Below are 217,995 nucleotides of genomic sequence, written 5' to 3' on the forward strand. Positions count from 1 at the left end.
GGATATTCAGATATTTTTTTTACTGGAAAACAAGACAAAAATAGCCTACTACTAAAGAGAATTGTGGAAATGTGCTCAAGCTTAATTAAAATTATTTCACAACGCAAAAGTTCCTTATGGTACAAAAATGGTTTAATTTTCTCTATCCAAATATACAAAAAATTATAATAATTAAAAAAATTAAAATAAATAATAATAATTAAAAATATCGTTAGATCGACCCTCATGTTTATTTTTGAAACTCAGACTCGCTGAAACCGTTAGAAGGTCGTTAGAAGATCTTCAGACTTCTCTGATAAAACGGTTAACTGCACAGATGTCCGTATCTATTAATGCAAAATAACGCAGAACAAACACGTTATTCAAGCCAGCAGCTTTAAAGCGCAGCAGAAATGTCAGATCCAAAGATTCGCATTGAGACGACCAATTCTGAAACGAATCAAAAAATATCTCGCCCTAATCCCTTTAAACTGGGACCTGCCCACAAATTTCAACCACATCTGATTCGGGAGAAATGTGAAGAAATGGTCAAAGATGGATTTGCTGAAAGAGGATACGACCACGACGCTTGCCGGTCAATCTCAGAGAATGTGCGAGGGAATATACTGGCCATGTTGAAGACGATGTTCGACCGATATCGGTTCGTCGTCAACATCGCGGTCGGCGGTAAAACGGGCCAATCAGTGAAGATCGTGAGCCGGGCTCTATGGGACGCTGATGTCGACAACTACATCACAATCAACTACGAAAACCGACATCTGTACGCGGTGGCAACGGTGTTTGCGATCTACTTCGAATGATGCATTGAAATGTGTAAATTGTATTTACACAGACAAAAGCAACTTTGGCATTTATTTTTATTATTATTTTGCAACCTTTCAACAAAAGAGTAAATAAGTATAAAACGTTATTAAAATGTATACAAGGTATATGATACAAAGATAGCAGAACAAGTCAGGTCATTAAATAAATTATACAAAATGACTAAAAGATTGTGGTCCCACAGTTTCCTGTTTTAAAAGGCCAGCGCACATTACATTACATACCCTGATAGCACATGTACATCACCCAGACGTCTATTAGATGTGTGTTTTGATCTGGAAGACGTCTATTTTATGTTGTTTGCTCATCATTTTGACTCAGATGTCAATAAGACATTCAGCAGATGTCTATGAGACGTTTATGATTTATAACGTTTGTGAAGCTGATCTTTTTAAGATGTTTAGCAGATGCTTTCCAGATGAAAAGATCTAAAACAGACATCTCAGAAACGTACTGGGTGTATATCCTGTGCATTACTTAAAGGGATAGTTTACCCAAAAATGAAAATTGTCTCATCATTTACTCACCCTCATGACATCCCAGATGTGCATTTTTTTCGATTATGATTTTTAGAAGAGTATCTCAACTCTGTAGGTCCATACAATGCAAGTGGATGGCGACCAGACCTTTCAAGCTCCATAGATCACATAATGGCAGCATAAAAGTAATCCATACAATTACTTTTATCCAGTGGTTTAATCCATGTCTTCAGAAGTGATATAATAGTTGTTGCTAAGAAACAGATCAATATTTGACTCCTTTTTGTTACTATAAATCTCTACTTTTCCTTTCACATTCAAAAAGTGAAAGCAGAGATTTATAGTAAAAAAGGAATTCAATATTGATCTGTTTCTCACCCTAAATGATTGCATCACTTCAGAAGGTATGGATTTGACCACTGGCATCGTTTAGACTACATTTATGCTGACTTTATGTGATTTTTGGAGCTTAAAAGTTCTGATCACCATCCACTTGCATTGTATGGACCTACAGAGGAGATAGAGGAAAGTTGTAAACATCTGGGATGGCACGAGAGTGAGTAAATGATAAGAAAATTGTCTTTTTTTGGGTGAACTATTACTTTAAGGCAACCTGCAATGTAGCTTTAAAGTCAAAGTCACACAACCCATCCATTTATTAGACGGAGAAATTCTAGCAGTCTCTTAATGATATGGCACATTTTAAAGGCATATTCCAGGTTCAATACAAGTGAAGCTCAATTAACAGCATTTGTGGCATAATGTTGATTACCACAACAAAATAACCTAATTTCGACTTGTCCCTCATTTTATTTAAAAAAGCAAAATTCGAGGTTACAGTGATGCACTAACAATAGAAGTGACATATTGAAATAAATGTTTGTGGTAATCAACGTTATGCCTGCTAATTGGGCTTAACTTGTATTGAACCTGAAATAATCCTTTTAAGAGAGTGGGTGAGCAAACCAAGACTCGTAGGCAGACTTGTAGGCTAGTAGTGTGTGTTTTTGGGTGCATTGGGAAATGCGTGCAATTAACTGTTGGTATCGTAAGGATCAACCCCCTAAAGGCGATAACTTTTTTCTCAATGATTGATGTCCTCATCTTCCTCCACTTCATCTTCATCGGCAGCATACTTATTGGAGGTGTCACCATAGACGGGGCGGATTCCAGCGGCATTCTGTAGTGCCTCAAGACTGCTTTGACTTACATATAAGCTCATATTTATGTTGGGGCGTGCCGATCTCAAGTCCTCGAGTTTACTCCATGCCTAATACACAGACAAAACAGATTAAAATGTTAATTTATTATACTGGAAATGGATGTTAAACCTTAAAGTCAACATGGAATGGTGTTCACAACCCAGTTTATTTCATAATGTGACATATTTTCAAGCGAAACGATATTTAATGAGCCTGAAAAGTTGAATGAATGAATGAAGTGCTTTCAACCGTCAGGTTGAATGTTTCTAAACACGGTGAGCAACACTGCTAGATAACTGTCCTTAGGACAGAGAGCCATGCCGAACGGACGGGACAATTCACAATAGGTCCAGTTCAGATTGCTCTAGAGAGCTATGTACCAGCACACATACCTGCTGGAAGTTTCCCTGTTGGCAGTAGTGTTCCACTAGGAACCCATACACATCTCCAACACGCACCGCAGTGTCCAGATCCTTCTCATCCAGCAGAGACTCACACATACGCAATGCTTCCACTGTATCCTCTTCATGCAATCTAAGCACACACAAGGACAAATACACAATAGTATACACAGGTGTTTAATTAGGAATTTGATTAAAGATCGAACAATGGAGAGAGACTTGAAAATGTTTCATAAGTACCTTTGTGCCTGAATGAATTTCTTGACAAGGCTAAGTCTGTGTGTTAGTATGAGAAGTCTGCTGTCTGCCTCGTCTCCACTCTTAGCTTTAGTCAAACACTTACACGCCTCCGTCAAAGCACCATATGCCTTCTCATAATTCTGATAATCATCGATTTCCACCTGTCAAAGTATTTACCTCATTTACTTTTACAAGTCAGGATCATCCTCATGGCATCCTGATTGAATCATCAGCAGCAAGTTCCCTTTTCTGTTTTGCTCTTTTTCAAATATGAATCAAATCAACCAAGTAATATTATTTTGCACACCATTACAATGGCAATTTTCCCCCTTTGTTCTCAATCATAAACCTTGCAAAAGTGTGTTAGATTTCTCTGAAAACAAGGCCCAAAAACAACAATTCTCTTATCATTTACTCACCTTTATGCCATCTCTAACTCCTATGACTTTCTGTCTTCTGTGGAACACAAATTAAGATATTTTGATAGAGATATGAAGTTTTTTAGTCATACAATTCGAGTCAATGGAGTCCAGATTTTCAAGCTCCAAAACGGACGTAATGGGCGCATAAAGTTACCCTCATGCAACCACACGTACACATGGGTGGACGTTGTATTTTGGCTTCACTACATGCAATGCACAATTTAAATGAATTTAAACTGACTGATCTAAGTTCAGGAGACTTGGTGCTGTCAGTAAAGTCATGTGAGTCTTGTGACAAAACAACATGGCGCTGATCACAGCGGAGTTTTTCTTTGGGAGAAACACCAACAAAACTACATCTGGTTAGAAACCGATTTATGTTTTTTCATTGAAACCTGTTTGAGTCAAAAGATTAGAGTCTCTAGTTTCATCTGATATGCCATTTAAAATAGTTTTGTTATTTATCGCTAATCGCCACACTGCTAAACACAATGTACACTAATGTGTACTTTAGCGCATTTATCCCATAGAAATCCTATATTTACTGTGCACTTCCACACTGAGAATCAATGGATGCATCCAAAAGTTGAAATATTTTGCTTTCAGAGGCTTTACATGGAGTTAGGATGAAAATAAAGTGTTCGAACTGAGACCAGTGCAGTCAGACAGCACACTGGAGTTTAAGTCGTTCACTAAATAGGAAGCAAGGGAGCGTCCTATATTGCATTGACTCCTAAAGTCTGATCAAAAGTTCAGTTTCAGGCTGCAGATGATGTTTGGATCACTCAACATGTTTGACACACATGGGACAATGATCATCAGTACATAGAGTCACCATTTATAATGGATCATTTTATATATACATTATATATACATGGTTGGATGTGATTGGACACAGCAGTCACACTCGGGTCTCAGGTGGTTAATCCATACGACTCGAGTACAGCACTCTGTGCATGTGAAAAGCATGAGGAAGTGTAATCGAGCTTCAAATCATGATCCCGCAAAGAAGACTGCAGATGTCAAGATTTACAGTGAAAAAGGACTTACATTTTGGTCTGTTCTCACCCAAAACCAATCATATTACTTCAGAAGACTTGGATAAAACCACTTTAATGCTGCTTTTATGTGCTTTTTGGAGCTTTGAAAGTTTGGACCCCATTGACTTGCATTGTATGGACAAAAACACCTCATATCTCCATCAAAATATCTTTGTTTGCATGATATTGAAGACAGAATGTGCCATAAAATGGCATAAGGGTGATAATAAGATGAAAGAATTTGCATTTTTGGGTGAACTATTACTTTAACATAACTTATTTAATTTTGCTTCTCAAATAAATATATCTTATTTTAAGAATTTTTCCATATTTTCACTGAAAAAAAAAAAGACATCCATGCATGCTGATTAAGAAATAATGTTTTGCAAATATCCTAGAAACACAGTCTCTGTACCTCGGCACAAGCCTCATAGAAGCCAGCGAGCAGGTCAAGTGCTCGTCCTTTAGTGTAGAAGCCAATAATATTCTTTATGATCTCCGGGTCATTCCTCCAGTCCAGTGACTGCAAGTAATTCGCTGCCATTACATAAATTTCCTTCTGTCTGGAAACACCTGCAAAAAATACGATTTTCTCTGTATCGCCAGACTTTAACAGCGCTCGCATCGCCTGTCAATGAAAAAGACGAGAACAAAAAAAGAATAGCATCGTTTCTCTAAAGGAGGCTGGTGAAAACTCATTTCAGAGTGATATAAGATACTGTATATAAAACTACAGGAATTATTGATTTGAAAACCATCACAGCTATGTATGAAATTATTATTTCCACAAAGCTGTGAAATAGGATTATGTATTTGTATATATTTGTATTGATCATGGAATAATTTTGTGCTAATGCCAAACCTTTATCTTGTTGCCGGCCTGTGTGTATTTCTTAGTTGCTAGGTGGTAGTTGCCCTGCCGCATACAACAGTCTGCGATTTTCTCCAGCAGTTCCTTTCGCCCGGTCTCAGACAGATGGGTTGAGTCTCGCGGAACCGTCAGACTTTCAGCCAGATCTTCGTTGATGGTCAAACTCTGGTCCAAACACAACTGGAGCGCCTCATTGTACTACACACACAAACACAAATTCATTTATGGGTGTAACACATTTTTCTTAACTTTTGTGTCATTTTGTCTGAAAGTTATTAAAATTCAAACCACAGTGTCATTTCCAGAACATCTCAAATTCTGTATTATGTTTAATAGAATTCTGTGCTGAAAATGACGCTGATAGAAATTAAATTTTTAAAGGGGTAGTTCACCTAAAAATGAAAATTCTCTCATCATTTACTCACCCTCATGCCATCACAGATGTGTATGACTTTCTTTCTTCTGTTGAAAACAAATGAAGATTTCAGTTCTGTTGGTCCATGCAATGCAAGTGAATGGTGACCAGACATTTTAAGCTCCGAAATAACATAAAGGTAGCATAAAAGTAACCTATAAGTCTCCAGTGGTTTAATCCATGTCTTCAGAAGTGATATAATAGTTGTTGGTGAGAAACAGATCAATATTTGACTCCTTTTTTACTATAAATCTCCACTTTTACTTTCACATTCAGAAAGTGAAAACAGAGACTTATAGTAAAAAAGGAATTCAATATTGATCTGTTTCTCACCCAAAGTGATTGCATCGTTTCAGAAGGTATGGATTTAACCACTGGAGTCATTTAGACAACATTTATGCTGACTTTATGTGATTTTTGGAGAATAAAAGGTCTGATCAACATCCACTTACATTGTATGGACCTACAGAGGAGATAGAGGAAAGAAAGTTGTAATCATCTGGGATGGCATGAGGGTGAGTAAATGATGAGAGAATTTTAATTTTTGGGTGAACTATTCCTTTAAGGCAATCCGCAATGTAGCTTTGTACCTTTTTAAATCATGTATCTTTTTTTTATACTATAAATCTCCACTTTCACTTTCACATTCAAAAAATGAAAGTACATAATTGTAGTAAAAGAGGATTTAAATATTAATGTGTTTCTCACTCAAAGTGATTGCATTGCTGCAGAAGATATGGATTTAAAGACTGGAGTCATTTAGATAACATTTATGCTGACTATGTTATTTTTTGAGCTTGAAAGGTCTGGTCACCATTCACTTGCATTGTATGGATCTACAGAGCTGAGATATTCTTCTAAAAATCTTTGTTTGTGTTCAGCAGAAGAAAGAAAGTCACACACATCTGGGATGGCATGAGGGTGAGTAAATTATGAGAGAATTTTTATTTTTGGGTAAACTATCCCTTTTACATTTTTAAATGATAAATAGCCGACTCCTTTCTCTTGCTAAAGCTAATTGCATACATAATAATTTATGTATCCTAAATACACACAATTAAATTAGAATGTTCTACTTTTTCTATAATTTGGCAAAATTTCAGCTTGATTGTAAATTATGGTTAATAAAATATTCTGTTAGAAATAAATAGGCCTTAAGGCCCGTGCGCCGAGTCCATTCCTGTAAAAATGAATGATTAACAAATACACTAACTTTAAAAAAATAAAAAAATTTATAAGGGGCAAAATTGTTTGTTGTGGAGGAAATGACGCTAAAACTGTGGGATGGTCGTAAATGTTGAAAAATTTATAGAAATAAATTTCACACAATGAATATTGAAATTGTTGATGTTTAATTCACTCTGTGTTTAGATGATCATAGTTTTAAACATGTTATAATTTGTATTTTTATAATGGATTTTTTCAGTACTTTAATATTGAAAGTTTGTGTCTGGGACAAGGCTAAAACAGTCAAATCTACACATAAAAGGCATTTGAAAAGTATCAAAAATAAATTATGTAGACCTGGAAAAAAGTTCCCAATTCAGTTTTAATGTGACCTTCATACAACACAAAGAAAAAAACATGAAATCTGTTTGTTGACATAAAAGAAAACTCTGTCTGAACCTTTTCTTTATCATGCAACCATTTAAACAAGTGTGTGTTTATAGATATTTAATGAAATGATTGGGTGGGTGGGTATGTGTTCACCTTTTTGGCTGCCACCAGTAATTCCACAGCTTTCTGGTACTGTGAGTGTTTTATGAAGAAATCAGAGCAGCGTGCTAGTAAGGCAGGGTCACTGGTCTCATTCAGGTCCTCTGCAATCAGCTGCAGGGCTCCAAACTGCTCTGTGGCAAAAGCTAATTCCAAAGCCTTCGAGACATGACCTGCCTTGAGACCGAAAGAGAGACACAGCCAGAGAAAAAGGTGGAATGGACAAGCTATCAGCACCCACTAGTGGTATACTTGGTCACAGCATGTACTTGTATGCCAGAAGCAATGCATCTTATTGACAAATCAAGCATGTATGTGCATGATACCTTATGATAAAGCATAACAGCCCTGTCCATGTGCGTTGCTTTTTCTTCATAATACATGGCCGTGTCCATCATGTCCTCTGGGTTGCTAAGCAATGCCAGATTCATGAGTTGCTCATCCAAGTTATTCTCTTTACACAGTCGAATGGCGTTGTTATAGGCTTGAGCTCGTGTATAGAAGTGCACAGATTGGCTGATTTCATCCTGTCCTTCGTACTGGCGCGCAACATGATAGGATGCTGCTCTGTTCCCGGTCTCATTGGCTATCTCACTCGCCTGTCAATTATACAGATTTTCAATTTGTTGCGTCAAGATTTCAATGGTATTTTAAATGGAACACATCGATTAAATGCATTTAATTTAATTGAACAGAATTACTCGTCCTCATACCTTTTGAATGTTCCCCAGATAACAGTGAACGCGCACTTGAGACAAATAGTCCTGAGCGAAATCGTAGTAATGCAATGCAGCCTCCATGTCTGATTGGCTCTCCAGATAATGTCCCCACCACTTGTACAGGTCCCTGTCCAATCACAACGTGAGAATATCAAAGCCAATCAGAATGCAGAGACTGTAATTATGAGACAATCGCTGCATACTAACTCACTTGTCTTTCATTTTATTGATGTAGATCTCCAATGAAACGTTATCATCCATGAGCATTCTTGGAACTTCAAACCGATGTGTGTCTGACTTCTCAAAACTACAGAGGAGGGAGAGATCAAATAGAGTTAAAGGAATGTTCCAGGTTATTTAGCTCAATAGACAGCATTTGTGACTTAAATGTTGAAGAATTATTGTAAGTGCATTTATAAAATGATAAACATCAAATTTCTGCCTTTAAACCCTTCAAAAATTGGCCCCATTGACTTCCATTGTAAGTGCCTCACTGTAACCTCCATTTTTGCTTTTTTAAAGAAAAGGAGGGACGAGTCGGAATTGTTCTGTTGTTGTAATCAACATTATGCCACAAATGCTGTCGATTGAGCTTAACTTGTATTGAACCCAGAATATTCCTCTAAGTGACTTCTTGGTGGATACTGTGGCTGTGATTGTGCGAATGCAACAGTGTATTTGTGCGCACTCACTACACCAGCGCAAGGTTCTTGTCTCCCATTGCCTCCAGGTGTTTGGCGTAGCTGTAGTAAGTTGTTCGGAGGTGAATGCGGTCGTGAGATTCTGCCGTCTCTACCGCCTGCTGCCACTGACCGGCCGCCTGATAGAACTTATTCAATAAATCAAACCTTCCACAGGACTTATACAAGCGCTCGGCATCCTTCTGCAGAGACAGAGAAAGAGATGATGCGATAAGTTCAAATGTTTAAACTGAAATGTTTAGTCTTTGTTATTGTTATTAACTACTGGAGACAGAACGGCTCCATGTGCACTAGGTTTATTTAGATAGCTTTGTGTTTGTGCTTGTGTACTTTAAATACAATATGAACGTCCTTTGCAACGCACGTAACTTCAATAATGGCACGTATCTCAGGAGTAGATTTTTATTTAATCTCATTTTAATTTAATTGAATTTGTCATCTTTTCTGACTTGTTTATTATCATGCAGTAACACACTGATATAGTCATTGATGTATGGCAACATCAGAGACATACAGAGACCCTCCCCTCCAAATCTGATCACAAGTGGCCACAGGAGATGCATTTAAACGACCAGGTCTAAACAGCGATGTGTCTCACCTGACCAAGTGTAATCAGATCACCCGAGACGCATCTTTAACCGGGTGGAAACGGGGTCAGATGTGTCTGTGAAGAGCATGCTTGAGATTAAATGAGAGGAAAAATCCTGACACACAATGGCGTGAATAAACAAAATTCATCCGTATGTTTTTTAAACCGCGGCACACAGTGAAACTGTTAAATCTCTGTTCTGCACACAAACATTCTCCTTCACATGATAAATACATCATCACTACGACACACTCACTTTATGGTATCGGCTCTGCTTTTGTTCACACAGACATGTCCCGGGATTGGCAATGTTACAAGGGTCTGATCCCAAGATCAAATTGCCTGGCATTCCGGTACCAGGTTGCATTCACACTGAATGCTCCCCGGCATTGATCCCGGGATCAGAGCCCAGTGTAAACAAGGTTTAAGGAGTATGAACATTTACACCTAAAACATTAAAAATGTCATTTCCATGAGTGTCATTTACTCCACAGAATACAGAATTTTAAGATGTGCTGCAAATGACACTGTGGTGGGAATTTTCAGTGTCAGAATAAAAGAAAAAAATAGCATAAATCTCCTGTGATGCATGTACAGACACTTTTGGACATTATTAGAATTATCAATTTTTTAATAAGTAAGCGTGTGATCACTAAATTCACATTTAATGGATTTTGCAGATACTAATATCTATGGTGGTGGAAAAGGCTGATAACCGATTAATCAACCGATAGTTTATAATTCGATTTAAAGAATGATCAAAGAGTACATAGTCTTTCCTCACTATGACGGGCACAGACATTGAGGCTGCAAGAGTCCGAAATGAATCAAATCCCAAAAGCAGTTTATTGTACAACCAGAATACCCAGAATAACCAGAAAATTTGATTTGGTGCGTAGCATGGGACATACACCGGGGACTTTTATATTTAAAAATGAGTATTTAATAAATTAAGCTTTTTAGAGCCTATAATTTCACCAGATGAGGTTTATTTATGAGGAATAAAAAATCAGGAATAAAAAACTATGAACATAGATTGTTGCTGAAATCTGATATCGGGAAGTTTAAGAGGCCATTTATTTGATAAATGAAGACAAAGTAATGTCTCTCTCTTTGGCGTAGGCCCTGTCCGGCGGTCCGAGGGAGTTGTGCCCGGAACCATCATATCCTGCCGGAGATAGGAGGCAGGGGCGAGGAGCCTACCCCCGTGCGGGACGGGGCTCAGCTGGTGGTAGTGGGGTGGTGGAGGTTGCCGTGTTAGCACACTGAAACAGCAATGTGATGATTGTGAGCAGACTTCTAAAGCAATGGCTTACATGCGATTGGCTAGGAATTACCCCGCTAATGAAGTGATGATGTACAGCTGCTAGTCTTCCCGCTAGAACTACGCTGCACTACGGAAACCGATTAATTCGTAAAACCGATATATCGGTCTACCTCTAGTTTTAACAACACTTTAATTTCTAGAAGTCCACAGTGCTAAAAGTCCACTTCTTTTTGGCTTAAAAGTAATTTGATTACAGTAACTAGTTACTTTGTAAACAGATACACCCAACACTGTACACACTAAAGTCTGAATGTACGAATGAGTCTCAAATCCTTTGATCTAAAGCCTTTGATGCTTGAGATTAATTTTGAACACAAATATAAATTAGATCTATGAATGAATTTGTTTACAGCATCAGAGTGTGCAGAGTTGTGGCTACTTTCAAGAATCTGATCTGAGATTTGATTGGATTGTGAGGAAGTGAAGCATTTTAGAGTTTGATATTATTGGTTAATATTCTATTTCTCTGCCATCACAGAGGATGAGTTTGTGTGTATCTTACCAGCATGCCCAGTTGTGTAGCCAGCACCGCCACCTGTGCCTCCACCTCTGGCTCTTTTTCCGCATCCCTGAGAGCGCGAGCAGCCCGTGCGTTACCCATGTTCCCCAGACACACGCGCGCCACGTCCAGACGACGACTCTTCACACACATCCGTGCCATGTTCTCCCACACTGCCTCACTGAAGAGCACACACACACACAACATGCTGTCAGTTCACTTTTAAAGCCAAATTTCAACAAAAAGACACTTGTGAAGTACTTGAGCTTTCAAAACTGTCTTGAACAAATTTTCACAGTGTAGGAGTCTTTTTGTAGGAATTTTCACAGTCGTGAGTTGAATATATGGAGAAACATGGAAAATGATTTTAATGTGATGAAAACGCTTACAAACCTTATCAGTGTAAAGTTATATCCAATACCAGGATACAGAGTTTTGTTTTATGACAACAAAGTTGTAATATTGGATATAACTTTACACAGATAAGACCGTAAAATCATGTTGTGGCTGCAGTCCGTTCCACTTCACAAGAGAACCGTTTCAGCTATGTGTGGAATGAGCCCATCAACACCCAACACACTCTGTAGGTCTCTCTATCCCACATTCTCTCTCACCCACTCGTTTGGCCCTTCATGCCCTCCCTCCTCTTTTCATCCACTCCCATCTGTTCTTTATTTATCCAAAATGCTCACATTCCCTCTCTCTCCATCTCTTGCTCGGTTCACTGCTTTAGTAGATACAGATGGGGGCAGTTTATTAGAGTTAGGCAACAGGAAATTCCCTGAATCTTTGGGGGCCCAGAAGAACAGCAGATGAAGAAAAACAGCAGCAAAGTATAGAGAGAAGTGAACGTCATCAAGCAAACCCACCCAGTATGGATTATGAATACCATTTAATGTATACAAACATAAAAATAAACTAGATACTAGAATTTCCTGGAGAAAACGTGAGTGGTGCTTGCATGTGCAAAAGTCCCCACCATGATGTTGTGAGTGTTTGCCATGGTGTTGCTTTATGGTTGTTCTGGTTGGTTGCTCACTGGCCAAAGTCAAAAAAGCCCACCCCCCAGTGTCATTCCTTCAATGAAAATGTGAGATCATTTATCATGATCCGGTTTCCAAAAGATGTAAAGAACACATTCTTGCAAATGTTGTGTTAACACAGACTTTTGATTCATTCATTCATTTTGATAAAACCCCACCAATTACAACAAAACTCAAAGGGCCTCATTCACATTCATTCTACGTTTGTAAATTCGCTTCGCTTCGTACTCCCCAAATTTGTTTGTTAAATGTGTATATGTTGGTGAATTCCAAACATACATAAATAGGGGTTGTGTTCATGTTCATTCACAATTATCATAATCCACGCCCATGAAAACGCCATATAAGGAAGTTACCAAACTTGCTAATAAATGCTTTTAACATCTATGCGGAACAGTAATGAAATATTTACATTTACATTTATGCATTTGGCAGATGCTTTTATCCAAAGCGACTTACAGAGCCCTTATTCCAGGGACAATCCCCCCCGGAGCAACCCGGAGTTAAGTACCTTGCTCAAGGACACAATGGTGGTGGCTGTGGGGATCAAACCAGCGACCTTCTGCTTAACAGTTTAGTGCTTTAGCCCACTACGCCACCACCACTCCATAGTGTTATAAATGAAGTAGAAGAAATAGTGTTTATAAATGAAGTGCATTCACATTGTAACATTTTGATATTGTTAGCATCTCAAAGAAAGTGAGGGCTTACTGTCATCGCATGTTATTGCTGTCAAATGATGCTCTTTTGTGAATCAAACGATTCAAGAAGTCAATAAAAATGGTTTGACATGGGGGCCTGTGTAGCTCAGGGAGTAAAGACGCCGACTACCACCAAGTTCGAATCCAGGGTGTGCTGAGTGACTCCAGACAGGTCTCCTAAGCAACCAAATTGGTCCGGTTGCAAGGGAGGGTAGAGTCACATGGGGTAACCTCCTTGTGGTCGCTATTAGTGGTTCTCGCTCTCAATGGGGCGTGTGGTGAGTTGTGTGTGGATCGCAGAGAGTAGCATGAGCCTGCACATGCTGTGAGTCTCCGCGGTGTCATGCACAACGAGTCACATGATAAGATGCACGGATTGACGGTCTCAGAAGCGGAGGCAACTGAGACTTGTCCTCCACCACCCGGATTGAGGTGAGTAACCACGCTACCACAAGAACCTTCTAAGTAGTGGGAATTGGGCATTCCAAATTGGGAGAAAAGGGGGTAAAAAAAAAATGGTTTTGACATGAGTGTAAAAACATTTTAAGCCGGCAGGAGGATGTCCATCACCAATAACTTTCTCTGGTTCAGTTCGTAACGCATCACCAGCATCATTTGAAACATCTCAAGTAAATCATGATGGAACTGGAAGAATCTTCAGAGAAATTAATAGAATGAAACGAGTTACTTGCGGTTCAGTACGTTTTTGATTCACTAAAAGAACAAGCAGATAAGCAGATAAATGTAATTCGTATGGTAGGAAGTACTTTATGTTTTTTGGTGTAGATTCAAAAGAGTAGACCCATAAGAGGCATTTGTTTGAGAATCAGACTACACTGGTCATACTGATCATTTAAGCACAGTGTAGCAAACACATCTGCAGAAGAAATGCATGTTCAACAACCGTTAATGGAACCAAAAGACATGAAAATCATTTGCATTTTTTTTGGTAAACGGTTCTATATAAGAAGACATTTTTAGTAGTTTATCAGTTAATACGAGGTCATAAAAACTGCAGGCATAATAATTATAAAGGACAAATGCTATTTCAAATAGTTTTAGATGTACCGTACGTTCACACGGCAGGGCATGTCAACTTCCCAAAATATTTATATCTCAACAGCCCAGTAGCACACCTCTCCTCAACAAGCTACACAGTTTAAGGTATCATTCATGTATCGTTCTATCCAGCACTTTGAGTCAAACAGAGAAAGAGAGAGAGGACGGGTGTTGTATTCTGTTCTGTCCGCTTTCCTTCCAGGAAACACATCCTGTAGCTGCAGTAATGTGTTTGTCACAGAGAGAGAAACAGAAAGAGATAGAGAGAGAGAGAGAGAGAGAGCGAGAGAGAGAGAGAGAGAGAGAGAGAGAGAGAGAGAGAGAGAATTGTTTCTCAAGTACTCCCCACTGTCTCCTCACAGTTCATCTGGGCTTTTCAGGGATAAAACACACACATTTCTGCACTCGAACATGAGAAACTAGTTAAGACAAGTAATTTGAGATAACGGCAATTCAAAACAAGTCTTCGATAGAGAGGGAGAGTGTGGGGGAAAAAAGACACATCACGCAGATCTTTCAGCATTCCGCAGCATTCCCAGCAGGGAGACGAGGAGAAAAAAGGGTCCAGAAGACATCTGGACAAGAAAGGGGGAGGATCGGACGGGCGGCAAGAGTTCGGGAAGAAAGGAGGACCAGAATAGGACAACATTTGTGATAAAGTTAGAAGAGGAACTATTTCAAGAACATTTTGTGCATGTATGTGATGGCCTTGGAGGTCAACCTTCCAGCCTTACGAGCATCTGCAGCCCCTGACTCTGAGGAAGAGGGCTAAAGACTCCAATCGGTCCCAAAAACATCCTCAAAACACAAGAATGAGTGGCGATGTCCTCTAGCTAAACTTTCACTGTGCGACTGTGTGCGTTTACCCACGGGAGTGGACTTTTGTTGGAGTTTTCATCCGCTCCGGCGGGCAAGGGGGAACTGTGAGTGGACCAGCCAGGGAGCAGAGGGTACGGGGGGGCGTATGGCCGTGCGCAGGCTGGTGGCGGTGGCGGCGGCAGTGGCCCTGCTTTCTCTGGTGCTCAATAACGTGGCCACGTTTAGTTCCAACTGGGTGCTACAAGTGCTGGAGGACGGGCGGCGGCGAAGTGTCGGGCTTTGGAGAGTGTGTCCGCACGAGGATACACACACTCACACACCCGCACCCTGTCATAGGCTCAGCTGGGGATCGGATCTCGCAGGGTCACAGGAATCACGCAGCACTGTCAAACGTGAGTCCTCATGAAGTGCATGCAACTGTGAACACTTTGAACACAAACATGCTTTTATTTCTTTGTGGATTCACTAAAAGGAATAGAAGTTAATACAACCTCTGCAGCAAACAAAGTAATGGTTGACAGATTTCAGCAGAAAATAAGTGTAGAAATGACAGAAATGTCATTCAAATAATTGCTGTTCATGATTCAAACCTGTATGATTTTCTTGAATACATTTTTTGGAACACAAAAGGAGATGTTATGCAAAATGTTAGTCTCAGTCACCATTCACTTTCATTGCATTGAAAATAAGATGCAGTAAAAGTGAATAGTGACTGAGGCTAACATTCTGCATAACATCTCCTTTTGTGTTCCATGGAAGAAATTGAGGGGGAGTTCATGATGGCAGACATTATTTTTGGGTGAACTATCCCTTTAATAATGCTAGTAAAACATTTGGAGGGATGTTCAAACTTTTGCATGAGCTACATTAACTACTTTTATCAATCTATTAAATTGAACATGTAATTAGTAATTATGCATCAAAGAACTATATATACAGAAATCAATACAAGTTAAGCTCAATCGACAGCATTTGTGGCATAATGTTGATTCCCACAAAAAATCATTTTGATTCGTCCCTCCTTTTCTTTAAAAGAAGGCAAAACTCTGGGTTACAGTGAGACACTTACAATGGAAGTGAATGGGGCCAATCAGTAAACGTTAAAATGCACCACTGTTTCAAATGTACAGCCCCAAGACATAAACAATATGTGTGTTAATATTATTTTAGTGTGATAAAATCACTTACTAACCATTTCTGTGTAAAAAAGTTATAGTTGATCTTACTTAGCAACTTTGTTGCAATGACGACGAAATGCCGTAAACTCGTAAACCACAGTAAAAACGACAATTTAAACTTTACAGCTCAAATAATACACTATATTTATCAGAAGCACTAATATAGCTGCTTTAAAAATGTATTAGCTTAAAATATTTGCCTTTAAACCCTCCAAAAATTGGCCCCATTCACTTCCATTGTAAGTGTCTCACTGGAACCTTGAAAAGGAGGGATGAGTGGAAATACATTTTGTGGTAATAAACATTATGAAACAAATGCTGTCGATGGAACTTAACTTGTATTGAAACTTTATAGCTCTCTTAAAAAGGGATAGTTCCCTTTAAATATGATCATTTTGTCGGGGGGCCTGGGTAGCTCAGCGAGGGAAGACGCTTACTACCACATCTGGAGTTGCAAATTCGAATCCAGGGCGTGCTGAGTGACTCTAGCCAGGTCTCTTAAGCAACCAAATTGGCCCGGTTGCTAGGGAGGGTTGAGTCACATGCGGTAACCTCCTCGTGGTCGCTATAATGTGGTTCTCGCTCTCGGTGGGGCATGTGGTGAGTTGTGCGTGGATGCTGCGGAGAATGGCGTGAAGCCTCCACACACACTTGGTCTCCGTGGTAACGTGCTCAACAAGCCACGTGATAAGATGCGCGGATTGACTCAGACGTGGAGGCAACTGAGATTCGTCCTCCGCCACCTGGATTGAGGTGAGTCACTACACCACCATGAGGACTTAGAACGCATTGGGAATTGGGTGTTCCAAATTGGAGAGAAAAATAAATAAAAAAATAATAATTTTGTCATAATTTACTCAACCTCAGGTTGTTCCAAACTCATACGAATTTCTTTCATGGGAAAAAAACAAAGAAGAATGGTAGCCTTAGTCAACATTCACTTTCATTGCATGAATAAATTATTACAGAATTTTCATTTTCAGTGAACTATCACAACATTTTTGATAATAGATTTAGAATGATGATCCTGATCTCTGGAATTCTTTAGTTATAAGTTAATGTGCCATGTTTAAGTTGGCATCATTTAAGACATCTGGCGAGCATTTAGCCATGGCAACTATCTTTAAAGACAAACAAGCTAACATTTGTTGGCTTGTAACATGCAGCCTGGCATGTCTGTCTTTCTATCCTGATTTAGAAATAGGAAACGGATGGACACGCTGAAGGATTTTGAGTTTCAGGATGTGACACCCACATGGCAAAGCAGTGTCTCTGAATACACATCTGTGCCTGGATCTTCCATACAATGATTCAGATCCTTAACTCTTACCAACACACACACACACACCCACACAAATACAAACACACACACACACACACACTGACCCTGTGACCTACACATAATTCTGCAGACAAGAACAATATTGCTAACCAATATCTAATTTTTAGATTGAACAATCACTAATATTTCTGTTTTCTGATTTCAGTTCAGTTTGATATGATGCGTGCATGTAACCTGATGGCTACGGTGGCTTTGACGGTGGGTCAACTGATCTTCCTGTTTGGGTTACTGGAGATAAGTCACATTAGCCAGGACTCTCAGTGGTGGGAAGAGGCCATCGCTGCCCTGTTCCAGTTGGCCAGTGAGTGCATACTATGAAGTGACGTACATCAAACACATAACAGCTCAGTCTGTGTCAAAGTTCAGAATAAATCCAATACAAAACACTTTGAGGAGATCCACATTGCAAATAAATCTTATTCTTAATCGATTACATCATATTGTGCTATGCTTGTTCACAATCTAGCTTCCAATACAAATATCTAAACATCCTTAGAATGAGATACAGTAAATTAAGAGTGAATTTAATGAATTGTATGCTTAAAACAAGTTAAAAAAGTCTGCTAATGGAACAAATAAAAACTTAATGTAAAGTCTTAATGTTGCTAGCATAATTTACTTCTCAGGTAAATGGATGAATCTCATAAACCTGTAAAAACATGCCCATATTTTTCTCCTTAAATAACAAAAAACAAACAAGCAAAAAGTGTGATATACACTATATTTTATTGTAAGAAAATGAGGCCTATTTTTAGGACAATTAATCTTTTTTGCATTACTATAATTACTGTACAAAATTACTGTATTGCAGAAATGACAGTCGTCTTTTAGAATAAAAATAATAACAAATATATTCTTAAAAGAATATTCCGGGTTCAAGTTAAGCTCAATCATTAGCATGTGTGGCATTAATGTTGATTACAAAAATAAGAATAATTTTGACTCGTTTATTTATTTATTTATTTTTAAATCACGGTTACACTAATGCACTTACAATGGAAGTGAATGGAGCAGCCCTTAATCATTAAAATACACCGTTTCAAAAGTAAAGCCACAAGACACAAACTTAATTTGTATAAAGTTATATCCAATATTACAATTTCACAATCACACTAAAATCATGCTAACACGTATAAAGTTTACGTCTTGTGGCTATACGTTTGAAACAGTGAGTATTTTCATGTTTATGGACTGGCGCCATTGACTTCCAATGTAAGTGCCTTAGAGTAATCGCAAAAAGTCTAAATTGTTGTAATCAATATTATGCTACAAATGCTGTCAATTGAGCTTAACTTGTAATGAACCTTGAATATTCCTCTAAAACACTTGCTTAACCAAACACATAGGACACATACTTTTGTTTGTTGTTCTGCATTTTGGGAAAGGAAAGATGGAGCTTTGAGGATCCATAACAGAATAAACATCAACAAAGCACAGCAGCCTGAACTGAACAATTCAACAGGAAACAACAGAGCACTGGCCAGAGTCCCACTGAGAAATTAAATCCAATCCCATCTGGGATGTACGCTGGCATGTCTCTTCAAAAACGTGTTGTTGAACGACCATAAAAGCGTGCTAGTGGATATATCATCTTGTTGTATTGTGCATGCACTTTGGTTATTGCATGTGAATTTGCAGTTTGTGCGTACTTTATGACATAGATGTGTTAACTTGTCCTGCACCGTTTGTGCAACAGACAAGAATGATACAGCAAATAATGAGGCTTGTTAAGGAGAGGTCAGACTTACAATTTTCACCTGGTGGATAATAAGATGGGTTAAAAATACTAAAGAATACCATTGAAGGAGGACCCAAATAGGGTTGTCAACAGGGCTAAGAAACTAAATTCTAGAGAAAGTTCACAAAAATGTGAATTTAAGGCATTATTTCAGTTAGGTGAAAAAGTTAGAAGACATCAGTAGCTGGGTTTCCATCAACGTATTTTAATGTGCATTTGGGGGTATCGCATAAAAACTACTGGATGAAAACACCAAGATGCGATAAAAAAACTAAAATTTGCATAGAACAACGTAAAGGTGGATAATTTTTTTTTATATATATATATATGAAGAAATGCACATAAACTACGATGGAAACACATTTACAGAATAAACTCCTATTGAATTTATTACAAATATAAAATGCGCTTTAAAAAAGTAATAACTCGTTCATAACTGGACTACTCAGAGGACCAATCATTGCATCTCAAATAACGGTGTCTGGAAAATCAAAATCCTGCATAGAGTTTGCAAAGCAAATAAGTCAAATACAAACTTAAACTGTGCCAAAGAGCAGGTTTATTGACACGTTTTAAAAATATCTTATTAAGATTAAGATTCAACTTTAGAGCCAATGAAATGCAGTTGTTTTCGCATATCCCAACTAGCTGGGGTCAGAGCGCAGGGTCAGCCATGAAACAGCGCCCCTGGAGCAGATAGGGTCAAGGGCCTTGCTCAAGGGCCCAACAGTGGTATCTTGGCGATGCTGGGGCTTGAACCCCCAACCATTAAGTCAGTAACCCAGAGCCTTAACCGCTGAGCCACCACTTTCCCATATAGATCCGCACAGCAAGGAAAAGATGAACACACAAAGTATTTACAGTGTTTGTCTGTGTGTCTACAGTCACAGTGGCTACAATTTCTCGAGAAGTGACGATTTTGTTCTTTTGAACACATGGGATGGAAAAGTAGCTTTACTCGATTTTATGGTTTTTCCGCATAAATTAAATTCACAACTTGGATGAAAACGTAGCTAGTGATCACAAGATTTTTTTAATCAACACTGTCTCATAAGTTCACAGGAGGGCGCAAAGAAAGAAAATATAAATACTTGTTGTGAATGGCAAAGAACATTCCTGGCTGTTAACAAAAGTACATCCATTTTAAAGGAATATTCTGGTTTCAATACAAGTTAAACTCAATCAACAGCATTCGTGGCATAATATTGATTACCACAAAAATTAATTCAGACTTGTCCCTCCAGTTCTTTAAAAAAAGAAAAATCTGGGTAACAGTGAGACACTTACAATGGAAGTGAATGGGGCCAATCCGTAACCGTTAAAATACTCACTGTATCAAAGAGAGTCCTGTGACACCATGCGAGGAGCAGACGTGTGATCGGCGAGCTCTGCGCACTTTGTTAGTTTTAATACTATTTGTGTCATAAACCGGTGAGATTCGATACACCCCGATTCTTAACTGTTTGAAGAAGACAATATATCAAAGAATTCAAAATCCTCGGGCTCTGGAGATATTAAAAGACACTTAGGTGCTCAAGCTGATTCCCCTCAGAGGCAGGCCGAAAGCCCCGGACTCAATTTGGACAGTGAACTGAAAGAAATCTGCCGTGAATTGATGAATGTGTCGGCAATGCTGACGAAGGTCGTTACAGAATTTGGAGGATCTTGCTGTAATACGTCGATCGATCACTTCCATGGAGACGAAATTCTCTGCGTTGTTACAAGAGTTGCGGATGTCGAGAGATGTATTGATTATCTGGAGTCATTGGAAAGGGAATTAGTTGCTAACCCGCAAGCGATCAAGGGAGATTTGGAGCCCGTTTTGGAAAAATTGGAAGACCTTGAGAATTGTAGCCGGCGAAAACAATGTCTGAATTGTTGGAATTTCTGAGCATGAAGAAGGCAGAGATATGGTGAAATTCCTAGATGGTCTCTTCCTGAGTCTGCACGAGATAACAGGCCATCGTGAATGTTTCTTGTTTCTTTGTTTTTTGTGCTGGTTCCGCTAGCGGCTGGAGCTTGTTTTGTTTGAGGCACACACCTTCAAGACAATTAAGTGGATGAATCTACATGTTTTTTGTGTGCTTATGGGCTGGAGTTTGTTTTATAGATTATCTTCTGTTCTGTAATTCTGTTTTACAAATTTTTGTATAGAAGCACCGGACTTGAGCAATCCGATGGCAAAGTTGTCACAGGGGCTCTCATAGGTGTACACAGACTGTTTGAATTTAGTATATTTCTCCCTGCTAATTCAGAGTCTGGGGGACGGAGGTTCAACTTCCCTCAAGCGATTATGGGAGAAAGATTAAATTTGGTATTAGAGGAGGGAGTGTGGGCTAGGATTCTAAAAAAATTCTAGAGATGCAAGGGTTCGCCTTATGCAATTTAAGATTTAACATAGATTCTATTGGACCCACTCTAGATTGTATAGGCTTGGTTTTAAAGACACACCCACCTGCTGGTGATGCCAATCAGAAGATGGAGGCACAACCCATGTTTTTTGGGGGTGTAATAAGATTCAAGAATTTTGGTTGAAGGTTCAGAGTTGCATGTGTGACGTTTTGGGCACTCAAATCTTACTTTGCCCCAGACTCTGCATTTTTGGTGATGGTACGGTCATACATTTTGGGTATAAGCATATACAAAATTGGGTTCTGACCAGTATCATGAATGCAGACAAATAATTTTAAGGGGATGGAAATTGGACGGAGTGCCATAATTTCCAGAGTGGTGTGCGGAGATGGGGAGGGTGGCAGTTTTCGAGGAGGTGGCAAGTAGAAGATTGGGGTTTGTTAAGAAATGGGGTAATTATTTAGCATTGTTGGGAGGACTCTCGGAGAGGGGATAGGGAGAGAGAAGTTTAGCTTAATTATGTATGTTCATTATATTTTCCTTTTTTTTGGTGTGTGTTATTATAGGTGACCACAGGGGTGTTCATTGTGGGTCAGGGTTGGATTGGTGATTGGGGAGGGATATTAGTGGGGGTTAAAATTTAAATGTTGATTCGATGTGTATGTGTTGTGTTTTTTCTCTGTTGTGTATTTTGTGAATCAGATACTGACCTCTGGATAGTTCAATTCTAGAAAAAGCTCTAATTCATTTTTATCAAAGATGTCCATCGGCTATTGTGACGTTTTGCTATGATGGTGATCTACTGGTGTGTTAATATATCAGTACAGCTAATAATGCGAGTACACTGTTTGTGAATGTGTGTGTTTTCATCATGACAATAGTTATATTTAGCTAAACGGGGTCTAGAGAACCAGCGGCAGGCGCGCAGCTCCACAGAGCGACAGTCAGGCGCCAGGATATCCCTCCTCAGGACGAGGAAGTGTCTGTAACTACCTGTTATGCAAACCCAGAGCAGCAGAGGAAAGACAGGGAGGGGGCATGTGACAGTGAGACGTGGGGCGGCCAAGTGTCAGAGTTATTAGACATAGACTTTAACAGGAATTTATATTTTAAGAACCGAAACACCAATAGAAGACAGAGATGCCAAGGAAGAGCATGTTTCATCAAGACAGGTCTATAAGCCCCCAGAATCTATGTGAGTGTGTTATGGGTGGAGGAGACAAGTGTCCTGATTAACTGTCCCCGCAATACTGGGTCTGTTTACACAATCTCAAGGGAAAGACTATGTGGGACAAAATGAAAACAATTATGTTCTTATACCGCAATATAAACTATAAATATGCACAAACTGCTTCCCTGAAGTAAATGGGAAAGTCCAATCAGACTCAGCCAAACTATCAACTCTTTATAAACATCCAGATGTATATCAAACTCTGTCCTTAATGCAACAGTCTGCACACTAGAGTTCAAGTCTATTGACTAAGCAATTACTGCTGATCACATGTCCAGGCCCACAGGAATTTGTTTCCACAACGTTCACACAATGAACTTATTACAGGCACAATGACCCCCTGGAGTAAACTGGAGTTAAGTGCCTAGGTCAAGGTCACCATGGTGATGTTTTTTTGCCCGCTTCTTGTGGGGCTCGAACCAAAAACCTTCTATTTATATAAACTTTTTGATGCCAAGGACGTCAAAATATAGGATAATCCCCTTACATGGGACCCTCTTCCTAAAATATAAAGGCTGCTACACTGGCGGCCAAAAGTTTGGGATAATGTACAGATTTTGCTGTTTCAGGTGGAAATAGTTTTTTTAATTCATCAAAGTGGCATTCAGCTGATCACAAAGTATAGTCAGGACATTACTGATGTAAAAAACAGCACTATCACTATTTAATGAAAGTCATTTTTGATCAAATCTAGACAGCAGCATCACTCCAACACCTTATCCTCGAGTAATCATGCTAAAATGTTAATTTGGTACTAGAAAATCACTTTGGGTCTTTAAATTAAGCTTAACATTGTCTTTGTGTTTGTTTTTGAGGTCAATATTAGGTCAAAAATGGCAAAAAAGAAACAGCTTTCTCTAGAAACTTGTGAGTCAGTCATTGTTTTGAGGAATGAAGGCTATACAATGCTTAAAGTGCCAAAAAACTGAAGATTTCATACAAAGGTGTCACTACAGTCTTCAAAGACAAAGCACAACTGACTCTAACAAGGACAGAAAGAGATGTGGAAGACCAGATGTACAACTAAACAAGAGGATAAGTACATCAGAGTCTCTAGTTTGAGAAATAGACACCTCACATGTCCTCCGCTGACAGCTTCATTGAATTCTACCCGCTCAACACCAGTTTCATGTACAACAGTAAAGAGAAGACTCAGGAGGTCTTATGGGAAGAATTGCAAAGAAAAAGACACTTTTGAAACAGAAAAACAAAAAGAAAAGGTTCGAGTGGGCAAAGAAACACAGACATTGGACAACAGATAATTGGAAAAGAGTGTTATGGATCTTAACCCCATTGAGCTTTTGTGGGATCAGTTAGACTGTAAGGTGTGTGAGAAGTGTCCGACAAGACAGACACATCTATGGCAAATGCTACAGGAAGTGTGGGGTGAAAGGTCACCCGAGCATCTGGACAAACTGACAGCTAGAAAAGTGCTGCACGTGGAGGATTTTTTGATGAGAAATCTTTGAAGTTGTTTAATTAACATTATTAATGTCCTGACTGATACATTGTGATCAGTTGAATGCCACTTTGGTGAATAAAAGTACTAATTTCTGTCCAGAGCAAAATCTGTACATTATTCCAAACTTTTGCCCGCCAGTGCTTGTTTTCATGTATAAAGACCATTATACATGATGTAAGAAAAACTGTAAGCATGATATCAATGTACTTAAGGTAAAATAAATTATTAAAATATTATCTAAAAAAAACATTTACATTGTATTAAGTTGAAAAAACTGATCATACAGTGAATTCGGTGACAGAATAGGGTTGATTTCAGGGTACATTAACATTCGAAAGCTGCATGTCGATTTCCTGTGCGATCATATTGAAAAGCGTATCTTTTTTCTACCAAGTAATGTAAGATGTAAAGACCTGAAGAGAACAAAATTTCAGTTCAAAACTGAGGCTTTTCACATTAAATATTGTTCCAAAGCAGCTTTACAGAAAATATTGCTTTACAAACCAAAGGGCGAAAGAAACGAGGAAAAACTTCCTAAAAAGATACAACACAAGTACAAACTATTCTAAAAAGTGTGCACTGTTAAGAAAGAAAAGATGAACACAAATTTCACAAATGAACACAAATTGTGATTTTTTAAAATCACAAAACTATATGCCCATTTTTGTTTTTATTTCTCACTATTAAAAACAAGAGCTGTTAATAGAATAAAAAAATACAAATAAAACAATAATGTCAAATATGTTAACTTTATTTTCTCTGTATGAACCCCCTGTGACTTTACTTGGTAGAAGAATGTTAATTATTATTACTATATTTTATTTAATTATTTATTAAATATTAGAGCCTTTTATCATATTGCTATTGCTGTTGATTTATAAAAGCTCCATACATGAATTTTCCTGACAACTATTATATTGTGTCAATTATGAAACATAATTTCGTCATTTTGTTAGAGAATTAATATTACAGGAAAAATAGAGAGCATGTGTTTCAATTGTTATAATTCCTTGATTCTATCATCTGAGGATTAATCGGTGATGGCTGACAGGAAATCAATGTCATCTCAAGTCACTTCAAATCAGTAAAACAAGTAAAACATGCTGTTTTGTTATAGACTAAGATACAATAAAAATGAGAGATTAAACAGTTCCTGAGAAACACGGAGAGAGAGACACAGGGAGAGATATGTCAGAATTGACACAGAAACAAACAGCTGTTCCTAAAATAAAATTAATCTAGACTGTTATTGTACACCATGTTCCAGTTCAAATGTAAGTGTTTGTGAATAAGAATCGTCAGATTAAACTGAATGAAAAGGAGGGAAGGGAGGAAGAATGGAAGGATAGAAGAGTGGAGGAAGGAAAAGAGATGACACCGGGCCAAAAACAGCTGCATTCAGAATAAAAAACAGAAAGAACAGACGACTCTCTGGCTAAATTAAACACTCGCACACACACAAACGTAATGTGATCTGAAATCTGTGACTTTTTCCATTTCGCTGCTCTCCTGCCCTGAATTCATCTCACATCCTCTACATTCTGTATTTCTGGGAATCTACTGTTTTGTTTTCAAGCTGCAGTTATTAATAACATGTGTGCTCGCAGTTCTTACAGGAAGTCGAAGATGTACAACTCGCATCAATCAAAACCAGCCAAAACCAACATAAAACCAATCCAAACCAGTCCAAAGGGCTGAGAATTAAACACTTGACTTCGTAATAGCTGTGATGAATTAACAAAACAAAAATGATCTGTGTGACTGAGGAAGTGATGATGTTATTAGCATAAAGTCTGGTGCGGTTTGAAGCTTACTCTGGCCATGAATCGCCCACTTAAACAGACCGAAGCCATCTGACCAACATGTAAAGCGACTGATCACAGTTTGCTTGATTTATGTAATGTTTAGAAGCAGGTAAATCCATAATCTGACATAGCCCTGAGACCAAAATGGGATATACATATAGGTATACACATAGCTAGGGTACGCTTTGTTTATCCACGTGTCACTACAGTAACTACAAGAAATACAGTAACAAATACTACTAATATTTATCTTAAAAAAACATTAGAGCCTTTTATAACATTTATTATAAAATATTTTTGCACTTTTTTTCCATTCTAATCATTAATTAAAACAATACTGACCTCAATCTAGCGGTTGTAATGCACATGTGTTCTGGTTAATTTGGTTAGGATGTTTTTAGCATCTGCTTCTCCTTCAATGTGATCAAGTTCAAAAGATCCAAACAGCAAGATGATTTACTGTTCAATGACACTAAAGGTGGGAATTTGATTTTCAGGGGTCAGAAAATGAGAAATTCAGACCTGGGCCTGATTTATAACGATTATACACTTTTAATCTGCTCCAAAATATACCAATCGGTTGAGGAAACTGTTAAAAGCACTAATCCTTGCGATAATATCAATATTTCCAATATTTCCATTGAAAGACTTCAAATAATGCGTGAAAGTAAAGAATTTAAGACATAAATATATTACTTTGGAATCATTTTAAACTAAACTAATAATATATTATATTACATTATAGAATATTTCAAGCTGACTGGGTTCCAAAAAGAAAAGAAAAATGTGACTATAAGAAGACTAAAAAGATATATGAAAATTGCTTCATAATTAATATATTATTTTTAAGTTTTAAAGCCTTACAGAAGATTTTTTTCTTACATTTAAAAAAAAAATATGAATAAAAGTTAACACTCAAGTTGTTCTAAACTCATATGACTTTCTTTTTCGATAAACAAAGGGGATTTTTTTTTTTAAATGTTCTTCTCGCTGATGTCATACAATGGAAGTGGATGGTGACCATCTCTTCAATCTTCAAATGATGCAAAAGTATCATTCAGAAATCTAAAAAAGAATTCCATGCAACACATGCCTAGTTCTGAACGCATACGTTCAATAAAGTTTGCTGTGAAACAAATCTAAATCAAATTTATTACTTAGTCAAAATGTTCACTGACCACTGATGTCCTGTGCGCGTTTATGAGAGTGCACGAGAGCAGCAGTTCACGTAGCCACATCTCGCGAGATGGGGCGCTCAAGCAAGAATTTGCATTGCTTTGCTAAAATCGAACAACCACAGAGATATTAACAACAGAACAAAACACAGCTGCATACAAACGAGAGGACAGAACTTTAAAAAAACATGTCTAAAGTGTTTGAAGTCAAAATGCATGACTTGTCTAAACCGAAGTACTCAAACTGAGTGAGTACAAAACAAACAATTAAAGCGTTAAACACAATTCATTTATGACAATTAATCGTCAGACAAATTTCATAATCGTGACAGACCTACTGTATACCCCATATCTCTCATTGCAGTGACAAGAATTTAAAGATGTATTCTTTACATTGTAATGTGTCCAAAAATTGGATTTATTCGCACACAAAGCAAACTACTGGTCAACCGTTGAGTTTCTGAAACTAAGTCCTGTCTGTCTTTCTGCAGGTTTTGTTCTGGTGATCGGACTTGTGACGTTCTACAGGATCGGTCCCAACACTCACTTGTCCTTCTCATGCTACATCAACATCACTGCATGCCTGTTTGCAACGCTAGCAGCTGCCATGCTAATCTGGAATATTCTGCATCGTCGCGACGACTGTTTGTCGCCATCTGTCATTGTCATCAGTCGATCATTGACCACGCCCTTCCGACCACGCCTTGATAATGACTATGTGGAGTCACCGTGCTGACACGCAAAGACATCTTATCCATTTGAGACAAAACGACGTGATGGATATTTACACCAGAGGGATACAAACGCATGGGAACAGGATTTCTATATTTTTATACGAAACGGATCTCCTTGTACTTCATGCTAAAGAGTGATCATGTGACTGCGAAAGTGACGGAAATGATCTTCGTACTAAATGGAATATTTACGAGACTTGGAAGTAGAACTGCGGATGTCACGGTAAAGATTCATGAGACATAAATCTAACAGCAGAAAGAGATCAAGCTGGATCTTGACACATTTATGGTCATAAATGCACTTATGAAAAAGTAGAAGCACATTTATATGCACATGTATCTAATATAGTTTTACGAAACATAAAGCAGCAATTTTAGATTTTAAAAATGTTAATGAATAACTACAATGAATAATGGTCTCAAGGTCAATTAAATAAAGTAATTTACAGACCAACATGGAATCTGCACACTTTAATTTTTCGGTAACACTTTACAATAAGGTTGTATTCATTAACGCTGTAAAGCCTGACATATGAAAGAATTGTCAGAAAATACAGTTTTTTTGTACCATTGGACAAGCTATAAAAAGACATCATAAAACACATTTTCTTTTTGTTTTATGTATCATATTTGATACATTAAGCTTTAAAGGTCATTTTCCTCCTGAGGCCCAGCCATTCATTTTTGTGTAGGACATTTGTTAAGTTTATCTTAGCCCATACATAATACAGTGGTTTGTATCTCCTTTGTCTATAAATATGGACTGAAATGTATCACAGTCCAATTCAGCACATCAAATACAATAAGAATAATAAAAAAAAAAAAATTCAATAAACAATTTTTATCATATGTATTTCATGCACCAACCACAAAATTGAAATTTAAAAAATAAAAATAAAAAAAAAATTTCACTGGGTCTCAGGAACTTGGTAGGATGACAACATAATAGCTTGTCATGTAAAAGAATGAGATCTTTAAAATGCCAGAGCAGGCTGCATATATAAAAATAAACAGAAATGTTAGTTCACATTTTGAAAATTCTGACATAATTTTTGTAATATATTTTTAAAGCTATGTGATTTTTATTTTGTTTTGTTTTTGTGGTGGGCGTGATTGTAATGTAACGGTGATTGAGAGATATACCTCAAAACCCCTTTGAATCATATTTGATACATGGATTTCAATGGGCTTTTTCAATAAAATGATATTTAAAATTTGAACCGAGCACAAGTTGCTTATATTCAGCAAATAATTACACTTATTTTAATATATCAGTATCAATATAATCATTACTATCACTTTTACTTTATTAAAATCAGCAAAAATTTCACTTTTCAAAAAAACGAGTGCATTCAATACAGAAGCGGAAATCTTTGGAAGAATGTTTACAAATATTTTTCCATCAAGAAATGCCTGGAAACAGCCACAACAGGATGTACTGCAAAATTTTGATTATGTTAATGATGCACAGGCTTTAGAAAATAGCGTATCAAATTTGAAACAGGCAGCGTTATAGGGTTAACATCAGTTTATGCATTGGCTATCATGAACTAACAATGATTATCATTTTTTACAGCAGCTTGGTACATGTAAATTTAAAAATATACTATTGTTTATTGTTATTTCATGTTGCATAACAAATGCAACTTTTTCTGTACAATATGTTTTAGTATATGTAGAAATTAATATTTACCAAGATTAATAAATGCTGTAAATCTATTATTCATTCTTAGTTCATGTTAACTTTTGTTTTAACTACTGTTAACAAATACAACCTCATTGTGAAGTGTTACCATTTTGTTTTTTGATGATTGTGAGGAATATGTGGAATTCTGCCAAATGGATTTAAATGGGTAAATCTCATGAAAACAAAATAAAATGAAAAAATAAGTATTTACACTGTTAGATTTTTTTCCATTGTGACATTAGTTTTTTATGTTTACCACACTTTTTATGAAATTAATTGATAAATAAATATTATTCATGCCACAATTTTTCACTTCCTAAAACTTTTAAGCATACAGTACTGTATGTTCTTAACAGTTTTCATGAGATTCACCTACATATTTAATAAATAGATAATTAATAAAATGTGTAATTGATTAATATGTGAAGAGACGAGATGAGTAGAATGACAGGTGTTCCAGTTTTGTGTAAACGTGGAGATTCCATGCAGGCCTGGTCATTTGGTACCAAAAATTATTTGAATGGCTTCTGGCTGCTCATTACGGAAGACCTGTACCGCAATGTAAAAAAAAAAAAAAAAAATATGCTATTATTTCGAGATTAAAGTCGAAATGTTTCGAGAATAAAGTCGAAGCTTTTCGAGATTAAAGTCGAAATGTTTCGAGAATAAAGTCGTAACATATATTCTTAGTGAAGTCAAACTGCTTCTGACATGGATCTAAACATAATAGTAGCTTTTTAATTTTATCTGGGCTTTCAACAAAAGGAAATTCTACAGGTGCTAATCTACCAACATGGCATTACCATTTGTCTTAGGACGTTACAAAACATACTGCGCCGGAATAGACTTTACAGGCGAAAACACTTTTCAGACTGGATGGAGGTAGCCAGCTTTATATCTGAGGAAATCACGGGATCCGGCCAAATGATTGGATACAGAATGATGCACTTAAAATGTATCCAGAATGGATTTACGGTGAAGAGGGAAACAGTGCGGTTACTATTGAGTGTTCTCGACCCAGATGGCGTCAAGTCAAGCTATATTAAGATCCCTTATGGGCAATTTGGGTGCAGCACAGATAAACAGACACAAACTGACACATACAATACATCATAATAGCAATAGCAATACACATTAAGGATTTCAAATACAATAAATACATAAAATATAGAATAAAAAAATATAAAAACCCTTAATAAATACCTTTAAGACTTATTTAGTAGTCTAATTGCACTCGGAACAAAGGAGAATTTATATCGATTATTTTTAATCTTTGGTAATCGATAACGACGACCTGAGGGCAGCATGGAGAACTCTGGGTATAAGAAGTGTTCACTGTCTAAAATCACAGAGTGTGCTCGACTCAAAACATTTCTGTTGAACAGACCTGTCAAGCATCTTTGCTCTTTGCCTATGATCTTCCCACTGTTTCTGACTAATTTATTTAGTGCATTTTTGTATTTCACACTAAGATTTCCAAACCAGCAGCTAATGGAAAAGGACAACACTGGCTCTATATAAGACTTATAGAACAGTTCCATCAGTGTCTTGTCTATATTAAATGATCTCAATTTTCTAAGACAATAAAGGCACTGCTGTCCCTTTTTACACAGGGCCTCTGTGTTCAAGTCAAACCGCAATCTTGCGTATAGACGAGCACGAAGACTCCGCCGGAGGAGGTACCACAATCCTGGTCCAAACTTTATGTGGCACGTTGACTCGTATGACAAGCTTAAACCGTACGGCCTCTGCATTAATGGATGTGTTGATGGATTCTCACGTAATGTGATGTGGTTGAAAGTGTATTTCACCAATAATGACCCGAAAGTCATTGCAACATATTTCATTGAGACAGTAAAGAATAGAGATGGTTGTCCTAGAAGAATCCGTGCCGATCGTGGGACTGAAAACGTTGCTATGGAGCAGATGCAAATCGTTCTTCGAAGAAATGCTACTGATGAATTTGCTTTTAACCGGAGTTTCTTATACGGTTCAAGCAATCATAATCAAAGAATCGAAAACGTTTGGAGCATACTTCGGAAAGAGAATATTCAGAATATATGTTACGACTTTATTCTCGAAACATTTCGACTTTAATCTCGAAAAGCTTCGACTTTATTCTCGAAACATTTCGACTTTAATCTCGAAAAGCTTCGACTTTAATCTCGAAACATTTCGACTTTAATCTTGAAATAATAGCATTTTTTTTTTTTTTTTTTTACATTGCGGTACAGGTCTTCTGTAGCTCATTCATCTCCATTCACATATGACAATTCATCTGATGTTATTATATTTCAACATTAGGCTATAACTTGCAAGCTGCCATTGTGGCTAATAATGTCATCAAAGGAGATGATCTGAAATTGCTCACAACTTTATCAAAGACAAACATATGAAATGTTGGAACGATGTTAGATATTCAGTATACAATAGACACAACATGTGCTAACCCGTGCCTGTGGTACCTTTATATATAATATATTAGTTTATAATACAGAGCTATCCTGAGTATGTTATTAAAATCACATTTCACTGTGGGCAGGGCTGATGTAAGTGTAATATTAAATAAAAACGTAAACCTATTTAACTCATATAGTATATGAGCGCATCAGTGTATTAGTGACTGTGTGAGTGTGTGTGTGCATGTGAGAACGGTGAGCACAGCAGAGTCAAGGACAGTCTGAATGAGAGGAAATGATCGGCCACACACACACACACACACACACACACAACTCTAAAATGACCCCCAGAATCCAGCAACTGACACGTGAAAATGATAACATGAGGGTAAATTTATGTTACTGCATGTGTATATACATTGCGTGCACATTATTTTTTACTGTTTTGTTACATTCTCGACAATTATTACCTTTTTAAAAATGAAATTTGATTGTTATTATTTACTCACCCTGTCACTGTCTTTCTAAACCTGCATGATTTCCTTTTTTCCATAGAACACAAATAGAGTAATATAGCAGAATGTTCACACTGCTCTTTTACATTAAAAAAATCATCCTGTAACTTGGCGCTGTCGACATCAAAAAAGTAGAAAAAGGGCCATAAAAAAGTCAATTTGAGGCATGCGCTATATTTCAAGCCTTCTAAATACATACAATAGCTTTTAGTGAGGAACAGATTGAAATTTAAGGCATAAAGCTCTGAAAATCTTACCCACCACCATAGACCACAAATCACATTTGAACTTCGTTTATTTTTGAGGCTTAAGAGAACCAATTGCATTTTGTGTCATTGACGTCACACCTGGCACAATGCGTCTTGATATGCTATATTTTAATTAGAGCTAGTTGATCGATTACAATTTTTAATCAAATTAATTGCATGGTATACCGATTAATCTAATTAATCGCAATTAATCACATACATAAATACTTGTTATATGAGGGGGTTTCTCAACAATAATTCAATATATAATGATTCAATTATAAATAGTTGTATTTAAATAATTATAAATTATAATATATACAGTATATTATAAAAAATAATACAGATAATTAAAATGCATTACATGATTTTGGCACACAAGTGAAGCATTAAATAAGACAATACAAAAAGTGGCTTTAAAATGCAATATATTGTTTATTTCCATATTATTGAACATAAGCCAATCATTGGCTTGTCTAATGATGTGTCAATGTACACCTGCATCAGACGGAAGCTTTTAGAGCGTTTTAGTTGCGTAGCATCATAAACATACTGTTTTTAGGTCGCTGTGTCAAGTTAAACAAAGTTTGAAAATTAGAAAAACATGTCTTGAGATCCCTGCGTTGGGATTTGCGCACCATCAAGCTGTTTGTATGCAAGAACGCATTCTCATTGTCGGTTGTCTGGTTTCTGAGGTTTGAGCTCTGTCTGTATTGTAGTAAGCTTCGCTTACTGCCCCTTGGAGAAAACAGGTGGTACTTCAAGCTTGCTCAGACTGAAGAAATATTCCTTATTATGTTCTGGCAACAGGATTAATTGCATACGTTTTTTTAATGCATTATTTTTTATATAATTAATTGCACTGAATTAATGCATTAAATCAACAGCCCTAAATTTTGTGTTTTTTTTTTTTAGGGTTTTGAGAGCAATATTTTCGGTGAATAACAATTTCGGTCTGTTTTGAAAGCAAAGCCATTACATGACTGTAGAAGACTCTGGACACATTATGCTTTCATTGTATAAAAAAGAACAGTGTGTCAACATTCATAAAACATTTCCTTTTGTGTTCCACAGAAAAAAGTCATACAGGCTTGGAATGACATACAGGAGTGTAAACGATGAGAGAATTTTCCTTTTTGGTAGAACTAGCCCTTGTATGGTGAAAGGAAACAAATTTGATAGACACAAAAGATAAAAACCTCTTGTGGGATCCAGCGCAGTTCAAATGAGTTTGTGTGTTAAAGATAAGCATCAATAGATCACTCAACTCAAGCTCTTTTTCTCATCTCTGTTTAATCTGTTGCTAAAATGAACTGGAACAATACAACAGGAATGTACAGCACGCACACCCATGTTAAGTCACTGGGAATCTCTGTCTCTTACTGTAAAACTCACACACACACACACACACACACACACACACAGACATATGTCTTTTGGGAAGCAGCAGCACACACCTACATCTAAACATCAGTATCCTTACAAGCATGCAAAGTACAATTACAATTCCCATTATAAACATGAAACACACAAACACCCTTCCTAAAAGCCACTTCTGTATATTTCTTTCAAACAGGGCGACAGTAGTGTGTGTGTGTTTATTTCATTATATCCTCTTTGAAATATGAATGTGAAATGTAGTTTGTGTGTCTGAAACCAATGATAACACAAACACAATATACTATATACTGATGAGCCAAAACATTATGACCATCTGTCTAATATGCTGTTGGTCCTCCACGTGCCGCCAAAGCAGCACCGATCAGCCGAGGCATGGACTCTACAAGACCCCTGAAGGTGTCCTGTGGTATCTGGCACCAAGACATTAGCAGCAAATCCTTCAAGTCTTGTAAGTTGCGAGGTGGAGCCGCTGTGGATCAGACTTGTAGGTCCAGCACATCCCATAGATGCTCAATCGAATTGAGATGTAATGATAACATTATTTGCTTCACATGTGAGTGGTCATAATGTTTTGGCTCATCAGTGTATACTGTTGTAATACAAAGTTATGCTGTGTATGTTATGTGAGTATGAATGAGTATGTTACTCTATATAAGTGTTTATTTCCTCAATTTCATTTTGAAAATCATTGTAATGAAATTGTGTATATATATATATATATATATATATATATATACATACATACATATACACACAGGTGAAACTCGAAAAATTAGAATATCGTGCAAAAGTTCATTAATTTCAGTAATTCAACTTAAAAGGTGAAACTAATATATTATATAGACTCATTACAAGCAAAGTAAGATATTTCAAGCCTTTATTTGATATAATTTTGATGATTATGGCTTACAGCTTATGAAAACCCCAAATTCAGAATCTCAGAAAATTTGAATATTGTGAAAAGGTTCAGTATTGTAGGCTCAAAGTGTCACACTCTAATCAGCTAAACACCTGCAAAGGGTTCCTGAGCCTTTAAATGGTCTCTCAGTCTGGTTCAGTTGAATTCACAATCATGGGGAAGACTGCTGACCTGACAGTTGTGCAGAAAACCATCATTGACACCCTCCACAAGGAGGGAAAGCCTCAAAAGGTAATTACAAAAGAAGTTGGATGTTCTCAAAGTGCTGTATCAAAGCACATTAATACAAAGTGAAGTGGAAGGGAAAAGTGTGGAAGAAAAAGGTGCACAAGCAGCAGGGATGACCGGCCATTCAAATGTGTGGGGGAGCTTCACAAGGAGTGGACTGAGGCTGGAGTTACTGCATCAAGAGCCACCACACACAGACGGGTCCTGGACATGGGCTTCAAATGTCAAACGTCTTACCTGGGCTAAAGAAAAAAAAAGAACTGGTCTGTTGCTCAGTGGTCCAAAGTCCTCTTTTCTGATGAGAGCAAATTTTGCATGTCATTTGGAAACCAAGGTCCCAGAGTCTGGAGGAAGAATGGAGAGGCACACAATCCAAGATGCTTGAAGTCCAGTGTGAAGTTTCCACAGTCTGTGTTGGTTTGGGGAGCCATGTCATCGGCTGGTGTTGGTCCACTGTGCTTTATTAAGTCCAGAGTCAACGCAGCCGTCTACCGGGACATTTTAGAGCACTTCATGCTTTCTTCAGCAGACAAGCTTTATGGAGATGCTGACTTCATTTTCCAGCAGGACTTGGCACCTGCCCACACTGCCAAAAGTACCAAAACCTGGTTCAATGACCATGGTATTACTGTGCTTGATTGGCCAGCAAACTCGCCTGACCTGAACCCCATAGAGAATCTATGGGGCATTGCCAAGAGAAAGATGAGAGACATGAGACCAAACAATGCAGAAGAGCTGAAGGCCGCTATTGAAGCATCTTGGTCTTCCATAACACCTCAGCAGTGCCACAGGCTGATAGCATCCATGACACGCCGCATTGAGGCAGTAATTAATGCAAAAGGGGCCCAAACCAAGTACTGAGTACATATGCATGATTATACTTTTCAGGGGGCCGACATTTCTGTATTAAAAATCCTTTTTTTTTTTTATTGATTTCATGTAATATTCTAATTTTCTGAGATTCTGAATTTGGGGTTTTCATAAGCTGTAAGCCATAATCATCAAAATTATATCAAATAAAGGCTTGAAATATCTTACTTTGCTTGTAATGAGTCTATATAATATATTAGTTTCACCTTTTAAGTTGAATTACTGAAATTAATGAACTTTTGCACGATATTCTAATTTTTCGAGTTTCACCTGTATATCAGTATTATATCAGCCATCAGCCACCCCTTTTCATTACATATTGGTAAAGGCATCAACCATGTAAAAACCCAATCTGTTTATCCACTTATTTTTGGATATCATATTTTGGGCATATAAAAAGTTTGGTTCAAATGTAAGAATACACATACAGTATGACTCTAACTGATCATTTAGCAGACACTTTTTACCCTTATTTATCATTTAACACTTTTAAGTGACTTACACTTATTAGAGATTCAGTCCCTCTTGAGTAACCTGAGGTTAAGTTTGAACCTACATCTCTTTGCTTACCAGCTTGACTGAGTCAGTATAAGGGCCTTGAACCTTCCTCCAACATCACTGTGTATGTGTTTGTACCTTTTGATGAGTTTGATGGCTTTAAAGGCTTCGTCCATGTCTCCGATGGTGAGATAAAAGCTGAAGTTGAGCATGGCGTCTCGGGTCTGTTTCTCGCAGCTCTCCAACCCAACAAAATCTCGGAGGGCTCGCCGGACCACCATCTGAGGGGGGGAGGGCACCTGGGGCGCCGCAGCATGTGTAGAGACCTCGCCCTGTTCTCCACCCTCACCCAGCTGACAGGACCAGAGAGAAACATTTATTTATATACAGTTAATGTCCTGAAAACAGATGTTTGCAACTTTTAAGATAAAAAAAATATAAAAATATTTAAATTTAATTTAATTTTAAATTTTTTACATTTACTTTTCAATTAACATATATGGTCAGTTCACAAATAACATGGATTTGAATTTTTACCTTCGTAGAAAATATTGTTTTAGGATTTTAGATATCATGAACATGCCCTTGGGATTACTTTAGTATACATTGGTTAGTCAACACCACTCGCTGCTGCATCCACAGATGCAAGTTCAGACTTTACTATGTAAAGGAGAAGCCGTACATCATCACTGTCCAGAAGCGCTGCCGAATTCTCTGGGCTCGTTCTCATCTTAGATGGAAAGTAGAACAGTGGAACTGTGTTTTTTGGTCTGATGAGTCCACATTGAAATAGTTTTTGAAAAACACAGCCGTCATGTTCTCCAAGCCAAAGAGGAAAAGGACCATCCAAGCTGTTATCAGCGTCAGGTCCAAAAGTCAGTGTCTGTATGGGTCAGGGGTGTGTCAGTGCCCATGGCATGGGTAACTCGCACATCTGTGAGGGCACCATTAATGCACACAGATATGTACAAATTTTGGAGCAGCCTGTACTGCCACCCAGCACCGTCTTTTCCAGGGACGTCCCAGAATTTTCAACAAATCACATACTGGCTGAATAAGCAGAGAGTGCGGGTGCTAGATTGGCACGCCTGCAGTTCTGACCATCTCCAAATGAGAATGTGTGATGCATTATATAGTGCACAATACGGCAACGAAGACCCCGTACAATTGTGCAAGCTAAAGACCTTCATAATGGATGACTGGAGGAAAATTACACTTTTTAAACTTAACAAACTTGTGTCTTCAGTGCCCAAATGCTTAATAAATGTTATTAGAAGAACTGGTGATGTTTCACAGAGGTAAACGCTCGACTGTCCCAACTTTTTGCAGCGTGTTGCAATCATCTGATATGAAATTACTATACATAAAAAAACATTGAAATTCATAAGGTAAACATCATATAATGTTTAGTTGTAGCGCTTTCAATTTAGCAAAGGGTGAATATAATTTACAAATCAGTACTGTTTGCTTTTATTAGCATTTTTCATACTGTCGTAATTCGGGTTGTATGTATATATACACACACACACACACACACTCACACACACAAACACACACATATACACTGTGACCAAAATTTGGACTATGTAGAGATTTTGCTCTTATGGACAGAAATTGGTACTTTTACTCACCAAAGTGGCATTCAACTGATCACACTGTATAGTCAGGACATTAATAATGTGAAAAATGACTTTTACAATTTGGAAAAAAATCTGAACTTCTTAAAGAGTTCTCATCAAAAAATCCTCCACGTGCAGCAATGACAGCTTTGCAGATCCTTGTTATTCTAGCTGTCAGTTTGTCCAGATACTCAGGTGACCTTTCACCCCACACTTCCTGTAGCATTTGCCATAGATGTGGCTGTCTTGTCGGGCACTTCTCACGCACCTTACAGTCTAACTGATCCCACAAAAGCTCAATAGGGTTAAGATCCGTAACACTCTATTCCAATTATCTGTTGTTCAATGTCTGTGTTTCTTTGCCCACTCGAACCTTTTCTTTTTGTTGTTCTGTTTCAAAAGTGTCTTTTTCTTTGCAGTTCTTCCCATAAGTCCTCCTGAGTCTTCTCTTTACTGTTGTACATGAAACTGGTGTTGAGCGGGTAGAATTCAATGAAGCTGTCAGCGGAGGACATGTGAGGCGTCTATTTCTCAAACTAGAGACTCTGATGTACTTATCCTCTTGTTTAGTTGTACATCTGGTCTTCCACATCTCTTTCTGTCCTTGTTAGAGACAGTTGTGCTTTGTCTTTGAAGACTGTAGTTACACCTTTTGTATGAAATCTGCATTTTTTTTGGCAATTTCAACCATTGTATAGAATTCATTCCGCAAATCAATGATTGACTGACGAGTTTCTAGAAAGACGTTTATTTTTTTGCCATTTCTGACCTAATATTGACCTTAAGACATGCCAGTCTATTGCATACTGTGACAACTCAAAAACAATCACAAAGACAATGTTCAGCTTCATTTAAAGAACCAAACAGCTTTCAACTGTATTTGATATAATGCAAGTGATTTTCTAGTACCAAATTAGCATTTTAGCATGATTACTCAAGGATAAGGTGTTAGAGTGATGCTGCTGTCTAGATTTGATCAAAAATGACTTTCATTAAATAGTGATGGTGCTGTTTTTTTATATCAGTAATGTCCTGACTATACTTTTGATCAGTTGAATGCCACTTTGGTGAAATAAAGCACCAATTCCTTCCAAAACAGAAAAATCTAAACATTATTCCAAACTTTTGGCTGCCAAAATATATATATATATACACCGTACATATATCCTCCCTTTCAGTTTCACCCTTTAGATTTATACCTTTCAGGGAAAGTTCACCTAAAATTTTTAATTCTGTCATCATTTACTCATACTTAATGTTGTTCCACACCCATCCGACCTTAAAAGGAGATGTTAGGCAGAATGTAAGCCTCAGTCAACAGTCATGGTTTTTTTTTCATACAATGGAAGTGAATGGTGACTAAGGCCATATCAACACTAATCTGCTTTTTTTTTTTTTTTTTTACGTCATCATTTTCCTCATCAAGTAGGCGGTAATGGAGAGCATTTTTGATGGAGGAAAACAAATTTGTAGTGTTAATGAGAGGAGTAAACATCCAAAATGGAGTTTACAAACAAAGTTTGGGAGGAGCATGTTCATTTAATCCAACCAATCACAAAGCCGGAGTAAGCACATATAATCTGCTGCTTACCTCACCTCTAAAGTGCATACAGTTCATAAAAATGCATGTATCATGATCATAAAAGAAAATATCATTTTTATCAAAATGCAAACACTACTTTTAACACATTGAAACAACACATGTGACGTCACATTTAAATGAGAGAGAACAAGCAAGGTTGCAGTGATGGGAAGTGGATGATTTTTCTGCCAAATGACCATTGGAGGAATACTCACATCTGGGAGAAAGAGTCCTCCCCTCCGAAATAAGAGCTTAGCAGCAGCAGGAAAATCAAAATTAAAATAAATAGATGAATAGAGGAAATAATGAAAAAGTAAATCAACAGGCATAATGTAAACATGTGAAATGAGTAGAGGGAGGACCATACTGATTCACAGTGAAAGCAGAAAGAGGGGGATGAGGTGAACTCGTGTTTGTACCTTGCAAATATAATAGTAATACGGTGTATCTAGAGCGAGCAGAGAGAAAAGTGTAGCTGGTTTTGGCTGCGAATCCTGCAGGAGGACACCGTGTTCCTGAGTCACGAAGAACGTCACCACCAACACGTCCTCCTGTCAGAGAAAACAACAACTCTTTGAAAATACGTGCACATTTCGAACATACTGCAAGAAACTGATTTCGGGACTTACCTTCTCTGTTTGTGATTGACTGCTGCTTTGAATGTCAGAGTTCACTGAAAATGCTTCACACACAAAGAGACGAGGTTCGTTTTCATCCCAGAATTGAGAAACAGGGCAGCGGGCGGCCAGCTCCCCTTCACATCGACTGTAATACATAACAAATAGAAACGAATCGAACAAAACCACCAATTTACATAATCTCTGCTCCTATAAAGTGATATCACATATAGGTAGCAAATCAAAACATGTATGATATTGCTCACGGCTGTAATGCCTCATGGTACCTCTGACTGTCCTCTGATTGAGTGAGACTGCTCGCTGGTCTACCCCTGAAGAAGTCAAAATAAGAAAGTGTGTCCAGCTCGATATCATAGAAAAACACTTTGTTGTCTGGCCGTCCGTTCACCTGCAATACACGACAAGCATGACAAGACATGGACAAAACATGCATACACTTAAAAGTCCACTTGTTAGTAATGTTAGTCAAGATGTATTGCTCCAACAGTTGTAATTTAGCTTTGCACAAGATTTATACACCCTCTCTTTGATGGTTAGAATTAAACAGGCTGTTTTTGCTGCTGTACCTTTAAGACTTCTACATAATTGGGTGTTTCTTTAACTTCATGCACTTTCATTTCAAGGGGTTAATTTTTATTCAAAACAATCAGATTTCAACTTTTATCTTTTTGTTATATGGAGGTCACATTAAAACAGACTTGGAAACTTTTTATCAGACCTTCATCATTTAATTTTAGCCCAGACACAGACTTGTAATATTAAACTATGAAAATCCATTATAAAAATACAAATTATTTCCTGTAATGGAAATGGAAATAATTTATTGTTAGAACAAAAGCTTTTGTACCTCTTTAAAACATAATTCCTGAGCAAAACAGTAATCTGATGACAAAATAAGATAAGTGGCAAAATATCTGTAACAGCATCACTATCAGCCAATAGTCTTTTGTTAAAATCTGTTTCTGTATCGGCCAACATTTTTCATATTGGTGCATCGCTACTCCTGTACACAGTTATTTTTATTTTAAGTCAGTGACTGTTTTTTTTTTATAAGACTTTACTTTGTCCACAGTGCTAAAAGTGCCCACAGTTGAAGAAAAACCCTCTGCTATTATTGGCTAACATATGCGTAACAGCATAGTTCACATTGTCACTTGGATTGAGCAAGTTGCTGAATACCGAGTGTGTTGATGTGTCAATGTGGGTGGTCATATGTTAATGTATCCATAGTTGTGACATCATAACTGTGAATATTTCCGAACAAGCCAATTTTGCTTGAGTTCAGTTTCAATATAATGATCTGGGTGGACTGGAGATGGAGTGTTTGAGTATGTCTATCTTCATAATGTCTCATGCGTACCTGTGTAATGAGGACGCTCAACTGGCTGCCACTAGCATTGCATTTAACGGATCTCAGAGCACCCAGGTCAGGAATGAGCTCAGCTAGATTCTTAGTGATGCCAAGGGGTTTGGCCTCCCTGTACACAAAAACAGACATACATTAAAAACACATATGAGAGGGAATATCAGCAGTAGACCTTATTTGTTTTGAAATGTGTGTGTGTGTGTGTTCACCTGCGTGTTAGGTCAAACACACGGACGTGTGATGTATCTGTTCCCACAGCCAGGTAAGATCCACACACACACAATAGTGTAGGGTTCCCTTCCACTTCAGAAAACACCAACAACTGCTTCACTGTGCCCTATGTATGCAAACACACACACACACACACATACATTCAAACATGCTGTTACTAACTAATTTTACATGTGACATTGAGCTGAAATAGACAAATGTGCATCCGTATACTTGTATTTTAAAGAATGTGCACATTTTTTGTGCATATAATTATGTGTGTACCTTTGGTGTGCGGATCTGAACACGGTTTGGTTCTACAGTATAAATATTTTCTTCATGCACTGCAAGGGCAGGAGACTCACACTGGAAAGAACCTGATGATAAATAAAACAGAATTCAAATAGCATATAAGCCATATTGTAAAATATTTATAATATTTAATTAATTTATTGTCTGAAAGCTCATAATGTGTTTATGGTACCTGTGCTGTGTAGAGTTTGTCCTGATGGCTCATATACAGTAACACATTTTCCATTCCACACTGCAACCATATCCTACACACACATTATAAAAACACAACAGAGCCACAAACCTTTTAGAATGTATGTATGTATTTATTTATTTATTTATTTTTTACTATAGGTATAAGGGATATTACACCTTTTTCCTGTCAAATTTTGTTAGCCAAGTTAAATTCCACTAACATGATTATATGATGTTATAGTCTGACTTTTAAGAATCACTGTTGCTGTCCTATTTAAAAAAGTGCCTCAAACTAAATTATATCTTATTTGTGGAATGAGTATTACACAATTGAATGCTAAAAATCAGTAATTTTATTATAGGATGTTCAAATAAATGCATACCGGGTTGTGTCACTTTAAATGGGTCTTACCTTTGTGACCTGTACAGCTCTGATGTGTGTGTCTGTTTGAAAAGTGATGTGTGTGTTGGTGTTGAAGTTGGCCAGGCTGAGTTGTGTTGGTGTGAGCTGCACTGCTGCCATCTGCTGGTTGTAATGAGAACACATTACATGCTCTGATAGAATCACCACACAGCTGCTACTGCAGACGGCCAGCAGATGAGAGCTTGAACCCCACTGTGAGAAGGAGACAAGAGAAGAGACTTCATATAATTGAATTTATTCAATAATAATAATAATAATAATAACAACTTAAAGGGGACCTATTATGCAAAATTCACTTTTACATGATGTTTGTACATAAATGTCAGAAAAAATATCAGCAGTGTGGGAGGGGTACACAACCACCCTACAATGTTAAAATTCCACCCACTCCTCTTTCTTATATTTCTATTCATCAAAAACAGTGTCTCAAAGTAATTGGTTTTCATTTCCGCTCTAACGTGACGTCACAGTAGAGCAGGCCTCGCCCACGACTGGTGACGGACTCCACCCTATTATCATAGATCCTCCGCTGAGTGATCTACATACAGTCTGCCATTTTTTCCATGCTGGAGCAAAGACACTTTTAATTTTCATTTAAAGAGACACACGCAAAAACAGAGTGTTTTTGATTGCACCCAAAAAGAGACATTTACAACATGGTATAATAAATGATCCACTGGGTATTATGAGCTAAAACTTCACAGACACATTCTGGGTACACCTGAGACATATATTACATCTTGTAAATAATAGGTCTCCTTTAAAGCAGTAGTTCACCCAAAAAATTATAATTCTCTCATCATTTACTTACCATCATGCCATCCCAGATGTGTATGACTTCCTTTCTTCTGCTGAACAAAAAAAGATGTTTAGAAGAATATCTCAGTTCTGTAGGTCCATACAATACAAATCAATGGGGTCCAAAACTTTGAAGCTCACAAAGCACAAAAGGCAGCATAAAAGTAATCCATATGACTCCATATGATGGTTAAATCCATGTCTTCAGATAAGATATGATAGGTGATAGAAACAGATCAATATTTAAGTTCTTAAAGTTCTTTTCAATAAATCTTTACTCTCATACAGCCCTCTTTTGTTTTTGGCGATTCACAATCTTCGTGCATATCACCAACCTACTGGGCAGGGAGGATAATTTATATAAAAGAAAAGGACTTAAATATTGATGTTTCCCACCCGCACCTATCATATCACTTCTGAAGACATGGATTTACAACTGGAGTTGTATGGATTACTTTTATGCTGCCTTTATGTGCTTTTTTTTAGCTTCAAAGTTCTGGCTACCATTCACTTGAAGTGTATGGACCAAAGGATATTCTTCTAAAAATCTTCTTTGTGTTCAGCAGAAGACAGAAAGTCATACACATTTGGGAAGGCATGAGGGTGAGTAAATAATTAGGAAATTGTTATTTTTGGAGTGAACTACCACTTTAATAAATTGGACTTTGTTCCCTATAATAAAAGCAGATAGATCTGGTTCTCATATCTAGTTGCTACAAACCATTAAAATGGGCTAACAAACTATATTGCTTGAATAATTATGATTTGATTACCTTTATTACTGTATTAAAAATAATTGTTTATTGTACACTGGTGTCTATTATAATATTGATTTTGCCACCTTTTGAAAACAACAATAGGCCACGGGTGATTTCACCATGTTGAAAGTTGATTTATAACATTTTTGACCGTGGTACAGATGGACATTTTGTAGTCGAGTACTCTAACACATAAAAAAACAAGTAATGAAGTTTTCGTGATTTTTTATGAAAAAATGCACAATGCATAAACACAACAACATCATGCATTAACAACACCATCCATCCATCCACAATGCCAACAAATGCACGGCAAGATTTGGTGAGAGAATCAGTTGCATTATTGCCCACGGCAGGCAAAGGCACAAAGGAAAATAAAATTGCAATATATGAGTAGTATTTTTACTAGTCGAATATTTCAAGCTGAACGAGTACTTGATTAATCGTGCACATCCTTAGACTATAATTCAATCACTATAACACAAAGACTTTCATATGAAATGCTGTTGTTATTTCTGCTCTTTCAGAGCTAATTTAATGGAAGTGTGCTGAACCTGTAGCTGTGAGATGTTCCCCTCCACCTCAGCTGGTGTTTGGAGTTTCCACTGTGTTTTTGTGTCTTCTTTCTGATCATTCACTGTCACCATGTGCCAGAGAGCAACACGACCCCTGCTGGTGCCTGCTGCAAGAACTTCTGTGAATCAAAACATAAATTGATACGGATTCAGATGGGTTCTTAATAAAATCACACAGGCAATGTTGTTTATCCTGTTGGAAAATAAAAAGTCTAAAGCTGAATGCCATGCATGTCGCCAAGAAGCAATTAATGAGTAAAACACAATTATAATAATTATATTACTAAGAATTAAATACGTTTTTTATGAAAAGATTGATAATAGAAATTTACATTTACATTTACATTTTACATTTATGCATTTGGCAGACGCTTTTATCCAAAGCGACTTACAGTGCACTTGGAGCAACCTGGAGTTAAGTGCCTTGCTCAAGGTCCCAACAGTGGCATCTTTGTGGTGCTGGGGCTTGAACCCGACCTTCTGGTCAGTAACCCTGAGCCTCAACCACTGAGCCACCACTGCCACAACTTTTAGTGTATAAGTTCTTATCTGTGTTCAGATTTACCAAGGGGAAAATCTTACGTCTAAAAGTGCAGAAGGAGACACAGTTGAGGAGTTCTCCTTTCTCAAAGCCCAGAGACTCATCTAAAGAGAGAGCGTAGTGATCATCATGCTCCACATCCCACAACCTACACACACACAACACCACCACCACCATTAGAACATCTCAGAACATCTGTGAAGAGCCTAAAAAACCTTTCAAATCACTTTCAGTTTAAACAGACAGATTGAAAGTTGAAGACCTGATGTGTTGTTCTCCAGACGCTGTGATGAGCAAACCGTTTTCTGTCCACACAATATCAGCGTGCTGCACACCTCTACCACTGAGCTTCACCTGCACAAACACACACACAACCAGTCTTTATCTCAGCGGTCTAATGTCCTTCTGACAGTTGTGCTAGTATTTGGATAGTGGATTGGCTTAACTTCCTGTTACCTTACTGATCTCCTGGGCAAACCTGTCAGGTCCAAGATTGAACTGAGAGAGCAGGAGAGAGTCGGTTACCACAGCGAGAACGGCCCTCCGTTTAGAGTACCACATCTTCTGTACAGCGCTCTCTACAGAGAGTAACGCAACACTGTGGGCCTGCTCATCAACGCTGTACACACTCCCTAAAACACACAAAACGTTGGAACAAACCCAAAGTGACTGCTTAACATTGTGTTTCTCAACATGTCTCTCACCGTCAGCGGTACTGATGAAGAATGCCAGCCCTTCCTGTGATCCTAGTGCAAAACCAGTTCCTCTATTGCTCTTTTTCCAGTTAAACATGTCCAGAGCATTTTCATCCCCGCTCACAGCTGCACGGGCCAGCATTGCCACATCCCTACATTTGAATACACATGTACACACAGCAGTTTTACACTTAAGAAGTTGCCAGATAAGATTCTTACCAATCTTACCAAGCAACCAATTAGGCATTTACAGTGTTTGTGATATGTGACGTGCTCCATCAAAATAGTTGTAAGTTGCAATGGTCCGGTTTTTATGCTCTTTATTGTGGTGTGTCAAATTGCTTCAACTGCCGTCAATTCCTCTAAACAGGTGTGCAGGTGCATGCCTAAGTGTAAATAGATGGATATGTTTTAAGTATGCTTTATGAGCCCGGATTTATGTAATATAGACATTAATATGTACATGTACGAACCAAACATGCAAAAGCAGTGTCCCTCGTTGTATATTTTTACTTAAAGAGTTATTTATAGCATAAAGCTGGAAAGGGTTACAAAGTTATTTTGAAGAGCTTAGATATTCATCTGTCCACAGTTACACAAACTGTCTATAAACGGAGATGATTTAGTACTGTAGCTACTCTCCCTAGAAGTGGCCGTCCAGCCAAGATGACTCAGAAGGCACACCGCAGAATGCACAATGAGGTAAAAAAGAACCCTTGAATGACAGCTAAAGACTTCACTGGAACTGGTTAACATCTCTGTTCATGAGTCTACTATACAGAAAACATTAAACAGGCATGTGTCAATGGCAGAACACCATGATGGAAGCCGCGGCTTTCCAACAAAAGCATTGCTGCTTAATAATGCAAAAGCATTATTTTTATTATAATGAATATGACTGAAGTAATCATTGGTGATCAGTGTTGGCATGATGATGAAACTGCTGGTGAGACTCACTCTGCAGGTGGTGCAGGTCTGACGATACAACAGGTCAGTGGTTTACTGTAATCGTGTTTTATCAGAGGAGAGCCCTGCAGTTTACCTCTGGCATCCAACCTCCATACTGCCATCACACCTGCCTGCAAACACACACACACACACACACACACACACACACACACACACACACACACACACACACACACACACACACACACACACACACACACACACACACACACACACATCAGCTCAGCTGCTCTTATAGCATGTTAGAGTAGTAACAATAACTATATTTACTATATGACACTGTAAAACATAAATGGGAGAGTAGGGAATAGTGTACAGAATATATGTGTGTTTCTTTCACTTTGGGCACTTTCATGTACCAGGGGTTGATTTCATTCTTTTTCTTTTAAGAAAGTCACATTAAAACTGACTTAGAAACTTTTTACCAGGTCTTCATAATTTATGTTTGGTACTTTTTAAATGCCTTTTATGTGTTGATTTTACTGTTTTAGCCTTGTCCCAGACCCAGACTTTCAATATTAAACTATGAAAATACACGATAAAAATACTATTTATTACATGTTTAAAACAAAGAGTGAAAAAAAGCATAAACCATTTCAATATTTACTGTCAAAATGATTTCTATTAATTATTCAAAAATTACGACTATCCCACAGTTGAGTCATCATTTCCATCACATCAAACAATTTTGCCCCTAATTAAGTGTATTTCTAAAAATAGTGTACTTGTTAACAAAGAGGATAAAAGTGTCAGTTAAGAGCCAAAACAAAGAAAAATCAAAAGAAATATCACTTGTGAGCATAATATTTTAATTGGGTGTAATTTCCAATCAAGCTGTAATTTTTCCAAACTATGCGATGTGTGAAAATATTGTTTATTTAGGATCCATAAAATGTTAGCTATGAAATTAGCCTTAGCAAGTCATATTAGTTGACCATTTTATTCCAAAACACAAAAAATGTCATTTCTATCAGCATCATTTTCAGCACAGAAGGGAACACGATTACGGGAACATTAAACACGATACAGAATTTGAGATGTTCTGGAAATGGCACTGTGCTGGGAATTTCATGACATAAGGCTCCGGTTGTCACGATTCACTGTTGTCTGCCCTGTGTTTTGCCTCTGTCATCTGTTCCCCATGGACTACACTTCCCATAATTCCCTGCCCTCATCACTTCATCGTCATCATCTTCAGCAGCACGTTTTTGTTCCTCCACCCAGTTCATCATCATCTTCATCCTTGTCCTCTTCTCCTTCCTCGTCTACTTAATCCTCATCCTCTTCGTCAATTTCTGGCTCTCCGTTCTCCTTTCCATAAATTGAATCTTTTCCATTTTCCTTCTCCTCGAGTAGCTTCTTCTCCTTCAGGTCCTTTGTGGAGATTTCTGTAGTGGAATCAACCTTCGTATCTGCCATAATTTATATTGTATAGCAATAAAATTCGGAACGGAGGCAAAACACAGGGCAGACAACAGTGAATCGTGACACCGGTGATGCATGTACATACACTATTGGACATTGTTTGCTGACGAATTTATCGAGACATTACTTTCTAAACGTCCACCATACTAAAAGTGCCCCAAGTTGAAGAAACACCCACACAAGAATGCAGAGGGGATGAATGTGTGTGACCTGATCTCCCGTCACCAGTCTGCTGCCGTTACTGCTCCACTCCAGCACTGTGATGCAGGCGGTGTGTGTATTTGCTGGCAGAGGTGTGTGTTCACCTGAGGGGTGTGACATGAGCAGGGTCTCGCCCGTCTCCCACCCCACTGCCAGAAGGGGTTTAGTGGGGTGCCACTGTAACAATGAGGGGCTGAAACCCCGTTCCACATGACACAACTCCACATGCTCCCCCTAAACACACACACACACACACAGAGAGGGATATTACATTCAAACCCAGCAGCAACATTGACACTGAAAAGTACTTTTATCAAGTGAGACCTAATATACAGTATATGTAAACATTTTAAATGAAAAACTGTGTTATGTGTAAATCAGATGGTTATTGTCATTGTCATACTGCTATGTTGCTTGGAACTGCACCCAAGACTTTCACCCACTGTTGCACTTGTGTATATGGTTGAGTGACAATAAAGGGATTTGATTTGATTAATGAATAATAGTAATCTCTATTGGTGGTAACTATTGAATATTTAGTCTGGAAGAGCAAGCAAAACATATTAACCCTAAAAAGGTTTTTGTATGATGGGGGATACAAACATTTGAGAGGCTGGGGAGAGGAGCAACGAGTGAGTCGATGCAAATACTGAGGTCATGTGACTCTGTATATATGAAGCCTAAACTCTGGCATCAACTCGCAATCTTTATCTAAAAGTGACACGGCAGCATTTTTTGAGAAGGTGGCTGACCTAGAGACAAACATTCCTATCTTTTCAATGTTGTTTTCATGATTTAAAAAAGCTGTAAATGTGAAAATAAAAGCAATATTTTTTTATTTTTTGGGCCCTAATTTGTTGGAAAATAGCAATAAAATAGTTCCCTTTGCTTTCCTTTTATTTAAATGCACAAAGGTTTTTTTTTTACTTTATCCATCCTTCATACTTCATACATTTAAATGTTCAGTGTGAACCATAAACTCAACTAATAAAGATGAAAACTGCTTAGGGCCAGAATAAGTACATATTACGTTAAACCTGTATTCACACACACACACACACACACACACACACACAACACACACAAAAACACACAAACACACATAAAAAGAAAAAATTATTATATATATATATATATTTTTTTTTTTATACATTTCAATTTCATCCATCGCACTGAATTGAGAAATCTTTAACAAAAAAACAAAAAAAATCTTTTTTAGTTTCATTTAATTTTGTTATAAATTGCACAATTCATTTTGATGGAATTTTGTTATGAAATTGATACACGTATCTTAAACAAAGGCTAATATATATATATTTTTGAGAGTATTGATGTTATTGTTTGATTGAAGTATATGCTATACACTCACCGAGCACTTTATTAGGAACATCTACTTATTCGTGCGATTATCTAATCACACAATCATGCAGTTACTCTTCAGGAGCTCCAGTTAATGTTCACATCAACAATCAGAATGGAGAAAAATAAGATCTCAGTGATTTCGACTGTGGCATGATTGTTGGTGCAAGATGGGCTGGTTTGAGTGTTTCTGTAACTGCTGATCTCCTGGGATTTTCACACAATAGTTTCAAGAATTTACTCTGAATAGTGCCAAAAACATCCAGTCAGCGCCAGTTCTGCATATGGAAAGACCTTGTTGATGAGAGAGGTCAACAGAAAATGACCAGACTGGTTCGAACTGACAGTGAGCAGAATATCATCTCAGAATGCACAATATGTTGAACCTTGAGGCGGATGGGTTGCAACAGCATCTGGCATACTTTCCTTATAAAGTGCTCAGTGAGTGTATATGCAGTAATTTACATATCAAACAAGGAGTAAACAATCATCATGAATAATATGTTTTATTTCTTGTATGATGGCCAGCAATGATTAGGTCTACAGGAATTTTACAGGACAAAGGTGGCAACCCTAACTACATTACCCCAGTGGTCACTCTGCTAGGACACTTGAGAGGAACTGACTTAATACAGGAAAAATAACCTTGACACCAGTTGCTTTACCGCCCTCTTGCGTTCAAAATCTACATAAACCTTTTGCATTCGCGAGTCAATTTTGACCTGGTAAATTTCAAGCTTAAAATCATTTATAATTTGATGGTTTTCATCTAAAACTATATTGTAAGTCATTAATAGGTTTATATTTGTCAGTTAACATGCCAAAAATATTTTTTTTTTATAAATAATAAAATAGAGAAATTCTCTGACATTTCAAAGTACACATTAACTACAGCAAAACCAGTGTGAGAAATGTAAAGACATTATTTATCAACATTTATATTAAATTTGATCTACATATAACATACTATACAATTTATATTAACATCTAATGTGACAATTACTAGTAATTTAAATTAATTTCCTATTGGTGGTCAAAAGTTCTGAAATCAATATATTATTTTCAACTAAACTTCATCAAAACAACTGTACAACTCAAGTCTAAAACATTAATATTTCTTTAGGAAGTATTTAAGCAAAATCTATACTATTTCCTTGCATGATGCGTGAGTATGCTGTAGGCTGGTTTGACACCCGTTTATGCAATAGTACCTGTGATTTAGTTTATTTGTTATGCTTATAACTTATTATTGTGTGTGTGTGTGTGTGTGTGTGTGTGTGTGTGTGTGTGTGTGTGTGTGTGTGTGTGTGAACAAGATGCAGTAAATGTGAGAGACAAAAAAGTGTGGTTGAGAGTTTGGGAAAGATTCTCAATGTAAGTGAAGTGTTTCTAAGTTAAAATCATGTGTCAAGCCACAATTGATCCCGAGTCAAGATTTACCCACAAAAGATATAAAATGTTTTTTGTTTTTTTTTAAATGGCTCTTAAACAATTTTATTTAAAAATCTGAAAAAAATAATTATTATGTGTATTTTGATAGTCTTGACAAATTCGCAAAGTCGTTTGGTTCCCGTCCTAAAAACAATGTGGTATTTAAAAATTATTATCTACCTCTCCCAGGTCAAAAATGACCCAAACGCAATAGTGGCTCACCTGTTGCAGGTACAGATCCACGCAGCCCCCGGTGGAGGCGTTCACAGACCCCACGGCCAGCACACACAAACTGGAATGCCATGAGATGAGGACTGTCACTCCACTGCTGTCAGGGGCCTTGATACGATGATCAAAATACACAGCCATCACCGACAAATCTAGAAAATTAATTATAAGACTTATCATTAATATCATATCTGAAGGCAGAGAAGACAAAAACTACAACAGTGTGACTTCAACATACATCATCTGATCGCTTCAGCTGTAATATTAAACACATACTGACCATATTGATTTATAACCTAATATGACTGCTATGCGGTGTTGGGTAAGTCACTCTAAACAAAAGTTATTAATTACTAACTACTAATTACTCTGTCTAAAAAATAATTGCATTATTTATTACTAATTGCTTTCTAAAACCCTTATCAACCTCAATCAGATGAAAAATACAAGGATAGACATGAAACTGTTCTTTTAATTCTTTCAAATAAATCATATAAAATCAAATAAATGATTCAAGAATTGCCCAAAGAATTTAAGGGGGCGGCGTTAAATTAGAAAACATATATTTTAACATTAGATGTTACATTTCGATTTTAAATTCACTATTGTTTTATATAGAATTGTTCAATACTCTATACAGTATTTAACACCATTTTATCAGAATTAACTGTAATTCAATTACTGAAAAATTAAGAGTAATCCCTTACTTTACTTAGTAATGTATTACACCCAACACGGCTGCTATGAGATCAAATAAACTATGGTGTAAACAGTGATTGTGTCAGATGGGTATTACCATGATACTGTTTGTTTTACATATCCATATACCATGGTTAAAAGCTAGTGTACAAGATACTTCAAAGAATAGCATGGTAGTATCCAACAACATGGTATAAGCATGTTAACATGTCCACAAATCATGGTAATACCATAGTACTTTTTGTAAGTGAGGATACTCAAAGTTAACGGTTGAAGATCAATAAAATGCAAGTGTATGTTAAAGCTAGGAAAACTCCATTGAGGATAATATTTAGAACCATCTCAATACCAAATGCTAAATGTAATGGAAAATGTTTTTACATCTGTTTTTAGTGTGTTGCTAGCAATGTTAGCTAATCCACACTGAGGCCTGTCGCTTTAAAAACGTTAAAAAAATAATGACCGTTTGAATAAGACACCTGAAACCTCTTCTTCTCAGTACTCCGTATTTTTCCAGAAGCATATGTATGGTTTTGAAAATAAATAAATGAAATTAGCCCTTCGATGTTTATGAAACGCTTTAGCCTTCAAGCGTCACGTTCGGTTGCCCAGACAACGCAGGAGAATACGAAGAGGCGGGGCTAAAAGGCGGACACTCCGCTTCAGCTAATGAGGTGACGCGAAGGGAATGGCCAATGAGGCTGCTCTTTATCTATGGTTTCAGTACATGTGGGTTTGATAGTGATGTGTTGCAAAATATTAATTTAACACTGACATGAGCTGTGTTCTTAAAGGTGCAATCAATATGTCTTCTTGGACTTTTCATGTGCTGATGCCACTGTAGAAATTCACTATTCACAGTTAGCATGATTAATTAAATCCATGAGTGAAAGTGTCCAATAACAATGCAGGTTACTGAGATTAAGCAAGCAGTATATGGCTGGTCATGTGACCGTAACATGGCAGCCCCCATGAGGGGACCCTCTCCATGTAGAATCAAACAGCTTTTATAAGGTTGCTGCTATGAGTGGAGTCTTCATCTCATGTGGGTGATCATAATTTTAAACATACATTTTTAAAATTACTATTCATTTTGTTAGGAGCAAAAGCTTTTTGAGGAAAAAAATTACACGGACACTATTACAAGTTTCATGAGCATGTCTTCAACTAATATAATGCTTAACAAACATATATTTATATCAAGCAAACTTTCATGACACTTGTTTGTATAAAAATTTATTTTAATGAATTACTTGTTTGGCGTTATATAATGAAATCATGTTTGTTTGTTTTCATACATGAACATTAGTGTTACCCAAGATAACTTATTCTGATTGTTGGCCAGGGGATTTCCCATCAATTGTTTCCAAAAAAATAAATAAAGCAAGAGTCCAAGAAATGTAGGCTGTCAGATAAAGTAGAAATATCAGTAACACTTTACAATAAGGTTCCAATAGTTAACAATGAACAATACTTTTACAGCATTTATTAATATTTTTTAATGTTAATTTCAAATTAAAGTATTTTTTTAAATCAAAAGTTGTAGATGTTATCATTAAAGCAATATGTAATAACAAATAACAATTGTATTTTTATTAACAAACATTAGCAAAGATTAACAAATGTTGTAACAATATATTGTTCATGGTTTGTTCATGATTCCTAAGGCATTAAATTATGTTTATGAATTGTAATCTTATTGTAAAGTGTTCCCAAAATATCTTATCACTCAAAACAGGGGTGATTAAAAACTCAGAAAACAAGAACAGACATTTTGAGTCTTTAATGTCCCTGTTGGGATGTTTTAATGTTTAAATTGTATCCAAGGAACAATTCCTGAAACATTCAATATGGTATAAAAAAATCAGTCATCAGATAGCTAAAGTATGTGACATCTCAAAGAGTGATAGTGCATAAGAGTGTGTGTGTGTGTGTGTGTGTGTGTGTGTGTGTGTGTGTGTGTGTGTGTGTGTGTGTGTGTGTGTGTGTGTGTGTCAGGATTCCACAGCTGGCATCTGCAGTTGAGCTTTGAGGTTTTTGTCCAGCAGCATTAAACTCTGTACGGCTAAACTTCTGGAGCCTGCATCACAGTCATTTTCTGCTACATCTGCACACAATACAACACATCTTTGATAAATAACACACATAGACCCACATACAATTACTGTATATATACAGTAGCAAGAAAAAATTGTGAACACTTTGGAATTACCTGCATTTATGTATAAATCTGTCCTAAAATCTGGTTTGATCTACATCAAAGTTACAATAATAAACAAACACAATCTGCTTCAACTAATAACACACAAATTATTGTATTTTTCTTGTATACATTTAACACATCATTCAAACATTATGTGAACCCCCCAGGCTTATGACATCAACAACATTGCAGACCTGGCATCCAATTAATGAAATGAGATTGGAGGTGTGGGTTAGAGATACTTTGACTTATAAAAAACACTCAAACATTTTAAGTTTGCCATTCACAAGAAGCATCTGCTGACGTGGACCGTGCCTCGCAAAAAAGACCTACAATCAAGAATTGTTGCTTTGCATGAAGCTGGAAAGGGTTAATAAGTTATCTTGTAGAGCTTAGACATTCATCTGTCCACAGTTAGACAAACTGTCTATAAATGGAGATGATTTAGTACTATAGGTACTCTCCCTAGAAGTGGCCGTCCAGCCAAGATGACTCAAAGGGCACACCGCATAATTCACAATGAGGTAAAAAAGTACCCTAGAGTGACAGATAAAGACTTGAAGGAATCATTAGAACTGGTTAATGTCTCTGTTCATGAGTCTACTATATGGAAAGCATTAAACAGGCATGTGTCCATATCAGGACACCACGAAGGAAACTGCTGCTTTCCAACAAAAAACTTGAAGTTTGCCAAAGACCACATTGACACTCCACAACGCTACTGGGTAAATGTGAACTGATGAATCTACAGTTTAATTGTTTTGGAAGAACACACAGCACTTCTTATGCCATAAAAAGGGCACCACATACCAATATGAAAACATCATCCCAACAGTGAAGTACGATGGAGGGAGCATCATGATTTTGGGCTGCTTTGCTTCTTCGGGGCCTGGACCGCTTTCCATCATTGAGTATATCAAGATATCCCACAGGATAATGTCAGGGTGGCTGTGCGCCAGCTGAAGCTCAGTAGAAGTTGGTTGATGCAGCAAATAAATCCACCTTTGCAATTACCCAGTCAGAGCCCAGAGCCTAACCCAATAGAGACGCTGTGGAATGACCTCAAGAGAGCCGTTCACACCAGACATCCTAAAAACATGGCTGAGCTGAAGCAGTTCGGTAAGTATGAATGCTCCAAAAATCCTTCTGAACGTTGTGTAGATCTGATCCGCAGCTACCGGAGACACATGGTTGAGCTTATTGCTGCCGAAGGAGGATCGACCAGTTATCCAAGGTTAATTGTCTGTGTGTTGTTAGCTTAAGCACATTGTGTTTGTCTATGCTTGTGACTTTGATGAAGATGAGATCACATTTTATGACCAATTAATGCAGAAAAACAGCTAATTTCAAAGGGTTCACATACTTTTTCTTGCCACTGTACATACAAACAAAAAACACTCTTTACCAGCCAGCCAAGCTCTGGTCTCCATCAGATCTTCACCGAGCTCTGTCAGTAAGTTTTCACTGGGCATGCTCAGAAACACGGCGCAAACTGCAAACATAACACCCCTCCTCACCATCCTACAGCCAGAAAGAGCAGAAAACAGAGTTAACCCGAGAAAGAGATAGTGAAACGATGACGTAAAGCCTAGTATAACAAACATACTGGTCAGCGTGGAAGCGCACAGCCCACACAAAGTCCAGGAGAGCTCTACCCATCTGAGACACAACCTATGGAACAGACACTGATGCTTAGATGAAGTGCATGAAAATGCAAACATCACTCCTATGTTTGGAATAGCATACTATGCCATTAAACATGCAACAATAGTATGTCATGGGACAAGAATGTAGCATACAACTCTTTGTAATTACTGTTTGTCAGTAATACACTAGTGTGTTGTGTGCTGACCTGCATGTCAGATCTTTATTGTGTAATGCACATTGTGTGTGTGTGTGTGTGTGTGTGTGTGTGTGTGTACCGGTGCATTGACGGCCAGGTGCATGAGTAGTCCTAGTGTATGCAACAGCCTTCCCAACACAAGGTGATCGCTCCCTAGAAGGTCAAAGGTCATCTGCGGCCTGCAAGTCAGAACATGAAATATAACAGAGTCATTGCAAAACTATAATATGAATGACAAAAAGGTTTATATCTAAACCGACCTGTCATAGTTTCTGAGCAGAGGGAAAAAGAAGAATCCAGCGACAGGGGCGTAACGGTTCGGAATGGCTTTAACAGGATGAGTTGCACCCTGTCGGAAAAAAACAAAACACATGTCATCAAACTGAGAGCATGTAACATGGATCTTTTCAGTGAGCGTCTTGCCTTGCTGATGTATCTAGTTTTGCTCTGGATTCGTTTCTCCACGATCTGCCGCCAGTGTGTGACATCATCACACTGCTCCAGGGCTGATATTGCAGTGATTGGTTGAGCTCCAGTGTGCGTACTTGTGATTGGCTGTGATAGTTCTTGGGCAGAGAGAGCGAGGACCTGGAACAGAGGTTGCGTTAACTTAAAGGTTCGGTTATTACTCAATAAAAAAAATAGATAAACATAGATTATTAACCCCTTAGATGCTGAAACGCTAGTGGCCTTTCATTACTCCAAGTGTCCAAAAAACTCTCCAAGCGAGTATTCAGATGTTTTACTGAACATTGAAATTAAATAACCGAAAACTATGAATGCAAACATATAAAAAAAAAAAAATACAGTATAAATAGTTATTGTGTTAAATAATGTATATACTATAGAACAATTCTATATAAAACAATAGTGAATTTAAAATCGAACTTTAACGTCTAATGTTAAAATATTTGTTTTCAAATTTAACGCCGCCCCCTTAAATTCTTTGGCTAGTTCATGAATAATTCATTTGATTTTATATGATTTATTTAAAATAATTAAAATAACAGTTTCATGTCTATCCTTGTATATAGTAATTAGTAGTTAGTAATTAATTACTTTTTTGGAGTAACTTACCAAAGACTGATCATACACTGTTTGAGGAACATTTCAGGATCTAGACATCATATTACATTGACTGAGGGCTTGTTTGACTCAGAATCATCTGCTGTTAATTGCGATATGCTATTTTGTATATCATGTTTATTTTTCATGAAGTAATAAACAAAAATGTGACCACAATTGTGTTCATTATGCATGTTGGATTTCACATGCTAATAGTGTAGTTTGGTCACAGAGTACAAAAAAAAGTTCTCATTGTATTCTACTAATCGAGACCTTTCCAAACATACATAACACATGGCTATGTTTAAAATGGAATTTAAGAATCAGATTAGCTATATTCATTGTAAAGTGTCTATGCTTTAAACCAACACCTGATTTGTGCAGATCAAGCAAATATTTGATGTATAATACCATAATATATTTGTTCCAGTGATTAGTGCTCTCACTCGGCCAGGTACTGGGCCACTCCGGGTCTGAGAGTTAATGATATAGATTATGATACATTGCGACAAAAAACTTAGACAAAAATGTTTTTTTCTTATTTTTCTCATTTGACATTGTACATCTCTGGTTGTAAATAAATTGGCTTTGAAAAACTGCTTTTATTTTGTTCCCAATCGTGTCAATTGTATCTGAGAAATATTTTATGTTGATACGACAAAGCAATCAAAAGTTATAGCGTTACAAAAATATTTATCATAGTGTCCAAAAATGTCTCCATGTGTCCAAAAGAATTTTCAAACACATCAAACATAATAATTGTACATAAAAAAAACAAATTACACATGCAAACACAACAATGACTAAAAGCTATGCATAGCATGGAAACATGATTTTAGTCATGAGCTTTCAAAGAATAAGTGCCTGTTGACTGCATCAGTGAGTTTTGTTATTTATCTGGCGCCATCTACTGGTGGCCATATGTAACATCGTGCTTCGTGTGGATTATATAATGATCTTTGCATCTGATTACCTGTGTGTGGGCTTGTTTGAAAGATAATCGCCAGCTCTAAGTAATGATATGTGATATTTTATGTTCCGTTTATTTTTCATGAAGTTATAAGTGAAAACGCAGCATATAAGCAACATAATTGTCAAACACATATACTAGGCTATTAACAAAAAGGCTGGTTGTTTTCTACTCTTTGAGAGCTTTCCAACAACATATGACACATGACTATTGGATGAGTTTGATGTTTTTATTGATTGCAATAATATGTGCATCAACTGATCAAAACAGAACATTTCTGATTTGCCTGAAAAATTCAAAGCAATTGTTCAGTTTTGGTCACAATGTATTGTAAAATACACATTTTACTTATCAGAGCTTAAAGGGTTAAACAATAGTTTCTTTGACACCCTTAGTAAATTTGATATCCTTCATCACACATGTACTGTATATTCTGGGGATATTTGTTTTACATGAGAGTCAGACTATCACTTTCTGTCTAAGTGGGCAGTTATGGCTATAATAACCTGCAATGTGGACCAGACTTCATGTCGACAGTCAAATGTATTTCACTATTAAGTTTGACCCTTTTCTTACCTCTAGAATATCCAGTCTTTGTCTCAGGCTGTAGTTCAGGGAAAAGAACTCTGTAGTCCAATATTCCACCACCTATAAGACAGAACAGACCATGACATCATGCATTCTGGGATGCATGTCTGTAAATGGATGTTCGATGTCTTACTGGTTTTATGTCTGTAACCGTCAGGGCCACCATGGCATTCTGTCTCTCTGCGTGGAAGCCCGGCGTGTTGTATCTGTCCTCCAGGTGTAACAGCACCTTACTGAACTGAACACTCACCTATAACAGGTAAACACACATTCTAATGAGCAAAAACATACACAGGAGTTTAGACATTACATGCGTTTGCATTGTGATGACCTCTGACCTCTTGTGTGGCCTTCACATTCCTCCTTACAAGACCTTCCGCCACCTGTAAACTGAGCTCCACCCTTTCAGCATCATCACATGACATTAACGCTGCAAATAAAAGATAAAGCCAATACCTGTTGTCAGATAAAGCAATAGTAAATCATTTAAAACAATTGTTATAGGAATATTCAGAGTTCAAGACAAGTTTGCTCAATCTATTGCATTTGTGGCATAATGTTGATAACCACAAAAATATTTTTTACTTGTCCGTTCATTTCTTTAACAAAAGCAAAAATGGAGGTTAAAGTGAGGCACTTACAATGGAAGTCAATGGGGCCAATTTTTTGAGGGTTTAAAAGGTAGAAATGTGAAGCTTATAATTTTATAAAAGAACTAATATTAGTTTGTGGCAGCGGGGGTGTGGTCAAGTGCCCGTCCGGACAGAGAGAAGCGGTAAGCTGGCACTGCTCCATCCACTGGACCGGTTCTGGAGCCCCCTTTTTAGTGAGATCAGTCAGCGGGTTGGTGACGTCCGAATAATTAGGTACAAACCTCCTGTAATAGCCAGCCAGCCCCAGTCTCACCCCATTTTTGGTCTTGGGTCCCAGGCAGGTGGCAACCGCTGCAGTCTTGTCAATTTGGGGACGCACTTGCCCATGACCCAAGTGGAACCCCAGATACCGTACCTCCACCCGCCCAATCGCGCACTTCTTGGGGTTTGCTGTGAGCCCTGGCCGCCATTGACTGATCTCACTGAAAAGGGGGCTCCAGACCCGATCCAGTGGATGGAGCAGTGCCAAAAGGCGTTCACGCAGGTGTAAGTGCCCTTACCGCTTCTCTCTCTCCGGACGGGCACTTGACCACACCCCCGCTGCCACATAGTTGTTCTGTTTATTATTTGTGCCTCACTGTAACCCAGATTGACTTTTTTTTTAAAGAAAAGGAACACATTTTTGTGGTAATAAATATTATGCCACACATGCTGTCGATTGAACTTAACTTGCATTGCACCTGTTATTTTCTTTAAAAAATACAGTCAATTATTTTGTTTGTTTGTCTGAACTTCTGTTTAAATACAATGAAAGTGGATGGAGATTTGTACTGTCAAGCTCCATATAAGGCAACATAAAATTTGTTTATGTCTCGCCCGCTATATTCCAAGACTTCTGAAGCCATAAAATAGATTTGCGACCCATTTAAAAAAACATGACTGCAAAGGCTGTTTGAGAATAACTAAAGTAGAAAATATTATCACTGAATATCGACTTGAATTTAGCCTGTGGTGTTTTCTGTCCTTTTTGATCTGTCAAACATCTTTTGTGATTCACAGAAAACAAATTAAGCAATAGGTTTAAACGACATGATTTTATATTGAACATGTCTTTGATTCCAGATCACCTTCCATACAGTCTCTGACGTAACGTGGTGCAGCAGATTTCTTTTTCTCCTGGTCAGCTGACATATCATATGGAGTCAGATCATCATCGCTGAGACCGGAAGACAGAATGACAAATGTCATTTCAACATCAATGTTGTTAGCAAGGACTTCCAAAAGCATGTAGTTCCCTTGTGTGTTTGTACCTGTCAAGCTCAGAATCACTCATGCGGCCAGACTCTGATGTCACTGGCTGTAACGGCTCTGACCATCCAGCCGAACTCTGAGCCTCTGACTCTGGTTGAAGTCTAGAACAAAACATGTCATCCGGGTGCCACATATAGACAAGAAAACACAAAAAGTAAGGTGCGCTTGTTTTACCTGTCGGACGCATCAGACTGGTGTTCCTCACTGTCTTCTGTAGGAGATTCAATCAATGATTTCAGCTCTCTGATTTCCTCATCTGGCTCATACTAATACATAAAAACATTTATGACATTTATAGAGAATGATCAGCACATTGTAAATAAAACACAAGAAAAAAAATCTTAAAATTCACAATTTTAGGAGTAGAAATGCAATGGGCACTACTGATATATCCATATATCAGCCATGCCGATTAATCGGTCAATATTTGCAATTGTCGGCATTGGCCAATAATGTGTTCCCTTGGCCGACTAACAGAAGTGTTAACATCCCCTTGCGTCAGTTTCAAGATCTACCAATAGATTAGTCAATGGACAGTCAACACAATTGTGGCAGGGCGGAGGGCGGGGCCAGGTCGTGATCATACACACCCAGTCCCTTATCAGGCTAATCAAGCCTCCAAGAGGGTTAAAGGCCGACTGCGGAGGATTGTGTGGGAGAGAGAGATCGTTTACGGACGTGTCCGTCATGTGTGTGTTTGTGTCTTTTGTTTCAGTTTATTATTAAAATATTATTTGTATCGTAAAGCCGTTTCTCGCCTCCTCCTTTCCATTGAATAAGTTACAACAATCTTTTCAAGTTTATGCAAATTTGAGTAAATATTGCATTTTTGTTACACTTTAGAAATTCTTTGCACATCTGAGTTGCTGTTGTTAAATTGTATCATGTATATCGGCATTTATAGAAGGCATCGCCCATCCTGCTTTCAAGATATCGGCATAAGCCATTGAAAAACTCATATTGGTGGCCCACTAATGGGCTCATTTCAAACGTTCTAAATATGGAACACACTTGCTTTTTGGTTTGATAATACTTAGCAATGCACCGATGCATAAACGTTAAGAATATAATAGACATAACTGAAACAGTGTTTAAAAGTGAAAATTGTTGGGGTCACCTGGAATTTTAAATGTGAGCCAGGTGTGTCCAATTTGATACTAAGACACTCCCCTACAACCATGCCCATCCGACGGATTCGCTCAATATTGCTGTCTAGTCGACATTGGACACCTCCCAGCATACAATGTAGCATCTCTGTCAAACAGAACGTTTCATTATACACTAGAAGCAAAATGCATAATGGTGCTGTTAACAATGGAGAAGTGAGCAAACTGTGGTAGTTAAAAGCAGAGTTTTAGTGTAAGTGGAAAAATGAAAACAAACAAATAGCCTCGAAAAACATTTTAAGACAATTTTTGGACATAAATTAGCTTTCCAAAAAGGAAAACACTGTTCAGGATAAGCTTTCTTATCATTTTAAAGGAAAAATAACGGTCCTAACACTGAACCTTGCGGGACACCCCAACAAAATAAACTTCATTTGAGCATGTAATGTTGATTTGGTTGTCAGCAAACACTCATATTTGAACGTGTTACCTTCTCGTAGCTCCTTTATCTCGGATTCGTCGAGTAAAGCCACACACAGCAGTAAAGCTTTGCTGACGTACAGCTGCTGTTCGACAGATGTATGTTTCACAGCGCTGCTGTTACACCATACCTGACATACACTCCGAAAGACCTACACACACATTTGAATTGCAATTTATCTTGCACTGCCTTGTATTGAGACTTTTAGAATATAAAAATGACCCATTTGCACAATAATAAGGCAATAACCAACATGTCATACTTGTTTGAGCAGCAGCCGGCGTTCTCGATCCAGAGCCAAATAACCAAGAACAGATTTTAACAGCTTTGTCTGAGATCAAAGAATTGAGGGAGACAGGAAGAGACAGGTGAGGAAGTGAGAAAGAATCAGTCCTGTGCCAATGTGATGCAAATAAAAGATGTTATGCTGATTTTCCTTATTCTTAATATGCAAATTACACTATGAAGTTCAGTGTATTTTCATGTTTTACCATCCTTTCTATAGTTCATTTGCAAAATTAAAAAAGTACTATGATATATATATTGCTACTAATATGCTCAACAGAAAGAGAATGGGGCAAGTTGTCACAAAGGCACCTGTACATCTCAGCAACTATAAGATAAGTCAAAAGTCTAATTGTGCAAATGTGTGTTTTCTCTAGCATAACAAACGTTATAACGTTTTGTATGTTGGTTTAAATCACCTAGTTCAATACCCCTTTTAAATTAGTATCATTTTTGTGAATTCTACCCTCCAAAGCACATTTTGACCATCATATTTTGGTTATAGCTCTTCAGTAAACCAGCAAACATAATCAAAGCACACTGGCATACATTCAGGCAAAGGTTAACTATATATGAAGTGTTCTTAGGAGAAAGGCATTTTTCATTAAAGTCAGTTTTGATATTTTTGCATGTTACGCTTTTCCATGTTTTGTTGTTTCATTAATCGTTTTGTGCCTTACAGTTGTTTTATAGGATGTTTAATGCAGGCATAGTTTTGTTTTGGTGGTGGTAGTGTGATGGAGGAATGTGTCTTCCTGCTATTGGGGCAACAATGGTGAAAATATGCTTTTTTTTGCTAGCCAAGACTTTAAGGTATATTGCTATGCAGAAATCAAAAATAAACATACCCAAGGAAATATTCACTGGAGTAAAAAGTGTGACAAATAGCACCGGTCCACCTTATATATTTTTGTAGGACAATGCGTGCTACTCACTGGGTGCTGGTACTGTTGCAATACCAATTTATGAGTGAGAACAAACTGAGCTTTCTTATTGGTCACCACCAGGTTTCCCATCAGCCTGGACACAGCAGCTGCCCTGAAATTCAACAACAGACAGTTAGAGTCCATTTACGATACAACAACATCACTACTAATTTGTTACTGTTAATAACCTTTCTCTCTCTTACCCGCTGAGGTTGTGAATGAGACCTGTAATGACACTCTCGGTACATCGTTCCGGAACATTCTCCAGTAATCTCTGGGTCACACGCTGCCACAGAGGATCCATGCGGGTTAGAGAAGAAAGACGGGGTGCCAGGGTCTCAAAAATCAGAGCTGCATAGACACACGGAGATAAACATGTGCTAATTAAACAGACTTTTGCAGTACAATGCACTTGTACTTTTTGAACATGAATTGATAAAAACAACTTACAGCTGTAGCCTTGGATACACACTTTTCCCAAAACCTGTGCCACAAACCCAAGAGAGCAGTCTTGTGCAGCTGTAGCAGAAAGACACAGAAGAGACAAACGTATCAATGATATCTCTGCAATGTGCATTAAAAACCCTGTTAAATCAATTGAAATGAGCAATAAATAATATAATATACAGTATACTTTAATATTTGGAGCCTGTCCCTTTTTTAATAGCTACCTATTTAATAATAAGTTTATGTCACAGCTGTAAACCATGATTTGCTTCTGGTTACAGAGCACAATAGTGCCCATCCAATTAATTCCCCTACAGAAAACAATTAATGGGATTTCTATTTCCGGAACCACTTGCACTATATGTTCTACGAGTCAGTTAGGGTTGCCACCCATCCAGGATATTTCAAGACCGTCCCTGTTTTGGGCCATCTGTCCTGGAAAAATTCCATTCCATTCCGGGATGCAAAATGTCCCGGAATTTCAATATTTTCCCGACGCGTCACACATATGAACCCTTGTTTATAAGCACACCACGCTAGGAGGAGAATTACATTATTTATTTATTTATTTATTAAGATTTACGCATTTCAATTTCATAGCAAATTTCGATCAAATTTAATTTTGTGATCTTGACCTAAATTAAATTAGCAAAACTTAAAAAAATTAAGCTTTTAGGTCATCTGTATGTTGATATACTCCTAAAAACAGATTTTATATTAAAATGCTGTAGTGTAATGATTTACAAGCAGTGTGTGTGTATGTGTGTTTGAGTGTGTGAGTGTATGTGCGTGCGTGTGTGTGTGTTGTGTGTGAATATTTGTGTTTGTGTGTGAGTGTGTATATGTGTGTGCATATGTGTGTTGATATTTGTGTGCGTGTGTGAGTGAGTGTAAGTATGTGAGTGTGTGTTTGTGTTTGCATGTATATGTGTGTGTTTGTGTTTGCATGTATATGTGTGTGTTTGTGTTTGCATGTATATGTGTGTGTTTGTGTTTGCATGTATATGTGTGTGTTTGAGTGTGTGAGTGTATGTGTGTGTGAGTGAGTGTGTGTGATTGTGTGTACGTGTGTGAGTGAGTGTGTGTGATTGTGTGTACGTGTGTGAGTGAGTGAGTGAGTGTGTGTGTGAGTGAGTGAGTGAGTGAGTGTGTGTGTGTGTGTGTGAGTGAGTGTGATTGTGTGTGTGTGTGTGTGTGTGTGAGTGAGTGTGATTGTGTGTGAGTGAGTGAGTGATTGTGTGTGTGTGTGTGAGTGAGTGAGTGATTGTGTGTGAGTGAGTGAGTGAGTGAGTGAGATTGTGAGGGTTAGGTTTAGGGGTAGGGGATAGAATCTATAGTTCGAACAGTATAAAAATAATTATGTCTATAGAGAGAGAGAGGCCTCATGAGCATAGCCACACCAACATGTATGTGTGTGTGTGATACCTCTGAGAGCATGGCACGTCTTCTCCAGTGTGCCCAGTATGCTGCTAGCGAGCAATGGGTAATACTGGTGTGGTAGGAAGGCGTCAAGAGTTTGTATGTGCAGACGGTTGGAGGTGATTGAGGGTAAAGCTGCAAGATGTCCAATGACAGTCTCTCTTAGCTGGGGAGTGTCAGAGCAAGCTCCGCCCACTTCACAACTGGACCACAACAACACCTGAACACGACCCATAGAGAGGAACTTCTCCAGTACAGAAACACATCGCTCCAACCCTGCACTCTCACTGTATATGTGTGTGAGAAAGAAAACCTATTATTATCATCATATGTATCATCTGCAAAGACAGACAGACAGACAGACAGACAGACAGACACTCACCCTGTGGTGTTGATGGTATCCAACAGAATCAGCAGTGTCTGGTCAGGTGGACTCCTGAGGAAGAACACGGACCAGAGCTTCCTCATATCCTCCTCATCATCGCATGAACTCTGGAACCACTGAGAGCTGCGCGCGCTCACCAGCACCTGAAGCGCGTTCGTGTTGTGCAGGCGCGTGAGCTCGCCGTCCTCCAGGTAGCGCATGAGCGTGCGCAACGCGCGCACAATCTCCCCAGAGTCTCGTGAGCTGGCTAAAGTCCTCAAACACGGGACCACCTGCATCCGGACCGGAACCTCAGCACAGGCCGATCCCATGACGTCACAGAACCGATCCTCGGCAGAAGATTCCGTTGAATGCAGCATCGCTTTTGCGGAAATATAATGTATGCCTTTGTGTACTTATTAGCTATAGTTCACATGTCAGAATCAAAGCTAGGAACATTCTGTAATAACAACATTCGTCGTTTATCGTGTGAATAGCCTAATGATATTCAACTACATCATTGCATATACAAGTGATATAGTGCAAGTACTCGCAGTTTTCCGTTTGGTGAATAGTAAAATAATTCACTGAAAAGAAACCAGCATCAGTCGTGTTGACAGTGACCCACGTGATTGCGCTCAAATAAGTGTCCGTGTGGAAGCAGATATTCAGAACTAAGGTTCCTATCAGTGACCATCAATCAATTACATTAAGTTTCACTAGAGAGCGATACTTCCTATGTTTAAAAGTGGACATTTTAAAGGGGTAGTTCACCCAAAAATACTAATTCTCTCATCATTTACTTCCCTCATGCCATCCCAGTTGTGTATGAATTTCTTTCTTCTTTTGAACACAAAAACAATTTTTTAGAAAAATATTTCAGCTCTGTAGGTCCATACAATGCAAGTGAATGGTGGGAAAAATTGTGAAGGTCCAAAAAGCACATAAAGGTAGCATGAAAGTAATCCATCAGACTATCCAGTGGTTTAATCCATGTCTTGAGAAGTGATATGATATGTGTGGTTTAAAAACAGATCAATATTTAAGTCCTTTTTTACTGTACATTACTTACACAGCCCTCCTATGCACAAACTATCCGAACCCATTTTTGCATCCGCCAACGTGGTTTTTACTATATTTTCCTAAGTAAACTAGATGGAAATCTTTAACCGTTGGGCCACATCTCGCTAGTGTCTCGTGCAGGAGCACAGTGTTTTGTTTTTACTTTTATAAGGCTTAATCATCGTCCATCATTTTGAATGAATGGGAAGTTTAAAGAACTAAAATAATGGATGAATTACAAGCGTGAATTTGGAGAAACTGAATATTTTCTTGACCAAATTAATGGATAAAACATTTCAATTTGAAAAGTTAAAAGTTTAAATCACTGCATCTAAAACAAACTAGATTTTTTTTTATTTTATGTTTTTTGTCACATTAATCGTAACACTTTATAATAACTACACATGATATAAAGTATTCGCAAAGCATTAGTTTACTGTTAATTCATTATTTATAACTTGTTGTTCCTTGTTTACACATTAATAGAGTATTTACAAATAGTATGTTATTCATTTACTGTAGCGATTTCTTATTAATCATTTCAAATATAATCAGATTGCTAATCAGTTTCACCCTTAATCTAATTGTAAGAGTAATAGATCATTAGTAAATGTTTAATTAGGCATTTATAATTCTCACTTAAGATTATGAAAGTGGACAAACTACCATAATCCATGACAAACTAAAACTATAGAGTTTTATTAACATATGCATTATGCAAATAATGTTTATGAAATTAATTATATATATAAAACTATATTTATTTTCTTTATTAATGACTGTATGAATGTATGCCTACTTAATGTTCTCAAACACTTCTGGTTTGCATCAACTGAAAACATTAGTTTGGTATGGGTAACAAGTTTATTTCTAAGGATAAAAGCAACAATATCAAACTACATAAATATGAACTGATTAAACAGTAATGAATAGTTCGCTACAGTGAATATAAACAAATAACATACTATTTCTACAGTAGAACCTATTAATGTATAACAGTGTTGTAACAATTTATAAATAATCAGTTAACCATAATATATATATATATATATATATATATATATATATATATATATATATATATATATATATATATATATATATATATATATAATTTTTAGCTAGCTGGAAATATGTAATTTCTAGGGATGCACCGATGCATCGGCTGAACATCGGTAATGGGCGATATTTACCTCGTTAACTGCCATCGGCCATCGGGAAATAAAAATGACATTCGCCGATGATTATATGTGTCATGAACGCTGTGCTCAGGAGAAACTTTTTTTCCCTCTTTTTATTTGGGCGGGGGGAGATACCGAGACGGGCGCCCTCTCCTCAGTAACTTAGATTAAACAAAGAAGATGGCGGTCGTGTGGCAATATTTTAGTTTCAGAGAAAGATCAGTTTGAAATAGGCTACGTGTTCCATTGAAATTTCAAGAGGGGGCTGTTAGAAAGTCATTTAACACAACAAATCTCATTGGACATTTGAGAAGCAGGCACGAGGCGGTGTACGGCGATTACCTGCAAGCTGACCAAAAACGGAAAAATGAAGCCGCCAAGAAAGCGCAAACTCCCGGTAAGACTCAGACTTCAATTGACACGGCGTTTGAGAAAGCCAAACAGCTGCCTCCAGACAGCGCCAAAGCGAAACAAATAACAAACAACGTGATGGAGTTCATCGCTTTAGATGACCAGCCTTTCTCTGTAGTGGAGGACGTGGGTTTTCGGAGTCTGATGAAGTTTATGGAGCCACGCTACACGCTGCCGAGCAGGTGTATGGGACGCGCGATGGAGAGCGCGCACATCACACAGAGCGCAAGAGGCAATGATCCGACAGAGCAGGGTGTGTTTGAGGAGATTCTGGAAGAAAATGGACCAGAGAGGACAAGTACCTCTGTATCCCAACAACTGGGTATTTTCCTGGCAGAGACCACTATTCCCAGAGGTGAGAGCGCACTCTGCTATTGGAGAAATAACCACCTGCGTTTTCCAGAACTCGCACAAATGGCACGCAAATACCTTAGTGCGCCATGCACCAGCACCGAGAGTGAGCGGTTATTCAGCTCTGTGTCTCATGATGTCTTGGATGAAAAGCGAAATAGGCTTTGCTGTGACAAGGCAGAGATGCTTATCTTTGTAAAGAAAAACATGCATCTTATTAAGAAGTAGGCCAGAGATACAGCAGGTGACTTATGTCATTAATGATCAAGTGGAGGTACTGTTTTTGTTTTATAAGATGCCCCATGTTCCAGCCTGTGAGTTCTGAAACACTAATGTTTTATTCTGTATGAGAAATACACAAGGTGAAAGATAGCCCTATTTATGTTTGTATTTATTTTAATAACATAATTTATTTATTTCACTTGTTTTTGCATTTACACTTGATGTATTTTTTTTTATTTATCAGAAAAATATTTTTTATTGGGCCATGAAAATAATCTCATTGAGTAAGTTTTTGTTTATCAGGCTAAAACCACTCAAATAATTTTGTTGGGCAATGTACTGAAACAATCTTTTCATTGATTAGTTAGCAGTCAAAGGTTTTTGAATGTTATTTTTCAGAAAATCACTTGTTATAACTAATGTCAACCAGAAAGTGACATTAAAGGTTGTTTTTGTTTCATAAATTGGTCTGATTGAATTTGTGCTCATTCTAGGATAGTGTGATCAAGAGCCGAAAGACTTTTTCCGGAATGTTTCCGTGGCACAAAAGAAGGAATAAATAACAAAAAGAAAAACATCGGCATCGGCCAAGTTGTTATGTTAAACATCGGTATCGGCCCAGAATTTCCCAATCGGTGCATCCCTAGTAATTTCTAAAAAAATAAAAAGACTGTAGGCTATTTTGTATTTATATAGTGAACAAATATGAACCTATATCATAGAACTGTCTTGTTGACAAAATACATAGTCTAATTAGTAGAATTATTAAGTAGTAGCATTTCCTCAGAATTAAGTCCACTATTCAATGCAATGACATTTATAGTGTCCCTTGAGTGTCTGAAATTAGTTAGGGCTGCTGCATTTACTTTATTAATAGAATTTGATGTGTTTGTCTGATAATGTTTTCCCCTAAAGCAACTACCACACTGCATTTTTGGGCATGGTATACGTATTTCAATATGGGTATATTTCAGTTATAATGTATAAAGTTATAAAGGTATAAAGTTATTTTGCCTACATATGAAATACATTTTCTCCCAGCTAATGCTTTAAATTATACAGGGGAACTTCTAATTATTATGTTTACTAATTACATTTGATTAGTTTTTCATCATTTTGGTCACATTTTAGAAAACAACACTTTTTAAAAATAAACAAATCAAGAAATATATTATTTTGCATATATTATATTATTTACATGTTTATTGTTTAATAGCATAATTTGTATTATTTACAGGTATTTACATTGATTTGTTGAACACGTGTTAAAAAACGGTACTGTCTCTTTAAGAAAACGTGGCATTTCTGTTAGCAGCGTATTTAAATTTGCGCATGTTAATGAGAGATACTCCAACGGCTTTATCCCAACCGTCCCATGCCTGACTAGAACTAAATGTTTGGCTTTTTTTGTAGTTTTTGATCAATAAGTGACTAAACAACAGATAAGTGTAATGAAAGACATTATTCATCAATAATGAAAATCGTTTGGTGGATCGTGAATCGTGCGTCTTTGGACACAACAGAACAACTTTTACTCTCTCTCTCTCTCTCTCTCTCTCTCTCTCTCTCTCTCTCTCTCTCTCTCTCTATATATATATGGCGAAATTTGGTTGCAAATGCGAGTGGTTTTCTCTCACTGTAGTGAAGGGTTGCGCATAGCATAAGATATCGATCTTGGGATTTAAGAATTGATATGACGTCATTCAAATGAAGATCGTGATGCATCGGGATATCGATATTTTTACCCACCCCTAGTTTGTCTTACATGTCCTATGATACATACCGGCATTTTTTGTTTATATTTGAGTTGGGAAACTATTCTGTTCTATTCTTTGTTCAGACAACTTAAAGGGATAGTTCACGAAACATCTACTTTGTGCATGACATGAGTCATTTTTCCAACAATTGTTTACAGACAGATTGTATTTTAAGGCCTACCTTCAAACTCAAATTGCTTGACATTGTGGGAAAATCAAAAGAAAGATCTCAGAAAACAATTGTGGACCTCTCACAAATCTGGTTCATCCTTAGGGAGCAATTTCCAAATGCCTGAAGGTACCATGTTTATCTGTACAAACAATAGTATGCAAATATAAACACCATGGGACCACGCAGCCATCATACCGCTCAGAAAAGAGATGCGTACTGTCTCCTAGAGATTAATGTAGTTTGGTGCAAAGAAAAGTGCAAATCAATCCCAGAATAAAGGTAAAGGACTTTGTAAAGATGCTGGAGGAAACAGGTAGACAAGTATCTATATCCACAGTATAATGAGCATGGTGGTGGCAGCATCATGTTGTGGGGGTGCTTTGCTGGAGGAGGGGCTGGTGCTCTTCACAAAATAGATGGCATCATGAGGAATGAAAATTATGTGGATATATTGAAGCAACTTCTCAAGACATCAACCGGGACGTTAAAGCTTGGTTGCAAATGGGTCTTCAACATGGACAATGACCACAAGCATACCTCCAGAGTTGTGGCAAAATGGCTTAAGGACAACAAAGTCATGGTAATGGAGCGGCCATCACAAAGCCCTGACCTCATGTGTGGACAGAACTGAAAAAGCGTGAGCAAGGAGGCCTACAAACCGGACTCAGTTACACCAGTTCTGCCTGGAGGAATGGGACAAAAATCAAGAAACTTATTGTGAGAGAAGCTTGTGGAAGGCTCCCCAAAACATTTGACCCAAGTTAAACAATTTAAAGGCAATGCTACTAAATACTATTTAGCTAAGGAACTTCTGACTTCAACTGTGTAACCCTATATGACTTTCTTTCTTTGTCTTAAGAACAAAGGGAGAAATTGTGAAAAAATGCTGTGCTCAGTGATGTCATACAATGACAGTTTATGCTGACCACCTCTTCAAGCTTCAAAAGAACACAAAATTATAATTCATAAATTATTCCATGAGACTCATGATTGTTATGGAAGTATACGATAAGATTTGGTGAGAAACAATCAGAAATATAATGTATTATTTAGTGAAAATAGTCACTGACCGTTGATATCCTGTGTGCGTTCACAATAGGGCACGAGTGCAACAGTTCACGCAGCGACAATGGAGCGTTCAAGCGAAAACTTGCTCATCTAAAAACAGTGATAGTGACAACAGAACACAACACATCTGCACACAAAACAGAGAACAGAACTTACTAAACATTTCTGAAGAGTTTGTAGTTGAAGAATTTATGCATTTCTATGCCCAGCCTTATTTTTTATTTTTTTTGGACCGGTTCACAGTGGATGGGGTTACCTGCACAAAGCCGAAAATAGAAATCAAGTGATCAATAGAATGTTAATTGCAAATGTTTAAAAAAATAAATAAATATATAAATAAAAGGCTGGGCCTAGAAATGCATCAATTCTTAGACTACAAACTCTTCAATCATATTTAGTAAGTTCTGTTCTCTGTTTTGTGTGCTTTTAAGCTTGAGGTGGTCACCATAAACTGCCATTATATGACATCACTGAGCACAAAATTCTTTCACAATTTCTCCCATTGTGTTAAGAAATATAAATACATTCATATAGGGTTGTAACAACACAGGGGTGAGTAAACAATGACAGAATTTTCATTTTTGAGTGAACTATCCCTTTAAGCATTTGACAGACCACAATGTCCACAAAGCAGGTGTTTTCACTTAAATTATTGGTGACTAATTTTATTTTCACTTCTCTTTAAGCTTCATACAATTATTTGAAAATCTATAAGACCCCGAACAGTAAAAGATACATCTTGGGGGGGCATCTTCAAAATAAAGCAAATCATTCAACAGAAGACAATACTGATATTTGTCATTTATACAGTTACCTTAGCAATTAAGAGTAAACATCATTTTGTACATTTTTATACTTCATTATGGAGTCCTTCAGTTCTATTTTATTTTTTTAATTAACACTTATTTACAGTTATTATTAGTCTTTTGAAGTCTAAGTGGCAAGCAGATCTCCTAAGCTGTGAAATGATTTCTTTGGACACTGGAAATGTGTGTTGACATGAGAGATTGTGTCCTTACACAGATCAGATCAATAGCACTAAATGCAGTTCTTCCCTTATTGTCTCTGTAAGTATATTAAGAAATGAGACAGCTGAAGACACATACAAGCCCAAAGTTCATATAGGCAGAAATGTTCCCATACTTCAGTGTGTTCATCTGAATAGTTACAGTAGCTCTAAAACAGCCATATAGACAATAACAGCAGTGGACCGCTTGGACGAGAAGGTTAGATCCTTCTTTGGTCAATGACGCTGAAGACCGAGGAGTTGTCCTTAAATGTATTCCACCATCCTCTTTGAAAAAACAACCCTCATATGAACTAATCCGATGCAACAAAATTGAGATATTTTTGTCAGAATAAAGGGAACAGGAAAACAAAATGTGCAGCGTGCACAAGCTGTACAAAGAAAGAGATCGCGGTGTTTGCACAATCCAAAAAGTCTCATCCGAGGACAGCATTCAATCTTTTATAATTGAAAATAAAATAAAAATTCTCTCCACTGGAATCTCAATCCTGAAAACTGGCCGTTCCTCCCAGAAAAATCTATTAAATCAAACAGGCTTCTCCCTGATGAGAGAAATGTCTGTCCATAATGAAGCACTGGAACAAATGGTGAAAGATTTCTCTTGTGGAAGACAAAATTGAACAATCTCATTTCTTATGGTCCATAAAAATGGTGAAAAACAATGACAGGATGATACAAATGTTGTAGATTAATATTGAGTACAGGAACGATAGAAGTGTTGAAAAGTCTCATTTCTCTTGTCTGAGTTACTTTCAGTGCTTGATGCTGCAGAAGAATAAAAGTGTCCCCTTTTCCACAGCAATAACCTTCTTTTTCATCTTCCTTTAAAACAGCTTCACTTTTTGATTCACCTTATTTTAACTTTATGCAGTTCTTGCTGTTTTTTTTAAATAGTAAAGTACAGTTTCTCTAAAAATATCAAGAGTGCAATTCATAGTTTGCTCCAGTGAACATTTCTAAGTTAATACATCTCTTTGTCAAAGTATTCCTGAAATAATCCCGGATCAAAGAGGCAGATGGATATTCAGCTGTGCAACTCTGCAAGAAATTGCACAGGACCGACAAGATTACCCACAATGCACCACTTCAACACCCTCACATACATGAGGATTTGTCGAAGCTGGTCTCTTTGTTCCTTTGCATCATAATAAATAAAAAATGTAAAAGAAAAACAAGAACTATATAACTAACATTTAAGATGCTGATTTCAGCAAAACAAACCTGTGGTCATCAAACTCTTTTAAGAGCTATATCATAACAACAGTCAAATGCAACAAATACACACCTTTATCCCTCAGGCCAGCAAATGTCCCTCAAATGGGCTAAAGGTGTGACTGTTTTACCCAGAATTACACTGATATTTAACTTAATACTACTGCATATGCATGTTTTTTGCATGAATTAAAAGATTATGCACACTGACATTCAGAGTAAACACACATTATTTTGCACACATGAACAGGGGAAATAGGTCCCTCAACCCCAACATAGGGAAGTCACAGGAACCAAAACACTGCAAGAAATAATCTATTTTTGTCACGTCTTGCAGTAAAAATATTTAAGCGTCCTTTAAAAAAAGATATATCTTCTTGTGTGAGATAATAAGGCATATTAATCTTAAATTATGTTTATTTTGCTGACCTATTTGGAAGATAAACCTCACTAAAATTTGTTAGATTTATGCCTAAAACAAGATGAAACAATTTGCCAATGGGGTTAGAAAAATAAACCTAATTCAAGAAATACATTTTATGTAGGCTTAATAGCTTTTGCAATTTTGCTTTTCAGGTTAATCTATTTTGTTTTGAGGACATTTAGATATTGTTACTAAACAACGAAAGATGAAAATACTGATCAAGAAAATTATTTTTTGCAGTAAAGAAAGGACCAATCACACACTCATACATCAAGACAGTGCTCTGACATATTACAGAATTTTCTATATGTGTAAAAGCAATGTTTGATCAACATAGTGAATGAATTCTTCCCATCCTTCCCAGGTCTATCGAATATGCCTTTCTCCTCCCCACTGAAGTTGTTACAGTTTATAAATGACCCTAGAATGGTAGGGTCATGTTAGAGGTCATCAATCACAGCGATTATTTGACCTCCAGGATGGAGGGGTTGCATTCCATGATTGCGACGATGATGCGGTCGATATAATCCTGCAGACGGAAGTTGATCTCCTCCTGTTTATGGACCGCCTCCATCAACTGTACGCACACAAAATATAAACAAAACAAAAATGTAAAAAATCTCCTCACGTTCAAAGAAGAAACAAATGTAAAATTGTGCTGGTGTATAATACAGACCTCGGTGCGGGAGACGTTGTTGATCTCGGAGGCGAGGGATTCGGAGAGAGACTCGGTAAAGAGACTCTTTGCTCCCTGGATACTCAGATTAATAATCTGACCATTCAACTCATCGTTCTGTTCCTTCAGACTGCGATTGTCCTGAACACAAAGAGAGTGAACGAGAGTTACTTTACCTGTTTCGATGTGTTAAGTTTGCATTTTGTATGTTTTAACTGCTTGAGTCTGTTTTCACCAGTCTGTTTAACCATTTGAGTTTACCCATTTGAGTCTGTTTTTAACTGTTTGAATCTGTTTAACCATTTGAGTTTACCCGTTTGAGTCTGTTTTTAACTGTTTGAGTCTGTTTAACCGTTTGAGTTTACCTGTTTGAGTCTGTTTTTAACTGTTTGAGTCTGTTTAACCGTTTGAGTTTACCCGTTTGAGTCTGTTTTTAACTGTTTGAGTCTGTTTTCACCAGTCTGTTTAACAGTTTAATCTGTTTTTAACTGTTTGAGTCTGTTTTCACCAGTCTGTTTAACCATTTGAGTTTACCCATTTGAGTCTGTTTTTAACTGTTTGAGTCTGTTTAACAGGTTAATCTGTTTTTAACTGTTTGAGTCTGTTTTCACCAGTCTGTTTAACCATTTGAGTTTACCCATTTGAGTCTGTTTTTAACTGTTTGAGTCTGTTTAACAGTTTCAGTTTACCCATTTGAGTCTGTTTTTAACTGTTTGAGTCTGTTTAATAGTTTGAGTTTACCCGTTTGAGTCTGTTTTTAACTGTTTGAGTCTGTTTAACAGTTTGTGTTTACCTGTTTGAGTCTGTTTTTAACAGTTTGAGTCTGTTTTCACCAGTCTGTTTAACAGTTTGAGTTTACCCGTTTGAGTCTGTTTTTAACTGTTTGAGTCTGTTTAACAGTTTAAGTTTACCCGTTTGAGTCTGTTTTTAACTGTTTGAGTCTGTTTTCACCAGTGTGTTTAACAGTTTGAGTTACCCGTTTGAGTCCATTTTTAACTGTTTCAGTCTGTTTTCACCAGTCTGTTTAACAGTTTGAGTTTACCTGTTTAAGTCTGTTTTTAACTGTTTGAGCCTGTTTTCACCAGTCCGTTTAACAGTTTGAGTTTACCTGTTTGAGTCTGTTTTTAACGGTTTGAGTCTGTTTTCACCAGTCTGTTTAACAGTTTGAGTTTACCTGTTTGAGTCTGCTTTTAACTGTTTGAGTCTGTTTAACAGTTTGAGTCTGTTTTTAATTGTTTGAGTCTGTTTTCACCAGTCTGTTTAACAGTTTGAGTTTACTTGTTTGAGTCTGTTTTCACCAGTCTGTTTAACCGTTTGAGTTTATCTCTTTGAGTCGGTTTTTACCTGTTTGAGTCTGTTTTCACCAGTCTGTTTAACAGTTTGAGTTTACCCGTTTGAGTCTGTTTTTACCTGTTTCAGTCTGTTTTCACCAGTCTGTTTAACAGTTTGAGTTTACCCGTTTGAGTCTGGTTTTAACTGTTTGAGTCTTTTTTCACCAGTCTGTTTAACAGTTTGAGTTTATCTGTTTGAGTCTGTTTTTAACTGTTTGAGCTTGTTTTCACCAGTCAGTTTAACAGTTTGAGTCTGTTTTTAACTGTTTGAGTCTGTTTAACATTTTCAGTTTACCCGTTTGAGTCTGTTTTTAACTGTTTGAGTCTGTTTACCCATTTGAGTATGTTTTTAACTGTTTGAGTCTGTTTTCACCAGATTGAGTCTGAGTTCAACTGTTTGAGTCTGTGTTCATCAGATTGAGTTTACCTGTTTAAGTCTGAGTTTAACTGTTTGAGTCTGTGTTCATCAGATTGAGTCTGTGTTCACCAGACTGAGTTTAACTGTTTAAGTCTGAGTTTAACTGTTTGAGTCTGTGATCATCAGATTGAGTCTGAGTTTAATGGTTTAAGTCTGATTTTAACTGTATAAGTCTGTGTTCACCAGATTGTGATTACCTTTTTAAGTCTATTTTTAGAGTCGGTTTTTACCTGTTTAAGTTTGAGTTCAAAACCATTCATGGCTGTTTACCTGTTTGAGTCGGCGTATCTCCTGATCGAGTTCATTCTCTCTCATGTGTGTGTTGTATTCCTGGAGACCTGAGCTTGCCGATCTGCCTCTTCTTGCTTCTGTCTCCAGCTTAAACAGCTGCAGGTGTTCCAGCTGCTTTCTCAAGTCCTCGATCAACTGCACTCACACAAAGAAGCCATTATCACAGTGACGAACACACACCCAAACCTCATCCTTATGATAAACAGAAGATCTCTCACCCCCTGAGTACACTCCTTCTCTTTCTGGTTGGTATGACGTTCATGGCTCAGTTTATCTGACATTTTAGTGCGGGACTCGATTTCTTCGTTTAATCGATCAGTGACATCCTCCACCTCATCCTGGAGTTTCCTCTTTTCCTGTAGTGAGATAGAGAGGAATACATGCCCAATCTTACTCACAATTTGGTCATTTGTGGGACATGAAATACTGTTGACATATCCTGCAGAGTGACATACTATACTCCATCAACAACTATTTTTGACAGCACTTTGCAAATTATTTTATAATTATTATGCATGCAGCTTTTATGTGTTAATTGTACTTTAAATATTTCACATGTCACACCACAGAACCATTACAAATTAACTGGTGATGGCAAAAAGTTGATTGAAAATTAATTTACAGAATCTAAGATATAAACTTTCCGTTATACATTTATAAAAATTTTAACCAAATATGTTGATGTTGATAAATCATCAATGTCCATGGGCACAATGCGTCAACTACCTTTTATGTGATCTACTAGTGTGAAAATATATGTGTGTTTGTGTGTGTGTGTGTGTATGTATGTACCTCCTCCAGTCTCTCTATGTTGGCTCTCAGGCAGGGAACACATGACCTCAGCTCACTATTCTCCTCGTCCAACTGTTGTAACCTGAAAACATGCAGGCAAACAGACAACACAGTTGGCACAGGGGCACAGAGTGAAAATATTGAAATTTTAATTTGTTCAAGAGATAGATACTGGGTGAGAGAAATGAAAGGTCTCATTTAAAACACAGGCAGATAATATTAAACATTAAGCCAAGTAACTTAAAGGGGTAGTTCACAGAAAAATTAAAATTCTGACATCATTTACTCTCCTTCATTTTGTTCTAAACCCAAATTACTTTCTTCTGTGGAACATGAAAGGAGGTGTTAGGCAGAATGTAAGGGACTGACAGCCTCAGTCATCATTGATTTCAATGTATGGAAAGAAGCAACAATTAAAAATTGAACGGAAACTAACCCACTTCCTTTTGTGTTCCACAGAAGAAAGAAACTCATATGGGTGTGGAACAACATGGTGGTGAGTAAATTATGGCAGCCTTTTAAATCATCTAGCTGCATGAGTGCTGATATTCACAAGATGGCAATAGATAAAAACAACACAGCTTACACATGCACACACAGAAGTGAACCCCCCCTGACCTGGCTTGAAGGTTTTCGATCTCCACATCTCTGTCTCGCTCTAGTTTGGTCAGAGCATCTCTGTGTTTACGAGTGTGTACAAGTAAGTTCTCCTCTGCGTGCAGCTCCTGTTCTTTCAGTTGTTCCTCCAGAGCGTTTGCACGATGGACAAGCGTAAGATTCTCCTGTCGCAAACGTGCATGCTGCTCTTCGCTCTCCGACGAATCCTTCTCTAGCTCACACACACGTTTCTCCAACAGTAACACCTGTAGCACACACAGACACACCACAGAGTCATGGCTGTGGGCCTGAACATACACGTTATACCTCAAACAGTTCCTTGCTGAACTCTTTATAGTCAATCCTTTTTGACGTAATGTTGTATGGACATAATCAAGGGTATATTCTGGGCTCTTATGCAAAACCAATCGAGAACCACTGTTCTATGGTGTCATGGACTTGACAGACAAATGCAAACTTAGGCCACAGGACCGCAAGTGAAGTTTGCTATTTGTGTCAAAAATACAATTATAAAGACCACATTCCAAAATTAGTGCAACAACTAAACCCCAAACTTCCCCCCGGACCAAACAAACAGAAAAAAGAAAAATAAGCGCATTAACCCTGCACACGACAGCGTCTATCCCTCTAAAAAAGTTCAAGTTCAGTGAGCTGGTCCACTTGGCGGCAGTGAGTGCAAATTAATCAGTCCATTGACTTTATGAAGGACATCGCTTGCTGAGGACATGTAAATATTTTGCGACCATCCTTAGCATCTATTCTCTATTTGGCCTGGAACATCAGTGCAAAAGCGACCTTCCATTGATGTAAGAGTTTCTTGCATTCATGGAATTGATCTTGTTTCTCTCGTCGAATTTGCAAAGTCTGGGAAAAATAAAATGTTGTAGTTCTTCCAAGAAAGCCTTCCTTTACTCCTCACGTCACACGAGATCTTTATCGGATGATCTCAGAAATGTTGCCAGAATTGATCGGTCTCCCTCAGCGGATCGCCGAGCAGGAACTCTGTGAGCTTCGATTTCCAGCTTATGGCCTGTTATATCGAGCAGACTCGGAAAGAGCCCGTCCAAGAATTCCACCATATTCTGACCCTCTGCTCCCTCAGGACAACAATTCGGACGTTATTCCGCCAGCTACGATTCTCCATATCTTACAACTTTTCCCAGATGTGCTCCAGTTCCGTATTGGATGCTAGCAGACTAGCAGCTAATTCCCTCTATGATGACTCCAGATAATCGATCTGTCTCTCAACATCCGCCACTCTTATAAACATCTCAGCAAATTTCATCTCCACGGAAGTGATCGATCAACATATTACAGCAAGCTCCTCCGAGTCAGCAACGACCTTCATCAGCATTGCCGACACGTTTACCAATTTTCGCGAATTTCCTTCACCTCACCGGACAAATCGACTCCCGGGTTTGTGTCCTGCTGCTTGGGGGCTTCAGCATGAGCAGATAAGTGTCTTTTAATGACTCCAGAGCCCGAGGATTTTGAATTCTTTGACAAATTATCTTCCAAGGAGAGTTAAGAATCAGGGTGTATCGAAACCAGTTTATGACACAAAAAGTATTAAAACTAGCAGAGCTCGCTGTTCACACATCCGAACCTAGCATGATGCCACGCGGCTCCCGAAGTTTGCTATTTGAAACACAGACGTCACTATTATAGGCCTAACATTTACACAAGTATGAGATTCTGAACCTTGTCAGTGATGTCCCGATCCGCAAGATCCAAAATTTCATTTGTCAGATCTCCCATTACATCTAGAGTGCTGGACTGCTGCAAATGTCTGAAAAAAAAAAAAAAAACGATTGATGAAATGTTCATTTTTGGATGATGAAAACACTTTCCTTAAAACTGAAGTTTGACACATTGAGAGAGAAGATTCTCACCTTGCTGCTTTCTTACTGGACAGTCTCTTACTGGAACTAAAAAAGAGAACAAACAGGAAATGAGTCAGAAAGAGAGGAGAGAGAGGGAAAACTCTCTTTCCATCCACGACCTGTAAACCACAGGTCAAAAAACATCCAGTGAAGTGTTTGAGTTTGACTTTCCTGCTGAATCAATGCTCTTCTTTCAATGGTAATCACCTCACAGCGAACAGAAATAACAGTTATTTTTATGGTTCGCCACATGCTAAGGTGTAATGTGGGTGTGTGAAAGGAGATTTTGTGCAACTTTGTTCCTATAACATCTAAATTCATAGAAACTGCCTCGTCTGTTCTATTCATGTTTGTTGCCCAGTTTAGAAAACTTCAGCCACACAATTCTTCTACTGTTTAGGAGAATCTATGATGCCTCAGAAAACTGTTTTTTACAGTTAAAGACTTTTAATAAAGGTAATTACTACGGCTGTCAATCTAATAATTACATTTATTGCGATTAACTCTATAGAAAAACAGCACGTTTAAAAAATGTACGCACTTTTTCATGTCCCCAGACCTTAATGTGAAATATTGCTACAATCGGAGCAAATCAAGCTTGAAGTACCACCTGTTTTCAGCAGGGGGCAGTAAGCGAACTCCAGCTGTATTGGCAACACGCAGTGTTACAGCAAAGAAACCATACTTATGCTTGCTTGACACTAGTGACAGCACAAGATAAGAACAGGTTTTGTGTTTCTGTGACAGATGAAGGGTGTAGATCTATAAAAAAGTAGGCAATATACACATTATTTTGAATTTGTTGAGCAGAAAATTGTGTTTTAGAAAGTAACTTGTAATTAAAGTAATTAATAATGTGATGAAGTAATCAGTAACGTAATCTGTTTACAATTTTGGATAAGTAATATGTAATTTGTGGTTGACACTGGGCATCAATGCTGTATTACAATATTTATGTATTGTGTAGTATTAATAATATGCTAAACTGAGTTACACTGTAATAAAGTCAGCATAAAATCAAAATTGAACCTATTCATTTTCTTAATGCATGTTAATGGTCTTATTGTGAAGAATTCATCATGCATATTTTTTTAAATAAAACATCTTTAATCAAAATGTCATAACTTGCTCTTCCACTATTTGACTGACTCTTCTCCGACGTATGTGAGCAATCTCTACTCGCTTGTTTCTCATTCATTTGCATTGGTCTTGCACGTATATGGGCTGGTTAGGTATGACTGTTGTTAGTCAGATCATCGTTCGGTTGTTAAGTCAGTGGAAAAGGGGGCCAGTATTGAGATCGGTTCTGCGTTAACCTGGCATATAGCTCTGACATGAGCAGCAGCATGGTGGAAAACAGTATGTGTGTGTGTGTGTGTGTGTGTGTGTGTGTGTGTGTGTGTGTGTGTGTGTGTGTGTGAGTGTGTGTGGCTGTAAACAACAGCCTATTGGCTATTTTTTAAAAAAGGGACCAGCTGTTCGACATGGCCCGACCCCGCTTTCTGTTTCAGTAGGAAATATGTCAACACACCAAACAAAACTGCGCTTATCAAGGCACTTCACTGCAATTTTAAAAACACTACTCTGCATGCATTAAACACACAACACAACAAAAACACACACCAAAGCAGCTAAGGCGGATAATCACCTTTATACAAACAGTTTGACCTTTCAAAGAGGCCTTGCATTACAATTAACAGAACACCAATACAAGCCATGTCGCCATTTCAGGCTAGAGAAATAAGTATGTTAATCGAACACACATGCAGACAATGAGGATAGGAGTGTGTGTGTGTGTGTGTGTGTGTGTGTGTGTGTGTGTGTGTGTGTGTATATATATGAGTACAGTCCTCAAACTCAACACACACAAGGAAGCGTGCACATACTCCGAGCGTGTTACCTATTCATCTCTAGTAAGTGCAGTCGAGTGGACAGATCCTCCAGACGACTGATTTGCTTATGACAGTGAGTGCAGAAAAAGTCCATCGCCTCAGACTGAAGGAAACTCTGAAAACTAGCAGGAAAAGAGCTGGGGCTGAGAGAGGAGAGGAGAAAAGAGGGGAGTATGAGAGGAGAGGGATCATACAAACGAGGGAGGAAAATAGGGGACATTCAGGTGAGTCAGTGAAGGACAGGAAGAGATCAATACAGAGGAGAATAATACAGTGCAGGAGTACAGAAGAAAGTGTAGAGCTGGAGGAGGAGCAGGAGCAGTGTGTTGTGTTTTCATGCTCGCTTGTGTGTGTGTGTGTGTGTGTGTGTGTGTGTGTGTGTGTGTGTGTGTGTGTGTACTGGAACTTTTACACCTGTATGGCAAGCCCTTTCGACATTTAATCATGTGCAGAATCTGAATTATAGTTGATATCTAGAGAGCAGGACGGCCGATATAAACTAAGATAAACATAATACAATTAAACAACAGCAGATGTACACAAAATTTCCAATGTGAAACAAATACTTATTTTATGCAATATTTACTCAAATTTGCATAAACTCAAAAAGAAAAAACATTAAAACAGAAAGTGTTGACGATCCATTGGCAAATCGATTGGTAGATTCTGATGCGATAATCGCAAAATGGCCAAATATCGACCGATTAATCGGTCAATCACTAGTTCGAATGCAATTTTTTTACATCAGCAATAAAATTACTACTAGTGAGGATTAGAGCTAATAAGGTTTGCACTAGTAAAAAAGCTAATTATTGATATCAAATATTATATAATAATTTGAAAACATTTATTTCAACTAGTAAATACATTCTTGATATCGGTAAATTCATTTTTACTAGTATAATTACACAATTATCTGTCATTCACTCTTGTTTAAAATGCAATTACAGATATTTACAGTATAGTTACATTTTATTACTAGTTGAAAAAACTATTTCCAATACCAGCAATAAACTATTTCCTAGTAAAAACAATTTTTTTTATCAGACTCAAAATTTTCAAGATAATATTTTTCGTTTTCTAAATTCCATAAAAGAAGGGAAGTAATGGGAGTAATTTTGAATAAAATAAAATTATACATATTTTAAGTTTCATTGATTAAATTTTTTTTAAACATGTAAAACTATTTAATTTAATGTAATTTTGTTTAAAATTTAAATGTGTAAATCCTATAAATAAGCTTTTAATTTTTTTGGTTTAATTAATTAATTACTAAAAATACACATTAAAAAAGCAGCTTTTTCATATTGGCAATTTGGTACTCACAGGTGGCAATGTTAATTTCAAATATCTATAATGTTATTGGAAACTAGTAAGACAGATTGGTCCGTGTACTTTTGCGTTCATTCGTTATTCTATTTTTGGAAGTGAAATGAAAAACAAAAAACAAGTGGTATTTGATTTTCCTAAAATCTGTAGTCACTAATTGAATGAACATTTGATTTTTTTTTTATATAATTTAGGATTTAAAAAAATAAATATTAACCCCTTTCTTGTGTCTATGTGCCGAGGTAAGCAATTGTCACAGGAAAAACCAAGTTGTCTTTTATGTTGACAGGCTTCTTAACTTAGTTCATCTTCTGTAGACTGGACCGACCTTCGGCAGAAAATTGATGACTGGCTACCTGGCGACTAAAGGAGTTTTTGCTGCGGAGAATCGTGTTGGACGAATTCTACGTGGAATTGAAAGACCCTACTATGAAGCGAGATGCAGGGTAGCCTAATTTAGGCTATACCCAACTCTCTAATTTGAATATTTTCTGAAATAATTTTAGAAACAATGAAGCATCAAACTGAGGCTAACAAACTTTATCAAGTTGGGTAACACTTTATTTTACGACCCGCAAACAACTGCGTAAGTAAACCGAAATTACGGTGTACGTTTCTGTAATTATAGCGTACTTCCGTGTAGGTATAGGGGAACAATATGTTAAGTTTGGGGTAATAAAGGGGTAACAAGCAGATAGTATACAACCTGCAAATAACTTCGTAAGTAAACTGAAATTACGGTGTACGTTTCTGTAAATATAGTGTACGAAGTTATTTACAGGTTGTATATCTGCTTGTTACCCCTTTATTACCCAAAACTTAACATATTGTTCCCTTATACCTACACGGAAGTAGGCTACGCTATAATTATACAGAAACGTACACCGTAATTTCGGTTTACTTACGCAGTTGTTTGCGGGTCGTAAAATAAAGTGTTACCCAACTTGATAAAGTTTGTTAGCCTCAGTTTGATGCTTCATTGTTTCTAAAATTATTTCAGAAAATATTCAAATTAGAGAGTTGGGTATAGCCTAAATTAGGCTACCCTGCATCTCGCTTCATGGTAGGGTCTTTCAATTCCACGTAGAATTCGCCCAACACGATTCTCCGCAGCAAAAACTCCTTTAGTCGCCAGGTAGCCAGTCATCAAATTTTCTGCCAAGGTCGGTCCAGTCTACAGAAGATGAACTAAGTTAAGAAGCCTGTCAACATAAAAGACAACTTGGTTTTTCCTGTGACAATTGCTTACCTCGCAACTGCAGTCGACACATCTACTTCCAACTGCGCATCAGATTTTCCCCGCTTGAGTTTGTGACCATCACAAAATCTTCGCACACTCATCACAGAGCATCCACATCCCACGCCAATATCTGTAAGGTGCTGTGAAATGTCAGCATGAGTCGCATGCCTTCTCAACATATCACTAATTATATCAGCGTATGCCTCAAGGGAAGCCATGCTAGTCAATCACCTCGTCAGATTATTCAAAATGATTAATCCCGCCAGGTCATATAGTTCTTCCAGGTCAACAGCATCACCAGGTGGCCCATCCTTAGAAATTGATTTGAATTAGGTTCTCTCATTTTTGCATTTTCCCTTTTTATATGAATCCAAATTAATATTCATTTGATACATAGACACAAGAAAGGGGTTAATATTTATTTTTTTAAATCCTAAATTATATTAAAAAAATTCAATTCAATTCATTCAATTAGTGACTACAGATTTTAGGAAAATCAAATACCACTTGTTTTTTGTTTTTCATTTCACTTCCAAAAATAGAATAACGAATGAACGCAAAAGTACACGGACCAATCTTTCCTTTTAAGGGATCTTTAATTACTCTTCGATTTACTGGTATCTAAAATCCATTTCCAGATATCTGAAATTCCAAATGTGTTTTTTTTTTTTTTAATACTCTTTTCTCCCCAATTTGGAATGTCCAATTCACAGTACTTAGTAAGTCCTCGTGGTGGCGCGGTTACTCACCTCAATCCAGGTGGTGGAGGACAAGTCTCAGTTGCCTCCGCTTCTGAGACCGTCAATCTGCGCATCTTATCACGTGACTCGTTGTGCACGACACTGCGGAGACTCACAGCATGTGGAGGCTCATGCTACTCTCCGTGATCCACACACAACTCATCACGCGCCCCATTGAGAGCAAGAGCCACTAATAATGCCCACGTGGAGGTTACCCCATGTGACTCTACCCTCCCTAGCAACCGGGCCATTTTGGTTGCTTAGGAGACCTGGCTGGAGTCACTCAGCACACCCTGGATTCAAACTTGCGACTCCAGGTGTGGTAGTTGTTTTGTGTGTTTTGTACTAGTTGAAATTCCATTTTGGAAGCGATGATGTCATTGTTGAAATATAGAATTCATAATCTGCTGGTGGTTAAAATGGCAAAAGGGTTTTGCGATACACCTGACGAAGCCTGTGTTTCAGTAAAACAATAACCACAACAGCCCAACCTTTACCCAGTGTTAATAGTTAGCTTGAACAGGTTACTCATGATATGAGAAGAACAGTCAGCAGGATAGTGCACAGAGGTGTTGAAGGAAGTCGATCACAAACACACACACGACTTTCATGTGACTGGCATCATATTAGCTCCTTTGTTGCTTTGGCAACATCATAAACAATGTCAGGAATGAGATATAAACAAAAACACACCCTTCAACTGAACTTTAAGGCCATTTCATATAAAAACAGAATAATCCTTGTTGTTTTGAAATTATTATTATTTTTTTATACATTAACTCCTTAAAAACTCTCTCCGGGAGTCATACAAAGCACTTACTGAAACCAAACTTCAAAAATGGCTCAGTCAGACAGCCCTCCCTGGTCACAAGTGTGTCTAAACCGAATGCTCACACGTGTTGACTCACTCTTTCTGCAACAGCCTATTTCTATGTGTGTTACCGCCATTTATGGCCAAGCCTTTAATTCTGTGCAGCCCATAATGTTCCTAAAATGTGCCTTTCCATGTTTAGCCCAGGATATAAAATAATAACACACACACCATTGTCTTGAGTGTTCTATTCAATGAGTGCACAGTAATATGATACAGTTTCTATTCCTGTTTTTAAAGGTTAAGTATGTACTGTGTATTACCTAGGTGACAGCAGCATCAGTGGGCGGGGCAGTGGACTGTCCAAGTGTGGTTGTGGCTCTGCATCTCCCTCCCCCTCTGGAGCCATCCTCCCCTCCTCCTGATGGAACAGCGGCAGGTCTGACGTGTTTTTACTCTCTCCAAAATCCTCAAAGTGCTCCTCCTCTCCTGCAATCACGGCCACTAGGGTATGGCCATTCAAATCAGAGCCCAGGGTGAACCTATCAGACAAATAAACAGAATATAATATGTTATCTATACTTATTACAGGGCTCTCTGGAAAACTAGATACTGACTGGTCAATCGAACCATCCAGCGGTCTGATATTTTTGAATAACAACCACATATACGGTGATAAAGTGATATTTGACCGGACATCCGGGTATTGTGAGTCAACTTTTCTATTTTTTGTGACACTCTGGGATTTCTTCAAGTAAGCTAATAAAATTATTTGAACTTAAATCTATATTTCATGTCCATTTGTCTATTTATTTGACAAGTAGTTGTGTAATAAGCAAGATAATGAGGAGTCAAACATCATGTATAAATGTATAAACATCAACAGAACTATGATGAAAACCAGAGGTGGAATTCAGCTGTTTCTTGAGACTCTGTGATCTCTTTCCTCTTACATTATAACATAATTTCAACTCAAATGATTAATTCTTGACTATTTAATAAATTCATTATTCAGTGCGTAGCCATGTAATAAGCCCTATGCAAATTGTTATGATAATGACCAACTAACTATACATTATCCATTATATTTTTGGTTAAATGCTGTCAAATGTACCAGGTTTTTCTTTTACTGAAACAATATATATATATATATATATATATATATATATATATATATATATATATATATATATATATATATATATATATATATATATATATATATATCTCACCAATCAAACACATGCTCTGTGTTTAATTATATATGGTATATATATATATATATATATATATATATATATATATATATATATATATATATATATACACCATATATGTTTTAGAATTTAAATTGATCAAATCATTTTCAAAACTTCTGGGTATGGTTGCACCAGCTTAGTAACTACTAGTTAGTTTGTAACTAAGTCAGTGCTTAATTCGGTTGCACCACCTGTTCTTAAGGCAGAACTTAACTAGTAGGTCGTAAGCACTCCGTAAAGTGACATGTAGTCGCACAGAATGACGTATTCTTTTGTAATCCAATCAGCAGCCTTCAAATTTGTAAACAGGAATATAAAAGTAGAAACATGACACATATATCTTACAACCGCTCCTTAATTTCTGAAATTGCATCTAGCCATGCCGAGATAGTCCTCTGAGAGGCACCATGTAACCTTGTCACTCAGAGCTCAATGTTCGCAATGTCCAAGAAAGATTGCATCCAGTTTCAAATCTGCGTACACCTTTTGAATTCGCAGGTCAGTTTTGACCCAGTGGAGTTTTAAGCTTATAAAACATTCATCCAATTGTTTTTATCAAAAAACATATTTTAGTGGGGTCTGGGTAGCTCTGGTTAATATAAATCAAATAAAATCTAGTAATCTTAAAACCAGAAAAACAATTGGCCAATAACATAAAAAAAAGGACACTAACTCAAGACATATTCCGTGAAAACAAGTCTTACAATTTTGAACAAATTTGAGTCTCAGGTGAATTTATTTTTTTTAAATGTTTAAATATTTTTACTGGAAAACAAGATGAAATATTAAAATACTCTTTTTTTAAATATTTTTTTTTATTTAATTTGTTTTTATAGTTACTGATCCAACTTTTTCTACACTGTATTTCTATAGTGTAAATCCTACACAATAAATGTTTTGTTTTTTTGTTATTTAAACGTACCCCTGTCTCACTGTAACGTTGTGATTGGTCACACAAAGCACGCGTGAAGACAGTGAACGCATCTTTAAGCAATTCCGCCTGTCTTTGGAGACTCTGAGCAACTGGGCATACAGGGCGTCAATGCCAACCAAACTTCTATGATCGCTAACAAAATGCTAATTACGCTGAATAAACTAGCCTTCAACAGGTTTATATGAGGTAATTTATAAATGCTCCTGTGAAATGTAGAGTTCAATCCGCCAGACGTTCCAGTCAGACATTTGTGACACGGCAAAACTGAATCAACCAGCAAATCTCCAATACGAGCAAAGCTATATATGCTCACAAAGTACGGCCATGCAGCCATGTGTGTGTGTGTGTGTGTGTGTGTGCGCTGCCTTAATCTGATTTAAAGCTCAGTACTGCAACCCAGTGAATGAACGTGTGTTGCAAGCAGACTCTGTAATAACATACATCTGCTTCATCTGATTAATCCCCATATGCATTACCTTGTGTTGTCCAACTGACACTCTAACACACATTAAACATTTAAATACACTAATAAGATGAGTGTGACGATAACGTTTATTTTTGTATGGTAACATAATCGCTGCATAAACAAAAACTCTGTAGAAAAATCTGCAAGTTATCGTCAAAACGAATTGATGTATTTTCCACAACTATGAATCTACGTTGAGAAGGTCACCGTTGGAGAGACTACATGACCCTGACGTGGTAGGAATGCTAAATCAAGACAAACACTCCACATTCCAAATAACAGACGGCAGAACATTGTGAAATATGAGACGCGAGTATGAGAGCATGTCAGAAAGTGTCTGAATAAAAGAGAGAGGAAATGGACCCTAGAGAGTGAGTGATGGATAAACCAAAGGCCGCAGGAAGACAGAAAGAGCAAACTCCACACTTCCTCCAACGAGACAGGAAAATAAAGATTGATACTGATAACACACACATACACAGAGGAAACAGGAACACCTTGGTCAGCTGAGCAGTTCTGGCAGAAATACAAATCTCTTGTCAGCAGAAACACTAACAGCCACAACAGTGGCTTTACAACTTATTCACAGGGTTCGAAGGAACGTAATTGACTATTTAAGGACAAATACAGTCTCTGGACATGTTTATTATATTCAGTTGTGCATTTATGTGTTTTTCTTTGTATATAAAATGATATACTATAATAAAAATTGGGATGCAAACATAAGAGATGTGAATAAGGTGATAAAGTCATAGCAGTTGTTTGTTACATTTACATTTATGCATTTGGCAGATGCTTTTATCCAAAGTGACTTACAGTGCTCTTATTACAAGGACAATCCCCCCCGGAGCAACCCGGAGTTAAGTGCCTTGCTCAAGGACACAATGGTGGTGACTGTGGGGATCAAACCAGAAACCTTCTGATTAACAGTTATGTGCTTTAGCACACTACACCACCACCACTCCTTTAAATACTTGTTGTATTTAAAGCTTTTTTGTTGCATTTAAAGCCTTTGAAGTGTTTAAGCATAAAGTAACCCTTTCAAGTGATGTAAATAAGAAATATTGAGAATATCTTTTTTAGAAAATTTTACTGAACAATTTGGGCAAAATAGCTTAAACAAATGTGCCTTTAGCTGAAAGGTGAGTAGTTTGCACCTAGTAAAACTCTACATGTCTTATGAATTCATTATCACCTAATGTTAACATATGCAACTTTTACTGTCTATGTTAACTCTAAAAAAAAGAAAAATAAATATATAATAATAATATATAATAAAACTCTAAATGAATTAATTTTGAATGCTGAACATTTAATTTAGAATGGCTGTTTAATGTTCACAAAATATATTGAAAATTTGTATCAGATTAAATCATGAAACCTTGATGCAAAATCAGTTATTTTGTTTATTGAATATAGATTATATACTATATATTAAAGACAGATAATAGGGGTCTGGGTATCTCAGCAAGTATTGACGTCGACTATCACACCTGGAGTCACAAGTTCAAATCCAGGGTGTGCAGAGTGACTCCAGCCAGGTCTCCTAAGCAACCAAATTGGCCCAGTTGCTAGGGAGGGTAGAGTCACATGGGGTAACCTCCACATGGTCACGATTAGGTGTTCTCGCTCTCAATTGGGTGCGTGGTAAGTTTTGTGTGGATCACAGAGAGTAGCATGAGCCTCCACATGCTGCGAGTCTCCGCGGTGTCATGCACAACGAGTCACATGATAAGATGCACGGATTGACGGTCTCAGAAGCGGAGGCAACTGAGACTTGTCCTCCACCACCCGGATTGAGGTGAGTAACCGCGCCACCACGAGGACCTGCTAAGTAGTGCAAATTGGGCTTTCCAAAATGGAAGAAAAGGGGAGAAAAGAGAGAAAAATAAAAGAGAGAGCTAAAAATATATTTTCATATTAGGTATATTATTAATATGATTATATTATTATTTATGTATATTATTCAGGGCCATCGATTTAATACGTTAATTCAATTGCAATTAATTATCTAAAAAATAACACGTAAAAAAACGTACGCAGTTAATACTGTCTCAGGACCGTGACAAGGAATATTCCTTCCATATTAGCAAATCAAGCATGGAGTACCACCTGTTTTCTCCAGGGGGCAGTAAGCGAAACTCTCTGTATAGTCAACTCTCAGCTTATATACAGAACAAACCCCACGGAGAGCAGACAACACGAGATGAGAACACGTTCTTGCGTACAAACACAGCTTGATGGATCGCAAATCTGAAGGCAGGGATCTCAAGACGTAAATTTAGTTTAACTTGACACGTTTTTTTCCAAAAGCGTCCGTCTGACGCAGGTGTACATTGGCGCGTCCTTAGACAAGACCTTATATTAAATCTCAGACTGATTGACGAATTCAATTGCAAAATGGATTGCTGTGAACTGTAGGCCAACGATTGGCTTATGTTCAATAATATGGAAATAAAACATATACTGCATTATAAAGCCACTTTTTTAGTGTTCACTTGCATTGTTTAAAGGAGGAGGCCTGAAATGAAATCCTACAAATCTTAAATACAGTTTTGATGAAGAAAGAAACTTCTTTCAAGTGCGTGACTTCACAAGGGGTTTGTGGTGCCTGTTTCATAAAACTACCACAAAATGCTAGACAATGTATTTGTCAAGAACTCCGTGTACCGAGCAAAGACACTTTATCAGAAAGTTATTGTTTCTTTTTGAGATTACTGACTACAGACAAAAACACTTAGTAAAACTGCTGACACATTCAAGGTTACAGAAACAGCACGGTTTATAGATCAAAGGTCACCATTATGCAGGATGGCATGACATTTATGGTGTGTTTGAGTGATTTATGACCCACGACTTACAGTCCGCTGTTTGTGTATAAATGTTATATTTAATGTGTGTGTTACCTGTTGCGGTCATCTCCATCTGTAAGTGTGTTTTCAATGCCGCTGTCTGTCTCCACATCCTCATGGAGTTCTGGATGAACGAGAGCCGTCGTGTCCTCATCCGTGAACGTTTCACACTCACTGTAAGCGCTCTCCGACCCCAGATAGGCACTGTCAGAGACCTCCGCCTGCTGAAGACACACACAGACACAAATGGGTCAGATATACATTCAAAAACACTGTCTGGAGTCAATAACTGCTAATGAAGATCTTGATCATTCAATTTGAGCTTTTCATGTCCACATCAGAAACATCTGTCCAACACAAAGTACGCCTACGACAAAATCAGGCAGATACAGAGTTTTTAATAATGCACAGATGTAAGTCTGCACATCAGCAGACACAAACCACTGTTAAACACTGCAGTGGCTGAGCGGATATCTCAGAAACTGTCTACCCTATTAAATCAAGCAGCAGATTACAAAAAAGTGCAAAAGTTTATTACGTAAACAAATACGAGCGACTAAGATGCAGCAGGGTAATTCTCATGAAACCGGTCAACAAAATGTCCTAGTAATATTAAAATATTCAATTCAAGTTAAGCTCAATCAACAGCATTTGTGGCATAATGATGATTACCATAAACATTATTTCGACTTGTCCCTCCTTTTCCTTAAATTAAGCAAAAATGTAGGGCCTGGATATCTCATCGAGTAAAGACGCTGACTATCACACCTGGAGTCGCGAGTTCGAATCCAGGGTGTGCTGAGTGACTCCAGTCAGGTCTCCTAAGCAACCAAATTGGCCCGGTTGCTAGGGAGGGTAGAGTCACATGGGGTAACCTCCTCGTGGTCACCAAAATGTGGTTTGCTCTCAGTGGGGCACGTGGTGAGTTGTGCGTGGATGCTACGTCTCCATGGCAACGCGCTCAATGAGCCACGTGATAAGACGCACGGGTTGCCAGTCTCAGATGCGGAGGCAACTGAGATTCGTCCTCCGCCACCTGGATTGAGTCGAGTCACTATGCCACCACAAGGTTTTAGACTGCATTGGGAACTGGGCATTCCAAATTGGGAGAAGGGAAGGGGCAAAAACCTGGGTTAAAGTGAGACACTTACAATGGAAGTGAATGGGGCCACTGCGTAAATGTTGAGATTCACATAACAGTTGCATCACTTTTGCACATGCTAATTCAGCACAAATACCTGCATTTCATTCACTAACCACTCGCAATCACGTTAAGCGGGCACAATCAGTGCTAAAATTGTGCCGCGTCTTCAATATTTGAATGAAGTCATTGTCATTCCTTTCCACACAAACACGCCTACTTGCTATGTAAATTAGGCTCATTAAAGATTATGCTTCATTCACAAAACTCTGCACAATTTACATCGAGCTATTGCCGCCAAATGAAAGTAGGTGGTAAAATGAATCTGATATAAAAGATAACATTTTCAACTGATAATTTCAGAAGTAATTAATCAAATAATCATCAAATGATGTTGAAGAGTGTTATAACATGGCATATATCCAAATGTGCCGTGTCGTCAAGTGCACGTTCTGCATGTTTAAGAGATGATCCAGGTGTCTGGATCAAAGTGATGCTGTTCAGTCCCGGCAGGGTGAGTCAAATACGGTGGTCTGCGGCATCCTCGGCTATATTGCGCTCAGAATCAGACCGCAAGATCAGAATTGCGTGGGCAAATGGTGTTCAGCAGCGATTTTGTGGGCAAGTTTGCACCGTTGCCTGATCTGCATAATTACTTTAGTGTAACGGGCACTAAATGAGTGCAGTTAGCATGTGCAAATAAACGGTGCTTTTAGCGGTCACAATTCATTCTTAGTGAATCCGCCCCTCACTGTTTCAAAAGTGTAGGGACAAGACATAATATGTGTGTTTATATGATTTTAGTGTGATAAAAATCACTTACTAACTTTTTCAGTGTAAAGTTATATCCAATTTTACAACGTTGCCATGACGACATAACGCTGTAAACTCTGTAATCCGACGATTTAAACAACTTTGCAGCATGAATAATACACAAGTTTTAACTAAAGCATTAATGTAAGTGCTTTTATAAAATTATAAGCTTCACATTTCTGCATTTATACCCTCCAAAAATTCACCCCATTCACTTCCATTGTAAGGTGGGACGAGTCGAAATTTATTTTTGTGGCAATCAACATTATGCCACAAATGCTGTTGATTGAGCTTAACTTGTATTGAACTGGGAATATTTCTTTAAAGCCTTAAATCAGTACAAAACAATGTAGATTATATTTTGCATAAAGAAAATAAAGCCTTCATAAAGGACCACTAAGATTTTTTGCATTGTGACATTATTTTCAGGACTTTTAAGCACCCAATCAATCAGGACAATTTTGCCACCCAATCCTCACTATCATAATGCGTCCAGATGTTTTACTATTACTATTCTCATTGTTTTCAATGATAATTCTCATTACCATAACACAGTCATGTTTTTATGTAAACGTTTTTATTCATTAAAATCAGCTAAGCTGAATGGCGGTACCAAGGGATTAAAACTATGACGTATGAATACTTTACCATTAAATTATTTTGTTTTTCGCCTTGTGATAATGAGAATTAGGAGGTAAAATGTGCTTAATAGTCACAAAAATTATGTTACAATGTAAAAAAAAAAATCTTCATTTAGGCTTCATTTTCTATATGCAAAATATAACTTCTTATTTGTTTCTTTTGATTTGAGAAAAAGAGGACCAGGACATTCTCTAGACAGGTTTTGTGAGAATCATCCAGCTGATCAGAATAGAAAGGCAACATCAAAACATGAGACTATAGATCAAAATGTACCACAACATATGATTTAATATACTGTATGTATCTCATTATAAACCCCTGCCTGTAATCCACTAAAACAAACAATAATGACAGTAAATAGTAGTACAGTAGTCTTGGTACATTTTACAATGTTGAAAGAGATCAGGCCACCATAAGGTGGAAAAATAAACAAAAACAACCAAGAACAATATTGCAAATTGCTAAAAAAATCGCCATGTCTTTATAGACACTTTGACTGCATAAGTCGTCAACACAACGCTCACAAAACTGAACCAAACTTCCGGATATTCAGATGGCTATTTTGAATTAGTAACAAAATTTGACTTAAGCTAAGATTGAACCTTGAATCTTAAATGTGTATCTCAAAGCCCGACATACCTGTGTGAGTCCGTGAGTGACTCGTAGAGCAGGAGAGGCCATAACAAGAACCATTCTACCTAGTAAAGTACCAGCACACTGGAAAAACAGGTTTACTAATAAACCTTAATCCTGACTGCTTCCTCCTTCACTCACAGTCAACATAGAGAATCAACAGAGAGAGAGACAAAGTCACATAATACTCCTCGTCAGTTCCACTGGAAATGACAACCAAAGTCCAAAGCGTACCAAGACCAGGAATGGGCGGAGTCCATGCCCACCGGCCACCCCCCTGTTAATTAACATTAATGTGCCAACCGAACTTCTCAACACACTACTAAGCAGAATGCGTGCAAACATGAAGTGCCAATGGCACAAAACCTAGTGAGCAGTCTACCTAGGCAGCATTTTTGGGCATGAGTATTGTTTCATATCTATCCACTTATAAAACAATTAGGCTGTGTCTCAAAACTTAATGAGCATTTATGGACATTAGTCATTATTGGTTTGGTTTTAAGACACAGCCTAGTACTGTTTTTCCAGTGCGGTCTGTTCCCATGAGAACTAACAGCCAGCGTTAGCAAAACATTAACAATTCCCACCTAACACACACACACACATACAAACTTTTTCATGACATGTACTGTGACAATCACATGTTCTAATAACAGGTGTGTGTTATGAAAGAATCTTTCACCAGCTTCATCTACAGTATATATTGTCAACTGTATGTGTGTGTGTGTGTGTGTGTGTGTTTGTTTCTGATTGAGACACACACAACTGTATGTGTGTGTGTGTGTGTGTGTGTGTGTGTTTGTTTCTTTGGAAGAGGTGCTACACCAAACCACCTAATCCTGTGTGTTTTGAAAGCAAACATGGAAACAGCACAGCCATTCATCACCTACAGGAAAACTCACAGGTGTGTGTGTGTGTGTGTGTGTGTGTGTGTGTGTGTGTGTGTGTGTGTGTGTGTGTGTGTGTGAGAGAGTGTGTGTGTGTGTGTGTGTGTCTCTGTGTGTGTGAGACTGTATGTGTGTGTCTGTGTGTGTGTGTGAGTGTCTGTTTGAGTGTGTGTGTGAGAATGTATGTGTGTGTGTGTGTCTCTGTGTGTGTGAGACTGTATGTGTGTGTCTGTGTGTGTGTGTGTGAGTGTCTGTGTGAGTGTGTGTGTGAGAATGTATGTGTGTGTGTGTGTGTGTGTGTGTGTGTATGTGTGTGTGTGTGTGAGCGTGTATTTATCACTTTGTGGGGACCAAATGTCCCCATAAGGATAGTAAAACCCGAAATTTTTGACCTTGTGGGGACATTTTGTCGGTCCCCATGAGGAAAACAGCTTATAAATCATACTAAATTATGTTTTTTGAAAATGTAAAAATGCAGAAAGTTTTCTGTGAGGGTTAGGTTTAGGGGATAGAATATAAAGTTTGTACAGTATAAAAACCATTATGTCTATGGAAAGTCCCCATAAAACATGGAAACACAACATGTGTGTGTGTGTGTGTGTGTGTGTGTGTGTGTAGTGACAGAAATTAGGAAATGGAAAATAATTTTTCAAAAACAAGTCTCAATAGGTACGTTTCTATATTTGAGCAAATGTGCTAAATATTGCTGGGAATAATACACACAATCTAACATTTGAAAAGTGTTTCGGGTCTCTGAAATCAATTCATCAAGGAATATCAAGTGTTCAGTACAATCACTCAATCGACAGGATTTGTGGAATATTGTTGATTACCACAAATGTATATATTCATTTCAACCCGTCCCTTCTTTTCTTTAAAAAATTGAAAATTTATGTTACATTGAGACACTTACAATGGAAGTGAATGGGGCCAATTTTTGGAGGGTTTAAAAGGCAGAAATGTGAAGCTTATAATTTTATAAAAACACTTACATTAATTCTTCTGTTAAAACTTGAGTATTATTTGAGCTGTAAAACCCAAACGGCTGTTCTAGGGTTTTCAGCATTAAGTCGTCATGGCAACAAAGTTGTAAAACTGGATATACCAAAAACCATCAAATAGCAAGCAGCCTGATGGGACCCGGTCACTTGCACTGTATGGACAAACTGAGCTGAAATGTGCTTATAAAAATCTTCACTTCGGTTCTGCTGAAGAAGGAAAATCATCCGCATATGGGATGGCTTAAAGGTAAGTAAATCATGAGAGAATTTTCATTTTTGGGTGAACTATTTCTTTAATCGTGTATATTTAGGAAACTAGCTATTAAATTAGCTTTAGTAAGACAAAGGAGTTTGCAATTTTATTTAAAAACGTAAAAAATTTCCATCAGCGTCATTTCCTGCACAGAATTCTATTAAACACAATAAAGAATTTGAGATGTGCTGGAAATGGCACTGTAGTGATAAAAAATGACATAAATCTCCTGCAATGCATGTACATACACTGCTGGACATTGTTAATGGACAAAATAAACAAACTAGCATGAGTGTGAAAAATGAGAGTGTGAAAGACTTTCTAGAATTTCATAGTGCTAAAAGTGCCTGAAGTTGAAGAAACACACATACAGTATATTTAAATAATTATATGCGAGTACCGGTATACACTGATGAGCCAAAACATTATGACCATCTGTCTAATATGCTGTTGGTCCTCCACGTGCCCCCAAAGCAGCTCTGACCCGCCGAGGCATGGACTCTACAAGACCCCTGAAGGTGTCCTGTGGTATCTGGCACCAAGGCATTAGCAGCAAATCCATCAAGTCTTGTAAGTTGCGAGGTGGAGCCGCTGTGGATCGGACTTGTTGGTACAGCACATCCCATAGATGCTCAATCGAATTGAGATCTGGGGAATTTAGAGGCCAGGACAACACCTAGAACTCATCATCATGTTCCTCAAAACATTCCCGAACAATGTATGCAATGTGGCATGTCGCATTATCCTGCTGAAAGAGGCCACTTCCATCAGGGAATGCCATTGCCATGAAGGGGTGTACCTGGTCTGCAACGATGTTCCCGTAGGTAGCACGTGTCCAATTGAAGTCCACATGAATGGTCAGACCCAGGGTTTCCCAGAAGAACATTGCACAGTGCATCACACTCCCTCCACCGGCTGGTCATCATTGGCACTCTGACCAGTCTACAGCTACGCAGCCCCATACGCAGCAGTGTGTGATGCACAGTGTGTTGTGACACATTCCTCCTGTAACCATCATTACAATTTTCTGTGACCTGTGTCACAGTAGACATACTGTCGGTTCAGACCAGACAGGATAGCCTTTGTTGCCCTTGCACATCGATGAGCCTTGGGCGCCCAACACCCTGTCACCGGTTTGTGGTTTATCCCTCCTCGGACCACTGTTGGTAGGTACCCACCACTGCTGACCGGGAGCCCCCACAAGCCTTGTCATTTCAGAGCTGCACTAACCCAGTCGTCTGGCCATAACTTGCCCTTGACAAAGTCACTCAGGTCCTGCCCATTTCTCCAGCATTCAACACGTTGACACATATGTATGAGATGATAATCTATCCAGACCTTGACATGCGGCCTTGTTAGGAGATGACACACACCGTTATTCACTTAACCTGGGTTGTCATAATGTTTAGGCTCATCGGTGTATGTGTGTGTGTATGTATATGTATACATTTATATATATATTGCTGGATTATAAATATAAATACATTTATATATATTAATATTTTATAAATAAATGATGCTAGATTTAACTAATGAATAAGTCAAACACACATTTCAACACAATACCAGCAGGAGGCACTAAAGCAGAACAATGCACACACTCCAGTTCTCCACTTATCAAAGTTCTGAGCTCCTCTCCTGCGGTCGTTCAATATTTTGGGGAATTTATGGAATGTGCTGGTCTGGATTTCACAATTCTGCAATAATGGACTCCTAAAATGCAGATTTATCATGCTCTTCGTGGCAGAAGGGACGAGAGAAAACAACCACAATGTTGGTGTGTGTGATACCTCATCATACTCCTCTGGAGGTCCATTGGCTTCCACTGCACTGAACTGAGTCTTGTAAATATCTGGATCAGAACCTGTCAGGGAGAAACACCTCATTAACGTCTCAAACTCATGTTGTTGCAAACCTGTTTGACTTTCTTTCGTGGGACACAAAAGGAGATGGTTGGAAGAATGGCTCAGTCACCATTCACTTTGATTGCATATTTTTCCCATACAATGAAAGTGAATGGCGACTGAGGCTAACATTCCGCAGAACACTCTCCTTTTGTTTTCCATAGTAAAAAAATAAAATAAAATGTAAAAACGTACAGTTTTGGAACAACATGAGGGCGAGCAAATACATTTTCAGTTTTGGAGATGCAGTGGTTAATGACATTCATGTTCTTTCAAATGTTTTTTTATCATCACTGGAATAAGTCGGACAAAGCTGAGCTGTCTGGATTCCAGGAAACATTATTTATATAAGAGTCTGCTCTAACTAACTGGAATTTTCAAATGCATGGGAAGATCTCGGGCAAACTGACTTTTGTGTCTGGCTGAGGATCCTAATATTACAAGAAACATCTACTGTAACATTTGTTAAACTTACATGCAGATCTTGAGTGTTAGGCCAAAATAATAAAACAAAAATCTAAATAAAAATATATTTACCCAAATTCACCTGTCTTAAAAACTAAAATGCAATGAGGTAATAAATACATGTGTGCTTTTGTCAACAAAAGTTCATTATTGGGTACATAAAAGATCCATGTTCAAAACCATGCCCTTGTCTTACCCCATTTCCCTACAGTAAGCCTACAATAATTATTTTATTTTGAGTGAATTTCAACTATTTGGTCGGATTTGGCGCAAAATCACAGGCATATATCATGCATCCTTACGTGTTTACGTTATATCCGTAAGCTGAAAAAAGAAGGTCCGTCTGTGTGGCGAGAAGCAGGAAGTGAGTGCGACAGCTGTTCAGTCAAACCAGTCGTGGTTTCAGGAGTCGGGACATCAGCGGAGTGAAATCATACTCCTAATGGATTTAACTGATTTTTTTGTTTGTTGTTTACTACGAAGATGTTTTAATGCTTAGATATGTTTTCTGTTTGTTAAAGCTTATATTGTTTGTCATGCTTTAATGAACGAACAATACATGTGTACCAATCGCAACGTGTTTATAAGTCTCGCTTTTTTTCAATGACGTTACTTTACATGTTTACTCATATTCATGACTTCTGAGTATTTTATTACATTACTGCAGTTTTGAGATTCCCAAATTGTGTGTCTCTAAGTGTGTTTGCCTTAGGTTTTCTTAGGCTTTTTTTTCTTCTACTTTTTTTCTTACCTCAGTCACAGAAATGCACAAGTTGTTGTCACTTTCCATTGTCCTTTTAGCAGAAAAATTAAAAAGTATATATATATATATATATATATATATATATATATATATATATATATATATATATATATATGTATATATATTGTTTTTTGTTTTGTTTTTTTGCCCGACGGAGACCAAATGATCTAAACGTTGCTAGCAAGTATAAGCGAGTAAAGTATAAAGTGTTTTTGGAGTAATAAATAAGCCACTTGCCATTTTATCCTTTTAGCAGACGTTTATACAGATCTAAAAAGCAACTATAGGTACAAAGTGGTTGGCCATGAATTTATGCTCATCTCAAGTTGTCTATAATTTCTATCAGGAAGACTCGCAGACTTGAGTGAAATTGAAGATGACATTTATTTGATGAATATAAAACAGAAAGGTACTGTCTCTCTTTGGCGTTGGCCCCGTCTGGCGGTCCGAAGTTGTTGTACTCGGAACCGCCATATCCTGCCGGAGATAGGAGGCAGGGGCGAGGAGCCTACCCCCGTGCAGTACGGGACTCAACTGGTGGTGGTGGGGTGGTGGAGGTTGCTTTGTTAGCACACTGAAACAGCAATGCGATAGGTTGTGAGCAGACTTATAAAGCAATGGCTTACATGCGATTGGCAGGGAGTTATCCAGCTAATGATGTGATGATGTACAGCTGCTAGTCTTCCCGCTAGAACTACGCTGCGCTTACATGTACCGATTTCATAGCAAACTAATGTATATTAATTGTTTTAGTGTGTAACCATCTCTCTGTTGTAACTTTACTTCCAAATAAACAATTACAAATGAATTATTTTAATTGTTATTTTGCATATTTCATGTTCAATAAAGTATTTAATCATTATTAAATCCTCATTTATTGTATTTATTTTACACTCTTATTGTTTGCAGTGCAAAGACCTACTGTTGTAATATGATGGTTCACTTACATTCACATTTATTGATTTGGCAGATGCTTTTATCCAAAGCGACTTACAAAAGAGGAATAATACATCATAAGCGAATCACCTCAAGGAGACAATGGTATGAAAAGTGCTGCATTAAAAAGTTTCACTAGCATTAGAATAGTATTATTCAAGAATATATAATTTAAATAATTTATGAGTGACCGGTTAAGTGCTCATGGAAAATATGTGTTTTAGCCTTTTTTAAAGACATAAAGTGAGTCAGCTTCACGGATGGAGTTGGGAAGGTCATTCAATCAACATGGTATGACAAAACCAAAAGTCCGGGAAAGTGTTTTGGTTCCTCTTTGTGTTGGTACAACAAGGCGCCGTTCCTTAACCAACCCGCAGGCAAAAATGATTTTAGGTACACTTGCATTGTCCACTGAGGCTGTAGATTCAATTGGACTCATTTCAGCCATTGCACAAGTTTCACCCCTTAAAATGATAAGTGTAGTACAATACAAACTTTAATGTGTATTGTGTAGTGGATAAAACGCTTTAATAGTCATATTAAAATATAATTGTGTTGCTTATATTCCTCAAAGTAAGTAAAATATAGATTATACTTTTTTAAGCAAGCAACATGACATCAACTTGAAAATAGCATGTCATGAGTCCGCTCTGCAGGTAATCAGAGTCCTCAATCCATGACATTCATCAGCTATAAGAGGAGTGCCGAATCACAAATTGCGTAAAGTGTTACTCCATAAGTACTTGCAGCTTTATGCTTCAACCGCTACTATTGTAACTACTATTGAAGCATTAGAGGAAATGTTTCCTTAACGTATTACAACAGTGTTTCCCATTAATTACCAAGACTGTGGCGGCCCGCCAACAACAAAGGTCTCTAACGTTGTGTTTTGCTTCATTGCTTCGGCAAAGCATCTCTCACTTCCAGTCAGTCAGCGCCCAAACTGTGAGCACGCATGATCGCACACACACACACACACTGGAACCAATTATCTAGCGTTAACGTTATTACCAGCGGCTCTGACAACGTAACTATTTTCAGCATCTGAGGAGCAAGTTCAACACAGGTAACCACTTTAGCTTCATTACATTGATGGTTCACAGGGCTCGACATTAACACTTGTCCGCCGGGACAAGCGGATTTTTGAAGGGGCAAGTGAAAGAGAATTTTACTTGCCCGACCGAACAAGCAGACTGATTAAAATGTCAATAACAAAAAAATATCCAGCTATATTTGTGATAGACTAGGCCTGTGTCACTTACTATAACGTTCATATTCTTATTCTGCTGTTAATAATCCAGAGCACATCATTTTATAATTCAGTAAAACAGCTGCATGTTGTTTGATTGACAGGCGGCATATGTGTGTGCGCTAAACATGCGCGTTTGTTCAGAAAATGCTCATGCTAATGAGCACATGAACAGTCGAATACATTTCAAAAATACGCCAAAATGCCTGTCTTGGTGAGGTATTCATGTAAACACAGAGAGTGATGTCTAAAGTGAACATAAACAGCGGAGAGAGAAAAGCAGATTTGTATTAAAATGTTGGACATGTAAGTATAAATGTGAGCTAATAGACCTGCTGCTGTCTAATGCGTCATTATAATAACCAAACAACCAGAACAAGAAAATGAAAAAACACTCTATTATTTCCTTATTATCTATTTTCTTTTCATTGCTGTTTTTTTATTGTTATTTTATAACTCACTGTTTACTAGTCTTGAATAATTAACATATTAGTTATTGTTATTATTTGTTGTGGTTTTGAAGCTGGCATTGAGAATCGTCAAATTTCACAACAGACTACTGAAATGTTGGTATTGTGATCATGTATAGACTTTATTGTACATTGTAGATGTTGCTGCAATAACATGATGAAAATCCATTGATCTCTTTCCATTGAACTATGAGCATCCCTGCTGTAAGTGATGATGATGATGATGATGATGGAGGCTTTCCTTTATTTGACTACCATACGTAACATAAATATTATCATATGACAACAGCCTCCTCCCCAATCCAGTGCAGTTTACATTTCTGTCGCAGAGAATTGAGTTGATTGCATATGTACACTATTAGGTTGGGCATCAGTCATAAGTACATAACATGTTATTTTAGCATGTAACTTAAATGTCCTTTTTTCACTCCAGACAAGTGACTTTTTTCTCGGACGTGTGAATGACCAATTTATTTTTATTTTACAATGCTTAATGTCGAGCCCTGGCTCAAACGTATGCTCTAGTCCATTTTATGTTTTGACCATTTGTGAACTGTGTTAAATTCTTTTAAACTTGTAGACTTGTCTCGTTTATGCTTTGTGGTTGTGACCATTTTGCCATGTCATCACCATTCATAGCTATACAACCAGTGTGTTTATGATTAAATTATACTAGAGCATAAAACTGTTTACAAGAGCACAAAGTTCTTCATAGATCTAGCCTCTTAGTTTTGCTCTCAACATGCACCAGATCGATGCATTTAACTTTAAAATTTAAAAATTACATTGGACCCCCAGAGGGTCCAGATCACCCACCACAGTCTCACAAAATCCTGTAGGTAACACTGTACAGAGTAAAAATAGACAGGGTGAGAGATGTTCCAGTCCCTCATACATTAATGAGGAGAGAAATTTGACATGTGAAACACAGGATGCTCTACGGGCCATTAGAAACATGACGCTAGATCTGCTATAACTCTAACATCATCCTTATTACTGAAAACACTTTCACCGTGATATCATTACAAAGCCATCAAGTGCTTTAAAACAAATCCATCATCTTCAAATTAGATCTAGAAAGAGAGATGATATGCTCTAAACTGTATTTTTATGCATTTCACCATTCTTTAGTTAACAGAACACAGATGAACCATATGAATGTTTTACAGGAGCATATATTCAAATGTTTAATGCATCTGTTTTGGGAAACGTAACATTTGCTTATCATTTACATTTTTCAGGTGTTTAAAATTTGCATTTATTGGTTTAGCAGATATGTTTATCCAAAGCAACTTACAAATGAATAACATTTAATAATCCGAGTGACTTCCAACAATCAAGTGTTTACATTAAGTGTTTCTTCAATGTCTATTATATATATTGTAATTTATGGCGGCTGTCTGTGTGTAGAGGATGTTCAGGTGTATTCTGACCCATTTTCTTTGTGTTTTCTTGTATATAGCTATTGAACAGGATATATACCAGTAGTGTTAATGCTACTGGGTGGGTTTTGCGTTAAACAGGGTTTAAATGCACCAGGACAAATTCCTCCATCTGATACATACTGGCAAATAACAGCACTTCTAATTATTTACTTTAAAGAACACTCAAAATCTCCAGTCGCTTTTATTTTGGAGTAATTCACAGATGCTTTGTCTCAATTTGCAATGTGTATTTTTCCGCACCTTAATTCAGGAGAAAATCTCTTCATCAGAGAAATCATTAGTAGGTGCAGATTGGGGCAAGTTGACCCACTCTGTGTATCTAGGCAACTGTACATATATTTTGTCAGGTAACCTTGCAAGCAGGAAGTATTCATCATTTCCATCTGGCTGTGAAGAGGCGAAGCAAACGGGAAAAGAGGGAAGTATGTTTTTATACAACAAAAAAAATGTTGTTGGCCAAAGTGATATTTTTAGGTTTGAAATGTACTAATTGTTGTGCCATAGCAAATGTATTTAGGTACAAAATTAAATATCATGCATAATAGTGTATATCCTGTGTATAGATACCCATGACTGGATTAGCTCAACTGAATTAGCTAGGTGCTTTTTCCAAAATCGTCACTATGGGGCAAAATACACTGAACAGTCTGGGGGAAGATGAGCCAATGGTTTTCACTGAAACAAATTTGTTCTAATAACAAACTGTTCTGTTTATAATGTTTGAAGCTAAAAGAGGACCTACTTTTTACAGTATATACTGTAGGCTATGCTAAATGATTGATCCAAGTCCTTCCTTCATGTTTCCATCCAAGTTGCTAATTTAATTTATGTGAAAAACCATAATATCACAAAACCAATATGCAAATAAAGCCACATTTCCATCCCCTGTGTTCAAAAGAACAAAATCGTCACTTCCAGAGATATTGTAGCCACTGTGACTCTTTTATTAATAAAATACGGTTAAGAGCGCACATGCAAATTACTGTTAAGAACATTGTCTCGTGTCTGAGAGCGACAACGTGTCACAGTTTCTGGGAGCACTATGTGTGTGTGCATTCCTCCTTTCTTATGTCTTTGCAGTGCGGATGTATAAAACATTTAAAAAAGTGTCAACAATCTCGCTCGTTGGCACAGTTCAAGTTTGTATTTGACTTATTTGCTGTGCAAACTCTTTACAGGCTTTGAATTTGTTACACACTGTTATTTCAGGATGACTAGAGAAACATTTCAGATGCAGTGACTGGTCCTCTGATTAGTCCAGTTATTTACATTTACATTTACGCATTTGGCAGACGCTTTTATCCAAAGCGACTTACAGTGCCCTTATTACAGGGACAATCCCCCCGGAGCAACCTGGAGTTAAGTGTCTTGCTCAAGGACACAATGGTGGTGACTGTGGGGCTCGAACCAGCAACCTTCCGATTACCAGTTATGTGCTTTAGACCACTACACCACCACCACTCCAACAAGTTATGAACGAGTTATTCAGTCACATGAAATATTTGACATCTTGTATTCCTAATAAATTCAAAAGGAGTTTATTCGGTTAATGTGTTTCCATTATAGTCCATTTGCATTTCTTCTTATTGAATAGATTATGTATCCACATCAAGCGAGCGTATAAGTATTTTATGTGATTTTTGGAGATTTTATTCTCATCTTGGTGTTTGCATTCAGCAGTTTGTTTGCGATATCCCAAAATGCACAGATAAATATGTGGATGGAAACTCAGCTATTTACATGCTATTTAACAATCCTCCGTGTTAAATGAAAAGAGTAAAGTAGGCTATAATTAAATGCATTATAGACTAGAAATGATTTAATAAAATTAGAAAAATTATTTTGCATCGGTGTATCGATGGAACAATTTAATTGGTCAAGTTGCCCCCAGATGGCTCTTCTTACCCACTAACCAGGAGCAACTTATACCTAACCTGAGGAAAGTTAAACCAATTTTTTGTGGCTTTTTGTCACAAACTAATTTTTATAATATCAAGTGATAGCAGACAGCTTGAAATAAAGGTAGCTCTATTTATTTTACGTGTCTAATTTGTCCTTTTATAGGAGACAACGTATGCAAAAATCGGCTCATCTTACCCCACTCTCCCCTAAATGTGATCATTTTAATAGTGCATTTAAAATTATCTTTTTACACTAATGTGTGTGCACTTTTTAGCAAACAAAGGGAAAATATAATCAAACAGGAAAATAAATGTAATACAGACGTATGTAATCTGCTCTTGCAATCGTCAGTCACTGTTCTGGTACAGCATGCAACAAGAGAAGTAGTACGATCTATATAAGTGAGAGCATTTCTAACCTTTTCTAACTATTCTTTTGGGGACAAAAAAACAAATTGGTTCCAAAATGAAAAATGGTTCATAATTGGACTCAACGTTTTCTTTATTCAGTTCTAAATATGGTTTGGGTTCCTCTATAGTATAATTAAGCTTCAATTAAGACCATTTACTTAATTACCAATTTTTTTACTTAAGACCAGAAAAAGGAAGTCCCACCATGATATAAAACAAGATGTGGTTGTGTGTTTGTAGAACTGTACCTTCACTGCTAATTGCGCTGATGCCTCTGTGGAAATCCTCAAAACTGATCACACCCAGACCGCTGGGATCCAAGAACCGTGTCAGATCCTTCACCTGAAACCACAAACACATATCAATTACTTAACAATCACCCAAACGATTCCTCTTACAAAATCACAGAGATATTCCCATCTGTGACGAGGAGAAGAGTGTGGCTGTCCCTGAGGATGCACGCCCGGCGCTGAATTAATGAATGAGAAGTGGCCGATGACCAGACGAAGGCGTGTCCGGGACCGGCGAGCGAGTTTTTGTCTCTCTCTCTCTCTCCCCCTCGCTCTTTCCCTCTCCCTCCCCTCATCGCTCCAGAGAGGTGGGAAAGACCTGCCAGGCAGAAGGACGGCCGGAAGGGAGGGGAGAGGACTACGTCAAGCAGGAGGTTTCCCCTGCCTGAATTAGGCGGTGGAGGAGAGTGATGAGGAAGAGGGCGTGGTCGGGCCATGAGGATGCACGCCCTGCGCTGAATTGTCCTAATTATCCGGGAGGGGGATAAAGACGAGCCGCAGGTGCCAGTTCGAGAGCGAGAGAGAACCACACAGCGCTGTGTCTGTGTGTTTATGTTTGTTTAAGTTGACTTATGCCATTAAAGTTATGTTGACTATTCTGGCGGTTCCTGTTCCTCCTTGCCCATCCTTGAACCCTGTTACACCATCCATTACATAAAAACACAAGACACAAAAATACAGACTGACCCTCGCATACAAACACAGGATGGTAAGAAATATAAAGTCATTTATCAAGCTTATTGGTCTTTTAATTCATATATAAGTCATAAAATAATTATATATATATATATATATATATATATATATATATATATATATATATATATATATATATATATTCATAAATTAAGACTAATCAGTAAATGCAAATAAAATAATAAGTGACCGTTTGTGTAACACAGACCTTCTCAGAACAAATTAAGCTTGAATATGTCTATTTTATCTTCTATTTAGGGACAATACAGTCCAACGAACCCATATGGGAATGTGCATGAGGAATGATTTGTCCTTGTCTAGTTTTATCCTCACCCTAAGATATAATCACCAATTAAATATTTTACAGGCCCATTCAAAAGTTAATCAGTTAAGTTGATTTTGCCCCTCTATAGAAGCATCTCATTTAAAGTGTGAAACTGATTTATCACATGAGTGGTGTTAGTTTGATTTCACACTGCAAAAAACATAGTGTGACTGACTGAGTCATCTTATTGACATCTGACGATTAAGCAGAAAATAATCATGAACAACCGCACTGTTGAATATTTTGCTGTTCACAGGCTAATTCTTGCTGTTCAGATAAATAATTCTTCATTTAAAGATTATTTAACCATTAAATGCATAGGGGTTTCACTAAACATTATTAAATACTCAGGTCTTTAGCGATTTGGCATGCCCAACGATCACAAATGGATCTACAAATTGCTCAGATAGTGTACAAGAAATAATAGAAAAGAATATATATCGTTTTATTTATTATACTGAATATCAAAGAGATGATGCAACAAATATAGAACAGGGTTAATTACTTCCACACTGAAATTTCATGGCTGTCAATCACACACTGAGCTACACGTAACACAAGCTACACATGTGTATTTTCTCCGTCGCTTTTTGAGTCTAAATAGATGCACAACTTACATCATTTCCTTAGTACACCCAAATGACAATAGCCAAATCATACTGTTAATTTGTTAAACTTCCTATAGTTTACTTCCACGTGACTTCCTCATCAAATAACAATGTAAAATATAAATCAAGTCAATCACTGAAACATCAGTGCCTCCAGCACATACTAACATCCATTGGTCTGGATACTAGGAGTTTGTTTATTAAACGATGCCGCTTTACACCGTTTCTTTATCTTCTGTTACTTTTAGTCTGTGTCTATCATCCAAATAATAGATATTCTTGAATTTAATCCAAATAAATTTTTGTTTGTGAGCTTTCTGCCATCTGAACACCGCTCTGCGCTATATAAGGTAAATGGTCTGCACTTATATAGCGTCTTTTTAAACTTAACGGTATTCAAAGCGCTTTACACTGTGACTCATTCACCCATTCATACATACATTCACACACCAATGGCGGCAGAACTGCCATGTAAGGTGCTAGCCTGCCATGCGGAGCAACTTGGGGTTCAGTGTCTTGCCCAAGGACACTTCAGCATGTGGAGTCGTGTGGGCCGGGAATCAAACCACCAACCCTGCGATTAGTGGCCGACCCGCTCTACCAACTGAGCCACAGCTACCTCTAAGGTAGACTTTCCTAAAAACTCAGTCAGTTGCATGACACAGTGTCATGTTGACCGCACCCATGTGGGGACGACCTGCTCCATGTAAAAATAAACAGCTTTTATTTCATTATGGATATGACTGGAGTCTTCATCTGATGTGCGTGTACATCATTAATAACATATTTCTAAACAAAATGCTATTCAGGTCTTAACGTGTATACCTATTTAATAAGCAAAAGCTTAGTGCACCTTAGTCACACACAGATATATGGACATAGATGCTCCATAACCTGATGTTCCCCCTTCACTTCCTGGTAAAAGCTACTTCCGGGTAAGAATTTGCATCCAAGGTCAGGCATTCCCATAGTAACCATATCAAACAGATATTACGGCATGGAAATCAGCATTGTACTGAATGGTACATGCAGACACAAACACACATAATCTCTCTCCAGTGTGAACTGAAAACATTCTGTACAAGATACAAGATTTCATTAGATTAGACATGTCTGTATGAGACAGGATAAGTATCCAAATCACACAAAAAGCTTTTGTTCACAGCTTTTCCATTTAATATATAATTTTCTTTCAACCTGTCTCGACAACAGTTGAACAGTTTCTCTACCCTTTCAGTGCATTTTTCCCATTTTTAAACTATTTCCCTAAGCCAACCAGCTGAGCAAGCTATTATACTGTAAACGTATATCACATGATGCGAAGAAAGCTCAAATCCTCCTGTAAAACTTTTCGTCCAATCACAACATTAACGCAGACACAGGAATGACCCTCGAGGCTGGGATGGTGTTTGGGTTTAAATTTCATCCCTGAAACTATAAACTACCTTATAAAAACACACAAACTTGCTTAGCACTGCAAACTTGATGCTTTCCACATAAAAACATGGTTAATGTTTGAACCTTGTATCACAAGGTCTTTAGAGAAAACACTAATTATCCAATCTAAGATAATCTATTGCACAAAAATACAGATACAGATGGACAAATGCTGAGAGAAATAAGTCATTTAGAAATTTTACATTTGTGTCAAGTGTAGCATGCATTTGGGAAAAGATGAATAAAAGTCCAAAAAGACAAATAAAAAAATCAAGTTGTCAGTTCGCCCTCCCCTATCTCTCATCTGGCAGTTTAACCTTTCCGCTGATCAGATCAGCAGTTTTAACAGTCACAAAATAGCCAGACTTCCTGCATCAAATCCATCCTCTCTTAAACAGACAATGAATGACACGTGTCTGTGGGATCAGGAGTTAACAAGGGGACACAAATCTATATACTCATTTGAACAGCAAAATAACCACAGTGGGATTTTGAGAATGGTACATCCAGTGCTTGACTACATGAGTGTATGTTATATGTTGTCAAAGGGATGTTAAGGCGAAACATGCTATATGCAAGTACGAGGGCAGGCGCTTCTAGCAACACAAGCTCGATTTTGTGAGTAGTTGTATTCCAAACTGTGTCATGACACTGAGAATAAGTTGCATTCTCAGTGTTGCCACCATTACTATGAAAATGAATGGTGACAGAGACTGAACATTCTGCCTCACATTTCCTTTTGTGATCCACAAAGGAAAAAATGTCATATGGGTTTAAATCAACATGAGGGAAATTTCATTTTTGGGTGAACTATCCCTTTAACTGATGACTTGCCAAATACAGTAAACATACATACAATAAAGCCCACCTTCAAACATTGGTATGGCATAGTATTACCACTTGTCAAACAAACAATCTATCAGGTTTTGTTAGATTTACTCACATGCTTTACAAACACAAGACACACAGGTACACAAAGAGCCACAATCCTGTCCTGTCACACACAATCATTATACGTTTAGTCTACCATCAATTTAGAGTCAATCATAAGATGACCCAAACTCACTCACTCAAACTGATCTACTACCTTATAGAGGTGATTTTCAAGTTAAGACATTTTCTAGAAGCCACTGTGTAATCTACAAGTTGATAGACAAACACAGAAAGAAATAGAAAAAAGTACTCAGATCTTTATGAAACATACATGAAGATGGTAGTACTTTTATAGTTTGCAAAAATTGTTGCAGACTAGCTATGAACTAAACTAGCTGTGACTATATGTCTACAGAAAAGCACAGAGAAAGAGATACGGGGGAGATGTGGTAGGGTTTGTGGGTTTGAATAATAAAAGCACTTCTTGGGTGACAACAAGATCAAGTTTCACTTGGAGCTATGTGGCCCCAGGGAAGACACAGTGTGTCCTGAAATCATTAAGCAATATAATAGCATTTACGCCCCAAACACCATTTGGACAAATTCACACAAATAGACACATTGTTAAAACTGACCTGTTCGGCTCCATATGCTCTTGCGAAGTCTATAAATTCCTCTATTTGGACAAATCCATCTCTGTCCTGATCCAAAGCCTGGAAAACTGCTCGGAGGGCTGACTGTTCCTCATCTCTACAGGCTGATGAAGAAACTATAGGCACATTTATCAAATCCACAGGGACTCTCTGGTCATGGAGTGACTTGATTGGCAGAGCATCAGAGGCCTTGCAAAGATCCAGATTCATTTCTGCATGTTTGGGAATGTTGGAAGTATCAGGATTATTCTCCATTGAGGTCAGGTAGGCCTCTCTGTCCAGACTAGGTCCACAGGGAAAGACATTTCTATGTGAAGGAGAGCTGGGGGCCACTGAACTCACTTGTTCCTGTGGCAGGTCTATCTGTGATAGTATCACCTGATGTGTGATATCCTCCTGATGTGTAGGCAGGGCTCCCTCTACTGTAGCCTCACTCAATTGGCTAGAAGTCTCTTTGGTCTCTCCTTGATCCCGCTCCATAAGTCCACCCGTCATGGTCAGTTGATCTCCTGTACAGGTAAAGGGAGTGGACTCTACAGAATCAGGATTACTTGCACAATCAGGAATTACTTGATTCTGAGTTGACATTCTGCAATCTGATATCTCCTCTTCTTGTAAAGACACACAGTAAAGTTTATTCCCGAGATTCAGCAGTGTATTGTGACCGTCATGGTGAGGTGTTACATTTTCTTCAGGTGTATCTTTTACAAGCGCACTTGATTTCGCAGTCAAGTTGTCATTCAGTTGGTCCACAGGCATAAGATTTTCCGCAAGTGCGCTCTGAGGATTTTGTTGAATGGTGATTTGTTCCTGACAGACTTCAATAATTGTATTTGATTCTTGATTGTTATCAGCTATGCTGCTATCTAAGTTTAAAGCACTACTGCAAAGCAACGGTGAATTAATGTTTTTTTGCAATTTGTCTGACTCACTCTTGAGAGTGGTAACCTGCTGATTTTGGAAATGTGAAAGTGTGTTTGGCTCCTCAATGTTATGTGTTGCGTTGTCTGCACACAGTATCTCTGTTGCCTTGAGGCCACCGTCTGAGTTGTCTATTTCTGGAGTCATTATTTCATTCTGAAATTCATTTGTGAGTGTGTCAGATATGAGATCAGGTGAGTTTGGATCACACTGTTGATCCTGTTCTGTTGTCGGCTGTGCGTTGTCCGTTTCAACAGATAAACAGTCTGAAGATGGTACATCTCCGCAAGAGACACTGTCAATTGTCAAAATGTCAAACATGAAGTCAGGAATAAGGTCTCCATTTTTGTCATGGTTCAACTCAGACAAGGCTTCAACATTGGTTTTGGGTGTAGCCTGACTGTGGACCAATGACAAGGTGTCAAACTCAGATGAGAGCTCAAGTAAGGCATAATGTTCAGGTGTGCTGACTAGTAAGGCTGATTTGGACACCATTGGTGCCTCACTCTCAGGTGGGCTTTCTGTTAAAGGACTTTCAACTTGTAAATGTATATGGGTGATTGAATTGAGTTCTGTATTAGCATCAGACAGACTGTTGTCAGCATTTTGCTTGGCCTCTTCCCTTACCTCTTTACCTACCATTTCCAACGTTATGTCAGATGTGTACTCTGTAGATGAATCAGGTAAAATTTCCTCAAAAGGTTCAGGTGATATGTAAGACTGTACTAAAAGACTCTCCCAAACAGTCTCTGACCCAAATGAAGGTGGTTTAGATTCTTCACTGGTTTCTATGTTGGCGTCTGTTCTCTCCTGGCTCTGGGGATCATTGTCAAGGGTCTTGTTACTACTCGAGGGTTTATTACTCTCCTGTTCAGAGCTGTACAGACCTCCAGCAAACAGCTTGGGTAACAAAATCTCTACCTCATCCGTTGGAAGGAGTGCACTGCCATCATGATATGATGGGACAAGTGGTTCGGCACATGTCACCAGAGGGATGGGCTCATGAGGGAGTGCAGAGGATTTGAGGTAGCTTTGTTTGGATGGTGTCAGACATGGTGTTAAAGGCTTGGGATTTGAATGTGTATCGGTAAATGACACCTCTACTGGAGAGACAGACAACAAGCCTTCAGATCCCAAAGTCATATTAGTCCCATGTGGAAGTGAGCTCTGACTGCTCTCATTCACAAATGTCCATTCCGCTTGGGAATTATGGCTAAATTCACAGTTTCTTAAAGGTGTGTCGTCAAGCACAAGGTTGGTTTCTTGCAATATTGTTTTCTCTGTCTGAAAGCCAAAGTTGGCAATGTCTGGCCCATCTGAATGTATTTCTAAAGGGTTTATGGTGGCAGTATCCTCTGTGGGTTCCATGAAAACCTGCTCAGGAGAGTCACATAGGCTATTTTGAGTCTGCACAGGTCTTTTTGAGAATGTAGGACTTGTAGACAAAGAATTAAAACTGATGAGATCCCCAGCAACAACATCTGAACTTCCAGGACATCCCTCACCTTTGAGGTCTTGGGGATGAGAAGACTGAGTCTCCCATTCAGGACAGACACATTCCAGATCATTTTGCCATTTATAGGTCTGCCCGGAATAATGAGAGGTCCAAAATAAGTCATCTAAGTTTATGGCATTCTCCTGAAAAATATTATCAAAGCTCAGGGGCGTTTGATGCCTGACAATATTCTCTGTAGAATCACCAACAGAACTGTTATCTTTATCCATGAGGAAAAATCCAAGGGGATTCTGGTCAGATTCCCACTCTCCCGTCCCACTCACCTCCCACTCGGAACACCCTTGAGGGCTGGAGAGAACTTGCTCCATTGAGAAGTCGTGTTCTCTCTTCTGAAAATTGTAAATATTCCAATCCTTTGTTATGATCCCACAAGGTAATAATGTTCGGAATTCAAAAGCAAATGGTGACCTCTTCCAGCATACGCACCGAAAGAATTATCCTTGTCGATACCCATGCGTAAAAGTCCACTTCCTCTGTAAATAATCAACAGCTACTGTTTACTTATGCAGACATTGGGATAATGTTTCACTGCCATAGCATAGCTCCAGGTTACCTGATGGGATATTTTTTCCTATATGCAAAGCTCTCCATAAGGAGGAAAAAAAATGCCCCCGTTTCCCTATTCCGCTTTCAAACAGTCACATCTAATCCATTTAATGTTGATCCACATCTCAATATCACAAAATATTACTTGACGATTCAAGATTACTGCCCATATAAAACTAGACTCAGAAAATCTTAATCAAAAATACAAACTTAGAATCTGCTAACATATATGAGAATACAATAAATTATAGAAAATAGAGAGCTTTATCATTTCAAATATTACACAGCATATACATTTTTAATTGTTGGGCTAGGTATGTTTTTTGTCTTAACTAGTCCCTTTGAATTTCCCTTACCAGTGCATGCCTCATAGGCAAATCTTGTGTAATGTTACAATAATGATTTACTAATAACAGGCTTGACACGTTCCTTTAATAACTACATAAGTATTAAAGCCTTCTTATAAGATTCCCTGGCACAAAACACAGTTGAAAACTTAATAGGCAGTGTTTTGAGTAATTTCAGATAAACCAGGTTTTCTCAGTCTGAACATATTTGCAAGGGCACAAAAGCAGACCATGTGTATTTAATTAGCTGTCTTTATGTGTGTTATCAGATTACGGAAATAAACCCATTAAATAACAGATTAGCATCATCGAGATCTGACTAGCTGGTTAGCTAGTGGCCCTTTCGACCCCCTCACATTTAATTTTAGTCTTTATAAAACGACCCTTTATGTGACTCAGATGACTTCCGAATGTGTTTATTTAATCCGTTCGTTTGGTTCGATTGTGGATGTTTAATTCCTCTATTTATCTTCTGAAAAATATCACGTGCGAAAATCCAGGTCGAGACGCGCGAGTCATCCACCTGCGCTTGTTATTAGCCTGTTAGCGGGATCAAATAATCTCGAGACCACCGATAATCCCACAAATAAAGAGCGTATCCTGTTTATAGTAATCCTTCGGCGACAGTTTTATCAGTTAATCTGACATTCAAAATTTGAAGTGCGTCTTGTTGTCTTAGTCGACGGATGATGTTTCAGATGATCTCTCATCAGCAGCAATACACAACCACTGCTGTCTCACGCTCACATACACACAAACCAATGTCAGCAACACGCATGCGCAACGCCGGCGCCGCAGCCTGCCTCTTTAAACCACAGGCGTCAAGAATCTTTTCCTCGCGCGGTTATCTGTGAATTTGCTCGCGATGGTGATGATGGGAGTGCAGATTTATAACGGTCATTTTTTTTATTCCACATTCCCGCGTTTCAGAATGATGATATGACGCCAACATTTGTGACTGAAAACAGCAGGTCTGGTGGTAAATCAGTGGTTAACTTAATCGAAACAGTTTGCAAGAATTACATTTACACTCTTCAACTCCCGAGAAGTGCTTATTTGTTAACCAAAGAGTGATATATTTAGTTGTTTATTGTGGTTTTATCGCGCCCTCTCGTGTCTAAATAAATGTGTTACAGTTAATAACATAACCTGGAAAAGTAGTAAAAGCATTATAAAAGCTTTATTACGGAAACGGTTTATATATATGAGAATACAATGAGGCATGATTTTTATTAAAAAATTATACATGTACTGTTGATTAAAATAAAAAGACAATTACACCAGTAATCATATTACATTTAAAAGTAGTGTTACAATGGATGATACAAGTAAAATCAACATTTTGATCTATAATACTCAGTGTTGGGTGTATTGCTAAATTAAATTACTTTTTCAGTGAAAAAAAGTAAGGGATTACTCTTAATTTTTGCAGTAATTTCATTACAGTTACTTCTGATGTAATGGTGTTAAATACTGAATAGACTATTGAACAATTCTATATAAAACAATAGTGAATTTAAAATGTAATGTCTAATGTTAAAATATATGTTTTCTAATTTAATGCTGCCCCCTATAAATTCATGAATAATTTATTTGATTTTATATAATTTACTTGAAAGAATTAAAAGAACAGTTTCATGTCTATACTTGTATTTTTCATCTGGTCGAGGTTGATAAGGGTTTTAGAAAGTAATTTGTAATAAGTAATGTAATTACTTTTCAGACAATTAGTACAATACTCTAATTACAGTGTAGATGGTGTAATTAGTAGTTAGTAATTAAATACTTTTTAGAGTAACTTAACCAACACTGATAATACTTTACATGAAACATGGTTGAAATATCACACAATGGCTATACAATGAGAATGCACAGTTCAATTGTTTCTAATATCATTATCAATATCTTAACTCATCGTATGCACAGACATGCAGAGGTTTAGTCAACTGGTCCACTGGTTTATTTCATCCATTCTTTCAAGTCAAGCTATTTGTCTTTTCTTGTTTCTGCGGACCAAAAGCCTAGAAACACATGGGAGAGGAAATTACAATGACATCTTTTAAGACTTAATCCACATATCATACCACTGGGACCCCACTCTACTGCCAAATGTTTGGTCATGGCATCTATAAACACATACATACATATATAAATACATCTCATATCCTCTCAAATAACTACCAGGTCCTCAACTGAACCATATATAACAATCAAATTTAGGGTGCACTCAGTAACGTTTTTCCTCATTAAAAAAAGTTTAACTCCTTAATACATGAATTGTAATTTTGCACTATATTTAGGACATCATGAGCACTCACATTAAAATGAAGACTCCAGCCATATCAGTATCCTTATAAAAGCTGTTTTATTCTACATGGAGAGGGTCCGCACATGGGGGCGGCCATTTTAGAATCACATGACCAGCTGAATACTACTCGCTTAATATCTACAACCATCTGTTATTTGACACTTTCACTCACTGACTAAATTAATCATGGCTGACTGTGTATACTACATTTCTACAATGTGAAACTGAAAACTATTGATTTTAAATTATGCTGCATCCAAGCCGCTATGTGTCAGTGCAAGTCCAAGACGACACAAAGACAAAAATTACTGAATGCAACTTTAAAGATAACATTTTAGTTTTTGTTATTGCTTTAAAGACTAATGAGGTGTTCACACAATGTTGCTTTGCACACTAGGGATGGGCGATTCATTGTTGTTCTAGTTAATGGTAAATAAATAATAATATCCCTAGTTTAAAAAAACTAAATGTAGAATCGATATTTGTGTGTGAGGATTGATATTATCTATACAACATCAGTTTCGGAAGTATCGATACTTTAGGATTGATCCGCCCATCTCTATCGCACACCTCATGAATAGTACTACATATCGTGTTCTTGATTTTGGAAATAATTTGAAAGACTGTGGATGAAAAATTTTGATTTCTCATCAGTGTGTTTGACCATAATTATTTTTGTAATTATGTCAAATTATCATCATCGATTATTTTCATCCCATATAACTAGCAAGCACCTGTCTTCAAATGCACGCACATCTTTTCAAAGTTTTGCAGAGCGAGATGAAAGTATACCCAGCAGCCGTTCCACGTCATTTGCAGAGGTGAGCCACGCCCCTCCATCGGCGACCAGTATAGAGCCAGTGACGTATGAAGCAGCACGACTGGCCAGGAACAGAACCGCATGTGCCATCTCTGTCTTATTACCGGCCCTTTGCAACGGGATGCTGCGAAACGCCCCCGCTGTCTCGGCATGGGTACCACCTGACAAGAAGTGGGATATAAAAAGAAATATAAAAAAGTGACATTGGAATTAGACTGCTTGGCTTGGCGTGTAACACATTTGGTCTTACCCAGTCTACGGTATCCTTCTGTGCCAGAGATGGGCCCTGGAGCCACTGTATTCACCCTCACACCACTGGGACCCCACTCTACTGCCAAATGTTTGGTCATGGCATCTATAAACACATACATACATATATAAATACATCTCATATCCTCTCAAATAACTACCAGGTCCTCAACTGAACCATATATAACAGTATAACATGTATAAATAAGCATATGACTTTGCAAAGCCCAAATACAGAAACAAACCATTTGCAGCTTTTGCTGACCCAGCATGCACCTGGAGCGCCTGGCCTCTGTACCCCAGTGTGGCGGAAATGTTTACAATGGAGCCACCATGATCCTGAGAGAAAAACACATCATTACTGGTCTTCGAAGCTTTGGTAATCGAGACTGCACAATCAAACAATTAACTCAATTTATACAGCAATAACTAACACTTTCCAGACAGCCTGCAGAATTATATTTACCTTGAACCATTTGTCATAGATCACTTTACTGGTGTTGAAAGTTCCCATGGTGTCAATCTCCATTACGGTCTTAAATGCGTTAAATGACAATGATGTAGCAGGACACAGAAAATTACCTGCAGCATCTGAGAAATAAATAAAAAAAAAAAAATAAAATAAAAAAAACAATATATAAGCCTCATTTTCATAAATATGCTCCAAAGGTAAAAAAAAAAAAAACTAAACAAAAAAAGGCATCAGGTTTGGAACAACATGTGAGTGAGTAAATGACAACAGAATTTTAATTTTGGGGTTACCCATTTCTTTAACATATATGTATTCCTAGTTTTTTGTGTTTGCTGGGATGCTCGTTCATGCACAATAAAACTTAACTATACATGATTGTACATAAAAAAAAAAAAAACTTTCTTAAACTAAGGCAGCATAATTTGTGGATTAAATATTAAGTTTTGTTTTTAACATGATATATCAATTTGTTTTACTGTACCCCACAATTTTCAGAAGCACCCTCTGTGATTTTGATCTGACACCGGGCCTGCAGGTAAACTTATCAAGTATGTACAAAAGTACATATACATACATATTATGTAATCACGTGAGAAAGATAAGATGGTGTTAGGCTGTCCTTGATACTTTAAAATCAACAGAAACACCTTACATTTATTGTCTTTGTAACAAGGTGAATACAGGTTGTAAAGTGGGTTTGACCTATTGTGACACTTTAGTGACCCCTAGCTCAAGCGTACTGTTAATAAGTATGTCAATGCGTCCGAACTCCTTCAGGGTTTCTTCCACGGCAGCAGAAATCGTCTCGGGTTGACGGACATCCATCACTATTGGCAAACACCGCCTGCCCGTAGCACCTGTCAACTTCTTGGCTGCCTAAAACACACACAAAATCAATCACTTACCAACCAACGAGCAACACCAATGAGTTATCAGAGAGATTTGTGATAAAGTACCTCAACGAGTTTCTCCAGGTTTCTGCTGGCGATCACCGTGTCACAACCATGCCTGACAGAATCACAAAATGAGACGTGCATGAGAAAAGATCATTCCAAAGCAAATAAAAAAAGCTTGTTGAAATCTACTATATCTGAGGTTGTTTCACTCTGAATTCAGCCCTTATAAAGTATATTACATCAGGTATTACTGAGATATGTGATGAATAAGAGTGTCAGCCTGAGAGGTCCAGCTGATGGGAAATAATGGATAATCTTTGACGACCCACCTCATGAAAACTTCTGCTATTCGAAAACCAATACCTGACCCTCCACCTGTGATAAACGCCACCTGATTGCTGCAAAAACACAGTCATAATGATACATTTGTATATTATTATTATTATTATTTTTTATTTTACATGTATCAGAATGTTATTCCATGCATGCCAACAAGAGTAATTTAACAACGCAGGGACTTTCAATGCAAAAACAAACTAAGCAAAATGTAAAGGTGTTTATTCTCCTTACATGAGCAGATCAGGACTGTAAATGTAAGTGTAAGTGTTCATACAGTCATCAGTATGAATGTCCTCTGGTGAATTATTGACCAGCTGTGGTTTCTCTGCCATGATCTTTCTAAATAAGCACACGAAAAACAACCACACACAAAAGATCGTTAATATATATTAAAAACTCTCCTTTTCCATTCCACATTGCGTTGTCAAATAACATTCATAACCTTTCGTACCCATATTATGCAACGAAAACGTAAGCTACTGATATTTTGCAACCGCTAACTTTACGTTTTTCTTACTTTAACAATCATGTTACTGTATGAAATACGTTCTAGCAAGGCGTGAACATAGGTTTAAAGTTCCTTTACCCCGACTGTGAATCCGACTGCACTTGTTCTCCACACTCGTGTAATAAATGTATAAAAGTTTATGCAAGAGTTGTTTTCATTTTGCACGCTGGACTTCTGTACCCCTGAGATGCGTGTGACGTCACTCGAGCGAGGCGCGTGCGGAACTGTGGGAAATGTAGTTCTGTATTAGTTAGCGTTGGCAGTGCTACGGGGTTTCGTATTATGTGTTATTTTTTTAAAGTTATATTATGATTTAAACCATTTATATTATATTGAGTTGTCAGCTTTAGAACAAATATGATGCATGTTCCTTGAGACTAATCCTTACAAAATAGTACAGTCATGCGTATACAGTCATGGAGTCAGTTTGCAATGCCATCGTACTTCATGGTTCCTAAATGTTTCCATTTGCCATGTACCATGATATACACTGGTGGCTAAAAGTTTGGAATAATATACAGATTTTGCTGTTTCGGAAGGAAATTGGTCACCAAAGTGGCATTCATCTGATCACAAAGTATAGTCAGGACATTACTGATGTAAAAAACAGCACCATCACTATTTGAAAAAAGTCATTTTTACTATGTAATTAACCATTTTTATTGATTCACATATATATATACCTCATAAAATAAAACATATATACAAAGAATCACTTTTAACCCCAACTATTATCCCTCCTCCTCCCAATCCCACCCTAACCCCAACAACATAACAGTGGTCCCAAATGACATAGTCACACACATGCAAAAATAAATAAACAAATAAAAGGAAAAGAAATGTCAAATACCCACCCCATTTCTCCAGCCGACCTCCAGCCCCTCAAAATAATCTGCCTGGCGATCTTGAAACTGGTTAAGACCCAAGCCTTTGTTTGTCCACTTTCAGTGTCAATAACAGTCCCATCACCCAAGATACAGAGTCTGGGGCAAAAAGGTACCTGACACATCACACACTAAACTCTGCACCTTTAGCCAAAACTGTTGTATTTCAACACACCCCCAAAAGACATGGGCTGTATCTCCATCCTCTAATTGGCATCGCCAGCAGATGGGTGTGTCTTTAAGACCAAGCCTATTCAATTTAGAGGGGGGTCTAATAGAACCGATGTAAAATCTTGAATTGCAGAAGACACACCCTTGCATCTCTAGATGCAGTTTTTATATTTTTTCATGGAGGCAGCATTAAATTAGAAAACATATATTTTAACATTAGATGTTATGGGGGCCTGGGTAGCTCAGTGAGTATTGACGTTGACTATCACCCCTGGAGTCGCTAGTTTGAATCCAGGGTGTGCTGAGTGACTCCAGCCAGGTCTCCTAAGCAACCAATTGGCCCGGTTGCTAGGGAGGGTAGAGTCACATGGGGTAATCTCCTCGTGGTCGCTATAATGTGGTTCTCACTCTCGGTGGGGCACGTGGTGAGTTGTGCGTGGATGCCGTGGAGAATAGCGTGAAGCCTCCACATGTGCTAAGTCTCTGCGGTAACGCGCTCAACAAGCCACGTGATAAAATGCGCCGATTGCCGGTCTCAGATGCGATGGCGACTGAGATTCGTCCTCCACCACCCAGATTGAGGCGAGTCACTACGCCACCACGAGGACTTAGAGAGCGCATTGGAATTAAAAGGGGAGAGAAAAAACCATTAGATGAAAAATTTCACATTTTTTATTTCAATTTTAAATTCACTATTGTTTTATATAGAATTGTTCAATAGTCTATAAAGTATTTAACACCATTACATCAGAATTAACTGTAACTAAATTACTGAAAATTTATTTTTATAATTATCATATTTTTCAATGAAAAAGTAAATTAATTACCGTAATTAATTCATTAGTAATGCCACCAATCGCTGTCAATGAGTGAAAAAGTGTCAAATAACAGGATGGTTACTGAGATTAAACGAGTAGTATTCGGCTGGTCATGTGATTCTAATATGGCCGCCCCCATGTGCGGACCGTCTCCATGTAAAATAAGACAGCTTTTATAAGTTTTAATGTGCGTGGTTATGATTTCCTACATATATTGCAAAATGCATGTCTTTAGGGGTTAACTTTTAATGAGGAAAAAAATTACTGCAGCTTTAAGCAATAATAAAAAAAGAAGACAAAAAAGAAAGGCTCTGGTATAACGACCAAGGCGGAACTATATTACAGTTGATTGTAGTTTCATTCCGGGTGGAATTTAAAGTCGCACTCGTTACATCACGCCTTGATGTAAGGAAACCTCAAGATGTCAACTGCAGGACAACGAGTCTGCTCTAATTTATCTCGATTTTCTTTATATCACCATATTTTCACCAACACAAGACAGGGCACTTTAAGGCAAGTAAACACTTTGTGGATAGATTATAGAAGTCTCATTCACCTCAACAGAGCTTATGCAAACAACTTGTTGTAGTTAAAGCAAACCTTTAATTGATTAACAAATTATATTGTTGTTGCTATCTGTTGTTTAAATGGTCTTTAAATCCCATTTGATGGGCAGAAATAATGTTTCCTAATTTAAATGTTCAATTGACCTTGGCTAGAGGGATCTATGTTTTTAACGTGGTCAATAGTTGAAATACTGCATTATAAACCTTTTATATTAACAAAGGTTGTCAATAATACATAGTTGTGAGCTCTGGTAATTGTACATTAGGAACATTTGCAGCTTAACCTCCTGAAACCCCTGCATGACTACTGTGTGGTCTTTTCTTTCTTTCTTTCTTTCTTTCTTTCTTTCTTTCTTTCTTTCTTTCTTCAGTCTTCCTGAAAATGTATGTCCACATATGTGGACAGTGGGACTGAGCTGTGACACTTTCTATAATACTAAGCTATCGAAAGTATGATTTTTTTTAAATCAATTTGTTTATGGGTCCAGGAGTGTTGGTGGTTCATGTTTTTGAGATGTAACAGACATTGCATAATAAATTAGCATAATTAATTCTGATTCAATGCAATGGCCAGCATCATCCAATCACAGCCAACCATGTTAAAATAAAATGACACATTATAAAATGTACTGATTACTTGTCTATCAAACATGTTGAGTGGCCCAAGCATCATTTGCAGCATGAAACTGGTCTTTAAATAGGATTGAATGCACTTGGCGGCATAGGATGCTCCCTATTTAGTGAATGACTTAACCTCCAGTGTGGTGTCTATCTGCACTGGTCTCAGAAAACGTTCGAAATGTACCTTCATTTTCATCCTAACTCCATGTAAAGACTCTGAAATTAACATTTTCCAGTTTTTGTATGCATCCATTGATTCTCAAGGTGAATATATTTTAACTGAAACTGAGCATAAAGTCCACAAATGTGGTCATTGCGTTTAACAGCGTGCCGTTTTACGATAAATTGCTCCAGTTTTAAAAATGGCATATCAGATGAAACTAGAGACTCTAATCTTTTGATTCAAACAGGTTTCAAGGTAAAAACATTATTAGGTTTCTGAACAGACGTAGTTTTGTCGGCGTTTCTCCCGAACACAAACTCCTGCGATCGCCACCATATTGTTTGCACACATGACTCCGTGCGTCTAAGGTTAAGGCTTTACTGACAGACCAGTCACCTTAACTGAGATCAGTCAGTTTAAATGAAATTAAATTATGCGTTGTGTATAGCGAAGCCAAAACGTAATGTCCACGCATGTGGACGCGGGGTCTCTGGAGGTTAAAAGAAGAAATTATTTTTGTAACTGGTCTCAGTTCACATGTATCACATTGTAAACTCCCTGTAAGGAGCCAAAGAACGTGAAGTACTGTTGAACACTTATTTTTAGTATTAATGTGCTAAATAATTGTCTTCCAGACCTTGTGCCACAAGGACGTTGTCCATGACATCACAGCTTTACGCAAAGTCCAGAAAACCTCCGGATGACAATGAAGAAATTTCCGAACCCATCAAGTTCTCCACCAGCAAAGCCAGCCATCGAACCTGGAATGTGGACCGCTCGCTGGGCAGCAATTACCAGCGGCCCTGGTGGAAAGTTTTACCCATCAGCATATTTGGATTGGGCTTCCTCCTCTGGTGCATCTTCAGGAAAGAGACAGAGATAGACGAGTCTCTAGAGAAACATCTGTATGAACATTTACCAGGACTGTTGTCAGATGAAGAGGAAAGTGTCAAAAGCAAACCATGACAGGGTCTTAAAAGGGACATTTTGTACAGGTCATATTTATTGTTCAGTGATGCCTTAAGTTGGACTTAATTTATTCAATTAACCATCCGGACTCTCAAGAATAGATACAGTTGAAGACTTGAACTGCACATGATTGTCAATTGAATAAACCCAGATTCAGACCGCTCTATACGGTGTGTATTAGCCTATTTTCAAGGTTTACACATTTCAATTTCATAAATTCCCGTCAGAATGGAGTGCATTTTTAATAAAAATATAAAGACTCCATTAGATGGAAATGTAAATTGATATGCACGATCTAAAAACAAATATTTATACTTTGAAGGAGGACCAATAGTAATTTGGAATTGTAAGCAGGGTGTGACTGCTTTGATAACTAAAAATCATATTGTGGAACTGGCCAAATGACAAACATCCATAGCTAAATTGGTCAGTACATTGTAGGAGCATGCAACAGTGAAAACCTGTACTTGACACTTTGTATGTCAATGTATAAATGGACCTTTGTGAGAAAGCAAAACAAATTAGTAAATCGGTGAAATTGTCCCATTCAATTAGGGCAGTTGGTTACATTTGCATTCACAAAATGCACTTTTATAAGGACCAATGAATGCACCAATTTGGTGTTCTCAAATGAGCCATGTCTGCAAATCAGTACAAAAAGTTCCAAAATGCATGCCTTTCGGGAATTTCATAATTTCTTGCTTTAAAAATCTCAATCCTAAACTTGATTGAGGTCCAAGTGTAAAAACTAACCCAGAGCGTCAAATGTGGCATTTTAAACCCCACTGAAGGAATGCATTTACACAGTTTGTATTAAATCAAAAGCTCAAGCTACAAATACACATTTGCCAACTTAAGCCAAAATAACAAGCAGCAACACAAATTGAGGTAGTGGAAAGTTTTATTTACAACCAAATGGCCACAACAGAAGAGGGAAAAAATAACTATATAAATGATAGAAATAAAAATGGACACATTCTAATTCATCATGAAGCATGCAGACTAGGCAGAGGTATATGAAAAGGCTAAAATACAAACTTTAAAACCCTGAGGAGCTCCCGGAATGTTCTGACGCTGCCCCCAACTATTAACTAACCACAAAACACCCCTCCCCTACCGCAACTACCAAAAAAATTAAATTAAACTTAACTACACAGGCATTTATAGTCGAGTGTGTAAGAACCTTGATGCCCCTCCCTCCCTCCCGACCCACCCACGCATCAAACCTCTTCCCCATATATTCCCCCACACAAAAAAGTAGAGTAATTAATAAAGAGTTTAAGCACGCTCTCCACGGATTCGACGTGCCAGCTGGATGTCTTTGGGCATGATGGTGACACGTTTGGCATGGATGGCACACAAGTTGGTGTCCTCAAACAGACCGACCAAGTATGCTTCACTTGCCTCCTGCATTTGAGAAAAATACCATTATAAAACAAGTTTAGGTCCAACCCCAATACAACACACTTTAAGCCAATCTAGATATTCAGGGTAACTTTGAGTTGGAGCTAAACTCTTTTAGGACCGCAGTTGAACATCACTGCTCTACATTAATCCAGCACCAGCAAACACACCTGCAAGGCTCCAATGGCAGCGCTCTGAAAACGCAAGTCAGTTTTGAAGTCCTGAGCGATCTCACGAACCAGACGCTGGAACGGAAGCTTGCGGATCAGCAACTCGGTGGACTTCTGGTACCGACGGATCTCACGAAGAGCTACAGTTCCAGGACTGTGGAAAGCAAAAAAAAAAAATAACATTATACATTTTATATTATGGTTTCACTAACATTATGCAAACATGCTAGGACCAAATATGTGTTTATTTTCCATTCAGTAAATTGTAGTAAGTTAGCTATTCTCTTTAGGACAAGTTGGAACAATATGGTGCATAATCCTTGATTAACCCTCCCAAAAACATTCAACATGGAGAAAAAAAAAAAAAAAAGCCTGAACGATTAACATCCATTTAACACATGGTGCTCAAATAAAATAGCATCACCATGGCATGTCCAAAAACAGACATCACTCAAATACTTTTTTGAGTGATGTTGTGTATTTTGCAGTTAAAGTTCAAATTAAGGGCAGTGCTTAATCCATGTTCAAGGATGAAAAATTTACAATTTTTAAAAGTAGGTATGGCTGCAGGTCGGAGACCTCAAAATCTGGGGGTGGAGTTACTCCCAAAGGGGGCATCGTTTCCACTCACAGTTAAGGGCTCCCTATAAATTTAATGGCAATTGAGCTCCCCCCCTTTTTTTGGAGCAATGCCTGCAGTCTCAATTGGCACAATAGAGCGGTTCAGGTTGTAATCCAAAAACCACTGAAGAAAATAAGCATTTGAGCCATGGGCTTCCTCTGGATTTTATAAATAGCAGTACTCACATTTAAGAGTAAAATAAGGTCTGTGGTAAACATAACTTGAAGACACGTGTGCGTTTTGTTCTACAACATAAATGAGTCATACAGTCAAAAAGACAACAGGATCTTAAACTCACATTTGAGGTATGACTGTGTAATTTATGTTTTTATATTTTTAATCCAAATCTGCCTTTATAAAAACCCATAGGATAATCCCATGGGGTAAATTAGTCTTCCTGGTTCCTTACCGGTATCTGTGGGGCTTCTTGACTCCACCAGTGGAGGGCGCACTCTTCCTGGCCGCCTTTGTGGCCAGCTGTTTCCTGGGGGCTTTGCCACCGGTGGATTTACGGGCGGTCTGTTTTGTACGTGCCATGGCACTCTAATGAAGCGGTCTAAGAAAAAAATTAAAAATAATAAATATATATAGATAAATACAGATAGCCACAGGAAATGCCACAAGGCATGACGCAATCCAAAACAAACTCCAATTCACCGTCTCCACCCATAAAAGTAATACACTTGCATATTTAACTCGAAGGCACGGTTCGGTAATTTGACCGAAATAAATTTGGTTTCTTCAATAAAACTGGTTTCTTTTATCTGACAAGTACGAGACTTTATCATTTGATATCTGAACACACACAAAGAAATTAGTGGAGTCAATCAGTGGTGCCAATTTTTTTTTTTTAAAACACCACACATAGAAATTAAGGGGCAAGCCTACCAAACATCAAGAGTCCAAAAAACACAACTGAAATGGTCAGACTATAAAAACACCATTTTGGAAACACACCAACCAAATTAAATTGGTTAGACCATAACAAATCTACAATGCTGTACACACAAATCCAGCTTATTACAAGCAGGGATAAATTATTTTATTACCTTTTAATTCTACTCATTTCAGGGATATAAAAACTAACAAAAACAACATCAAATCAACTAAATTGACAAAGTACTCTTTGATAATGTTTGAATATATATCCAATTGCAGAACTTGTGAAAATCTATAAATAACAAATAAGTAGCTCTCTGTAGCCATCTAGTGTTCATACTTGTAATTTCATCTTGTTTATTAAATGGACAATTTATTCTTGAGCCTGTAAGCCTTCAAATGGCTTAAAATTTATGAGGATTGGTTTAGTATTGGAGAAAATATTCAGAAAATAAAAATAAAAGTTGATCGTCAAGCTCAAATAGGTAAATAAATAAAAGAAAAAGGTCCAAACACTCCCCAATGCCTTCACATGATTTAATTTAAGCGTTGTAAAACTTATTTCGTAACAATTCAAAGAATCACACATTTATTGTTTCCGGACACTTTTGACCGGGAACAACCAGAACATGATTTAATGATGAACAGTGCATAAGGGTGTTTAGGAAAATAAGTGAGCATGACAACCATGGGGGGGGCTATTCTAGCACAACGGGGCTATTCTCCAAAACTGGCTAAACACATGTTTTTATTTATTTTCAAATGCAGCTTTAGATGGTATATTAAAAGGTAAAGTAGATGTACATTTTACTTTGGCGTTTAAGCAAGTAGAAACAAATGTTGCAATGGCATGACATCATAAATTTGTATTGGGACACTTGAGTCACAAACCTGACTAAGCCCATTCAACAAACGCACCCACACATTGCCACAAGGCACAAACTACTATGATCCCGCACATATTTAACCATTAAGCGACTAGTCGTGAACATACATCCTGTTTCCTTCACAATTTGGCGAAACACGTGGGATAATCGCGGCTAAATTGAGAGGGAAAGGCGGATAACTGGTGCAGCAGTGAAGTCCACCATCTCATGATGAGACTCAGACACGTTTCTGCCTTTATGTGTAACATGGCGCCCAAGAACACCAATTACATCCTTTTCTTTGTCTACACCGACAATTCAGTCACCCGGACTGAAAGTGCTAAAATGAATAACGACGTAAATCACCGGGTTACATATTTAAAACAGAAGTTCTGAAAGTTAAAAACACCGAGAGAGCTTGTGAGCTAAAACCGAAGTAAATATCTGTTTGCGCTAGTTCGACTAAAACATGAACCGAAATACACCGTTTTCTCATTTAAACACACAGAATAGGCTGGAGCCCCAAGACTATTTGTGTTCTAAAAATGTTAGATACACACTTTATAATACACGAAACATACGATCCAATAGATTTAGTTGCTGTTTTAATAACGACCGTTAGCGATACTTACGGCTTTTTGTTTAGGGAACTCGTCGAATCCAAAACAAGGAACGTCGGTCACACGCAAATCGAACGTCCTTGTTCTTATATCGTTAGTGACGTAAGCACGCTAGTAAGCCACGCCTACATCGTTTCTCATTGGCTGAAGGAGCGAATGCGGAATATCTCCCGTTTCGGTATTAAAAATAGTTCTAGCGCTCTTTTAGATGTCATTTTGATAAGGCTTTCCGTTTTCTGTTTCTGTAAATAAATCAGAATAATCATGACCTCAGAGGATTCGTACGAATGTTTAATGGAGAATATTTTTCAAAGCACTGGCTTTCAAAACCCTTCCGTGTATAGTTCTGAAACAGTTTATTGTTGATTACATAACCGCCCATTGCGGTTAATTTTGCTTGTCAATAGTGTACAATAAATCGTATGGAGTTATACTTGTGTCACAATTCTGTGTGCACTAAATTATATTTTGAGCGCACAAAAAATGTTCTGCTTGCGCAAGATGATATTTTGAGCTTGAAAAAGGGTATTTTTGCACACAGAGTGGGTAGGAGGAGAAAGCAAAACTAAGAATTCTGAGCAAATTCACATTCAAATAAACTTTATTCAAGTGCAAAATTGATTTTCATTTGCTCAAAATTTATTTATCTTTGCAAGAAGATACATTTCTTTTCAAAACTGAGTTCAAACTCATGCAAAATAACATTTTTGTGCATTCAAAATATCATTTTGGGCGTTCAAAAATAATTTTTGTGTGCTCAATTTCATCTTGTGAATGCAGAAAATTGTTTGTGCATTCAAAATATCATCTTGCACGTGCAAAATAACTTTTTGTGCGCTCAATTTCATCTTGTGTGTGCAGACATTTTTTTGTGCATTCAAAATATCATCTTGCGCGTTCAAAATAACATTTTGTGCCCTCAAAATATCTCCTTGCGCATGCAGAATTGTGGCACATATATAACTCCGATTATATATTGCAACAAAGATATATAATATATATATATATAAAGACTGGGACATACAGGGTTAAACTCAACACTGGCAATTATGGGGTTACATGAGAATGGATTATGTGATGTGTGTGGTGTATCTGAAAATGTATGTCATGTTTTATTTATTTGTAGTAAGTATAATATTTTTCGGGGTGTATTATTCAGTCATTTGGAAAATGGAGAGGATAGAATGAAGAATGAGGATATTCTAGGAAAAGGTTTATTGAACAGACAGATATATAGAGCACTAATTGCGTTTATATATGATTCAGGTTTGGGTTTTAGAATATAATATGTCTGTAAAGTTGAACCCGCCATGGGGGCTGAGTGTGGACGGAGGAGCTGAACACGCAGCGCCGGATGAAACTCAATGAAGCTTCTATTGCAGGTACTATAAATACTGGTGATGTGTGTGGGATGATATAGATAGTTAGTCAATGGTCCATTGGTAGGAAGCAAGAGGAAACAGTTTTAAACTTCAGACTTATCACCCAAGGTTAATTTGCTATCCAGTACAGTAGGTGGCGATAATGCTCCTTAGGAGTTAATCGCCATTAAACAATAAGAAGAAGAAGAAGAACGTTTAGAATGTGACGTTTGTTCTTAGCGGAAGCCTTTGAAGTGTGCACACAGCATGCGCATGGGTGTTCAACATTTGTACACAAATTTGTTAAACCAACTATTAGTCTATCGGGAATTTGCCAGCCGCCATTAAACAACACCAGAAGAAGAAGCCTATCGGGAAAATAATACGATTTATAAGTCTCTGGTGGATTTATTTATGTGTTGTTTCATTTCAATGAATGTTGTTGATCACAGATTAGTTGACCGATCAAGTTATTAGACAGGACGTATTGGGATTTCTTCAAACATGACAGATGAATCACCTGAATCAGGTAAGAGCAACCAATTATTCAATGTTTCACTAGTACAAATCGGTTTTAAATCATTGGTTGGAATATTGGCCATTTTGTTTACATTTTCTATCCAAAGTAACTTGAACAAGTACAATTGTTTACAGTTACAACTTGTAACCAGTTATAGATGCAGAACAAAGAACTGGAAGTAAGCTAAAGTTGAAAAAAATCCTTAAACTGTCCCCCTAAAAGTCACATATTTCCAATTACTTAATAACAATCAAGTTAAAGGGATAGTACACCCCAAAATAAAAATCTCTCATTGTTTACTGACCATTATTTATTTCTTCTGCTGAACACAAATGAAGATTTTTACAATAATATTTCAGCTCTGTAGGTCCATACAATGCAAGTGAATTGTGACCGGAAATGTGAAGCTCCAACAAGCACATAAAGGCAGCATAAAAGTAATCCATATGACTCCAGTGGTTGAATCCATGTCTTCTTAAGCGATATGATAGGTGTGGGTGAGAAACGGTACAATATTTAAGTCTTTTTTTTTGCTATAAATCTCCACTTTCACATTCTTCTTTTGTTTTTGGTGATTCACATTCTTCATATCGCCACCTACTGGGCAGGGAGGAGAATTTATAGTAAAAAAGCACTTAAATATTGATCCGTTTCTCACATACACCTATCGTATCTCTTCAGAAGTCTTTGATTTAACCACTGGAGTCATGTGGATTTTTTTTCTTTGTTTGGGTTCAGTGTAGAGGTCTGCAAGCTGACCCGGGCCCGATGGGACCACAATTTTGTAATGAATGAAAAAATAAACAGGGCTTCCAAACTTGTTTCGCACACATGCTCTCATTCACAGACACACGCGAACGGATGAGTTAGGGGCCGTTCACACTGAACGTGTTTTTGCGCACATCTGTTCTGTTTTCCCATCGTTTTCCTATGTAAATACATGCCGGACAAATCTGTTGCGCCATGTCTCGCTGTTTCTTCAGTGTCTCGTGCAGGACTGGCACATTTTAAACACAATGTCAACTTAAAAAGAACTTGTTGAGACACCTGCACTCTGTATCAGTCGTTGTGCTGTCTAGATTGTTTTTAGCGCAGGTTTCACAAAGATTAAACATTCTGAACAAGTTCAGGCTGCATAGAGGGCACTGTTGCATTGGTTCATATTATTCCAGATTGTTCTGCACCAAATTAAGCTTCAGCAAATAAACTGTAAGTCAATGCTTTTTTCCGTACTGATCTAGTTACTGAGGGGCTGATGTGCTTTGTTGAAACTGTATGTTTACTGTTTCAGTACAGTTGAATGTTGTCTATAATGCTTACATACAATTTAGCCTATTGCAAAAGTACTTGCTAGGAGAAGAAAGTATAAAGATAGTGAGCATGTTTGGGTCGGGCTTATAATCTGACGGTATCGTTCGGGCCGGGTATCGTGGCACACGGTCTCGGGTTTCATTTTAAGGCCCTTGCAGACCTCTAGTTCAGTAGAAGAAGGAAAGTCATACAAATCTGGTATGGCATGAGGGTGAGTAAATGATGAGAGAATTTTCACTTTTGGGTGAACTATTACTTTAAGTGCAGAAATAAATTCTCTGGATATGCTCATTGTTTGCAAACTCTTTGTAGGGACTCCCAAACTGCTTAAAAATGAGAAAAGCACTGTTGTCCAGAGTGAGGAGGTAGAGACTGTGGCAGTGCACCCCAAATCAGCAACCCAAAATTCTGAGGCTCCTGTCTGTGTTAAAAAATCCAAGAAGAAGAAGAAGAAGAAGGAAGGTGAAAGAAAAGACAATCAGCAAAAAGCGATGAAGAGCACTGCTGAGGAAACCCCCAAACAAGAGAGCACAGAACTGGTCAGCACTATAAAATAATCGAATACATTTGTATGCGCTCTTTATCAGACCCTAACATAGTCACTAATTGTGCATTGATTATTTTTAATGAAGAATGTGTGTTTTAGACTCCCGATGAGCAGCTGAGTCGAGAGTTGGACTGGTGCATAGAACAGCTAGAGCTTGGCCTGAGAACACAAAAAACTTCCAGTAAACAAAGTGAGTGCGTCAACATGCAAATGTTATTATATAATTTATACACACTACTGAAAAGAATAAAAGAACTCGTAACTTTTTGTCAATGCATCTGTTTGCATTTAGGGGAGGAGGCTGGTCGTTCTCTGAAAACATTGCGTAGCTCCAAAGCACCCCTGGTGAAGAAAAGGCAAGTCATGCGAGCGGTCTCTGGAGACTACAGGAAGAAGATGGAAGAGGATAAGGCCAGGCAGTTCAAACTCATACAGTCAGGTATAAGGACAAAATGCACAGCCATAAAGTTTTCTTCTGTGTGAAGTATTTGCTTTGCCTTAATTTTGGTGTTCTCCGCTAAAATATAAAAATATCTGTTCTTATCTTCCTAGCAATGAGCTCTGCCCGGGTCAACTCTGTCTCAGAGTGTAAACCAGTGTTTCATCGCCGAACTGAGACGAACGCACAACCAACGAACAAAACAGACAAATCTTGTGAGACAAACAACGTGCAAGGGCCACAGGATGCAAACGAACATACAAAGACTGTTGAGGAAAGCCAAGGAGAAACAAAACCTTTTGTTTTCACTAAATCACATGAAGAGTTTTGCTTCAACTTCAACTTGTGACATCATCCAATAGCATCTATGACTTTCTGAAAAGTTGGTTGAGTATTATGCATATGTAATGTCGAGTTCATCTATGCATTTCATTAAGCATGCAATATTAACATAACTGTTTTCATGAAGTTTAAAATGCTATATACACCAATTATGGACAAGACCCTTTATGTAAACAAGGCAAATAAATAAAATAAAATATATTCTTCAATTAGAGAGTTGATTCACATTTAATTGTCATTTATTTTTAGTTTCACTGAACATTATTGAACATTTTAAAATTATGATTTACGGCTGAAAATAACAACAATGTACTTTGGCGCGCATTGACGATGTATTGTTGTATCCGTTGCTATGGAAATGTATTTAAAGGGAACCAAAGAAATGCCAGCTTACTGCTCATAAATAATTTAAACGTAATTTTGAAACTCAGTAAACAGTCTCCGCTGAAGAAGAAAAAAAAAACTTTATCCCCTCTCAATTTTGTGAGTAAAATACTTTTTGAAGAAAATCATCAAGCGTGTTGCTGTTTGATGCCGTCAGGTACGTAGAAAAGAGGAGCGCCAGCAAAGTCTTATGGGATATGTAGTCTACCTTTTCACTCTGGCCATATTAACTACATTAGAAGAAGCATATAAAAGACTACAAATACCACGTGTCTGCCTTAACACATGCATAACATTCCCCGACTAGAACACAAAACTTCCTTTGAGTTGCCGATACAGTTTCTGAATAAAACAGAGAATAAACCATTTGGAAAGTTTGAAACGCTAGAAGGTTAGTATGCTATTAGTTGTATTCAGTGCATTTAGCCACTTTGTTATTATTTATGTCGTTAAATGTTGTTGTAAATAGTTGTTTTCTTTGTATCTCATGTGATTGGTTTTGGTCACAATATACTTCATAACAAATCATGTTATTAACATATGAACATTAATTGCCATTTTAATGTTAAAGTTTCCTTTAAACATCTGATGCCAGGTAACGGAACACTATTTCTTTGAATAAATGGCATATTGTTTAGGAAGGGAAAAGACACTTTTTTTATTAATGTATATTTTTATGTCGCAGTTATGAATGTGCCTTTTAAATGTAAATGTGTCAGTTTTTTTAAACTCTTTCAAAACATAGTTGGTTTTTGTTATGTATTGTTTTAGTAAGAAATGTTATCTCGCTAAAAATGTATACATGTAAACCCGTATTTCCAGAGGAAAATGTCTGAACTGAGCGACGAAGGCAGCAGTGAGTCGGATCCGTTAGGAGCGAGTTTGTCCGTGTGGCTGTCCGATGGTGGAGACGCTCTGATCGGCCCGGATGAACTGAACGTCCCGCTGGATCTTCACACCGCCTGCTCCATAGGGCAGTATGATGTAGTGGCCGAGTGTATCCGAAGGTGAGCTGGAATAGCTCTTCTTTTCATACTTGGCTTCCACTAACGTCTCTTAAAGGGATAGTTAATAAAAAATGGAAAATTCTCTCATCATTTACTCACCATCATGCCATCCCTGATGAGTATGACTTTTTTCTGCTGAACAAAAAACAAGTTATTTTTAGAAGAATATCTCAGCTCTGTAGGTCCATACACTGCATGTGAATGGTGACCAAATCTCCAAAAGCTCCAAAAACAAGATAAAGTCAGCATAAAAGTAATCTCTTTACATCTTGTCATTGCAGTCCCTAGGCACAATCGAGATTGATTATACTTCCTAGTGATTGACGCATGGCAGAGCGCTATATGGTGCTATAGGAAGTGTAATCAAGCGTCAATGAGACTGCAGTCACAGATTTACAGTGAAAAAGGAGTTTTATTTTGGTCTGTTCTCACCCAAAACCAATTGGATCACTTCAGAAGAGAATGATTTAACCACTGGAGTCTTATGGGTTACTTTTAAGCTGACTTTATTTCACTTTTGGATTTCTGGTCACCATTAATTTGCATTGTATGAACCTACAGAGCAGATGGATGGATGGATAGATAGATAGATAGACAGATAGATAGATGATCGATAGATAATTGATGGGTAGGTAGGTAGATTGATGATGGGTTGATTGATAGATAGTAGGTAGATAGATGATAGTAGCAGGGCTCGACAATAAGGACTTCCTGATGGCCTGGGGCCGGTGTGAGAAAGATTTGGGCCAGTTGCTAGAACTGTCACTTGCCCGGTCAGGCCAGTGCTGCATTTATAACATTAAGGTGGATAGATAATGGATCGATAGATGATTGATAGGTAGGTGGATTAGATTGATGGATGGATAGACAGATGATTGATAGGTTGGTGGATAGATGGGTGGGTAGATAGATCGGTAGGTAGGTAGGTAGGTAGGTAGTTAGATGATGCATAGATAAATGATAGTTAGGTAGATGATTCATGGGTATGTAGATAGATAGGTAGATTATAGATGATTGGTAGGTAGGTAGATGGATAGTAGGTAGATAGATGATTAATAGATAGATGTTTGATAGGTAGGTAGGTAGATAGATGATTGATAGATAGATTGTAGGTAGGTAGATGGTGGATAGATAGATGATAGATATGTAGATAAATTGATGATGGATAGATGATTGATAGATAGATTGTAGGTAGGTAGATGGTGGATAGATGGATGATTGATAGATAAGTTGGTAGGTAGATGGATAGATAGATGGATGGATGGATGGATGATAGATGATGAATAGATAGATGGTATGTAGGAAGATGGTGGATAGATAGACAATTGATAGATAGATGGATAGATGGATGATTGGTAGGTAGGTAGATAGATAGATAGATAGATAGATAGATAGATAGATAGATAGATAGATGATGGTTAGGTAGAGATAGAGAGATGATTGATATGTAGGTAGGTAGATAGATGATGGATAGATAGATAGGTGATTGATTGATAGGTAGGTAGAGATAGATGATTAATAGGTAGGTTGGTTGATTATTGGTAGATAGATGATTGATAGGTAGATAGGTGGATAGATTGATGGATGATAGATGATTTATAGGTAGGTAGATTGATGGGTGGATGATAGATAGATTGGATGGATGGATGGATGGATAGATAGATAGATAGATAGATAGATAGATAGATAGAAGGGTAGATAGATAGAAGGGTAGATGGATGATAGATACATAGATGATTGATAGAAATATAGATGGGTAGGTAAACTCAGCAAAAAAAGAAACGTCCTCTCACTTTTAACTGCTTTTATTTTCAGCAAACTTAACATGTGTAAACATTTGTATGAACATAAAGATTCAACAACTAAGACTTAAACTGAACAAGTTTCACAGACATGTGACTAACAGAATTTGAATAATGTGTCCCTGAACAAAGGTAAGTAACAGTCAGTATCTGGTGTGGCCACCAGCTGCATTAAGTACTGCACCAGATTTGCCAGTTCTTGCTGTGAGACGTTACCCCACTCTTCCACCAAGACACTTGCAAGTTCCCGGACATTTCTGGGGGGAATGGTCCTAGCCCTCACCCTCCGATCCAACAGGTCCCAGATGTGCTCAATGGGATTGAGATCCTGGCACTTCACTGGCCATGGCAGAACACTGACATACCTGTCTTGCAGGAAATCATGCACAGAACGAGCAGTATGTCTGGTGGCATTGTCGTGCTGGAGGGTCATGTCAGGATGCAGGAAGGGTACCACATAAGAGAAGAAGATGTCTTCCCTATAACGCACAGTGTTGAGATTGCCTGCAATGACAACAAGCTCAGTCCGATGATGCTGTGACACACCGTCCCAGACCATAACGGACCCTCCACCTCCAAATCCATCCTGCTCCTGAGTACAGGCCTCGGTGTAACGTTCATTCCTTCGATGATGAGACAAAACCGTGACTCGTTAGTGGAAGTGCACTTTTTGCCAGTTCTGTCTGGTCCAGTGAAAGTGGGTTTGTTCCCATAGGCGACGTTGTTGCCGGTGATGTCTGGTAAGGATCTGCCTTACAACAGGCCTACAAGCCCTCAGTCCAGCCTCTATCAGCCTATTGCGAACAGTCTGAGCACTGATGGAGGGATTGTGCGTTCCTGGTGTAACTCGGGCAGTTGTTGTTGCCATCCTGTACCTGTCCCGCAGGTGTGATATTCGGATGTTCTGATCCTGTGCAGGTTTTGTTACATGTGGTCTGCCACTGCGAGGATGATCAGCTGTCCTTCCTGTCTCCCTGTAGCACTGTCTTAGGCGTCTCACAGTACAGACATTGCAATTTATTGCCCTGGCCACATCTGCAGTCCTCATGCCTCCATGCAGCATGCCTAAGGCACATTCACACAAATGAGCAGGGACCCTGGGCATCTTTCTTTTGGTGTTTTTCAGAGTCGGTAGAAAAGTCTCTTTAGTGTCCTAAATGTTTATAACTGTGACCTTAACTGCCTACCGTCTGTAAGCTGTTAGTGTCTTAACGACCGTTCCACAGGTGCATGTTCATTAATTGTTTATGGTTCATTGAACAAGCATGGAAAACATTGTTTAAACACTTTACAATAAAGATCTGTAAAGTTATTTGGATTTTTACAAAATTATCTTTAAAATACAGTGTCCTGAAAAAGGGACGTTTCTTTGTTTTTTGAGTTTAGATATAGTTGAAGTCAGACGTTTACATACACTTGGGTTGAAGTCATTAAAACAAATTTTTTTAACCACTCCACAGATTTAATATTAGCAATCTATAGTTTTGGCAAGTCATTTAGGACATCTACTTAATGCATGACATGAGTCATTTTTCCAACAATTGTTTACAGACAGATTGTTTCACTTTTAATTGACTTTAATCACATTTCCAGTGGGTCAGAAGTTTACATATACAAAGTTAACTGTGCTTTTAAGCAGCTTGGAAAATTCTAGAAAATGATCTCAAGCCTTTAGAAAATTAGCTTCTGATAGGAGGTGTACTGAATTGGAGGTGCACCTGTGGAAGTATTTTAAGGCGTACCTTCAAACTCTGTGCCTCTTTGCTTGACATCATGGGAAACCAAATTGTCCCGGTTGCTAGGGAGGGTAGAGTCACATGGGGTAACCTCTTCGTGATCGCTATAATGTGGTTCTCACTCTCATTGGGGCGTGTGGTGAGTTGTGTGTGGATCGCAGAGAGTAGCATGAGCCTCCACACGCTGTGAGTCTCCGCAGTGTCATGCACAACGAGTCACGTGATAAGATGCGCGGATTGATGGTCTCAAATGTGGAGGCAAATGAGATTCATCCTCCACCACCTGGATTGAGGCGAGTCACTATGCCACCACGAGGACTTGGAGCACATCTGGAATTGGGCTTGCCAAATTGTGGAGAGTTTGAAAATGCTGTTAGTTAATCCATTAACTGATTAGGCAGCAAGTCAGCTGCTTACGTTTTTGGATGCAGCCCGGATGTGGTAGATGAATCGATAGTTGAGGTGTGGGGAGAGACACTAAGAAAAAAACAAGTTCGTTTGAATGGACTGGGGACAAAAAGTTGTATGTATTTTTTTTTTAAAGTTTCCACTCAAATTGCTGCCCGAGTCCACCATGATTGTTGTTGATTGAAAAGAAGAAAATCTGCTCTAGCGCCCCTTGAGGCAATGCTGAGAATGCAGCGCATACTTGCAATGGGTTATGAATTGAGCGCGGACACATTTCACAATGCAACGACGTGTGAAATCAAGCTTGTGTCTGCGTTCACCTACATGCATACAGTATGTTTGGGCCTTAAGGGGAGATACCTGCTGAATTGCTACACATATTGCTCTATTAAACACATTTTGGCATGTTTGTTTTACAGCATTATTTATTTATTTTACTGCATAAGTTAATTAAATGTTGTTTTTTACTGATTGACTTTATCTAACCTATAGAAAATATGAACTCTGTACCACAATGGAAGTGCATTTTCTCTTTAGGAATTTATGTAGATTGTGGAATTAAATATAGTATTGCATTCATGTTTACCACAATATAATTGCATATATGGATATATAGCAAAATTATGAATTGTATTTCTTCTGAGACAAAAACATGGCAATGTTTTATGAAAAGGGCAAGAAGGGTGCACCCCAGACATGTTCACAAGTCCTTGAGGTCCAAGTCAAGTATTTATTTTTTTTGGCAATAGTTCTTTATCTGCAGCTGGTTAGTTTATATATATTATATATAACCTTAAATAAGGCTAATTCAATTTTGAAATATTAAAAATGACTACTTTTAAGGGATTGCCTTGTTTTATTTAAACTTGGCTAATAAAGTACATAAGGTTTTACTTTAATCATTGGATTTTATTTTTATTCAGGAAACAATCAATTATTCATAAATAATATTGTACATGTTTACAGTATTATGATGTATAGAAATAAAACAAATATATAAATAAATGTTGTCCTAAATTTTTAAGCATGTAATTCTGGTTCAGTTCACTCAATCTCCCTCCAAAAAGTCTTATTTTATTCCACTAGATGGCATCAAGTACTATCCATCCAACTTCTATAGCCGCTTGTCCTATGTAGGGTCATGGGTAGTGCTGGAGCGTATCCCAGCTGTCTCGGGCTGAAGGCAGTGAAACATCCTGGACATGTGGCCAGTCCATCATATTGCAACACACACACTTACACTCTCATTCACACCTACGGGCAATTTAGGGTCTCCAATTCACTTAACTTGCATGTCTTTTGGAGTGTGGGGGAAACCGGAGCACCCGGAGGAAACCCACGTGAACACGGGGAGAACGTGCAAACTCCACACAGAGACCCAGTTGAGCCCAGTCGAATCCGGGACGTTCTTGCTATGAGGCGACAGTGCTACCCACTGAGCCACCGTGCCGCCTAGCACTAGAAAAATATAAATGTTCCAGTCTATAACACTATAATGCATATAATGTGTTTATAGTGGTGCTATAACACGTTTTAGCCCTCACAGATGTGCTCGTCCATAGACATTCAGTTCTTATTTTCATTTGTTCACAACTAGTTTCCAGAGTGCAAAAATATTGACAAAATAAAGAAAGATTTTGTTCTGGACATCTAGGACATAACATTGTATTACAAGCAAGCTCACAGACAAATACAAAATGGCTAATTTTGTAGAAAGACTAGTTGCCATATGGCAATGTTTCCGTATTTCCATTTCATTTTTGTTATTAGAGCTAAATGTCAGAAAATCAAGTGAGGGGAAAAAACATACAACCGTTAGAATATTATGCATACCATACAGGGTTAGAGTTATTGCATCAGTATTGTTGGTATTCCCTATGGAAATGTTGGTAAACAAACATTGTTTGTTATTGTAGGGGTGGCATAAATTTGGATGGAAAGAACATTGGTGGTTGGACTCCTCTGATGTACGCTGCATATATCGGTCATGATAACATCGCCAACCTGCTCTTGGAGACTGGCGTTAGCGTCAACGCCACCACGTCTAAAGGACTCACGCCCCTGATGCTCGCGGCTAGCTGCGGTAATGAGAGCATCGCTTACTTTCTCCTGCAGGTGAGATTTACATTAACTGCATTCTGCTTTGTTACTCTTAACCTATTAGCCTGTGCAGTTCCTTTCTCAGAAAAGGTACAGATTACCAAAAAATATTTCTGTAAAGCAAGGAGCACAGCCTGAATGTAAGGATGCACATGGATGGACAGCTTTGTTGCACAGCACAGCTAATGGACATCAACAGATGGTCAAATTCTTATTAGACAACAACGCCAATGCAAATGTCAAGTGAGTAATATTCACTTTCATATATTCCTTCTCTTACACATGTTTACACCCTCAGGAAATATACACATGCTATTCCTCTGAGTTATTTGAACTTTGACATTTGCCCCTGTAGGGAGCCACTCTCAGGATTTACACCTCTCATGGAAGCCGCAGCGTCCGGACACGAGATCATCATTCAGTACCTGCTCAACCATGCAAGTGTGAACTTTGTGTGAAATGAGACTCATTTATTTATAATATTAGTACAAACAATAAGTAATACAAATAATGTAAATAATAATAATTGTTATATATAAAAAATATATGCTGAAATGTATACAGAAATATAACTGGACAAACAAATAATCGGTCAAGAATTGTATTTTTGATGAGAGATTAATGCATAATTCATACAATAATGAAATTCAATGCATTGATTATGCTTACTATGACAACCATTGAATTATGCATTCATTTGTAATTTGTTTGTCCAGTTAATTGTCTTAAATTACATTTTATTACAAATAATAATAATAATTATTATTTTTATTATTTCTATGATTTACTATATATCATTATATTATTGTTGTTTTAAAAATTACTGTTTATACAGTGGTGTGAAAAAGTATTTGCCCCTTCCTGATTTCTATTTTTGTGTATTTTACATACTATATAGTTTTAGATTTTAAAAAGAGATATAATATAATACAAAGGCAACCTGAATAAACCCAAATGCAGTTTTACATTTACATTTTTTTTTTTTTTTTTATTGAATCAAAAAAGTTGTCCAACCCATACATCACCAAAACAAACTGCCCCTTTAAACTTAATGGCTGGTTGTGCATCCTTTAGCAACAACAACTGCAACATATGCTTCTGATAACTGGAGAGCCTGTGGGGGAATTTTGTCCCACTCTTCTTTGCAGAACTGCTTTAGTTCAGCCACATTGGAGGGTTTGAGAGCATGAACTGCACATTTAAGGTCCTGCCACAGCATCTCAATCGGGTTCAAGTCAGGACTTTGACTAGGCCACAACAAAACTTAAATTTTGCTTCTTTTGAGTCATTCAGAGGTGGACTTACTCCTATGCTTTGGATCATTGTCTTGCTGAATAATCCAGTTGCACTTAAGCTTCAATGCTCGGACTGATGACCGGACGATCTCCTTTAGGATGTTCTGGTCGAGAGCAGAATTCCTGTTTCCCTCAATTATTGCAAGTCGCCCTGAAGCAGCAAAGCATCCCCACACCATCACACTACCACCACCATGGAAATAGTTCCACTTTTGACTTCTGGGTTAGCGGCGGTTAAATTGTTCTTCTGGGTTAGCGGCGGTTTTCGCCTCGCCACTCTTCCATGGATGTCATTTTTGGCCCGTGTTTTTCTAATAATAGAGTCATGAACAGTGACCTTTATTGATGCGAGAGAGGACTGCAGTTCCTTGGATGATGTCCTTGACTTTTTTGTGACTTCCTGGATGAGTCGTTGCTGTGCTCTTGGAGGAATTTAGGAAGGTCGGCCACTTCTAGGAAGGTTCACAACTGTGCTAAGTTTTCTCAATTTGGAGATAATCGCTCTCACTGGGGTTCTTTGGAGTCCCAGAGCCTTTGAAATAGCTTTGTAACCCTTTTCAAATCACCTTTTTCCTCATCATTTCTGGAATTTCTTTCGACCTTGGCATGGTGTGCTAATGGGTGAGACCTTTTAGCCAACTTCATGCTGCTGAAAAAGTTATATTTAGGTGTTGATTTGATTAAACAGGGCTGGTAGTAATCAGGCCTGAGTGTGTCTAGTCCATCTGAACCCCATTACGAGTGCAGTTACATAGATTTGAGGATTTAGTAACTAAGGGGGCAAATACTTTTTCACAAAGGCCCAGTTGGTATTGGATAACTTCTTTGCTTCAATAAATAACATTATCATTTGAAAACTGTATTTTGTGTTTACTCATATTTCCTTGGTTTTATGTCTGATTTAGTTAGAATTTTTGAAAACAAAAGTGAGTATAAGATTTACACAGGATGGGGCAAATACTTATTCACAGCACTGTATATAATTACTATTTACATTTTATATATATATATATACAATTTTAATTAGTATTAAAATATATTTAATATAAATATTTTATTTAATAAATATTATGAATTGCACCAAAATGTTTAAAAATTCAGATATTATGATACATCATATCATTTAGTAAAGAATTGTAATCAAGTTATTTTGAGAGTATTTACACCCTTAATGATTATATAATAAAGGTACTGTATGATTTTTGATCACAGATGTGTTTGTGTTTGTTTCAGGGTGTGCGGACGGAGGAGAGGAACAGTAAGGGAGAGACAGCGAGAGCTCTGGCTATCATGTACGGACACACCAAAATCGCCAGCCTTATTGACATGCACGTCATGAGAGCCAAACCAAGTCAGTCACACACAAACACCACCCCTAATATTATTAGCATGTCAATTAGAGTATAATCTTTCTTATTCTCTCTCTCTCTGTAGGTTTATATGAAGAGTTAAGCTCATCTGAAGAAGAAGGTTCGACTCCCAGAGTCCGTTCAGCTCGCAATAGAACCAGAGGTCCCAGCATTCACGACGGCCCTCAAGCTATAGCACGCTTCAGAGTCGGCTCCAAACCCGGTACTACACAAATATGGGGTGATGTAGCAGTTATAGAGTAGTAGTAGTTATAGATCGGAGATGTAATTGGTTCAAACCCCACAAGCGTGAAGCATGATCTATCACTAATGTCCCTTTGAGCGCAAGACATTTAAGCTAATTTAGAAGGCGCCCCGTAAGAATGTTTTTTTTAAATCAAAATGTTAATAACGACAGACTTGACCAACACATAGTAGGTATGGTTGTAAAGCTTAGAAACAAAAACTGTACATTACAATGCATGCTGGCATTATGACCAAAACTGAACAAGTGCTTTGAAATTTGCAGACAAATCATATGCGTTACATTTTGATAATTCATAATTTTGCACTGCACATTTTATTGCAATCTGTAAAAACATCAAACTCATCAAACAGCCATGTGTCATATGTTGCAACCAGCCTATTTATTTTACAGACAACAATATAATGAGTGATAGCTAAGGATATGTATTTGACATACATGCTACATGTAAACAGGTGTGGCTCATATGCTGCGTTTTCTCTTAAAACGTCCAGAAAAATAAACAGAACATAAAATATCACATACCATTACTTGCGTAAGGTGATTATCTTTCAATCGAGCCCACACACAAAGTTATCAGATGCATAGATCATTAGATAACCCACATGAAGCACAATGTGCACAGCATTTAGCACTCTGGCTACAAACACGCAAATGCTGTATCGTCATGGAATGCTAAACCAATTGGATTGGGTTCAGATTGCTCCAACCAGTGGGGATAGTCCTCCATATTTGGGCAGAGAATCACTGTAATTACATATGGCCACCAGGAGATGGCACCAAGCACATGACACAGACTCAATGATGACTCAAATGGCACAGAATGAAACCCATTACAGGGGACATGATTGGGAATAAAACAAAGGCATGTTTTTTGAGCTACTTCATTTACACCCTGAGGTATTTAATGTAGAATCAGAAAAATAAGAAAACAAGTACATTTTTGGCTCAAGTTGTTTTGTGATTTTTTTTTGTTTTTTGTTTTTTTTTTTTCAGCATTTTCTTAGGTTGAGAGTCTCAGAATTTATAACAATGTATATCAGGTTTTTTTTTTTATATGATACCTAACGATTGACCCTCTTTTTTTTGTATTATTATTTTTGTTTATATGTTGAGTTATAAGCCTTTAATTTTGGGTATGCCTCTGAAATAGGGAATCTTTAAAAACACCCTCAGAGCTTAAAGGGTTAACCTCAGGCTAAAGCTGTAATGTACTGTAAGTTGCTTTGGATGAAAGTGTTTATGATTTGACAAATGAGTAAATAGTAACATTCTCACATTTGGCTAACAGTGTGCACCGAATGCCCTAGAGTCCTTTCGAACACAAGGAAAAGCATGAATGTATTCTTGCCTTGCAGAAGTACCAGTTGCCCCACCTGGATATGTGACCTTCCGTGATGTTGGCGATCAGAGCGAGGGAATCAGCAATCGTGATGTCACTTCCCCCATCAATGAACTTGACGGACAAAGCAATAGTAGTAAAGGTCATTCACTGTGTGATCTCAACTTGCATGTTCCCTCTACTTACATGGGGCCAGTGTGTATTTTAATTTCTATGCAGTAGCCCAATTCACTTCCATTGTAATTGCCTCAAAGTAACGTGATGTTTGCTTTTTTAAAATAAATGAGGGGTCACATTTGTTTTTTGTGGGAATCAACATTATGCCACAAATGCTGTTGATTGAGCTTCACTTGTATTAAACCTGGAATATTCCTTTAAAATGATCCTGTATCCTGGTCTCCCAAATCCTGGATGGTGCTACAGTACATTCAGCCAGATGTCGATAATTGTTGTGTTTACATCTTATATGATTATGCTTAATTACCATCCATTGGTTAAAGATATATTCTGGCTTCAGTACAAGTTAAGGTCAATGGACAGCATTTGTGGCATAATGTTTATTACCACAAAAATCTATTTTGACACGCCCCTCCTTTTTTTTTTTTTTTTTTAAAAAAGAGCAAAAACTGGTCAACAACTTTTGGCCATGAACAACGAACACCCCCCCACCCCCCCCTCTACCAACAACTTTTGGGTGGATAGGGGCCTTTGGAGATAATTGGCCCCATGGCCTTTGCAAGTCATAATCCGTTCCTGGCAGTGAGGCACTTATAATGGAAGTCAATGGGGCCAATTCGTAAACGTTAAAGTAATCACTATTTCAAAAGTATAGCCACAAGACAAAAGCGATATAAACTTTTCTGTATAAAGTTATATCCAAGTTTGTTGCCATGACGACATAACACCGTAAACCCTAACACAACGACTATGTAAACAACTTCACAACTCGAATAATGCAGAGGTTTTAACAGCAAAATTAATGTACGCGCTTTTATCAAATTATTTAACATTTCTGCCTTTTTAAACCCTTAAATAAATAAATAAATACATCGGTCTCATTCACTTTCCAACTCACAATAATCTTGATTTTTGCTGCTTTTTTTTTTTTTTTTTTTTAAAGAAAAGGAGGGATGGGCCTAATTTTTGCGTTAATCAACATTATGCCACAAATATGTTGATGATTGAGCTTTAATTGAAACCAGAATATTCCTCATTAAACTTAAACAGATTTTTGCCCATTACTGTGATTTCACTCTGCATGTAAACACCTTGATCTGCATTCTGGCACATTATCCAATGAGCGCTATAATATGATTACAAATCTCATGCAGATCTTGTGCATGTAAACTCACTCCTCCTTACCAATGCACATGTGCAGAACAACTTTGCCATGTGATTTTCTTTCCTGTGTGTATGTAGATGAGCTGTTCTTTGATAATGATATGCCCACTATGAGGAGCAGCAGTAGCAGCAGTGAGGGTCTATCGCACATTCTCGGACTCAGCAGGGAGGCGTCGCTGGAAAGCAACGAGGTCAGAACCAGCATAACTGTAAAAGCTATCCACCACACCTCAAACACATCTCCAACAAATCAAACATCCATTTCAGACTTTCTGTTTTGTCTGATCTGTTTTCAGGACTCTGATCAAGCCAAGAGGAGTTGTCCTCGTCGGGCAAATAAACTACAGCACTCCAAAGGCAAGAGTTCATATAACAACAGTGTCTCTGTGGCCCCGGGCAGCTCAGGTTACGTTGAAGCGCCATCTACCTCTAGCCATCCTCCGTCATACACTGGACCCAAGGTTTGTGTGTTTGCATATTGTTCTGATTGCATATTATAATTTGTGTGTGATATTATTGTGTCCCTAGTACCATATGCTCCAGTAAAGGTTGCGTGTACGTGTTTGTAGGATCTCGCTGAGTTCCTGGAGCAGCTCGGCTTCTGTAAGTATCTCCCACTGCTGGAGGAACAAGACATCGACCTGCGAATCTTCCTCACGCTCACAGAGAACGACCTTAAGGAGGTTGGAATTACGTGAGTCCCTCTGTATGATTTCAACCTCTCTTTCCGCCATTCTTTATTGTATAAGTGATGCTAATATAAGTATCATTATAATTATTGCTCATACTTGGGTTAGGAGTTATCTGAAGCAATCAAACTTAGGATTTGTACCTTGCTAGGGGACAATACAACGTTTTTGAAAAATCTCATAGACTTGCATTAAAATAGGGATGCGGCGAGAATATCGTAAAGACTTATGAATGGGCTCTTTTGACTTGGACCAGTAAGCAACCGTCTTGAACAGCCTAGCAAACACATATCAATGCAGATAAAACACCCAGAACACACTAGCATCATGGGGCGAGTTTTGCACTAGATATCAACACTCGTATGTTCATTTACTAGTTATGCTTTTCTCTCCAAAGTCTGTTTGGTCCTAAGAGGAAGATGACATCTGCTATTGCCCGCTGGCACAGTAACGCACGGCCACCCAGTGATGCGTTAGAACAGGCGTATGCTGACCAACTGGAGGCCGAGATGCAGGAAATGGCCATTCAGCTTCACAAGGTACAGACTCCAATAGAACAAGATTCAAGCTTTACACAGAAGCAACTTCCAGCTTCAGCATTACTCATATATTTCAGTGTTTTAAATCAAACTAAATACTAACGTTGTTGACGCAAGTGTCACTATTTCTACAGTGACAAGAAAAAGTATGTGAACCCTTTGAAATTAGCTGGTGTTCTGCATTAATTGCTCATAAAATGTGATCTCATCTTCATCAAAGTCACAAGTATAGACAAACACAATGTGCTTAAGCTAACAACAGACAAACATGTATAATCTTTCATGTCTTTATTGAACACATACCAATATACATTAACAGTGCTGTGGAAAAAGTAAGTGAACCCTTGGATTTAATACTGGTCGATCCTGCTTTGGCAGCAATAACCTCAACCAAGCATTTCCTGTAACTGTGGATTAGACCTGCACAACGTTCAGAAGGACGTTTAGACCGTTCTTACAGAACTGCTTCAATTCAGCCATGTTTTTAGGATGTCTGGTGTGAACGGCTCTCTTGAGGTCATTCCACAGCGTCTCTATTGGGTTAAGGTCTGGGCTCTGACTGGGTAATTCCAAAGGTGGATCTTCTTTTCGAAGCCATTCTGTTGTATATTTACTTCGATGTTTAGGGTCATTGTCCTGCTGCATCAGCCAACTTCTACTGAGCATCAGCTGGTGCACAGCCACCAGCTTTATCTTACTAAACATGGGAATTAATTTTCCCTCTGATGGCAAGAAGTCCAGGCCCTGAAGCAGCCCCAATTCATGATGCTCCCTCAACAGTATTTCACAGTTGGGATGATGGTTTTCACATTGGTATGCAGTGTCCTCTTTGTGCCATAGATAGGTTTAATTGTTTATGAAGAACACGCAGCACTAAGTTTCATCAGTCCACAAAACATTTTCCCAGTAGTGTTGAGGAGCGTCAAGGTGGCGTTTGGCAAACTTCAGGTGTGCAGCAATGCTTTTGTTGGAAAGCCCCGGCTTTTTTCATGGTGTCCTGCCATGCACACGTCTGTTTAATGTTTTCTGTATAGTAGACTCATGAACAGAGATGTTAACAGGTTCCAGTGATCCCTTCAAGTCTTTATCTGTCACTCTAGGGTACTTTTTACCTCATTGAGTATTCTGCGGTGTTCCCTTTGAGTCATCTTGGCTGGACGGCCACTTCTAGTGAGAGTACCTATAGTACTAAATCATCTCCATTTACAGACAGTTTGTCTAACTGTGGACAGATGAATATCTAAACTCTACAAGATAACTTATTAACCCTTTCCAGCATTATGCAAAACAACAATTATTGATCGTAGGTCTTCTGAAATCTCTTTGCGAGGCATGGTCCACGTCAGCAGATGCTTCTTGTGAATAGCAAACACAAATTGAATGAGTGTTTCTTATAAATCAAAGTAGCTCTAACTCACACCTCCAATCTCGTTTCATTAATTGGATGCCAGGTTTGCCAACTCCAGACTCTAATTAGATTTGTTGACATCATTAGCCTAGGGGTCACTTACATTTTCCACAGCACTGTGAATCTTTATGGGATGTGTTCAATAAAAGACATGAACGATTATAATTGCGTGTTGTCATCTTAATCACATTGTTGTTTGTCTGTACTTGTGACTTTAATGAAGATGAGATCATATTATTATGACCAGTTATTGCAGAAAACCAGCTAATTCCAAAGGGTTCACATACTTTTTCTTGCCAATTAGGGTTAGCAATTTAAACAAACCATTAACCTAAAGTATTAAACTTGAGCATGTATACTTTGTAGCGTTGTGTAGAGGTGGAGTCTCTTCAGGGTCAGGTGTCTCAGGAGAAGGAGTTGCGTGCTGTGATGGAGGGATGTCTGATGGAAGAGAAGATGGCGTGGAAGAATGTTCAGGCTGAACTGCTGGAAAATACGAAACAATTTCAGGCCCTGAATGGAAAACTACTCTCTCTACGGACAATACATTCGCAACTCACGCAGTTTAGCCAGGAAGACAGTCGAGTGTTGGGTAAAGTTGTGTGTAATGTATTGACAATATATTAAACGAGTACTTCCGCCTCTAAATTCTGATTGGACGAGAAGCGTATTAATGCACCAAGTTGCTATAACTAATGAACTATATTAACTAGTGGATGAATTGTTATTGTAATCATTTTATTTATTGAACATTTGTCAATTATCATTATCAATAAGCATACTATATAATATATATATATATATATATATATATATATATATATATATATATATATATATATATATATATATATATATATATATATATATATATATATTTTAATAATACAGTCATTTAACTTAACTGTTTTACACATTGATCACAGCTGTGTTTATAGCAACGATCTTTATGTTTGTATCAGGTGATGGTGATGAAATGTGTTCTCAGCTGCTGTCCAAGATGGACACATGTATAGGAGAGCTGGGTAAGATACACACGCTTGTGTGCATCTTTAAATATAGTTTCCTCCAAATGAAAGTGTGAATGTATATTGTGTATTTCTCTCTCCAGCTGATGATCTGAAGGAAGTCTGTCAGAGTCTACAACGTCTGAGCACTTCAGAGAAAAACTCTCACAACTGGGAGGAGTCTTAGCATCTGTTAGTGAGTCTGTCAACACAGGATACACAAACCCTCAAAATGAGCATAGGGTGCATATAAACATATAAACAGTGCATTCTAGGAAAATCTGCTTGAAAATGAGAGATTTTCCATATTACTACCATGCACATTCCAAGCCAACCCTCAACTTGAAACGAATTTCAATAATGAAAAACATCTGTCAAGACGTCTCCGCGGTAACGCGCTCAAAAAGCCACATGATAAGATGCGCGGATTGACTGTCCCAGATGCAGAGGCAACTGAGATTCGTCCTCCGCCACCCGGATTTAGGCGAGTCACTACGCCACCACGAGGACTTACAAGCGCATTGGGAATTGGGCGTTCCAAATTGGGGAGAGAAAAAAAAAACCTTTCTCCTACTTTCTCTGTAATTTAACAGAGACTACATCCATATCCTGAACCACATTTTCCATGCGTATAAAAGAAACGTGTGCCATTTAAACAAAGACGCACAAAATTATGCGTAAATCCATATTTTTAGTCTTCCAATTCATTGCTTACAATCAGTTTACACTACCAACTTATTATAAATGTGCTGTCTTTGATTATATCACTGGCGCTGGACAGGGAATGGACTGTATAACAGGACGGAGACAGTGCCGGTGATGAACCTCCATTGAACCAATTAGCACCTTACACATGCGATTTCACCAAACCCACTTGCGCCGAGACTTAGCGCACACTTGCATAAAAATACCAACACTTCATGGCCATGCCCATTGACTGCGCTTATGAGTTAAGGCATTGCACTGTGCTTTACACTTGCACACTTAAATTAGGGCCCCAGGGGAAAGTAATTTCTAAGTACTCTAGTTACTTTTGTAGGTATGGTGTTTACAGCCTTACAAGGATAAGCAAAACAAAACATGTGTATATATCCAATTTAATTTCTGTCCACCATTTTTACGCCAAACATACTTTTTCGAATTCCTCTTGGACCACTGGTCTGATTCATATAACATTTTGCATGCATCATCTTGAAAACTTTTGATTTGTTAAATTAAGTTGGAGATAAAAGGCAATTATTATTATTATTATTATTAAATCACTTCTCAACCTATATCTTCTGAATGAAACACATGAAAATTTCTGTCATGAGGGTCTCTAGATGACACTTACAAACAATTGAATCGGACTATTGAATCGGACTAATTGTTTAGGAGAAGTTAAAACTCAAAATGGCAGAAAGAAATGTGTATATACGTAAATTAAATTGGAGACTTTTTTCCTGTATGATTTGTGTTTGGACCTCTAATATAAATCAGTGTATTACAGTAATTTTTAAATGAATGATAATTAGCATTAAGAACAATGAATATCAAAAGTAAAATGTCCAGACACATTATGCGAATTAGAATTTGTGCTAAAAATGTGTTTCATGGTAAATTGTATTGCAATGGTCCTAAAATAGGCTTCATTTAGTCTGTCAAATACATTTCTTCCAATTTGAGGTGAAACATCAATTTTAAAGCTTCCTCAAGCCATAACAGTTGTGTAATTTTAAGCAAGTTGTGATTAAAATGGTTTTAGGAAATGCTTTAAACATTTCTGGAACTGATCTGTATTTTTCTTTACAGGACACTCACTTTTAATTGACGGAGGGTGACAAACCACCCTGAATATGCAAACAGCTGCAAGGACTGGTCAGAGAGAGATATACTGGTCTGAGTCCAGTATAAAATGATTTCAAGTGGGAAATGACACTGAAAGAGAACAGGAGATCTGGGCGGCAAACTCTAAACGACAAGCAGGCAAAGAGCCTCCATCACGCCTGTGCTCGAGTCACATGGTACACAAGTGCATCATGAGAGCAGAGATTTGGCCAATCACAGACAGATGTGCTGGTGAGGGCGGAGTCAGAGAACTTCAGATGTCTGTCAGGAATTTAACATGCACACAAACAGACGTGTGTGTATGAATTCTTCAAGCACAAACACTGTTTATTGCTCTACAACAACCCTCTGATTAGGCCTTGTATTTGTTTTAAAATAATCCTATTTAAAGCCTAAAGTCAGTTTTATTCATAAATCAAATCTCAGATGATATAAATGATTTACACATACGTTTCTTCTTACGTTACATAAATAAGGCCAATTGTGCTTGTTTATGCTCTTACTTTTAACGAATCACCCAAAAATGAAAATTCTGTCATCATTTACTCACCCTCATGCTGTTACAACCCTGTTTGAATTCCACTCAACACAAATGGAGATGCAAGGCAGAATGGCTAAGTCACCATTCACTTTTATCGTTAGGAAAAAAGATACAATTAAAGTGAATGGAGACTGACTAAAATACTACCAAACATCTTTTGTGTTCAACAGAGGGGTGACTGTCCCTTTAAGAGCAACTCAAATCAGTAAAACTATTAATTTAAATGATCATTATATCATGTTAATAAGAATGACGAATTGTCACCAATAGTTCATGGAAGGTCCATAATTATTAACAGTAATTAAAGGTGCTGTATGCATTTTTTATTTATTTTTTGTTCATGGGAAGGTATGCAAAACATGTTCCTACTCCCTGAAAGACATTCATGAAATAAGTGTTGTAAGATATCTCGCCTGTCTATGTGACAGCTCTAGACTCTGTAAACAGCAAATAATAATGTGTCCACGGACAATGATGCTTTCGACCTGTCAATCATTTTGCTCGTTCTCATAGTGTTGTAGTTACAGTGAATTATTGAGGCTTAATGCCATTTTCAAGCCATGTTGCTCATAACAGTTGTCAGTTGAGGGCGCTATTTTGCTTCTGTTGTTTTTAACAACCACGTCGATCTCAATAAAGCTCATTTTTGGTATCTTTGGATCGCTTGCAGCACCTTTAATAAGATAAATTTTTTAAATGTAAATATACTTGGTAATAAGCCAATATATAAGATGTGTATATATATATACATGCAGCTCAATCATTGCACAGTTGTGGCCAAGAGCATTAAACTATTTGTATGGATTGCTGGCAAGAAATTGTAATTTAAACAGAGGACACTTCCCAGAGCCAAAGAACATATTCAGGACATTTCATGAGTGGAAGTCAGTTTGTGGACAATCTGAGTTCAATTTGAAGTACAGTGAGTGCAAAAAGTATTTGGACACTCAAGTGACACTTAAAAATGTCTGAATGTCATTGCATTAGATAACAAAATATTTTTCTCTCAATGACTTACAACTAAGTGATTTTTAGTAGAAGTCAGTTTCCCTCAAGTTCACACAGTTACCCTAGCAAAGCAGAGTATCCTCCGGTGCAGCTCATCACATTAACTGTGAACATGCTCCACTAATATCTGACAACCAGAAAGTGTCCAAATACTTTTTTTCGTCTTCATTTTAAACCTCATCTATTGTTTTATCATTGAAACTTTTGTGAAATGTTTTGCTTGAAAAATGTGCTTCTCTTTCTTTAAAATAAACTCAACTTGATTTGTTATTTAGTGACATTGTTATGAATGAGCACGCAGAGTTACACGATCACGCTTCATAAGTTTGTGTGGTTATGCAAACGCCTTAAATGTTTTTTTCTTTATCGGTGTAAGGCATTAACAGGGTTGGGAAGGTTACTTTTACAAAGTAGATTACAGAATACATGCTGTAAAGTGTCATTTGTAATGTATTTTGTTAGATTTGTCAAGGTCAGTAATGTAAATCTAAATACTTTGGATTACTTCTGCAGCACTGGCAAATTTGTTCACTTGTTTTGACTATAAACAAGTAAATAAAGAAAATGCACTTCACTTTAAAAATACATTTTCTGAAAGAAAAAAAAAAAACATTATTTAAATTCTCATTAAGAATAATATTTTTGCAGTATAGCTTTGCTTTAATATCAAAGGTCTTACTAGAGAAACTATAGTTATGCTCCAAAGTGAATTTTATTAAGAGATTTCATTATATCATGTACTCAAACCTGGTAACAGATGCATGTAAAGGCAAAAAATAGCATTTTAGCTTAGCATAAAGCTAACTGTTACATGACAGTTTACACAAGGGTTACTATTTCTGCTGCTCCAAATTTCAAAACCTGAGTGAAAACAACGACATCCTTTATGATCGTATGTGGATTCTGTTTGAAACGAGGCAGAAAATATATCATACATTGTATCTTTCTATTCGATGTTAAAGGCTACATTGGTTAGCATTTCTTGTAAAAATACCCTGACCTAAGGCATGTAGTCGTGTATTTATTGGATTTATGTTTCATCTGTCAAAGCATTTCTAACTGTTTTTGTTAAGCTGTAGACACACAATGTAGCTCCTCTATTAAGTTCCTCAATGATGTCATAACCACCTTTTCACTCACAACTGTGTGAACTTGAATAAATGAAACAAATCATAAAGTGTTTCACAGCTGTTCTAAAGCTCCTCGGATTGCATCATTTATATGTATAAATGTATTCAAAATGAATAGACTAAATTAAATAAAACAAATTGCATTAAAATGCAAAGTAATCTCTTTAGGAATCAAAATACTTTAATGTAACTGTATTCTGACTACTAACAATTTAAATTGTAACTGTAGTGGAATACAGTTACTAAAACTCTTGAGAGGGTCGTATTCAACCTCCTCGACAGACAACAGTCTGGCTTCAAATATGAACGCTCAATAGAGACTTCCCTCTTGTCAGTCGCTGAAACCCTGCGACTGGCGAGAGCTAACTCCAAATCATCTTTTTATGACAAATTGCTTGCTATGACACCGGAGACCCACAGCATGTGGAGACTCATGCTACTCTCCACAATCCATGCACAACTTACCACACGCCCCATTGAGAACGAGAGCCACTACTCGCGACCACGAGGAGGTTACCCCATGTGACTCTACCCTCTCTAGCAACTGGGCCAATTTGGTTGCTCAGGAGACCTGTCTGGAGTCACTCAGCACACCTTGGATTCGCACTCGTGACTCCAGGGTGTAACGTTGTCGGATTTTTAAACAAGCCGACTTTTGGGAGTTATCAGTGTATTGGTGTGCATGTAAACACACTCAATGAGTGCAAAAGCCCACCTGATACAGTTTATGCTTAAACCGTTTATGACTTTACCCTGATTAGGGGGAAACCGTTTAAGTTGTTTACATGCTCGTTCTTACACAGATTTTGCTTAATAAACCGACAAATGCATGTGGTCATGTAAACACAATAAACGGTGTTACTTTATCGGAGTTAGGTCATAAACAGCTTAAGAATAAATCTATCAACACGGAAGATTTTTGCTTATTACTCCGATTTGTGCTGCATGTAAACACTTTTACCGGCGTTCTTACCGACTTATAATATGTGCACACGCCTCTTCAGAATGACGTATTATTTCTCATTTGTAAGTTGCTTTGGATAAAAGTGTCTGCCAAATAAATGTCTTCACAGCTTGATGTCAAAAACAGAGAATAACGTGATTATTTCAAAGTCATGTAAGTGCTGATTTCTTGTTTTGTCAGACTTTTTGGAGGTATAAGCATAGTGGCCTGCATGTAAACGTTGAGCGCGTTTACATGCATGTTCTTACACCGATTATGCCTAATAAGCTGGTAACGCATGCGGTCATGTAAACGCAATAAACAGCGTTCCTTTATCGATGTAAAAGGTCATAAACAGCTTATGAATAACAAGATCAACACGGGTAGATTTTTGCCCACTACGCCAATTTTGCGTGGCATGTAAACACCTTACCAGGTGTTCTTACTGGCTCATCCAATGTGGCTAATCGGTTTGACATCAAAAACAAGAATAATGCGATTATTTCAAATGTCACAGATGCAAAATTCTTGCCTTGTCCGAATTTATAAATAAACTTATTTTAGAGAGTAATCAACATATTGATGTAAACGGACTCATTGTTGGCTTGAGCAATGGTGTAAGATCGTGCACGTACATTCAGAGACTTTTAATTGTGGCTTACGTGTACAAATACTTTTCGGGGCCATTGTATTAGCGTCCAATTTTTACAACACAGAAAGGAAGTTGCTGCTCCAATATCTACGAGTGTAATCTTATTCAATATTTGATTGAATACTTCAGATAAAATTCTGCCAAAGAAAATGACTTTTTGAGTGAGATCATTATACAAGCTAGCACAGGTGACTAGCAAAGATTGGGCTTAATTGCCAAAGTTTTTCTGATTTCAACAATCATTTACAATAAAGATTTTACAGAGTATAAGATTTATTTTTCGAGGTGAACGACTCCCAAAGATAAGTTTATCTTAGCAACATAGAATATCATTTTCTTATGCACATTATGTTCCATTTATAAAACAAATAACCTCTAAAATGTAAAAAAAAAAAAAAAAAAAACTGTGGTTGATTGTTGTTAGCACACATTCATGTGTGTATAGATTATCTTATTATAGATTATAGATTATCTTTGATTATCATCAGAACATTATTTCAAATAGTTTTCCCTCCGTAAGTAGCAGCGTGATGGATTGTTTGTCTTTGAATGCCCATTGAAGGGTTGTTTGGGTGTCAGGTGTATTCACAAAGGTGTCCGCAGCCTGCCGGACAGTGTTTCGACTGTTTCAGCCACTCCATCATGTGCTCCAGGTGTCCTCCATGACTGCAGCCCTGACACCACACAAACAACCCCTTGACAACATGATGACACACCGCACAAACACTCGCACACTGATGGCACCTAAAGAGGGTACAAATATAAATAAAAAAATATATTAGAAACATGTTTAAGACATTCCAACAGTGTATAAAATACAGAAAATAAATTTTACACAATATATAATTACTCCATATTACCTTCTTTTAGAATTCGATATAAATACAAATTATTTACTTTCACATAACAGTGAGGATTGAAATTTGGAAGACTTAATTGAAGGAATAAATTATCAGTTTATTAATAAAAACAAATAGCAGGCGATATAATCAAAGGATAAAAGCAAGTCTTATTTTAGTCCACTAGATGGCAGTAAGCACTAAAAAATGTTTGTCTCTATCACAATATACAGATCTGAAATGCAGGTGGCGCTGTAACACATTTTAGCCCTTATAGATGTGCTCGTCCATTGACATTCAGTCTAATTTTCAGTTCAAGCACCACCCTCATTGTTTCACTGAATATCTCGGCCTCTGAGTGGACTACAAGCTCAATCTAGGTGTCATTAGAAAACTGAGTTAACATTTTATCATCAATAGTCGAAAAATGTTTCTGATGATTTGCATGCTTTTCCTGCTGGATGGCATATTTTGTTCTGGACATCTAAGATATAACATTGGATTATTCAGCCAAGCAAGTTCACAGACAAGAAAAAAAATGGCTCATTGTTTAGAAATCTGCCTAAGGTAAAAATAGATATAAAGTTACTTGGGGCTTACAGCATCAGCTATAGGAGCACAAATGAGACGTTTGTATTTGATGACTTACAGAAATAATTTCATTTTGAGTTTTTTTATTTTATTTCAAACTGTAGTATTAGGGCTACAAAATACACATATATACATATATATATATATATACACACACACACATAAAATACACAAAATGCACAGTCACGTTCCTGAGAATGAGAGCTTTCATTTGATATATGACTTGTCTATTTATGTGCTATGTCAAATAATTTTATTTACATTTAAATATTTCCACCCCCTTACCTCTAGGGGGCGCTAATTTGCGACGCAAATGTTTTGAGGCCTTATTTTGTTATTTTATGTAACATAAATGCAGAAATTATGGATATCTGTGCAAAGATCAGATACTGAGCTTTCATATGACACCTCATATGCCTGACTTATGTATACGGGGACTTAAACGTTATAAGTGTAAACTTTTTTTTTTCACGATATAGTTTTAAACAAATTAATTAGAAAAATGTTCATTTATTTGTCAATTTGAAAGGTGATTTATTCACTATTTTTTTAATGAATAAATTGATCCCTTAATTTTATTTTTAAATGGCACTACTACAGTTGTCCTCCATATGGAAACACGAAGACACGAGTTGATCTTGGTTTTAATAAAGAAGTTGCCATGAGTCAGAGGTTTTACCTGTCGCAAATCCAGCCCTTGTTGTTCATTGGTCGTTTGCAGTTGCTGCAGTTGATGTGTAGGGTGGTGGACGTTTGATTCAGACACATAATCGCGCCGCACGTGCTCAGTTTGATCACCTCATTACTGACGTTCCACAGCTCGAACCGCTGCAGCAGGTCAATGTAGGACATATACCAATGTTCCTAAAACACAAACATAGATTACACCACACATCTCATGTTTCGGTTGTCTCAAACAGCATGCCTGCAGAGCATTCATGGACCGGTTGGATGCATATTTCATACAACAACAATACATCTGGCTACAAGAAAGTAGTGTTTCAGCAACCCCAACAACCCCACACTCTCGCTCACTCCACCTGTGTGAGCTCGTCGATCTCCTTTCGGATGCGGTCGCCCAGCACGATGAGCACAGACACAGCCATCTGCACGTCGCCCTGCTCTGCATAGTAACACAGCATTTCCTTAACGATGGGGCAGAAGAACTGAGGGGGCAGGTGCGGGGAGAAGAGAAGCTGTGAGACAGAGATGAGACTGAACGACTCCATAGGGGTCAAACACATGCTCTCCGCCTCGCTTGCGCTCACGTGCGGAGACTCCGGCTTCTCCTGCACCGGCTCCGGGGCCGAGGGGTGGTCCATGATCTCATGACGTAGCGGGAACGCTTCCTGAGGCAGCAGATACTCAGGCTCCTCTGCTGGAGAGAACAGGAGAGAGAAAAATAGAGGAGACTGAGAAAGAGGTGTGTCAGCATGTATAAAGCGGTCTAAACAGCCCTCTCACAAAGAAATGTCTAGGTCATATTTCACCCCAAAATCAAAAGAAAAATAAATACATTTTTTTATTATTCTCATTTCTGTAATGCAACAAAAAGCTGTAATGAAAATCATCCTGTCCGGCAAATATATTGACTTTAAAACTTTTTATATTGTCTAATCAATGCTACAATAATGTTATGTGTTTGAATGATCTGCATTTATATTTATTACATTATATTTATAATTTCAAAGTATTATAACTAGGGCTGTCAATTGATTACAAATTTTAATCGAATTAATTACATGATGTACCGATTAATTAATCGCATATACAAATATTTGCTGAGAAAGCCCCTCATATAACAATAATTCAATATATAATGATGAAATAATTATACATAGTTAACTTTAAATATTAAAAATGATATATATATATATATATACACTCACCTAAAGGATTATTAGGAACACCATACTAATACTGTGTTTGACCCCTTTCGCCTTCAGAACTGCCTTAATTCTACGTGGCATTGATTCAACAAGGTGCTGAAAGCATTCTTTAGAAATGTTGGCCCATATTGATAGGATAGCATCTTGCAGTTGATGGAGATTTGTGGGATGCACATCCAGGGCACGAAGCTCCTGTTCCACCACATCCCAAAGATGCTCTATTGGGTTGAGATCTGGTGACTGTGGGGGCCATTTTAGTACAGTGAACTCATTGTCATGTTCAAGAAACCAATTTGAAATGATTCGAGCTTTGTGACATGGTGCATTATCCTGCTGGAAGTAGCCATCAGAGGATGGGTACATGGTGGCCATAAAGGGATGGACATGGTCAGAAACAATGCTCAGGTAGGCCGTGGCATTTAAACGATGCCCAATTGGCACTAAGGGGCCTAAAGTGTGCCAAGAAAACATCCCCCACACCATTACACCACCACCACCAGCCTGCACAGTGGTAACAAGGCATGATGGATCCATGTTCTCATTCTGTTTACGCCAAATTCTGACTCTACCATCTGAATGTCTCAACAGAAATCGAGACTCATCAGACCAGGCAACATTTTTCCAGTCTTCAACTGTCCAATTTTGGTGAGCTCTTGCAAATTGTAGCCTCTTTTTCCTATTTGTAGTGGAGATGAGTGGTACCTGGTGGGGTCTTCTGCTGTTGTAGCCCATCCGCCTCAAGGTTGTGCGTGTTGTGGCTTCACAAATGCTTTGCTGCATACCTCGGCTGTAACGAGTGGTTATTTCAGGCAAAGTTGCTCTTCTATCAGCTTGAATCAGTCGGCCCATTCTCCTCTGACCTCTAGCATCAACAAGGCATTTTCGCCGACAGGACTGCCGCATACTGGATGTTTTTCCCTTTTCGCACCATTCTTTGTAAACCCTAGAAATGGTTGTGCGTGAAAATCCCAGTAACTGAGCAGATTGTGAAATACTCAGACCGGCCCGTCTGGCACCAACAACCATGCCACGCTCAAGATTGCTTAAATCACCTTTCTTTCCCATTCTGACATTCAGTTTGGAGTTCAGGAGATTGTCTTGACCAGGACCACACCCCTAAATGCATTGAAGCAACTGCCATGTGATTGGTTGATTAGATAATTGCATTAATGAGAAATTGAACAGGTGTTCCTAATAATCCTTTAGGTGAGTGTATATATATATATATATATATATTCAGATAATTAAAATGCATTACATTCTTGTAGCAGAAGAGTTCATCATTGATAAGACAAAAAGTGGCTTTATAATACAATGTATTGTTTACTACCATATTATTGATCATAAGTCAATCATTGACACACAGTTCACAGTAATCCATTTCACAAGTGAATTTGTCAATCAGTTTGAGATTTATTATGAGGGCTTGATTAAGGACCTGTCAATGAACACCTGCGTCAGACATGCTTGTGTTGCGTCTCGGGTGTGTTGTGTCATAAACATGTTTTTAGGTCACTGTGTCAAGTTAAATATAGATTAATACTTAGAACACATCTTGAGATCCCTTAGATCGGATTAGCGCTCCATCAAGTGTTTTGAACACAAGAATGTAACGCATGTTAGTGTTGTTGCTGCTGATGGTTGTTTTCTTCACTGTATAAACTGTGTGTTGCTCATACAGCTGAAGTTTCACTTACTGCCCTCTGGAGTAAACAGGAGGTATTACAAGCTTGCATTCCTCAGGAATCTTCCTTATTACGGTCCGGGGGTATTGCGATTAATTGATTTTTTATTAAATCAACAGCCATAATTATAACATATATATTATTTTAATTAAATATATTGAATTATCTTTTTTTGGAGGGCTTCTCTGAAATATTGTTATATGGGTTTTATTATTATTCCAAAATGCATTAAAAATGTATTTCACACAATTACTTGAATACGCCTCTTCTATGATGAACATGTTTTCAAATACTGAGATCCAAGTCATTTTGATTATTAAGGACTGTACACAATTTACATTACTTTATAAGTCAAAAATCTCATGTGGGGTAACCGTCCTGAGACAGTAAAAAAAGTCTAATTAAAAACTGAAATTCTTGAAAAAAATGAAATGTTAGCATGAGTTGTGCTGAATAGACTTTTATTATTATTTCTTAAGAAAATAAGCAGTGAACATATTTGATATGCAAAATGATTCATATTTGAAAAACTTTTGTCCACCAAATCAAAGTCATGTGGTGTAACTAACATGTATGTAGCAGTTTTGTTATGTGACAGAAATCATAAAACATCATCTCCGTTCCGCTTGAGCAAAACTTGCCTGTCAAGAGTGTCTAAAAGGAAACACTACGCCGTTATATACTGTATTTAATGCATCCTTTATTACAGTTCAAATAATAAGGAAGCGGTCTGTATAAATAAGCACAAGTTCTGAAACTGGCATTTGTCTGTGAGCTTATATGAGTCGCGTGAAAAACAGCGCGAGAGAGTTTCAAACTTCTCTCGGCAGATGCGCGGAGACGCTCATCACCGGCGCACGCCGCTGCAGCTAGATTGTGTTTATAGTGATTGCTCGTGACATAGTGAATTATAATATGAGTGTCACGGTGTGAATCTTATGGTGAAGAAAATCGGTGATATGCAGCTCTATAAAGAAGAAACAGTTTGTTTTTGTGAGTTAAAGATGTATCAAGTGAACAGAAAGGTGAGAGGGTGTAATCTTCGCCCATTATACGATGCAAACAAATACGTTTTTTGATTTGTCTTTTATTGTTTGTTTTCCAATATAAAATATCTAAAACTCCTTATGTACATTTACTTTAGCAGCTAAAATTGTTATCAGAGAGTTTTTAATATAATATTTAATTAAATTGAATATTTAAATATTTTTTAAATATCGAAGAATCCTTAAAACAAGATACATTTACCTGAGAAGCAGCATATAATATATTTTATTTAGACTTGCTTTTAGAGCAAATATCTTGAATATAAGTGTATTTTGTCTTTACTGCACTGGCAGAAGTATGAACAAAATAAAAAAATAAAATGATCAAAATACACGTATATTTAAGATATATTCTCTTAAAGCAGTCTAAATATCTTATAAGCTGCTTTTCAAGTAAATGAATCTTGTTTTAAAGATTTTTAGACGATGTTAAATAGAAAACAAGACAAAAACACTTGATAACAAAAGGATTTTTTGCAGTGACATTTTTTATTTAAACAATAAAAATCCAAGTAGTTTTACCCCCTTAATTCAGTGAATGTCATTTAGAGGTATTTTAAAAGATGATTTGTCCTGTTTATTGTTAATAAGCATGTTTAACACAACCTTTTAAGTCGGGCACATGCTGAATAATCGGTTAAGAGCTAACGATTAATCGTTGCAATAATCGCCGAATAGTCGAATAATCGTTCGATTAGTTGATTCTAAAAATAATCGTTAGTTGCATTCAAGCGTTAGTTTTATATATATATATATTTTTTTTCTTCTCATTTTTATCATCTCCGACAAATGTATTTATTTTATTAATTAATCGGCACATCAGGCAATTGATTCGATACATTTTAAAACGTTTTATTTTATTTTTTCCACATTACGGTACAAGATATTTTATTTTATTTTTCAGCAATAATGGGGGAAATGCATGTAATTGTCATGAAAATATGGCCACAAAGCAAAACATATTTTTTCTTTTGATTTTGGGCTGAAAAATGAGCCGGACATGCTCTTGACAAATGTAGTCATTATTGAAGGATTTGCTCATTAGGGGTTCACACCATTTTAAAATAATTTTTCTATGCTAACATGCATTAGACAGACATTTAATAAAAACCTTTGACTGCTGACGTGCATGATTGGTGCTGTTTTTAGACACCGTGTCAAGAAAAAAAAAGAAGTTTCACTTTAAAAAAAAAAATTCAAAATGCACAAACACGTTCAGTCTGATTATCCGCTTAGTCAAATGTCTTGGGCTTTTCACATGAGGAGTGAGTGACCGTTAACAAAGTTGCTTGGGGAGGCCCGGGTAGCTCAGTGAGTAAAGACGCTGACTACACCTGGAGTCACGAGTTGGAATCCAGGGTGTGCTGAGTGACTCCAGCCAGGTCTCCTAAGCAACCAAATTAGCCCGGTTGCTAGGGAGGGTAGAGTCACATGGGGTAACCTCCTCGTGGTCGCTTGTGGTTCTCGCTCACAGTGGGGTGCGTGGTGAGTTGTGCATGAATGCCACGGAGAATAGCGTGAAGCCTTCAAACGCGCTAAACGAGCCACGTGATAAGATGCACGAATTGATGGTGTCAGACGCGGATGCAACTGAAATTTGTCGTCCGCCACTCGGATCGAGGCGAGCCACCACGAGAACTTAAGAGAGCATTGGGAATTCCAAATTGAGGAGAAAAAACAAAAACATTGTTGCTTGAAGAGTGTTTCAAAGAGTGTTTTGGAACGGAGCTTGTGAGTGTGAATGAAATAAAAATTTGACGTGTAATGCGTGTGTTGACTAACCTGCCTGGTTGTCGTGTTCAATACTGTACAGATCATCATCATCCAGCTCAGCATCTCCAAACAGATACTCGGCCTGACCTTCACTGCCCTCTGTCTCCTCATTCTCTACACAAAAAAAAGAGATTGTTTTGGTTTGTGTTTTCAAGGTTTGTTGTATCCTGACGGTTGTGTATCTGGGCTGACAGCCAAAGAGATACAAGAGAGAGAGAGCCATTAACAGACACTCGAAAACCATTGTGCCACTGGGGAAAGATACTGAACCCTAAACTGTTAAAAGCACTTAAAATACAACATGAAATAATACAATTACCCCCTTTACTTTCTTAATACATGTTCCAGGTCTCACTGTGAACAACTGATTAAATAATAATAATAATAATGTTAAAATACTGACTCAAAAATAACACTTAAACTTAAAACCCTTAATCAATTCCTCCAGACCGCAGATGCTATCTTGTGTTCTTATGTCCGTGTCTCACCATCATTGTTGTTGAGGTTGGTCTCCAGGTTGTGTAAGTTATCTTGTCTGTTTTCTTTGTTTCTCTCATTGAGAGCAGCACTCATCTCCTTCATACTGAAGCTAAAGTCAAAGAAATGTATGTATTTGAGTAAGTCAGACAGGTTCAGACATCAAATATCAGACCGGGTTTTGGAAATGTACCTGTTAACGAGGGGGAGATTCCCTGATTTATTCAGATTGTGATTGGTTGACAAGGATGGATTAGCTGGCTCTGAAAACATGATTCGCAGCATAGTCCATGTGGTTGATTCCTTTACACACACACACACACACACACACACACACACACATACACACCAAATTCAATAAAACTTAAATACTCAATTATAAAATAAATGATAAAAGCAAACAAAACTTCATCTGTACCTGAGGTCTTTTGAGCTTCTTAGCGACTTGAGCGTTGTGCTCACAGAGTTCAGCGAATGGTTTTCCGCTCAGCAGGTAACTTTGCGCAGTATTAATAAACCAGTCCATGCCAACACTGCTGCCCGCTTCACTCTCAAACACATTGAGAGCGCTGGACACCTGCGCAAACTGCTCCGTCACGTCCGGTTTCTTAAAGAAGAAGATGGGGTATCGACGATCGCCGCCCGGGTAGGGTTTACGCCCCACATCACCTACAGATGGAGGAGCTAATAAGGAGAATTTTCAGATTAGAAATCAATATTTTTCAAAGATGGGTGCAAAATGCGTTTCTTCAACTTCAGGCAGTTTCATGTCCAAAAAAATTATCTTTGTTATATGGAGGTCACATTAAAACTGAATTGGAAACTTTTTACTAGGCCTTTATTGTTTATTTTTGGTACTTTTCAAAGGCCTTTTATGTACAGATTTGTCGGTTTTAACCTTGTCCCATTACTTCAATATTAATCTTTGAAAATCCATTATAAAAATACAAATTATTACAACCCCAATTCCCAAAAAGTTGGGACTGTATGAAAAATGCTAATAAAAACAAATGAGTGATTTGTAAATTATATTCACCCTTTGCTAAATTGAAAGCGCTACAGCTAAACATTATATGATGTTTACCTTATGAATTTCAATGTTTTTTTATGTATAGTAATTTCATATCAGATGATTGCAACACGCTGCAAAAAGTTGGGACAGTCGAGCGTTTACCTCTGTGAAACATCACCAGTTCTTCTAATAACATTTATTAAGCATTTGGGCACTGAAGACACAAGTTTGTTAAGTTTAAAAAGTGTAATTTTGCTCCAGTCATCCATTATGAAGGTCTTTAGCTGCACAATTGTACGGGGTCTTCGTTGCCGTATTGTGCACTATATAATGCATCACACATTCTCATTTGGAGATGGTCAGAACTGCAGGCGTGCCAATCTAGCACCCGCACTCTCTGCTTATTCAGCCAGTATGTGGTTTGAAGTTGTCCTGCTGAAAATTCTGGGACATCCCTGGAAAAGACGGTGCTGGGTGGCAGTACAGGCTGCTCCCAAAAGTGTACATATCTGTCTGAATTAATGGTGCCCTCACAGATGTGCGAGTTACCCATGCCATGGGCACTGACACACCCCTGACCCATACAGACACTGACTTTTGGACCTGACGCAGATAACAGCTTGGATGGTCCTTTTCCTCTTTGGCTCGGAGAACACGACGGCTGTGTTTTTCAAAAACTATTTCAATGTGGACTCATCAGACCAAAAAACACAGTTCCACTGTTCTACTTTTCATCTAAGATAAGAACGAGTCCAGAGAATTCGGCAGCGCTTCTGGACAGTGATGATGTACGGCTTCTCCTTTACATAGTAAAGTCTGAACTTGCATCTGTGGATGCAGCAGCGAGTGGTGTTGTCTAACAAATGTATACTAAAGTAATCCCAAACCCATGTTCATGATATCCATCACAGATGAATGATGTTTTTGAAGACAGTGACGTCTGAGGGATCAGAGGTCACATGCATTCAGAAGTGTTTTTCGTCTTGCCCTTTACACACAGAGATTTGACCAGATTCCTTGAATCTTTTATCTATATTGTGCACTGTAGAGGGTGAACTCCTTCCAATTTGTCTTTGGGGAACATTGATCACAAAGTGCTGGATTATTTTCTGAAGCATCTGTTGGCAAATTGACAAGTCTCGAAAGATCCTTGATCTTGAAGTATTAGGCTGTTTTTAGAGGCTCGTTATACTGTATACAGTACTATGACACGATTGCCTCACCTATTGTACATCTCCTGTTTCACATTGCCTTGTTATTTTGACTCGTAAAATTGTTATTGGTCTTATATTGCCCCAATCCCAATTTGTTTGGAGCATGTTACAACATTCATCTGATTTGAAATTACTATACATAAAAATCACAATGAAATTCACAAGGTAAAACATCATATAATGTTTAGTTGTGCTGCTTTCAATATAGCAAAGGGTGAATATAATTTACAAATCACTCCTTTTTGTTTTTATTAGCATTTTTCATACTGTCCCAATCGGAAATGGGGTTGTAAATGTTTAAACTATGATAATCTAAACAAAGAGTGAAATACACAAACTATTTCAATATTTGTAGTGTGAAAATGATTTCAATAATTTCAGAAAAGAAAATATATTTTTTTTATTGAAGGTAATTTCCAATCAAACTATAAATTTGCCAATTATGTAAAAGATTTGAAAATATAATTTCATTGTTTGTATTTAGGATAAATAAAACGTTAGCTATGAAATTAGCACAGACATTGAGGATACAAGAGTCCAAAATGAATAAAATCCCAAAAGCACTTCAGTGCGCAACCAAAATCTCAATATTTACTTTAATATTCACTAAAATGTTTCAAACTGACACAAGGGAAAACAAACTCTTCTGTTAAATGGCCAAGCAGGTACTGTCTTTCTGCACACTTAAAAGTGTGTATTATCTCATTACCAGCCAAGTACATACTTTAGTGCATAGTGCATAGATAATTCACTGGTCACTCACCCGTCATTAGACTTTCTTTAGCGGCAAATGCCAGGTCACCAAACAGTCCGAAACAGAGCCCCTCAGGATTGGCACGGTCGACAGGCCTGCTGGCGTCTTTAAACATGTGCTGGTACAGTGTGCTGTCCTTTGACCCTGACAACAGGAAGTAGGGGTCGTGCTGGTGCCGCCACACGATTCCAGTGGTAACGTCTTTGTGCTCCTCAAACGTAGCAAAAGGAATGAACGGCCGACGGACGTCCCACACGTAGATGTTGTGATCCACCATCATTGAGCAGGTCGCAAGGTGATAGCGGCGCTCTGGACGCCACTTTACTCTTGCCACCGATGCAATGGTCTGAACGCAGTAGATTTCCTTCACCCGATTGGTCGACATGTCCCAGACTTTTACCATCTTGTCCCGCCCACCTGTTGCAAGCCAACCCCTTGAAGAGAATGATACAATAATTATTATAAATAAACTGTAAATAAATCATTCTTACAAATAAACTTCCAGCTGAACATTCAGTAAAATGCATTGTGAATGACGTTTCATTTTGTCTGGAAAGCCCTCTGTAGCTGATACACATTTAAAAAGTACAGTCTCTCTCTTTGCAGTCATTCTTTGTCAAAACACTGTTCAAAATAAACAAACCTGTCCTCAGGGTGCCAGTCACAGCAGAAAACCGGCCCTGTGTGTGCGGTAAACATTCTCTCGTAACGGTCGGGTCTGCGGATGTCCCACAGCTGCACGTTTCCATTCTCGAACGAGGCCGCAAATGTGAAATAATCCTTCATACTGAACTGCACATCCCGTACACTCTCTGACTGACCTGAAACACAAACACACAAACTGTGATTGTGTATAGCTGCTAAACAGTCTTTCTTAAACTAAACCGTAAGATACAATTAATATAAAAAGTATACAATTAATATACTATCACACACGTGGCATGTGTTTTTGAGTGTTCATGCATGAGTTTGGACTAGAGTTAGATCGATATATTGGTTTTACCGATTAATCTGTGCTGACAGTTTCTTTATGCAACTATCGGTTATTTGTAAAAGTCTATGCCGATAGTTGCAGATAGTTTTTTGCGACAATCGGTTATTTGTAAAAGTCTATGCCGATAGTTGCAGATAGTTTTTTGCAACTATCGGTTATTTGTAAAAGTCTATGCCGATAGTTTTTTGCAACTATCAGTTATTTGTAAAAAATCTATGCCGATAGTTGCAGATAGTTTTTTGCAACTATCGGTTATTTGTAAAAGTCTATGCCGATAGTTGCAGATAGTTTTTTGCAACTATCGGTTATTTGTAAAAGTCTATGCCGATAGTTTTTTGCAACTATCAGTTATTTGTAAAAGTCTATGCCGATAGATGCAGATAGTTTTTTGCAACTATCGGTTATTTGTAAAAGTCTATGCCGATAGTTGCAGATAGTTTTTTGCAACTATCGGTTATTTGTAAAAGTCTATGCCGATAGTTGCAGATAGTTTTTTTGCAACTATCGGTTATTTGTAAAAGTCTATGCCGATAGTTTTTTGCAACTATCAGTTATTTGTAAAAATCTATGCCGATAGTTGCAGATAGTTTTTGCAACTATCGGTTATTTGTAAAAGTCTATGCCGATAGTTGCAGATAGTTTTTTGCAACTATCGGTTATTTGTAAAGTCTATGCCATAGTTTTTGCAACTATCAGTTATTTGTAAAAGTCTATGCCGATAGATGCAGATAGTTTTTGCAACTATCGGTTATTTGTAAAAGTCTATGCCGATAGTTGCAGATAGTTTTTGCAACTATCGGTTATTTGTAAAAGTCTATGCCGATAGTTGCAGATAGTTTTTTTGCAACTATCGGTTATTTGTAAAAGTCTATGCCGATAGTTGCAGATAGTTTTTTGCAACTATCGGTTATATGTAAAATTCTATGCCGATAGTTTTTTGCAACTATCGGTTATTTGTACAAATCTATGCTGATTTTTTACAACTTTTTTTGTATTTCTTCTTGTTCCTTTGTGGCCGACACTGGAGGAATCTACAGTTAGAATGGCTTGGTTCTACAGTATAACACTGGCCTTTAGAGGTAAAGATAAGAGCCAATAATTCCTGACAATATTCATCCATATTTTTTTTATCCTCACTTCAATGCATATTTTGATTAGGTAAGTCCTAAATCGAAGCAAGGGTATGAAAAGAAAAATGTGACTATATGGAAACTGGCCCCATCACCACATCATGTCTCCAACTTAATATCTTGTGAATAATAATAAAAAACCTCACCTGGTGAAATGTATATATACAAAATCCTTAATCTGGTGAATTTATAGTATTCATTTGGTAAATACTTAAATATAGAGCATTGTAAGGGAGCCAAGTCTCCATTATTTTAAAATAAGAGTCCAGAAGTAAGTATGTGTATTTTGAGTGTGCTCATAGTCACATGTTATGCACCAAATCTTCATTTACTTCCTGGTTATTACTGATATTTTGGAAGCACAATAAATTGCATCCAGGATTTTATTCCTTTTGGACTCTTCTCCTCTATGTCTAAAAAAGTATTTTTAACAATCTACAAATCGATTTTAAAAACTATCGGATGATTAATAGGTTATCTGTCATTTACACCACCTTAGTAATCGGTATCTGCAAAATCCACTACTGATAGACCTCTAGTTTGGACATACCTGAAAACGTGCTGACGCTCTCTTTCTTTCGCAGGTCAAAACACTTCATGAATCCATCCTGAGATCCAGACAGCAGCATGTGCACCTCTGTGGGATGAAAACAGACTTTGTTTACTGTGCGCTTGTGTTCCGTAAACAGCTGCTCCTGCTTATTGCGGCAGGGTCGCGCCAGGTTCCACGTGACCACGGCTCCATTGGTGGCTGCAGTGGCGAGCAAATTCTCCTCCATTTGATGCCACATGACGTCTGCACAGCTGAAGTTCAGTGAAGGTTTCCGGCCCACACGCAGGTTCAGACGCTCCACGAAACCTTCTTCCTCCAGACCGTATATCTTGAAAATGTTTCGCCCGGCAATCACAACCTGAGACATGATAAGATGTCATAAGTTAGCTACAGTGGCCGCAGAAATTATTTACACATTTAAGCCACACTGTAATTTAATTCGCTAACAAAATATCAAAGCAAAAATACTTTCTGAGCCATGTTGGCAGGAGAATTTTATCACATTAAAAACCTGAAAGTGTCCAAATACTGTCTGTCTTGATTCTTAATAGTACATGTATATATTTATTTATTAGACCTAATGAATTTGCATTTGTAAAATGTTTGCATTTTTCTTATCTAATGCAATGACACTTAGACATTTGCCCAAATACTTTTTTGGGTCACTGTGCACACGGGCCACACACACACACACACACACACACACACACACACGTGCGCACACACACACACACACACAAAAGTATTTCATTGCATATGTCATTGCATATACATATATAATAACTTAGGAGAAACAAAGGACTTTGAAATAAGGTGTTAAAGAAACAAACAGTAGACAGTATTTTTACCTGTGTAGCATCCCGACACACACTTATGGCATTGGCTGGTGCATCCAGGTGGCAAAACATGGTGCGACCACTGATGGTGCTGACCTTAGTCATCTTCTCCATCTCAGACTGCAAAGTAAAGAGCAAAAGCAGAAAACAGAGGGAAAATAAACATAAAGAGAAACAGAACAGAACATGAGAGAGGAGTAGTTGCAGTTCCTTCCCTGGCCAGCAGGTGGAACATGGATTCTAATCAACAGTTAATGTATATCTCTCGTGGTGAAGATGCTCTTATGAGTATTTATACAAGGATGCCCCATATGTTCAGAATTGGGTGGTGGAAAAAATGCATTAATTTAAGAATATCAGTGTCTATAGAGTCGTCATTTTTATTTTATAGCACTTTATTTTATTTTACAAAAAACATAGTATCAAAGCAGCTTTATAGAAAATCATGCAATAACAGAAAATGAAACTGTAATATCTATAAAGTCTTACATAGTGTAATTGTAAATTAAATGTATAAAAATCAATAATTTAATAATTAAATAATAATTGTATTTATAACCCCTGTGAGCAAGCCGAAGGCGTCTGTGGCAAGGAACACGTGTTGGTTAATGGAGAAAAATAAGGTTGAGAGTTTATACAAAGATTTTGCATGAACTGTAAGATTGAGTAATGTCTTTGAAGATCAGCCTGGATTAACTGCAGAAGTTAACTTTAGCATAGTTTCATCCACTTTTCACGCTATTTTCTTATCGACAATGTGAAAATGTGTAAAAAAATATTTGCGAAATTTGCCGTCTTCTGCCTGTTTCCATTCAAATGGCCTTTTATCGCTAAAAATTGTGTGCGTGATGACGTCATGCCTAAAAAACACTTTGTCTTATAAGTTTTGATTTATGGCAAAATAAATCTGCCGTTAAGCCGTTTCCACACAGAAATGTGTGTTTATCGCTAATTGTGTACCTTTAACCTCCCAGATGTCCCTAAGTTTTGGTAAAATGGGGAGAGTATTGGGACAATTCATTGACACTAGCGAGCGCACTGACATTTTAATTTCACAAATAAATGCAATGAGAAGAGGAACTGCAATCAAAAGGGAGCTGTTGTCCTTCTGACAGGACTGTAATATCGGTCCTGATGTTGCACCTATTGCTAAAAATATCTAAAAGCTTAAAATGTACAAAAGACTTGTTTTCTGAAAGTGAACTCAGCATTGGACAAATAGTTCTGATAGTTTATAGTCTTGCAGAACATTCTGAACGTCCTTCAGCCGACTGTATTCATCTACAGGACAGGGTACGGCTAATTTAAGTTTGTGTAAAGAAGAGGCATATATAGGTCTAAAAATATCATTTATTTTAGTTTTAAAATGTATTATTTTATTTAATGCTTTAAATATTTGGTAATTTATTTAATTTAATACAGGGAATTATGCTAAACAATAATTAATAAATTGGGCTATATTTCAGTGTTCCAAAAAAATCACAATTGATGTTTTTCTCCTAGTTTTGTGTATTTATATTTAATTTAAAACATCTTTGTGCACAGAAATGATGTTTTTTGTATTGTGGGTTAATTTCATGACTGCCGTCTATTATTTTGAATGGTGTGTAAAAGCAACTTTAATAAATAAACGGATGGCTACCATCGCTACCGTGATTAAATTAATCTCAAAAAGTGTCCATTCATTTGTTCTCCTTGTACTTGTCGATGACCGGTGCATGATACGAGATATTTGTGTTGGCACTCCTGGAAGTGTTTGCAGATCGGATCTATAAGCCGTTAACATCAATAATAATCACGTACAATAAATTTGCTTTCAAGGATGTATACCTTGTCATCACGATTAACAATTGGGGTAAATTCTGACATGTGACACTATTTGTTTGCGTTAATGCCAATTTTCTCGTCAAAAAGTTTACATAGAGTTTATGCACTAGAGTTAAACTAGAGAAAAATATTATGTCGACACTTGTGAAATTTTAGAGACACTTTGCACTTCCATCAGCTTTATTTTGATGTGCAAAAACTTTTTTCGCAAAAAAATCCTTGGATGGAAATGTAGTTAATGATGCATTGTCCTTTGTTATTTGGCTGATGAGGCATTTGTTGGCAGTTAAATGACAGTCTATGTATCCATTTCAAGAGTGTAGTCCATCATTAGACCAAGGTGATGCAGGTAGAGATCAATGAGGCGATGGCCCTGCTCTGGGCAATAAGTGTAAAGACACAAACATATATAAAAGGGGTTGACACTTACGCTTTGTGATCAAAGCCTGTTCCGTTGAGAATAAACAGCTTCAACTTTCTCATTCATTTGACACCAAGGCCTTTGGGAAAACAGAGACAAAGAAAATAATTATCCATTCCAGTCAATGAGTTAAAGGGACAGTCGCTGAAAAACGAAAATTCTGTCATCATCATATTTACCCTCATGGCGTTCCAAATCTTTAGGATGAAGGCGGATGTCAAGATTTTAATTGAATAATGGCTTAAACTTCAGTCTGTTCCACACACAAAGCTAGTGTATGGCTCCAGATGAATTCAAATATAGTGCTCGAGTCCTATGGACCACTTTAAGGACACTTTTATTGTGTTTTTGCATTCGTTTTCAAGCTTGAAAGCCCTTATTCGTTGTAATTGCTCCAAATCGTATTGCGCCATGTCGACTGGGTTGCCTTTCAAAGTATAACGACCATAAGTAACTACGAATGCGTTTGACACATGCACGCTATAACTGCTTTGTGATAATCGTTCAGTACAGTCAACGGCAGGCGCAGACGAGCCACGCAGACAAGGACTGACTGTCCACGTGTTGAGAAAATCTGGGCCACATGCGGACAGTTCACGCAGACTGTGCTAATGACAAAATTTGCGTCGTGCAATCTGTGCGCAGCGCAGCGCAACGCGGACAACCGAAGTATACTTTGACCTAAAATAAATATTACAGGTTCAATAAAAGTTAAGCTCAATCGAGAGTATTTGTGGCATAATATTGATAACCATAAAAAAATATTTTGATTCATCCCTCCTTTTATACAAAAAAAAAAAGCATAAATCTGAGCTAGAGTCATGCAATTACAATGGCAGTCAATGGGGCCAATCCGTAAACGTTAAAATACTCACGGTTTCAAACGTACAGCCACAAGATGTAAACATTGTGTGCGTTAACATGATTTTTCTGTGATAAAACCGCTTACTAACCTTTTTTGTGTAAAGTTATTGCCAATTTTACAACTTTGTTGCCATGACAAGTCACCGCCGTAAACACTAAAACGATCATAAAAACGATGTTATAAACAATTTTACATATCAAATAATACACAAGTTTTAACAGCAGAATTAATATAAATGCTTATATAAAATTATAAGTTTCACATTACTGTTTAAACTCTCCAAAAATTGGACCCATTGACTGCCATTGTAACCTTGATATTTGCTTTTTTAAAGGAAAGGAGGGACGAGTTGAAATTAATTTTTGTGGTAATCAACATTATGCCACAAATGCTGTCGATTGAGCTTTACTTGTATTGAACCCAGAATATTACTTTAAGAAAGTCATACAGGTTGAGAACCACATGCGGGTGAGTAAATGATGCCAGTATTTTAACTTTTCATTAAATATGCCTTTAAATAATTTACAATAAGGTACCTGCATGAAAACAATTCTTTGAGAGTTAAAATAACTGTACAGATCATGCTAAAGATGTTCAGTGGTGGTGAATGGAAAAACATTAAGGGATATTAATGTTATTTCCATCAAAAAATTTTACCATCGGTAAATTCCACTTCTCGTGACAGTCAGTACGTGACGTCACGCACACATTTTCACGAGCACGTTCAACATGTTTATATGGAATTACACACTGACCTGCAGAACAGAAAGAAAAATGACCACAATATTAGCAGCAGAGCAACAATATTAATAATCAAACACAATATGAAAAAAATATATTAGCAATAATATATTATTAATATAAAATAAAGTGATTTTAAAATGTGCTATATACGATAAACTATATATGACATGATAAACAGTTAAAATAAATAGTTTATTATCATTATTCAAATTATGTGTTATGTATGTTATGGACAGAAAATGCAGAAAAAGTTACACTAAAAATAAATAATTTATGGAAATGGTATTACACGATTCATATTATCCTTTTGCTATTTAAAGACAGATTGTTACTTCGTGATTATAGTAAGCAGTTTTCTATACTACGATCATGGAGCTATCTATGATATCTGAATGTTTATTGTGTTTAAGTTTGTCCTTTGGTGCTCATGACAGCCACTTCCCAAAACAAAGTGCAACAAATGCACACAACTCTGCTTATTACAGCCGTAATAACGCCAGCAACAAGAGCAGTTTATAATACAGCTTTTATATGCTTCGGGACATGAATGTTAACCTGTAATTTAAGTTTAGATTTGGACAAAATAGCGGCACAGAACTCACCCTTTTTCAAAACAAATGTGCTCACCGTTCACGAGAAGCGGAAGTAGGATGATTACTTACGTTCGCTGCTGACGTCATTTCCTCTCTCATGGCACGCGGGTCAGTTGAGCTGTGCTTTGATCTGTGATTAGTTTGTTACACTGCAGGAGATCGGAGCGTTTGAAAACAGCTGCAGAATCTTGCAGTGGATCACATAAGTGGATATTTATCATAAGTCCTGGTATGATGTTGTGCTGTATATATTTTTAAACTTTGTAAAATCTAAAACATTGTTTTCTATCTATTCATCCATCCATTTTTTTATCTATCTATCTATCCGTCCGTCTGTATATCTTGCAATCATCTCTCTGTCTGTCTATCAATCTAGCAGTCATCTCTGTCTGTCTGTCTATCTAGCAGTCATCTGTCTGTCTGTCTGTCTGTCTAGCAGTCATCTCTGTCTGTCTGTCTGTCTATCAATCTAGCAGTCATCTCTGTCTGTCTGTCTATCTAGCATTCATCTCTGTCTGTCTGTCTGTCTATCAATCTAGCAGTCATCTCTGTCTGTCTGTCTGTCTAGCAGTCATCTCTGTCTGTCTGTCTGTCTGTCTGTCTATCTAGCAGTCATCTCTGTCTGTCTGTTTGTCTAGCAGTCATCTCTGTCTGTCTGTCTATCTAGCAGTCATCTCTGTCTGTCTGTCTATCTAGCAGTCATCTCTGTCTGTCTGTCTGTCTAGCAGTCATCTCTCTGTCTGTCTGTCTGTCTAGCAGTCATCTATCTGTCTGTCTGTCTATCTAGCAGTCATCTCGGTCTGTCTATCTAGCAGTCATCTCTCTGTCTGTCTGTCTATCTAGCAGTCATCTCGATCTGTCTGTCTGTTTATCTAGCAGTCATCTCGGTCTGTCTGTCTGTCTGTCTGTCTATCTAGCAGTCATCTCTGTCTGTCTGTCTATCTAGCAGTCATCTCGGTCGGTCTGTCTGTCTGTCTAGCAGTCATCTCTGTCTGTCTGTCTATCTAGCAGTCATCTCGGTCTGTCTGTCTGTCTAGCAGTCATCTCTCTGTCTGTCTGTCTGTCTGTCTGTCTGTCTAGCAGTCATCTCGATCTGTCTGTCTGTTTATCTTGCAGTCATCTCGGTCTGTCTGTCTATCTAGCAGTCATCTCTGTCTGTCTGTCTGTCTGTCTATCTAGGAGTCATCTCTGTCTGTCTGTCTATCTAGCAGTCATCTCTGTCTGTCTGTCTATCTAGCAGTCATCTCGGTCGGTCTGTCTGTCTATCTAGCAGTCATCTGTCTGTCTGTCTAGCAGTCATCTCAGTCTGTCTGTCTGTCTAGCAGTCATCTCAGTCTGTCTGTCTGTCTAGCAGTCATCTCTGTCCGTCTGTCTAGCAGTCATGTCTGTCTGTCAGTCTAGCAGTCATATCTGTCTGTCTGTCTGTCTAGCAGTCATCTCTGTCCGTCTGTCTAGCAGTCATGTCTGTCTGTCAGTCTAGCAGTCATATCTGTCTGTCTGTCAGTCTAGCAGTCATATCTGTCTGTATGTCTGTCTAGCAGTCATCTCTGTCAGTCATCTCTGTCTGTCTCTCTGTCTAGCAGTCATCTCTGTCTGTCTCTCTGTCTAGCAGTCATCTCTGTCTGTCTGTCTAGCAGTCATCTATCTGTCTGTCTGTCTGTCTAGCAGTCATCTGTCTGTCTGTCTGTCTAGCAGTCATCTGTCTGTCTGTCTGTCTAGCAGTCATCTATCTGTCTGTCTGTCTGTCTAGCAGTCATCTATCTGTCTGTCTGTCTATCTAGCAGTCATCTATCTGTCTGTCTGTATATCTTGCAATCATCTATCTGTCTATCATATGTCCGTCTATCTGACTGTCTATCTAGCATTCATCTATCTATCTGTCTGTCTGTTTGTATGTCTATTTATTTATCTATCTATCTGTCTGTCTCAGTGATGGCTGTGGATGGGAGACTTTATAATTGTGAAGATCCAGCTGTTTGGAGAGGGATTTATGACAAATACTGGACTGTCGTAGAGGCCAAATCTGCTGTGAAGGGAAAGGCTTCTGGAAAGCTCTTGGCATTGGACAAATGGTTTGAGTTCTCACAAACACACAACACAGTATTTTTAATGTATATGATACATTGCACTGAATCCAGGTAAAGTAATGCCATAAAGTAAACGTTGTACTAAAGTCAACATGAAATCTAAATTCACACTTTACGTTCTTAATAGACGTCCCTGGTCTTATTTTGACAATTCATTGGTGCATGTTATTCCAAAGGAAGAACATGTTAATCACCAAGCCCTCTGTTTTTCATTCCCTCCCCTCCAACTAGCTGCCATATAGAGACACTTTTCACCATCCAATCTTAAATATGTTTAATGTTATGTGAGTTATTCAAAATAAATTAAAAATGCAAATCACACAAAACAATTTCTTGAATACACCTTTTATAATGAACATGTTTTTAATTACTTAAAGCTCATTTAGATTTGTTTTTCTATAGCTTAAAGTAAAAAGTCACGTGGTGTGATATTTGAAAAACTTTTGGGCACCAAGTAGGTTGCCATTTTTCTTCCAAATAAATAAATAAATAAAACCCTTTAGACCCACAGCACTGTGCGTGAATAAAATACAAATACATTTTAATTTATGAGAAGGCCAGTTCATATGAATAAAACATGAGAACTTTATATTTTTGACTCAAAAATGCATATTTGTACAAATAATGTTTTTTTTTACCTTGGAAAATATGAATACTTTTTTAAATTAATGATCACGTTTTGTACGCAAATTTAAGGTGCAAGAAAATATTTTAATACCTTTATTACTTGGTGGTTACACCACATAAAAAAAATTATAATTTAATAAATAATACATTTAAAAAAATATAATAGAAAATACTATAATCTTTTTTATTTTTTATTATGAAATCAACATGGACACAGAGGACATGGACATAACATTTCTACGAACTTGAAATGAGTGTTTAAACCCTCTGAAACCCAGCGAAGCAGAATTGTAAAAAAAAATTCCCAGCAATTAAACAATACCTATGTTCTATTAAAAATAGTAATAAATAAAAAAAATACACATAACAGTAGCTGACACTAGTATCACAACCACAATTGTGGTGGAAAAAAAATTGCATATTGAATGTCACCGCTTGCTAAAGTCACAATAAAATGTCACATCTTACAAATATTCACCTAAAATCAAAAAGAGAATCTTAAGATTGAAGATACAGAACATCCACATTCTCATGCAGCATTGTAAACATTCTGATCTAAGATCTGTTTTGTTAAAACGATCCATCTGTTATGTTTTGTCATGTATTGACACTCTCCCTCTGTTTGTCAGGTTTCAGGAGGAGTTGCCTGCTGCAATCTCAGCTCGATCCGAGCGTTCTCTCACACATGCTGAGCTCGTCAAGATCATGGAGTGGAAACTGACCGTAAGCACAATAGAAATAGAATCGCTACAAACTTCATTGGCAAGAAACTTGATGCTCAAAATAACTTGATGCAACATAGCGGCTCAACTTATTGCTCATTGGTCACATGCAATTATATTGGGTTATTTGAAGTTGGAAAAAGACAAAAGGAAAAAGCAAAGATGACAAGTTATGTTTTCTATTGGTGCTTGTCTACAATGTTCTAATATATATATATATATATATATATATATATATATATATATATATATACACACACATACATACATACATATCACACACACTGGCGGCCAAAAGTTTGGAATAATGTACAGATTTAGCTGTTTCGGAAGGAAATTGGTACTTTAATTCATCAAAAGCGGCATTCAGCTGATCACAAAGTATATTCAGGACATTATTGATGTAAAAAACAGCACCATCACTATTAATAAAAGTAATTTTTGATCAAAACTAGACAGCAGCATCAGTCCAACTCCTTATCATTGAGTAATCATGATAAAATTGCTAATGTGGTTCTAGAAAATCACTTGCCATTATATCAAAAACAGCTGAAAGATATTTGGTTCTTTAAATGAAGCTGAACATTGTCTTTGTGTTTGTTTTTGAGTTGTCACAGTATGCAATAGACTGGCATGTCTTAAGGTCAATATTAGGTCAAAAATGGCAAAAAAAGAAACCGCTTTCTCTAGAAACTCATCAGTCAATCATTGTTTTGAGGAATGAAGGCGATACAATGCTTGAAATTGCCAAAAAACTAAAGATTTCATACAAAGGTGTCACTACAGTCTTCAAAGACAAAGCACAACTGACTCTAACAAGGACAGAAAGAGATGTGGAAGGTCAGATGTACAACTAAACAAGAGGATAAGTACATCAGAGACTCTAGTTTGAGAAATAGACGCCTCACATGTCCTCCGCTGACAGCTTCATTGAATTCTACCTGCTAAACACCAGTTTCATGTACAACAGTAAAGAGAAGACTCAGGAGGACTTATGGGAAGAATTGCAAAGAAAAAGACACTTTTGAAAGAGAAAATAAAAAAGAAAAGGTTAGATTGGGCAAAGAAACACAGACATTGAACAACAGATAATTGGAAAAGAGTGTTACGGATCTTAACCCCATTGAGCTTTTGTGGGATCAGCTAGACTGTAAGGTGCGTGAGAAGTGTCCGACAAGACAGACACATCTATGGCAAATGCTACAGGAAGTGTGGGGTGAAATGTCTCCCGAGTATCTGGACAAACTGACATCTAGAATAACAAGGATCTGCAAAGCTGTCATTGCTGCACGTGGAGGGTTTTTTGATGAGAACACTTTGTAGTTTAAGAAGTTATGATTTTTTTTTCAAATTGTAATAGTAATTTTTCACATTATTAATGTCCTGACTATACAGTGTGATCAGTTGAATGCCACTTTGGTGAATAAAAGTACCAATTTCTTTCCATAAGAGCAAAATATGTACATTATTCCAAACTTTTGGCCATCAGTGTGTGTAAATTGTTCTGCATGTGTTTCATGAATCTGGCCCATTAACTGGCATAAACCAAGGGCTTTTAAATGCAAATTAAAGGGGATTTCTGGCACCCCCTTCAGCATTGATTTCAGACCTCCGATCACAACTGTATTGGATGATTGGCTGCTTTCTTTCAGAAAGGGAAGTTCCGACCACGTTTGCAGCAGCTAATTGGCTCAAACAGCGAGGAGGCGGTTCATAGCTCGACTAAGAAAGCGTTCAGTTTGTTGCCTGATGTCCAAGCAGCAATCACAGAGCTGTGTAAACTCAAAGGTGTCGGACCAGCAACGGCTTCAGGTACACACATTCACATAGCCATTATATTAGTCACTGTAAAAACACACTTTTAAACTATCTTTTAAATTACACTGAAAGCCGTGTTGGTGGCCGGAGCTCCTGGTGAAGTCCCCTTCATGGCCGATGAATCTGTCGAGAGCATCGCCGAGTTGAGACCGGTTGAGTACACGGCCAAACATTACGCTCTGTTCCTCCAGAAAATACTGCACAAAACATCCCAGCTTAACAAAGGTAACAACCACATTCATGTCTTTTGAAACCTGTTGCTTTCCTCTGAGTTTTTGAAGAATATCCTGGCTGCTCTTTTACATGTAATGGAAATGAATAGGGACTGGGGGGGAAAAACAGTGGCCAGGACATTCAATGACATAGCATCTTAAACTCAAGGCAACTTAAATCTATTTCCTATCTCAGTGGACAACCAGCAGGAATGGACTCCTCACAGGGTGGAGCAGTGTTTATGGGCTTGGGCGGTAGCCAATCGGATTCAGCCAACATTATTACAGGAAGTCAGTCTGATGGATGCAGCAGACAAAGAGACCAATCAGAAGCCAGGGAAGAGGAAGGCAACTGACGAGAAGCCCTCTAAGAGACAGAAGACGGTCCAGTCTTAGCAATGCATGCATGTATCTCCATGTCTTTGTGTGACGAACTCGAACTTCCTTTGTGAATTTGGGAAATGTAAAGTAATCCCTCCTGTTCTTTGGGTGTTTGGCAGCTTTTCACATCTTTTTCAAAGCTAAAACACACTATCTGCCTTATATGTTCACAATTGCTCATATGTAAATGTTTATAATAAAAGCAATAAAACCTTTGTAAAGACAAGTTTTTCAAAACGGCCTGGATGCTCCTTTTTGGGACTTTATGATCAGGCCACAATTTGGAGTCCTATTCCCTTTTAAATGTAATAAAGGCACAATCCCATGTTTGTTAGAGAGAAAACTCATTATTAACTTGTTTTAAATACCAAAAACAATGTTAGTCGTGAAAGATTTTTGTACAAGAACATTCCTTAACCCTCACGTATTGTTCGGGTCATTTTTGACCCATTTTTATTTTGTTTCTTTAATAAAAATAGTATCCTTCATCTGAGTGGTACAAGGCTTGGTTCCTTTTCCTACGTTTGCCATCTTAACACAATTATTTTTTGTTTTTGACTGGATTCGATGAGTTGAGGTTTTGTGACTAAATAAGTAACACTCATCTTGTTCCGGGTCAATGTTGACCCTCCATAGGAAATTAATGGGTGGTACTATAACTCTGTTTTAAAATTGATTAAATAAAATCAGCCACAACGCAGAACAGACACAAACATAAATGAAGGGGTGAGACCATAAAACATCCACAATGCAGAAAACACATGCCCACACAAACACACACAGCAATGCATGGGAGAGACTATAATAGCATTTTTGGGGGGGAATTTGTCCAATGCAGAACACACACACACACAAATTCAGTTTGAAAAACTAGGCATGAAGAAGTGGATCTCTGCCATCTAGTGGTTATACTTGTGATTACATGTGATATTAATTTTTTCCCCCCAGCAGAGGGCAGCAATCTGCCCCAATGCATGACACATTTGATATTTTCTTCATATATGAACTTCATATATGAAGAATGTGTTAAGTGTAGGCAACAACAAATGGAGTAATTTAGAGGTAAATAAGGTCTTAATACCATTACATCCCACCCCCCATGCTTAAGTGAAATTAGCATTACATATCTTTAAAAAAAAAGTTCAAATAATACACATGTATGTTTGGGCCAATTTAGACCCATGTGGCTCACTGATGTACAATGCACAAGGGTTACAATTGTGAAACAAGCAAATAATCTCATTCTGTTTTCTCAAAATCACTAAGAAAAATGATCTTAAAACATTTAAATTAAACATTAAATATATTAGTTTATATTTATATTATAGTTTATATATTAGTTATATAAGTTTATATTTTTAATATTTTATATATTTATATATTAATTCAATATTTGTATTTAATAAATCAATTATTTAATGTTGTAAATATTTATATTTCATTTAAATATTTAATTCTTATAATTAAAATGACATTAGGAGAAATGAGAAATAATTTTTTTTAAATTAATAACTACAACAATATTTGGTCCCAAACATGCTAGCACTGATGGTGGCTAAATCAGCAACCCTGTTACTTTCAAACCTTTTTTTAATCTAGAAATGTTATTTAGTTTTTATTTTTAGTTTACATTTTAACCTCATTACACTCGCGCACACACAAACACAAACACACGTCTCCTTACAGTATCTTTTTTTAATTTTATTTTATACAGCTGAAAAAATGAAAGCAAACACAAAACCATACAAAAAAAATACTACAAAAACAAATTTCCCTCAGTTTGTCCCAATATTTTAGAAGTACAATACATCATGAAATGATAAAGAATTTGATAGAAACTATCAATATTTACATCTCTTTTTTATTTTCATTTGATCCAGAGAAAACTAATAGCCATGTAGTATATTTTCTGTATTGTAAACAACATATTTTACCACAACGAGTCATCTCGTATTTTGGCACCATTTTGAAATCTGTAAATGGACTACAATTCTCAGGACTACAGTTGCTGCGGCAACACAGACAATCTCACTGAAAACAGCGATGATCTCAAAGCAACACTCTTGCGAATCTACACCAACAACAGCATGGAAAAATAAACGCACAACACCGTGATCTGTGACGGCTGGTCAGCTAATGCTGTTAAGCATGAGATACTAGAGCAGCGTTTGACTGGACATAATGTGGGCGGGGTAAAAAGAGGAGGTCCTTGGTAAGTAGATTTTTTTTTTCCAGTTTCAAAAGGACTATTTTTGTAATGTGTTTGAAATGGAATACTACCATACTACTATTTGTGATGGATCTAGTATGCATACTTATTGTACACAAGTTTGCCAAAATGTGCAGTTTACAAACATTCATCGATCGGATTGACAAAAGATGTAAAATATCTGTATTTGAGAGATAAATTAAACAACTAAACCATTTATCCATTGCAAACTGTTTCACATACTATTTTTAAAAATAGTAAGCAGTATACAGTATATAATGCAGAGTATGCTGAAACAAGTATATGAGTATCCCATTACAAACACATTCAGACACACCGTAACAGTCTGAATACCAACAATGGTCATACAACTCATTAAGCATGTCACACACACACATACTCACACACACACACACTTTATCAGCTGTTTTCCATTCTTTTTCCCCTCACAGCTATATCTTACATATTCACATGGCTTTTCACTTTTTATATAACATCTATTTATTTGTTTTCATTCATTTATGTGCATGTATAAATAATTTAGAACATATTAAAGTCAACATGAAATCAAAATCGACCATATTTACTTTCTTAAAACACGTTCCTGGTCTTAATGTGGACTTAATTCATGCAACATGATCACATGGAAAATCGACACGTTGCTTTCGAAAGTTCATGTACCCTAAAATCGACCACCATTCTGCCAAATTAGTGACAAGCGACATCCCCATCAGGCATTTTTGCATTAATTGAACTGTAAACCCATTCCCCTCTATCGCTACTGATCCGAGTCATCCCGTAGGAACCAGGCAGTAATCGAGTTTACATAAACAATGGTGAGCGCAATTAGGAGGTTGCAGTTTTGTGAAAGTTAGGTTTAGGGTTGGGGTAAGGGCTAGGGAGTAGAGTTAATAACATATGCGTTGGTGTTTACTGTATTACATCATATACAACTAAAAATATGACATGCTTCTGGCGCCACCCTGTGGACATTTCACCTGGAAACATGTGCGCATACGATCAACAACACTTCCAGCTTCGGCCGCTGGGGACAGTGATTCGAATTTTGGTCAACACACTGATTTGAACAGTAGAACCAGGGCTGGCGCTGGCCAAACTGATGCCCTACGGAGAGTTTTGGGGGGTGGGTGGGGGTTGGGGGGGTTAAGTAATCGTCTGTCTGGTGGAGGAGGGGGGGGTTCCAGGTCCTTGAATAAAGTACGAGTGAAATCGTGCGAGTAAGGGCAGCCGGTGGACTTTCTGGTGCCCTCCTAGGGTATGATGGGAGTTGGTGCCCTATGCAGACCTATGCTTGTAGGGAGTAAAACTTTCAATCAATTCCACAGAAAAAATGCTTGTCTTCATAATCTCCATAGTGCAAATTTAATTAGGACTTAATGACAAAACCATGTCCCGTTCAACATTTATTTTTCTTGTTTAATATTCTGTTTAACTATGCTATACGACAAATTACAGAAGCACAGCATGGTTCAAAAACATCATTTTATGTTGACTTTAAAATAATCACATAACTCATGTTCCTTCTAAAGCATTAATGCCTTATGTTACATAACCATGACCTTTGGGCACAGTACAGCGGGTGAGAATTTATAATTAAGCATTTTGTATTGTTCATTAGTTTTTTTTGCTTCGCATCTTCCAGCACTTTCTGTTTGCGTGGGTGATTCGGGTTAGATACACTTAGTTTGGAGTCTTGCATCATCACACCCCTCGGTTTAAGACACAATCTAACAACGATAGTCGCTCTGAATAAATATAACTATGAACCTATGCTGTACAAATCCACAACATTACAGACTTTAACACACTGTCATGCTTTTCAAAATGAAAAGAAATCAGGTCAAAACATAGCACTTTTATATAAAACTTTCCCTTTAGCAATTTCATTAATTCCTTTTAATTATGTTTTAGCAGCTTAGCGAATGGTAACTTGGCACTACAGAATTTGCTACTTATGTGCTTTGTCGAAGGCCCAAAACACACTCTACACAAGTATGTGAACGCAAACACTTCTGGCTAACATAGTTCGTTTTTTACAAGCCGTTACTTTCCAAAATGTATCAGAGCTAAATGCATAATGCAGTGCAAGTACACATACACCCTATTGCCACAAGGGGTGCTATTGAAATTTAAGCAGTCCCCATATGGTCAGTTTGAAAGGTTTAAACTAAAGAGGCTCGCTGAGCAAGTTAGTTAGCTAAACTGTTAATGTTTATAGCTAGTTACCTGAATGACAGATAACTAGCTATAAACATTAAACCTCAGGACTCACTCGCACCCTTGAGTCCTGAGGTTTTTTTTACTGCCACAGTAACACAATAACATACGTTCAGTTTGTTCAACAGAACAGTGCACTTGCATTAGCGTTAGCATCCGCGTTAGCATACATTTGTAAAGTATGTTTCTAGCCAAAGAGTTAAAAGGGCACTGCTGTCATAAAATACTCCAGTGTAACTTTTGTATACTTTTGCAGTGTGGTAATGAACACGAGGATTAAAGTAAACATTCATATAAAATCCAGTTATAATCTTTATTAATATTACTATTATTATTATTATTATTATTATCTAGGACAACCCTCACTGGCTAAAAATATAGGCAGACAGGCAAAGAATTTTAGGGTTGGTGGTTGTGACCACTTGATGTTTCTATGTCAAAAGCATCTTTTGTCATGATACTGCAGTTATAATAACAACTTTTACCTGCACCGTGACAACTACATTTTAAATAATGACTGTGTGGGACAGACAAATTGGCTGCAACACGGCCTCTTTTTCCTTGTAAACTCCTCACTCTCTAGCTTGCGTTTATATGTTCAATGGAAATATTTGTGAAGGGCCATATATGTAATCCGTTCCAAAATCTAGTGAGCTTCCTTGCTGTCTACTGCCTATATAGGCAGCTGTCTACCAGCATCCTACCTGAAATAAACCATGATATGTGACTGATCTGAAATGCTCTACATAGCGTAGACAGCGTCGAAGTGAATTAATAATAGGAGACCCGACAACTGATTTCAATGGAGTAAGCTAATGACACTATACGCTAATCTAACTATACATAGCACACAAATATGGGGGAAATAGTACTTCGTTCAATTAGAATGAACTATTTTTATTGATACTTTTTGGGGTAGAATGAATTATATTTATATACGGTAAGCATCAACCGATATATTAGTTTTACTGCTTTATCAGTGCTGTTAGTTGCTGAATGAATTACTGCTCATTTTCAACTGTATTTATTAGCCTATATGACAATGTTTACTTTATAGTGTTTCCATTGTAATAATACATTGAAGATGACTGTAAGTGCATCTTTTGTTTCACTTATGTGTTTGTGTAAGCTGGAAGCAGAGACTAGGGATGTGCATGAGTTATCGACTAATCTTGTACTCGTTCCGCACAAGATAGTCGACTATTGAAAACACTACTCGAATATTTGCCTGCCAGGAGCAAGGCTGACTTGTACTGTACTTTCCATCTATTATTTATTTATTTATTTAATAATAATTAAAAAAAAAAAATTATTTCAAAAAGAAAATCACAGTTTGTTGAAGTTATTTTCTTTTTAAACTGTTCTTGGTAACATTTATGACTACAAAAATGTATAAATATTACATGCGTGTCATAATTGTTATTTTTAACTTATATTATAATTTCCGAGTAATCGATTAATTTAAAAAAAAATTTTTTTTTGGTGGGTAAGAGTACTTGACTACAAAACTGTTTGAAAATGTCTGTCCCAAGCAGAGACATTTCAAAATAAGAGTCCCCGTGTACTTTGGCTTTTTCATGCTTAAAAGTCTCACGTTATGCACTAAATCTTAATTTTATGGTTTATTCTTGGGATTTTGGTTGCACGATAAACTGCATCTGGGATTTTATGCGTTTTGGTCTCTTGATGCTTCTATGTTTGGGCCCGTCACAGTAAGGAACGACTGAGAAAATGTTTTAATTACGGCTGTCGATTTAACACGTTAATTCTGCGCGATTAATTATATAAATAAAATAACGTGTTAAAAAACGAACACAATTAATCATAATCTCACATTATGTACTGTATTTGATGAAGGACGCACTTCAGAATGTTGGCATCGCCTCGTGACCCAAATATATGACGTAATAACAACCGTGAAAACTATTTGCTTTGGTTTCGTTAAACTAGCACCATTTAAGCACAATTTAACACTTAGCGTTGAGAAGAGGCGTCCGACTTGCGTCCTTTAAATTCAGTGTTTTGAATGTGACATTGCCTCAGTTCCCGAGGGATTATGGGATCTTTAAGTGTCCAGTCGATACGCACCTCAAAATCTTGCCGGAAAAAGGATGTATTTCTCAATTACTGCTTCGTGAATACTGTGGATTCGGACATACTACTCCTTTGGCAAACTGTTTTTGGCATACTATTTAGTAGAGTTAATTAGTTATCTGCCTTTTCCACAAGCTTAATTATCAGTATCGGCAAAATCCAATACCGTTCAAACTCTATAAGTGGAATTTCTCTCGTCTTGTCGACCATCTTGGACGAATGTTTTTTACTTACAATGCATTCAGGGATTGCTATCTTTACTAAGAATACATGCAAAGGTATCTTAGAAGGCAGCACAACTTTTGAAACAGACATTGCATCATAAGCCTGCCTGTGATACCTTAAAATACCACCTATGTAGGCAGCTCACTATGTTTTGGAACAGAGCTCAGGTTTCTTTGCCCTGGTGTTTGCATGTGTGTGTTTGTGTGTGTATGCGTACCGCAAACGAGAACGTAAACAAAGTCATTAGAGATCTTCAGGTCTTCAAACATGATTTTGTACACTCTGAAACACTTTCTCCCTTGAAAGAACGCTACTTATACGATCCGTAATTATATCAAATGATATCAACAATCCCTCATATGTCTGTGAGGACTGTATCGTCAAACATAAGGCTTTGTTTTAAGTCAGAGAGATTCCTGGATCGAGTGCAGCAGTTTCATCTATTACGGATCGTATCTGTAGTGCATAACAGGCTTAGATGAGGCTGTCGAATTAAAACAATACAGAAATGCATCGTGAATGAGCCTTAGGCTGAAATTCAAACAGAGAGAAGACAACAAATCTGGTGTGTGTGTGTGTGTGTTTGTGTGTGTGTGCATGTTTTTGTCATACGACATACTTACAGTCTGTTCAAATAAGCTCATTGGACCTTTGAGCTGCCTTGGAGTGTTTGTAAAAATATCACACCGTTTATGTACTGTAACTGTATGGAATGTGAGCGTGTGTTTCTCATTTCTCGCCGTTTCAAATCCTTCTTGTTTTCACGTCCATTTCTCCACCGCTGGTCGTGTGGAGTATATTGAGGTCGGACCCGGCTTCTAAGCCACTGGGTTGGGCGTGTCATCAGGGAGGGGGCGGAATTTGCACCCCGAGCAGCTCGTAAGCGAAAATGTTCCAAAAGATGGCGAAGAGGAGGAAGGTGATGAAGGAGAAGATGAGCACCCACCAGGTGCACTGTTTATGCAGGGATTCCTCGTAGCTGCGTAGGATGAGGAGACCCATGCTGATGCCCACCACGGCGCCGGACAGGTGTGCCATGAAACTGGGCTGTGGCCCGGATGAGGGAAGGGGTGGAGAGAAGCGTAACCATACAGCCCGGCCCACTTCAGAACTCACTGTAAGAGAGAGAAAATGTGAAAAGCATGCTACCATATTGCTCATACTATTTTTCAAGTATGCTGCAGAATGCATACTGTGCAAAATAGGTATTGTTTCAATGCTGCATTTTCGCTTATAATCTTCACAGATAATCAGATGCATAGATCATTAGATAATCCACATGAAGCACGATGTTACATATGACCACCAGGAGATGGCGCCGTGCAAATAACCAGCTCAATGATGCAGACTCATTGCATCAAAAAGCACTTAATCTGTGAAATCTCATGACTAAAATCATGTCTCCATGCTATGCATGCCTTTAGTCATTGTTGTGTTTGCATGTGTAATTAGTTCTTATGTACAATTAGTATGTTTAATTTGTTTGGAGAGGCTTTTGGACACAAGGATAAATTATGTTTTGTTATGTTATAACTTTTGATTGCTCTTTTGCATCAACACAACATTAATCTCAGATACAGTTGACATGATTGGGAACAAAACATAAGCAGCTTTTCAAAGCCACCTTATTTACACCCAGATATATATATATATATAATGTCAAATAAGAAAAAAACAAAAAAACAATTGTGATTTTTCAGCAGTTTCAGTATATTTCAGATCATAATCTATATCATTAAAACATTGCAAAAATCTTCATTACAAATTTGTAAAAGTTTTTCTTTTTTTATTTTTCTATTTTGGTCGAGTTATAAGCCTGTAATTTTGGGTATGCCACTGAAACAGGAAATCTTTATAAACACCTTCAGAGCTTAAAGGGTTAACTTTAAAAACCTCATCTGTTTTGGAGAAAATTCAACCGGCTTTAAGACATTTTAACACATAATTTGACTCAAAATGTATAACTGATGATAACTGGACAGCACTCGCTGAATTAGATGTTTGCAGTGAGGTCATATGACAATATTTTAGCATAGTCCTGCTAGACTACTGTTTATTTTGCAAAATTCATGCTATTGTTTTTAAAGGTAATATATGTTATTATTTCCTTGTTGGAATACTGTGTCCTATCCCAACTTATAAGTAAACTATTCTTATGTTGATCCCACTAAAAGTGTAAACACAATACAATTTTAGTAAAGCAAAATTACTTACTGCAAACCAGTGCAAGAATCATCCGTAGCAACTTGTATGGACACTTCATGCCTGCCCAGTTCTGCAATACAAACACACACGTGTTAAAACATCCATGTAAGATGCATTGACTGTATAGGAATCATATATGGTATAATCTTTGTGCATTTATCCTAAGAACTAACTTTCTAGTTTCTGGATTTAATACTCAAATCGTATGGGCAGCATCTGTGATATGCTGTTGAATACCACAGAAAATATTCTCATGTTTAAATTTGTAAAAAAAATAAATAAATAAAAAATAAATCATTGTATAAATGCATTAAGGCACTTACAATGGAAGTCCATGGGACAAGTGTCCTGGAGGGTTTAAAAGTAAAACATTATTATTTTATATTATATATATATTATTTTTAATAAAATATTTGTTTCTTCAAAAGGTTATATATTTATATATATTTGAGATATTTATATAGATTTATTAAATTATACTATATGGTGTATATTGTTTTAAAATATATTTTATTATGATTTATTTTAGATTATTATAGATTTTTTAAATGTGCAGATTGTATTTTTGTTTAAGTGCTTACATTAATTCTACTGTACATAAAATGTGAGCTATTGCCTGTAAATGTGTCTAAATCGTGCTTTTAGTGGTGAGACTACTGTATTTGTCTAGGCGAATGAACTTCTGGTTATGAAATATTAAACTCCTGTGAGTGGAGTTTGTTTCACGTAACATATAATGCAAAAGTTACCATGTTTAGCATATTTACATGGTCATGTCAGAAGATAAAATCTTGGGTATAACTTCACACAGAAAAGGACAATCTGTGATTTTATCACACTTGTCTGATATTAACATTTGTATTGTTTAAATGTTGGGGCTATTGTTTCAAAACATTGTATATTTTAATGTTTATCCGGGTATAATGTCTTGTCCCAGACCTTCATTATAAGTGCATTACTACGAACAAAATTTGTGCTTGTTTTTATAAACTGAGGAAAGGAAAGAGAAATTAATTATTGCGGTAATCGACAGCATGCCACAGATGCGATCCACAGAACTCAAACAAATTAAAAAGCACTTATATTTTCCTAATAACATCTCTATGAAAGAACAGGAAGCATTTAAATGCATCCATTAAAATACAGCCGACAATCAATAGATTTTATGACTCTCAGAGGCCTGTTTTTATCTGTCTGTGATTACAGACTCTTTTGATCTTTACAGAATCCGTTATATAAAGCATCCATTGAGATTTCATTGAGATCCGTCTCTTCTGCCTCCCTTTTCGTTCTTTCTGACACAAGTCGCCATGGCAGCAAGTTAGTGTTGGTTACCATGACAACGTTAGCGAGATGTGCTGAGCAAAGTGCATAGACCCCGCCGGACCCGCCCACCACCGGAGCTCGCATATCCGTGATGGACACAGTCAATGAACCTGAGAAAACAAATGGAAAATCACAAGATTAGCCTGCTGGACAGTTTTTGCTAAATCAATGTTCTGACAGTCTTATTTCATATGCACGTCCGTTTTCTTGATTATTTGGAGTTTAACAGGGTCTTAATGGTGTCACGACAGCTGATCCATAAAGTTAATATAATATAATACAAGTCTCTTCTCTGTGCTGGAGTCCAAACAGGAAGCTCATTTACAGCTGTGCGTGAACAACTGTCTCATTTGTTTATATTTTCATTTTTTACTATAAATGTTCGGAGAGGTATATATTAGGGGTTGCACAGAATAGTCGACTAGTCGGTTAGTTCTGTGCCGATTAATCATGACCACATGATTTCGGTTGTCCTTCTTCCATATGGTGATAGCAGAAGGAAAATTCCTCCTATTTGCATGCAAATACATTTTAAAATATATTCAAATGCATTTGGAATTAAGCTAAAGTGTAAATAAAGGGAACGTGGAGCGCTTTGCGTTTACAATGCATGAGGGGAACACGCTGCAAAGCGCTGCAGTAAAGATGGGTGGCACGCTATGGTTTAAATTAAAGGTCGACCAATAGTGGATTTTGCCGATACCAATATACGGCACCTTTTCCGGGTGCTGGATAAGGCAGATAACCGATTAATTGACAAATCGTTTTTAAAAATCGGTTTACAGAATGAAGTCTTTCCTTATTGTGACAGAGTCTAAAATGCGCAAAATCCCAGATGCAGTTTATTGTGCAACCAAAATCCCAATAATAATAGGAAAAAAGTAAGATCTGGTGCATTACGCAAGACTTTAAGCTATAAACAAGCCTGAAATACACTTTCTTATTTCAGGACTCTTATTTTGAAATGAAGGAGACTTGGCACTGTTACAATGCTCTATATTTAGTATTTACCAAATTAAGCTTTTATGGCCTATATACTAGACTAAGGATCATTTATATACTGTATGTATATATATATATATATATATATATATATATATATATATATATATATATATATATATATATATATATATATATATATATATATATATATATATATATATATATATATAATTATAATGTAAAAAAAGACTGTAAAACTGTAAAATCCTCTGGAGGATTATCATAAAACAAATTCTATCGGCAACTTTCAATATTTATTTTTGCAGATTACGATACTTCTAAAAATAAAAAATAAACTATCGCCGCAGATTTATCGGTCAAACCGATATTCCAGTCTACCTCTAGTTTAAATGGCTTACTTTCTTGTATTTTATCTGTCAAAATGGCATGATTTGGATTGGGATTACGTTCATAACATTTTGAAAATAGTGGCGAAAATTAGGTTATTGCAACCTCAACGTAAACCTCAGTTACTCTGGCGTGTCAGTGGCTACCTCATGTAAATGCCAAAGTAAGTGACTGGTCAGCTACATTTCTTGGCAACTAGTCGACTAGTAAAAATTAGTCAAGCAAGCCCCATTTTATATATTTATACAGCCCTCTATGTTTTAAATACTGTATGTGAAATAGTAGGCTGAATAACATTTAAAACATTATGCTACATTATTATCTACATTAAGACCTCCTTATGTGCATGTTCAGCAATGTGTGTCCAGTTGCTCTCTTGGAAACAAAAATGGTTGTGTTACATTTTGTCCAATTTTAGTAATACAGTACAGTATATACAAAAAATGAATATATAATACATAGATATATGGCAGAAATAGTAAGAGTAGTATGGTAGTATGCAAGCCCATGTCTCCTGAGCTATCAGACAGCAACCTTTGAGAAATAAAATGTTCTTCTGAAAATACTCAGTTCAGACACTCTGGTTTGTCTTTTTCATAGATGTTTTACATGTTTACTAATGTAGCCTAAACTAAAATCTCCTCTGAAAGCAAACATACATGCATAATACAGCAGAAACAGGAAGAGATAATTGAATATTGGCATATTCTGTGTTTGTGTGTGAGAGAGAGACAGATTGTCTATAACGTCCACACTGTACACTGATTTGCGCTGTGCTCAGCACTCTGCCTCATTTTCAGCACTCTCTCTCTTTTTTCTGGTTAATTTTCTGGTTACTCTTTCTTCTCGCACACACACTCACTTCATTTCTCACATTGCTCTGTTCTCTTCTCACACATATTGTCACTATTTTCTCCTCTGACTCTTCTCACTTTCTATTATCAGTTCTTGCACCCTCTAATTTCCACTAAATCTCACTATGGTCAGTGTAGACAGTCGCTCATAGGGGCCATTCACACAGGACGCGTTGTTGCAGCCATAAACATGTGGCAAATTAGATGCCACATTTCTATGACTGTGTTATATTAAGTCAACACTGCTGTAATGGGGTTTCAATACAGCTGCTGAGAGAGTGAAAGTAAATTTGGCATTTGACTCTCTTCTGACTCTTGTAATCCATCCCTCTATTTCTCTCCTCTTTTGGAAGAGTGTGGAAATGTAATAATGGATTTGTTTTTTTTCCCTGTTGGAGCAATTGATAAAGCAAAAATATTATTCACTGGGGTCAAGACGCTGACTACCACACCTGGTGTTGAGAGTTTGAATCCAGGGCATGCTGAGTGACTCCAGTCAGATCTCCTAACAACCAAATTGGCCCGGTTGCTAGGGTCACATGGGGTAACCTCCTTGTGGTCGCTATAATGTGGTTCGCTCTCCGTGGGGTGCGTGGTGAATTGTTCGTGGATGCCGCAGAGAATAGCGTGAAGCCTCCACACACGCTATATCTCCACGGTAAAGATGTGTGGATTGACCGTCTCAGACGCGGAGGCAACTGATGTTCATCCTCCACCACCCGGATTGAGGCGAGTCACAACGCCATCACGAGGACTTGGGAGCGCATTGGGAATTCCAAATAACTTTTTAAAAGGCATCTTGAGACACCTGCGTTCCATTCAGTCTTTTGCGCACTGATGTTTCATACACAAGAACGCGTCCTGTGTGAACAGCCCCTTAGTGGACTAGATAAAAAAAAAACTCTTGCAGTGTGTGCGTTGCTATTCGTTGTTGGTTGCAAATACACCCGCAAAAATTCTTACACTGTGTGCATTATAGTAAGTGAAGGCTATAGACAGAGACAAAGAGAGAGTGTGTATGTGTGTGTGTGTGTGTGTGTGTATGTGAATAATTCAGAGATTATTGATTGGGTCATTGCCCCCTGGTGACATGTCCATCGTAAATATAAGCACATCCTCCTGGTGAACATGTTACAGTGCAAGGACAGCGAGACTTATGTGGAGACACACTCACCAACAACGACTCCTGCCATGTACAGCAGACTGATTCTCAGGATCCCATGAACCATCTCTAACGGAACTCCAATCATCAGCTGGAGAAGAGCATTGAAGCCCAACTGCTCTAATCTGCACACACAGACACACACAGACACACAAACACAGACACACACACACACACACACACACACACACACACACATTAAGACAAGCCTTAAGACAAGTCAAACTCATATTAAGAGTCCAATCTTGCTCAAAAACAGTTGCGTAGTCTTTACAAACATGTGGAGGTCCCAACACATAGCCCTGCAGTATCCCAAACAGAGTAAACTAACAACATAGCAACAGTTACAACAAAGTCTTACAGTATAAATCTCTCAAGTTCCATTATTTTACATTTTAAAAATGAGCTTTGAGGGTTTGCAATGAAATCTCCTTGATGTGCCTGTTCTTGGTGACTCTGATTAATAAACCGACTAAACAAAACATACTATAGTATGTGAAGTTTGTGTATGTAAGTTGCTAGGAGTTTTATGCTTGCTGCTCGAGCTGATTTGACTATAAAGACTCTGCCTAATAGAATAAAATTCCAATTACATTATAACCTATTAATAACCTATCTAATTCAGTATTGCGGCACTGCTATAATTGCATTGCATGTAATATTGCATAAAGTATTTTTAATAACTCGTGTTTGGTGGTGGTGTAGTGGTCTAAGCACATAACTGGTAATCAGAAGGACGCTGGTTCGAGCCCCACAGCCACCACCATTGTGTCCTTGAGCAAGGCACTTAACTCCAGGTTGCTCCAGGGGGATTGTCCCTGTAATAAGTGGATTAAAAGCGTCTGCCAAATGCATAAATGTAAATGTGGATTTATGGATAAATGTTTATGGATAAATGTGACTGCTAATTAAATATACAGGTTGTCAATGTATTCAGAGCTTGTCACAATTGAATTTCTCATTTCTTTTGAGGAACAGAAAGACTATTTTGTTTCCAGACTTTGAGCAAAACTAAAAAGACACTTTAACTGGTACTCATATTTTAGCTTCTAAAAACAAATCTCTTAAAGGAATAGTTCACCCAAAAATTAAAACGCTATTATCATTTATTCACTCTCATGCCATCCCAGATGTGTGTGACTTTCTTTCTTCTGCTGAACACAAAGATTTTTAGAAGAATATCTCATCTCTGTAGGTCCATACAATGTAAGTCAACAGGAAGCTCAAAAAGCACAAAGGCAGAATAAAATAATCCATATAACTCCAGTGGTTAAATCCATGTCTTCAGAAGCGATATGATAGGTGTGAAAAATAGATCAATATTTAAAGGTGCTATGTGTAAGATTGACAACAAGAGTTTGAAATGGTACTGCAGTCCAAATTAAAAATATTTGAGAGTTGTCTGACCCGCCCCAGACTCGAAGCTCATGCGGGTTGCCAGAATGTTGACATGCAAATTTGCCAACTCAGCATCCGTTTTAAAGGATTTCTGGGCTTTAAGCTGACCCCATCTTCCAAAGGCATCTCCAATATTTATCCTTGTTTCACTACGCCTCTGGTCATGCTGGTTTTTTGACAGAGGGCGAGGCTTTTTATTCTGTTATCTCTGATCCAGTTCGTTTGCTGGCTTCAATGGCTGCAGCACGCACTGTTCTTTGCCTGCAAATTTTTTCAAATCTGGCAACCCGGCGGTGTCAAAATACTATTGGCGAAATACTATTGGCAGGATCACACAGGCCAAAACATAAACAGAAAAGCCAGTATTTCAGCTTGGCATGTTTCCTAAATCTCTAATGACATTATGGTCATTTTATGATTTAGTACAGTAAAAATATCACATATAGCACCTTTAAGTCCTTATTCTACTATAATTCTCCACTTTCAAACAGACCTCCTAAGTGCTCTTTTCTCCTAAGAGTTCTTCTTTTGTTTTTGGGATTCACATTCTTTATGCATATCGCCACCTACTGGGCAGGGAGGAGTTATAGTAAAAAAGGACAAATATTGATCTGTTTCCCTCCCACACCTATCATATCACTTCTGATGACACGGATTAAACCACTGGAGTAATATGGATTACTTTTATGCTGCATTTATGTGCTTTTTGGACCTTCAAAGTTTCGGACCCTGTTGATTTGCATTGTATGTACTTACAGAGATTAAATATTCTTCTAAACATTTTCATTTGTGTTCAGAAGGAGAAAGAAAGTCACATCTGGGAAGGCATGAGAGTGAATAAATGAAGAAAGAATCCTCACTTTAAGGATGCCCATAGATCACTCAAGGAATTAGAGAGCTTTAATCCCTCTTTCTGCAGTGTGAATATGTATATGGGTGTATTCTTACCCAACATGCATGAACATGTAGCTGAAGAATCTCCAGATTTGTGCCCGGTGCCCGGGATGATACACCAGCGGACTCTTCATGAAATCCAGTTGGTACGTTTGCAACACCCATTTATTCAGCATCACTCCATAACACATAAACACAATGATCTGCAACACACAAACACATTTAACATTCTTAAAAATAACATTTCCCATTAGCTTGATGCCATAGGAGAACCTGTTTAAGTTTCACAAAGCACTTTTTATTCTGTAGGACTTTCAAATAATACAACAACATCTGTGTACTGTTGCTTTAAAGAACCAATAATGAAACATTAGAACTTTTCTTAAACTCCAAAGAACCATTAAACAAGTCTAGATGAGATGACGAACCTTTATTGAAACATGAAAGAAAGACAACTTATTTGTCTATAGCAACAGTGCCAGTGGAAATACGTGTTTTAGGTGTACCTGTACAATAGTTATAATGGCCATAAACACAGGCGGTGGGCAGATCCGGTTCTGATGGAAGTACCACCGTCGATCCGTCTCACACGGCAGAATCTCGTAAGCCACATAGCGCACAAAGCGCTTGTACACGCCCAGTCCCGTCTCGTCCAATAGGATCTCTCGCTGCAGTGTGCGACGCCCATTTGCAATGGCTCGACGAAAACTACTAGAACGTTTACTGCTCATCTAAGAGAGAGAGAGAGAGAGAGAGAGAGAATGTACGTTAATTTTTTTTATAGTAACATGTACAGTATATAATGTATATTTTTTATAAGTAACTGAATTAATTCAGAAAGTCAACGTGAAACAACATTTGTAAATTATATTACTTACGTAATGTGACACATTTCAGAGTAAAACAGGTGGATTTGCTTTTATTGCCGTAACCTTTATTCCATTAACGTTAAACAATATTAATTTACTTCGTTAACACTTGGATAGTTTTAGAAAGGTTGCACTCCCTACATCAGTAGCCTAAAGCAAGTAATTAATAGGTAATTACTGAGTAATACTTATGATCTACATGTACTTACTGTGTACTTATTTGTACTTGCATATTGCTATTACTATAGTAACATGTCATTTGTGCAACATGGACACAGTAAAATAAAGTGTTTTCCAAAATTTAGGAAGGATTATTTTAATTTGGAATAACATGCATTCATGAAATGTGCACATTAAGACAGTGAACCCAAGTAAAACCACATCTGGGGCAGACATTGCCTCATTCGTGAAACTTTCGTAAATATATGAGTAAATTCTGCATAATTTACGCGTAAAATGGACCTTCCCGAAAATGTTCCTCCTGATTCACAAACGCTGCGCACACCCCAGATTTGTTTGTTAAATGTATGTAAGTGAATTCCAAACATTCGTGAATTGGGGGCGTGTGCATGTTCATTCACAATGATCATAATCCACACACATGAAAACGCCATATAAGGAAGTCACCAGTCTCTCGGGTAAACGATTTTAAAATCTATGTGGAACAGTAATAAAATCGAATTTATGAATGAAGTACATTCATATCGTAAAATTTGATTTAGCAAACACAAAAGTGTCTCAAAGAAATTTAGTTTTTGATGTCATCAGAGGCTCTTTTGTGAATCAAACAGTCCAAAGAGGTCAATAAAAATGGTTTGATGTGAAGCTTTAGGGTAAAAAACATTCAGTTCACAACGGCAGGAGGACGTTCACCACCATTAACCATCTCTGGTTCTGTTCTTTGACGAAACGTTGTAAACTAATAAAGATTTGCAAGCTATGAAAGTGTGCAGGCTTTTACAATCCTCTCTGCATTGTAATTTGTATTTATGGTCCAAAAGTGTATTTTGATATATATTTACAAGCTATGCCTTCACACCACGGGTGTATAAAACTGTCTTTTTGACCTTTGATCCTGTATCAGTAATATTAGAATATTTACGGTAAATGTTTGTACTATAAATGACTGCAGGTGTGTTGCTTACCGGTATCTAGCACTGATGACGGGGTAATCCTGAAAACGTTTTGCACTTGGCACTTTTTGCACATCTTTTGCTCTGTTTGGGCCTCTGTATGAATCCATTTATGTTAGATTTTTTCCAACTTTGAGAGCAAAATCAATTTTTACCTTCTGATTATTCTATTTTTGAGTCTACGCATCTGGACAATTGGATTATTGTTTTAAGCCTGGACTTGTGTTTGGCACAGAGTCGTTTGTCTTAATTATAGAGCTCATATCAAATGCATAAACTGTCCAAGCAGTCTAGAGGGCATTTACTTTTTCGAGAGAAAATCAAACAAACTGCGTCATCCCACAAACTTTTTGGCCAATCCCAAGCACTTCTGCTGGAAAATCTAAACCGTATGAAACCACAACTGGGAATAAAAGTGGCATACCCAAAATTAAAGGCTTATTACGCTAACAAAAAAAAAACAAAAACAAGGTGGGTCAAGTGTTTGGTATTAATGAAATAGATAATGATACATTCTGAGACTCACAGCCTAAGAAACTACTGAAAAAATAAAATAATAATTTTGCCAAAAAATTACTTTTTAACAATATTTATCTCTGTGTGTAAATAAGGTGGCTCAGAAACACGGCTTTTATTTCGTTCACAATCATGTCCACTGTATCCGAGGACATATTATGTTTACACGACAATGCAATCAAAAGTTATAACATTAACATAACGTACGGCGTATGCCCACCTATGCGCTCTCTAAGTCCTTGTGGTGGCATAGTGACTCGCCTCAATCCGGGTGGCGGAGGACGAATCTCAGTTGCCTCCGTGTCTGAGGCCGTCAATCAGCGCATCTTATCATGTGGCTTGTTGAGCGTGTTACCGCAGAGACCTAGTGAGTGTGGAGGCTTCACGCTATTCTCCACGACATCCACGACAACACACCACGCGGCCCACCGAGAGCGAGAACCACATTATAGCGACCACAAGGAGGTTAACCCATGTGACTCTACCCTCCCTAGCAACCGGGCCAATTTGGTTGCTTAGGAGACCTGGCTGGAGTCACTCAGCACACCCTAGATTCGAATTTGTGACTCCAGGTGTGGTGTGATTATTATTATTGTAATTTTTTTAATTAGTGTACAGAGTGGGAGTACTGAACTGAAGGCATGGGCAGAATTGAGAGTTCGACTCCAAATGGGGAAACGTTCGTTTTACACGCGATTGGACATTTTTTTAGCCAATCAAATTTTCCGTTTCAATAAGGGGCGGAACATTTCTAGCGTCTAGAGTGAAATGCTGATGCGCCAGCAGCGGTGGAGTCAGCATAATAATCGTGGTATATTTACTTCCTTGCTAAAAGTGAAAATATGAATGCATTTAAATAAAAATGTATGCTATTAAATTTGGGATAAAATACCAAGTGTCACTGCTCTTCGCAGATGTCAAATTGTCCCGTAATTATATCAAATGTCATTTTTTTATGACTTTTACTTATGTCAGTGGTGCATTTTTTCCCTCGTGAAATCAAATCATCTTAATTTATATTTCTTAATAGGAAAGCTATTTCACTATCCACAGAAAAAAATATTTGTACACAAATAAAATAAACAGTAATTAATGAATTAAAAAACGAATAATTAATTTTTATGTACTGTATATCGTAATATAAGATAGATGTTAAAGTGAACATTACTACACTCATTAGTCATTACCTATACAATGCTTAACAGTTTATTATGAATAAGGTATTGTATGTATTAGTTGATTAATTAAGTCTAAATTGTTACCCATTTTACAGTTAACTAAAAGAACAGTTAAATCCAACCTATTAATTTAAATAGATGTCCAGACCATAAATTGATATAATTATTATTTATTTATGTAATATTTATTACACCTTTTAAGCAGTATAAGTGTAAATATATGACTTTTTGAGACTTTTTTTCATCCTTGGAAAAAAAATAAATAAAAAAAAATAATAATAATCACAGTGTGCCCACCTCTTCAGTCACTACTACACCACTGTCCAAAGCCTCTCCAAACAAATAAAACATAATAATTGTACATATGAACTAATAACATATGGAAACACAACAATGACAAAAGGTTTGCATAGCGTGCAGACGTGATTTTAGTAATGAGATTTAACAGAATGAGTCTCATTCTGTGCCATTTGAGTCATCATTGAGCTAGTGTTATTTGCATGGCGCCATCTCCTGGTGGCCATATGTAACGGATAACAGAAGACTTCTGATTGGTCTGCAAATTTCAAAGCACTTGTTTAGTTTTGGTCATAATGCCTCCATGCATTGGAAATTACCTATTTATGTTATCTATAAATGATACCTATTTTGTGTTGGTTAAGACTATAATTATTAATATTTAGATGATAATCTTTTTTCTCGTGTGCCCATTCGAGTTTAAAGGGTTAAGAAGAAAACTAATTCATTCTTTTTAACTAATTCATGTTCTTTTTTAAGGTTAACTTCACTCATTCAATAATTAGTTTATTTAATTACTTATTTAATTACACTTCTCTCAAAATGCAGTCATGGCAGTTTGTCTGAAAGAACACAAAATGATTGGATGTCTTACACACGATTTACACCTATTTGGGAGCAGGTGTCAATTTTGTTTTGGTGTCAAATAACATTGAAAAAATACAAAAACGTTCATGAATCCGAGAATTTATGTCAAAACAGCTTTACGAATGATTTACACAAAAATGAGGTTTGCTCGTGTTTTAATGAAAGAGGCACATACATATACACTTACAACACCTACATTTTATCACTGATCTCACAATATTCACACATACAACTGGATCAGTTTTTGACTTTATTGCATGATCTCTCCCCCTCTCCTCTTTCTTCCCCCTCCCTCTTGCCCCAGATTTATATTTCACCCAAATCCTTAAATTCATCCATTTGTCTCTTTGCCTCTGCCTCAGTCTCTGACTCAGTCTCGCCTCTAAAACATCATTTTAAATCACCATGTGTCTTAAATTCCAGTAAGAGACAGTAAAAGCATCTGTGTGTGTGTTTCTTAAATTACATGTGGGTTTGTATCACATCTAGCTAGTTTAGCTAGAGCCTCACAACTGTCACCACTGAGCATCACGAGTGCTTGTGGACAGTGTGTGTGTGTGTGTGTATTTTACGAGCCTGCGGCAAAATTGATTCAACTGTCTGTGCCAGAGCGAAAACACTTACGCCCCCTCGTATCAAGAGCAAGAGAGTGAAAAAGAGTGGGAGACAGAAAAAGATCCTGATAGGAATATGGGTACATTTCTGACAGAAACACGTGGAGTTGCAATGCAAAAAAATACATTTTCTTAATCACTTAAAAATGTTTGTAAGACAGGTTTTCCTACCCCTGATAAGGCAGCATTTTACAGATTTCAGACAAACCGTAGACGTTAGTATGCATGCTTGTGTCTCACCAGTTCTATGAGTTCCTGGTAGCAGACGTGTCCGTGCTCGTTGCTCTGTACCAGCGCGAGCAGCATCTCCAGCTTACTGGGGTCCAGTTGTAACTCATGATGCTCAGCTAGACTAGTGAAATTTTCCACTGTAATGAAACCAGTCTGATCTGGGTCCAGCTGTCCATAGACACAGAGAGAGACAGAGGAGAGCGTTTAGCTGTCAACATGCACATACATTCATATTTACACACTTAGAATTAGAGATTTGAACAAACTCCTAAACCCAAGAATTAAACTTTAAGTCTAGCAATGTTGTGCAGGTTTACTCTGAATTATTTCTGTATTTCCAATTGCTGTATTTACATTTCACAGGGTAGAAGGTTAAGAGAGAGAGAGAAACTAAAGGATGCAAAGAAAGAAGAAATAAAAGACAAATAAAGGTGGAAGGAAGGACAAAAAGAAAGAAGGAAAGTACGGAAGGAAAGAAGGATGAAAAGAAAGGAATAGACAAAAATAAAGATGGAAGAAAGAAAGGGAAGAATTTATGAAAAAGGAATGAAAGATGTACAAAAATAAAAAAATGAAAGAAAGAAGGAATGAAAAGAAAGAAGACAAAAGGAAGGAAAAAAGGAAGTAAAGAGGGATGAAAGGAAAGGATGAAGAGAAAGAAGAAGGACAAAAAGAAGGATGAAAAGAAAGGAAAGAAAGAAGGAAGTAAAGAGGGACAAAAATAAATATGGAAGAAAGAAAGGAAAGAAGGGATGAAAAAAGGAAGGAATGAAAGATGTACGAAAATAAAAAAATTAAAGAAGGAATGAAAGAAAGAACAAATAAGAGGATGTAAAGAAAAAAGGATGAGGAAAAGAAGACAAAAGGAAGAAAAGAAAAAGAAAGAAAGGAAAAAAGAAGGAAGGACAAAAGGAAAGGACGAAAAGTAGAAGTAAAGGAGGAAGGAAATAAAGAAGGATGAAAGGAAAGGATGAAGAGAAAGAAGAAAGGACAAAATGAAAGAAAAAAATGAAGGAAGGATGAAAAGAAAGAAAGATGTGAAGACAAAAGGAAGAAAAGAGAAAATAAAGGAAGAAATGAAGGAAAAAGAAAGGACAAAAATTAAGAAGGAATAAAAGAAGGATGAAAAGAAAGAAAGAAAGACAGAAGGACGAAAAGAGGGAAGGAAGGATGAAAAAAGAAGGAGGAAAAGAAAAAGGACAAAAAGAAAGATTGAAGAATGAAAGACAGAAAATAAAGAGTTTAAATATTGACACTGAAGATGAAAAGAATGAAATTGAAATTGAGTGTTGTGTGGAAGATAGAATGAAGGATGGAGGGATGAGAGCAGTGAAAGAGTGTGAGCAGCAGACACATGTGGAATGAAAGAATCAGTTACAGTTGCTGCTGTGTCACTATGGTTACAACTTACAATGAATACGTCACCATGAGAACAAGTGACACTTCGAATCAAAATTCTGTTTTATTTCAAACTGATCATGCAAACAGCTCGTACAGCTTTAGCTCGCTGTCCTCAATACGTCTGAAGCTCTGTTCATTGATTATGTGAGTGCAAACAAAGCCATTTCCCTCTGCCAAACGTTCTGCTGCTAAAGTGTGCGAAAATGAGCCTTACAGTTGCCATGGTTTCCAAAAATACACACCATATGGCTGGGTTCAGAAACATGTGAGTATTATTGGAGCAATGACTTGGTGTCAGTAGTAAAATGTGTCAGTTTTCATTGTTTATGAATATGCTAATCAAACAGTGCAATATGTACAATATGTATCAAAGTACAATTGCAATCACTCTATTCTATGGAGAGTTAAATCAATGCAGCTGGTCATAAAGGAAGAGTTGTAGAGGACAAACTGCAGCTATTTTATGCAAATATAATGCTAAATATGGTTCTGCAATCCAACTAACAACTGTCCTCCTTCCTCTCAGAACATCTGCTGCCAAAGCAAGTACTGCTTAATAACACAGTTGAAATAACGCAGACGGATGGGCTTTAACGGAAGCAAATACCAACGAGTAAAAACCTTGGAGCTCATGTTAGGTCTTTAAAAGAGTCATGTAAGGAGAAATCTAATTATCCTTGATATTTTGACATATAAGAGGTCATTCTACTATAAAAACATACAGTACATTTCAGAACTCAAATCGTAATCCCCAATGATAGCATTTATTGAAACCAAGCTGCAAAAATGTCTCGTTCTCTACGTCACTGGGGGCCATTAATTCATGATCACATCTACAAAGTAAAAACATCAACGCCTACTATACACACCCTTGGCCCCGCCCACTGGTGCTTCAGTTCGTTAACTGAGACATTTAGCTGTTTCAGTCATGTCACTATTTCACCTCAGCCGCCATATTTGTGACCATCAGCAGGAGAAAACAATGGCGGTGAATGGAGAAACCCCTCAAAGAAAAACAGGTGTAAGGTCAGCACAAATATTTCCAAATTTGACTTTTGCTGACATTTAAATGTATTTTATCCATGATTTATCTCCATATGCCGGAGAGCCTGATGTGTGACCGGCGAGTGCACATGCCTACATCACCATAAACATCTCTCATTCAGAAGTTATAAATGTTTGTGTTGTTTTCTGCTCTGATTTGGTCACAATTTTACAAAACGTCTGTGATGATCCTGTCTGCAAGAGTGTAAGAGCTGCTTTAACTCATGAAGAATACACAGAAAGCTACCGAGATATATTACTGTTTTACAGTGTAGTCTGGTGGTGTAAATAAAGGCTGTGCTTCATGATCTTATGGTGTGTTGTTCATTGACTGACATTAGTACACATTAAATAAGTAATATATATATTTACATTATAGTGCTTTATATTTATTACAATGTGTTTCAATTATGACATAATTTTTATGAAGTCTGGGTGTTATGAATCTCATCGTCCTATGTCCATTTCAAGTTTAATTGTATCTGACTCGTTTATGTAATATATATAGTTGACACGTGTATAAATAAGTAAAGGCAGAGCTCTCTCGTCGCTGCTTGACATTGGCGAAATAAAGCCGTGTCACTTAAAATATAAAACTTTATTGAAACAAAAATAACATTTTGGCTCTGGTAATTAACCGGCAGTATCACCTTTTATAAAATGTCATATTCTTACGGCTTTTGCTGCATTCCACCGCGCAGCACAATGAAGGTAAATAATATTTTGGTCACAAACATGGCAGCACCATCATGGAATGACATCCCATGTAACAGGACAATAGCAGGATAGGCAGGCCTAGTGTGGCCTAACTATTCCTGAACACCAAAGGGGACCCATCTGGACTATTTTGATTTATGTTTGTTTATAAACATGCACTAGACAGACATCTTTGACCACTGTCATGCACAGTATCTGGCGATGATTTTAAAATATGCAATGTCACGTTACAACTCTGAAGAGGAGAAGCCATTCTCTTTCATTCAGCTGATGTGCCTCTTGCTGTTTTCAGCACAAACTGCTCAACAAACTGTTCTTTCGCCTATCTGCGCTACTTTTAATTGTTGGTGTATGCAAACATGCACTAGATGGACGTCTTTGACTGTTTCCATGCACGTTCTTACCGATTATGCTTAATAAGCAGACAATGCGTGCGGTCATGCAAACACAATAAAGTCCGTTGAGGCTTAAGAATAACACGGATGTCACGTAAACGCAGATTTCTTGCCTTGTCAGCTTTTTTAATTAGGCTGATTTTAGAGAGTAATTGCATTGTGTGCATGTAAACGGGCTCATTGTCTCTCATACTACGATGGCATCTATTCACTTTGGACTATGCATGTGCTGCTCATATTGCTTGTGAACCAGTCATAACACGATTCATGCTTTGCAAAGGAACTGTTATTGAAGGATGGGGCAGCTAAATAAAACTTGGATTTGATCGCAAAAACAGAAGTAAACCGTTTCATTTAAATATATAATAGTCTGTTTGATAGTTTATGGTGCTGCTGTGCTTGAGATGAACAGTTTAATATTTTCAGATGCAATGTGTTGGATGTGTGATGTGTGTAAACCCTGGAATTTGGTTTTATAATGTTGTGGAGCTTGTTCATTCTCTTCCGAATTTCAAATATGGCTGTATTTGAGAGGCTGCACGATGTTTAGGTTGAAGTTTTAAGGAGGCGCTTAGGCTAAAAAGAGTGCTTCAGACAGCGGCCCAAAAACAGGGTGGAAAATTATCATATATAACTAAGTTATGACTGTTTTGGTGAAACTAAAACTTTACTAACATTACCAGAGCACATCGGGCAAGATAATACAATTATATATATATATATATATATATATATATATATATATATATATATATATATATATATATATATATATATATATAAAAGAGCATTTCATGACCCCTTTAAAGGTTTATAAGTTATTGTTATTGATCAATTTCTCTGATGCTATCCATAGCAAACACAACTTAAACTCCAGACAATGGGAGACAATCAAAACACTTTAAAACTGTCTTCCTTAATTTCAGTTCATCACACAGAGCGCTGATTGTATGTGCATGTTTGCACGTGTACATTGTGTACGTGTGCATTGGAGCCAGGAATAGTCTGAGCTCAGAACAGCTTCCAACAGCAGAATATAAAAAAATAAAACCATAAACTGAAAGATTAAGCATCTTGCCGTACCGCACATAGCTACACTACACTCACACCATATGCACAATTACACCCACACAAAACACTGCCAGTCTTTCCTTCAGTCATAGTACACACTTATTGCATGCGATATCAGAGATACACCACATGTTAAAACATATGGAAAAACAGCCACAGGAAAATATTATTGCTCAGAGTTTGCTCTTTTATTGCTCGGGAGACTTAATGGGCATCTCAGTTATGCAATGGACCCTTTTCACATTTCCGTTCCCGTTTGCAAAAATGTGATAAGAAATATTTGAGTTCATTTTGAGACTAAAGATATCCTTAACATCACACACTATGAACTGATGACTTGTGTGTGTGTGTGTGTGTGTCCCTCATCCCTGAAGGCAAAGATCAATTTTGCCACCGACTGAATGATTAGCTATTCTATCCATCAATCAACCTAATCTCTCAACATCAGCATACATTAGTCAACAAAATCAAACACACACACACAAACGTGTTGCCTAGTATGACTTCTAGTATCCCAAAATCATCAGGTTTTTTTTTTTAACCAGCCTATGTATTTATGTTTTTTAAATCCATCCATTTTCGAAGAAAGCAACTACAGATAGCAGTCGTGTACTAAGATTAGCAAGAATTTCTAGGCAGTTGTTGAAGGTTCCTATGGTGTTGCTAAGGTGTTCTAGGTAGTATCAGCAATAGTAATAGTGATGCTTGCCTTAGCAAACACTAATAAGAACACAGAGCTAATATTATTGCAGGTGCAGAGCTAATCAAGTACAGAAGAGTATGACCTTTATTTAAATGCCTTAAAATCACATATTCATGTTGGAAGAACAGCTTTTGCTTCAAGAAGAAAACTAATTAGCATTTATACATGCATATGTATTCAAACCAAGCTGTTCTTTGAATCCTGATGAATTCTAATATGATTTGAGCTACTAGCCATTGACAATACAGTTATACTAAAGTCAAGCCATTAAAGAGCTTTCAAGGTTTTGCTTTTGTGTAGAAGAACCTATCCAGACAATCCCAATATTAGCCCCTCGTCCCTTTAAGTAATTTAGCAGTTGAAATAGGGAAGTCATCTCTAAACCTGGATGTACAGTATTGGTCCTCCAAGCTCTCACTGACTTCTTTCTATTTCTACTTCAGAATGGAAAGAGTAATGTGTTCTGCATGCTGCCAGGTCAGAAGGAGGGTATAAATAAGTAAGAGAGAATGTTTGCATGTAAACAGGAGTGTAACCTTCCGGTACTAAAAGTAAGGATTAGAAACGAACACATTTAAAAATATAACCGGAAAAAAAGATGTAGTATAAAACAAAACTCTTGGCCTCTAAAAGGATAGTTCACCCAAAAACTATCTTACCATTTACTCACCCTCATTCCATCCCAAATGTGTGACTTTTTTTCTTCTGCTGAACACAAATTAAGATTTTTTGAATATTTCAGCTCTGTAGTGAAGTGACCAAAACTTTGGAGCTCCAAAAAGCACATAAAGGCAGCATAAAATTAATCCATCAGACTGTGATTTAATCCATGTCTTCTGAATGTAACTCCTTTTTCACTGTGCATATTGACATCAGCAGTCTCCTTGGCGATCATGATTTCAAGCTCGATGTGTCAAGCACTAGGAAGTGTAATCAAACTTGAAATCATGATCATGGCTAGAGACCGCAATGACAAGATGTACAGTGAAGGAGAAACATTTTGCTATTTTCTCACCCAAAACTGACTGAATCTCTTCAGAAGACATGGATAAAAACACTGGAGTTGTATGGATTACTTTCATGCTGCCTTCAGGTGCTTTATGGAGCTTCAAATGTCTGGTCACCATTCACTTGCATTGTTTAGTCCTACAGAGCTGAAATATTCTTGTAAAAATATTTGTTTGTTTCAGCGGAAGAAAGTCATACCCATCTGGGGTGGCAAGAGTAAATAATTGTCATTTTTGGGTGAACTATCCCTTTAAGACAGGAGCAATGTATATGTGCAATAAATATGATTTCTAATTTCATGATTAAACAAATCTCTATATTTCTGTATTTTTTTTACTTTGTTGATTACTTACACTCACTAACTCGCCTAGATATTTTGAAGTGCTATCCTAGGTTTTTGTTTTTGATAACTTCTAACTATTTATCTTGTGAATATTTATTACAGGTGATTGATCAGATCAGGATGGGCCTCGTCTTTGAGTCTTAGTTCCTCCCAACGTTTCTTACTTGCAATCACAGAATGTTTTCTGTGACACTAACATCCAGTGGATGGATTGGAGGTTTGTAAACCCTCCACTCATTAGAGACAAAATATATTTAAAAGCGATAATGGGAGTCGAATTGAACCCAACTGAATTTGACAATCTATATTGTAAAAAATAAAAATATTTGTTTAATTAAACCGAATTTAATTTACCAATGTCTATTCTTAATAGCACTAATGAATGAGGGTTTAAATGTAATTTCACAATGTTTGCTCGCAAAATCTTTCAGTTCTGAAATAAAACAGAAGTGTCCATGCAATAAACATGAATTCTCATTTTAATCTATTTTGTTCAAAGTGCTAATGAGGTTGAAATGAACTGAAGCAAATTCATTTTAACAATCTATATTGCTAAAAGCACTAATGACATTTAACTGAAATGAAAATAATTGTACAATATGTTAGTAAAATCCCAAGTGAGGTTTAAAAGAATAACAAAATCCAAGTTCCACTGCCATGTTCTTGGATTTTTCATCTGCTGGTGACTGTGCAAAAAAATTGTGACATAGGTAAATATATTCAAATAATATTTAAACATGATATTAGGAAATAAAATATGAATCAACCAGTATTTATGTGTGATTTGCATATATATTAGCATATGCAGAACCAATCCTGTGTTGAGCCGCATCCGTGCCAATGCTGATGTCTAGTGTAGTACTTTTAGAGTAACACCCATTGAATGAACAACGGGACGATCACCACACACACACACATGCAAGCACACACAGGCAAGCACACACACACACGCACACACACGCACGCACACACACGCATGCACACACTCTCACTCACACACGCACACTCTCACTCACACACTCTCACTCACACACTCACTCATTCCAGCAGTCCATCCCTCCCTACTCATCCCCTTCTGCATTGATCCTCAAGTATCAGCCTAGAAACACATGCACACACATGCACATACACGCAGAAGGATGCAGTAACCATAGCAACCTTCTGCAGCTTACCTGCTCATGTATGAGCTGAAACAGAGAGCTTCTATCCATATACTGGGCCCTGGTTCACACACAGCCACAAAAAGAAGGACATAGGGGGATGTCACTCGGAGATACACATACACACACCCACAAACACACACATCGCCAGTGTGTGTTCACCCGTCTGTGCGGCACGCCTCCCCAACGCCAACGAAACCCCCTCAAATGCACAGCAGGAATGTCCGAGAGTGTAACACTTCCAGTGCCGTCAGCCCCGGTTTAGATGATCCCAGCTGGGTTACAATCCAACACAATCATGTACCCCGAGTCCCAGTCACCATCCAGAACCTATAGATTTTTGTGGCACTTAAACACCTGCTTCCATCCACCGAAAAAACTGCTTTCAGCCTGTCCCTCTGTCTCAATCAAGTCTTCCACTTTCTCGTTTCTATCCCCACATTCCTTCTTCAATATACGCCTGTCTTGTTGTGATCCTATCGCCTTTACCTAAATCTTTCTCCCTCTCTCCCCTCTGTCCTCCACAAAGACTGTACTACCTGAATACAAATGAGGGAGGGGAGGGAGGTGGCACTCAGCGACCAATCAGAGCTGAGGGGGGCGTGTCCTAAGAGCTGCAGATCTCCATATACCCTGCAGGAGTCTTAAAGAGACTAAACACACCAACACACGTTCACTGCAGTGCACACATACACACATACACACACACAAACAGTACGCAGGCGCACTGTGCTTTTCTAAAACAGACATTAATCACACAGCAGATACTACAAACCCTAAAAGCACTCTGTGGCAGTTTAGTCCCTGGTTATACAGGCGACGTATGCACATAACGTCTTGATAATCACAAACACACTCAATTAAGTCATTTGGCTTGGTAATTATCTCTCTGGACAGTTTAACTGTAGTGGCAGGGTAATAAATATAAAAGAGAACCCTCTGAAGTCCAATATGTCTCCATGTTATTCACACTGTAATCTAGAGCAGATGTTTAAAGGATAGTTCTCCCGAAAATGGGAATTCTGTCATCATTTACTCTGCATGACTTCTTCGTCCACTGAACACAAATGGAGATTTTAGGCAGAATGTTAGCTTTAGTCAACATTCGTTTTCATGGCATCTTTTATCTATACAATGAAAGTGAATAGAGGCTAACGTACTGAATCTCCATTTGTGTTCCATGGAAAAAAGAAAGTCATACAGGGTTGGAACAGCATAAAGGTGAGTAAATGATGACAGAATTCCATTTTTGACAGAAAATGTTGCTTTATTTCCAGTTAATGGAATTGCATTTGGGGTAGACCTTGTCTGAATAACTGTGACCATATTTACCCCTTATGAGCACATATGCTGCTCTTCATTCTAGAGATCTGGGTCATCATTTAAGTGCAGCTTTTTTGTGAATGACTGGCAAAATGTTCCCTCTTTCATTTTCCATTAAGACTGTTTGTTTCCATATTTTAAACAAGTGAAACAAAATCAACAGCATATGTGGCATAATGTTGATTACCACATACGTGTGACTCATCCGTCCTTTTCTTTAAAAAAGGCAAAAATCCGGGTTACAGTGAGGCACTTACAATGGAAGTGAATGGGGACAATCAGTAAACGTTAAAATACTCACTGTTTCAAAAGTATGGTAAATGGTCTGCACTTATATAGCGCCTTTTTAAGCCTTAACGGTATTCAAAGCGCTTTACACTGCGTCTCATTCACCCATACACACACACATTCATACACCAATGGCGTCAGAGCTGCTATGTAAGGTGCTAGCCTGCCATTGGGAGCAACTTGGGGTTCAGTGTCTTGCCCAAGGACACTCCAGCATGTGGAGTCGTGTGGGCCAGGATTCAAACCACCAATCCTGCGATTAGTGGCCGACCCGCTCCACCAACTGAGCCACAGCCACCCCCAGAGCCACAGCCACCCCCAGAGCCACAGCCACCCCCAGGCTGTGGCTCAGTTGGTAGTTTATGTCTTGTATAACCACAAGACATAAACAATATGTGTAAATATGATTTTAGTGTGATAAAAACACTTATTACCCATTTCTGTGTAAAGTTAAAGCCAAATTTACAACTTCGTTGCCAATGATGATGCAAGTCAACGAACACAAAAAGGACTGTTAAATGATGATTTAAACAAATTTAATTCTCAAATAATACTTGAGGTTATGCAGAAGAATAAATGTAAGTTCTTTTTCTGTTTGATGATTTTTTTCCCCCTTTTTCTTCCCAATTTGGAATACCCAATTCCCAATGTGCTCTAAGTCCTCATGGTGGCGCAGTGACTCGCCTCCATCTCAGTTGCCTCTATGTCTGAGACTGTCCATCTGTGCATCTTATCATGTGGCTTGTTGAGCGCGTTACCGCGGAGACCTAATGCGTGTAGAGGCTTCACGCTATTCTCTGCGGCACCCACGCACAATGCAAACCACATTATAGCGACCACGAGGAGGTTACACCGTGAGACTCTACCCTCCCTAGCAACCGGGCCAATTTGGTTGCTTATGAGACTCAATGTAAGCGCTTTTATAAAATTATAAGCTTCACATTTCTGCCTTTAAACCCTCCAAAAATGGGCCCCATTCACTTCCATTGAAAGCTCCTCACTGTAACCTCTTTTTAAAGGACGGACGAGTCGAAAGTATTTTTTGTGGTAGTCAACATTATGCCACAAATGCTGTCGATTGAGCTTAACTTGTTTTAATATAATACGTTTTAATAATTTTTTCATTAAATGCATTTTCTCAAGAAAATACAACTGGTGCTTACCCTTATAAAAGCTGCCATCACAATACAACATTCCTCAAGGAGCCACACGATTTGAGGGGAATACATTCATCAGGGTTGATGAATACGGGACGAGTATGAAGTTTAATCCTTAAGGTAAGGGTTTTTCAAATCTCTAATTGTATATAAAAGCCAAACAAAAGGTTTGAACATGGGGCCAAACAAGACCGTTCAACTCAGAAAGCTGGAATTTCCAACTTCTCACATGGAAAAGTGTAACGGGATGCCGCTTGATGTCACACAAAACACTCTCCTTGAATACATCTCTTCTACGATGAGCGTGTTTATACATTAAGAGCTATTTTTTAAATTAATTTTGATATTTTTTGCAAAAAAAAACGTTCCCACCAAATCAACGTCAGGTGGTGTAACCAACATACAGGCAGCCGTTCTCTCATGTGTCAACACAAACACATAAAACAGAAACATTCTGGCCCCTCATGAAAACTCCTTGACATTCGTGACTCAAATAATCGTTTTACCTTTAAAAATATATATGAAAAAATGAAAGTAGTGATTTAAGTTGTATTAAGTATTTGAATACCTTTGACTTGATGGTTACACCAATTGACCTTTTTTTTTTTTTTTAAATCACAAAAACTAAATTTTTGTAGAACCTGCTTTTCAAAAATGTATGAAACCAACATGGCCAGAAACATTGAATTTCTATATTTCCTTTTTTTTAAACTAGATTTTGAAAAGATTTCTCATATTTATCATCTCGGACAAGCTTATTTGTCAATAACCGAAATTATTCTTTCGGTAATCGTTCACCTGAAGAACAAAACCTGTAAAGCTAATGTTAGTGTGCCAGTTTTGTTTCCTAATGCATCATCGTTTCAGCGAACGGGCAATTGAATGCCTTTATAGTCGAAAATCAGAGACATCAATTAGAAATATCCCACATCTGACCTCTTCATTCGTCTCTACTCCAGTGAACATAAACAAGGCTCCTAATATTTCAATTAGTTGCCCCATTACCAACATAATTTCCGACTCTACATGTGGTGTACTTTCAGACTGTGCTGTGCGGTCTACCTGCATGATGAAGTGATTTACAGTCACAACTGGATGGAACATCTCCAGCATCTCCATCAGTTCCTGGACCAGATCAATAACACTGGGCTGACACTTAATCAACAGAAGTGTGAGTGGCCAATATATCCTCAGGTAGACATTTGTGACTTATGATATTCGATCGGCTCCTTATTGATACTTGCGTGCTATCAATCCGTCAAAGGCAGCAGGCTGTAAGGATGAACTCCATGAAATCTTCACACCAAAAGACAAGTCTGCCCTGGAAAAAAAGATCATTATTTTCTAAGTTAAGCATCAATTTCAAGGGAACAATCTACATAAGCAACTTGAGTTTTGAATATCATTCTTAATCAATTATTTTGGGGTTGTACAAGACTGAATCCCCTGATCCCAAGTCAGTGTTCTCATTCAAACATTGAACATGGTGAAAAACAGGACAGTGCTGTCCTCTACTGGTGAATCAAATGTACAACATTCATACACTTGCAATAGTGGGACATATGTGAGGTCTATCTTAGTAGCAATCAACAATTTACATACAAGCAATTATGATGATGCAATCATGACCTTTTAACCCTTAATTAACTTTCATTAGGGCATCTAAAGCAATGCCCTAATGAAAGCTTTCTATTGTGCTACATTCTGGAGTTTAAGCTCAAATCTAACATTTTTAAAGATTTCTAATATAACTTATTTATAAGAACCAAAATATTTATAACACCTGCATTAATGTTGTTTTGTGCTCTTCCACGTGTAACTGCATAGCAAACAATTTTAATATAAACGATTTTATAAAATATTTAGAAATAATACATTATATTAAAATAAAATATACTTTATATTTATTATTTATTAAAATATAATGACCATAAAATAAATATTTTAAACATAAATATAATGTAAATTAATATATAATAATTGTGTATAGTTAATACAATGCATTTTCTATATAATATTACACATAAAACTAAATGTAATATTATTTATATAATTGTTTCATGTTAAAACATGTACAAAAGAGTTCGTGTTGGACATGCGACCATTGATTATGTCACACACATACATTTTTTTTTTTATTTTTGATTCCCGGAACGTTCTGGGAATGTTAGAGTTTGGTTCCCACAACAGAGCTTTGAGGTACACATTACATTTAAATGTGTTTTAGGTTGTACACAGTAGTTCTCCTAATGTCCCCTTAGCCTCTTCATTTCCAGAACCTTTCTGCAACCTTAAACAGACGTTTAGAGAATGTTCTGTATACGTTCTTTTTGGGTTTTCACACAAACCTCCCTGCAACATTCTGAGAACATTATTTTGTGGTTTTTAAAAATATAACCTTCAAATAACCACTAGAGAACGTTCTGAATAAGTTCTTGTTGGGTTTTCACACAAACCTCCCTGCAACATTCTGAGAACATTATTTTGTGGTTTTTAAAAATATAACCTTCAAATAACCATTAGAGAACGTTCTGAATACGTTCTTTTTGGGTTTTCACACAAACCTCCCTGCAACATTCTGAGAACATTATTTTGTGGTTTTTAAAAATATAACCTTCAAATAACCATTAAAGAACGTTCTGAATACGTTCTTTTTGGGTTTTCACACAAACCTCCCTGCAACATTCTGAGAACATTATTTTGTGGTTTTTAAAAATATAACCTTCAAATAACCATTAGAGAACATTCGGAATAAGTTCTTGTTGGGTTTTCACACAAACCTCCCTGCAATGTTCTGGAAAAATTATTATGTGGTTTTAAAATATGTCTGTAATTTTAATGGTAAAAGGCTGTAAAAAAAAGTTAATTTGTTAATGGTTAGTTACCTTAAAATATACAGTAACATTTTAAAATAAATTTAAAAAGACAATACATGTAGTTTTATGGTAAAAATGTTGTAAATATGTAATAATTTTAAAGTACAAAGTATGATTTTTACGTATAATTAATGGTAAAACTCTATCTTATGTTAAACAAGGAGTGCATGTACATTTTACAGTAAATTATTGTTAAAATTATAGTAAAAACATAATCGGGCATTCACATAATTCCATGTGTTACCCATCAAACTCCATGATATTTTATAGGAATAGTTATGTTTCTTCTTATTTGTTTATATCACTTAACTACATTGAGGTGTTCTATGTTATATTTGATGCATTGTTTTGATTACCCTGATGGTGTTTAGTGTTTGTGAGTGACACAGAGCACGACATG

The 217,995-nt window shown here is 37.4% G+C and overlaps 12 protein-coding genes and 1 pseudogene across 20 annotated transcripts; 5 read left to right on the plus strand and 8 right to left on the minus strand.

Annotated features, from left to right (window-relative positions):
* Nucleotides 1-1,729: 1,729 nt before the first annotated feature.
* On the minus strand, nt 1,730-53,455 carry ift140 (intraflagellar transport 140 homolog (Chlamydomonas)). Its single transcript, XM_052113873.1, has 29 exons — nt 53,315-53,455; nt 52,147-52,304; nt 49,144-49,368; nt 47,497-47,618; nt 46,549-46,691; nt 46,301-46,476; nt 46,107-46,198; nt 45,886-45,992; nt 45,283-45,422; nt 43,161-43,364; nt 42,747-42,819; nt 42,548-42,639; nt 42,262-42,389; nt 42,047-42,164; nt 40,953-41,074; nt 40,678-40,813; nt 40,468-40,599; nt 36,986-37,200; nt 11,447-11,624; nt 9,020-9,210; nt 8,539-8,634; nt 8,322-8,454; nt 7,935-8,207; nt 7,603-7,785; nt 5,469-5,675; nt 5,022-5,234; nt 3,145-3,305; nt 2,896-3,037; nt 1,730-2,571 (listed from the first exon to the last, which is right to left on the minus strand). Exons 2-29 carry the CDS (start codon nt 52,291-52,293, stop codon nt 2,386-2,388), a joined length of 4,335 nt encoding a protein of 1,444 aa, XP_051969833.1. The 5' UTR covers nt 52,294-52,304; nt 53,315-53,455; the 3' UTR covers nt 1,730-2,385.
* Nucleotides 14,609-32,364, plus strand: tmem204 (transmembrane protein 204). The gene is made up of 3 exons (XM_052113895.1): nt 14,609-15,457; nt 17,731-17,886; nt 27,840-32,364. Exons 1-3 carry the CDS (start codon nt 15,211-15,213, stop codon nt 28,082-28,084), a joined length of 648 nt encoding a protein of 215 aa, XP_051969855.1. The 5' UTR covers nt 14,609-15,210; the 3' UTR covers nt 28,085-32,364.
* On the minus strand, nt 47,731-48,927 carry LOC127634075 (prothymosin alpha-B-like; annotated as a pseudogene).
* Nucleotides 53,456-54,038: 583 nt separating the features above from the next.
* Nucleotides 54,039-67,113, minus strand: telo2 (TEL2, telomere maintenance 2, homolog (S. cerevisiae)). The gene is made up of 20 exons (XM_052113877.1): nt 66,471-67,113; nt 66,095-66,375; nt 64,673-64,741; nt 64,426-64,573; nt 64,232-64,334; nt 63,274-63,342; nt 63,021-63,162; nt 62,542-62,678; nt 61,599-61,690; nt 61,424-61,525; nt 61,241-61,329; nt 59,859-59,950; nt 59,654-59,770; nt 59,509-59,580; nt 57,321-57,485; nt 57,158-57,246; nt 56,977-57,076; nt 56,661-56,725; nt 56,460-56,575; nt 54,039-54,958 (listed from the first exon to the last, which is right to left on the minus strand). Exons 1-20 carry the CDS (start codon nt 66,830-66,832, stop codon nt 54,846-54,848), a joined length of 2,523 nt encoding a protein of 840 aa, XP_051969837.1. The 5' UTR covers nt 66,833-67,113; the 3' UTR covers nt 54,039-54,845.
* Nucleotides 67,114-73,334: 6,221 nt separating this feature from the next.
* Nucleotides 73,335-115,412, minus strand: rab11fip3 (RAB11 family interacting protein 3 (class II)). Of its 3 annotated transcripts, none has more exons than XM_052113871.1 (14): nt 112,650-115,412; nt 108,034-108,127; nt 100,032-100,105; nt 92,926-93,092; nt 87,684-87,902; nt 83,249-83,383; nt 81,358-81,393; nt 81,167-81,254; nt 79,466-79,710; nt 78,848-78,929; nt 78,274-78,411; nt 78,035-78,190; nt 76,016-76,156; nt 73,335-75,916 (listed from the first exon to the last, which is right to left on the minus strand). In XM_052113871.1, exons 1-14 carry the CDS (start codon nt 115,410-115,412, stop codon nt 75,803-75,805), a joined length of 4,452 nt encoding a protein of 1,483 aa, XP_051969831.1. In that variant the 3' UTR covers nt 73,335-75,802. The 3 variants fall into 3 exon arrangements, with proteins under 3 accessions (XP_051969831.1, XP_051969830.1, XP_051969832.1); XM_052113870.1 differs by having other exon boundaries at nt 92,926-93,095; XM_052113872.1 differs by lacking the exon at nt 83,249-83,383 and having other exon boundaries at nt 92,926-93,095.
* Nucleotides 115,413-117,182: 1,770 nt separating this feature from the next.
* decr2 (2,4-dienoyl CoA reductase 2, peroxisomal) lies at nt 117,183-121,806 on the minus strand. 3 transcript variants are annotated; one of them, XM_052113888.1, is made up of 10 exons: nt 121,668-121,806; nt 121,313-121,420; nt 121,072-121,140; nt 120,803-120,854; nt 120,587-120,722; nt 119,841-119,965; nt 119,620-119,713; nt 119,376-119,480; nt 119,098-119,286; nt 117,183-118,018 (listed from the first exon to the last, which is right to left on the minus strand). In XM_052113888.1, the coding sequence occupies exons 2-10, from the start codon at nt 121,411-121,413 to the stop codon at nt 117,984-117,986; spliced, it is 906 nt and encodes a 301-aa protein (XP_051969848.1). In that variant the 5' UTR covers nt 121,414-121,420; nt 121,668-121,806; the 3' UTR covers nt 117,183-117,983. The 3 variants fall into 3 exon arrangements, with proteins under 3 accessions (XP_051969848.1, XP_051969849.1, XP_051969850.1); XM_052113889.1 differs by having other exon boundaries at nt 119,060-119,286; XM_052113890.1 differs by having other exon boundaries at nt 119,040-119,286.
* Nucleotides 121,807-123,833: 2,027 nt separating this feature from the next.
* LOC127634367 (protein ccsmst1) lies at nt 123,834-125,963 on the plus strand. Its single transcript, XM_052113897.1, has 2 exons — nt 123,834-123,975; nt 125,448-125,963. The coding sequence occupies exons 1-2, from the start codon at nt 123,884-123,886 to the stop codon at nt 125,776-125,778; spliced, it is 423 nt and encodes a 140-aa protein (XP_051969857.1). The 5' UTR covers nt 123,834-123,883; the 3' UTR covers nt 125,779-125,963.
* Nucleotides 125,964-126,965: 1,002 nt separating this feature from the next.
* On the minus strand, nt 126,966-130,438 carry h3f3d (H3 histone, family 3D). The gene is made up of 4 exons (XM_052113898.1): nt 130,355-130,438; nt 128,387-128,533; nt 127,356-127,509; nt 126,966-127,188 (listed from the first exon to the last, which is right to left on the minus strand). The coding sequence occupies exons 2-4, from the start codon at nt 128,512-128,514 to the stop codon at nt 127,060-127,062; spliced, it is 411 nt and encodes a 136-aa protein (XP_051969858.1). The 5' UTR covers nt 128,515-128,533; nt 130,355-130,438; the 3' UTR covers nt 126,966-127,059.
* Nucleotides 130,439-131,925: 1,487 nt separating this feature from the next.
* c41h8orf33 (chromosome 41 C8orf33 homolog) lies at nt 131,926-135,064 on the plus strand. The gene is made up of 5 exons (XM_052113894.1): nt 131,926-132,232; nt 133,847-134,073; nt 134,181-134,271; nt 134,374-134,520; nt 134,634-135,064. Exons 1-5 carry the CDS (start codon nt 132,208-132,210, stop codon nt 134,867-134,869), a joined length of 726 nt encoding a protein of 241 aa, XP_051969854.1. The 5' UTR covers nt 131,926-132,207; the 3' UTR covers nt 134,870-135,064.
* A 472-nt stretch (nt 135,065-135,536) lies between these two features.
* Nucleotides 135,537-155,199, plus strand: anks3 (ankyrin repeat and sterile alpha motif domain containing 3). Of its 2 annotated transcripts, none has more exons than XM_052113881.1 (16): nt 135,537-135,637; nt 136,069-136,253; nt 142,116-142,314; nt 142,421-142,542; nt 142,655-142,736; nt 144,828-144,945; nt 145,029-145,166; nt 146,567-146,692; nt 147,970-148,082; nt 148,188-148,352; nt 148,461-148,585; nt 148,978-149,119; nt 150,894-151,119; nt 151,490-151,552; nt 151,639-151,730; nt 153,326-155,199. In XM_052113881.1, exons 2-15 carry the CDS (start codon nt 136,075-136,077, stop codon nt 151,719-151,721), a joined length of 1,881 nt encoding a protein of 626 aa, XP_051969841.1. In that variant the 5' UTR covers nt 135,537-135,637; nt 136,069-136,074; the 3' UTR covers nt 151,722-151,730; nt 153,326-155,199. The 2 variants fall into 2 exon arrangements, with proteins under 2 accessions (XP_051969841.1, XP_051969842.1); XM_052113882.1 differs by having other exon boundaries at nt 151,639-151,726.
* Nucleotides 155,200-155,510: 311 nt separating this feature from the next.
* On the minus strand, nt 155,511-176,921 carry wdr24 (WD repeat domain 24). 2 transcript variants are annotated; one of them, XM_052113880.1, is made up of 14 exons: nt 176,888-176,921; nt 176,199-176,296; nt 174,686-174,755; nt 172,441-172,548; nt 171,590-171,950; nt 169,559-169,736; nt 168,925-169,349; nt 166,354-166,619; nt 166,129-166,238; nt 165,947-166,047; nt 165,468-165,572; nt 160,106-160,440; nt 159,745-159,929; nt 155,511-158,379 (listed from the first exon to the last, which is right to left on the minus strand). In XM_052113880.1, exons 4-14 carry the CDS (start codon nt 172,540-172,542, stop codon nt 158,211-158,213), a joined length of 2,337 nt encoding a protein of 778 aa, XP_051969840.1. In that variant the 5' UTR covers nt 172,543-172,548; nt 174,686-174,755; nt 176,199-176,296; nt 176,888-176,921; the 3' UTR covers nt 155,511-158,210. The 2 variants fall into 2 exon arrangements, with proteins under 2 accessions (XP_051969840.1, XP_051969838.1); XM_052113878.1 differs by having other exon boundaries at nt 160,106-160,443.
* Nucleotides 176,922-176,976: 55 nt separating this feature from the next.
* zgc:112496 (uncharacterized protein LOC541336 homolog) lies at nt 176,977-183,206 on the plus strand. The gene is made up of 6 exons (XM_052113893.1): nt 176,977-177,107; nt 178,809-178,950; nt 180,222-180,315; nt 181,967-182,126; nt 182,205-182,357; nt 182,541-183,206. The coding sequence occupies exons 2-6, from the start codon at nt 178,811-178,813 to the stop codon at nt 182,738-182,740; spliced, it is 747 nt and encodes a 248-aa protein (XP_051969853.1). The 5' UTR covers nt 176,977-177,107; nt 178,809-178,810; the 3' UTR covers nt 182,741-183,206.
* A 1,234-nt stretch (nt 183,207-184,440) lies between these two features.
* On the minus strand, nt 184,441-216,034 carry rhbdl1 (rhomboid, veinlet-like 1 (Drosophila)). 3 transcript variants are annotated; one of them, XM_052113885.1, is made up of 8 exons: nt 215,782-216,034; nt 204,119-204,277; nt 199,190-199,414; nt 198,738-198,886; nt 196,404-196,516; nt 193,032-193,132; nt 191,706-191,766; nt 184,441-190,606 (listed from the first exon to the last, which is right to left on the minus strand). In XM_052113885.1, the coding sequence occupies exons 1-8, from the start codon at nt 215,836-215,838 to the stop codon at nt 190,335-190,337; spliced, it is 1,137 nt and encodes a 378-aa protein (XP_051969845.1). In that variant the 5' UTR covers nt 215,839-216,034; the 3' UTR covers nt 184,441-190,334. The 3 variants fall into 3 exon arrangements, with proteins under 3 accessions (XP_051969845.1, XP_051969846.1, XP_051969847.1); XM_052113886.1 differs by lacking the exon at nt 215,782-216,034 and adding an exon at nt 211,964-212,445; XM_052113887.1 differs by lacking the exon at nt 215,782-216,034 and adding an exon at nt 212,081-212,209.
* Nucleotides 216,035-217,995: the final 1,961 nt, after the last annotated feature.

Source organism: Xyrauchen texanus, chromosome 41, assembly GCF_025860055.1.
Source record: "Xyrauchen texanus isolate HMW12.3.18 chromosome 41, RBS_HiC_50CHRs, whole genome shotgun sequence".
NCBI classification, from domain to species: domain Eukaryota; kingdom Metazoa; phylum Chordata; class Actinopteri; order Cypriniformes; family Catostomidae; genus Xyrauchen; species Xyrauchen texanus.

Excerpts from the sequence above, each read along its gene's own strand:
- tmem204 (XM_052113895.1), top strand. The coding sequence starts at position 15,211 with ATGGCCGTGCGCAGGCTGGTGGCGGTGGCGGCGGCAGTGGCCCTGCTT. Across the intron at positions 15,458-17,730 it reads ATCACGCAGCACTGTCAAAC|TTCAGTTTGATATGATGCGT; the intron begins GTGAGTCCTCAT and ends TTCTGATTTCAG. Across the intron at positions 17,887-27,839 it reads TGCCCTGTTCCAGTTGGCCA|GTTTTGTTCTGGTGATCGGA; the intron begins GTGAGTGCATAC and ends GTCTTTCTGCAG.
- decr2 (XM_052113888.1), bottom strand. The coding sequence starts at position 121,413 with ATGGCAGAGAAACCACAGCTGGTCAATAATTCACCAGAGGACATTCAT. Across the intron at positions 119,481-119,619 it reads GTCAGCAAAAGCTGCAAATG|ATGCCATGACCAAACATTTG; the intron begins GTTTGTTTCTGT and ends ATGTGTTTATAG. Across the intron at positions 119,287-119,375 it reads AGAAGGATACCGTAGACTGG|GTGGTACCCATGCCGAGACA; the intron begins GTAAGACCAAAT and ends ACTTCTTGTCAG.
- LOC127634367 (XM_052113897.1), top strand. The coding sequence starts at position 123,884 with ATGTCAACTGCAGGACAACGAGTCTGCTCTAATTTATCTCGATTTTCT. Across the intron at positions 123,976-125,447 it reads ACAAGACAGGGCACTTTAAG|ACCTTGTGCCACAAGGACGT; the intron begins GCAAGTAAACAC and ends ATTGTCTTCCAG.
- wdr24 (XM_052113878.1), bottom strand. The coding sequence starts at position 172,542 with ATGGAGAAGATGACTAAGGTCAGCACCATCAGTGGTCGCACCATGTTT. Across the intron at positions 166,048-166,128 it reads AATCTCCCCCTCGTTAACAG|CTTCAGTATGAAGGAGATGA; the intron begins GTACATTTCCAA and ends CTTTGACTTTAG. Across the intron at positions 159,930-160,105 it reads AGATCGACGAGCTCACACAG|GAACATTGGTATATGTCCTA; the intron begins GTGGAGTGAGCG and ends TTTGTGTTTTAG.
- zgc:112496 (XM_052113893.1), top strand. The coding sequence starts at position 178,811 with ATGGCTGTGGATGGGAGACTTTATAATTGTGAAGATCCAGCTGTTTGG. Across the intron at positions 180,316-181,966 it reads TCATGGAGTGGAAACTGACC|AAAGGGAAGTTCCGACCACG; the intron begins GTAAGCACAATA and ends GCTTTCTTTCAG. Across the intron at positions 182,358-182,540 it reads AACATCCCAGCTTAACAAAG|TGGACAACCAGCAGGAATGG; the intron begins GTAACAACCACA and ends TTCCTATCTCAG.
- telo2 (XM_052113877.1), bottom strand. The coding sequence starts at position 66,832 with ATGCTGCATTCAACGGAATCTTCTGCCGAGGATCGGTTCTGTGACGTC. Across the intron at positions 57,247-57,320 it reads AAACTAGATACATCAGCAAG|GGTGCAACTCATCCTGTTAA; the intron begins GCAAGACGCTCA and ends TTTTTCCGACAG. Across the intron at positions 56,726-56,976 it reads ACCTGGCCGTCAATGCACCG|GTTGTGTCTCAGATGGGTAG; the intron begins GTACACACACAC and ends TCTGTTCCATAG.
- rhbdl1 (XM_052113885.1), bottom strand. The coding sequence starts at position 215,838 with ATGGAGATGCTGGAGATGTTCCATCCAGTTGTGACTGTAAATCACTTC. Across the intron at positions 191,767-193,031 it reads ATCTCGCTAACGTTGTCATG|AACTGGGCAGGCATGAAGTG; the intron begins GTAACCAACACT and ends TTTGTATTGCAG. Across the intron at positions 190,607-191,705 it reads GATTCTTGCACTGGTTTGCA|TGAGTTCTGAAGTGGGCCGG; the intron begins GTAAGTAATTTT and ends TCTCTCTTACAG.
- anks3 (XM_052113881.1), top strand. The coding sequence starts at position 136,075 with ATGTCTGAACTGAGCGACGAAGGCAGCAGTGAGTCGGATCCGTTAGGA. Across the intron at positions 136,254-142,115 it reads GTGGCCGAGTGTATCCGAAG|GGGTGGCATAAATTTGGATG; the intron begins GTGAGCTGGAAT and ends TTGTTATTGTAG. Across the intron at positions 148,083-148,187 it reads CGTCGCTGGAAAGCAACGAG|GACTCTGATCAAGCCAAGAG; the intron begins GTCAGAACCAGC and ends ATCTGTTTTCAG.
- h3f3d (XM_052113898.1), bottom strand. The coding sequence starts at position 128,514 with ATGGCACGTACAAAACAGACCGCCCGTAAATCCACCGGTGGCAAAGCC. Across the intron at positions 127,510-128,386 it reads AAGAAGCCCCACAGATACCG|TCCTGGAACTGTAGCTCTTC; the intron begins GTAAGGAACCAG and ends TGCTTTCCACAG. Across the intron at positions 127,189-127,355 it reads CTGCCATTGGAGCCTTGCAG|GAGGCAAGTGAAGCATACTT; the intron begins GTGTGTTTGCTG and ends TCTCAAATGCAG.
- rab11fip3 (XM_052113870.1), bottom strand. The coding sequence starts at position 115,412 with ATGGAGCAAGTTCTCTCCAGCCCTCAAGGGTGTTCCGAGTGGGAGGTG. Across the intron at positions 78,930-79,465 it reads ATCGAAAACCTTCAAGCCAG|GTTACAACAGTTGGACGAGG; the intron begins GTCAGGGGGGGT and ends GCATGTTTTCAG. Across the intron at positions 76,157-78,034 it reads AGATACGCCGACTCAAACAG|GACAATCGCAGTCTGAAGGA; the intron begins GTAAACAGCCAT and ends CTTTGTGTTCAG.
- c41h8orf33 (XM_052113894.1), top strand. The coding sequence starts at position 132,208 with ATGACAGATGAATCACCTGAATCAG. Across the intron at positions 132,233-133,846 it reads AGATGAATCACCTGAATCAG|GGACTCCCAAACTGCTTAAA; the intron begins GTAAGAGCAACC and ends AACTCTTTGTAG. Across the intron at positions 134,521-134,633 it reads GTTCAAACTCATACAGTCAG|CAATGAGCTCTGCCCGGGTC; the intron begins GTATAAGGACAA and ends TTATCTTCCTAG.
- ift140 (XM_052113873.1), bottom strand. The coding sequence starts at position 52,293 with ATGGCTGTGTATTTTGATCATCGTATCAAGGCCCCTGACAGCAGTGGA. Across the intron at positions 41,075-42,046 it reads TGAGCGTCCTCATTACACAG|GTGAACGGACGGCCAGACAA; the intron begins GTACGCATGAGA and ends CGTGTATTGCAG. Across the intron at positions 5,235-5,468 it reads AGGCCGGCAACAAGATAAAG|GCGATGCGAGCGCTGTTAAA; the intron begins GTTTGGCATTAG and ends TTTCATTGACAG.